This window comes from Balaenoptera physalus (assembly GCF_965194825.1).
Source record: "Balaenoptera physalus genome assembly, chromosome: 16".
Lineage (NCBI taxonomy): Eukaryota > Metazoa > Chordata > Mammalia > Artiodactyla > Balaenopteridae > Balaenoptera > Balaenoptera physalus.
In genome coordinates, this window is record NC_138898.1 from 22420977 (window position 1) to 22655128 (window position 234152).

Sequence of the window (234152 nt, forward strand, 5' to 3'; positions counted from 1 at the left end):
AAGGCGTCTGCCAGTCAAGACTGTGGCTGAGCAAGGGCCAGAGCTGGTGGGAGAGGATTTGAAAATGACAGAAGCCAAATTCTTCAGGCACTAAAATTTACCGCAGTGGGATTCTGATTCCCCACAGAAATGGAGGCAAGCAGACAAATCCAAACACCCAACCCCATCCAACGCACACAGCATCCCAAGTGAGAAAGTTCATGGCTGGGGCAGGATGCAATATTTGTGACAAGTCCCTTCAAATTCAGGATTTCTTGTACATTCAACAAATATTTTTAGAGCACCAGTGGTGTGCCAGACACTCTGCTGGGTGCTGCACACATGGGCGGTGGGCAAAAGTGGCACCTGCCCTCATGGAGCCTACATTTAAGTAAAAGGAAACAGACATTCAGAGAATCAGACGGTTTAACTGTGCTGTGGTTACATAAGTGAATGATTTTGTACTTAGGAAATAATTTTTAAGTATTTAAGGGTAAAGGGGCAAGATGTCTGCAACTCATTCTCAAGAAGCTCAGAAAAAAATAACAATCAATATATTATCTATACATGTATGATTATATTTAACACACACACACACACACACACACACACACACACACAGAAAATGATACAGCAAATGTGACAAAATGTTAATTGTTGAATCTGGGCCAAAAAGTATACGGGAGGGAGTTCTTTGTATCATTCTTATTTTTCTGAAAGCTTGAAATTATTTCAAAATTAGAAATTTAAAAAAGGATCACATTCTGAAATTGCAACTTGTCCTTTCTCTTAGCATTACAGATTTTGCCAAAAGAACTTTTTTGTGTCAAATATTGATGTGTGGAAGTGAAGGAGCTGGTCTGCGGAACCAGGAGTAGTTTGAGATACTGAACTGTCATTTTTGCACCTTTGAATACTTTGCAGGCTGGCTTTGTATAAATGTATCCTCTGTTTTCCTATATGTTGTAAATATTTAGACCATAATTTCATTATAAATAAGTGAATAAATATTCAAAAAAATTTTTTAAAGGCTCACATAAATACATGACAAATGATAAACAGTGAAGAGTGCTATTTTTTTTTTTTTAAGTATGTAGTGGTGTAAGGACCTAAAGACAGAGTGGTTTGTCTTAGATAGGGAGGTCAAGGAGGGCTTCCTGGAGGCGGCAGGTTTGAGCTGAGGTCTAAGTGAAAGTTGACCAGAGGAGGAGAGTTGCCTTCCAGGTAGAGGACACAGCTCCGGCAGAAGGTCTTCATGGGAAAGAGCAGAGCACACTGGAGGAACCAAAGGAAAGAAATCAGGGCAGCTGGAGCTGAGCGCTACACATCCTCTCCTTCCCAGAAGAATGGCAAGGAGCTGGGTCAGGGGCAGGGTTTCTGGAAAGGGCTGCTATTCTGGCCCAGGATGAGGTCTGTTTTGTTTCTCCCCTACCCTTTCTGGCTCACGTTCTCATGTATCTTCCTCTGGCTCCCCTCCGACCCCAGGTCTTAAGATTCTGCTCGAATGCAGCTCCCCAGGCCAAGGTCCAGAATCCCAGCAACATATGGCAACATGAGCTGACAGCTTCTCACTGACCCCTTCCCTTTAGCTCCATCTCAGCCCCAAATCCCTGGTTTCCATCCATCAACCCCTTTACCTGCCATAAAAAAACCCACTGGGCTGTCATTTAAACTTATTTCGACAATTTGCTTCCTGGGCCTCAGGCAACCAGCTCCATCTGTGGATGGCTCTGTGCAGTTTCCATCTGGTCTCCGTCCACCGCTGGTTTCCTGAGAACTCATATGGAGCTGCCTTTTGGATTTCCTCCAGGGGCTCAGCCAAGTGCAACCCCAGGTGATTCTGGAGCATGAACCAGTATGATAAAAGTGTGGTGTATCCATGGCATCCTTCATCTAGGTTAACCAAGCATTTTGCAGACATGAGGTAACATGGAACCAAATCCTGGTAACACTTTCTAAACTCCAGGGGATGAGCGCCATTTCATTAGGTGTTCATTGAATCACAGAATTAAGAACTTAAAAGGCAACTTTGAGATCCTGAGGTCTAACGCTCTCATGATGCAGATCAGCTCAGAGAGGTGAAGTAACTTGGCCAAGGTTACAGAGCAAGTTTGTAGAGGAGCTGGGCCTATAAACCAGGTTTCCTGAAGCTCAGTGGAAAGACAGAGTCCAGTTAATGCACCAGGTAATAAACAATATACATGACCTCCCAGGAAGCTAACGTTCTCACAGCAGCAGCACGACAGTCCTTATCTAAGAAGTGAGCGGTCTGGAGAGGTTTGGTGGGAAACCGGCCCAATGAATCTGTCTTGTTGCATTTAACAGCTACTTGTTGTGTTATTTTTATCCGTTTGGTTTAACTTTAGACCTGGTTCCTATTTCACATTTATGACTACAGGCCCTTGGGTGAGGAAAAGGAAGTCAGGAAGAAGATTCTTTTCGTTTGTACTCCGCAAACCTTTCCAGACTTTTTTTTTTTTTCCTTTATAACATTTCCTTTCCAGGGCCCCCAAAGCTTCTCAAATCTCCTGCATTTCCAATCCCCTGTTCAGCCCTCACTGTAATTATCTTGGGAAAATTTAAATTCCTTATCGTGGCTTTGTGACAATACTGGCTCAGGATAAGCACATTCTGAGGTCTTGTCAAATTGCCCTCAATAGGTTCACTTAATAGGAATTACCAGATTTTTCTTTAAGTGTGATAATGGTATTGTGACGCTGTTAAAGAAAGAGCCCTTATCTTGTTGAGATACAGACTGAAATATTTATGGATGACGTGATATGAAGTCTGGGATTTGCTTCCAAATACTCTTGTGGGGAGAGGTCAAGAAAAACACGCTCCCTTAATACACTGTTCTCCACTGCCTTTCTCTCGCAAGTTTGTTTTTTGCTTCATCTGCCCCTCTCCCAATCTATGAATCTGTTTATTTCATATCTGGGGATGGGATTTGCCTCCTGGGGTCGCAGCAGAGAAGAGAATATATAGGTGCCGGAGCCAAAGAGGCTTAGATTCAAATCCCAGCCCCGCCCTGATGAGCATGGGGACCAAGGACAAGGCATTTAAGTGTCTGTCTTAGTTCTAGTTTTCCCATCTGCAAAGTGGAGATAATACATTGCAACAAAGAGCCTACTTATCTAATTTGTTCTTTTCCTCCACTTTTTCCAATTCTGCCTCCACCTGCCCTGAAAATGTGTCTTCTCTCCAGGAACCCCCCTTGGCTCTTAGCAGCTCCTCCCACCACCTCCACTGCCTCCTCTGTGCCGGCTCCCCGCACCCCCAGCCCAGATGGAGCTCCAGACTGGATCCAAGAGCCTGTTACCCACTTCCTCCTGGAGGTGCCTTGAGTCCGGAAAAACTCAACATTTGTAAATTGGAACTCATTGCTCTTCCTCCCAATCTGCCCCCCAAAGCATCCGATCACCCATCAAGGCCCCCAGCCCCTCCCCCTCCTCCACCTCCCTCATCCCGTCTACCTCAGGCCCGTGGTCCCAACTTCCAGAGAGCCCCCTCAAATCCACCTCAGGTGCCCCACCCACCTCCTCGGTGGGCCTTGGCTCAGGCCCTCAGGCCCGCAGGCCTGGCCAGCTGTAAAATCTTCCTACCGGGGCTCCTTCCCTGGGGCCTCTCCGCTTTCAGTCCCCCATTCAGGCTGCTGGCAAAGCTCTCCTTCCAAAACCGTCACTCTTGGGCTTGAAGGCCTCCCATGGGCTCTCTCCGCTGAGAAGAGAAAAGGCCCAAATTCCTTAGCAAGGTGTTTGACACCCTGCACAGCTCGGCCTCCACTTATTGTTCCAGAATCGTCCTCTGCATTCCCTGCAGAGGAAGCACTAGGCTTGGGTTTCTCAGACTGCCATCTCTCACATCTGCACCATAATCATCTGGGGCCTTGGTGAAAAATGCAGAACCCTGGGCCCTACCCCAGACAACGGCATCGGGGGGTCTAGGCCCGATGCACACAAAAGCTGAGCGTCCTCACTCCAGCCACAGCAAACTGCTTGCCTGGATCATGCCTCCAGGCCTCTGTTCATGCTGTATTAATGTTTCCCGTCTCTTCAAGGCCTAGCCTAAATGTCGTCTCCTCTGCAAAGCCTCTCCTGCTCCCCAGCGGAGTGAATTCCCCACCCACTCTGCTCCTATAGCACCAGGCACACACCTCTATTGTAGACCGTGTGTATCACACTGTATGTAATTATCTGTTTGTTGCCTGCCTGCCTTCCCAGCTAGAATGAAATCTCCACCAAAGCAAGTCCACAGAATGCCTGGAGCCCCCAACACAGTGAATGGCACCCAGCAGGCACTTAATAAATATTAATTAATTTAAATTGTATCTTACTATTTCTTGGCTCCTGGATCTTAAACATAATGCTTAGCTCCCGGCAAGGTTTTATTACAATGATGTCTGAAGGATGAATTATCAAAGGAAAGATGAGAGCCTGAAATGAATGATGAAATATGTAAATAAACTAATGATGAATTTTCATCGTTGATTAGTTTTCTGGAAAGCCTGTGTGTGCCTGAGACCATCTCTAACCTAAAGGACGTGTGAATCGGGTCCGATGTGAGCCCAGGACTTTTGGTTCCAGGTTCACTGCTGAAATCTCCAAAGCTGGGGTGAAATCACCAAAGGCTGGGGTAGCGGGTAGCACTGCTGGAGCGAGGGCAGTAAGGCTTGTCTGGAGGGAGACGGGTGCTGCTTCTAGCCCTGGCTTCCCCATTTACTGTCTGTGTGAGGTTGGACAAGTTACCCAATGGCTCCAAGCCCAATGGCTTCTTCCACCATAAAATGAGATCACTTTATGCTCCTAACCCTTAAGGTTATTGAAGATCATGTGTGTTACATGACTGGCACATAGTAAGCATCAAGAGATGATACTCCTACACTGCTGTGACCCAGGACAACTAGATTCCTGTAAACGATTGGGTGGTGGTGAGCGGGACTGACCCAGAGGCTGGAATGACAGGAGTTAGGAAGCCAGGTCTCCGCCATCCATTAGGGATGGATTCCCAGGTTAGAGGAGAATTCCAGCTCCAAGGGTGATGCTGAGCATGGAAACTGATCTTCATTCTGCTCTGTAGCCTGGATGTTCAGAGAAAAAATGATGCAGGGTGAGGGAAGACCAGGAGGATATGGCCAGATGGGGAGCTTTGGCCCCAGAGGGAAACCCCAGCAATTCTGCTTCCAGTCTGGAGTAAGTGCCCTTTGGCCAGGTTTGCTGCATCCACGGCTAATGGAGCTCCCTTAACTGCACGGCAACCGCAGAGGGGAAGTGAAGCCATAACCCCGCCCTTGGCACTGGGCACCGATTTCAGATGGGAAACTGGAAACTAGAGTGCCAGGCGGGCCTTGGGTTTTTCCTACAGACACTCGACTTTCTCTCTCTGTGTCTGCAAGTCCTGTTGTCACTGAGGTGCAACAACTCAGACTCCAAGTGAGAAGGGGCCTCCCAAAAGATGTCTTCGTCCTCACCGGGCCATGTTCTTGCCTGATGAGCCAGGCCCTAGGGAGGCTCCAAGGGCTGGGTTTTCTCCTTTGGGCTTCCTCCTGGGGATCCTGGGGCAGGGGCTGGGCTTGGGGATCACACAGCCTCTCCTAACTGGAAACACAGGTGAGAACCCAGGGCAGGAACTAGGCAGAGAAAGATGGGGAGCCTGGGTGGCTGAGGAGAGGATGGCCTGGTGGATGTAATTGACCTGGACCCCTCGGTGCTCCCAGGCTTTCAAAACAGACAAAGCCCTGGCTTTGGGGCCTCTGGCTTTCTTCGTAAAACCCGACATAGCCAATGACTGGGGAAGAGCGACATCTCCTGGCTGCCTGCGGCCACGGCCCTCCTCCCTGGTTGGAGAACCCCAGGGCGTTCCGAGACGATCTTAGGTGCCGGATGCCTTAAGAATCCTGGAACAAAAGGGAGTTCGGCCTCTGATTCAGTCGTCTAGGGTGGAGCCTAAGATTCTGCATTTCTAACAAGCTGCTGATACCACTGGTCTAGGGACGGCACCTTGATTAGAAAGTTTTATATATGTCAATTATATCTCAATAAAGCTGGAAGACATTAAAAGCTTTGGGGGTTCAGATATGAATCAGATCTGGTCTCAGACATCCCAAGGGTCTCAGAGAAGGAGTTGCTTTACCACATATAAAATCTATGAATCACAAGGCAAGGCCAGTAGGGAATGCTTCTTGGAGAGGTGGATCAAAAGGGTGGTCACGTAGATCTTCACCAAGGAGAGCTTGCCTGAAGGATCAGCTGGGAACAGCCTTCCTGCGCCTCATGCCTGGCACCTGCACTGTGTCTACCAACCCAGAAAACCAACCTGACTAACAGCCATAATAACTGACTTGGGGCAGGCCCAAAGATTCCAAGCAAGGCGACTGTTTAAAATGCTCATGCGAGTAACATTTCTGAGCAACCCAGAGTCACTTAACTGATTTGCTAAGTATAATCGACTTCACCTCTTAAAAAGAACTCTTCTAATGACCTTCCCAAATTCAGACTTTTCCAGAAAGAGATGAACCTCTAACGGTGATTGGATCACCCTCCAATCACAGGCTCTTCTGCTTGGGTAGAACGTGAAGTAGGAGAAAGGACCCCCCTGGCCCTGTTTCACAGAAGAGGAAACTGAGGCTCAGGGAAGTCACATCACTTTGCCTGAGGCCACCTAGCAAGGCCAACCACTAGCCCCTCACTCTGACATAGCACTCATGAGCACTCCTGTGCCATCTGCTGCCGCTGACTCCATAAAAACAGTCCCAGAAGACACGGAGTTGGGGGAGGGGGTGTCAAGGGAATCTGGGAGTCTGGGGTCCAGGCCTTCCATCCCTGCACGGTGGCCTCGGGCTGGGAACGCTGCCATCATCCAGGGAGGGCAATGAAAGCAGCTTTTACAAAGCGGGGTCTGAGGCCCTCGGAGAGGCCCCCTTTGTCGACTTCCTCTGTCCTCCCCACCCCCAAGCCCCTTGCCTTCAGCATCACCCTCTTTGAATGGCTGGCTCCAGCACACTGCAAATTTGCAACACAAATGCATGGCTTGTCTCTCGGAGGAGCCGCACTGCCCCAGCCTTTTGGAGCCTTTTAAAGCCAGCCTTTCTCTGGGGCGCTTTCTTTCCACAGCTCAAGCCCCCAACCCTTACACACAGGCCCGATCTCGCTAATTAACGCTGGATGAAAACCCGTCCTGGGAAGAGAGCCGGATGGTGAGCGAGCTGTTCCCACCCCTCTCGGAGGATGAGGACGGAACTGGTGGAGGGGGCTGGACTCTCAGTCTCAAGGCTCTTCCTGGCTTCCTCCCTCCATCCTCTTCCTTGATGGGTTTAAGAATTTACAGCAAGTTAAGCTCATCACCTGGGATGGCTCCCAGCTCTCCCTGCCCGGCTTTCAGAGCTCAGCTCTGATCATAAGAACTACAGTAACAGCTGACACTGGCCAAGTGTACCAGACACTTTACAAGCATATTTCTGATCCTCACAACAACCTGGGGAGGCAGGTATTATGGTGCCCATTGTACAGATGTGGTAACTGAGGCTCAGAGCAATTAAACACTTAGTGTGTCCCTCTCTAGGTCTACCTGCCTGAGGTGATGGTGGCACAACTGGATAAACTTATGAAAACTCATTGAACCGTAGACTTCAGACAGATGACTTTTATGGTGTGTGAATTGTACTTCAATAAAACCATTAAAGTTCTTTAAAAAAAAAAACAAAACAGTAGGAAAATAAGAATTGGTGGACCATGGAACATTAGCTTGTTGTGGAGCACTGAATTTGCAAGTCAGAAATCTTTGAGTCCTGGCTCTACCACTGCCCAGCTGTGTGACTGTGGGAAAGTGGGCAGCCTCTTTGTGCCTGTTTCCTCATTTATAACAACAACAACGATAGCAGTGGTAAGAGCTGATTTATGAGACTTACTCTATTCCAGGCCTGTACCTTATCCACTGTCACATTTAATCCTCACCCAACAGCCTCATGAGCCTCACTCCCACTTTACAGATTAGGAAACTGAGATCAAGCATGAAGTCTTTAGCTCAATCCCTGGCACAGAGCTTCAGCTGGGGTTGAATTCTGAGTCCCATGGTTTCTTCAGCCAATTCTGTGTGTCCTATATCTGTCCCCTGGCCTTGTGTCCATTCTGGGCGCCCAGCTGTCTGTGGTCCCCACCTTGTGTTTGCTGAGATAACCCCACACCTCCTGACTGTATGAGAGCCCATCACCCTGGGGGCTCCCAACTCCTCCATCTGCCACCTGCTGCTGTGACCTGTCAGCCTACGCTTAGTCCCTGGGGATCTGGCCTGACCTGACCACTTTGTGTCCAGGCCTTCAGGGCGACATGCCACTCAGTCCCTGCTTCCCTGGGGAACAACATATGTTTGCCAAAAACATGGCTCAGTGTAAGCTAAGAAACAGGATCACAAATGTCACTGCTAGGAGGTTCCTTCAGACATTACTGGTTCTAAATGTAAACTGTAGAGTTGTCCCAGGGGCAGGCAAAGACAGCCTCCAGTCTCCATTCTTCAACCAGAGCAGCCCCGTTTAAAAAAATCTGTTTTATATACTGCGCTTTCATAGAAGATTTCCGAAGAAAATCCACGTTTCAAACTCTTTTAAAAGTTTGAAAGCTACTGTTCTCTGCTGTTTCACTGGGGGTGCGAGTGGGAATTGATGGTGTAGAAGCTGAGGATCGGAGGGTAGAAGTAGCTTGCTGAGGGTCACCGAGGTCGTGATGGACAGACACAGGAGGGACAGCAGGTGTCCGGACTCTTACCTTAGGACTATTTCCACTCCTCGACAACAGCCGTATGGGAAACCAGAGCTTCTGCCTCGCACACTTCCATGCCATTCTTGAAGATTCTTTAGCTATAGGCTAGAGAAATCTGGAAACACCACTCTCCCAAGATTTCCATCTCTTTCCTCTCACTTCACACACCTCTTGAGGCAACTGTCGACGTTTGGCTGCTCCGACATGCGACTATGGATGCCCCCCGGGGCTAGCTGCCTACACCAGTCTGTGACCACAGCGGGTTAAGTCAAATAGAGGAAAATCTTGATAATTGGATAAGGGAAATCGCAAACAACTCTCCTCACTAAGGGGAGAAGAACACAAAACACTTAGTCTGTAAAGTTGACTGCCCTGAAGCGCAATAAATTTGCACACGGACAAAACAAGATTATATGAACTTTTAAAAAGGCTCATTTATCTCAGAGAGTAAATGCACCCTTGGTGTTTCACTGTAAGGAGTACTCCAATTATTAGAGGAGCAGTATTAGACTCTCTATTCCTCTTGGAATAATATGATAACTTTCTGCTCTGTCTGTTCTCTCAAAGATAAAGGGAAAGTTCATTATGAGCCTTAATTTGCAAGGGGCAAAACCTCTTTCCCCTATTAGGGTTTGTCAGTGTGATGCTAAAAATGATCCTTTGGTGGACTTGTGAGTAATTGATTCTCTGACGCTGACAACGCTCGGGAAAATGAAGGTATAAATGATGGGAGCGCCACGCAGCCGCTGGAGCAAACGCCGAGCGCGGGCCCCGTGGAGCTGGAGCAGCGTCTCAGAGCAGAGGGAGACCCACCACCTCGGAGGTGAGACGGGGGCGGCCCTGGGGGCTGGGCTGGATGGGGGTGAGAAAGTTGAGACCAACTCAGAGACACCACGTCCAAGAGGCCACTGCCATCCTCTTTGCCCGTGGACTGGTGAGTACCTTTTAGGCCCCTCGTTAGGGGCTCTGGAATATGCTTTTCATGGTGGGTGCCATTTTGAGGTTATCTCGAATGCGTGGACCTCAGTCCCTGGAGAGGTGGCAGCAGACACGTGCCAGGTGTCTGTCTGGGGCAGATGAGGTCTCAGTGCTCCTTCGAGGGTGTGCAGGTGGGCTTCTGGGGCAAGATATCACCTGGCTAGATTCTCCTGTCAAGCACGGGATTCTGCCATGGACCAGAAAGGAACCAAGTGGCTGTGCAAATCAATACCACGCACCGATCGCTCAAAACCGATTCAGCATAATTGCCTGGAAATAGATAACCTTTTGCTTTCTTGCTCAATTGCAGCCGCGCTCCTTACTCTAGGTTTTAGACACGATTATCTGCCCTTGGAGCACTCCATTACCCCCACGTTCGTCTCTCGACCCGGGCTTTAATGGTCCTGAAGTATTTGTATCTTTTACCATAAACCATCTCAAACCCTTTCTGGAAGGAGGTGGGGTGTCACTCTTTTGAATAACCGTTCAAGATGCTTCCTCGTGAAAAACTTAGATCTCCTTTGACTTGGAACACTATCGGTGAAACAGTTTATAAACTGAATCAGGATGTCAATGTTTTGGGGTTCTTAAATTACACAGCAGAATATTTAAGAAAGGTAAAAGATCTTTTTTCCAGGAGCTCAAAAATGGCCTTGCTAGTTTGGCACTTGAGACCTGACCTCTGCTGTTAGCTGAAGGTTCATCTGCAGAATTCCTGTAGCATTCCTGGCATGAAGTCTGGCAAAAAGTGCCAGCTGATGTAAATCAAATGCCCATTTATCCTGAATCCAGACGACCTCAAATATATTTAATCACAGAATTAGTTTGTAAGCACTGCGGAGAGCTAACTGATACTCATAATGATAGATGCCTTCGGAGCCATCAAGGAGGTGTCAGTGGGGCTCTTGGACTCATGCTCGATTTAATTCGGTGAATTCTAGCTCCTTAGACTGGCCAGGTGGAAGATGTATGCCAACAGCTATTTTAGTCCTAGTGACACAACCTCTATTCTCATCATTCCAGAAACTGGATAAGTCTTGTTGTTTTCCCTCTTTGTCCAATGGGATTTTGCCACCCCATGGATTAGGTTCTCATACCCCAGAGGTTACAGTGGTGGCTTGACCCATCCCTGGGGCAAGCGGTTTATGGCAAATCTTGTGCCTCTTGGTTGACCAGATTATGAGGTTGCCCAGCCTCCTTCTGCATGACCACGGGTTACTGGATTTACTATGACTTGCCCCCCAAAGTCTGCCAATATCAGGTTATTTTCAACTCCCTAAAACCATCGGATGTGCACAGGGACACGCCAACCAAGCAGGTGTTCCTGTTCGTCCCCCTTGTTTCTTCCCCAGAGACCCAGTAACAAAGAGCAAAGGCTTTCAGTCTTCTCAGAACCGTTTCCCATGTGCAGGTGATGAATTCACCCCATGAATAGGGAGTCTTGTGATTAAGGGCTTGTTTCCGAGAGGCCGCCGTGCGGATCAGGAGGCCCGTTCTGAAGTGCCCACTCCAAAACTAATTTGATGGAGGACCATGGAAAAAGGCCCTTCTCCTCTCTGGGCTCATTTCCTTGGCTGTAAAATTGGAGGTCGTGATACCTGCTCCTGAGGGCGAGTGTGAGGGTGGGCTGTGTGGGCCGTGTGGGCCGTGTGGGCACAGGGGCTGGGAATCACTTGTGCCAGCCCTGGGAGAAGGGGCAGCGGGTGGGGAGGCTGAGGTGGAGCTTAGGCCGAAAACAGGGGTTAGGGCTTCGCTCTGGAGGGGGTGAGGTGTCAAGGGCTTCTGAGAGGTGAGTGAGGTGACTGGGGGCCTGGATGTGCTCAGGTCATTAAAAGATCAGCAGGAAAGAAGGCGAGAATGCCCAAGATGCAGCCGGGAGACAGAAAAAGCTGTGGTCATGTCAAGGAGATCCCTTTGCCTCCAAAATTCTCCTTACTTAGGAAACTCCAGCTGTGGAGGTTGGGAAAGCGGGGCCAGGTGTGATAGTGTGTGATGAGGACAGAAGACTGAAGATCCTTGGTCTGGGGGGCCAAGTTCTAAGTCAGATGCAAAACGCATTTAAAGGGCTTGTCGTGTGGATGAAGGCGCAGAAGGTCTGGGAGGCACGGCAGGTGGATGTCAAAGGGGCAGCCTGCGGGGCCGACATCACGGTCTCATCTTTTCTCTAGCCCCAATCCTTACCAGAATAGTAAACGCTTAACAAGTATTTGCAGGATAAGGGGACTTGGACTTGGTGCAACGAGAAAAACTTCCTAACAGGAGAAATAGGACAGACTGGCTTGGAGTTAGTGAGCTCCCTGTCACTCACCGGCAGCAAGTGTTTGAGCTGAAACTGGAGCATTGTCTTTGGGCGGGGAGGATGAAGGGGTGCACATCAAAGAGGGGCTGATGATTGAGGCCTGGATGGCTGCTCCCTCCAGCCCTGGAGGTGCAGGGGTCTCGGGCAGCATTGAGCAGCCCCCGGGGTGCTTCCTGGAGTCTCAGGGCATCCCTGGGTTAGTCGAGACCCCAGTGTCTGGGAGAAGAGGGGTGATGCCCTGAGACGGCAAGTGAGCCCAGGAAAGGAAGTGGATTCCCTCAGGGCTGGCCCTGCCTGCCGGAAATCCCTCCTCAGCAGGACCAGCTGGAAATGGAGCGATGCGGGGAGATGGTGGAACATGAGGGGTCCTGCCCTCAGGGGCTGGCTGAGCCTCTGGAGGGGTCTGTATCCCCATGGAGTGCACATCCTGCTGAGAGGGGGTGCCCCTGGGAGATGAGAAGACCCAACTCTGAGGTGGCTGAGTCACCCCGAGGCCGGCCGTTTCCACACCGTGGTCTGACAGCAGTGGCACCGCCCCAGCCGAGGCGGCTCTCTCCCTGTAGACTGTTCTTCCCCTAATTGCCGAGCACGGTGTCAGCAGGCCCCAATGAAGGATAATTACGCGATCTACGAGATGATTCTGCCTCACGGGCTCCCCAGGTTCCCTGGTCTCTTCCAGGGCAAAATCTAAGCATCTGGAGCAAGATGTATAGCCTTCCTCCCTTTCCTCCAACTCCTCACAAAATCAGGACAGCCTGCTCCCTGAGCATTAGGTCATCGGAGCAGAGGTGTGTGGAGAATTGCCCACATGCCAAGCGCTCACTTCAGGTGCCTCATCTCACCTCATGCTCACAAGGACCCTATGCAGTAGGTGTAGTTATTGACTCCATTTTATGGATAGAGAAACTGAGGTCCAGAAAGGAGAAGCCACTAGTCCTGGGATGCACAGCTAGTGATGGCAGAGCCCAGATGTGAACTCAGATTTGTCTGACTCAGAGCCTGAGCTGTTAGCCCTGTTCAATACCGTCAGTGCCACACTGGGCTGGTGGGTGACTTAGGTGACTAAGGGAAGGTGCTTGCTCCTCCCCTACTCCTTGCTGAGGCCTGAATCCCATGTATAAGGCCTTACAAGGAGGGGCAGTTTCACCATTATCATTCATTTTATGTTCAACCCTGTGAGGTCAGCAGAGTAGCCTTATCATGCCCATTTTACAGATGGAGAAAATGAGGTCAGAGCTTGTGACTGGCAGAGGCAGAACTTGAATCCAGGTGTGTCTGGGTTCTTTTTCCTACCCGACAGCTTCCATAAGACAAGGACCAAACTTGCATGGAGCCAAGCCCAGGGCTGGGCCCACCCAGCAAAAGGCATCCCAGTGGCTATGGCTTCACCTGACCTTTTCTTCCTGTCTGTCACTTCCCAGGTGCCAGCACAGGTGTGAAGGATGCTGCTCTGGGTGTTCTTCCTCGTGACCCTCACCCTCAGCAGCGGCTCCCACGGCTCCCCACCCTCCCAGCCCCTCAGGTAAGCAGTCCTAACAACAGGGCCTGCTGGATTCCTGCCACCCCAAAGCCAGCCCTGCCAGGGTTGCTACTTAGGGGATGCAGAATCAAGCCACCAGCTGGTCCCCAGCTATCTCCTCGGGCAGCCTCCACCTTTCATCTCTGGGAGGGAGGCAGACTCTGAGCCCCAGAGAGGTCACTCAGCCCAGGTTCCAGCTCTCTCTGGGGACAGGCCACAGAAGGACCTTATAGAGACCCCCTGAGCACAGCCCCCCTGGGCCTCCCACCCTGCCTTTTGACCTCTGACTCCTTCCACTAGGATGCCGAGGTACGCAGACGCCATCTTCACCAACAGCTACCGGAAGGTGCTGGGCCAGCTGTCTGCCCGCAAGCTTCTCCAGGACATCATGAGCAGGCAGCAGGGGTGAGCTGACGTTCTCGTGACTTCTTCCCGCACCCCAAGTGCATCGCGGTTTGGAGGGACCAAGTTTGGTCTCTCCCCTTGCACAGCATCTGTCATTTCTGGACTCGCCATAGCAGAAGGGCTCCAATGTCAAACCTCAGCTTACACTTAACTAATACATGATCACTGAGCACCCACTATGTGCTTGTCCCTGTGATGGGCTCCAACAGTGACAACACCAGTGGTAGTCACCACTTGACTGTGACTCTGCCAGAAACAAAGGCTTTGCCCTGGGACATTTACACACACCCAGCACAGTGCTGGGCACACAGTAAGCCCTTGGTAGTGTTAGCCATTATTCTTAGTTTCTTTTCTTCTTCTTCTTCTTCTTTTTTTTTTTTAGTATTTATTTATTTATTTGGCTGTGCCGGGTCTCAGTTGCAGCACACAAGATCTTTAGCTGTGGCAAGAAAACTCTTAGTTGCAGCATGTGGGAATCTTTTAGTTGCAGCATGTGGGATCTTTTAGTTGCAGCATGCGGGATCTAGTTCCTTGACCAGGGATCGAACTCAGGGCCCCCCTGCGTTAGGAGCGCGAAGTCTTAACCACTGGACCGCCAGGGAAGTCCCTATTCTTAGTTTCTTATGTGCTCTTTCCAACAACTCTACAAAGCAGTTCCTCTTACCCCCATCGTACAGAAGCTACATTAATAGCTTCTCAAGGACACACACCAAAGAGCGGCAGAGTTAGCATTCAAACAGCCTGACTCTACAGCCTGAACACTTTTTAGTTTTTTGTTTCTTTTTTTTTAATTTATTAATTTATTTATTTTTGGCTGCGTTGGGTCTTCATTGCTGCGCATGGGCTTCCTCTAGTTGTGGTGAGTGGGGGCTACTCTTCGTTGCAGTGCGTGGGCTTCTCATTGTGGTGGCTTCTCTTGTTGCGGAGCACCGGCTCTAGGCACGTGGGCTTCAGTAGTTGTGGCTCGTGGGCTCTAGAGCTCAGGCTCAGTAGTTGTGGCGCACGGGCTTAGTTGCTCCGCGGCATGTGGGATCTTCCCGGACCAGGGCTCGAACCCATGTCCCCTGCATTGGCAGGCGGATTCTTAACCACTGTGCCACCAGGGAAGCCCCACTTTTTAGTTTTTATTTTGAAAAAATTCCAAACTTACAGAGAAGTTGCAGCAATAGTACAAAGGGCTTTCACATACCCTTCCCTGTAGTCAACAGTTCCTAATATTTTTATTATATTTGTTTACTTTGTATCTATATCTAGATATAGCTCTAGACATACACACACAAACCCAGGTACGTATTATTGTTATTATTATTATTATTTTGCTGAGCCATTTGGGAGTGGATTGCAGTCATCATGACCCTTTATCCTTAAGTACTTCTGTGTGTCTCCTAGTATCTAATCAAAGGACACTCTCTTAAATAATCACAGTATAATTATCACTTAGAGTCCATACTCAAATTTCACCAGTTGTCCCCAAATGTCCTTTATAACAATTATTGATCTTCCTCATCCAGGACCCAATCCAGCATCACAGGTGGCATCATAGTTGTCATGTCTCTTTAGTTTCTTTTAATCTGGACCAGTTCTTCAGTCTTTTGTGACATTGACATTTTTGATTAGTAAGGCACATGATGTCAATTTGTCCCATTGGTAATGGTAACTTTGATCACTTGGTTAGCATGATGTCTGCCAGGTTTCTCCTCTGTAAAGTTAACATTTTCTCCTTTGTAATTAATAAGTCATCTGTAGGAAGATATGTGTTTCATAGTCTATTGTCTTCACTCCTATAGATACTGTCTTCTTAAATGTTGCTGAGTCTAATTCAGTTGGGTGCAAGAGTCTATGCCAGATATTGGAATAGGCAGAGGGACACACCCTGCTCTGCTAACTTTGCCCTGGCCTTTCGCAGGCCTCTCTGCGTCCTATTCAAGTAGCAACCTCAGTTGTTTCTCTTTTTCCAATCGAATAGAGAAAGAAACCAGGAGCAAGGAGCAAAGGTACGGCTTGGCCGTCAGGTGGACAGCATGTGGACAGACCAAAAGCAGGTGGCATTGGAGAACATCCTGGTGACCCTGCTGCAGGAGCACAGGTGGGAATACGTGTGTATGTGTGTGTGTATGTGTGCATGTGCATGTGTGCATGTGTGTGTGTTTAGGGACCTCAGAGGTTTCTTTCCCAGAGGGTGGGCAGGAAAAGGAAAGAAACTCCTCATCTCCAAAGGTGTGGGGCTCTACCAAGCAAACTGGGAATGGGGTCCCTCCTTCCACACATCAAGAACCGGAAGAAGGGGAGAAAATGTGCGACAGAGACTGGTCTTGTCCACTGCTGTATCTCCAGTGTGTAGCCAGAGGCCAGGCTCAGTGTCTGTGTCCAGAAATGTTACTCAACAGTTCTGGGATAGGATCCAGGAATCTAAATCATCTTAACAAGGGTCCCAGGGGACTCTGATGCTGATGTAGTAGGAGGCGTGCCCTGGATCCCTTACCAAGTTCATAAAACTGTAAAGCCAAAGGAAGACCAGCCCCTCCCAACACCCTCGGGTGGACAAGTGTGAGCTGCGCTCGTGGGAGGGAGAGATGGGAGTGACAGTCAGTTCCCCTCTCCCTGACCCTCACAAGCCCAGTAGGAGTCAGCGGAGATCAGCAATGAGTTTTCCCATTTTACAGAGGAGGAAAACTGAGGCAAAGAAGGGGCAGCATCTGGCCCCAAGTCAGGGACTAGGCAGGCCCAAGACCTGCCTTGCTTCCCTGGAGCGCTTCACATGAACTCTACTTCGCAGACAAAGTTTCCCCAAAATGACATGACTGTTTGGAGAAACTCTGCTATATTTTAGAGCCTGACTTTGAACTGTGAGCACAAACGTGCCCCAGCACGACTCTGCCAGGCACTTCTGGACCAAACTATTAAGCAAATTCAGTTCCCAGCAGAGCTCTCCGTGTGCCGCCTCACCTTCTTCCCAGCCTAATTAAACACCAAGAGCTCAGAGATCTCACCAAGTACAGTCCTGGGGAGATGCAAGCAGCAGCAGGTTGACAGAAAGAGTGCAGGAGGGGCAAGAACCAGCCTGGGAGGCAGGATGGACACCTGAGGCCCAGGTCTGGTTCTGCAGCCAACTCTCGGCACAGAGCAAGTCAGCTTCCCAGTGCCCCCCTCTGTGAAGGGAGTGGGTTTGCTCCAATCACCGCCAAGGTCCCAAAGGCTAGAATTCTTTTTAAAAATGCCCCTAAGAATAATGCCTCCCCTGTGCCTATCACGCTGGGATTAGGTCATCATTCACCTGCTTTATGGCTCCCACCAGGCCCCAGTGGGGCAGAGTGGCCCTAAGGAGGGCCAAGTCCTAAGAATGCAGGCTTTGTTCCTGCAGGTTAAAAGCCAGAGGCTTCACAGAGCTCCAAGTCATAGAGCAGCAGGAAGGGGCCTGGAGGCTGCTCCAGCCATTGTTCCCCCTCCAGCTCAACTGCTGCAAATACCAGGACATCACGGTGGGCCTGAGAAAACATAACAGCAGAATGAGTTCTTACACCTTAAGAGTGCAGAGTAGAATGATTTGGCAGATGGCATCCTTTTGCACTCACCACACTTTGTGTCTACATAACAGTCCTATAAGGTAACAAGTTCAGATTTATCCATCTTCCCATCCCTTAAAAATCATCCAAAGATGGCCAGGCTCTGGGCTGGGGGGACAGCGGTGGATGAGACAGCCGTGGTCTCTGCTCACGTGGAATTCATAACACACTGAGGCAGACAGAAATTAATCAGGTACTTGTACGGTGGATTATTTAATGTGTGATAAATGGTAAGAGATGTAAAGGGTGTGGTGAATGTGTGTGCTGGAAAGAATAACCTAATCTAACCCTGTCTGGGGATTAGAAGCGGCTTCTTCACGGGCAAGTGACTGCCCAGGATCTCACTGGGAGTAGGTTGGGAGAACTGGGGCTAAGACTGAGGTCCTTTTGGGATGCAGATAGTCAGTCTTAACACTGGAATCTCCATCACCCTAATTCCAGGTGTCCTGTCCCATCTTGCCTTTACTCCAGTGCCCCCAGACTGAGATTTATCTTTCTTTTTGCTACAGGAATTCCCAAGGATGAAGATTCTGCGTATATTTCCTGCTCCCTGCAGCTGAGACACAACTGCATCCGGTTAATCCTATTTAATTTCTGACCTACCTTTTCCTTTATAAATACAATAAAATTCCCCCGTACTGGTCTGCATTTCAATTTTTCTTTTATCTTCAACCTAATTTTTTCATGTTTTACATAGTTACATTTCTCAAAGTGGTATTACAAGATATTAAAAAAAAAAAAGCTAATATTTACCAAACACTCAGTGTCAGCCGGGCAGCTTCACATGTAGAATCTCATGTGCTCCTCACACAGCCTAATGGGAGGTATTGGCACCCTTCTCATTTCACAGACAAGGAACTGAGGCACAGAAGGGTGAACTGAATTGCCACGGTCACTGCTGGCAAGGAGAGAGCTGGGATTCAAACCCAGGGGGTCCAGCCCAGAACCGGGCTCTTAGCCATATTTGTCTACTCTGGGTGAAAGTCATCCTTCATCCACTGGTGACTTGTTCACCTATGAGCAATACCATTTATTCATTCAACAAATATTTCTAGAGCTCCCACTATGTGCCAAGTGCTGTTCTAGGCACTGGGAATACAGTTGTGAGCAAACAAAGTCCCTGACCTCATAGAGCTTATATTCTAGGACACAGGGAGGGGGAAGGGTAAGCTGGGACGAAGTGAGAGAGTAGCATTGACATATATACACTACCAAATGTAAAATAGACAGCTAGTGGGAAGCAGCCGCATAGTGCAGGGAGATCAGCTCGGTGCTTTGTGACCACTTAGAGGGGTGGGATAGGGAGGGTGGAAAAGAGACGCAAGAGGGAGGGGATATGGGGATATATGTATATGTATAGCTGATTCACTTTGTTATAAAGCAGAAACTAACACAACATTGTAAAGCAATTATACTCCAATAAAGATGTTAAAAAAAAAAAACGGGAAAGAATAATAAAAACAAGTAAATACAGTAAGTCCCCTGCATACGAAAGAGTTCCGTTCTGAGAGTGCATTCGTAAGCTCAATTTGTTCGTTTATGTCCAACAAAGTTAGCCTAGGTACCCAACTAACACAATCGGCTATAGAGTACTGTACTGTAATAGGTTTATAATACTTTTCACACAAATAATACATAAAGAACAAACACAAAAAAATAAAGAAAATATTTTTAATTTTACAGTACAGTACCTTGAAAAGTACAGTAGTACAGTACAACAGCTGGCGCTTCTTAGCTGTACCAGCTACATCACCGCTGCTTTTACTCTTGCTTCCGGACATCCTGCGTTTGAAATAAAGATACTGAACTACTGTACTCTATATCGTACTGCACAGCAAAGTACACAAAAGCACAACCACTTACAGAGGATGCACACACGTGACAATGTACGCCAGACACGTGAACTAGCTTACGTGACTGGACATGCAAATGCATGTTCGCATCTTTGAAAGCTCACAACTTGAAGGTTCATGTGTAGGGGACTTACTGTATAGAATATGTAAGATGGTGGCGATTGCAAAGGGAAAAAAATTAAGGGGATGGGAGTGCTGGAGGGGATTATTTTATCTCTAGTAAATATGTATGCGGTGTGGTGGTTAGGGAAGGCCTCTCTGATGAGGGACATTTGAGTAAAGTCCCTCAAGAGTTGGCCTTGAGAATATCTCGGTGAAGAACATTCCAAGCAGAGTGAAAACCCAACACGAAGGTCCTGAGGCAAGAGCGTGGAGGGAGGAGGAGCAGAAGGTCAGTGTGTCTAGCTAGAGCACAGCGAGGCTGCGGGTGAAGGAAAGGAGGCCAAGAGGGAGCGGAAAGCCAGCTCATCGGACCCTTGGAGGCCATGGTAAGGACTTAAAAATCTCACCCTTGGTGAGATGGGAGCCATCGCAGAGTTTAAGCAGAATGACGTGATCTGACTTGTATTTAATGTCACTCTGAGAAAGGGTCAGATTCTGGATACATTCTTAGGGTAGAACTCATTTGCTGATGGATACGGTGTGAGGATTGGAGAGAAGTCAAGAATGACTCCAAAGTTTTTGGCCTGAGCAACTGGAAGGATGGAGTTGCCATTTAGGAGCTTTGGCGGTGGGGGGAGTATTAGGAGTTTGGGTGTAGACATACTGAGTCTGAGATGCCCCTTAAAGGCTCCAGTGAGGATGTTGAGTAGGCACCTGGGCGTACAAGTCTGGAGCCAGGAGAGAGGTCTGGTCAGCCGGTTTGGTTTGGTAGCCGTCACCCTTTAGATGGTCATTAAAGTGAGGAGAGTGGGTTAGATCACTAAGAGGAACAGAAAGAGCAGATGTCCAAGGACTACCCAGGGGCACCCCACATTTAAAGCTTGGAGGAAAGATGAGGAACCAGCAAAGGAGACTGAGAAGGAACAGGCAGTGAGATAACAGGAAAACTACAAGAGAGAAATTCCAGAAGCCAACTGAAGAAAGCGTTTTGAGAAGGGAATGATCTACTGTACCAAATGCTGATGATGGGTCAAGTCAGCTGAGAATTGAACGTGAAAATGACCGTGGAAACCACTGATGACCTTGGCAAGAACAAATTGGGTCGATGGTGGAGGCAAAAGTCTGACTCGAGTGGGTTCAAGAGCAAATGGTAGGGGAATTCCCTGGCGGTCCAGTGGTTAAGACTTTGCCTTCCAATGCAGTGGGTGCAGGTTTGATCCCTGGTCGGAGAGCCAAGATCCCACATATGCCTCATGGTCAAAAAAACCAAAACATAAAACAGAAGCAATATTGTAACAAATTCAATAAAGACTTTTAAAAAATGGTCCACATCAAAAAAATCTTAAAAAAAAAAAGAGAGAAAATGGCAGGAGAGGAGTCAGAGCTGGTGAGTATAGACCTGGCTGCCCAATATGGTGGTCACTGAACACATATGGCTGCTGAAAGGTGGCTAATGTCAACTGAGATGTGCTTTAAGTGGATTTCAAAGACAGTATGAAAAAAGAATACAAAATATCTCAGCAATGTTTTTTGTATTGATTACATGTTAAAATAATATTTTGAATAGATTGGGTTAAATAAAATATTAAAATTGAATTTCACCTGTTTCTTACTTATTTGTTATGGTTACTAGAAAATTTCAAATCACCTATGGGGCTTGCATTACATTTCTATTGGACAGCACTGGTAGAGACAATTCTTTGAAGTTTTGCTATAAAGGGAAGCAGAGAGCTGAAGCCACTGACCAGATGTACCTATGTCGGTGATTACCCAACTTTTTCTATTCATGAACAGTTTCACCTGGGCCAGATACCCACACACATCACCTACACCACCACACAGCACCCCACACATAGCCTCTTCTTAGATTCCGAACTTTCCGAGACGGGATCAAAAGGTTCTATATTTTGACTTGGGTAATGGTTACACTAGCGTAGTTAGATGTAAAAATTCATTGAGCTATACACTTAAGATTTGTGCATCTTACTATAAGTAAATTAAATCTAAAAAAAAAAAACGTGAAACGTCTGGTTGATGGGATGTGTGTTTGGATTAAAAGTACGAGAAGATTTGTAGCATCTCAGAGTTGATGGGGACTCAGAGGTGAGCAGTCCCATCTCCGGCCTTTTCCGACCTGGCACACACAGTGCTGGACCCGCATCCCCATGGGCCCATCTCCCACACCAGGGCTGTAAAGCCAGCTCGGGGCTTCACCGGGTTCAGACCACCTGCTCTCTCTGGGAGCCCCCAGTTTGCCCTCCAAGAAATAATGTGAAGCGTGGGAAAGGCTCTGCGGGGGGCCACCGTGGCTCCGTGGAGGAGACAAAACCAACAATGGGGAACAAAAGCCCCCTTCAGAAGAGAAGGCTGGCCTTTGAGGGCCGCGGTCCACTTCAACCAAGCTGAGCGGGCTGGCCGAGAACCTGCCAAGGAAGGAGAACAAAGGAGGAGGCTGCTGAATGGTGGTTTCGCCAGGCCAGCCCGAGCCCCCCCTTCCTTCCCCCAGACCCACCTGCTCAGCTCTTTCCTCCGCCTGGCCCAACAAAAGCAAAGACTGAGGGCTCTCTCAACTTCCAATGAGTTTTTCAAATGAAATAACGACCACTGGGCCCCGCTGCCACTTGTGGTTTTCGAGGTGAATGCCGTTATAAAGGAAAAGACCGTGATGGCAACAATTCCGGTGCTTTATCTCCATTAACTACGACACTAATGGCAGCTTACAGGACTTAAACCCTCCTCACAGAGGGACTGGGAGCTTCCCGTTCCTTTGGGGTCCCACTTAAGATGGAGTGCTATTATTTTTTTTTTTTCCCTAAAGAAATGCTCTAATCAATGGGGGACTTGTTGCTTATGATAATCCCTTATGTTTATATTAAAGTTCACAAAGGGGTTTCCCATCCATTGCTTCATGTGCTCCCTACCACAGCACTTGGGGGAGGGCAGAGCAGAGGTAAGAGGTCGGTCCTACAGCTCGGAGGGGGCAAAGCTTGGAACAGACTCCTGAGTCCAGGACAGTGCTCCTGTGTTGTTTCAAGCCTCCAGGTCCTTCAGGAAATGACAGCTGGGGAAGCAAGTGAATTCAACCAACCAACAAAGAAACGTGGACCTGGTACAAACTGCTTACTGGGCTCCTGCCAACGACACACAGGAAATAACAATGGTAATATCTATACTAATCCAAGAAAACTCTGAGTCAATGTCAGTGCCACACACTGTAGTCTGTGTTTTGGATGCGACCTCATTTAATCCTTATAAAGCCCTCAGAGGTATTATCCCATTTTTACTGATAAGAAACTAAGGCCCAGGGGGTTGAAGAAAGGTCCGTTGGACTCTGACCTGTTGTGCTGGGTACTCTTTATACAGAAGGCAAGGCCCAGGCAGTACTGTGGTGTCAAATGAAAACCAGAGCTGCACAGCAGTTAAAGAGGTAAAAACAGATTTTATTCAGGACTACTGCAATAGGGGGAAAGAGACCTCATATAGAAGTGGGCTCAATTCTGAATACAGCATGGTCTAGTGGGAACTGATAGCCAAGGAGCAGGGTAGAATCAGTGGATGGAAACTTACCAAGAAGATACATCAGGGGTAAGGGGATTCTAGCTAAGCTGACCTAACAGGATTCTGGCTGAAGATAGGCCAGGAAGATCAGACATCACCTGGGAGATGGTGGAGGGTGAGGAATCTGACCACATATCAGGGTGATCAGACATGGAGGTGGGAGGGTCTGGTTAAACTGCTTAGCAGGGTTCTTGCTAAAACTAGATTTTAAAAGAAAGAGTACAGATGGGCGTGGGAGAAATTTCAGGATCCTGACTAAAGTTTGGTCAAGCAAAGGATCTTTGCTAGTAGCAAATAATTTGAGCAACAAATCCAGTGGATTTCATTAGGCCTGTTCTCAACTGCAGCCTCCCCAGATCCACCACAAGGCTAGAAGCAAGCAGACTCTCTCCTGCAGCCTTCAAGAGGCTTCTCCCAGTGGGTAGGGCCAGAAAGACAGCATACGAGCTGTTTCTGCCTCTGCTATATCTCAGCATAAAATTCAAGTTCCCTTAATTTGCTGTCAAGTCTTAAAATAAAATCTATCCCCTTTACCACGGCCCTTAAAATCCATATTTGTTATGGCTTCCAAGGATACTCTCTTCCTTGCTAGCTCCGCCCTAGTTACCCTGGCCTGCTTTCAGTTCAGATACGCCAAGCTCTTGCCTCAGAACCTTTGCGTATGTTGCTTCTCTGCCTAGAATGTTCTTCCCCAGCTCTGCAAAGACTGTCTCTTTTCCTTCGATTGTCAGCTTGAGCCTTCCCAACCCCTCTAGATAAATATTCCTTTTCAGATTTGTGATTACTCTGCTCCCTTTCCCTTGTCCCCTCCGGGATATAAGTGGACCAAGGGCAGGGAACAATCTGTCTTGCTCACTGCCACAGCTGGACCAAGCACAGAGCCTGGCATGTAGCAAATGTCTGCTGTGCTTTATTCCCCAGCTCCTCTAGATCTGCAGGCCAGCCCGGAACCAGCCATGGCGCCCCTGAGCCCTGCCAGCCCCTTCTCCAGGAAGCCGTTTCCTGATCTCCTGCCCTTCAACCACTGCACTTCTACGCTCAGGCTCTACTGTCTCTTCTCTACACCTCTGTCCAGCAGGCCTCAACCAGTCTGTCTTCCAGAACTATACAGATGCGACAGTACCAGGTGGGTGGGTCTCCTGCTCTCCTCCCTTCCCCACCACTCTGAGCTGCTGAGGTCGCAGCAGCCATAAGCAGGGACACTAGGAGCCACCCAACAGCAGTGGGAGACCAACATCACCTTTTCCCATCAGGGTGGGATAAGAAGCTAAAATGTAAAAGCAAGGCTTTCAAAGTCATACGTCTACAGGAGCCAGGCAGGTACCAATCGCGCGAAGTTGCTGGGAGGACCGATGCCAGAGTAGGTGGAACCCTTGGGGGCAGGACTGTGGCAGACTGGAGAGTGCAGGCCCAACCCAAAGGCAGCAGATGCTCTTCAGCTTCAGCTGATTGTTGTCATACAGGAATCAGGCCCAATGTTGCCGGCTCTGATTTTCTTTTTCCAGAGAATCCCAAACCCCCAATTGGATTTTTTTTAAATAAATTTATTTATTTTACTTATTTTTATAAATTTATTTATCTTTGGCTGCGCTGGGTCTTCGTGGCTGCACACAGGCTTTCTCTAGTTGCGGCGAGCAGGGGCAGCTCTTCGTTGCGGTGCGCAGGCTTCTCATTGCGGTGGCTTCTCTTGTTGCGGAGCACGGGCTCTAGGCGTGCGGGCTTCAGTAGTTGTGGCACGCGGGCTCAGTAGTTGTGGCTCATGGGCTTAGTTGCTCCATGGCATGCGGGATCCTCCCGGACCAGGGCTCGAACCCGTGTCCCCTGCACTGGCAGGCGGATTCTTAACCACTGTGCCACGAGGGAAGTCCCCAAATTGGATTTTTATATGAATTTTCTCAATTTGTAAATGTTAGCAACTAACTCAATTTTAAAAACCCAAAAAACACTATGGATCAAATAAAACATGGGCCACCGGTTTGCAACCTCTGGGAAAGGTGAGGTCTCCTTCCTATCTTAGAGGCACCCCTGTTATTGCCCATATTGGTCTCTTCCCTGCAGAGTCCCATTCAGAACTAGTCAAAGTTCCAGAATCTCCTTTCCTCTTTCCCAATTAAAATCCCCATTTTGAAGGGGCAAGTCCAGCTATGTTAGAAAGCACTCTGATTAAAATAATTTCTACCCCCCAAACTCAATAAATACTCCTAGGATTACCTGCATTTCAAAAGTTATCTACTATTATGTTTCAATTAATAGTAGAGGCAATGAGCCAAAGTACATAACTATGGGCCAATTAGGACAGATGCCAAGCACTGAGCCAAGCACTTCAGATGCATGAAACTCTTTCAGCCATATGAGGAGGTACTGTTATTATCTTTTATGGAAGAAAAAAAAGGAGGCTTAGAGACATTAAGCCACTTGCCCAAAGTCCTTCAGCGTGTAAGTGGTAACAGTAGGCCTGCCCAACACTGAAGTCTGCACACATAAACACTGCTCAATATTACTTCTCTAAGTGATATCGTATAACCTCCATGTAATGGTCGTCCCGGGCACAACTTCCAAAGGGGCATTCTTGAGATGCATGTGTCCCTCTAAGAACCTAAGATAACTCATGGGCTCAGCCTTCTTTTAAGATAGTCCCTTCCCTTCCCCACTGCACGCCAAGACCAAACTTTCAAGGCAAAAGCAGAGGGGTCTTCAGATATCGACAGGACATAGTTGGTATCCAGTGCTGGAGATGAAGAAAGGATGCTGGCTTTTCCAGGTAATCCTCAGCTCTGCTAAGAAAGAGGTGACAGGGGGCACGAGTCCGATCCCTGGTCGGGGAACTAAGCTCCCACATGCCACGTGGCACGGCCAAAAAAAAAAAAAAAAAAAATAGAAAGAGGTGAGAAGGACCAACGTAAAACGTCCTGGAGAAACACCCCGGCCACTGTGTCAAGCACACTTCCCAACGAAGGCCTCATGTTACATGCCCCGGGGATCCAATCAGCCCCAAAGTACCGGAAGAAACTCTCAGGTCTTCATTCCTGTTATTCTCTTTATTCCATAACAGATTAATTACAGATTTCAACTTTTCAATGCAACATGTGAGTAAGTTGGAATATTCACAGCATCGTGCTAGGGCACCATGCCAAAGAAACAGAGTATCTGGGCTCACAGGTACCTGCTCTGTGTTGGGCAAACAGAAAAACAAGCAAAACAATTTTGACTTTTTTCTTTTTAAATAAAGGTTTTTTTTCATTCCTCTTCTCAAACTATGAATTATTCTTGACTCCTTTTCTTGATATTCACTTCAGCTTTCAGAATTTCCTTCCTTTTTCTGGAACTAATGTGCTGTTCTGAAAGAAAATGGAGACAAACACAAAATTATTGAAGATTTCAATTCAGTGTTGCAGCTCCTAACTGGTGACAACAGAGAGACCAAGGTACTAGGAGATCCCATTTATAAGGGAACAATCATTCATCTATTAATTCTATTTATGCCCCATCTCATTTCACAAAAGAATATAAGACAGATAGCTCGAACTAAAGCTGACAACATCTTAAATAAACGATGAAACACACCTGATGATACCTAAGTGTGGTATGTGAAAACACAAGATGAGGTAATTCCAGGCACACCTCTCACAGTACAAGGCCAAAAAGACACTGTACATTTCAACTAGATGAATAGAAGAATGCTCGTCTTCAATTTCCCAGACTCCAGGTCTGCCAAACAACACATGCCCTCACGTAGCTTGAAGATGACATTCTGACCTTTCGGTACAGAAATCTGCACCACATTCCTACCATGTGGTCATGTTCTTGTCAGTGATCAGACTCGATGTCTAAACTTAAGAAAGAATGATTCTCAAAAACTGGACTCAGCTCACAGAAAAAGTTTAAGAGGGGATAAAAACACTAACTCTCTTTATTCCTTCTTTCTCCATGGCTGCCCCCCGCTAGACTCCAGGAAGTGACGGGGAAACACAAGAAGGGAAATGACAATCTGGACAGACACTGTGCAACCAGAGGGTGACAGCACCAAGTAAGTGATTCAGACGGTTCTGGTGAGCAGAAGCAAGGTGCTCACACACATGCCGTCCTCAGCAGGCAGCTGTCCCCAGTGGTGAGAGCTGATGTGATGACAAGGCGGTCTTGCAGAATGGCAGGCTCCAAACCAATTAATCAACAGTTCCAAGCGGCACGCATGCACAGGCATGGAACTCATCCTGAGGACCAAAGTGAGTGCCCCTAATTCTCTGCCAGCATTCAGAGGTTCCCAGGTGTGTGTTCCAGGAATTCCGTGGCGGTCCAGTAGTTAGGACTCTGAGCTTCCACTGCAGGGGACACGGGTTCGATCCCTGGTCGGGGAACTAAGATCCCACAAGCCACGTGGTGCGGCCAAAAAAGAAAAAAAGTGTGTGTGTTCCGAAACGTTCATGCAGAGAGGACAGCGTTAATTATGAAATAAGAACAGCAGAAAGGGTAGTGACCCACAAGCCTCCATCTTAGCTAAGAAATTAGCCCTCTGTTACGCCTGATCAAATCGATACCTGTTCTCAGATCAAAAACACTTGGCTACTAGGGACTTTCCTCTAAAAGACAAGGTCCCAACCTCAGGAAGTCCCAAATGTCCAAATGATCAAGTGACTTTCCTCTTTCTCAAGCAGTATGGTTTGGGGGTAGCAGGGTGGGGGCAGACTATCTAAAAATCAAGAAAAACAAAACCAATCCAGTTAGTTTTAAAGAATTAAAGAGCTCACTACTTAGCAGAAAGGACTAGTTCTGAAAGCAAATCTCAGCGAGAGCAACTATAATTCAGGACAAAACCAAATAGATAAGGCTAAGGAATGGCGGGTGGGGAGAAGGGACAGACCACAAAGAGACACGGGAGCTCGTTGGAGTGTGGAAATAAGTTTGTACCTTGGCTGAGGTAGTGTTTACAAGACTGTCTACTACGTCTTTCAAGATTCACAGAATTGTACACTAACAAGGGTGAATTTTACTGTATATGAATTAATCCTGAAAAAACAAAACCAAAACAAATGTAGTCGCTTTCTGTGTTGAGAACTAGATGTTCCAGCTTACGTTCACACATCAGTGAAAAAGGCTCTACATTCTATGCTTTTGTTGATTACTCCTATTTTCAGAGGAGTGAAAATTAGATGGCTTTGTTGCTTTGGCAGGGAAAGCCATTTCCATGGCAAAGGACGAGAGGGAACATGACTTGAAAACTCAAATACCTCCCTCCTCTTTGTTGGTCTAGTACAGGGGTCAACAAACTGTGCCCCACGGGCCAGATGCAGCCCACCACCTGTTTTTGAAAACAAAGTTTCGTTGGAACATGGCCATGCGGGTTTGTTTACGTGGGCTATGGCTGCTCTCACATTATAGTGGCAGAGTTGAGTAGTTGTAACAGAGACCGTATGGCCTGCAAAGTCTAAAGTACTATCACCTGGCTCTTTCTAGAAAACTTTTGCCAATCCTTGGTCTAAAGGAGCTGATCAGTGAAGCATCAGACACTCTCTTCTCCTTCCCTCCCTTCACCTTCCTCCACTCCCATCCTCATCCTAGGACTGACACAATGGAGAACGGGTGATATTTCACTTGACATTTTAGTCACACAGGGAGCTGCCCTGAACCATGTATCCTGAGCTCTAGGAACCTGGGTTTTGATGATGCTGGCTTTGATCTGTGGCCATCAGTCTTCATAATTTAGTGTCTCACCAAACCACACTGTTTGGCCCAATCAGAGGTTAATATTACTAAAAGGCCTAGAACAGTGACAAGGTGTGCCAGGATTTGCCATGGGACCATCATTTAATGAATTTAGATGTCCTGAATGGGGGGGGGGGGATGTGTGTCCCCTTTTAAGAAGTCCAAGGTTGAATCTGTCTATCCTCAACTCTGTTCTCCTATGAACACAGAGAGGGGCTGTGTCTATAAAGTACCCCGTGGGACACAAGGGAGGATGGAGCCTTACAGTCAAAGTCAGGTCAGAGCTGCTCTGCTGCAAAGTTACCATCAACTAGGCTAACCCAGGAAGCTTTGGCTTTTGCCCTGGTCCAGTTACAGCTTGGTCCAGCAAGTGGGGAAATGGCCTCAGAACTCAGCTTCGGCTTAGGGAGGGATGGGGAGGAACAAGTGTGCTGAAAATCAGATAAATAACTGACATGCATGAGGTGGGCAAGATGGAAAGGGGCCCTGTTCCTGGGATGAGTCGCCCTTCATCTTTACCGTAGTGTCCTATATTTTGCCAATCTACTGCTCTGCTCTGCAGCGATCCTGCCAAAGGAAAGAGGGTTTGAGAGTCAAGAAAGGACAGTAAGAAGAGAAATAAGCTGAGGAAAGAAATGGCAAACACCCGACCAGAGCTTCTGTTAGAGTCACCGTTTTCCCCAGGGGCAGAGCTTGCTCTAGGACTCAGGAAGACGGCAACAGAGTGGGCTGTGACTTTCTATATAGGATGGAGGGTGGGATGAGAACCATGGTCTTCCTCCCCAGAAAGTGTACACAATGTTAGCCTTCCAGACTAGGAACTCCCGCTGAGCAGGATCTAAATCAAATGGTTCCCACTCCCATCTCTCCTTAATCTTGTTCGTCTTGTGTGGGCAACTTCCAGAAAAGAGTGAACTCAGCAGAGGACAGCCTCTTGGCTCCCCGGGGCCTGGACGGGCTGCTCTGAGGGAACAGGGCTCTGCTCAGAGAAAACAGCTGAGTCCTGGCTCTTTCTCAGACGCAGTGCAGAGCCGCCAAGTTCAGGCTGCTGGAGGGGCAGAGAAGTGAGCCAGTGGCCACTGCTGGTGCTAAGGGAAGCTCTAGCGCAATCTGGACGACCACAGGCGGGGCAGGGAGCACGCTGGGGCCGGTATCCACGGTGAGGCACTCGGAGAGCTCCACGGAGGCTCAGGCAGGGAGGAGACGTGGGGCTCTCCCGCCCACAACAGTCTCTGAGCAAGCCTCTCTCTGATGTGACCAACTTAACTGGCAGCCACACTGGGGGGCTAACACTATCGTGTCACATTCTTCCAGCAAAAGTGCTGGAGACGAGAAAGTAGGGCACGTCTGAAACGGTGAACTTCCAAAGGTGAAAGCAATTCTGACCTTTTCTTATTGACCTTTACGTGGCTGAAATCACCCAAGTTCTAATAAAGTCAAATCAATGAGAAACACCTACGTGACATTTAAATTTGCTTCTAATCCAGGTTCGAAAGTCAAGCTGCCAGCGAGCTGCCATTGCGGGGGGACCTGACCATTTGTGTGAACCTAAGTTTGTCTGGTTCTTGGGGATGTGATGCGGGCCACTGAGCAGTGCTCCCTGCTGGGGGCCTCTGTAAAGCCCGACGTGGTTTCTGGGGGGAAGAGCATGGACCTCATACTTAGGAGGAAGAGCTCCGGGAGGCTGCTGTGGTTGCAGAAGGGTCCTTCTCGGGGGCGCGGGAGGAGGGCAGAAAAGGGTTTTCTGCGGTAGCAGAGGAGAAAACTGTTACACAGCCAGCACACTAACAACAACCTTCTGCCACCTGTCCTAACCCATTTTAATCTTCATAAAGCAATTATTTTCTTCTCTTGTTTTAATGTGCCAGGGCATAAATTGTTGTGGTTTTAACATATTTAAAACTTATCACCAAGGCTCTTTTCTGATTTAAAAAGGCTTCTGTATTGGGCTGGATTAAGGTGTCACACTGGCCCCTAAGGACATGAATCATTTTGCCACATACCGTTGTTCAAAGAGCTGGGTGGACAGAGCTGACAACAATATTTCTAATCCCACTCTGGGTCCCTAGCCCGTCCCCAACCTTACCTCTTGATTGCCTGCTGGGCCAGCATGCGATTGCCAGCCAAAAACGTCAAGCTGCCCAAGATGGCCAGGTACTTCAGGGTCTGGAACATGTTGAGTTGCGTCCAGTAGACATACATGAGCCCCAGCATAGCTACAAGGACAGGCGTCATGATAGCCAATTAAGTAAAACAGTGACATTGCCCTGAGCAGAGGTCAGTTAGAAGCCAGAAACTGCAGATCCTAAGAGGTCTGTATTTATAGACCAGCTTGTTTTATTCCTTTTATCTGATGCCAGAAAATAAACAGCTCAATATACTTGCTTCTCAGCCTTGGCTACCAAGGAATCCAGAGGTAAAAACCAGATCTCAGCTACTTGGTTCCACATTCCAGCTTGCATCTTTGTTCTTTAACGCAGGTTTTGTTGTTGTTTGTTTTTTAAGTTATGTCATGTTATATTTGGGATTCAGTTGATTTTTTAAATTCTGAATGAAAGCCCATAGGATTAAAGAAATGAATCATTTTTCTTTTCATTAAAAAAATTTTTAGGGCTAATTTGCCACTGTGACTAGGAAGGAAGCAAGGAGGACAGAGGAGGAAGGTTTAGTCAAAGGGGCTCAGGTCTGGGCACTGAGAACCCTGGGTTCTGGCCCAGGCTCTGCCCTTCGCAGCCACTTAATTTCTCTGAGCCTAAATTCTCTCACCCATCAAACAAGGATCATAATTCCTACCCTGGTCACCCCCGTCAGGGTTGTGATGAGAATCAAATGAGGGAATGTACACAAAAAGCACTCTGGCCAAAAAAAGTCATGGCTCTAAATAAATTTATATTCAGGTTTTGTTCTCAGCCTGACCCGGGAGGGCTATCACTCAAATTCAGTTAACTGGGCTGGAGAGAAAGGTCATCCTGTCAATTCTGTCCAGAAGGATGACAGATGAACTACAGCAGGGGTTCTTAGCCCTTTCTGAGGTCATGGACCACTGTTAGAATTTTGATCAAAGTTACAGACTCTCTCTTTCCCCAGGAAAACAGAGATATACATTTGCCTAGAGTTTCAAGGGATTCGTCTGTGGACCCCTACAGAATCAGCACACTATGGACACGGAGAGGGTGACTCCTGAAAGAGTCAAAGAAATCAGAAAAGAATATTAAAGTCTCAGTGAAATGCAAGGGTCACCAATTCAATAGTATCAAAAGTTTCTGAAATGCCTAACTGATTTGTGAATTTACTGTCTTGTAACATTTAGGTTCTAAGTTCTCAAGAGAACAATGCAGGACAGCATGTCTGACTGTGGAAGGGACTGTTTTCTACTACTGTCCAGACACAGCCGCTAGCAAGTGTGAAGATGGATATGTTGGGGGAAGATAACCTTTGGAAACTGCATTAATGCTGTTCACTCAGGAAGATGGCTCAATGTAAAGATACAATAAGTGAGTAATCTCTGGAAATGAACAGAGCTATTAAATAAGGGTAAAACGGCCTGCCAACGGCAGCCTAGTACAATGAAACCCAATATAATGACAGCTGTTCTAAGCTGATGGGCCAAACAGGTTTATCATCGTATTAACTGTCGTAAAAGGCCAGGAGGAAGAGGGAAATGTTATGCTATTAAGTCATTATAGTTAATAGGTTGTGGGTCTACTTAACAGGGCTTTTGCGTAGGAAGGCAAAATGTCAAAGGAGGTTAAATGGAATTAGCAGCCTGGGGCGCTTACCAGCATGTCCCAGGTGAAAGATAATCGTGCTAGGAGCAAAAGTGAAGTTGGAGACATTGGCACCAATCCGGATCCACTGAACGATGGGGAGAAATAAATTAAAAAGACATTAGAACTTGAAAGGGAGGCAACACATGCCATGCCAATGCTAATCCAATAAACAGCCCTAAGGGCTTAAAAGTTCATGCATACCTGAAGAACAGGGTATTTTTCCCAGTGACGACCACCCTATTATAAGTCCTCAGGAAAAACTGTTCCCTTTTTTCTTCAGAAAGGCATTCCAACACCTGCTCTCAAATGCACTTGGGTAATTCAAACCTGAACATCATTTTTTTTTTTTTTTTAGTTGTTTTTTTTTTTTTTTTTAATTTTATTTATTTATTTATTTATTTTTGGCTGTGTTGGGTTTTCGTTTCTGTGCGAGGGCTTTCTCTAGTTGCGGCGAGCGGGGGCCACTCTTCATCGCAGTGCTCGGTCTCTCACTGTCGCGGCCTCTCTTGTTGCGGAGCACAAGCTCCAGACGCACAGGCTCAGTAGTTGTGGCTCACGGGCCTAGTTGCTCCGAGGCATGTGGGATCTTCCCAGACCAGGGCTCGAACCCGTGTTCCCTGCATTGGCAGGCAGATTCTCAACCACTGTGCCACCAGGGAAGCCCTGAACATCATTTTTAATGACAGCAAACTTTTCTATTTTAAAACAGGTGAAACCATGAGGCTGAAAGGTCAGAAACTGTATTTGTGACGAAGTAACTGGCACCGCTGCTAATTTCTCTAAGTACTGGTGAGATAAACCCACCGGCAGTTGGGAGGATGCACATGCTCTGGCTGTGGGTTCCATGCTTTTTGAAATTCTGATCACTCAAAGGAACAGGTGCCCATACCCTAGGTCTGGTTCCTGAAAGCTTGTGGCATGCCTTCCAGATTTAGATTGACCAATAATTTTATTAAAATCAATGAATGAATTAGGAACACAAGCAACTTTCCAAAAGTAAGATCTAATGAGTTTTCCATACAGTTCTCAAAATTCTCTGAACTTTGAGGATGTGCATCTATGCTTATAATTTTTTAAAAAGAGACAAGGGGAAAAAAAGTTGGTTAAAAAAAGAATTCAAACAGTACATTAAAGTATAAAACGTAAAAATGACCTTCTTCTATACTCCCTAAAAGGCCCCCTCCATAGAGGTGACCAACACTAATACATGATGCCTTTTTAAGGTTTTTAAACAAAGAGCATTGTACTAAACATACTATCCTACCCCTTGCCTTCTTCACTCAATAGGACATCTTGGCAACCTTGTCATATCGGTTGACAAGTACATAAATCTATCCATTCTTTTAATGAGCTGCATATTATTCCACTGTATGGATGTACATAATTTATTTAACACTTGCTTTTATGAGGACTTTACGTTGTTTATAGTTTTATGCTCCAAACAGTGCTGAAATACACAGCCCCTGTACACACTTTTTCTATAGCTATTAGCATCCGGTCTTGCTTTTTTCACACTTGACCTCATCTGAACGTTCCTACAGAGCATCCCCGTCTATACACTTTTACCATTTTTAACGGTTATTGGGTACTTTCTCAGGCCCCTTGATAATGGATCAGTTTTTCTCGTTGCTCCCCCATAATGGGGAATTTTAGTTATTCTAAAATTTTTTGACCATCGGTTTGGGTCACAGCTGCTGGACCCCTCTGGAGCTGTGCTGAGGCCAGAGCACAAAGCCTCCTTTGGAACAGCTACATCTGCTGAGTCTGGCGCCAGACACACGCTGCCCATGCTAATTACAGCTACTCACCAGAGCGAAGAGCAGGAGCAAGGGCGAGAGGATCAGGGCAGTGAAGGTATTAGACACGACCGTGGGGGGCCTCTTCTCCGGCTCGCGGAACAGGTGCTGCCAAAAAGAAGACAGGCCAGGAGTATTTCAAAATGTGCTCTTCCCAGCAGGGGCTGCCATGTATATGTACTAGGAACCAAACGCCAATGACAGTCAAGAAGAGGAAATGCCTCCCAGAGGCTGAAACCTCCTGGCCGTGAGTGGCCACTTGGCCTTTTGCCTCTTCTCAACACGGGCTTCTGCTTCCAGAGGTCTGCTTCCAAAGACATGACACCAGTTCACTACTCCTGACCAACCCTCTTTTTCCCTCCAAGACATATTGCCATTTAGAGGTTGGAGAATGCAACCTATCAAGCAGCATTTGCCTAGTACCAAAGATGGTGCCCGGGTATTTGGATGGCTGGGGTGACACATCCAAGGCAGGACTCTGGATTTCATAATGCTTCTGGGTTCTTAGGGTAAGCATTATCATATTTTGCTAACCAACTTAAATTAGCTAACTGGTGTATAATAATTTAAAATTTTACAATTTTCTTGCTTGCCAATGTCCAGCCAACCCAGCTCCATAACAAGGCAGCTCCTCCACCTGAGACTCCTGTTCCCAACATTTTAACCTCAGCTCCTCTTTGCTGCCACTGTCATGAAGGGACTTCTAACATTGCCTGTGGCAGTCACTGCTGCCTGCTCCACCCTATAAATCAGTCAGCACCCTCTGTCATCATGCTTATACCTTCCACTATTTAACTGCATTTGACATTCTTAAACGATGCTATAGCAACATTAGGAGGATTTTAAAAAAGAAATCCTACTACTCTAGCTTTTGGGCCCTTGTCCTTTTTCTAACAGTGAAATCAGAGTAAGTAGTCTGCTTGGAACACTTCAACATTAATTCAAATGGGGATTTCCCCGTGACTGCAGTATGATCATTTCTCACGATTGCAAAACAGTCCACCGAGTGGCTCTACCTCAGTTTCTTTAACCAGTGCTCAAACTGTTTAATAATTATTGTTTATTTTGTAAACTGCTTTAGAAACTTTTCAAAGCTTTTCTTTCCTTATCTGTGAACTATTTTGATCCTCACAACAGTCCTATGGGCTGGGCTGGGCAGGAATTGCTAATATTTGTATGCAAGGAAAGTGAGTTCCGGGAGAGAGGAAGGGCTTGCCTAGGGGAGGAAAGCCCTGTTCTCCAGTTGAGTTGTCCACCTGTGGGCTCCATCAGCCCTGGTCTATGCAGCAGCAGAGAGGAACAAAGCCAAACCCATCTGTGCTGTAGTATCAAGCAGTGATCTGAGGGCTAAACCTCCTGCATGTTTAGGAAAAACAGATTCGGGTTCTGATTTTGTCTCCAAATATCTGTTTTCTGGGAGCTGGTCAGTGGGCAGCTTGAGCCTGTTTTTTCAGCACTAGGATGGGGATGATAGTTGCCCTGCCTGATCCACAGGGTGGCAAAGACCAAACTATAAAATATCATATAAACAGGTTAAAAGAAGGGACCAGAGCCAGTGTCCAGGGGTCTGCTGCCCTCTCTCACTGTGTCCATTTCACATTTCTCTTCAATGTTTAGTGAAGAACCCCTCTGGGATCTACCTGAATTTCCTGTTTGGGGGTGAAAAGGTTCTTGGACAGGACAGTCGACGGAGCATCTTCTTCAGGGAACCTGATGACCACATCAGCCTAAAAAAATAAATGCAGCCATTAGAGGCACAGGGGCAGAGAAGGAGGTGAAACTCATCAGCAGGACAGTATCTCCTAACTCACGTCCAGGACCATAACTGAAAGAAGCTCCAAGCAGTCCAATCCCTTCTGATCCATTAGCCAACAAACTGAGGCAGTAAAAATTTCAAGAACAGGATAAGTATTTGTTGAAAATGCTTTTTAGAGCAAGAGTTCCAATTTTCTACTGGTCTGGTGAGCCCCACAGAGCTGCCTAATACAAAAATCCCAGCTGGTACTCAGGCTGTTACAGTTGCAATCAGAAACTGCTCCATGTCCCTGGGAAGTGTAATTTAGTCTCAGACCAAAAAAAAAAAAGAAATGAAAATGTGCTCTCATACAAAAAGCAGCCCAAAGTCCAAGAGAAGAAAAGGAGCTTTGAATACAACATAAGAAAATGCATCTGCCCCTTTGTCTTGCAAAGGGAGCCAACCACCACTCAAGGCCTGCAATTTGGCCTCTGCTACCTTTCCAACCTCACCGCCTACTGCTCTTGACCAGATTCAGGTGCTCCAGCAAAATGGACCCAACTCATATCTCACTGAAAGCACCTCAAGCTTTTCTGGAGGTTGTTACCCCAGCAATCAATCTATAGTCCCCCAGATACTATTCTGATAAACCCCTGCAATTCTTCCCTAGTTCAAATGCCATGTCTTTCAAGCTTTCTCTCAACACACCAGTCAAAAGTGAGTTATGTAAGTGAAACACACTATGTAAACTATTAATACACCTTGCAGATGTTGGTTATTAGTTAATTAGCATTTTGCATATCCCACAATTCACTGTCCCACACCATCCTGAATTGGAATTGGATTTCAAATCTTAGGCCCTTCCCTGGCCCACGCTGTGAGGCCACGCCATATCTCAAAGGCCAAAGCCTTTATCTCATATCTATGTACCCCCCCATAGTGCTTTGCTGTATTATGAAAACCTTCTTCTAGTACTACTTTTATAGAAATTTGCTAGAACCCATGAGGGCAAATCTATACATCATTCATTCCCTCAATCACTATATATTAAACCCCTAAGACGTGCCAGGCCATGTGCATGCCCCTAAGACTACTAATGGGGACAGCACACAGCCCCTCACCTCACAGTGCGTGTGCCCTGGGTGGCAGGGCGGGCCAGGGTAGAGAGCCCATGCCCTGGAGAGGAGCTGTCTGTGGCTGACTGCAGCACAGCCGCTCTTGCCTGGGTCAAGATACATGGAGGCACATACCACATTCCACAGGATTGGGTTCTTCAAAGTAGCATCTCCGATGATCAAGTAGAGAGTGTAGGTGCCGGATGCAGAGTCAAATTCGAGCTTTCTCTCAGAGGTATCCAGTTCAAACTTGTACACGTTCTTGCTGTCCGGCTCCGCAACAAATACCACCTCCTGGCCAGTCTTCTGGTTATGGAGTCGGACAAATGTCTGGATAGAACAGTAACGCAACCCTTCATCTGATAATTTCAAAACTCCCTCCGGGCCCAACATCAAATCAACAAGGCAGCAGGCTGTCAGCTCTTTCATCTCAGTGGGAGCTCTGGGATCTGCCAGGCCTGCCCGAGAAAGCAGGAGGAGTGGCTGTCCCACCCTGCTTACTAGCTCAGAGATCAGAGATAACTTTTTGCTAGTATAAGAAATTTAACTTAGGGGTCCAGCCAATTCTCAACGACTTGTAGGCCGAATGCCCAGTTTGTGGATGATTTAAGCCCTTTGCTTTTGCTGTAATTTCTTCTTTCTGCCAGCCTTTTGGCCACTTTGCTGCCCAATTAACTTCTTCACCAGAGGGTGAAAAGAAGGGAAATGAGGTGGAACTTTAAGAAGTTCATTTTCAATTTCCTAGTGCCTTCAGCTAAAGACTTAGGAGAGAAGGCTTGGGGATTGATAGCAAGGCAGAGTTCCAATGGAGCAGAGCAGCCCAGTGTCAGAGAGAGCATTGAAGACAAACAGATTTGGTTACACTACTTATTGGCTGAGCAGGTTACTTAACCTCCTTGAGCCTTGATTTCTGCATCTTGAAGATAGAAAGATTAACTTCTACATGTGGTATATCTGTGTGAAGAGTCACAATAACATAGGCAAAGCATTTAGCGTAGGACCCACTATATACTAGCTAGTCAACAAACATTTATCAATGATGGTATGAGTCTAATCACCTTATCCCCCCAATGGCCTAAGAAACTAAGGTTTCTGCAAATTAGAACTGCAGCAAAACTTAATATCCACTCAGCTTTTCTTTCAAGTGTTTCAAAATAAAGAATTCAACAAAGCAGGTAGATTGGTTCCATTTCACAGATCATTAAGGCACAGAGTTTAAATGAGTTGCCATGGTCACAGAGCTAGTGCTGGATCCACAGAAAAAACATAAATCTCATTTGTTACTCTACACCTGGGCAACAAAGAACAACCATCAAAGTGTTTAGGGAAAGAGGCCCAGAGCTGTGAAGCCTCCTGACTCCAGCAGTCTTGGCCAAGAATGGGATTTAGAAGCCTGGAAGCCTGATCCTCCTCCTGTCACAGCCAAGCACAGGCAGCAGCCAGGCTCATCTACAAAATGTCATCTCTACTTAGGAGGTCTGTAAGCCAGGGTTTCCAAAACTGAATCTTGGATGAGACGAGTATTCAGTTAAAGTTACACTTCCTCACTAACTCTTCCTGCCCTAACCTTAATCCCACCAATTTTGTCTTGTAATTACTTCTCTTCATATTCTGTCTTCCCTTCTGCTGTTTCATTGGCAAATGCCATTCTGAGAAGGAGCTGGGAAGTGCTAAGGGGCTGAAAAGTCAGTCGTGGCTAAGTGGCCTGACCGAGCTCTCTGGAGCTTGGGTGTGGAGGGAGGAGAAGCAGAGAAGGGCTAGGACGGCGGTGCTGGCGGCAGCCACTCCGGGCCTGGGCACAAGCACAGTAGCTGCAGCTACAAGAAACAGAAAGCAAAAAGGTTTCCAAGTTAAGTCCACTCACCTCCATGGTCTGTTCTGAAGCTGCCCCTCAGCATGGACACAAGTCCGCTAGCTCTTGCTAAAGTACTGCTACAAAGCACCTAAACCAAGGCCACTAGGTCCCACGTTCTTTCCTATCTTTCCACATTCAAAGTACTTCTCTGAATTTCCCTTTACAATACAACCGTGGATGTGGCAGGGCTCAGAGCAGTTATTCTCAATCAAGTGGGATGACAGAGGCAGGAAAGGAGGTGTCTGAGAGGACAAGGGCCATATCAGACTCTCTGGGGAAAAGATATGGTTTGAAAATCTTTTAAATAATAATTATCATTATGTTATATACGGAAAACTAAAATGAAGCCTATTGCTTTCATAACACAAAGCAGGCACAAGTTAAAAAGTGCTAGTTTTCAGATTCCTACAAAATCTGCTTTGGCCAGAACAAAAGCATACTTTGGGCTCACTTCCTAGGTTCTCCTTTTTTCAAAATTATTTTAATATATGTTTTTTAGTCAGAAAGAAAAAAGCCTCAATTAAGTGTTAATCTGCCTTAAATATATCTTTTCTATGCCAGCTAATCTCTTTAAAAGAAGAGTGCATTCCAGGTTCAGGGTTACAACCAGTACAAGAGGGGCAGAGTGTCATGTGGGAGAACCCGATGGACTGTCAGGGTTCAGAGTGAAGATCTGAAAGCAGGAATTCGGAATTTTCTCGACTCAGTGTTATATACCACATCAACAACTATCATGTACATCAACGTTTCAGGCCAAGAGAACCGTCTGCGCTTTTTCCTGACCTGGTGAGGGGTGAGTTCAGCACCAGTGTTCACATCTACCAGCTGGAAGAATAAAGCAAAGTTCTGGTGGCTGTCTGCGATGAATGTGCCCTTGGCTTTGGCTGGGTAGGTCACCCTGAAAGAGACATTTATACGATAAGTTTTCAGAGAGGAGGATCTGCAGATCTCTGAGACAAGAGGGAAGAATACAAACTTCACTTCATTGCCTAATCCTCCCTCTCCCAATTGTAACACTTTTCTGTTGTGGACAGAGTGGAGAATTGTCTGTGGCCTGAGGGCAAATTGGACTGATAAAGCCAGGACTGAGAAAAGCACAGAGAAAACTTTCATCAGCATCTGGGGAAAATGCTATGTGCAGATGCTCCAGGCTTTCACTTCAAGGACCTAAGGATATCAACTCAACCAAGTCAGGCACCAGTGGGGCTCACGTGTCCCCATGCAAGCTCACAGGCGGACTGGAGGGCTGCGCTGGCAAAACCACAAGGAGAAAAAAAATCACAGGATCGTCGTTAGCAGCATATGTGAGCAGGGTCGGGAGACTAGGAGGTAGGAGACGCAAAGGACAGAAGGGTATTTACAGTTTTTTCTTTTTTTAATGCTGCATTTTTTTTCCTGGACACTGTTTCAATTTATTTTTCTGCCTGAAATTGAGCTTTAAAAAGTCATTCTCTCAAAAGGCAGGCCTGATGAGAAAACTGTTCTTTTCACAGCTATCTCCTGGGATTTTAGGTTAAGATGGCCAGGGGATAAAAAACAAGCCAAATGATTATAGAGCTCACAATGGGCCATGTTTCATGCTTAGGCTTTATATTTACTTATGAGTAATACCAACTCTTTATCTATGTAGAGTATTAAACTTTGCAAAGCACTCTTACAGACATTATTTCAGTGGATTCTCAACAGTGCTCTCATTTCCAATGTCACTATAAAAATATCCAAGCCAGAGGCAGAAAGCCTAGCCCTTCCACGTGACTTAAAAGGAATGAACGCTTGGCTTCTAGTCTCTGGCTAATATCCCATCTTCAAAACAGCCTCGAAGGTTCCCCTACTTTCTTTGGCATCTATAGCCACCCCAGTTGAATAAATTTGGGGTCTGAACTACACCCAGATGTCTAGATGCCCCCTCCCCCCGCACCCAGTGAGGATCTGGGAGAGGGCTGAGAAATGGCTTCATACAATGTTCTGGCCCAACTCTGATCAATTACTAACGTTTACCTAGAAGTTTGTGTTAAAAAAGATTCTGAGGGACTTCCCTGGCAGTCCAGTGGTTAAGACTCTGTGCTCCCAATGCAAGGGGCACGGGTTCGATCCCTGGTCGGGGAACTAAGATCCCACATGCCACATGCGCGGCCTAAAAAAAAAAAAAAAAGATTCTGAGTTCAGCAGGGACAAATGCTGTGACTGATCAGTGATGCCCTCCATGGACTTGAGAAAGGGACTCGCAGCCCTAGCGCTGGGTATCTGCCATCTCACTTCTAAGGACCTGTGAGACGCATACTCACTCACTGACTGTGAGTGTCACTCACTCACAGTGGCTCACTGTGGGCCAAAGAGAGTTGCCATGAGGCCCCTAAAAGCAAGTTCAAGACTGTGAAGATAAAGAGATGACATCAGAAAATAAGTTAATACACTGCTTCCTCCATTAAGAAAGTCTTGTTTTAGGGAACTCCCTGGTGGTCCAGTGGTTAAGACTCTGCACTTTCATTGTCAAAGGTAAGGGTTAGATCCCTGGTTGGGGACCTAAGATGCCAAAAGCCATGCAGTGCGGCCAAAACAAAAAACCCAAAGAAAGTCTTGTTTTAAAAAGAATTGTCATCTGAACTAAATAATGTGCTTGGTAACACAGCTGACTGACGTAGACTTACATTCTGAGGTAAGCTCCTTCCCTCGCTGTGGACTGTTAATAAACAGTTTGCTCAGGGACTGATCACTGATATAGACAACCCCCAAATCTGTCTGGATGCCAAGCAGCACCCCTGATGCAGTGCCAGAGGAATGACAGCCTCTTTAATTTGGAGTACAAGCCGGGTCACTGCTGACACAGAAATGACATCTGGAGGGGCTCAGTGCCTAGGCATGCTCCGCCCAGCTCAAGCCTGGATTCTCCCTGTGCCCAGGAGGCATCCCACCTACCGCGTGGTTTTGGGTGCAATGCTCTGATCCTTATCCACAGTGGAGAGATCGACATTTGTGATGCCAACTTCAGTGGAAATCTTGACTCTGAGCTAGGGTGAAACACAGAAGAAAATCGCCAAGTCAGCTGGTGAGTATACCAGGAATTAATATAAATATCCAAATTTTTCTCTTACTTGTGAGTAAAGGCATGAAAAAAATCCTAGGACAGGAGTCTTCAATGATTTTAGTAAAACTGACCCATCCAGGTAGTATTTCTACCTCTTCCATCTTTAGGCCTAAAAGTAACTCCTTGATTCTTATCCCTTCTTCCTTTCTTTGGCTTTGAATGAATGGTATATATTAAAAAAGAAACAAAAAGAAAAAAAGTAGGTATCTTCATGTGTACTTTAAAATAAATAAGGGAGAAACTCCTTAAGTAGTAACCTTCAAATAATTTAAATCAACAAGTACTCAATTCTAATGACAGCTAATGTTTATTGAGCGTTTACTATGTGAAAGACACTGTCTTCTAAAGATGATCTCATTTAATCCTCACCACAACTCTAAGGTAGTGCTATTTCAGATGAGGAAATTAAAGATTAGAGTGATGAAGCCGTTCACTCACGTTCAGATAGCTAGTAAGGCAGAGCCAGGGTTCAGGCTCAGGCATCCTGACTTAGAGTCCATGTTCTTAGGCACCTTCCTGTCCAACTTCCCAGCCAACACTTAAGTTTGTGCCAAGCAGACTATAGGTCTGCCCAGGAAGATTTAAGAAGCTATGGCAGTCATCTGTGCCATCCACCAAGTACTTCTGCTTCTCCTTCTAAGCATGTGGCAGAAATGGACTTCCCTGCCCTCCTGGAGTCAGGTATGGCCATGTGACTGGCTGTGGCCAGAAGCGTGTCACTTCCAAGTGGAAGCTTAAGAGTCGGTTTGTGGGTTTGTGATTCTCTTCTCCTCTGACATGGACATAGACGACCTACAGAGGGGCTTGCTACTTCAGCCTGGGTCCTGGAGTAAGGGCAACGGGAAGCAGAGTCTCCAGCTGACACATTAAAGATACCTTGCATGGGCAAAAAAGAAACTTGTTGTTTTAAGCCACTGAAATTTGGAGTCTGTTACAAGCACAAACCAGTCCATCTTAACTCTTATGTTGCTTAAATTCTATACGTTCCCTATAAACATTTTCACAAAGAGGGGCCAGCCAATGCTAGTAAACAAGAAATTTTTTAAAATTAGATTAAAATAAACGTAAAATTCCAAAAGAGACAGAAAACATGCTAAAAGTCTACTTGGGAAATTTTTTATTTTTTTTATTTAAATTTTTTATTTAAAATCTAAGTTTGAATGTGCAAATTATGCAATCCCAAGGCACTTTTAATGTGTAAACATATCTGTGAGACTTCCAAATATTTGATAAGCTTGAATGTAATGCTTAAAGAAATCCTTGCCAAATACACTGGTTTACGGTCTAAGTTAGGATCAAGGAATAGAGATAGAAGCCTGGGCAAATAATTGAAGGATAGCTTCAGCATTTTTCTAAAATGCACTATCAAGGTGTGAGAACCTCAAACCAAGGGCAAAGAAGAAAAATTTAAAAGGGATAAAGATAGTTATCAAGTAATTCCTTTTAACAGCCTCCATAATAACTATTTTGTGACAACCTCAATTATCAGGTTGAATAGGGGTGTTCTGTTTTGCTTTAAAAAAAAAAAACCCTAAATGTAAAAGATTACCGAAGGCTATAAGCATATTATTACCTCCTACTTTTGAATACACAGCCGCCTATGGCAGAATTATATTTAGCATCATAGCTTGTCACTGAATCTAGGCAACTGGGTGAACTACGGTGGGGGGTGGGGGAGGGTGGGGAACAAATGGCCTTCAAGTTGAATAAACCACCAAGGAGAGAGCTGGTATCCTCCACTTTGGTTCCTGGGCACTCTACTGAGCAAACAGCTTCACAACTCATTCAGGGCTTGGAACCAGAGCCAACTTTGCTATTATAAAGCTCAACCCACAGAGGCACTGACAGCACTTCCATTTGAAGAAAAACTGGAGTGGAAGGCTCAGGCAAAGAAGTAGCCAAAGAGCTTTGATTTTTAGCAAGACACCCCACTGAGACCACTTCCCTATATCCCCCTAGAGCATCTGGAACACCTAGGTGCAGGGACAGACAGAGATGGCAAGATGCACTTCCTGTCCTAAAGGGAAGCATAAAGGCAAAGCTAAATTATAACAGACCAGGCTGCTGCTTTAATGCAGGGATGGACAAAGTGCTATGGAAGCACAGCAGAAGGAACTGTGACCCAAGTCAGCCTCGGGCAGCCCTTGTTTGGGGAGTGGGAAATGTGTAGCAGGAGGGCTTAGGCAGTCCTCCAGTTTCAGGAGAAGCAGGAGTTTAGCAATACTCCATGCTATAAAAATAATCTGTTTTCACGGGTAATTACTCTGCAATCTTCATCAACATTAACTAGATAATTCCCTCTTCACTTCTGCGACTCATTCTCTTAAGGACTCACTCATTTAATTTGTAAATGTGATTTTAAAATCATCATCCCACCTAAATGTCCATAAAGAGGAGACTAGTTAGAGAAATAATGATATATACACATACACTCTGAACTACTATGGAGCAATTAAAAAGAACAACCTAGGTGTCTATGGACTGATATGGAGATACCACCACCTACTTTTGAATACACAGCAATCTATTGGCAGAATTATATTTAACATCGCCTGTCACTGAGTCCAGGCAACTGGGTGAATTATGGCAGGGGAGTGGGGGGATGAGGGGTGGGGGGAGGCCATCAAGTTGAATAGACCCCAAGGGGAAAGCTGGGAGCCTCTACTTTGTAACAAAAGTAAAGAATACAACTGTTCATAGAATGATCACTTTTGTGTAAATAAGAAAGGATATGCATACATTCAATGATATGGGCATCCTTCTTTTTCAAAGTATACACAGTTAACTGTTACTAATGGATTCCTCTAAGGCAGCGGTCCCCAACCATTTGGCACCAGGGACCAGTTTCATGGAAGACAATTTTTCCATGAACGGGGGGTGGGGGTGGGGGTGGGGGAGTGGGCGGGTGGATGGCGTGGCTCAGGCGGTAATGCGAACGATGGGGAGCAGCAGATGAAGCCTCGCTTGCTCGCTCAGCCGCTCACCTCCTGCTGTGCGGCCTGGCTCCTAACAGGCCGCGGAGTGGTACTGGCGGTGGGGAACCCCTGCTCTAAGGAGAGGGACTGGACTGAAGGGATGAGAGAAGGCTCTAATGTTTCATTATATACCTTTTTGCAGTTTGAATTTTTTTAACTACATGCATATTTTACTCCTTTTTTTAAAAAAATAGGGATTGGGACTTCCCGGGTGGCGCAGTGGTTAAGAATCTGCCTGCCCATGCAGGGGACACAGGTTCAAGCCCTGGTCCAGGAAGATCCCACACACTGCGGAGCAAACTAAGCCCATGAGCCACAACTACTGAGCCCACGTGCCACAACTACTGAGCCTGTGCTCTAGAGCCCACGAGCCACAACTACTGAAGCCAGCGCACCTTAGAGCCCGTGCTCCACAAAAGAAGCCACTGCAATGAGAAGCCCGCACACTGCAACAAAGAGTAGCCCCTGCTCACCACAACTAGAGAAAGCCCGCGCTCAGCAGTGAAGACCCAACGCAGCCAAAAAATAATAATAAATAAACAAATAAAAATAAAATAGGGATTATCTGAGCAATGGCATTGTGTGACAAATACTTTCTTCTTTATAAACGATTTTGTATCAAAAAGTACCACTCAGGGACTTCCCTTGTGGCCAGCGGTTGAGACTCTACGCTTCCAATGCTGGGGACGCAGGTTGGATCCCTGGTGAGGGAACTAAGATCCCACATGCCATGCAGTACAGCCAAAAAAAAAGTACCACCCAATAAATATAATTTAAAAGACAATCACTCTCCCTTTCAACAGATGGATAAACACAAACATGTTTAAAGACTTATGTAAGGCTCCTCAGTGTATCCTAATTATAGTGATAAGGAAGCCATCAACTTGCGGGTTTTTACTTAGAATCCTGACTATAAACTTTCAATAATAACACGGTCACTAAAGCCTGCTAATCAAGATTCAACTGTATGTTTGTTCCGAAGACATTATAAGCGTTCACAATACAGACACATGGAATAATGAAAGGGCAAACTGCAGTGAACTCAACTCATTTTGGGTTTGCTCTCAGCCCTAATTTTAAAAGGCCTCCTAAGTTACAGCTTTCTGTGTTGCACAGAAACACCGCAGGGCTGTTCTTAAATAAGGAACCATTTAAAACAAGTCCTTCCGCTCCTAAAACCTTACTACAAATGGGTCTCTGGAAACACTGAAAAGAAAAGCATTTTTATGCTACTCTCTTAAAGCAAATTGAGGTTTTTTTCAAAACCCTGTTGTAAAGAGTTCAGAGTAGGATCCCTGTTGGTTAGCTGCTTCTTCCTTCAAACACTGCAGGATTAGTTTTTATAATAAGAAAGGGACTTGTTTAGCCACTTTAAATGCAGCTAAGCCTGCTTTACAGTGAATCAACTAGTCCTTCTTTTGCCTGTACTGCACGCCACATACACCTCAAAAAATGTTTTAACGCCAGGAAATGCAGTCTTTCTGCTGAGAGTAATAACCTCCCTGTTTAGCTCATTACTGTCAAAAATGATGGTGCATTAGGGGCAATTAATGCTAATGACAGCTTCTAAAACCCATGCTTCCCCTGACAGCAAGTCCAATGTCAATGAGTGCTATTACAGGCCCTCCACACCAAACCACCATTAATGCACTCTGACCAATGTCAAGCATCTCTCAGGAGAGTAAACAGGACCTGCTGACCCGCTCTGAGGCTCTAAGCATGACTATTACTGAAATTACAAAGTAAAGTTGCATGTGACAGAAGTCAGAGCATGCACGTGCACATAGGCAGGCATACACACACACACATGCACACACACGCATAAAGCTTAACATAATGAAGAGAGGAGATTTTTAACGCTTACTCCATCACTGGGAAGGAAAAGGACAGCAATGGCCTCGATGGGAGCTTATTATCATTGCATGAGTAACAGCTATTAGCCATTTCTGTTATTTTGTACTTATTTATTTTTCCAACGACCATAGAAACACTTGTGCAAACACCAAATTTGATGTAACAAAAAGCCAAGCTGTTACAACAATCAAGACAGCATAGTATTGGTATAAGGATAAAAATACAGATTAATGGAATATAACTGCAACCATTTATGGTCACACTGATTTTTTTTTTTTTTTTTTTTTTTGCAGCTGGCACGAAAATAGTTTACTGGGGGAGTCCCGGAAAGGGAAAGGGATCGGGGGGAAAGGGCTAGAATGTGGGGACTCTGCCCTATTCTCTTAAGGAACTAGAGCAAATGGGGAGCTGTCAAACAGTACCTGGGGTGCCAAGACAAGTCAATAGGGAAAGAACAGTCTTTTTGACAAATGGTGCTGGGACAACTGCACATCCACATGTAAAAGGAGGAAGCTGAACCCCTACCTCACAGCACATACAAAAATTAACTCAAAATTGATCAGAAACCTAAATGTAAGAGCTAAAATTATAAAATTCTTATAAAAAAACATAAGAGTAAATCTTCATGCTCTCAGATTAGGCAACGGTTTATTAGATACGGCACTTAAATCACAATCAATGAAAGAAAAATAAAGATATTGGACTTCATCAAAATTAAAACCTTTTGTGCTTCAGAAGACAACATCAAGAAAGGGAAAAGACAACCTACAGACTGTGAGAAAATATCTGTGAATCATATATCTGATAAAGAACTTGTATTAAGAATATATACAGAACTCATAACTCAAGAACATAAAAAGACAAACAATGTAATAAGAAAAGGAAAAAAGAAGTATATAGATTAGGAAGGAAGAAATAGAGACAAAATAAAATATTTAAATGGGGAAAAGACCTAAATAGACATTTCTCCAAAAAAGATATATAAATGACCAAATAGCACATAAAAAGATGCTCAATATCATTAGCCATCAGAGAAATGCAAATCAAATCACAAGGAGATACTATTTCACACCCATCTAGGATGGCCAAAATGAAACAGACAGATAATAAATAACAAGAGTTGGTAAGGATATAGAGAAACTGGAACCCTCACACACTGCTGGTGGGGATGTAAAATGGTGCAGCTTCTTTGAGAAAGAGTTTGCCAGTTCCTCAAAAAGTTAAACATGGAGTTATCATATGACTCAGCAATTCCAATCCTAGGCATAAACCTGAAAGAACTGAAAACAGGTGTTCAAACAAAAACCTGTACATGAATGTAAATAGCAGCGTTATTTATAATATCCAAAACATGGAAATACCCCAAATGTCCATCAAGTGATGAATGGATAAACAAAAATGAGGTATATCCACACGATGGAATACTAAATTATTTAACCATAAAAAGGAATAAAGTACTGATACATGCTACAGCATGAATGAACCTTAAAAATATTACGCTAAGTTAAAAACACAAACGGCTACATATTTTATTATTCCAGTTACATGAAATGTCCCAAATAGGCAAACCATAGAGACAAAAAGTAGGTTAGTAGTTGCCAGGACTGGGAGGAGGATATATTCCTATAGCATAAGGAGTGTCTACAAATAGACACAGGGTTGCTTTTTGGCGGTGGTAAAAATGCTCTGGAATTAGATGGTGGTAGTGGTTGCACAACTCTCATCTAAATATACTAAATACGCTGAATTATATACTTTTACTGGGTAATTTTACGGTATGTGAATTACATATATCCTCAGTAAAGCTGTTATTTGAAAGAAAAAAGAAAGCTACTTTGTGTAGGGTAAAAGGTTCACCCCTAGAAGATGAATTACCATAGTTCTAAGGGCCTTGGAATGTGGGGAAACATCTTTAATGTTTAGACCACTCCATCCTTTTCTTCTTTTAAGTGGTCTGAGATGGAAGCTAAGCACTGAAAAAATAAGATTTGGTCTCTGCCCATAGGGAGCACGCAGCCCAATGAAAGAGCAACACTTATAAGCAAACAATGGTAATACAATGCAGTAAGAACAATTATGGACAGGGTGTAAAATACTACAGTAACAAAAATAAACCAAGTAGACAAGCCCTAAATATATGGGGGGAAAAGACTTTAAAACTGTTAGAAGACAATATTAGAGAATATCTTTTTGATCTTGGAGCAGCGTAGAATTTTTTGAAGACACAAAAAGTACAATCTAGGGAAAAAAAGACTTTTAAATTAGGCTTCATTGAAATGAACTTCAGTGCATTGAAAGATGCCATAAAGCAACACTGAGGGATAATCTCTGATGCTTATAACTAGGAATTTACTAATATATATAGCTCCAGAATATATGTAGCTCCTAAAAATCAATAATTAAAAGACTAACAAACCAAAAGAAAAAGACAAAAGATACACAATTCACAGAAGAAGAAACCTAAATGGCCCATAGACACAAGAAAAGATGCTCAATCTCACTAGAAACCAAAGAAAAACACCGAAACAACAAGATACCATTTCCTATCCATCAGATTATCCAAACTCATAATAGCAAATACTGGTACAAATATGAAGAAAAGAGCAATTTGGCAAAACCTAATAAAGCTGGAAGATGAACATACCCTACGATCCCACAACTTCATTCTAGATAAACAAAATGTGCATGAGCAAACGTACTAGGATATTCACAGCAACACTGTCTGTAACAGTGAAAGTCTAAATCTCCAACAACAGAAAATGAATTAATAAATCTGATGCATTCATAAAAGGAAGACAATTTTATGAAAATTATTCATATTTATGCATACAGCTCTAGTTCTACGTGCATAAATATGGCTAGTTGTCTTTATTTATGTATTTATTTATTTATGGCTGTGTTGGGTCTTTGTTTCTGTGCGAGGGCTTTCTCTAATTGTGCCAAGCGGGGGCCACTCTTCATCGCGGTGCACGGGCCTCTCACTGTCGCGGCCTCTCTTGTTGTGGAGCACAGGCTCCAGACGCGCAGGCTCAGTAATTGTGGCTCACGGGCCCAGCTGCTCCACGGCATGTGGGATCTTCCCAGACCAGGGCTCGAACCCGTGTCCCCTGCATTGGCAGGCAGATTCTCAACCACTGCGCCACCAGGGAAGCCCTAGTTGTCTTTAATATTGAGTGAAATCAAGCAAGTTGCAAGAGGATACATATAGTATAATGAAGCATATAAATTTTGGTAAGATGCAAATCAATGCAATAAATTGCTTAAAAATACATATGTAGCAGAAATATAAAAACTGGCATTGGAACATACACCTCAAATCTGGGGAAAGAGGAAGAAAAAGTGAGGAATACACAGAGAGCTTAAATTCAATCTATAGGGCTTTATTTCTTACCAAAATAAAACAAAGGAGAAAAATATAGCAAAATGTTAGGGCTTGAGGGAGATGAGTGGTCGGTAGGTATATGACAATCATTATATTATTCTTTGTTCTTTTCTGTATCTTTTAAATAGTCCAAAATAAAAATTAAATTAAATTAAATTAAAATCCTATGGGAGCACAGATGAAGGAGGAATATTTGAACTAGACCTTACAGAATGAGTAGTTCAGCAAGGGAGGAGAAGAACATTCCCCATGGAAGAAACAAGAGAAGTCCAAAGGCTTTACGTGTACTGGGCACGTAAAATGTATATGAGGACGAGTATGTGGTCAAGAGCAGCTAGAGCTGAGGGGATGGGGACGCAGCCACAATGAAGGATGCGCATGTGCTCTGTGGAGGACCTTCTAAAGCCACAATGAGGAGTCTAGACCTTATTCACAGGCAATAAAGAACCAAAGAAATGTTTAACTAGGGGAACACTGTGATTTTATCATTCTAGTGGTGTTTACGGTGCTTATTAAATGGAGGGGGCAGAGACTGAAGACAGTGAAACTGGCTGGAAACTACCTATCTACCTACTTGGGATCTACCCAAGTAGGAAAACTGAGGCTGAAAAACAAAGGAATCATGCAAAAGACACTTAAAGGTGGAATCAACAGGGCATGGTGACTGACCAGAAGTCAGAAGTGGAAAGAAAGGAAGGGTTAAGAACGGCTGTGATGTATGGGTATGGCACTTATACTGGATATGTTGTTATCAAGATTGTATAGGTAGAAGGAAGGAGGTTTCAGGCCAAAAAAAAAAAGTTTGCCTTTCAATGTGTTCAGTTGCAAATAAGGCCCCTTAATGCAGGAAACTAAAATTGAAAGAATCTGGATTTTCAAGGTTCAATAATTTCTGTCCAAATCTTGTGTTAGTGAATGGACTACGATCAGATGTCTCCTGCCCAAAAAGGTCAGACATGAGGTAGAGAAAAGGCAGAGAGACTAGAGTTCCAGAAAATATCCTCCTTTCTGCCAAACTTTTAATATAAATGTTTGATCTAACTATGTTAAGTAATGCCCCACTTTTGAAAAGGTCAAACTTTCTAGCTGCCTTGTCCTTTCAGTAAAAGGAAGTGACACAGGGGCCAACCTGAGGAGCTCTCCAAAGGCCAAATTTGGGATAATATGAGCAAAAAAAATAAATGATGACAGTAATGGATTATAACCTACAGAGTAAAATAAGTATCCATGAATCCAAAGTATTATAAGTAACTGAATAACTAAATGCAGGGGAAGGGGGACAGCTTTTTCTTACAGTAGAATTCCAATTAATAAATGTAGAAAGAATGAAAGAGAAAATCACCTCTTGGCAAACACCACATTAATAACTCTTACAGGCAAGATCATCAGGATATTTGCAGAGTCTCAAAATATCACTCCACCAGACACTTAATTATAAAGCAGATAAACAGCAACTTTACAATGGAGAAACCTAGCAGACACCACCTTAACAAGTGATCAAGGTTAACATCACCAGCAATGAGACATATCAACAGCATATACTTCTTAATAGGATACACTGAGAAGGGGCATCACTTTTGGTGTATTCTTGCCAAAAATGCACGACCTGAATTTAATTATGAGGAAACATCAGACAAACCCAAAGTGAGGGACATTCTACAAACTAACTGGCCAGTACTCTTCAAAAGTGTCAAGGTCACAAAAGATAAACTATCCTAAATTGGAGGAGAGTAAAAGGGCATGACAACTAAAGGAATATGTGATCCCAGGTTGAATCTGGGACCAGAAAAGGGACATTTGTAAGATACCTAGTGGAATTTGAATTAAGGCTATATAGATTAATTAATAGTATTGTATCATTGTTAATTTCCTTGTATTGACAATAATATTACAGTTACATAAGATGTTAACATTTGGGGAAGCTGTGTAAAGGGTATACAGGAATTCTTCATACTATTTTTACAACTTAAGATTGAAATTATTTCAAGATGAAAAAGTTTCATTAAAAAAGAGGAGTGGAAAATGACATTTGAATAGCGAAGAAAATAGCTGTCACAAACAGCATATATTTAATTATTCGGGAAAGGCACTGTACTACTTCAAGTTCCCCTGACCCAACAGAATGCGTGACAATGTGGTCAAGTAGGTGCAACAAAGACACAGTGGCAGAGACATTGAGAAATGACAGCAGTAAGGACAAAGTAATATTATAAATAGGCCAGTGGCTGGAGCTGCACACAGCTCTGCAGCCTCTAAGCTAGCTCAATATTCACTAAGGCACAGTGACTAAACCAGTATTGTGCAGGGGATCCACCCAAGCACAGACAGGCTGGAGGTTTTGGACAAGTTACTCTACCCCTCTGGGTCTCGTCTGTGAAACGAAGAGGACTGCACGCATCTGCTAGGATTGTTGTAAGAATAAAATAAGCAAAAGCACACAGAACTGTACTGTTCATGTCACAGGCTTTCAATAAAGGGTTCACACTTATGATCCTAAGCCAGAATAAGAGGTTAAACCATATCCCATAGTTTAAAAAAGTAGGAAAATATGTAATTCATCTTAAATAAATTTCTACCCAAAAAGGTTAAAATGAAAGGCACAGTGCCTGAAGGGGCAAACTTCAATTAGCTAGAAAAACCACTAATGTGAAATACCACATTCCCACAAAGCATCAGATAAATGAGGCATAGCCTTCCATCCTTAAAACCACGTGGATCTTCAACAAAACTACAGTCAGCTAAACATCTGAAACATAGTTCATTAGGAAGGATTACCAATTTTCTTTTGTACTTTACCCAGACAGACTCACTATGGTGCTACAGGTCACTTGATGCTTTTGGTCCCCTAATTAGCATTAAGCACTTTTCTAAATCTATCATGGGGAATAATAAAACAAAAAAAATTTTTTTAATTAAAAATAAATAAATCTATCAAGGCCAACCACAGAAAACATCTCAAGAATATTTATATCTCAGTGGAATTATGGGTGATTTTAATTTTTTCTACTTCCTAAATTTTATGTAAGATAGTAATGCTAAATTATAATGGAAAATGAACAATTTACAAATAAAAGAAAACTTGCTATGATCAAGTTCTTGGCTAAGTCTGTCAAACAGCATAGTTCAAACCTATCCCTCTCAACATATTCACGTTAACTTGGTCATAAGTGAAGTCAATATACCAGATGGTTAATGCTATGTGCCTGTTTGGTCATTTCCTTGTGTATATTAACATGGCGATGGGGACGACAAGAAAAGCACTTACCTCTACAGTATTTGCAATATAACGGTTATCACCTTCAACTTTGACAGAGAAGTCATAATAGCCACTGGAAAATTTGACATTCACAAAGTTTAGCTCAAAAACATCCCTGTTAAGAATGACAGTGGGGTTAGCAAGAACTCACATAGGAAAGTCACAAATATAACAAACGGCCTACGAAGTGAGGCATTCCTTGAGATGGTCCAGGGTTGCACCACTTCTTCACTTTTCAACTTCCCACCCGCCTTGGGCCACCTCCTGCTCAGTTACAGATTATAATGAGGGGCAAACTTCAAAACGATCTAAAATGACCTCCTTTTTCAAGTCTCGAAAGTCTTCTTTTCATTTTTTCCCCCCTCTCAGCTCCTAAAAATCCCACCTCCTTCGGGTAAGTCTTCCACAATTAAATGCAAAACAGCTAAGTCTACAGTAGGATACCAATTACGTTTAAAAAAAAAAAAAAAAAAAAAAGAGTAGAAATGTTCAAAGAGGTTGGTGTAGGGTAGTATAATCGTAGGTAATTTTCTGCATTATTTCTACTTTCCTGTGCTTTGTGAATTTCCTAAAAAGGGCACATCTTACTTTTAATTTTAAAATATTAATAATTTTTATTTTAAAGGGGAAAAAAAAAGGTAGAGAATTCTTAACTCTAACTACATCGCAAAACCCCCAATGTCATTTACCATTTTACTGATCATTCGTAAAAATGATTTTGCTTTTTAATTTCACATATTGCCTATGTATCTTTACGACTGTGTAAGAAATGCATTTTCTCTCTAAAACTCACAGTTCCCAATCTCATTAACTTACTAATTTAATACTTAACAAAGTTTCATATAAAAATTGATCCCTAATTTTTTTTTAAATTTACATAACAATATCACAGCCACTGAAGATAAGATTACAGAAGAATATTAATCCTATGGGGGAAATGTTCATATTATTATAAATAAAGCATAATCCTAAATTTAGGTAAATTTGGTTTTATGATCGTGGTAATAACCACATAAATCTGGGTTATATTGGCTGCAGGCAAACTTTCCAAAACAAGTATATTGGCACCCTACAGAGATGTGCTCAGTTCTTACCCCACAAGGGTGAACGATGTCTTCTGGAGGACTGTGGCCCTGGAGGCAACGGATTTAGCGTGTTCTAGTTTAACAGTGGCCTGAGTCAGAGGCTGGGACAGAACATTGGTGACCTGCAACTGGAAATAAATTTTAAAATTATCTGTAGCAACAAAAGCTGAGGGAGTACAGATTTTCCTTCTAGGGTGGGTGCTTTACCCATAGGGAGCAAGCTCTGCCAGGAAAGAACCATCTTGTTTTAGGAAACCATCACTGACCTTTGGTCTACTATCTATGGGAAATCAAATACAGGAAAACACAATTAGTTTGGGAATGGGACAGATTACAGAATGTTAGAGGTGGGGAAGATCTTAAAGATGATCTTACCCAATGATCTCATTTTTCAGATGAGGAAACCAGAGCCCAGAGAAAGAAAATAACTGGCTCCAGATCACACAGTTAATGTTTCCTTCTCTCTGATCCCCTGATCTACCCACTCTACTTCACTACTACGGTATCTTTAAAAAAAAAATTATTAGCAAGAAAAATACTTTAGGACGGTATGGGCAATGGGAAAACTAAAGTAATATGGATAACAGTAATAACACTCATTTGTTGAAAGTCGACTATTTGCCAGATACCAGGCTAGGCCCTTATATATATCCTCCCACCGATCGTCTGAGACATAGCATAATCTATCTCTATTTCACAGATGAAGAAACTGAGGCCACGAAGAGGTTACGAGACTGCCAAAGGCCACATGGCTAAGGACTCAAACCCCAGCCTACCTAGCTTCAAAAGCCAGTATTTTTTTCTACTTTGCTCTCTTAGCTCCCCCTAACTCATGGTGAACTATGTTAATCAGGTTAGTTCTCACCCCAGTCTTTGATGAGGGGATGTGACTTGTAGGTAGGGAGAGAAGAGGCAACTTTGGAATACGGGGCACTCCTTCAGGAGAGTATCTGTAGGGTCCTCTGAAGCAGAAGAACTTAGGGGACACATGGAACTGTCCTATGTGGAACCCGTGTGTTTAGACATAAATAAAATGCTAATTTTTTATAAAGATTTTAGTTTATACCTGGTTTCCAAACAATAGCAACAAATGCCTCATTATGACGAATGGAAAACTCTGAACGTGTGCATTTTGCTCTGTTCAGAGAGTTAACACACCAAAACAGTCCGTGCTTATTGCTGAGTGAGAGGGATGGCTATGCTCTGAAGAGGCAGAAAGATACACTGTCGGCTCCAAGGAAGAGACCTGATATTGATTTTAACAACTGTAAGTACCAGAATTACCTGGGAATTTAAAACGCTGTCTTAAAATAACATATTTTGAAAGTCTGGGTACTGGAAAATACATTTTAGAAGTAAGACTTCTCTATACATCTGGACTTACAAATCCAGAAATGCAATTTTCTAGCACTTAATTTAGTGAGAGCTATATTATTTAAAATACTCTGATGGTAATTCCCTGGCCATCCAGTGGTTAGGACTCCACACTTTTGCTTGAAGGATTCTGTGACTAGTTCACCCAGTGGCCATCCCCATTTGCTCTTCATTTAAGGGGTCTGTCCTCACGGGGGTTACAGTCAGCTGTGTACCAGTCTTTGGATTTCTGGAAGCCTTACACTGGAAATGGCAATCGAAGCAGCGCATGTGGGGCATGGAAATCATACCCGTAGGACAGCCTGTTCCTGAGTGTAGGAAGGAGAGCCCTCAGGCACAACCACAACGGGCACATGGTAGCGATTCTGGGAGAGTGCAGCGGCAGCAGAGGCCACACTGAAGGCTTCTGAGAGTGACTCAAAGTTCTTCTTGCTGAAGATGGCATTCATTAGCTGGATGACCTGATCCTGAAAGAAAAGGGAAATGCAGCAGTCAGGCAGGTGGGACAACCACCCCTCCCTCCCCACCTGGCTCAAGTCATTCCTTATCTGTTTCTAGGCGTTCACTTGGAAGGTCTTTTAGCCATTAACCCAAACTTGTAGGGGTGGGGGAAGCACATATTCTGCATTTAAGCGTAAAACTTGAATTTGGTTGGTTTTTTCCATCTTCTAGTACAAACTGAAATTAATGCATTTATTTGTCAACCATTTATGGATGCTTACTATACAAATGCAAGGTACTTCTAGATAACTACTGAGATACGGAACTATATTATAAAACACCTATAGCAGTACCCATTTGTTCCATACCTATATGTGCCAGGCACTGTGACAGGTGCTTTACAAGCACTAACTCAAATCTTGACAAAAATCCTGAAAAGACTGATATCAATCCTTTCCAAATAAGGAAACTGAGGCTAAAGGAAGTTAAGTAACTCCTACAAGTTACGATGGAAAGAAAAAAAGAAGCAGGACCAAAATTCACATGTAGGTCTGTTTGTCTCCAAAGTCCTTCCACAATAAAATATGTCCTTTCTTGATTCCCCTCACCCTCCCACCCAAGCTCCCTTCCTTGCCAACCCACCTCTAAGCAGTATGCTGGGGCTAAGTTGGTGTTTACAAGACCAAACTTCACAGCCAAAGTGTACATTAGAAAGAAACTAAAATAACTCTCCATTAAGAACTAATGGGCTGCTTAGAGGGGAAAACTGAAAGCAATTTTTTAAAAAAGTAGAACCTAAAAGGCATTATTAAAATTCTAGAGGTTGTTTGCTTAAGAGGAAACATTTTCCACTTCAATCAGTTTTGTTTTTTAAAATCTACCATCTAACAAAAGAGTTCCCTGTTCCCGACAGTGTTATTCACAGTCGACATGAAATAATTTTCTTTAATTGTACCAATTACATTTTCCATCAGTAAGCTGTTGACATGTTAAAATGGGGGACTGTTCACCAGAATCGTTATGTCAAAAGCAGTGACAGCAAAATTATCCCAGCCAAATACCTGGTTAGTAGCAGCTTGGGAATAAAGCAAAAAAAAGTTTAAGTTGTTTTATGTAGAATATCGCCAATTCACGTACTGTACTGTGTATAGGAGAATCCCAAAATGATTTGTACCATAAGACCCACATTCTTGCACTTTCACCCATAACAGAAATTTAAATAGAGCGTGGTATCTCTAGGTCTCCTAAACTTAGGATGAAGGAAAAGACAACAGAAAAATGCCAATACATGAATAAATTATTAGATCATATCCTCCAGAGAAAATACGAAATTAATTCAAATTACTCAAGACAGGTAATTATTTACTGTTTACTTGAAACTCGGCACAGAACTCACAATGCATTCATAATTCACAAAAGAAGTGAAAGTTCTGACTTGGAACCCAAATCCTTCCTCCTAAAATTAAAACAGCAGCAGCTTGTATTTTAAGTCCTTTAGATCAAGGGATGGTAACCTTACAAACAAGTGGTACAAAGAGGGTCCTACTCACAAGACTTCCCACACACATTCCAACTAAAGGTTCTTTCAGGTTAACAAGCTCCTCTTGAAAGAAAGAAAGAAAAGAATTAACTCTTGGTGGACGTCTGGTAGACACACATGCCTCTGAGTGAACTACGTCAATCAGCACAGATTAGCTCAGACTTAGGCACTGCTGAGGGTCAGTGGGGAGAGAGGAGAACAGGGCACTTCTCAAGAGAAAGAGGATTTGCACAGGCCACCAGCATGGAAAGCATTCATGAGACAAGCAGTAAGGAGCATCAGGAAGGAATGGGGGGTGGATCGAGAGTAATACACTTGGCCTTCTTGCCACTACCTCATGACGTGTCCATACCCCATTTAAAGCAAGTATAACAATTTCTTTACATGTCTATCCCACTGACAACCAGTTTCTCAGGAACAGGCTTTACATTTTTCTGTTTCTCATTCTCAATGCCTAACCCAAGACACCCCAAAGCTAAATGAATCGCCCTCTCTGAAAAAAGCTACCCTTAGCAGATAAAGCCAACAATGCCTTTGGTTTTCACGCCCGAGAACTTCTATATAGACAGGCACCTCCTTAATGGATGGCTCGGTGCCCACGTGGTCCATGAGCTTGTAGGTGGCAGCCACAAACAATGCCGTTGTTTCCAGTCCCTCTTCAAACTGAAGATACACACCTCCCAGTTCATCCAGGCGAGCAACAAGGTCCTGTCACAACAAAACAGAGGCAGATTGGAAGTCAAGTGATAACAGAGATGAGATGTACAAACCACTGTCACCCCGGTGCGGACACAGTTTTGAGAAATCTCACTCTAAGTCCGCAGACCACCTCAGTCACTTAGTGCTTTCTCAAAAATGGTGCTTAGGCAGAGAGTAAAGTATATCATATAGGCATTTGAAGAGAACAGTATCTTCTGCAGCTCTGGGAGTGCTCCTTCCCTGACCCCTTCGACTCAAGCCCAAGCCCAGGAGTCATGGCACTGAACGCACCAACTGCTCTGGGCAGAAGGCCAGCGGGCCCAGCCACAGTTCACCCTGGAAGCATCGTGACACAGATGGATTCGATGGCCATCCATTTGGATACAACCTCCAGAGCAGAGCATTTCTCTTTCTTATTCAATGCTCTAAAGGATGGAGAGAGACATACTGCTCCTCTGCGCAACGTGACGAGGCAGCTAATGTGCCTCTGGGGCATCCAGCGATGACACTGTCAGAGTGCCTGTCATCCCCGGCTCTGCGGTCCATGGAAGCAGTCTCGGAGCAGCAGGAGGTCGTGGGCAGTGGAAAGGGTAGTGGAATAGCAAAAACCACAGTGACCACTTGCTGAGCACCAATTTTGTACTAGGCACTTTAGAACTTCGCTTGTTCCTAACCACCACCACGTAAGGAAACTGAGGCTCAGACATTAATAATTTGCCTGAGATTACAAAGTAGTAAGAAGTAGAAAAAAATTTGAATTTCAGGTTTGTTAGGCTCTAAAATCTGTAGACTATGAGACTGTACCTACAAAAGACTGAAGTGGTTTGTTGCCTAACTGATGGTGTAACTATACGAGCCTAACAAATATTCCCTAGGAAATACTGCTCTGATACAAAGAACAAAAGTGTGCCACGGATATGAAAAGAAAGGTAACTGGCCATAACAAATCATTCATGTCTATCTGCAAGACTCTTCTAAAGGGTTTCAAAGACAGAAGCTGGGAAATTCACTTGCCAAAATAAATTTGTACCTCAATCTCCTCCACGATGCTTCTCAGGTCAGCCTGCTGGGACAGGTAGGATGCCGTCTGTAGAGCCTGGACTGTTCTGAAAGGTAGAGAATAGACCCCCAATGAATGGCAAGTCCCCATTTCCCCTTCCTGTATTGGGATACCTACACAAATATCCCGCTCTTGTTCTTTAGAACTATAAGACAGCCTCGGCCCCGAAGGAGCTTGTTTACAATCTAGGGAAAGATGTAACAGAGGCCATTACATTACAGGGAATTCCCTGGTGGTCCAGTGGTTAGGAATCTGCACTGTCATTGCCAGGGCCCCAGGTTCGATCCCTGGTCAGGTAACTAACATTTTATAAGCCGCGTGATGCAGCGCCCCCCCCCCCGCCGCCCCAAAAAAGACCATTACATTACAAAGTTCACTACAGCTAGAGAGAAGGCAATCGGGGCAGCAGGATCCACGTAAGTACTGAGGGCGGAGAGAAGAGAGGGTGCACCAGGTCACCCCCCTCTGAAAATCTGTTTGGTTCCTAATGGCACCACATATTGAACACCAGACTAAGACTTAATTAGATTTAGAAGAGATATACTTTGAGGGAGAAGAGGAGTCAATTCATCAAATGAAGGTATATTTGGCATCCCCATGTTGTAAGAGGCACTGTGCTGGGCAGAGGTTGGCTGCCTCTTTTCTACTTTTCTTATTCCAAAACCAAAGAAGCACTGTGGAATCTACATATGTAGGTTGTTGGGTAGAATTTGGAGCAACTTTTCTGAAACCAGATTAATGCACTATAAACAGGAAGCATTAGGTAAACACTCAGCTAACGCTTGTGCTGTCACCATCCTGCTCGGAGACCTGAAAGCCACCCGTCCTTTAGGCATTAAATAAGATGAAAGGAATAGAAGATCTGGTTCTCAAACCAGCGTCTATTCTTTTTCTCTTTTCCTACTATTTACTCCTGATTATAAAAGTACATATTTGTCAAAAATTCAAATACATTACTAAAGGAGAAAGTTAAAATTCCTGTAATGCCTACCCCTAAAAGATAACTGTCCTGCAATTTATTTAGATTGTACAGATCTTTCCGTGAGGACACATAAATATATTTCATCCTTATTAACAACGACATAATATTGTACTGCTTAGATGAACCATAATTTACTCACTTAATCTCCAATTGATGAACATTATGTTTTACTAGGTCATACAATGCTGTAACTGTTAACCCTTATTCATGGCTGTATATGTATATATACATTTTAATTTACTGAAGTGAATTCACATAAAGTTAGCCATCTGAAAGTGAACAGTTCAGGGGCATTTAGTATATTTCACAATGTTGCGCAATCACCACCTCTATCTAGTCCTAAAACATTTCCATCAGTCCACAATAAAACCCCGTACCCCTTAAAACAGCTTCATTCCATTTCCCATCCCCTGCCCTCTCCCCTCCCCAATAGCCCCTGGCAACCTGTGTTCTGTCTCTATGGATTTACCTATTCTGGATATTTCATATAAATGGAATCATACAAATGGGACCCTTTGTGTCTAGCTTCTTTCACTTAGCATAACATTTTCAAGCCTCATCCATTCTGTAACATGTATCAATACCTCATTCTTTTTTATGGTTTATTCATACATTTTTATCCACTTATGAGTGTATTTCTGTAAGATAAACTTTTTAAGGCGGAATGTAGTAAGTACGTCCACATAAGGTTTTTTATTAGGTTCTATTCTCCTAATGTGGATAACTTGAAAAATAGAAATGGTGCTTCTCAGGGTGGAAAGGAGAAAGCTGAGGACCCCTGGTGGTTAAGCCGACTGCCGGTCAACCCCAGAAAGGTTCCCTAATTCCCAAGAGATGACCGGGCCTTTGTGTAAAACCACCATTTATCAAGTCAGTGTGTTGGGGAATGTAGAGCGAGAATTTGTCTGCTTTCGTCACAATCAGAGCAATTTAGATTCCCTCCATGGAAAACGAATTCCATTAAGATGGTAAGCTGGTAAACAGAGGAGTCACAATTCACAGAGAGGGAAGCCCCAGAGTGTTCAATGACCCCTCTGGGATGCTTGTTGTTAGAACAGACTTGAGAAAATGAAACCTGAATTCCCAAACAAGATAAAAATCCCACATCTGCCCGTGATAAATGCTGAGCCCAGAAAAGGCTGCTAGGATAGCCTAGAAAGAACTTTTCAATTAAGATATCATTTTTCTCTTCTTTGGAACGAGTGAGCGTCATGCTGGTAACAACCTCAGAAGTTTTTAGAATGAAATTAATCCACTTAGCTTTTGAAAAGTTTTGTCATTGGCTTTAATTACTTATACTCCAGTCAGCAATTTCTCTCCCTCTGGAGCACTATATTCAAACCCTAAGAAAGCAGATCCTGTCTTGCTAATAAACAGCAGATGATTCAAAGAAATTGGGTTATGAGAGACCACAAAAGCATCTTTTCAAATTGTTCATTCAAAGCTACTAATGTTTTTTACCATTCTAGACAAGTTTATGAACATTTGTTTCCCAGAATAAGTCCAGTTAAATGTAGAAGGCCCATTTAGAAGAGTCCTAATCTATATCAGATTTGCTTAAATAGGGCAAATTAGTAGTAATATTATATAAGGCATCCTGCCAGTTTGATCTTCACAATAACCCTATGAGACAGATATCATTCTCCCTGTTTTACATATGGTAACACTGAGGTTTAGGGAGGTTAAACACCCTGCTCATGGCCACAGAGGTATTAAGTGGAAGAGTCTGGACACAGTTCTCTCACCCCAAGCGTGTGGTCTTTCTACCTGAAGCTTTTTACAAGAGGATAGAATAGAAATACAAAAGTATAGTTTCAGCCTTTATTAACTCCTTCTTGGGCATCTACCATGTGCCAGGCTCTCTGAGCACTATAAGTAAAGAAGCTTAAAATCTAATACAGAAAAAAACTACAATACAACCAAGGAAGTAACCAGCTCCCTAAGAAAGGGACCTCAGAAGGAAATGCTGTAGAGAGCACAAACTCCATTTGTCCCATGCCCACTAAGACCAGGCACTGCACTAGGCTCATCACATGTATTATCTTACTTAATCTTGACATTTGTTCTATGATGTAAGGATTGTTGGTAATGTTTTACAGATGAGGCTCAGAGAGGTTACTAACTTGCCGAAAGTCACACAGCAAGGAAGAAACAGAGCTGGTGTTCAAACCCAAGTCTAACTGACTCCAAAATGGATGTACTTTCTTTGTACTTCTTTCTGTTCTGGGGTTTAGAGGAAGGAGATATTCCTTTTTGCTCAGAGAGAAAGGGAAAGATTTTTCTGTAGAAGGTGGCATCAGAGTAAGGCACTGACAGTGATCTCATGACAGGAGATATGGGATATGGTAGTGGTTGCAGAGGCATTCCACAAGGGATTATGGGATGAGATCAAAGTAATGTAACCCGAAACAGGAGGACCACAAGGGCCAAGCACTGGGCAAAGGGTGCGCAAAATGTCATTCCTGAGAAACGTACCAGCCCCAAAGTCACTGATTACTGACCACGTGAATATGAGTAGGGCATGAGAGTGACAGGGAGAAAGTCAACTGACTGTGAGCCCTGCCCTTAACAAAGCTTCAAGTTTAGAAACATTTTGGTTCTTAGCAAAAACAAGAAAAAACCCTGGGAAACAACTGAACTATTCTGCAGTAGGGAACTGGTGTCACTAACATCTTGCTGAACAATGAACAGGAGTCCAGGTGCTCCAATCTGTCTCAGGGTTGCAGTTAAATGGGGGACATATAGAAAACAAAAAATACATATACTGTGTTAAATGAGGAGTTTCAGTGTCAAAGGAAAAAAAAAACAAACTACGTATACTATTACTTTTAACTTTAGTAAACATCCTTAAGTCAGCTGCAACATTTAAATGTATAGTTCCTTCCTATAAGGTGCTTCTCCTTCACCTGAGCCTTTTGCAGAGGAGCAGGGGCTGATCCCTAGAATAGTCTCCCCTCTGAGGCCCTACTTCCCCCACCAGGTGCTATCTCCCACTCCTCCAAGGGACCCCGTGAGCTCTCCTCCAGGGTGGAGCCTCCAATGCCAACATCTCACCATGGCCTGGCCAAGCCGCAGTAAGAGACGCACGTGGCTCTCTGGCCTCACTCTCCCTCGGTCACCCCTACCCTTGCTTCAGCCCTAACCTCAAAGGCAGTCGTGTCTCTGTGGCAGTGTGTTTATGCTCGGACTCAGTATTTGCCTCTGCTGGAGCAGCTTGAGGGAGCCCGTGTCTTGGTGAGCTGCACGAGGACACGGACCTTACCTGCCTTAGCACAATACGACGTCTGCAGTGCCAGCAGAGCACCTGGCACAGAGCAGGTGCCCAGACAATACCTGTGGAACCAGTGGATGAAGCCTCTCAGGATAGTAGCCTGAGAAGCGCTCAAGATTGTGACTTACGCGAGCACGGTCTCCTCCTTGCTGAGGCGAGAGGTAAGGGCACCGAGCACTTCTTGGGAAGCCAGAGGAAGGCCAAAGCCACTTAGGGCTGCAACTGCGTGGTAGATCTGGGCCACGGAGGAGTCTTCACTGACAGCTGCCAGAAGCAGATCTTTGGTCTCATTTGAAATAGAGATCTAAGAAAGGATGGGTAGACACAGAGTTTAGAACATGTGCGGCCAGCCTGCGGTAGCCACACCAAAGATGGCAGGCAGAGCAACTGCCGAGGTCACACCACCCGCCTGGGCTGTGATCACCCCTCTTCGACCTCTCAGATGCCAGAATTAAGTATCTGTAAAACCTCAGCATAACACTTTTGAAAAGATTCTGGCAAGTCACCTGTCTACTGATATGGTTCTTCTCCTGTGTTCAAAAACATGGATTTCCAGAAATCTGGCATGGGGGCATTCTTCTTTTGCTTTAAATACTTTTAAATGTTAAAGGGAGACTGAAAGAAAAAAATAAGACTTCCCAGAAGAGAGGCAACTATAGGAAAAAGTTATTTAAAATTCATGAAAAGTGAAAACTTGGGAAAAATAAAAAGTCTATTTCTTTAAGAAAAAAAAAATCACAAGAATGGAATTCCCACCCACACTTAATGGGGTCTCACTGCTAAAAAAAAAATATTCTGACATGACTTTCCCTTTTTAAAAATACACTTGACAGTTTAAAGTAAATGTAAATGTAAGAAGCTGGACTCACCTCACACCCTGAGAGGGCCTGGCTGGACTGGGCAGCATAGAAAAGGGAATCCACGTTGCTCGGATCAAGGTTTGATTTAATGTAGGTGCATGCTTGCTAAACAGGGGAGAAAGTCAATGATAAGTGGTGAAATACACAGTGATTAGGAAAACTGTACGTGTTTTTTTTGGATGACAAATAAAATTCTCAGCAATCCATGATGGCTTAAAGTATGAGAGCTACACAAGATTTCAATTTTCAAGCAGATATTTTCCACAGAACACTGTATTATCCCAAAATGCTAACTTCATAGAAAGAGCAACAAACCTGAAGGCACTCGCGTCCTTCTGAACCTAGAAAAGGAAGGAAAGGAACCACTTCCACTGATCACCTGCTCTGGCCATAACCTGTGTGGGGTGTTTATGATGCTCTTCCTTTTAATGAACATAAGGACCCTGTGGTAGATACTATCATCCCCATTTAACAGAATAAGAAACTGATGCTTGGAGTTGGTAAGTAATGTAATGAAGGTGACAAAGCTAATAAATGGCAGTGTCTCCACTTCGATGTCTCCAAAGCTGTCAGGTTCAACACATCTAACATAAGCTAGAAACCTTCTATTTCTTCATCTGGACCTTCTGGCTCATGTACGGGCATCACCAGGCACCTACTACCTAAATCAGAAACCTAGGACTCATTCTCGACTTTTCCCTCACCCTCCAAGCCTGTCGAGTCTCTCAAACCCGATCCCCACTCTCTGGCTTCCCTCCTTGCCTTATGTCAGGCCCCTGCCATTTCTCATGGAGACTGTTACACTCATCTCCTAACTGGTCTCAAGTCATGCAATCCATACTGCATACTGCTTCAAGAGTGATCTTTACAAGGTGCAAAAGTGTAATAGGGAAGAACCTTTTGTGTCCTATTACAAGTTAATCACTAAAGGGATGCTGACTGTAAGCTTAAATTATACATGATGACCCAACTCTGGGAATGACCTCCCAGGTAATGAGCATTAAGCTAAAATCTCTGTTCAGCTCACAGGAAACATCCTGACCAGGCCCACCTGTGAATGACTGCAGGGAGGAAGAAATTAACACAACCCCTCTGGAGGCTGATGGGAACCGGGAAGTGTTTGACTTTACTCCCACCCCTTTTACTATAAAAGGAACCTGAATCCTAACTCAGGCAAGATAGATCTTTGGGGCACGAGCCCACCATCTTCTCGGTCTGCCGGCTTTCTGAACAAAGTCGTTATTCCTTGCCCCAACACCTCATCTCTTGATTATTGGCCTGTCATGCAGCCAGCAGCACAAGCTTCGTCTTGGTAACAAGTGTATCCACCTTACTCTGCTATTAAAACCCTTGGGTGGTTCCTTATCCTTCTCAGAACAAGACTCAAAGTTTCTGATCTGACATAAAATGCCCTCATGACTGGGACTTCCCTGGTGGCACAGGGGTTGAGAATCCGCCTGCCAATGCAGGGGACACGGGTTCGAGCCCTGGTCCGGGAAGATCCCACATGCCGCGGAGCAACTAAGCCCGTGCGCCACAACTACTGAGCCTGCGCTCTAGAGCCCGTGAGCCACAATTACTGAGCCTGCACACCACAAATGCTGAAGCCCGCGCGCCTAGAGCCCACGCTCTGCAACAAGAGAAGCCACCGCAATGAGAAACCTGTGCACCACAACGAAGAGCAGCCCCTGCTCGCCGCAACTAGAGAAAGCCCGCGTGCAGCAACGAAGACCTAACAGAGCCAAAAATAAATAAATAAATAAATTTATATATATATATATATATATATATATATAAAAAATGCCCTCATGACTGACCCTCACTCTCTGTGCCAGCTTCCTCACCACAGCCCCACCTCCAACTCCAAAATCTTACCCTCCACCCCACTGCAGCTCCCCAGACATAACACGCTCTCACCATTTATATTCCTGACCCTGCTACCCCCCACCCCGTGCCAGGAGCACCTCTCCCTTGTCCTTCTTGCCTGCCAAACCAGGTCCCGTCTTCATCTCTGCTCAGATGTCACCCTTTCCAGAGAACCTTCACTGACATTCACCCAGCACAGGCCAGGTGCCTTCCCTCCCGAGCACTCCCCCAAAGCACTTACCACGCTGTACTAACTACCCCCCCCAGGGACTAGTTACTTGAGAGCAGAGACTTTGAGGAACTCCCACCACAGTGCCTGGCACAGAGTGGGCACATAAGAAAACCCATGCTATTCCTACTATATCAAGAAATAACATTTAATAGCTAGTTACAGCACTAAATACTTTGGTTGAGGTAACATAAAATTCAGCTATTCAAAATTAAATGGTAATAAAAACAGTTAAAAGTGGGTGCTTCCCAGGAGTAGGACAAGGTGGGCCACGGGATGGATGGTTGCTTTTCACTAATAGCTGTTCTGTATTATCTGGTATTTTACTGTATGCATGCGCTACTTCAACCAAAAAACTTTTGTTTTTAATTTTAGGAATAACACTTAAATAAGAGTCTCAAACAAATGAGTTTCAACCAGAAGTCTGAAAGAATCCAAAGAGAAAAAGAAAAGAAACAAAATACTTCATACTGCACAAATTAGGGATCTGAAGAAAACAACCTATTCAAGGAATCCTTTCAGCAGAATGTGGGCAAGCTTAAGACATGTGCTTTGTCGCCATCTGGTGCTTTGGCAATAGAACAACACGGCCCCAAACAATGATTATGGTCATTGTTAACCAATTTTTGAGCACTTAAAGTGTGCCAAGCACTGTTGACAAGTTCTGTATACGCATTTCTCATTTAATAAAGGGATCTATGCATTAGGTCCTCCTATTACCTTAAGTTTACAGACAAGAAAACTGGGGCATTAGAGAGGAAACTGACTTGTCCAAGGTCACTCAGCTCTTAATGGAGGAGCTGGAATTCAGACCCAGGCAGCCTGGCTCCAGAGTCTGAGCTATACAACCTGTCTCTCTCTCTCAAGGGACTATTAAAAACGACCGTTCCTGAATAAAACCAGCATCATGCCTACTCGTTTGCACAGACAGATCTAGGTAAACAGTACCAAGGGTCTGTGGCTTCAAAGCTCAAAATGTCGACAGCTTAGTTTTAATAGTGGCAAAAATGAGGGACCTCACAAAACATACTCTGGACCCTCAGGAAGCCCACCCAGATCTGAGGCTTCAGCTGGCCGCTTGCAGGGGATCTGTAACTCCAACTCCTGCTGCCCTAGTTCCACACTCACCCTCGCAAGTGAAGGTTGAAAATTGCCTCCTAAACGTCCATCCCCTATCTGTTCCCCTCCAACTTTCTGTGCCCAACTATCTAAATATCCTGAGTGAAGGACATCAGTGCTTTTCTCAGTCCATTCTTCCCTACAACTCCCCAGCTCGAATCAGCAACCAAGAAGACAGTAAATCTCTCTCTCATCTGCCCTTTCCTCTCCAGTAGCAGCCCCCAACTCCCGTCTCCTCTCAGCCTAGGCTTTGTAATCTCGCCAGACTCTGTGTCAGGCTACTGCGGCACACGCTGGCGACAGCCTCCGTCCACACCAGGTCTTGGTAGCTGGGCCGGCTTTTTCCACGTGCGCTCTGACCACCCCTCTGCTCCAGCCAACTCACGGCCCCCACAACACAACAAGCACTTCTAAGCCTCTAGGCTTAGTATGGGCTGTTCTCTCCATCAGGAAGCCCATCCATCTCGTCAGTTCAGCTTCTCCCTCTCGACTGGTAACTCCTAAAGTGTCAACAAAACTCAAGACTGATTTGAAAGCAAAACTTACCTTGATCCTTCTCTCCCCTCCAGCTGCTACCTTCTCCCTCTTCCCACCAGTGACCTCCAAATTATGGAAGCCAAAGGACATTTTCCAATGCTCATGCCCTTAACACTGGATAGAGCCTTCCCTGTTCTAAAACATTCCCTTCCCTTCGCTTCCGGGATTCCCCTGCCCTCCCCCGGCTCTCTTCCTCCTTCTCAGCTGCTCCTCAAGTTTCATCCTCTTCTGCCTGACCATTTAACACTGGAGTTTTTCAACTCCTAGGCCAACTTCTCATCCATCCCCTCTCTTCCTAGGCGATCTCAATCATGCCCATGGCTTCATCCAGAACCGCTATGCAGATAATTCTCAGATTTGTACCCCCAGCCCAGACTTCTCTCAAAGGCCACTTACATGATTCAAAGGCATTTTAAGCTCAGCATCTTTAAGATCGAATTTATGATCTTTCCTGCACAAACCTAATTCTCTTCCTGTGTTCCTATCCTAAGGAATGGCCCAACCATCCATCCATGTGGCAAAAGCCAGAAGTCCAGGTGTTATCTTTTGTACCCCGCCAGCATTCAATCTTGCCCCATATTCCCCTGCGAAAGTCTGTCCTCCACAAGGCAGGAGAGAAACCTTTCCAAAATGAAAACCAGATCCTGATACTTGCTGCTTAAAATCAACTTCTCTTTAGAGAAAAAGCAAAATCTTCCCTCTGACTACCAAGGCACGGAGGCTTAGCCCCAGCCTTCCTCTCTAGCTTTCTCGCATTCTCTGTTCTTACACAACCTCCTCTCAGTCTCTCAAATGTAATCTGCTCCCTAACTGCACAGGTCCTTTGTACATGCTATTTCCTCTGGCTAAAGTCCCTTCCCTCCCCGTCTCCTGGTTAAGTCCTACTTTCCCTTTAGAATTCATATCCATCATACCTTCCTTCATTTAATAAACAGCTATTGAGTACTACCACCTGCCAGGTGCTCTCTAGGTACTGGAAATACACAACAAATGAAATCAACAAAGTTCCTGCCCTCAAGGAGTTGTAATTTAGGGGTATATAGAGTGAGATTTAAGTTCAGAGATTTCTTTAGAAGTGCCTTCCCTGACCAGGTCAAAGTCCCCTATTTCACACCTATAACACCATACATCTCACCTTCATAAAACTTACCATTGTTATAAATATTCATGTATGTATTTATTACACGACTAATGCTTGTCTCCACTATTAGAGGATACATTCCAAAAGGCAGACGCTCTCTTTGTTGTTCAATACTGAATCCCCGGTGCCTAGCATCATGCTCAGCACACAGCAGAAACTCACTAGACATCTGATGAATGACTAAAGGAATCGTGCAGCAGCAGCACACACGGTAATTCCCCCTGTACAAGGTTGGGACTAAGAGCAAGTGTTCTCAGCAGACCGGGTGAGTGAGCAGCTCCCTCTTCTGGACTCCCCTGGCACTTTCCACGCACTACACGTTACACGTGTCTCTGTACTCACACCTGGTCTCTCTGTTATGGTTCCTGTCTCTCACTAGATAATGAGCTCCTCTGCACTTAGCATAATACCTTGCACATAGCAGATGCTCCATAAAATGATTACTGCCTGAAGGAGTGCCTGCTTCTCTGCTATTCCCAGTAACTGGCTGAGTGCCTGGCCCTCAACAAGCACTCAGTACTTGTTGAATGGATACAGATATGCTTACCTTGGACTCACCATGTGCCAGATACTGAGCTAAGCACTTTACACTTATTATCACATTTAATTCTCACAACAACTCTATAAGGTAGATATTCTTATCCCCTTTCACAGATCAGGAAAGTGCCTGATTGACTGACAACCTGTGAACACTGTCTAATGTGTCCTGATTTCAGTCATTAGAATCTAATCTACCATCACAATTTTTGCATAGTATGTCTCCCATTTACTTAATATTTTCATTAAAACGAATACAAAATAACCCTCAATGTTCCTAAGTCTTATAAAAAGCTAAGCAATAATATCTATAGGGACTTCCCTGGTGGCACAGTGGTTAAGAATCCGCCTGTGGGGATTCTTAACCCCACAAGGTAACATAGGTTTGATCCCTGGTCTGGGAAGATCCCACATACCACGGAGCAACTAAGCCCGTGCACCACACCTACTGAGCCTGCGCTCTAGAGCCCGAGAGCCACAACTGCTGGGCCCATGTGCCACAGCTGCTGAAGCTGCGTGCCTGGAGCCCATGCTCCACAACAGCGGAGGCCGCCGCAATGAGAGGCCAGCACACCGCAACGAAGAGTGGCCCCCGCTCACAGCAGCTAGAGAGGGCCCGCGTGCAGCAACAAAGACCCAACACAGCCAAAAAATAAATAAATAAAATAAATTTATTTTTTAAAAAATCTATAAAATCGCCGTTCTCATGTGCTTATGTTTTTAAAATATACATACACAGTACTTGATACCAAAATGAAAGATGTTCAGTCTTCATAACACCTAAAATCAACTCTCATTCCACACTCCACTGTTCCCAGAGCTGCGCTCTACTCTCATATTCTTATTAGACCCCATTCTTCTCAGTTCTGCTGCTGAGTCTCTTTTGACAAAATAACCAAAATCTCCCCTAATGATCTATCTATCTGTGAGAACAACCAACTCAGTGCATCTAGCACAACTGAGGGAGTTCTCTCTACTCAGCTGAAAGCAACAACAGCTGAGCAGGACACGTCCCACTACATGGAAGCGACAGTAACAGAGACTCTCTCTCAATGGATTTTTTTTTTTTTTTCACATACACACACTGTATTTTATTTTTACAAGAGATAAATAGACTGACACCAAGCATTGTACATGGATGACCACAACAAAAGCAACAATGATTGCAATTACCAAACATGAAACACACTCATACTATGTCATAATATTGACATTCAGTCCAGTAATCCTCCACTGTAACAGCTCCTTTACTTTGCAGTGAAAATTGATTTGTATATTCTTTGCCTCTGAGTCCTTCGATGGATTTCTTTAGTGTGCACCTCTAATAAGGAAATTTACCAGCTCCAAAATGTCCATACAACTCCCTTCCTTCCACTGCTTACAATGTACACATCACACCATCACCACAGCACATTTCATAAGTGATTAGAATGAAGTACATGATTAACCCATTTATTTTCCAATTAAGAGGCACATTTAGAGAGCTTTCATTTCTATTAAGCTAAAGTTTACAATTCATTCATTCAACAAATATTTGTGGAACACCCTCTTCATTAGGCATTAAGCAATGGGGATGACAGTAGGAGAAAAAATAAAATGTCAATCAACATACATTTACCGCTACTACCATGTAATAGTACTACTAAGAGCTAATACTGATTACACCCATTACTACATGCCATCACCATGCCAACCAACCTACATCCATCACTTGTGAGCTGAGTACTATAACTATCTCCATCTTACAGATGAGAAAACAAAGATTCTGAAAGGTTCGGTAAGCTGCACAGGTTACTCAGTGGTGTAGTTGTGAAGTCAAGATCTTAAAGCCAACCAATGTGACTTTAGAGCCTGTATTATGAACAAAAAGCCCACAGCTAATCACGCAATTACCACCAAATCACACTGCACTGCAGCTGTCTGGATGGCTTCAGCCTACGTCTTCAGCCCTGACCAACGTGCCCTCAAACTCATTACATCAGCAGAGAACACCTATAGGGGCATGAGTTCAACCTAAATCCACGTGCAGCTCTAAATCATGAGACAGATAAAAGGCATCATTTGAGGCTTCCCTGGTGGCACAGTGATTAAGAATCGGCCTGCCAATGCAGGGGACGTGGGTTCAAGCCCTGGTCCGGGAAGATCTCACACACCGCGAAGCAACTAAGCCCATGCACCACAACTACTGAGCCTGTGCTCTAGAGCCAGCGAGCCACAACTACTGAGCCTGCGTACCACAACTACTGAAGCCCGCGCGCCTAGAGCCCATGCTCTGCAACAAGAGAAGCCACTGCAATGAGAAGCCCATGCACCGCAACAAAGAGCAGCCCCCGCTCACTGCAACTAGAGAAAGCCCACGTGTAGCAACGAAGACCCAGCGTAGCCAAAAATTAATTAACTGATTGATTGATTGATTAATTTTAAAAAGTATCATTTCAGTTAGAGTGAGAGCGCCTCACTCCTCACTCCTCCAGTAGGCCCCTGGACGGAATCCTATGGTCCCACAGAATTTTGAAACAGACCAGCAGAAAACTCTCATCATGCATTCACATCTGTCAAAATTTAACATTAGCCTAATATTCCTATTTTATCTCCTACACCTTACGATACAAAACCTCTACGGGTCAAGACTGCTCCACCCTATGTCTCCCAATTGTCTGTTCTCTCTCTTTCCCAAGCCCTTTACAGACACTGTGGGCCTTCCATACAGTATCTGCACCAGCACTGTCTGAACTCACCTGAATAAATTATAAATAGAAGCAAAACTTTTAAAATATTAATTATAATAATAGCTACCATTCAAAGGGCCTTTCGTGGGCCAGTCACTTACTAGGCATAATGTGATTTTACTTTATCTTTACAATGATCCCATGAGGAAGGCATCACAACTCCCATTTTACAGAGAGATGGAGCCAGAATTAAAAACTTGGGCTAGCGACTCTGCTGCCTGTACTCTTTTCTCTTGAACAAAACTAATTTTATTAGGAGGTACCCTGACCTGGAGAGTTTAAAACAACATGAGGGGGGCTTCCCTGGGGGCACAGGGTTGAGAGTCTGCCTGCCAATGCAGGGGACACGGGTTCAAGCCCTGGTCCAGGAAGATCCCACATGCCGCGGAGCAACTGGGCCCGTGAGCCACAACTACTGAGCCTGCGCGTCTGGAGCCTGTGCTCCGCAACAAGGGAGGCCACGATAGTGAGAGGCCCGCACGCCGCGATGAAGAGTGGCCCCCACTTGCCGCAACTAGAGAAAGCCCTCACACAGAAACGAAGACCCAACACAGCCAAAAATAAATAAAATAAATAAAAAAATAATAAAAATCAAGTGCTAAAACAACAACAACAACAACATGCGGGAAGTCTGTTTCATTAACAGTCACAAACAGGAAGGAAATATTGGGCAGCAACAAGAGATAGCTGTCAGGAAGAAATCTGAATAAGCACAGCTCTCATATAGCAGGGATTAGCAAACTTTCTGTAAAGGGCCAGAGAGTAAATATTAGGCTTTTGGGGCCAGATAAGTCTCTTCAGTAATTACTCAACTCTACTGTTAAAGTGCAAAAGCAGCCATAGCAATATGTGAGTGATGGGCATGGCTGTGTTCCAGTAAACTTTTATTTACAAAAACAGGCTTCAAGCTGGATTTGACCCTGGGGGCCGTTATTCAGATGATGGTTGGCAGACACTGGACAATTTTCTTAACCTTTCTGAGCTTGCATTTCCTCCTCTATTACAGGATGATATTTCTGACCATACAGAATGAAGACAACTCAAGATAACATATCCAGGGTACCTGGCACATATGAGACATTCAATAAATAGTAACAATTACTGATTCTAGTCTCGGCCAGAAAATATTTAAGCCAAGGACATCAGAAACCCTCAAAGACTACTGGATTACATAGAAACAAACAAAACACACACACAGAGACATTCTGGCCCACTGGCAAAAACGGGACATTTTGAGCATCAAAAACAATAACAATTGCAATGGATTGCAAGACATCAACAGGGACTACCAGTTCTGACCAGGACAGAAATAAATGTACTGAATTTACCAGCCTGTCATAAATAACTGTAAAACTGAACAAAATAGATGAAGCTGAGATGCTGGACAACAGACAGGACAAGGCTGTGACCCTTGAAAGAATGTAAAAAGTATGACAATAGTACAAGTGATGGGAGTCTAAAGAGAAATATATTGTTATAAGGTCCCTTCCTTATTCGTGATGTGGCAAAATAATAATTCAAAGTATACTGTGATAAGTTAAGATGCATATTACAATCTCTAGAGCAACCTCTAAAAAAATAAGTAAGCTAAAAAGCCAATAGAAGAGATAAACTGGAATACTAAAAAAAAAAAAAAGATTCAATCTAAGACAGGAAAGGAGGAGGAAAAAAATGGATAAACAAATAGAAAACAAGATGGTAAACTTAAACCCAACAGTATAGTTACAAAAAAATATAAATGAACTAAATCCCCAATTAAAAGACAGAGATTGCCAGAATGGATAAAAAACAAGTCCCTACTATACACTGTGTACAAGAGATAGATTAGTGTGACAACACCTGAATCCACTGATTCAACTTTATCATAACTAAAAATGAAACAATCAGATATTATGCATCCACTGATAGGAAGCACACAGCACTGCCTATGAACTATTTCTGCCAAGAAAACTGACCCTGATTATAATTAAGCCTCAAGAGCTAACTATCAGTTTATAGGAATTAAAGAGATAAGGAAATATGTTCAAAGACAGCATTCGGATGCAATCAATCAAAAGCAGAATGTGGAAAATTCTCCAGGACAAGTGACCTGGCTTGTTCCATAAATAAAAGACGGGGGCGGGAATTGTTGTAGATGAAAAGGGTCTTGAGAAACATCAACAAATGCAATGTGTGGACCTTGTTTAGACCCTGATTCAAACCAACATTTTTTGTTAGCTCAAGATGACTAAACACAGACTGGGAATTAAATGACATTAAAGAATTATTATTAATCTTGCTAGGTGAAATAAAAGGACTGTCATGTTAAAAAAAGTATAGATGTAAGTCAAATATGTCTGGTATTTGCTATAAAACACACCAGCAAAAAAATAAAATAAATAAGCAGAGGGAGAGTAAATGTAATAAAAATGGCAAAATGTGAACACTTGTTCAAACTGGCAAATGGTATGAGAAGAGCTCATTATATGTTGCCACCACTTTTGTGAATGTTTGCAAACTTCCATAATAAAAGATTGAAACAAAAAGAGCTGTTGTTCTTTTAACTCCCACTAGACTGTAAGCTCTCTGAAGGCAGTGATTTTGACTGGTTGATCCATCACTGCATGCCCAGGGCCTAGCCCAGGGCAGTAAACAACCTAGCAATAGTAGTTCATACAAAAGTGGGCTAAACTGTCAATCCAGTGGGTCAGGTACTCACCACCCTCCTCACAAGAAGAACCATTGATCTTGAAGGAAGCAAAGGGAGGGAGCTTTGAGAGCCAGGGAGGATCCCAGGACAGGCCTGAGGCAAAGGGACTAAGCTGCTAATTAGACAAGTTACTGCTCACTAAAATGCACTGTCCTCTGCAGAAGATTACATTTCCCTAACCTGTTGAACCCAGGCACGGCCAAGGGACTTGCTTTAGGCAAAGAAATAAAGATAAAAGAAGTGGCAAGCATCTCTTCTGAGCAGAAGTTTTAAAAGCCATGCTTTCATTTGTACACAGTCCAGAAAGAGACTCCTCCATCAGGCTAAATCCCTTTTATTTTTCCTTTGGTGGGGGTGGTGCCCACACCCTGCGGCATGCGGAATCTTAGTTCTCTGACCAGGGATCAAACCCGCGCCCCCTGTATTGGGAGTGTGGAGTCTTAACCACTGGACCTCCAGCGAGGTCCCCAGGCTAAATCTTAGACTGAAGAAACATGGAGCAAAGCCCCAGCTGACCCTTAATGGCCATACAGTAAAAGCAAAAAATAAACTTTAGTCATAAGTCATTCAGATTTGGGGTCATTTCTACACTAATACAAGAAAGGAGAGGCAGAATTCTAAAAATGCCATCTTTAGATATCCATCTACTGATTATTTATTTAAACTAATAGACAACTGCCATGAAGGGATTTTGCAGGTGTAATTAAAGCCCCAAATCAGCTGACCTTAAAATTTAGAGATTATCCAGGTAGGCCTGACCCAAGTAGGTAAGTCCTTTAACAGCAGAGTTTTCTCCGACTGGGAGCAGGAGGTCAGAGAGACTTGAAGAGTAAGAAGGACTCGACATGCCATTACTGACTTAAATGGGGAGGGGGAAGATGAGAAGAAATTCAGTGCCTTGAGGAGCAGAGAGCAGTCCTTGGCTTCACAGCCAGCAAGAAAACGGGGACCTGAGACCTACAACCACAAGGAAGTGGATTCTGCCAACCACCTGAAGGAGCTTCAAGTAGATTCTTCCCCAGAGCCTCCAGGTAAGAGCCCAGCCTGGCCAACACCTTCATTTCGACCCATGAGACACTTAGCAGAGAGCCTGGCCAAGCCTGCCTGGACTTCTGACCTACGGAACTATCCGGTCATAAATGAATGTTGTTTTAAGTCACTAAGTTTATAGTAATTTGTTACACAACCTTAGAAAACTAATACACAAGGTTTATGTGAGAAACCTGGCGCTAATTCCTTACCCTAGCTGTCTGTGCTGCTGTAATGAATAAAATGTAAATTCACAGTTTAAGATTGTTCCTAAATCCAAGAAAGGTTTCAGTTATGATGCATTTTCCTCCTCAAAGGTCCAAAAAGTATATCGAAATGCGTGATGCTGTGACTGTCAGTGTTCAATAAAGGTGAATGCTCCCCATCTTGAACTCCTTTATTATTTATTAGGAACACACATAGGACACTTAACAAGTACAGTCTCACTGTAAACGTTTCAGTAAAAGCTACAGTAAAAGTTTCTAAAGAATCTATGACTTGCTCTCCTTTATATTCTACTAAAACACCTGGCACGGTCCTAACATATTAGGCATTCAAAAAACAAAAAAAAAAGGGATCTGTCAGATTGATATAAATATTAATTATATTGGGTCAGCCTTGGTTATCCTCAAACGAGCAAGAGTTAGTTTTGAAGTACACAAAAGAAATCCAGTTAAGGGATGAGACCACCAAGACAAAAGTGGTCTTTACCTTTACATCTGGCACCTGGGCACCAAGGCTGCTGAGTCCCACGATGGAGTAGAAGGCAGATTCCAAACTTGTGAAAGGGCGATCCAGCGAGGCTTTCAGTCTCTCCACATCATGCCTAGTGAGGTAGTGAGTGGGCGTCAGAGCATGGGCGCTGGCTATGATTGTCAGGGCCAACAGGAAGACAGTGCTTGAACCTTGGGGGGAAACGACTATTAAATAAATACACTCCACACTATTCCAAAGTTCTATACAAAGTTCCAATGATGAGGCACACCAAGGTCTGGGAACCAAATTATGTGAGGAAGGGTGAGGGAACTGGGAGGTTCAACCTGGAGACACGCCTTGGGGAAGTAGTGGGCATGGTCTTCAGCTCTCTGAACGACAGTCCTCCCAGCAGCCTCTGTGTCTCTAAAGCAAGGGACTCATCATGGCATTCCCGTCTCAAGTACATTTGTAACTCGTATGCCTCTTAGGACAAACCCAATCCTGAATCCTCCCTGTGGCCTTACCCGGCTCCCAACTAGATCTCCTCCCCCACTCTTTCATCTGTTGCTCTCTGCCCTCCTCTCTGTTCCTCTAAGTAGTCGTGTTCTTTCCCACCCAGCTCTTTTGCATGCCTTCTCCCGCTTAATTTCGACTTTCAGATTTCGAGTATCTCTTCCTTAAGAAGCCTCCCAACAGCCCTCCTTTGGATGAGGTCCCAGTACTATAAAGTAGCAAAGAACGAGGTTTCTGGGGCCAGGTTTAAATCCTAGCTCTGTCACTTCTTAGCAAGGTGGCCATGGCAGTTACAATGTGACCAGCTGTGCCTCAGTTTTCTCAAGTGTAAAGTGGGATAATAACAGTATCTACCTCAGGGTTGTTAGGATTACATGCGTTAATACAGAAAATGTTAGTGACTGGCACATATACAGATAAGTGCTATATAAATGTTAGCTACTCCTTCTATTACATTATTGTTGTTGTTGTTCCTATATCCGCTCACAGCAACCTGCACTTCTATGTAGACTTTTTCACAACTAAAATTAGTAATGTTTGATTCCTCTGCTAAACTGTAAGTTTCATGAGGATAGAGACCGTTGCTTTTATTCATCCCAGTAATTCCAGGTCTTGCACATTGCTTGGCACATAGCAGTACTGAATTAATATTTGCTGAATAAATGGAAAGAAAAATCAATCCTCATCCATTATGCCCCAGGGGACAGAGAGAAATCATAGGAGTGGAACATTTCTACTTTTCATTTGGAAAAAACACTTTCAAATGGGCAGCTTCATGAACAGTCTGCCTTCCAAGTAACAGTAATCACAAGGTTAACATTAATGATTAATGTTCCTTTGCCCGTAGCGTCAAATTTAGTTTCAACTAGAACCCCTTAAAAAAGGTATTTTATAAATAAAAAAAACTGAGGACCAGAACAGCTTGGAGATAGCCAATCTTGGACTCAAACCCAGGTCTATCTATGGAGTTCGCACTCCACTATTTTTTACAGAATTTTGTAGAAGGGATGCCTACACTAGGGGCATGAGCGTTAGTGCTATTTAAGTCCTCGTGTGTGTTAAATAACCTAAAGAATGCAAAAGCTCTTGAAAAAAACTAGAAAGAGATCTATAATGTGGATCATCATTCATCAAATATTTATTAAAAACCTACTATGTACCAAGCACTATTTTTGGTGTTAAAAACACAACAGGAGGGCTTCCCTGGTGGCGCACTGGTTGAGAATCTGACTGCCAATGCAGGGGACACAGGTTCGAGCCCTGGTCTGGGAAGATCCCACATGCCGCGGAGCAACTGGGCCCCTGAGCCACAATTACTGAGCCTGCGCGGCTGGAGCCTGTGCTCCGCAACAAGAGAGGCCGCGATAGTGAGAGGCCCGTGCACCGCGATGAAGAGTGGCCCCCGCTTGCCGCAACTAGAGAAAGCCCTCGCACAGAAACGAAGACCCAACACAGCCATAAAATAAAAAAAAAAATTAAAAAAATAAAAATAAAAATAAAAAACACAACAGGAAACAGAACAAAAACCCCTAAACTCATGGAGTTTACATTCTAGTTGGAAAAGAAAGACATTACACAAAATAATTATGAAACATTATTTATCATCTTAGAAAGTGAAAAGTGCTATGGAGAAAAATAAAGCACAGAAGGAATATCCGGGAAGAGCTGTCATTTTAAATATGGTAGCCTGTGAAGCCCTAAGAAATAAAGATATTGTGTGTAAACCTGAAGGAAAAGAAGGAGGAAGTCATAAAGATATTTGGAGGGAAACTATCCCAAGAAAAGCAAGGGCAAATACCCTGAATCAGGAGTGCAGACGGTGTTTTCTGCATTAGCAAAGAGAACAATATGGCTGGAGAGAATTAAGCAAGGGGTGAGAAGCAAGGAGAGGTAACAGATGTAGCAGAGGCCAAATCCAGAGGGCATTATAGGGACTTTGGCTTTTATAAAGTGAGATGGGAGCCACAGGAAAATCTTGAGCAGAGGAGTGACTCGACTTACATTTTAAAAGGAACTTTGTGTTGAGAATAAACAATACTGTGTTGAGATTATAGAGAAGTAAGGATAGAAGACTACTGCCATAACCCAGGAAAAAAGATGTTGGTGGTCTAAGCCAGGGTGACAGCAATGGAGGTACTGAGAAGTGGTTGAAGTCTGGCTAGAATTCAAAGTTAAAGCCAGAATTGATAATGGGTCGAAAGATGTAAAAGAGGAATCAAGATACTTATGCTGAATCCCCAGTGCCTTGAATATACGCACGCACTCAATACCTTAAGATCTAGTGAGAAACTATGACTAGCTTTTGCCAGCTCGACTGTAAGTTCCCCTAACACAGCATCTGTGCCAGAATCCTGATATTCCCACCTCATATTAATCATAACAACTGCGGGGTCTAAAATTTGAGCACTTAACATGTGTACGGTATGCCCACACTATGCTAAGTAGTTTGCATCCATTTAGTCATTAAATCCTCACAACATCCAACTGAGTGCGGTTTATAGACCATGAAATTGAGTCTCAGAAATAGTTACCTACCCTAAGACACACAACTAGCTGAGAACCAAACTGTAGGAACTCTATTATCCTCAACCTCTCAAATAATGGAGCAGCGAGCTCACTGACTTATTCACTGTTACCTGGGGCAAGTGACTTCCCTTCTCTGATATTCCGTCTGTCAAATGGAAATAATAACAGTACACATTTCCCAAGTTGTTGTGAGACTACATGAGGTTCCATCCTGCACAGTGCCCACTAAATACCTAGCAATATAGTTAAGCTTACTGAGTGCTTACTTAGTGCAGCACTGCTCTACGCTATGCAAGGAGATTATCTGATTTAACACTCACCGTAATTCATGAGGTAGATAACTTGACTAACCTATTTTACAGATGAGAAACTGAGGGGCAGAGAAGTTAAGCAACTTGCACAGGGTCACATTAACGAATACGTGGCAGACTGCAAGTTTGTACCGGAGACTCTAACTTCAGGACTCAAGCTCTAAGCTCCCAAAGAGAGGTGACTGATTGTCTTGCCCCTTTCATTAAAGAGGAAACCATGGTCCAAAAAAAGGACGATTTGGCCAAAAGCACACGCTTATGCCTCCCGGCCCGGAAGCCCGCGCAAGTCAAATGAATGAGTTATGCCAGCCCGAACGTTATCCGCGGCCGCGGTCCCTGGCTGGGCCTCGGGGGGACCCGTAGCTCCGCGCCGCACCCCTACCCAACCCCTCCTCCGCGGCAGTCCCACCCGCTGGCCAACCCTTCGTCAGACCCTCCACCCCAAGAGCCCGAGCCCATTCCCGAGCCCATGCCCATGCCCATGCCAATGCCCCTGCCCTGCAGGGGAAGGGGTTCCCGCCTAGCCGGCTCCTGCGTGGCGAGCACTAGTCTCCCGCGGGCGAGGGGCCATTCGCCAAGGCCTGCGGGCCGCGGGACCCCGTTGCCGAGCCATGCGCAACGCCTCACCCGGCGGCGCCATTCCTCCTAGCAGGTCCCACCAGGGCCCGAGACACAGGCGGACTTCCGCTCGGGAAAGTGGCTCCAAGAGTGCGCCGGAGGGGACGCCAGGGATTCGCGGCAGACCCCGCGTGCTGTGATGGGCTCTAGGTACAGGTCAGTCCCCGCCGTCCCGCTGGGCCGGGCCGCTCCCAGCAGCTGCGGCCGGAATTCCAGTCCTCGCGCGCACAGTGCGCTACAGTCCTCGAGTACAGGCCCGCTTTCCCCCCGCGCCCTGGCCCACTTGAAACCGACCGCCTCGCAACAGTCCCATTCCGGGCGCTGCCGGCACGCGGTTGGACGAGGCCTTGGGGCGGGCTTCCTACGTGGCCTCCTGTGATTGGCCAATTGCACTGTCACTGTCAGTCGTCTCTCTGCAGCCCGGCCGATTTTAAAGGAATAGGAAGGGTCCGGTGGGGAAGGGCCAGCAACGTTCGAGGGGTTTTGGGTTTTGTTAGAAAATTAAAAATTCTGGCAACTTTTCATTAGAAAATTATGGCAACTTTCTCCAAAGATTGTTTCGGTTCTTAATAACTGACCTACGAGTGATTTTTTACTGATTTGCACAGCATTTGTATGAGGAGAATATTAGCCCAATTTTACAGACGAAGTAACAGGCTCAAAAAAGGAAGTGACTTATCTAAGAACTCAATAATAGCTAACTCCGATTATTGGGCGTTTACGGGATAGCCCGACAGTGTACTGAGCACTCCACGTACACTATTTCATTTACTCCTCATCACCATTCTGTGCAATATGCACTATTTGTATTCCCATTTTATAGAGAAGGAAACTAAAATATTTGAACCCGGACAGTCTGACTCCATAATCTGTGCTTTTAACTATTATGACCATATAAAGTATTCACTATGTGATAACTCTTACTATAATTAGTGTCCCGGAAATTACTATCCCAAATAAGGGAGAGTCAGTTCTTTCTATGTCTGGTACTGTGCTGTTGGGTATGGTATACTAGCCATTAAATATGTGGATATTTTAATTTGAATTTAAATTAATTAAAATTAAAAATTCAGTTTGTCAGTTATACTTACCACATCTCAAGCACTCAGTAGCCACATGTGGCTGGTGGAGATCATGTTGGACCGTGCAGAATTATAGAACATTTCCATTACCACAGAAAATTCTATTGTACAGCACTGATCTAGAATATATAAAGAACTCTTCCAACTCAGTAATAAGACAACTAATATGCTGAAGCCTCATACTGGCTTGGGAGAGTCAACTGTTAAATTTATCAGGAATTTTGATAAACAACAAGGTCCTATTGTATAGCACAGGGAACAGTATTCAATATCCTGTAATAAAACAAAATGGAAAGGAATTTGAAAAAGAGTATATATGTATGACTGAATCAGTTTGCTGTACAGCAGAAACTAACACATTGTAAATTAACTATACTTCAATAAACATATATATAAATAAAAGGAATTTTGCAAATTGGTTGTTAAATACAGCTATTTAGAAAAATTAAACTATACGCACGTACAATGAAATAAAGTATATTGAAAACCAAAGTCATCATTTCCTAATTATTTTGCTGTATTTTACCATCATCTTTGTTTTTGTGGTAGCTTATATCTATAGTATCTAAATAGTGAAAATCTTATATCATGGTGTGCTACTACAGATCTCTTCCCAGTAACATTGATAGCTGAATTTTGGCTACAATGGGAATATTTACCCAATGCAATCAGCACATGCTACAGACCAGAGCTTGACTTATTGCTTTGTTACTGTGTAAACTTAATGTTGAAGAAAATGTTAATAGAGATTAAACTTAAAAGTATATCACATCGATCAATTTCACATTGTCAATAGCACAAAAACTTGAGGACATATTCTTCTCCTGTTTGAAAACTATTATCCCATTCAGAAAAGAAGTCACTTCTAAAGTTTCAGTTACATCTTACTCGTTAATATAAATGAAAATATCAAACTTCAGAACTACACTTAGAGAGTCTTTTTTAAACATTTACCAACATACTTTTGCAAGCAATCCAATAAAAAACATGGGCAAAAGATTTGAGTAGACACTTCATCAAAGATACACAAATAGCAAATAAGCACATGAAAAGATGACCAACAGCACTGCATATTAAACCACAGTGAAATATTGCTACACATCCACTGGAGCGGTTAATAATAAAAAGATCAACAATACCAAATATTGGCAATTATGCGGAGCAACTGAAACTCTCATATACTGCTGATAGAAATGTAAAGTGCGGGCTTCCCTGATGGCACAGTGGTTAAGAATCCGCCTGCCAAGGCAGGGGACACGGGTTCGAGGCCTGGTCCGGGAAGATCCCACATGCCGCGGAGCAACTAAGCCTGTGCGCCACAACTACTGAGCCTCTGCTCTAGAGCCCGAGAGCCACAACTACTGAAGCCCACACGCCTAGAGCCCATGCTCTGCAACAAGAGAAGCCACCGCCGTGAGAAGCCCGTGCACCGCAATGAAGAGTAGCCCCCGCTCGCTGAAACTAGAGAAAGCCTACATGCAGCAATGAAGACCCAACACAGCCAAAAATAAACAAATAAAATAAATAAATGCAACAGGCATTTTGGAAAACAGATTGGCAACTTGCTTTTTCATTCACTAATATAGACTAAACATTCAGCAAATATAGATCTATCCAGTCATTCACTGAATCAATATTTATTGAGCATTGCCATGCGCCAGGCACTATTCTAGTCTCTTAGAATACATTCATGAACAAAACAGCCAAACATACAAACAAGAAAATGAAATAAATTTTTAAGAAAGAATAAGAAAAAATACATTAAAAAACAACAACAACAAAAAGAAAAACTAAAAAATTTTAAAAATAGCCAAAGATCCTTGCCCTCATGGAGCTTACATTTTAGCAGGAGGAAAGAGATGACAAATAATATCATTAACAAGTGAATGATATATTAGAAGGTGTTGTGTGCTATAGAAAAAAGAATGAGAAAGAGTAAAGGGGATTGAGGGAGGTGAGGATGGTGTTCTACCTCAGTCTCTTTAACAGTGGCATGGTATCTCTTACCTATCCATTCACTCCTCATGAGGCTGACAGTATGCTAGGTACTGGGGATGAAACCACAGCAATGCATTTCAGGGGGCTCCAAGGAGCTCTGGTTCTTTATGTCTCAACACAGAAAGAATTAAGTGAGAGGCAACCTGATAAGAAGTGATTTATTAGAATAGAGCACTCGTGAGGTTTACAAGTGGGCGGGCAAGAGGGTGCCATGCTGAGAACTTAGTGGGCTACAGTTTTATAATCAAAGGAAAAGTGGGGAGGGGGAGAAGACCCCCTTCTTCCTCATTCTTGAGTAGACATCAAGCTTCCATCATCAGCTCCTCCACCTCCTCCACGTCGGGTGGGGGAGTTTTCTTGTCCCTACATGGTCAAACTGGGACTGTCATGGTATGATGAAAATGAGCAAAAAGGTGGTAATATATACTAAAAATGGTAAGTCATCTCAGGTTTCAATATAATGTCACCTTTTCCTTATATTTTTATTTCTAGTGTGCCCAGAGGAGCATATTCTAGGAATCATTAACTTACTGAGCTCACTGAGCAAGATGTGGGTCTCATTCCACCATTGTTTTACTGTTTTAGGGCATGTCTCATGCTTCTGTTGCACGGTTTTGTTGCTCAGCAAGCCTGCTTGGTTTTGTGGTTATGCAAACCTGCTTCTTAGGTGATCATTAATTTACAGGGGTCTCCCAATACTTTTTCCTTTACTTACGATCCCTTAGTGGGATTAACTATTTTCATCACCCTTTACTTTGTCCCTATCAGGGATAAAACTGTGACCACATCAGCAAGGTTTCTTCCCTCATGGAGCTTATAGTCTGATGGGAGACAGTCAGTAAACAAACAGAAATGAACTTGGTGATTGTCAGTAATTGTTAAATACTATGAAAAAAATAAATGTGGGGCTAGGGTGGGAAGAAGCTTACTTAATCTAAATTGGTGATCAATAAATGCCTCTCTGAGAAGGGGACATTTAAGCTTGCACTTGAGTGATGAGACAGAAGCAGTCCTGAAAAACTAATTTTTCTAATCCCCTCTTCATCCCTAGGATCTGTAGTCGGGAAGAAGTAGTGATCCCTTGTGCTTCTGACAATGATTCAGGAAGTGTGGATTTGCAGCTGAGCAACTTAGAGGATATTAAAAAAGACCCAAGTAGCCTTGAACTTACAGGTGAAAAGGGGAAATATTAGAAAGGGGGAGGGGGCAGGGCAAAGGGAATCTTTTCAAGTCAAGTCTAGCTCTTGACTATACTTTGACAATGAATTTGGTCCCTGACTTTTAAGACCTTGGAACATGATTGGCAAAATGAGATAAGGTGCATTATTCTAGACATATAGTAATCTAAACTTGGTCCTAAGACAGATGATACTGAAGACTTGGACAGAGTCTAAGTGCTAGAAGGATTCTGAGAAGGGAAAAGTAGGTGTGGATGGAAGCTGGATGAGACTACAGAATAACTATCTTTCATTTTTTCTACAAACGTTTATTGAGAACCAGTTTCTGGGCATACAACAGTGAACTAGACCGACATGGTCTCCGCCCTCATACAATTTACATTATAGTGCTGAAAAGGACCAAAAAAAGTAAACAGACAGTAAATAAAGTAATTACAAGTTTACAGTAAATACTATGAAAAAATTGAACAAGGGGCTGAGACAAAAAATAAAGACGATGAGAACCTACTTTAAACGATAGTTGTCAGAGAACACCTGTCTGAGACGGTGCCATTTAAAGCTAAAGGAGGCCTCAAGGCCATGAAAGACCAACCCAGGTGAGAAGTAGAGGGAAGAGCATTTCAGGTGGGTAGAACAGCATGTGCATGAGACAGCAAAGACTACAGTGTCTAAGGAACTACATTCATTCACTTGTACATTCATTCAACAAATATTTATTGAAGCCCTACTGTGATCTTAACACTGATCTAGCTGTAGAACAGACACAGTGTACTTATAAACAAATGATTGGAGCTCAATATAATGTGCATGATTAAGGGTTGGGGAGGGAGTAGGGAGCAGACAGAGAAAGGTTTATTAGCAGCTAGAAGGATACTTAGCTAACAGGGGCAAAGAGGGGATTCAGGAAAGCCATCCTGGAGCTGAGCTCTGATGGATGAGTAGGGGTTAGCTAGGCAAAGAGAGGTAAGGGAAGGTGGGAGAGAGGAAGAAGAAACATGCAGGCAGCAGGAAAGCCTGTGCAAAGATCAGAGGTGAACGAGAACATGGCTTCTAGTGGACGACAGGCACGTGGCAGGGAGTAGGAGGAATTTGCAGAAGAGGCTGTTCAGGAAACCAAGAAGAGTACAAAAGTAGAGTGGTAGAAGCCCTCAGACAATAGATGTGTTAGGAAGAAACTAGGAAGACTGTGGGCCCAATAGGAATAAGGAATTTGGTATTAGAAAATGGAGGAGGCAAGGATGTAAAGCTACATGAAGAGGACGATGACGCCACCGTAATCACTGTCACTCAGTCAGCAAAAGAATAATATCTGCCAACACTTCACTGGAGCCGGCTCTGTATCAGCCAAATGAAGAAAGTTTTGTTATCATCCCCATTTTGGAAATGTAGAAATAGGCCGAGAGAAAGTAAGGTCGCACAAGGTCAGAGTGCTAGAAAGAGGCAGAACACGGATCCGAGCCGAGGCAGACTCTGGAGCCTGTGCCCAAAGTATATCCCAGGTTGGGAAGGAGATACCTCAAGCACTTACTCTGCAGCCTGCTCCAGTGGGAAGAGATCAGCACCAAGGGCTGCTATAGTTTAAGCTCTAGTCACCACAGGGTCAAAGACTTGAATTTGAATAATAATATCTACCATTTAAGTGCTTACTATGGACCACAGATTGTGATAAGTCTTTTCCCACTTATCTCACTTAATCCTTCCAATAACCCCGTTTTATTGGTATGTATTATCTCACTTAATTATCTCACTTAATCCTTCCAATAACGCTGTTTTATTGGCGAGGAATCTAAGGTTTGAAGAGGCAAACTAATTTAATAAATGTCATATAACTAGTAAGTGGTAGAGCCAGGATTCAGACTAGTCTCAAACTGAGAGAAGTCCATGCTCTTAACCAGCCTGCTACTGCTCAGTCTTAAAGGTTTTTGTAGCTTAGGAGGCCCTTAGAGTACATTGAATTTGTAATTGAGAAAACTGAGACTCAAGAGGGGAAGGGACTTGTCCAAGGTTGCAGAGGAAATAGTAAAGGTGAGAACAGGATCTGTCTATCCTGATGTACAGTAGTTCTCCCCACTAAGCCATATGACTTCACACAGTACAGAGGCGTCCTCCAATGTCTTTCTTCCGGTGTTACAGACTCAGACACCTCGGATATCCCTGGACTCCCTCGGGAATCCCTCACAGACACCTTCAGACACCTGACCCACCAGGGCCCCCTCGGTGAGGTCATTGTTGAGAGGCTGATTCAATCCATCCTGGAGTTTTTTAATGGTGAACTAAAAGGTATGCACAGCAATCCTCTGAGTCATCCAAATTATTCTTCCTTTCCAACACATATTTTAAACATTTATTATATAAATAATTTATACTGTAAAAGTTATTTGTAAAATTTATTTATATTTATACTGTCAACTGAAAAAAAAAATGCACAGCCTACAAGTTAAGAGTTAGGTTTTTTCAGAGACCTTACTGAGGACCAGAGCCTGGGATGACAGTGTCTCCGACAGCTCTGAGGGACTTTTCCAAAGAAGTAAGGGAGTAGCCAGGATAAGAAGGAGTTTTTGCTGGAAAAAACAAACAAACGTGTAGTGAAACATCAAAAGATGACTGCTAATCTCAAAAACAGACATCTCAAGTTAATGATTTTAGTGCTTTTCTACATAGGGGAAGACGTGGGGCAGCTGCAGGCTTCAGCATCCTTTGTTTACTGAAATGGCAGGTGACATTCTTTGTCCACAGTACTTTTATATTTATTTTTATACTTATAGTAAATATATTTACATATTCTTATAAATTATATTTATGTTTATACTTATGTTTATAAAAATTATAAATTTCCTATAAAAACAAAGAAAACTGTAATAAAAGTTACAGGTTAATCTTCCCTAATCCCCCTCTCCTAAGATAACTCCTGTTAACATTTTGGTATATATATTTTCAGACTTTTTTCTGTGCATACAAATTCATGTAATTATAGAAAAACACACATCAGAGATGGTGGGAGAAAAAAATTTTTCTAGGTCAGTAACTATAGATCTGTATTATCCTACTTAATACAGTATTCCTTGTTTAGGTAAAACATTCATTCATTCTATGGGAGCACATAACAGAAGAATTTATCTTGACCTGGGGACAAGGGAATGCATTTCTGAGGAAGTAACCCTTGAGGAGCTCAAATCTAAGGAATGAATAGGAGAAACTAGGGGAAGTTAGAATTGGAGGGAGTGTTCCAGAAATAGGAAATGAAATGTTTAACAACCTTGTGGCAGAAAGGAGTAGAGCATGTCTGATGAACTCAGAGAAGCCTGGTACATCTTAATCACAGTGTCAAAGGTGTCTGTCATTTGTCAACAGATACTTAGGTTGTTTCCGTATTTACTGCAAATAATGCTGCCGTGAACATGGGAGTACAGATACCTCTTTATCCAGATTTCATTTCCCTTGAGTGTATATACACAGATGTTTTTGGTTTGTGAAAATGCAACAAGCTTTACATTTTCTCTATGTGTAATGCCAATAAAATTTTTTTAAAAAGACTTAAAGCCAGAATGTTGGTCTTCACTTTTGACTTGGACTATTCTTTATACTTCATGTCAGCAGGGCTTTATAAAGGATTTCTTTGTAATTAATAATGGGGATGGATTGCTGCAGTGAATTAAAAAAAAAAAGTCTATTCTGTGCCTTGACCTAAATCCACAGCCAGTCAGGGAAATAGATGAATAAGAAGGTAATTTTATCAGAGTATCACAAATACCATGTTAGCAATATGCACATGTGGTTTATGGATATACTTAGAAGGTTACCTGACCCAGCTTCAGGAGAAAATGCATGATCCAAGTCTTTAAGCATATATAGATTTCAGTCAGTAAACAAAAAGTGTAGAGAATTCAGAAGGTGAAAAGGCCCAGAAGCAAGAAAGGGCAGCATGAAACTTAACTGGGCTAAAGCTCAGGATGCTAGCGGGCAAGGCAAAAGATGAATTTGAAGAGGTTAGCTGCCGTCACATTGAGAAGGGCCTTGACCCCCATGAGTGCTATTGAAAAGAGTTTCAGTAGGGAGTTACCTGATCAAATTTGCATTTTATAAAGATGAAACTGGTGATAGCTGGACGAATAGATTGGAAGGGGGCAGAACTGGAGTGGTGTAACCCAATGTTGGCTTGCTATACTAATCCAGGTGAGAGTCAGGACGTTGAAGTCAGCTTCTTGCTATATTTGCTGCTTACTGTCCAGAGAGCTTATCAGTTTATACCATCTACATGCAGGGGAGAAAAGACTGGAAGAAATTTTCTCAAGATATGTAGAATTATAGGTGTCTTTTATTTTCTTCTTTATACTTTATTTTTTCAAAGTTTCTATGACAGAAACTGTGTTTATAATCAGAAAAAGAGAATAATACAAAAGATTTTATTGTTCAAGTCTGGACTTGCATTTTAATAGGAAACAGAGACTCAAAATAATGACTTTAATGACATCAGGAGAGCTGGAAGTAATAGCATCAGAGGTCACCTTTAGGACCTTAATCAGACAGCAGTACACAGGGTGGGTAGGTGGGGAATCAAAGACTAAAGATGGTGAGAGCCATCATGGAGCGCTTGGTAAAATCTAGCTGGGAGGGAAAATGAGGTCCCAAACCCAGGCAGAACCAGTGGACAAGGAATTTTATCCTCTGTAACTTATTCATTCCTTATAATAAAAAACTAATCTTGGATTGAATGAGATGTCAGTTGTTTAAAACATTCCAAGAAACTTTTCAAAAGCCTTTACAACTATAAAATGAGATTATAATGCATAATTGTGTTTTTATCATTTTTCTACAAACTCAGAGTGAACTTGAGAAGCTGACATTCCTAAGATCTTTGTCTTCTCTCAGCCAAACTTCACCTTATGATGAAACCACAGAGTCATTCATTCTCAGCCACGTAGTAGACATTGTGCATATGCTAAATGTAAGTATTGTGACCTTATCACAAATTATCGGGACCATGCACATTCAGTGACTTGGCTAACAAATTTTAGTGGCTTTACCTATATTATCAATTCCCTCAACCTCTTCTTGTATCAGTATCTCTGCATGGAGGAGAAATACTCAGGGTACTCCACAAATATAGTCACCCTTGAAAAACAATTGAAAGAGGAGCAGAAAGGCGGGCAACAGCATTTAAATTTCTCAGTAAGGACAATGCTGCATAATCAAGCAGTAGTTTTGAGGCAGACTCTAATCAAATGCCTAGGTTCAAGTGCAGTTCTACCTCTTTCTAGCTGTGTGAATTTGGGAAATTACTTAACTCCTCAGTGCCTCAGTTTCCTCAACTATAAAATGAGAATAGCCATATCTACTTCACAGAGCTGTTGAGAGCATTATATAAATAAATGTAAGCCACATAACACGGTACCTAACACATATTTTGCATTTGAGCAACATAATTGTATCCTTTTTATTAGTGTATTTTGTCCTATGTGCACTTAACTCCAGCCACACTGTGCCACTAACTCATTCATTCATTGCCTTATTAAGCACTTGACAGTTCCAGGCAGTGTCCTGGGAATTGGGACGACAAAGACAAAGACATAATCCCTGTTCCTGCAGACAATCAATTGTTACAGGGACTGTAACAAAAGTTTAAAAAGGTATAGTGAGTGCACAGAGGAATAGGTGTGTGAGTGGTCACTTCCATGTCAAAGGATCCAGAAGGCCTTTAGAAAGGAGGTGATGCACTTAGGCAAGCACTTAACTTTTTTTTTTTAATCTTTTTTTATAATTATTTATATATTTGTTTATTTATTCATTGGCTGTGTCAGGTCTTAGTTGCAGCACATGGGATCTTCATTGAGGCATGTGGGATCTTTCGCTGGGGCACACGGGCTTCTCTAATTGTGGCGTGTGGGTTTTCTCTCTCTAGTTGTGGCGCGCGGGCTCCAGAGTGCATGGGCTCTGTAGTTGAGGCATGCGGGCTCAGTAGTTGTGGCACGCTGGCTTAGTTGCCCCACAGAATGTGGGATCTTAGTTCCCCGAACAGGGATTGGACTTGCGTCCCCTGCATTGGAAGGTGGATTCTTTACCACTGGACCACCGGGGAAGTCCCACACTTAACTTTTTGATGCTTTGGTTTTCTCATCTGTGTAGTGTTCCCTTCAGTTTCTCTAGAGCTGTAAAATTCTGAATCTGAGGTTTCTTATCTACTTCAGAAAAATGAGCAGCTCACTTTCAACCCACAGATCTGTAAGGCTGATTAGACTGATGATTAGTTTTCAGAATTGAAGGCTAACCAGCTAACAGGTTTGTTAAGTAATAGACTGTATCAAAGATCTTCTGTACACAGAACATTGTGGTGCTTTGAAAAAGATACAAATTTCCTGGAAGTGTTATTCCTTGCCCTCCAAGAGTTTACAATTAGTTTGGAAGTGACTACACCTGATAAATAGGTTGAGAATGATTCCAAGTAATACATCAAGAAGAACAGAACAATATAATGCAGATTAGAGAATGAGTGCAGCTTTCCGCTTGGCTCTGCTCCATGGAAAGAGGGTTCTACACAGCCATACGACTCAGCCAAAATGGCATGATTCCAAAGTCCCACTTCCACAAGAATTGGCAGCAGTGGGTTGCCACTTGGTTCAAGCAACCAGCTCAGTAGATCCACAAGGAAGTCTCAGACAACGAAAGCACACTGAATTTCCCCATGCTCTGCACCTGGATCTCTCCAGCCAGTAGTAAAATACCCACTGTCAGGTATCAACCAAAGTTTGGTCTGGCAAGGGGTTCAGCCTAGAAGGATTAAAGATAGTTGGTGTCCATGAGAAAATTGCATGGACCAGCGCATGATTGTTCAAGTCTATAGCGTCCCTGCAAGACCGTGTGCAGGGGCTAAATGAGTGCTGCTCCCAACAACCAAGAGGAGAGGCAGTTCTGCTGAGGAGACAGCCAGGGCCATCATAGAGAGAAGAATTTTAAGGCATTTTCCAGTCTTCTCATGACCCTTCCCAGTGCATGGCTCTTCAGTATCCACATTAAAAGAGCTGAGAACAGAATGTGGAAAGGAAGGTGGAAAAATCTGTTACAGCATTTCACCAAAGGAGATTTATAAATACACGCATGAAGGAACTTCCCTGGCAGTCCAGTGGGAAAGACTCCACGCTCCCAGTGCAGGGGGCCCGGGGTTCAATCCCTGGTCGGGGAACTAGATCCCACATGCATGCCGCAACTGAGTCTGCATGCCGCAACTAAGAGTTCGCATGCCGCAACTAAGAGTTCACATGCCACAACTAAAGATCCCTCATGCCTCAACAAAGATCCCACATGCCTCAACTAAGACCTGGAGCAGCCTAAATAAATAAATAAATGAGCACATGAAAACATGCTCCATCATCATAATTAGGGAAAAGCAAATTAAAACCACAATGAGATTCAACTATACACCCACTAGAATGGCTAGAATAAAAAGAAAGGTAAATGTTGGTGAGGAGGATATGGCACAACTAAAACTCCCATACACTGCTGATGGGAATTTAAATGGCACAACCATTTTGGAAAATAGTTTGGCAGTTTCTTACAAAGTTAAATATATACTTACCATATGACCCAGCAATTCCATTCCTAGGTAAAATGAAGCATATGTCCATGCAGACTTGTATACCAGTGTTTCATAGCCATTCTATTTGTAATAACTAAACACTGGAAACAGCCCAAAGGCCCATCAACAGATGAGAAGATAAACAAATTTTGGTATATCCATATAATGGAATACTACTCAGCAATGAAAAGGAATGAACTATTAATACATTGTACAACTTGGATGAATCTCAAAATAATTATACTGAGTGAAAGAAGCCAGATAAAAGAGGATATACTTTGTGATTCCATTTATATAAAATTCTAGAAAATTTAGACTTATAGTGACATCACATCAATGGTTTTCTGAAGGTAGGAGTAGAGTGGTTCAGGCAGGAGGGAGAATTTACAAGGTTACACAAGAGAACTTTGGGGAGTGATCCATATCTTGATTGTGGTGATGATTACATGCATGCATACGTATGTCCAAAATCATCAAACTATACACTTTAAATATGTACGGTTTATTGTATGTCTGTTATCTCAAAATCAGAAGAGATGCAAACAGTATGTTGAGAACTTTAATAGAAAAGAGAAGAACTACAATGACAACTGAGATATAAAGTAATGACAAGATTTAAGTGAAATTAATCCAGATAGATCTTCTGATCTAAGCCTCAAATGATGTGATGAATAGGGTTGAGAGAAGGAACCAGTGAGTAGGGGCTTTGATTAGTAAATTAATACCTGGTTATGCAAGGCCAGGGTTGTACATCCTGAAATATGGCAGAATGGCCAGGGGTGTGGTTTTTAGGTGCTGTTGTTAGCCAACAGCAGACACAGGCACCAGTACTACTGTTATAGAATTTTAATGTAGCCAGACTTGTCCTTAGTGCCTCTTAATTCTCCTCTGCCAGCTTGGGGCTCCACACTAATTCTGCATTGAGGTCCTCCACCAAACCCTACCACTATGTTGTTCTTTGGTAAATAGTTAAATGGTGTACTCAGCATTGAAGAGTCACTGTGTTACTTGAGCACTGAGGCAGGAAATGGATGAGAATGATGTTTCAGGAAGACTCTTCAGTGATACGAATAATAAATGCTGAAGGAGTTCAGAGGACAGACAGTTTACAATGGACTGAACTGATATGAAAATAATCTGTCCAGTTGGCCTAAAGCAGAAGGAGTTTGAGCTCCCTGAAGCAGAAGGATGGAGAAGAAAGGGAGCTATAGGAATCAAAAGACACAATTTCTAGTTCTAGTTCTGTCAAGCACAACCTGTGTGATCTTAGACAAATCACTTTACTTCTCTGAACCTCTAGCTCCACCCAGAAAATGGAGATAGTAATATCTGTATGGCTTTCATTAAGAACTTTGAGACAAATGTCTTATTTTGTTAAGATTGGTTAAGATTCTTCTTGAGGCAAGCAACAAAAATCAACTCTGGCTCACTTGAGTTAGAAACCAAAGGATGCTGGGATATCGCCCTTAGAGTCTAAGGAAGATGTTTAACAGTCAAGCCTCTAAAGGAGTCTGTTCCAGGACACCTCCAGGAATTTCAAAGGCAGGAGCTGCTCTGCCATCACTATGACTCTAACCTCTAGCAACTCCCAGTCTGTGTCTGTCACTCTGTAATTCCAAATTCTGGGAGAGAGAGTCTGATTGGCCCAGGCTGGGTCTCTTCTCCACTCCTGCATCAATCAAGTGTGTCTGAGGGCAGCACTGTATAGTGATGACATGACTTCTGGGCGTCCCTCCCTGTGTATTAGAGGCAGTTCCCAGAGAAAGGGTGATTGCTATGATCTGGATAGTCACCTCCCAGGAGGTCCCTGCCACGCAAATACTTTACGATCAAAAAATAGCCTCTCAACTTCTGATTCCCCATAGTAGTTAGCATAATTGTGAATATATAATAAGCCATTCATACCTAACTGATTAAAAAAAGAAAACAAAAGACATACTGAGTGAAGTAAGTCAGAGAAAGACAAATATCATATGATATCGCTTATATATGGAATCTAAAAAAAGGGTACAAATGAACTTATTTACAAAACAGAAGTAGAGTCACAGTTGTAAAAAACAAACTTATGGTTACCAGGGGGTGGGGGGCAGGGATAAACTGGGAGATTGGGATTGACATATATACACTACTATATATAAAATAGGTAACTACTAAGGACCTACTGTATAGCACAGGGAACTCTACTCAATACTCTGTAATGACCTATATGGGAAAAGAATCTAAAAAAGAGGGGATATATGTACATGTATAACTGATTCATTTTGCTGTACACCTGAAACTAACACAACATTGTAACTCAACTACACTCCAATAAAAATTAAGAAAAAAAAAAAGAAAACGAAAGATTATTCTGACAGAAGTGGTCAAGTAGATTGAGGTCAGAAAGAATTGCAGGCCTGGTGGTTTAGCTAAGATGTACCGCCTTCATCCACATGTGAGGAATATGGCTACAGGAATGGAGAATCAGAATCTGTGCAGAGCAGGGAGGAACTATCACTGTGATTGACTGGATGTGGGGAATAAATAAAGGAGTCATAAATCATCTATCTTATGAGCCCTGGGAAAGGGCACCATCAACAACAATTGAAGGCAAAGAATGTGTGTCCTTTGGACTGGGACAGTAATGAGCTCACCTTTTAACACCAAAATGCCAGGTTGTAGCTGTGATCTTAGTGGTGATGCCCTTGAGAGGACTAAATGTGGGTGAGTAGAGGCCTGTCAGGCTGAAGGCAGAGTCTTATGCTTTGTCCCTTCCAGACTATAAAACCATAAAAATAAGTAAGCTCCATGAGGAAATAAGGAAGAAGAGCAAGCAGGCCACCTGCAAGATCTGACCAGAGTTGGAAAGTGAGGAGAGAAAGAGAAAACTCAGAAAGGGGCTCAAAAGAAAACCCAGTAATGTTTGCTGAGCACTGCCTCCTGGGCACCATCCTAAGTTCCAAAAGAGGTCTTTTTGGTGGCAGGTAAGAGAAATCTACTAGAGGCAGCTGAAACACAAAAGGGGAGATTTGTTCTTAGGATAACTGAGTATTCCCTAGAATCCTGTGATAGGAAGAGCAGCCTGCTCCAGGAAGGGAATGAAACCAGAAAAAAAAATTCCAAATGCTCATTGAGAACTTTCCATCTCTTATCTTTGCTCCTTTGCATGCATTTCCATCTTCCTCCCTCTCCCTCTCTCCCTTTCCCTCCTTCTCCCTCCTTCTCCCCTTTCCTCTCTTTCTCCCCTTTCCCTCTCTCCTTTCCTCTCCCTCCCTCCCTCTCTCTCTCTCTCTGTTGCCAAAATTTGTTCTCTCAGTTCCCCTGTCCATAGGGCAGTGCTCCCAAATTTTAAGTTGTCTCCTTTTAATAGATCAGCCAAACTGAGACTGAGGCTCCTTGTCTCAGTTCCAGATTCCTGAGAGAATCTAGTTGACCTTGGTGTGTACTCCTAGACAGATGAGTTGTGGTTAGTGGGACAGAATGACTTAGCAGAAATGTGGCTGTGAGATGCCCATTCCTGATGGCCGAGGGCAGTTTCCAGAGAGGCTGGGTAGACAGTCCACTAAGGCGGCCACTACAACCATTTACATTTGCTCTTCACATCAACTCCTGAGATGTAGCTCATCTCCTCCATACAGATAAGGAAACTCAGGCACAGAGAAGTTAACTACTACACACAGGGTCACACAGAGTGAGAGGCAGAGCCAGTGCTCAAACCCAGGTGTATCCAGCTCCAAAGCCTCTTTTTGCTATCACTCTGCAGGTTTATTCAGCAGTGCAAAGCTGCTTTCCCTCTGCCAGTTTGGAATTTGGAATGTTGTTCCTTTTCTAGGACAACTAACTTAGAATAATATTAGACACTAGAGAAGAAATGGCTGGTGTAGTAGAAAGAGGAGTTAGGATTCCTAAACTGGAAATAATCACTAGTAATGAAAATAATGACTAACAGACACTATCACAGTTACTGTGGGCCACTGGGTATTATGAATTAGCTCATTTAGTTCTCACAACCAACCCATGAAGGTAAGTAGTACTGTTATCTCATTTTACAGATAAGGAAACCGAGGTACAAGGAGGTTACATAACTTGTATCAGCTCAAACAGCTAGTAAGAGGCAGAGCCAGGCCCCAGGGACTAAACTAGCCCGGCCACGGTCCTGCTGCCTGTCCTGTGAAGCCCAGGAGCAGGGCCTGCCGAAGGACCTGCCATTGTTCTTGCAGGCCGTCCACGTCTCCCGTCATCTGGCCTAATGGCTTGGCCCATTTCCAACTCTCTAAAGTTCTTTCCCTCTCATTGCAGATGCTGGTGGAGGAGGAGCCCCTGCATTCTCTCTTCAGCCCTGTGCGCTAGGAGGTCTTTGTCACCATCACTGACTTCAGGTGATGCCCATATGCCCCCTACACATGCATCCTGGTTCCTCGTTCAGGGTCAATACCAGAGCCAACAGATGTGTTTCATATTTTTAACTTGTGAAAACTATTTAGATAAGGAAGGGGAAGCCAAATCCATGTTTTTATGTACGAACTTGGACTTCATTTGTTCTACCATCTATATCTCAAAGACCCACTGGAACCTCTGTGGAGTTCAGTTTTGTCCAGAGTATATTCAGTGGAAAGTTATTCGCATATATGCGTCCTAACAGTAGAGGCCCATGGCCTGAGAAATTTGGAAGGGCTGCCTGCTGTTTACCTCTCTTAGAGATTAGTACTGCACATTAACTGACTAAAGGTCCCAAGAAGTCCTGTAGTTAAAAGGTTTTGAAACTTGGGTCAGCCCACCCAAACTAACAAGCATTCAGCAGAACACACTTTGGAAAATCATGGTTGACTATACGAGACTGTAGCAGCTTCCCTCTGTGCTTGAATTGGAGGAAAGCCTGAAAGATGTCACTCTGGTGACGTCTTGTGGATGCGGAGGGAAAGGGGACAAGGATGGAGGCTCTGAGCCTGAAACTCTTCCTCTAACCTTTTGCAAGATTGGTTTAGACAGAATGACAAACGTGCCATTTATCTCCTCCATCAGGATGATACACCAGTCAGTCTCTCCTTCCCTTTTGGGTTACTTGGATTCCTGCTTATCAACTTCAAATCAAACTCTTCCAGCTTGCTATTCCCAAAATGTCTTTTCTTAGTTACCAAGATGTCTATTTGCTGTTTGGCTCTGAAGAGCGAGCTGACCTGTTCAGTCTTGTCACCAAAAGTGTAATTGCTCTGCCCTCTGTAAAGACTCTTACCCGGCTGCAGGAAATCATGCCAGGTGGATCCTACAACTCTGAGGTAACTCACACCTTGCTTTAGTAACTTGCCATCCACAGGGTCAGCTGATGCTGACCTTTTGAAAGTGCATTTGATTTTTTGGAACTAGCCAAAAAACCATTTAAGCCAAGTCTGGTGAATAAAATAAGTGGTTAAATTAAATAGCTTTTTTTTTCCATTTTATTTTATTCTTCTTTCTTCTTCCCTTCATTCCTTCTTTTCCTGCTTTTGGCTTTAAAATAAGGTAGGAAGGACTTATAATAGGTGGTTCAGGGGCTAAGATTCCGCGCTCCCAACGCAGGGGGCCCAGGTTCGACCCCTGTTCAGGGAACTAGATCCCACATGCCACAACTAAGAGTTTGCATGCCGCAACTAAAGATCCCGCATGCCGCAACTAAAAGATCCCACATGCCGCAACTAAGACCTGATGCAGCCAAATAAATAAATAAGTATTTAAAATAAGGTGGGAGTGTTCATATGCTTAGCAGATATTTAGGGTTATCATGTATTGATACCAAGCATCATGACAGGCAGCAGAAAGACAGCAGTACACATTCTCATCAGGGAGCTTACCTCCTAGTGCAGAGATACAAACTACTAATAAATAAATATAATATTAGGTGGTAATAAGTGCTATGAAAAAATAAAACAGGGAAGAGGAGGATACATAGTACTGTGTTTGGGAGGCACAGGGGCTTTTTTTTTTTTTTACATAAGATGGCCAGAGAAAGCCTTCCTGATGAGATGACAGTTGCAGAGAGAGGGCGTGAATATCTCTGGAAGAGAAGCTTTTAGGCAGAGAGAAGAGGAAAGAAGTGCAAAGGCCTGGATTTCCTTCTGCAGCTGGTAAATTGGAAGGTGAAGCAACTGCCCAAGGAGACTTTGTTCCCCTAGGTTTCAAGGTGTCAGAAAGACTCACAAGTCAAACTTTAAAAGTATTTTGATGGGGCTTCCCTGGTGGCGCAGTGGTTGAGAGTCTGCCTGCCAATGCACGGGACACGGGTTCGAGCCCTGGTCTGGGAAGATCCCACGTGCCGCGGAGCAGCTGGGCCCGTGAGCCACAATTACTGAGCCTGTGCGTCTGGAGCCTGTGCTCCGCAAGGAGAGGCCGCGATAGTGAGAGGCCTGCGCACCGCGATGAAGAGTGGTCCCCGCTTGCCACAACTAGAGAAAGCCCTCGCACAGAAACGAAGACCCAACACAGCCATAAATAAATTAAAAAAAAAAAAAATACTTAAAAAAAAAAGTAAAAAGTCTATAAAAAAAAAAAAAGTATTTTGATGACCCATAAGTAATTTCTCAAATGTAGTTAGAGTCAGTTAACTGTATTCCCAGTAAGGCTGAGGTATCCATTTGAAATGAAGATTTATTGTTTCACCTCAGGTCACACACTGCCTGCTAGTACTACACTCAGAAGTCCTTCACCTTTGAGTAAGGTCTAAGATAACAAGGAGAGCCTTACAAGTGTACAGTGTTGGGGAACTTCACGGCGGGGGGCGGTCCTCACTAACCCTGTGCCTTTGCAGTGTCTCTACAGGCAGACGTTTCAGGCCTTCTCTGAGATGGCTCCAGAGTTTGGTGATAAAAGACCCACATTTGAAAAATCTTGACATCATTTTTAAGGTAAACAGGATATCAGGAGAGAATAGGAAACTACTCCTATTAACTGGTGAAAGTGGAAGAAGAAAATATGGAAGGATTAAGTTTTAGGAGACAGCATAATAGTTGAGTATCAGCTGTCCATTTTGAGTCAGACTTGGGTTCAAATTCTGACTCCCTGCCATTCATCAGCTATACATTCGCAAGGAATTCAATCTCTCAGTCTTTTCACCTTTAAATGGAGATAACAATTACTGAGTGTTGAATAAATGGCCTTCAATAAATGGTTTAAGTGGTTGCTATAATTATTCCTTAAATTATCACTGCTTATTATTATAGAAGGGTTTCAATCAGTGACCAGGAGAACAGAGTCAGCCTTGTGTGAGTGAGTAAATAGGCAGCTGCCTACCATGCGAGATTCAAAGGTCGTTAATAACCACCTGCCCCCACCTGTACCTGTTCCAGTAGCTGCCATTCCACCAATAGGGATTTATTCATTGGAGTGCATTCACTGCAGTTCAAGCATCTTGCTCACTTTGCCCTTTTTAAGATGCAATATTCCAGAAAGGGATAACCCTTTAAACTATTATTAATAATTTGTGCCTTTATACAGATGGACATTTGTCTTTGCCACACCGACCTTAACGTTATTTCTCATTCCTCTTCTATTTATATATCAACACTCCAGCCAGATTGGGTTTCTCTCCTTTATCTGGTTGTGCCTTGTACTTTCCTGTCTTGGCAGCTTAATGCAAGCCGTTTCTTCTACCTGAAATGCCACCCTCTTTATGAAGCTCCCACTCATGAATATTATTTTCTCCATGAATCCTTCCCTGTTTCAGGCAGATGCAATTTCCCATCCTCAGAGTTCCTTTATAGCACATCATTAATTTTCTTTCCAAAGTAGATTTCAGAAGGCTAAAAACATACAGAAGAATAGAATAAATAATTGAAGAAAGGTGGATGAAGGGAAAATAAGTCTAGACAATAAGCCCCTGTAGAAGCCTGACCACCTGATGCCCTAGATCTTTGTGCCTTGTTTGTCATCCCACTACTTTCATTTGCAACCAAAACTGGTTTATCATTTAGGAAAATATTTTCAGACATAGTAGTGACATGTGGGACTTCTCCCTCCACACTTTCTTCCAAAAGAATATAGGTGTTATCCCAGATCTTCCTGATAAACCATTCAGGCTCCCTTTATTTCTCGCAGCACATGGACCCCTGGTTACAGTCAGTCAAAGACCATGAGTGGGAACAGGCCACAGCCAGCATGGCTCAAGTTCTGAAGTGTTTATCCAGAAATCTCAGCCTGAAGGTAAGCAGCCCTTTAGTTGAAGATGAAGGATCCAGAGCCATCCTTTTACTGCCTATTTCCCGTCCTGTCTATGACTCCCCAAACTGATGATTTCTTGGTGCTTACATAATAGCCCTTAGCATTATTCACATATCTGCTCCTCTCCCATAACTGAACAGCTTGAGGCCAGGTACTGTGTTTATTAATCTTGCGTCCTCATGGGGATGCACAAGAGCTGGTGCATAACAATAGAGTATATGTTTTCAAATGAATGAGTAAATAAATGTAACCTGAAAATATCTGAGGGCCTTCAGTGGCCTAGTCTCTGTGCATTGCTTTTTTTTTTTTTTCAAATGTATCTATTTTATTTATTTATTTTTGGCTGTGTTGGGTCCTCGTTGCTGCACACGGGCTTTCTCTAGTTGCAGTGAACGGGGGCTACTCTTCGTTGAGGTGTGCAGGCTTCTCACTGCGGTGGCTTCTCTTGTTGCGGAGCATGGGCTCTAGGCACGTGGGCTTCAGGAGTTGTGGCAAGTGGGCTCAGTAGTTGTGGCTCGCGGGCTGTAGCGTGCAGGCTCAGTAGTTGTGGCGCACGGACTTAGTTGCTCCCCGGCACGTGGGATCTTTCCGGACCAGGGCTTGAACCCGTGCCCCCTGCATTGGCAGGTGGATTCTTAACCACTGCGCCACCAGGGAAGCCCTCTGTGCATTGTTATATTTGAAGTAGTAAAGTCCAGCAGGCAAATATAAGTGTGTGAATCAATTTAAATATCTCCCAGCATCAGATCAGCTCAGTGCTTTGTGACCACCTGGAGGGGTGGGATAGGGAGCGTGGGAGGGAGCCACAAGAGGGAGGAGATATGCAGGTATATGTATACGTATAGCTGAGTCACTTTGTTATAAAGCAGAAACTAACACACCATTGTAAAGCAATTATACTCCAATAAAGATGTTAAAATAAATAAATATATATCTCCCAGCATCTCAAAGAAAATAGTTCTATTGTACCTCTCTTTAAATCCCCTCATTTCCCTCTTTCACTCTCTCACTTCTCACTTGTTCTGAATCTTCTCCCATAACTCCTAAAAAGAATTCCCCAAAACTGGGATCCTCCCTCCTGATCTGTTTCTGTTTTCATCCACAAATCTCGTTCTTCTTTCCCCAGTAGATCTTCTAGGCACTGGAGCCTCTTCTGTTCTCTATCCATCATTTCTCCAATCTGCATAATAAGGCCCAGGAATTGGAAGAGAAGTTGGGGGGTAGGAATACTAGGTCTTTATGCCAGAATTCCTTAGAGAATTTGCCCTTGATATAAATATTCTAACAGTCATGTTTAAAAGGACAGCATTCCACTAACTTTCTTATTTCTCCCATTGAAAGCATATCCAAACTTTCCACCTCCTTATTGAAGCTCAGTCCCTCAAACTATGCTACTTCCCTTTTTCTCTGTTTAGTCAGTGTTAGCAAGTGACTTGTGGCCATCACTGACTACCTTATTCTGTCCTCACTGACTACCCTATTGTTATCAACAATGCCTCCTTCTTCCTCAACGTCTAATTTTGGCTGCAGATTAAAGACAAGAGTTTCAAAAGACTCCTTCCTATACATAATCTCTCTCTAGGCCCTGCAGATCTTCCTTAACATTTTCTTCCTGGGGAGAATTGCTAACGTAAGGGTGCTTAACTTAGGTGCCATTGGGGTCTGTGAACATCTAGAAAGTTGTATGCAGAATTTTGTGTGGTGCAGTCCGAGGAGGGTCCATAGTTTTTCTTAAATCAACTTTATTGAGTTAAAATTTATATATTAAAATTTATATACAATGAAATCCACCTAATGTAAATGTATAGTTTTGACAAATGTATATTCTCTGGGTCACCTACTCTTTTTATATTCTCAAATAAACCTAAAAAGATAAAGAATTGAGAAAGAGAACATTAAAGAACTACTTAGTGGTCAGACTAAGAACATAATTCTCCAATAACCTTTTCTGTCTTAATAAGGTTTGAGATTTTTTAATATTATGAATATAAATAGGCTCATTAGAGAAAATTAAAAATTTTAAAACTAGAAGGAAGAGAAACTATCTTGTCATCTGGAGATAGCCCCTGTTAACATTTTTATTTATTCCTTCTGAGTACTTTTTTCTGCATGAATGTGTTGGGATGGGGTCTTCCACTCAGTTCCTTCCAATTTTTTCTCTACATGTAGCCATAAGAGTTATCTTCTTAAAACCCATGTCACTCTTTTTTGTTGTTGTTGTTTTTTGTTTTTTTATACTGCAGGTTCTTATTAGTCATCAAGTTTATACACATCAGTGTATACATGTCAATCCCAATCACCCAATTCAGCACACCACCATCCCCACTCCACCGCAGTTTTCCCCCCTTGGTGTCCATATGTTTGTTCTCTACATCTGTGTCTCAACTTCTGCCCTGCAAACCGGCTCATCTGTACCATTTTTCTAGGTTCCACATACATGCAATAATATACGATATTTGTTTTTCTCTTTCTGACTTACTTCACTCTGTATGACAGTCTCTAGATCCATCCACGTCTCAACAAATGACTCAATTTCGTTCCTTTTTATGGCTGAGTAATATTCCATTGTGTATATGTACCACATCTTCTTTATCCATTCGTCTGTCGATGGGCATTTAGGTTGCTTCCATGTCCTGGCTATTGTAAATAGTGCTACAATGAACATTGGGGTGCATGTGTCTTTTTGAATTATGGTTTTCTCTGGGTATATGCCCAGTAGTGGGATTGCTGGATCATATGGTAAATCTATTTTTAGTTTTTTAAGGAACCTCCATACTGTTCTCCATAGTGGCTGTATCAATTTACATTCCCACCAACAGTGCAAGAGGGTTCCCTTTTCTCCACACCCTCTCCAGCATTTGTTGTTTGTAGATTTTCTGATGATGCCCATTCTAACTGGTGTGAGGTGATACCTCATTGTAGTTTTGATTTGCATTTCTCTAATAATTAGTGATGTTGAGCATCTTTTCATGTGCTTCTTGGCCATCTGTATGTCTTCTTTGGAGAAATGTCTATTTAGGTGTTCTGCCCATTTTTGGATTGGGTTGTTTGTTTCTTTAATATTGAGCTGCATGAGCTGTTTATATATTTTGGAGATTAATACTTTGTCCGTTGATTCATTTGCAAATATTTTCTCCCATTCTGAGGGTTGTCTTTTCGTCTTGTTTATGGTTTCCTTTGCTGTGCAAAAGCTTTGAAGTTTCATTTGGTCCCATTTGTTTATTTTTGGTTTTATCTCCATTACTCTAGGAGGTGGATCAAAAAAGATCTTGCTGTGATTTATGTCAAAGAGTGTTCTTCCTATGTTTTCCTCTAAGAGTTTTATAGTGTCCGGTCTTACATTTAGGTCTCGAATCCATTTTGAGTTTATTTTTGTGTATGGTGTTAGGGAGTGTTCTAATTTCATTCTTTTACATGTAGTTGTCCAGTTTTCCCAGCACCACTTATTGAAGAAACTGTCTTTTCTCCATTGTATATCTTTGCCTCCTTTGTCATAGATTGGTTGACCATAGGTGAGTGGGTTTATCTCTGGGCTTTCTGTCTTGTTCCATTGATCTATGTTTCTGTTTTTGTGCCAGTACCATATTGTCTTGATTACTGTAGCTTTGTAGTAGAGTCTGAAGTCAGGGAGTCTGAATCCTCCAGCTCCATTTTCTTCCCTCAAGACTGCTTTGGCTATTCGGGGTCTTTTGTGCCTCCTTACAAATTTTAAGATGATTTGTTCTAGTTCCATAAAAAATGCCATTGGTAATTTGATAGGGATTGCATTGAATCTGTAGATTGCTTTGGGTAGTATAGTCATTTTCACAATATTAATTCTTCCAATCCAAGAACATGATATATCTCTCCACCTGTTGGTATCATCTTTAATTTCTTTCATCAGTGTCTTATAGTTTTCTGCATACAGGTCTTTTGTCTCCCTAGGTAGGTTTATTCCGAGGTATTTTATTCTTTTTGTTGCAATGGTAAATGGGGGTGTTTCCATAATTTCTCTTTCAGATTTTTCATCATTAGTGTATAGGAATGCAAGAGATTTCTGTGCATTAATTTTGTATCCTGCAACTTTACCAAATTCATTGATTAGCTCTAGTAGTTTTCTGGTGGCATCTTTAGGATTCCCTATGTATAATATCATGTCATCTGCAAACAGTGACAGTTTTACTTCTTCTTTTCCAATTTCTATTCCTTTATTTCTTTTTCTTCTCTGATTGCCATGGCTAGGACTTCCAAAACTATGTTGAATAATAGTGGTGAGAGTGGACCTCCTTGTCTCGTTCCTGATCTTAGAGGAAATGCTTCCAGTTTTTCACCATTGAGAATGATGTTTGCTGTGGGTTTGTCGTATATGGCCTTTATTATGTTGAGGTAGGTTCCCTCTATGCCCACTTTGTGGAGAGTTTTTATCATAAATGGGTGTTGAATTTTGTCAAAAGCTTTTTCTGCATCTATTGAGATGATCATATGGTTTTTATTTTTCAATTTTTTAATATGGTGTATCACATTGATTGATTTGCGTATATTGCAGAATCCTTGCATCCCTGGGATAAATCCCACTTGATCGTGGTGTATGATCCTTTTAATGTGCTGTTGGATTCTGTTTGCTAGTATTTTGTTGAGGATTTTTGCATCTGTATTCATCAGTGATATTGGTCTGTAATTTTCTTTTTTTGTAGTATCTTTGTCTGGTTTTGGTATCAGGGTGATGGTGGCCTCATAGAATGAGTTTGGGAGTGTTCCTTCCTCTGCAATTTTTTGGAAGAGTTTGAGAAGGATGGGTGTTAGCTCTTCTCTAAATGTTTGATAGAATTCACCTGTGAAGCCATCTGGTCCTGGACTTTTGTTTGTTGGAAGATTTTTAATCACAGTTTCAATTTCATTACTTGTGATTGGTCTGTTCATATTTTCTGTTTCTTCCTGGTTCAGTCTTGGAAGGTTATACCTTTCTAAGAATTTGTCCATTTCTTCCAGATTGTCCATTTTATTGGCATAGAGTTGCTCATAGTAGTCTCTTAGGATGCTTTGTGTTTCTGCAGTGTCTGTTGTAACTTCTCCTTTTTCATTTCTAATTTTATTGATTTGAGTCCTCTCCCTCTTTTTCTTGATGAGTCTGGCTAATGGCTTATCAATTTTGTTTATCTTCTCAAAGAACCAGCTTTTAGTTTTATTGATCTTTGCTATTGTTTTCTTTGTTTCCATTTCATTTATTTCCACTCTGATCTTTATGATTTCTTTCCTTCTGCTAACTTTGGGTTTTGTTTGTTCTTCTTTCTCTAGTTTCTTTAGGTGTAAGGTTAGATTGTTTGTTTACTTGAGATTTTTCTTGTTTCTTGAGGTAGGCTTGTATAGCTATAAACTTCCCTCTTAGAACTGCTTTTGCTGCATCCCATAGGTTTTGGATCGTCGTGTTTTCATTGTCATTTGTCTCTAGGTATTTTTTGATTTCCTCTTTGATTTCTTCAGTGATCTCTTGGTTCTTTAGTAACGTATTGTTTAGCCTCCATGTGTTTGTGTTTTTTACGTCTTTTCCCCTGTAATTTATTTCTAATCTCATAGCGTTGTGGTCAGAAAAGATGCTGGATATGATTTCAATTTTCTTAATTTTACTGAGGCTTGATTTGTGACCCAAGATGTGATCTATCCTGGAGAATGTTCCGTGCGCACTTGAGAAGAAAGTGTAATCTGCTGTTTTTGGATGGAATATCCTATAAATATCAATTAAATCTATCTGGTCTATTGTGTCATTTAAAGCTTCTGTTTCCTTATTTATTTTCATTTTGGATGATCTGTCCATTGGTGTAAGTGAGGTGTTAAAGTCCCCCACTATTATTGTGTTACTGTCGATTTCCTCTTTTATAGCTGTTAGCAGTTGCCTTATGTATTGAGGTGCTCCTATGTTGGGTGCATATATATTTATAATTGTTATATCTTCTTCTTGGATTGATCCCTTGATCATTATGTAGTGTCCTTCCTTGTCTCTTGTAACATTCTTTATTTTAAAGTCTATTTTATCTGATATGAGTATAGCTACTCCGGCTTTCTTTTGATTTTCATTTGCATGGAATATCTTTTTCCATCCCCTCACTTTCAGTCTGTACGTGTCCCTAGGTCTGAAGTGGGTCTCTTGTAGACAGCATATAGATGGGTCTTGTTTTTGTATCCATTCAGCAAGCCTGTGTCTTTTGGTTGGAGCATTTAATCCATTCACGTTTAAGGTAATTATCGATATGTATGTTCCTATGACCATTTTCTTAATTGTTTTGGGTTTGTTTTTGTAGGTGCTTTTCTTCTCGTGTGTCTCCCACTTAGAGAAGTTCCTTTAGCATTTGTTGTAGAGCTGGTTTGGTGGTGCTGAATTCTCTTAGCTTTTGCTTGTCTGTAAAGCTTTTGATTTCTCCATCGAATCTGAATGAGATCCTTGCTGGGTAGAGTACTCTTGGTTGTAGGTTCTTCCCTTTCATCACTTGAAGTATATCATGCCACTCCCTTCCAGCTTGTAGAGTTTCTGCTGAGAAATCAGCTGTTAACCTTATGGGAGTTCCCTTGTATGTTATTTGTTGTTTTTCCCTTGCTGCTTTCAATAATTTTTCTTTGTGTTTAATTTTTGCCAATTTGATTACTATGCGCCTCGGCGTGTTTCTCCTTGGGTTTATCCTGTATGGGACTCGCTGCGCTTCCTGGACTTGGGTGGCTATTTCCCTTCCCATGTTAGGGAAGTTTTCGACTATAATCTCTTCAAATATTTTCTCTGGTCCTTTCTCTCTCTCTTCTCCTTCTGGGACCCCTATAATGTGAATGTTGTTGCGTTTAATGTTGTCCCAGAGGTCTCTTAGGCTGTCTTCATTTCTTTTCATTCTTTTTTCTTTAGTCTGTTCCCCAGCAGTGAATTCCACCATTCTGTCTTCCAGGTCGCTTATCCATTCTTCTGCCTCAGTTATGCTGCTATTGATTCCTTCTAGTGTAGTTTTCATTTCAGTTATTGTATTGTTCATCTCTGTTTGTTTTGTTCTTTAATTCTTCTAGGTCTGTTAAACATTTCTTGCATCTTCTCAGTCTTTGCCTCCATTCTTATTCCGACGTTCTGGATCATCTTCACTATCATTATTCTGAATTCTTTTTCTGGAAGGTTGCCTATCTCCACTTCATTTAGTTGTTTTTCTGGGGTTTTATCTTGTTCCTTCATCTGGTATATAGCCCTCTGCCTTTTCATCTTGTCTGTCTTTCTGTGAATGTGGTTTTTGTTCCACAGGCTGCAGGATTATAGTTTTTCTTGCTTCTGCTGTCTGCCCTCTGGTGGTTGAGACTATCTCCACGTCACTCTTTTGATCCAGTGATTTCCATCTGTTCTTAGAATACAAGGTCTTGTGTGATCTAGCTCTTCCTGCCTCTCTACACCCCTGACTTATTCCAGCACAGAATCTGCCACTCAGTAGATGTTCAATTTAATATTTATTGAATAAATGTAAGTCACTTGTGTCCTTTGTCTGCTCAAAACCCTCCAATGGCTTCCCATCTCACACAGAATAAAATCCAAAATCCTTACAACGTTTTGTAATTTGCTAAGCCATCTGGCCTCATCCTCATCTGCCTCCTATTTCTTTCACTCTCGATTACTTTACTCCAGCCAACCAAGCCTTCTTGTTCCTCAGAAGCACCAGACACACTCCCTTCTCTTTGCACTTCTTATTCTCTCTGCCTGGAATGCTTTTCTCCCAGATGTCTGTCTGTGTGGCTCAATCCCTCCTTTCAACATTAGGGAGGTCTTCCCTGACATTCTAAAATAGCAATTTCTGGGGACTTCCCTGGTGGTCCAGTGGGTAAGACTCTGCGCTTCCAGTGCAGGGGGCTCAATCCCTGGTCGGAGAACTAGATCCTGCATGCATGCTGCAACTAAGAGTCTGCGTGCCACAACTAAGAGGTCCACTTGCCGCAACTAAAGATCCCGCATGCTGCAACTAAGACCTGGCGCAGCCAAAATAAATAAATAAATATTTTTTAAAAAATAAAAAAATAAAATAAAATAGCAGTTCCTATCCTCGTCCCCTGCATTTTTCTGCATCATAACGTTTATCACCATTTGATGCATAATGAATTTTACTTCTTAATTTTTTAATTTTCTGTTCCTCCAACTAGAATGTCACCTTCATGAAAAGAGATGTTAGCTTTTGTTCACTGCTTGTATCCCCAGTGCCAGTCGAAGTGCCTTATCCATAAGGGCCATAGTCATAACCAGTACCTGGCTCATAATTGACACTCAGTGTTTGTTGATTGACTGAATGAATGAACGTATTATCAGAGAATGAAAGATGTTACACAGCTTTGTGTATGTGTTGCTGTGTTTACTGTAAATAGGTTGTAGAAGCTGTTGTTCACAATATCTCAATATATTTTTCTGAAAAGCCACAGAAGAAATTTCTGCTTCAGTCCTAGGAACAGTTGCGCCTCCTCTGCATGGCTATTTGCTTCTTACTTTATGGGCAATGTGAATCATATGTGTGTACCTCTGCATGAGCCCTGAGGAAGTTCAGAGCCTAGCTCTGTGGCCTAGCTCCAGCAAATAATGATGATGCATTCTGCACGCTAACAAAATCCTTAACTTCGTTTATCTTTTCTGCCTTCATTTTTTTATTTGTCCCACTTTTTCACTATTTTAAATTTTTTTAAATTAATTAATTATTTTATTTTTGGCTGCGTTGGGTCTTTGTTGCTGCGCACGGGCTTTCTCTAGTTGCGGCGAGAGGGGTCTACTCTTCGTTGTGGTGCACAGGCTTCTCATTGCGGTGGCTTCTCTTGTTGCAGAGCACAGGCTCTAGGCATGTGAGCTTCAGTAGTTATGGCACGCGGGCTTCAGTATTGTGGCTCACGGGCTCTAGAGCACAGGCTCAGTAGTTGTGGCACACGGGCTTAGTTGCTCCTTGGCATGTGGGATCTTCCCGGACCAGGGCTCGAACCCATGTGCCTTGCATTGACAGGCGGATTCTTAACCATTGTGCCACCAGGGAAGCCCTATTTTAAATTATATTTCTTTTTCTGGTGGGTTTTTGCCAGCTACCTTAGTTTTTTTTTCCATAATAGGGTAAAATATTAATAAATAAAATTTTAAAATATTGTTAAATGGTATATCTTAACTTTGCATCTAACTTTTTCACTTAGCAAGCTAGCACATTTTCCTAACTTATCATAAATTCTTGGGATACTTGATTCCTAATGGTTGTATTCATAGTTCTTGTTACTATTGGCAATTATTTTGAATATGTGGTCTTTAAAAACAGTGCTAGTATGAACATCTTTGTATACAAAGCTTTTTCATTTTTCAGATTGCTTACTTAAGTTGGAATTTGTCCTATTTAATACCATCTGCTGGATATATTGTATCTACACATGTTAACTGTTAACCTGGGAGATCCAAGGGCTGGCATGACCCTTGCACTTCTCTTGAGTAGGGGGTACAAGTGGAATTACTTCTCAACAACTTAAATCTAAGGCACCAAATGCACCTGTATTCTAATGGCATTTTTCTTTTGCTTCCTTACTAGCTTCCACTGCGATTCCAAAGACTTGGGCACCTAGTGGCTCTGATGGCCCTACTGTGTGGGGACCCAGTGAAAGAGGTGGCCGAGGAGGCTGCAGAGGGCACGCACTACCTGCTGCATATTATCCTGAGACTGAAGTGTAAGGCACTGCTGAAGGCAGCGAGGCCCTGAGTTAATTCTCCAGCACAACACGAGCACCAGCCCTCCTTGTGCACTCACTTCCCACATTCTAGAAAGACTTTTACAGTAGTACATAAAGAGAAAGGTACATACTCTATAGGCAAAGATAGAGCAACACTGACTTAATAATTCGAAGCATAACACTGGATCAGACCCAGCAGTGTCAGCCACCTGTGCGGCCATGGAGTTGGAGTAGTAAACATGTGGCCCTGTGGACAAGCTGGAATGATCAGTTTGGTCGGAAGTAGACGTTCTTGCCATCATTTGGGCCTGAATTTATTTGTTTATCCCATAAATGTTTACTGAGTACTTACTCAGATCTAATAGTAACCAGAAAATAAGTGGTCCGGTCCTTACGTAACACATAGTCTAGTGCGGGAGTCAGACAATCAAGTATCAACAGATAACTCTTCTTATAAACAAAGATGGCTGCTATGAAGGGAAATTACAGAGGCCATGAGTAAGAGTCAAATCTAGTTGTGGGGTTCAGAAAAGGCTTTTCTGAAGATAACTTAAAAAATAAGGGACATTTTGCCAAGTGAAGTGATAAGAAGAGCATATTAGGCCGAAGGAACAGCATGAACAAGGGCACTCAGCAGGTATGAGCTTGGGGAGTTTGAAAAACAGAGCGAGGGCCACTGTGGTCCAGGAGTGAATCACTGACCCCCCGCAATTGGAAGAGATTTCAGAAGATATCTAACTCAGCATCCCCCCCGTGTTTGAGTCTTAGTCTACTCTATCCCCACCAAGGAGTTGCCCTGCCTGGGCTCACTCATACCGAGGATAAGAAAGCTCTGTTCTTCCCAAAGCAGCAGTATCATCTCTGGGCAGCTCTGAGTATGAGCTTTGTCTACCAGGACATATAGCCATGGAAATACGACTGGTTGTTCATTCAACAAATATTTATGAAGCACTTCTCGTTCGAGAGATGCATTGGTGAGCAAGACAGGCAAGGTCCCTTCCCCCAAAGAGCTTATAGTTGGAGAGACGGTATCCTTAACCAAGGGCTCAAATACTTCCTGTAGATAAATTTCCAGTGAACATGAGTCACAGTAAAACATGAGGAAAACAAGGCACTGTGAGGGAGTCTGGGCAGACTCAGTAACCAGCAAAACTAGACACATGGAGAGTTCTGATAGCAGAATTATCAGACAGTACAAAATTGTGTAATTTTTTATGGGGACCTAAGCTTCATAGGGAGACTGCTCAAAAGTCATTGCCAATGGGGAAATGAATGGTTTAGCTTGCCTTGTTTATTATACTCCCAAATCACTCAAAAGCTCTGCTCTTACAAAAAGCTCTTTTCTTTTTTTTTCAGCTCTTTTTATACATTGCTGTACCACAGAGGGGAAACATATCAGATAAACACACACTCCTTCCCCCAGGCATTTTTATTCAAGTGAAAAAGACAAGAGTGAGACTGGGGATTCACTTCAACCTGGAGATCAACCAGACTTGCAAAATCAAGAAAAAAGAAATAAGCCAGAAAGTATTAATATTTTATATTTTTTCTCAGATATCACTCATGACAAGAAAAATCACCAAAGCTTGAAAAGAACAATGAAAAAATGTCGAGAACTCCTAGAACTCTACAGTATTAAACGGTTCTACAGTTGTCCTTTCAAAATTGCCCAGGTAATCAGAATGGCTAAAATTATAAAGACAGACAGCTTGAAATGTTGGAGAGGATGGGAAACAACCAGAAGTCTCATACATTTGTTCATGGGAAAGTGAAATGGTAAAACCACGCTGGGAAGAGTTCCGTTAACTTCTTATAAAACTAAACATACACGATTGCCCAGAGAATTTGCTCTCTGAATACTTCATAGTTTGGAGACGAGGCACCATGGCTGTGACTCTTACACACCTTGCCCTGTGAGTTTAGTGGTTTATGTCAGCCTGTCAGTGAGGCCAGTATCACTGTTTGGATATCTCTTCAGTCAAGCTTTGCTCTCATTGATTGCTGTCCTAACCCTAGCCAGCCTCTTGCAAATGTAAACCCTTGTCACAAAAAGGAACTTAAAGAGTGTGTAGTTGATCCAACAAGCCTTACACTTTTTAATTAATTAAGGTATTTATTCAATATCCCACAAATATTAAGCATCTACTAGGGACCAGGCACTATGTTAGGTGATACAGAAAAAGAATTACAGATCTTACTCATGTAGGGTCAAAGGTTTCAGGTAATTTAAATTGTCTTTACATCAGTTTCCTTAACTGTATGATGAGGATCTGTAAAAATTGGGATAATTCAATTGTTATAAGAGTTAAATGAGATACAGTATAGAAAATGGTTTGCTTAGTGCCTGTCACATAGTAAGTGCCCAGTAGATTATACCTATTATAATTATGTGAAAGACTTTATACAGTGCCAAGTACAGTGAAAAGCAGAATGACACATTCTTTTAATATATTATCTCCAGGCAAAGTATTTTAGCTAGGCGTGGGTCCCTGTCAGCCGTATAGCATTAGGGCCTTTCCTTAATTCCTATTCCTATAAAAGTGTCACATGTCACTGTTTCTGAGGATCTCAGTAATCAAGCTTTTTTTTTTTTTTTGGCCTCACCGCTCACCTTGAGGGATCTTAGTTCCCCAACCAGGGATTGAACCCGTGCCCCCTGCAGTGGAAGCACAGAGTCCTAACCACTGCCAGGGAAGTCCCTCAAGCTTCTTTCTAAAAGTCAGAGCTGTAAAAGACCATGCATAGTCCCTAGCATGGGACATTTGGGTTGCTTTGAGTTTTTCACTTTTGTAAACAGTATAGAAGTAAATAGCCCTGTACAGGTTTGTATGCTTCTCTGATTGTTGACTTAGAATCTATTCCTTGTTCAGGACTCTTTCTGTCATACTGTGTGTCTTTAAAGTTCATTTTCCCTAAATCATCTCAGGTCTTTGAAGTTTTTCTCAATTCAAATGAGCTCTGCCAGTTTGTAATGACTACATTGGATGGCCTGAAAAACCTGAAACATCCCTGCACCCAGCAGTCAGCAGGGGAATTGCTGATAACATTGGTGAAGAATGCGGAGTCCTGGTTTGAGAAGGTAAACAGCTCAGTGATCATTTCCTGGGTTTAAAATGCTGGCAAGAACTCTCCCCTTCTACAGATGCTGAGGTCTCTCCTGCTGCTCCTATTCAGCTGAGAACAACTACTGAAGGGGACCAGGGTCAAAGCCTTAGTGTGTTTGGTCAATGTTGAACAATCATTCATTCACCAAGCATATAATTAACATCCACTGTGTATGCAACTAGGGAGGGCAATTTTTAAAAATCTAAGGTGTGGTCCATATTTTCCAAAGAATATAGTTTTTCTGGGAGGAAACACATATGAGAATGGTAACTCCAATTTAGATCCTCATTCAGGTTAGAGGTATATAATCTTAAAAAAATCAAGCCATCAGTGATCCTAGAAGGAAGCCAACTTTGTAAACTTAAAATCAGGAGAAGTTATTTAAATGTGTCTAAAATTGATACATGAAGAGATAACAATATGGTTATATCATCTAAAAATATGGAAGGACATACTGGAAGAGGTAAATGGATGAAAGTAGTTGTCTCTGGAGAGTGGACCTGGGGAATAGGCAGGAGAGAGCCTTGAAATACCACTGGACTTTTTAAATTGTGTGCATGTTGCACTTTGATAAAAATAAAAAATAATTTTAAAATGATGAAAACCCATTTTTTAGCCTATTAAAATAGCAAAGATGCAAAAAGATGAGTACTGTGGTGAAATGGGCACTTGTATCATTTAGGTGCTTTCAGTTGTAAAAAAAAAAAAATCAATTGTCAGACACTTAAACAAAGGGTTTATCATCTCATACATTAAGAAGTCTGGAAGTAGAGTATATTTTCTAGGATTGGTTCAGTAACTCAACAATGTTATCAGAGAGGCAAGGGGTTTTCCATCATTCCAGCTTTACCTGTTCATATAGTCATATGATAGTCACCACAATTTCAAACTTTATGATCAGATAAGACTACCCAGCAAAGAAGAGAGAGGTTGCCTTCCTTTAATCAGAGAGAAAGATCTTTCCCAGAAGCCCTGGTAGATTTTCCCTCATGTTTCATTGACCAAAACTGCATCACCTGCCCATACGCAAACCGGTTTCTGGCAGCTGATGGTAATGATGGCCATTTTATATGAGGCTGCTAAGGACCGCCTCTCTGAGAAGGTGACACTTCCACAGAGACCTGAAGCCACGAGTCTATGAGCAGGAAGAGCAGTCCGAGCAGAGAAATGGACCAAAGCCCTGTGGCTCCTGCTCACTTTACCTGAACATGATAAACATCTCCAGGAGGAAGGCGTGTCTGACTCCTCTGCCATTCTCAGAGTCAGAGTGGAAAAAACCCAGCTTCCTTCCAACACTTTCATTAGTTTGTCTTATTATAAAACGAATACAGGGACTTCCCTGGTGGTCCAGTGGTTAAGACTCCAGGCTCCCAATGCTGGGGGCCCGGGTTGGATCCCTGGTCAGGGAACTAGATCCCGTGTGCCGCAACTAAAGATCCCACATGCCAAAACGAAGATCCCACGTGCCGCAACTAAGACCCAGAGCAGCCAAATAAATAAATAAATATTAAGAAAAAAAACAATACATAATCTTTAAGGAAAAATTAGAAAAAATATATAAGCCAAAAAATAAATATCCCATCACTCAAAGACATTAATATCTTTGTATATATGTATATATATATGTATGTTCTTCCAAATCCTTTTATATGCATATACATTCATACAGGTATATTTTAAGTAGTTTTGATAATAATACACTTTTTAAAAATAATAAACATTCTGTTTTAAAAGTCTCCCCGAGGATCTTTTAAAAATAACCACAGTATCCTCAGTAACTATCAGTGTCCTACAGCATTAAGGTCTTAGTGATTTCTTTCCTTTCTTCAGGTGCCAGAAATTATGGGAGTTATCTGTGCCCCGCTATCCATAATCAACCAGCCTAGAGTCTGCCAGCAAATCATAAATACTGTGAGTATGTTTATCTCCAGGCCCAAGTATACAGATATAGTGATCAGCCACCTTCTGTGTCACCCAGTACCGTATGACAAGTAACAGAATCTGATACAGCCTCTGGCTTAAATTGGGGTGTGTGATACAGCTCTGAATATTGTGGAACGTGGTTGCCCTCAAAAATCTAATGATGTTCTTATAAGATACAGACAGATGCCTTCAATATAAATCAGAATATAATGCATAAAATAAGGAAACAATCTAGAAAATCCAGAATGAAGAACATTTTACAAGATAGTTGGACTGAACTCTTCAAAAACGTTAATGTCATGAAAGAAAAAATTGTGCTGAGGGCACCGTTCTAGGTAAAAAGACACTAAAGAGACATAACCAAATACAATACATGACTTTGATTGGATCCTGGAAGAAAAACAAAAATTGTAAAAGAAAATTCTGAGGAGATTTAAATATAGACTCTATACTAGATTACTAAATTAACATAATTTTCTTAGGTGTGAAATGATAATATAGATATATAGAAAAGTGTCTTTATTCTTAGGAGATAGATAATTTAAGAGACAGAGATTTAGAGGTGAATGTCATGATATCTACAAAGCACTTGAGAAAGATTTAGCCAAAAAATAACTGTATACAAAGAAAAGGAAGTATAAATGTATACATAAATAGGAACAGAATCATAGAAAGGAACAAACAAGAAGCTTCTTTTAGATTAGTGGTTTTGAATTGGAGCCACCTTGGAAGTTCCAGGAAATGCCTTATGGGGAAGGCAGTGAGGCATCAAGCCCTTCTATTTATCTGCTTTATATAGTACTGTGATTCTGGGTAATTATCATATTGAAGGAAAGATTTCTCAGCTTTTTTTTTTTTTTTAAAGTATAGTTGATTTACAACATTGTGTTAGTTTCAGGTATACAGTAAAGTGATTCAGTTTATACATACACACACACACACATATTCATTTTCAGATTCTTTTCCATAATAGGTTATTCCAAAATATTGAATAGAGTTCCCTGTGCTATATAGTCAGTCCCTGTTACTTACCTATTTTATATATAGTAGTGTGTATCTGTTAATCCCAAGCTCCTAATTTATCCCTCCCCCCTCACTTTCCCCTTTGGTAACCATAAGTTTGTTTTCAGTGTCTGTGAGTCTATTTCTATTTTGTAAATAAGTTCATTTGTATCTTTTTTTTAGATTCAATATATAAGTGATATCATATAATATTTGTCTTTCTCTGTCTGACTTACTTCACATAGTATGATAATTTTTAGGTCCACCCATGTTGCTGAAAATGGCAATATTTCATTCTTTTTTTTAAAAATTTATTTATTTTTGGCTGCATTGGTTCTTCATTGCTGCACGCAGGCTTTCTCTAGTGGCAGCAAGCGGGGGCTACTCTTCGCTGCGGTGTGTGGGCTTCTCATTGTGGTGGCTTCTCTTGTTGCAGAGCACAGGCTCTAGGTGCATGGGCTTCAGTAGTTGTGGCTCGCAGGCTCAGTAGTTGTGGCTCATGGGCTCAGTAGTTGTGGCTCACGGGCTCTAGAGCGCAGGCTCAGTAGTTGTGGCACACAGTCTTAGTAGCTCCACAGCATGTGAGATCTTCCCAGACCAGGGCTTGAACCCATGTCTCCTGCATTGGCAGGCGGATTCTTAACCACTGCGCCACGAGGGAAACCCTCATTCTTTTTTATGGCTTAGTAATATTCCATTGTATATAAATACCACATCTTCTTTATTCATTCATCTGTTGATAGACACTTAGGTTGCTTCCATGTCTTGGCTATTGTAAATAGTGCTGCTATGAACATTGGGGTGCATGTATCTTTCTAAATTAGAGTTTTTGTCTTTTCCAGATATATGATCAGGAGTGGGATCACTGGATCATATGGTAACTCTGTTTTTAGTTTTTAAGGAACCTCCATATGGTTTCCCATAGTGACTGCACCAGTTTACATTCCTACCAACAGTGAAGGAGGGTTCCCTTTTCTCCACACCCTCTCCAGCATTTATTATTTGTAGACTTTTTGATGATGGCTATTCTGACCAGTAGGTGTGAGGTGATACCTCATTATAGTTTTGATTTGCATTTCTCTAATAATTAGAAATGTTGGCCATCTGTATGTCTTCTTTGGATAAATGTCTATTTAGGTCTTCTGCCCATCTTTTGATTGGGTTGTTTGATTTTTGGTACTGAGCTGTATGAGCTATTTGTATATTCTGGAAATTAAGCCCTTGTTGGTTGCATCGTTTGCAAATATTTTCTCCCAGTCTGTAGGTTTTCTTTTTGTTTTGTTTATGGTTTCCTTTGCTGTGCTACAGCTTTTAAGTTTGTTTAGGTCCCATTTGTTTATTTTTGCTTTTATATACTTTTGCCTTGGGTTACTGCTGTAAGGGAATATTGCTATGATTTATGTCAAAGAATGTTTTACCTATGTTCTCTTCTGGGAGTTTTATGGTGTCCTATCATATTTAAGTTTTAAGCCATTTTGAGTTTATTTTTTTGTATGGTATGAGGGAGTGTTCTAAATTCATTGATTTACATGCAGCTGTCCAGCTTTCCCAACACCACTTGCTAAAGATTCTCAGCTTTAAACTGTTTGAAAACTGTTTGAAACTGGTTTCAATAAATGGTTCTCATATAACGTCTTGGTGTAGCGCTGATGTTTTCTGTAAGCTGAACTTAGACATTTTAACCACTAAATCAAATAAAGGAGGACTTTTACCCATCCAGGGGAAAAATGAGTTAATATAGATTTTTAAAAAAATGTTCTTACTTTTGTGTATTTCTCTGATACATTGTTTTTACATCTTTACTACTTACCTCAGCTTACCTACACTAGAGTGTTATGTAAAATATATGATTTGGTACAAAATATTAAATATATCCAGTTGTTTTAAATGTAATTTTAGCATTATTTTATTTTTGGGGTTTGTTCTAGCTCTTGGAGAACTTTGAAAACTACAGCTTTAGATCATATGAGAACTGTGGAATCTGTTAGAAATGGAAAGGACTTAGGAAACTTCATTCTGATTATATTTTTGGTTATTTACCTGAAGACGTTAGTTGATTTACATGCAGATTGGGTGATTGCTCTTAGGAGTCTGTTCAGATCATCTACTATGTACATGTAGATGGGGAAATGATGGACAGGACATGGACCCTGCCCTTAAGCAGCACAGAGTCTGGTAGCAGACATAGACAAGTAACAGGATTCCAAAGCAAAATAAGAGACTTCTGTGGAAGCCCCTATGAGGGGACGGGACTCAATTTGATGAAGGATGGGGGAAGGATTTCTGAAAGATGGGCTGTCCCAAGCTGAGTTTCTAGTGTAAATTGACCAAGTAGACAGTGGGATGGGGGAGTGTAAAAGACATTCTAGACAGAAGGAATAGCAAAAAGAAATGCAAGGAAGGTATGAAGCAGCTTGGTGAATGTTCATTCTCAAAGGGATGATGGTCAAACAAAAACCATGTCACATCACAGAATCAGTATCACTGGAGGTGAGACCTGTTCCATATTTTTTACAAACTCTCCAGTTGATATTTTTCACACTAAAATTTGTGAACCGTTGGCTTATAGGCCAATGTGTGTGTTTTCCTAATTCCTAGCACACTTACAAATTTGCAGCAGTCCAAAAGCATTTTTGAAACACTTCTTTCACAATGAATAGCTTCTCAAAGTACTTCATTTACTCTTCAGGAATTCAGAGAAAAAAAACAAGGGTAGGTAGATATAGGAATTTCCTAATTTTATCCCAGGAGTGACTGTTCATATTCTACAATCTATTTCCCCAGCTATGAGCCTTTACAGCATCCCACGTTGCCTCTCTGTCCTTCCCTTTAGGAGTCCTTTAAGATCATCTACTTTGTTTTATTCACAGAGTGGAAATACCAGAGCAGGGAGTGAAATGTTGGAATAGCCTTTAAGCCTCTCAATTTTTGTAGTGATTCTGATGCAGGTAATTGGAAGACCAAACTAAAGTAAAAAACACTGACTCTCGCATGCAGAGACATCTAGGTAGATTCCAAAAATAAGACAATTGATTAAAAGCATGAGTAACTCCCAGTCTTCCCCCTGTAATGCTCCTCCACAATGTTTACATAACTCTCAGGCCCTACCTTTAGGTCGATGATGGAAGAGAAGTTATTACATGCTACCTTTCTTTAAGAAGAGATCTCTTCTAAGGAGGATCAAAGCTTTATTTCAGAGCTTGACCTTAGCCAAAATTTGAGGACCATAGAGTAGATTGAATAAATACGTCTTTGAATGTCTTCTGTGAGCCTGGCATGGTGCTAGCCCCTAAGAGATCCATAGGAGAAAAGCTGGACATAATCCCTGCCTTCAGAGGGAAGAGATAGACACACACGGAGAACTGACAATAGCACATGTAAGATTGAGGCAACCTCTATAAAGAAGAAATTTTTAAAGTGTTAGGGGAACTCTCATGAGTGACATGGTAAAGAAGCAGCAAAGACTTCACAGAAGACATGACATTGGAGCTCGACCTTGAAGGATTTTGATGGGCAGAGAAGAGTTTTGGAAAGGGCCTTCCAGTTTAAATAAATGACATAAGCAAAGATATAGGGTTTTCAAAGTCCATTGTTCGTTTGGTAAAGGTGAATAGTCTGGGGTAGCTAGAACACAGAGTATGTGATAGGAAAGTTGTGAGACTGAAAAGGTAAGTTAGGACCAGTTTGCGAATGGTCTTGAAGTCCATGCTGAGGCCATGGGAACTTGCATTTATGAAACCTTGGGAGTTACTGTTATGACATCAGATAGTAAGTCTTGATACCCTGAAGAACCAAGCATCAGAGAGGAAAACCTCTTATAGAGTAGATTCCAGACAGATTCTAGGAAGCTTGTGGTAATGGTTGGCCTAGGATAAGCCATTCTCCTGAACCCTCTTACTCTGGGATTCTAGGCATCTGGCTGAATTGTGGAGAACTCTGGAGGTGGAGCTCCCCAGCACAACCTGGATTCTCTGGAGGCTCGTGAGGAAGCTGCAGAAATGCCCTGATGTGCCCCCCCAGGAGAAGATGGCCTATGTGGCTGTCACTGTAAGCCACTGGGCCCTGCCCCGCCAGTGTTAGCCCACCATGCCCCCTCCTGGGTGACTGACCCAGCACCCCATCTCAAGAGTGTTCCTTTTGCTTCCTCTCGAAGTTTGCTTCTGTCATCCATTTATAAATCTACCAGTGTCTCCACCAAGGGATTGATGTGGAGGGGGCTGGGATGAGTGAAGGAGTCAGTATGGTTTAATATGTTTTAAACACTCCTTTCCTCATCCTTTAAAAAATGTATATCATCACAGTTAAGAGAATGCAAACTTGTAAAAAAAATTTCAAATAATATAGAAGAATATAAAATAGAAACCAAAGGTCCTGCTTGAGCAAAGTTTGGCAAACTTCTCCTGTAAAGGACCAGATGGTAAATATTTTAGGTTTTTCAGGTCACCTATAGTCTCCACCACATATTCTTTGGATATATTTTTAAATAATCCTTTAAAAATCTAAAAACTATTCTTAGCTCATGGCTATACCATCTCCCTGAAAATGAACTTTCTAGAAGTGTTTATAATATATAAACTTGTTTTGTGTGCACTTGGCATACTTTTTCCCTCCATATTTTTCCTTTTAAATAAACTTTTTTAGAGCAGTTTTAGGCTCATGGCGGAATTGAGCAGAAAGCACAGAGAGTCCCTATACATCCCCTGCCCCGCTACATGCACAGCCTTCCCCATACCCACGTTTATTTATCTTATTGGAGTAGAGTGGATTTACAGTGTTGTGTTAATTTCTACTGTACAGCAAGTTGACTCAGTTATACATGTATATGCATTCTTTCTCATATTCTTTTCCATTATGGTTTATCACAGGATACTGAATATAGTTCCCTGTGCTATACAGTAGGACCTTGTTGTTTATCCATTCTGTATATAATAGTTTGTATGTGCTAATCCCAAACTCCCAATCCACCCCTTCCCCATCCCCTTCACGACTACTTTTTACTTTATTTTCTTCCCTACCAGTTTATGGTTCGTCTTTCTCTGGCCTAAGGTATTATCATACTTTTTTTTTTTAGCTTTCAAAATTACTTTGTCTCTATTCTGCTATTGTCTCCTCTCTTATTCTCTCTGTTCTTGTGAGTTTATGCCTTTTTAAAAATCCCTGTAATGTCTTTTTAGTGCAGTTTTAGGAGTTAGGGCAGATAAAGCTATATATTTAATCACATTAGTCTATAAAATTATATACATGTATTAATAAGATCATAGTACATATAGTTTGATGACCTGCTGTTTTTCATTTAACAATATATGAACTGCTTTCCCTATCAATATATAGGGCTCTCAGTTATCCTTTTCGTGGCTGCATAGTAATTTGTTTAGTTTTAATTACCTTTTAAAAAATAGGTAATACATGATACAGAACTATTTATTTCATTATTAAGTTTCTTATTAGTGAACATTTTGACAATTTTCAAACTTTTGCCATTAAAACAGTGCTGTAGCAAACTTAATCATGCATGCATAAATTTTGTTATACATACCCAATTATTTTCTTAGGCTAAAGTCCATTGAAGGGGAATTTCTGGGCCAAAGGGTAGGCTTATTTAAACTTTTGATAATGTTCCCAAATGACCCTCTAGAACACTGCCCTTCTACTGTTGTGTGTGAGCATGCCCGTATACCCTCACCACACTGAGCATTGTTGTCTAGCCAATAGGTGAAAAAGGAACATGTTTTAATTATAATTTCATCATTGGTGAGGTTGAACATTTATATATGTTTTTCAGTTGGTCATTTATGTTTCTTTTTCTTCATGTCCTATACACCACTGCTTCTCAATTTTCATATACACACAAACCACAGTCATCTGAGGATCTAATTGAAATATACATTCTGATGCGGAAGGTTTGGGGTGGGGCTTGCGATTCTCCATTTCTACCAGCTCCAGGCGATGTCAGTGCTACTGGTATGTGGCCCACACTTTGAGTAGCAAGACTTTTCATTTTTTCTTCCTGATATGTAAGGGCATTTTATATATTAAGAATATCACATTGATGCAAATTATTTGTTGTCCAGCTTTGTTTATGAAAAATTTTGCCCTGGCTTTAAATTTGTATGTGGTCAAATATGTTAATAGTTTCCTTATAGTGTACTTCTGGATTTCAGGATGCCCCTCACTCTGGCAACTTTTAGTGACAACTTCACTCCTATTCCTTTTCCCCCTCACTTTCATGTCCCTGCATTGATTACCGCTCCCCTTCTGCCTGTGGGATAGTAGAACCAGAAAGCATGTTCTGGCACAAGCAGAAGTAAAACAAAAGTAAGGATTAGGGCTAGCGGGTGTTCAATTCTGCTGTGTGCCTTTTCTCCCACAGGCAACAGATGCCCTTTATGAGGTGTTTGTGGGAAACAGTCTCCGAGCAGCTATGTTCCGACTCTTCCCTCAGCTTCTCATGACACTGCTCATCCAGATTCACCGCAGCATCGGCCTCACCATGTCTGATGTCGCCATCCTAAGTGGCCTGTACACAGAACAGGAAGTGTCTTCAGAGGTCACCCCTCGTGGTACTGCCCATTGCGATTTCACATTCACTCGATTCTTACTAAGCACTGGGCACTGTGGTGGCTGCAAAGATAGCCAAGATGTGGCCCCAGCTGTGGGAGAGCTCCCATCTGCTACCTTCATGAGACATCAAGATGAAATGCCCGGGAATCATTCTGGGCTCTCATTGGTTGTCTTTGGTCTTACTGGTACCAAGGCAAATTTGGCTAGCTGGGTCCAGATGCCTTGCAAAATAATGTGTGATAGTATGCCAGCCCTTTCTTGATAAATCAGGTAGAGACAGAGACAAGCGAAACAGCCTTAAACCTACCTCCAAGACCATACTGATCCACAGTTGAACATTTTCTTATTTCTGCTTCATTGCATGGAGAGGTATTTTTAGTTCCCCATTAGGGTTTCAGTAGAAATTTCTCAGTGTTGCTGTGGAACATGGATTTCTTTCAGAGGAAATGCTATAATGAACACCTGACTAAGAGGCAGGAGAACTGAGTTCTAATTCTCATTCATTTAAATAACTACGTACCCTGGGCAAATCTTTCTGTTGTTCCATGCCTCAGTTTCCTTATCTGTAAGTGAGATCAGGCTAGGTGTTCTCCAAGGACCCTTCCAGCTTTAAGATTCTCTGATGTTATGTCCAGGATACTAGTTCAATAAGTAATTTTAAGAAGCAGTGGGGGTAAATTTCATAGGGTGTAAATTCTATCTAAATAAAGCTTAAAAAGAAAAGCAGTGAATATCAGTTTAGCATCCTATATTATTTGTTTTATCATAGATTTCTTTCCATACTCCCAGGGAAATAAAATTTAGTTAGATTTCTTTATGCTTAGAATTGGTGTGAAGGGCCTTTCAGGTTATTAGAGCATTGAGTCTTTTGGGAAATCTAGAAAGAAGAGAATTACAGTCCAGCAGCTATCAATGCATGGCCCTCCTCAGTAAGAGCAGGGTGATTTTTTTTTTTTTAATATTTATTTATTTGGCTATGCTGGGTGTCAGTTGCCGCACGCGGGATCTTTTTAGTTGCGGCATGCAGAATCTCTAGTTGCAGCATGCGGGATCTAGTTCCCTGACCAGGGATTGAACCCGGGTCCCCTGCATTGGGAGTGCGGAGTCTTAACCGCTGGACCACCAGGGAAGTCCCAAGAGCAGGGTGATTTTATGCTCGTAAGTTAGAGGGACCTGCACTGCACTTTTTGTTTGATTAGCTTCGCCATGCAGGCTACAAAGACTCTCTTCCTCAGAACATTCTGCTGGCAGGAATTTAACATCATGGAAAAGAATAAAGGATGGACTCTCCTGGAAGGAAAAGATTGCTGTCTTCAGGGAATATCCCTCCTTGCCAAGTAAGGCTCCCTTGCCATGCATACCTGCTCTAAATCAGGAGTGTTTTAAGGTATTTTTTTTTCCCTTTTAGTTATCACAGCCACCAAGGTTGAATAACCTTCTCGTCACAGGGTGGGCAAATGCCCATAATGCCCGCCAAATTGTTCAGAGGTGCTGGCCCTGCCATATCCTCCTGTGCACCTGAAGCTGAGCAGAAACTTCAGAGGGTGCCCCCCGACCCTGGGAACAATGTTCTCTGAACAGGAGCATTTCTAAGAGTTGTTCTGTCGGTGTTCTGTTTTGCAGTGCATTGCCGGAGGGAAATCACCTCCTTGCACATAAGGTCATGTACCTGCTAGTCCCTCTTCTTAACTGAGGGAATGATAAACATAAACCCACATCTGCAGGCTTTTTTGTGGAGGTAAGACTCATTCTTTAGAAGCTGGATTCAGGAAGCCTATAAAGCAGCATCACCTGCCTTCCTCGGCCTTATCCAACTTAGTGGCAGGCTGGGATCCTATTCAGACATGGGATAGAAATAGTTTCAGATTTAATCCTATTGAAATTCTTCTGCCCACATATTCAGCATTCCTTATGTACCTACAGTGTAAGCATCACCCTGTAATGCATGTGCTGTATAGCAGAGGATTCAAAGGAAAGTATGTGTTTTGGAGTTGGTGGGAAGGTGGCTCCCCTCATGAAAAGGGCTTAAAGGTAACTTCTTTGGCTGATTTCTGGGTTCTTTCAGCTTTTCCAGAGTCCAGTGGCTAGGAGACTGCCCAGCATATACTCTGTTGCCCGCTTGAAAGACTGGCTACTTCATGGAAATAATCTCTTTAAAATTCTTGCCCTGAGGGGACTGCACTATCTTATCAGACACCTGGAGATGGTAGGACCCCTGATTCTTCAGTCACAAATAAAACATACCCCAGAAATATACCCAGGAAACTGGTAACAGCTGAAAAGGAAAATTGGGTAGCCTGGGAACAGGAGTGGGTGGGAGTCCATCCTCTGTACATTGAATTGGGAGTACAATTGAATTTTATGCCTAGGAAATATGGAAGTACCGACAATTAAACATTTAATGAAATTAAAAGAAAGTAGAAGTCCAAGTCACATATATTTATAATTTTTGAAACCTGCAGTTTGTATAGGAGGTATCCTCATTATCTTCACAACCTGGGCAACATTCAGGTGTCCTTTTATGCTTTGTACCATGTTGCCCTATGGTGTAAATTTTGTAGGCCATTGTATCAGTTCCCAACATGCTTATCATCCAAGACAAAGATCACCCACATTCATGTTGGAAGTTTTCCACAAGCCTAGCTAGAAACTATTGATAAAACTAGGTCAGAAGAGAAGATTAACCCCTGAGCCTTCAATTTTATCACTTGAGTTCTCTTTCTTTTATGTAAAAGATAGACAGATCTGAAACAAAAATGGCAAATGTTAACATAAGTTAATTCTGGTTGATTAGATACTTGAATGTTTGTTGCCTTATTCTATTTACTTTTTAACATGTATGATTTAAACTTTAAAATGCTGAGACTGCCTCCTTTTGGGGGTTTCAGAAGAGCAGAATCCCAATTCAGAATTTAATTAAGAATGAATTAAAATTCAGTTAATTTCTGCTTGAATTCCTACAAGGAGTCTTTTAGCCTCTGTTTGGTTACACCTTCCATGTTCAGGAATTGCTATGACCTGAGCTAGCCATTCCACTTTCTCTCACTGTTAGGAGAGCAATTCCTTATATTAAGCCCAAGTCCGTGTTGCTGGACCATCTCCACCTAGTCCCACTTCTGTCCTGTGAGGCAACTCACAACAGCTCTGCTCCCTTCTCTACATATCAGCCCTGCCAATACTGAGAGAGGGCATCAGGCCCTCTTTACTCCTTTTCTGTTCTTGACTGGCCAGCACTATCAAAAACTCAACAAGCACCAGGTACAGGGTACAGGCGGGAAGCCCTACTTTGGTACCAGATGAAGTGCTATCAAGAGGGGTGGTGATATGCTCCCTTTGGGCACACAGAGGGAAGACATCAAGAGTTTGTTGCCGTGCGTCTTAGACTTCTTATATGAATCCGACGAGAAGATTGTTTGTTGGCCATTCAGATACTCCTGCAGTTCGTCAGGACGATGGATTTCACCACCCCAACTGCCATGATGAGGACCCTCTTCTCCTTATTTGGTGATGTAAGACAAGGGGAGAGGAGAGACTTTCCTAGGGGGAAGGTAATTGGCATAACAGCAAATAGAAGTTGGTAATAAATATTCTCTATTTTAGATAGTACTTTTATGTTCAGAGCACTTTCAAATCTCCTCTCTTAAGACCCTTCCAGGTAACCCATGATGTTGTTAGGGCTGGTGTTACCGTTTTTCAGATTTAAAAAACTGAGACATAGAGACTTCCCAAGGTACTCCCCTGCTTCATGGGATGAGGAAGGAGTTTATATAAGAAAAGACATCGTCTTTCCTTTCAAGGAACAATCAGAACTGCGTCAAGATGGTGGACTATATGTATGTCTCCATCCCAAATCCCAAAGACTTCTCAAAAAGAAATACATGGGGAGACTTCTCTGGCAGTCCAGTGGTTAAGACTCTGCGCTTGCACTGCAGAGGGCGCGGGTTCGATCCCTGGTCGGGGAACTAAGATCCTGCCTGCTGCAAGGTGCGGCCAAAAAAAAAAAACACATGGGACACAGTGAACCACATTCTGAAGAGTCAAATATGCCAAGGCTGGGATTTTGAATTTCAGCAAAACAGCTTGCATGAATGGTTAATATCAGGAGCAGGTACAAGCTGTGATGACTACAGGTAGGAGTGACCTGTTTCTCATTTGTAGAGTGAGAGATCAAGTCGTGCGAAGCAGCAAGTATGGCTATCTCCACATATATTTGGTTTCTTATCCTCAGCTACCAACAGCTAAATATCCTTATGTTGGGACTGACATTTCAGCTGACCTAAAGCTCTTACAAGTTAAGCATGAACACTTTCAGTGAGTCGCTTCCCTTTGAACACTCCCTTCGTAGGTAAGACCTGATGTTCGTCGTTTCTCCATGACCCTCTTTGGAGCCTCCATAAAGTCTGTGAAATACACAGATAAGAAGGGTGTAGAGAGCCAAGTCCTGGACAGCTTGGTCCCACTTCTTCTGTATTCTCAGGATGAAAATGATGCAGTAGCTGAGGTAATGTCTACTGTCAACTTCTTTCGGCCCTGAAGAAGTTCAAATCCAGAGCCAAATGTGCAAGCAGGTATTCATGTCTTTGAGGGCAGGGACTTTGTGGTACCATCTTTATCTCCCATTTCCTCTGGCACAGGCTTCCTTTCAACTATTTTACCTAAGTGAACAGCGCGAAAAATCTTACTCCTTATTTCTGTATAGCAAATCATGGCCCTTTGTGGGTAAGAATCATGTATTATACCTTTTTGTATCCCCTCCCCAATATTCAACCTAGCACAGAGCCCTAAACACACTGCCCAATTCAACAAACTCTTTCTGTTAATGATGATAATATTCTATTGTCTTTCCTCTTTTGTTCAAGAACTGTCTCGTGGCCTTGAGACAAATAGACTTGTGTTGAGGCTAAGTCAGAAACAGTAGCTTCTCTGACAATCTGGAGCCGGCTTTACCTCACCTTAATCTTTCTGCCATAAGAATTGTGGGAGGGATGTCATCATCTTTAGTACTGTCCCATACCTCAGAAGCCTGTCCTTTCCAAGGTGCTATGACCACCAGTTAACAGCAAACCAGAGAGGTAGGTTTAGGCTGCAAGGATTCTGGAAGAATGCTGGAGCTCTCACCTACCTATGCTCCTTACAGAAAGATTCAGAAACGGGACTTAAAATTACGGTGGACCTTGGTACCTTGTTATGGGGGAAGTTTTATGGCCTTGTGGCCATAAACATAGAATATTTCAGACCCCAATGAAGTACAGAGCAGAGCTGCCCAAACAAGTGCTGGGAAAGTATGCCCCGTGGAGGTTACGGATATGTGGCAGTATTGATACCCACCGCCCCCCCGACCCCGTCCGCCTGTGCCAGCCTCTGGCAATCAGGCAAAGCATAGAGCAGCCAAGGCTCTGGGTTTATTTTCCTTCAAACCTTGAACAACCTCTAGCCAGCTCTTCAAGTCTTCTCAGAGGGTAGCCTAAGCAGAGGGGAGGGATCTAACATTAAACAGGTTCGGAATCACTGGCACTGGCAATGTGATAAAGACCCACACATCTACCACCTACTCTGAGAAGTAAAACCGGAAAAAATCACACACCTATCCCCAGTTGAATTACCCCAAGAAGTACCATCCTAAGTTTTGTTTTTATTATTTCTGAGGTATTATTTTTCATGTTTTAAAACTTTCTGTGAAAAAAAAGAAACTTTATATATTAAAAAACTTTATATCATTTATAAATCTTTCAGCAACTTGCTTTTCTTTGTTTAACATATTTATAAGATTTATCCATGTTATATAGCTCTAGTTCATTTATTCACTGCTATATAGAATTCCATCATGTAAATATCCTACAACTTATCCCATTCTTCTATTCCTGGACATTTAGATAATTTTCATTTTTTTCCTTATTACAATGCTGCAGTGAGCATTTCTGTACATATTTCTTTGTGTACACGTGTGAGAGTTTCTTGAGGGCATCAACCCAGTAGTGGAATATCTGGGTATCTTTAACTTTACTAGATATTTACAAATTCCTAACTAAGTAGCTGAACTAATTTGTATTCCCATCAGTCCCCAGAGGAATTTTAATGGCCCAAATATCTAGTGGATCTGGGACAAAATACTTATTTGGAGCCTCACCAGGGATGTCATACGGTACATGGGAGCCATTCTGCTGAGAGCAGTGAGTAGAGGAGAAGCCGACTTGCTAAATTTTGCTCAAGTATGGCAATCAAGAAAGGATCGGTACTCTCCAAAGTTTCTTCCAAGCTAGAGATTTCACAAGGACTGTGAGAACGGGAGCTACCCTCCCCTGTGTAGAGTGAGAGGGAAATGACATAGGAGCAGCGAGTGGGCATAGGAGCCCCATCTCTAGAGCACGGGGTAGTGGGAACTCCTGCCCAAATCTCTGGTCTGGGTAATACACTTGATAGCTCTCACTTTTGCCCTAGACCAGTGGTTTCTACATCTTCCCCAGAACCCTGCAGATTTTATGGGTTCTCTTTAGGGACTGTTTGGGAAAGTTGAAGGAGGGCAGAACTCTGGTTCCCTTCCATCTCCCCCCTCACTTGAACCAGGATAATTCTGAGTTTATTAGCTTTTCATATTGGACTTTAGTGTCAGTTTTATTCGAAGAAAGGTAACCTCAGCTGAAAAATGCTGATCTCTGATAATCCTTTTCATAGGAGAGCAGGCAAGGCCTAACTATATGTGCCCAGTTCCTGAAGTGGAAGCTGCCCCAAGAAGTGTACTGCAGAGATCCCTGGTACATCAACCCTAGTGAAGCTGGAACAATCTGCAGGTTCTTTGTATGTGAACAATATGGCTTTGCTAACTTCTTAATATGCTGACATGCTTATTTTTTTCAGACATAGTTTTTAATGGAGGAATATGACATAAAGGAAACACTTCCCATCCCTTCTCACATCAACAGTTGATATCTATGAACTGTCTTGTTCTGTGAATCCATTTTTCCATAGCTTCCTCCCAAATGAATCAAAATTCACTTTCTATTACCACCCTTCCTCACAAAAGAGACTGGTGAACTCTTAGGAACTCCACTAACCTGGGTCAGAGGCTACAGAGTCAGGGTGATAGTATATGCTCAAAAAACTACTTATGGAGTGAATGGAAATGAGGTTATGTATTGCCTTTGCAATGATCTCTAATCCTTTCCTTGGATATGGTGGATTGTTTACCCCCCATCAGAGCATGAGCCCCAAGCAAGGGATGCCGTGCTGTTGTACGCCATGCAGCACGACAACAGCATGCCACTGGCTCTGCCAGGACCCAGATGGCATCCTTTCTCTTCACAAACTTGACAGAGGCTACTGTGGCTGATCTTAGAGGCAGGTTTGAGCCAGGGCAGCCCAAGGAGGCCCATCCTTGGTTTTCTAGACAACTGAGTCTAGAACCACTGGGATCCTATTATGAAGTCCCTAGGACTGACTATTCCCAGGGATCTTCCATATGTGTAGCCATTTAGGACCCAGTATGGGCTCCTCTGACCAGACTTGCAGGTCTAGGAAGCCCCACAGTGCTGTCATGTCAGGCTCTCCACTGGGGATTATCTCTCTGACCTGCAACCAAACCTATAGCTGATATACTGATGACAGCATTTGCAGCAAGAAATTCAGTGCTCTCAATGGATGAGACTACAGCTTGTCCATGTTAAATTGTAAGTTCTATGAGAACGAATTCCTGTCCTCCTCCTTCTGTCCCTGAGGTGCCTATCCTTGTAAGAGATCCACTGAGGGGTGAATTCATTTATCCAATAAGCATAACACATCCAATGTGCAACAGGCCATGGAGAACCCAGAAATGTGCCAAGGATTAAATCTTCTTAAGCGGAGCTTACAAGCTAGTGAGGGAGATCAAACCTCTGTGAAACACTGAATGGAAACTCAATGTGGAAAATTGGTATGTGCCAAGAGAGGAGGACCTGCAAAAAGCTCAGAGCAGGGTTAGGTCAGGACAGCAAGAGCTGGCGGGGAAGAGCTCATAGGGAGGCAGAGCTCAAGGCTGAGCTTAGAGGCCCGAGAAGACTTAGGTAGAGAAGTGAAGGCAGATTAGAGGCAGTACAGGCACAATATGCAGAGTGAGTGGGTGTGAGCAAGATGTGTTCAGAGGATTTAACATTGCCGTGGGCCTTGGTATTGTGGCATGATACTCGCTGAGCAACTGTAGTTATTTCAACGATGATACTCTATATGTGTATCTGACGTTGTCCCTGACTCTAGAAACTGTAGTGAGGCTGACAATAATAGTGCTGCTACTTCACTCCTTTATACTCTGACTTTTTTTCCCCACTTAGGGAAAAAAATGCAAGGGGAAGGTTAACATCTTAGCCCAAACTTTGACGTTCTCCAAGAATGCAAAACTTCCTATCAGAAGAGCAGCAGTCTTGTTTGTAGGTACAAAGAAAATCCTTTCATTTTTACAGTCACTTTTATCCTGTACTTTCCCAAATGGTGTTTCTGATTATCCCCATTCTTTATGAAGATGACCTTGAAAATACTTCTTTGGAGAAAGGGGCTATGTTATCTATAGGTAACTATCAGGCACTTGGAGGAGTTCAGTTTTTAGAATCTAATTATCAAAAGGCCAGTTCTACCAGCTGCTTAAAGCCACATCCAGATCACAGACTCACTGACTTTATCCTGCATTTAGGGCTCTTATCAAGGTACGTGGATCACAGTGAGCTCAGGATGAAGACTGACTGGATAGAGGATGGTAAGTGATAAACACTTGGGTTTGGGGTGCCCTATACTTTGGAAGGTATCTGAGGCAGTGCCTGTGGGCAGGCTCTGTGGCAGAGCTGAGCCTCTGGGAACCAGAAAGCCTGACTTTTGTGGTAAAAAAGCCCTTGAAGAATTTAACTGAATGCCAATACAATTCCTGAACTTTGTCTGTCAGAAAATAAGAAACTATGTAGAAATACTATCTTAGTAAATTATGATGACACCCTATAAGTACCACAGAAATTGACTGCAGCACTATTGTCTATAAGTCCTGTAAGGTGGGGGGACTTGCTAAGAGAGTTTTGTAGTCATGTGAGGCAACCATCATGCAAATGATTTTCTATAATTGTACAGCCTTGAGGATTTAACACTCAAAGAATTATCTATTTCCATTGAATAAGTAGTCCTACAATTAGAAAGTGCCATGAAATGCTAAGTCTCACTATCCAAAAGCATGTACTTTGAGAACCAAATTAAAGTCCTGAGCAATTCACTTCTTTTAAAATAAAAATATGTAACTGGTAAAAGAAGCAGAAGCTAAAACTTATTTAAGAAAGATCATGCCACTTTTCTCTAAGGTCTCCTACTTCCTCACAGATATCAGAAGCAAAAAATAAAGTAAAACACAATAAAATAAAATAGGAAAAGTCAGTAGATTATCTTATTCTATGAGGTAGGATTCCACGTGGTTGATTCTGGTCAATTAAAAGGAAATTATTTTCTAATCTAAAACACTGGGGAACGAAAGTTCCTTTTCCATTCTAAAGTTATCTATATAGAAGATTTAGGATATGTATATTTAGGATATGAACCACAGAAAATTTCCATTTTATAAAGCAAGAACAGTCAAGTATCAGCAATCTTACATGGTTAAACCTAATGGAATAATCCCGCCCTCTTTATTCCCTAACAGTGGTTTATCTGTCTTAGAAATAGGGTAGAACATCCTAGCACTCTATTTTGAAGAAGTTTATGTAATTTATCACAGGTAATTTTAAGTTAAATTTAAACAAAAATAACAAAAATTTAAATATGACTTTAAATCAATTTCATGACAAAATAGGTTTCAGTTCCTTTGGATTCCAAAATTGACGTCTGCTCTCTTGTGTTCTGCAGAACATGTAGACAGATATTAATGCAAGAACTGAAAGAAACTAAAGACTAGTCAGATATTCCATTTTGGAAATAAACGTGATGAATGTAAAGACTAAACTACTACTTAAATAAAAAACTCCAACTATGAAGAGGTCCTGAGCACTTTTGAAATCTTGGAAAATTAGAAATTAAAAAGAGAGCTTTTTCTAGTATGATACAAACACAGATGCATAAGGTAAAGGAATGATAAATTTGTCTACGTAAAAATTTTAAAAACCAATTTTGAAGAAAAAAGAAGCATAAAACTGAAAAATTATTAATAATATGGGGGGATATATTTGCATTAAAATAAAGGATTAATATCCTTAAATCAGTACTTCCTCAAAAGAAGAGTGGCAAACAGTATGAATAAGTAGTTCATAGAAGACAAATAGCCAATAAGTATATGAAAAATATTCAGTATTACTAGTAATCAAAAGTTTGCAAAAGAAAACGATGATGAGATAATAGTCTGTGTTTTTCTTTCAAAATGGCAAAGATTACTAGTTAATACTCAACATTAATGTGTTAAGGGAAAACTGATATTATCATACACTGTGCTAGTATGAGCATAATTTGATACAACTTTTTTATAGGGAAGTTTGGCAAATATGTATCAAAACCCTTTAAATAAACATATACTGGACTTCCCTGGTGGTGCAGTGGTTAAGAATCCGCCTGCCAATGCAGGGGACATGGGTTCGAGCCCTGGTCCGGGAAGATCCCACATGCCGGAGCAACTAAGCCCATGCGCCACAACTACTGAGCCTGCGCTCTAGAGCCTGCAAGCCACAACTACTGAGTCCACGTGCCACAACTACTGAAGCCCGTGTGCCTAGAGCCCATGCTCCGCAACAAGAGAAGCCACTGCAATGAGAAGCCCACGCAACACAACGAAGAGTAGCCTCCACTCGCCGCAACTAGAGAAAGCCCCCACGCAGCAGCAAAGACCCAACACAGCCAAAAATAAAGTAAATAAATAAATAAATTTTATTAAAAAAATATATATACTATGACTTATCAATCCCATGTCTAGGAATTTAAACTATGAAAATAAGCAAAAATTGTTATAGGAATGTTCATTTAAGTGCTATTTAAAATAGCAAAAATAGGAAACATCCAAGATTAGAAAAAATAGGAAATTAGTTAAATAAATTAGAGTATATCCATATTGTAGAATCATGTGTAACCGTGAAAAATGTTGTAGAAAAATGTTTAAATGACTTGGATAAAAGATGATGCAATATTATTAAATAAAATAAGCAGTGATTAGATAATATGTATAATATGGTTCCATTTGGACAAAAAATAAAAGCATACCTGTGTAAATGAATGAATAGAGAAAAGACCAAAAAAGTAACAGTGGTTTTCTCTGGTGGTAGGAATATCAGTGACTTTTTGATTTTCTTCTAGTGCTACATGTATGTATTGTCTAAATTTTCTACACAATGAACGTGTATTTCTTTTGCAATATGAAAACATATACAAAATTTTTTAAAGAAAAATTAAAAGGGAATAATGATTTAAGAGTAACCTCTAGGACCAACACAGGAACTCAGAAATTAACAGTGTTACACATAGCTTGTCAGGTCCATATTATTTGACTCTAGACTACTTGGCAGTGTGATTATTGTAAAGGAGTAAAATATTTGGCAACTCGGAAACAAGTAAGTTTTGTAGGTCAAAAATTGGAATTGATCTACAAATGTACAAACTTTCACACAGAGGCTTGGAAAAAGTTAGGCCTTCATCTCAGCTGCTCTAGGCATATTGGCTGTTGTGTCTGGACCAGTGATCATTTCCATAGATCTTCACCTCCAACCTGGGTTTTCTTGCCACTTTAGATCTGAGAAAGCTGCTACATGACCCTGAGCCCTCTCTACACATCATCACCTCCCAGACTCTGTTCCGAGTCCAGAAGGTGGGAGCTGAACAAGATCCCAGGCAGACAGTTTGCGGGTTGAGGAAGCTCATAGGTTGTGTTCCTACCTAGAAGTGCAAGGCAAGCAACATCAGGTAAAAACTAATCCTTTCAGAAGCCACGGAAGCAACTGGTGCTCCATTAGCAAGAAGCTTCCTCCAGCAATTTAATTACCTCAGAACGTATTTTTTGCGGTCAAAACCTTTAAGGAATTACAATATATAAGAGAGAGCAGCTCTTGGTTTACATTTGCAAAATGCACTGAGTTTATGAGGCATGCCAGAACATCCGTAAAGTTCTAGTCTTCATAAACATGTCTAGGACAACTTCAAGAGATTCTAAATCAATGTTAACGTTGCAGTGTTTGTATTGTTGGCTCTTTTATCAAGGCCCAGTCTACTTGTCAATAATCTTAAGAATAAAGTAACAACCAGCTCTTATAATATGATACTAATGATGATTTTTATAAAATTCCTTACGGCCTTTCTCCTTCCTTTCTCTTTCCCTTAAAAACATTCAAGCAAGAAACATTTTCTGAAGGGTGTAATACTAAATCTATTCCAATATATGTGAGGTTTCCACTCCTTACTTTCCCTTTTTTATTTTCCTGATCCCTCTCCTACAACTGCTGTCATCAGATCCTCAAATGGCTCTAGGATGGGAACTATTATTTGTTGAGTACCCACTGTCTGCTTGAACCTTTAACCATAGTTAGAGAAAACTTTCTTACAAGTAGAAATTTTCTGAGGAAGAGATTAATTTGTACTGTGTGAATACTTTGATAAGCTGCAGGTGGAAGGGTGGAAACTCCCTGAGAGGTATGCTGGATTAATTAGAAATGGTCTGTAGTGGTCTAATTCCCAGGCTTTTGTTTGGTTGAGGAACATAAGTGGAGAATCAGAGCTGAATTATTTAAGGCAAGGGAGAGGCCTCTTGGAGGTGGTATGGGAAAAGAGAAAGGAAATGAGGCAACTGGCATATGTAGAAGAGACACATCCAATGGTGAATTACATAAAGTTTTTGTTCTAAAGTAAACAGTATGAATCCTTACCCCTATCCCCCCACCTTTCACCCCGTCCCTCTGCTAAGACATCTTTAGAAACAAATTTCTCCATGATTCATGATAAGTTGGATATGTTTTGAGGGATGTGAAAGAATGCCAAGGGTGGCTTCAGGAGGATTCCTGCCCAAGAGAGGTCTTCATATTTGGGACTAGCAGGAGTTTTGAGCTAAAATGCAGGCCGTGCCCGGCTGCCTATGGACTAACTCTCCACCCTTGAACAGAGCTAAGAGTACACCTTGAGGGTGGCCATTGATGCTAAACTTCAGTGCAACGAGCACATTTGAGTTACATGCATCCCTCACTGCTTTCTCTTTGGTCTTGCTGCATGCAACCAACTCCACTCTCCACTTTTGAACTATCCATTTTGTGGATCATGCAATAAAAATGACTAACATTTATTGAGTGCTTACAGTGAGCCAGACTCTAAGTACATTATATGGTAAACTCTTTTAATACTCCAACCACTCCATTATTGGAGTGTGTATTATGTATTATTATTTCCATTTTGCAGGTGGGGAAGCTGAGGGACAGAACGTGAAGGTGACTTGCCCAAGGTCACACAACTAGTAAATGCCAAACGTAAGTAGTCTGGCTCCAAAGCCCACATCCTTGGCTGGTCTGCTCTGTTCCTCTCCAGTCTGCTTTCCCTTTAGTGTGAATAAAGGTTTCCTCTACATTTCATCTCAGTTGCTGAATTCATGCCCCAAACTCATGTAATCAAACAAATGTTGTAAAATGTTATTGAGCCTCAAATTATAAAGTTTGAACACTTCTTACCTAAAAGTTAGTGCACCTCATTTTATTTTTTAATGGGATAGAATGCACATGCTACACTGTAAAGAGTGGAGTTAGAGCAAAAAGTGGTGGTTATTCTTGAGGAATATTTTTGAGTCCTTGGTTTGATTTCATGAAATATCTGTGTCTCACTGCAGGAAACAGACCTTTAGGTTTAGGATGCAGCTTAAATCTCCAGTGACATGTAAGAGGTTCAGTGAATCCTTTCTCTTTACTCATATTTACACTGGTGTCCCTTTCCCTCCAGGCGGTATGTTATTTTCTGAGTAATACCACTAACAGGGAGTAGCAAGCACACCAATGCTTATTCTATTTTATTTATGCTTTATTGTGTTAAAATTCACAGAGAGAAGCATCCATTAAGAGACAGAGGACTGCTCTTTACTGAACTACCTCAGCAGTTTGGGGAGGGCTGAAGAAGCGCTTAATAGTGATTGTGTTAACAAGTCTATTCTAAATATCTCCATTACTTTTATATAAGGCTCTCCTCAGAGATAGGTTTATGTTTTCATGGAATTTTATTTTTATTTTTATTTTTATTTTCTTTAAATGGGGATAGTAGTTCTTTTTTTTTTTTATTTTTTATTTATGGCTGTGTTGCGTCTTCGTTTCTGTGCGAGGGCTTTCTCTAGTTGCGGCAAGCGGGGGCCACTCTTGATCGCGGTGCGCAGGCCTCTCACTATCGCGGCCTCTCTTGTTGCGGAGCACAGGCTCCAGACGCGCAGGCTCAGTAATTGTGGCTCGCGGGCCCAGCTGCTCCGTGGCATGTGGGATCTTCCCAGACCAGGGCTCGAACCTGTGTCCCCTGCATTGGCAGGCAGACTCTCAACCACTGCGCCACCAAGGAAACCCTTTATGGAATTTTTTAAACATACAAAACAAATATTTCTGGACATTTAATTTTGTTGTAATATGTTGATATAAAAGTTCATATAATTAAATATCATTTTGGCTTTATTTTCATCATATACTATTAAAATGTATTGTTCGTCATCTATTACTGGCCCAACAGTGTCTTTATTATTTTATATTTTCCCTTTTTTAAAACTTTGAGTATAGCTTTTCCTCCTTATACTGAGATACCTATTTTATAAATTTTTCTTCTCTTATTGAAAGATTAAACTATCATCTAAGTAAAAGATGGGATTGGGGAAGGGGAGAATCTTACAGGTATCAGCTCTGGCAAGTAAAACTGTAGTAGATAAAGTTGTAAAACAGGTCAAATCTCTGCGCCTTCCAGCTTTCCCTTCTCCCTTCTCCCAGGTTCTGTGCTCCATGCTCTTTTTTTCTCTCTCTCCCTCTCAGGAAATAATCTGATGAACTCACTGTTAGTGTAAATGATTAATAATGTGAGACTTAATGAGGTTAACTCTTCCAGAGACTTTTGCTTTTTAACAAAGCAGAGTTCTTAAGCTAAGGGCATGAACCTCTAATTGAGAAAGTTTATGCATTACTGAGCAGGATGGAGAGGGGAGGTATTTGGAGATGAGGTTGGAGGTGATGGTGGGGAATGGAGATTTTTCCTGTCATCCCTGAAACCATATCACATAAGCAGCTGCTTTCCCTACTTCTTCCCAAACCGTCCTCAGAACACGGCAGAGGAAAGGGTAGAAAGAATAATTAAGAATATGCAAAATACAAAGGGAAGTGCTGGAGTCTATCGTTCCTGAAAAACGGTGATGACTTCCCCTTCTTAAACACCAAGTGCCAATTGCCAAATGATTCCATTATGTCTTCTTCACTTCACTTCTCACTCTGTAGTTTATCATTTGATGTACAAGGAAGACAGCACTGATTTAAAATGGTTCTTATGGATACTGATAAAGTTAATTTATATATAAGGACCCACAAAATGGAGGCCACCCCAGTGGCCTGACCCACATCACAAATCCTTGATACCTGTCAAGGAATCCTAAGATGTACCAATTACGATCTTCCAGCTCAACTTTAGCTAGCTTAACCTTATCCTAGAAAATAGGACCTGCTAGCCTTATAAGGAAATCCCCAACCTCCTAGTTAATCATGCTGTTTCCACGTTGCCTCTGCTAATTCTATAAAACTTGCTCTTGCCCCAAATCCCTCAGGAACGGTGCTCTACTACTGTGAGGCACTGTACTCCTCCGATCCATGAGCTGTTTTCCCTTGAATAAAGGACATCAAATTGTTGCTAAATTGTGTTATTTTTGTCACTTGACAATACCAGAGAATCTTTATGAGGGAAATGTCACACACACACACACACACACACTTTAATAGAAATGGTGGCGTGAATATAGAACGGGAAAATTTATTTTATTATTTTTTTAATAAATTTATTTATTTTATTTACTTTTGGCTGTGTTGGGTCTTCGTTGTGTGCAGGCTTTCTCTAGTTGCGTCAAGTGGGGGCTGCTCTTCGTGCCGGTGCACAGGCTTCTCACTGCGGTGGCTTCTCTTGTTGCGGAGCATGGGCTCTAGGCCTGCGGGCTTCAGTAGTTGCGGCTCGTGGGCTCTAGAGCGCAGGCTCAGTAGTTGTGGCGGACGGGGGCTTAGTTGCTCCGCGGCACGTGGGATCTTCCCAGACCAGGGTTCGAACCCGTGTCCCCTGCATTGGCAGGCGGATTCTTAACCACTGCACCCCCAGGGAAGTCCCAGAAAGGGAAATTTTAAAAGAGAGCAGGAATATGGGAAGAGGTTTGAGGAAGATGGAGCTGGGAATCTAGAAAGGATGTCCACCTGTGAATGAGATTAAAAGGTATAAAGTTTTGATACTATAGAAGAGACATCAAAATAGAGTCTAGCCTTATTGGCCCCTAGGACTGGTTTTCAGTAAAATCTTACCCCAGACCACGTCAGAAGGGTGGGTAAAGACTGCTTATATGGCATGGGTTTAAAAGATTAGGTCACAGTCCTACACATGCCATTTAAGGGTGCATCTCCTGAGCAAGTCTTTCAACCAACCAAACCAAACCCACTAAATCCTGCTGAATTTAAGTTCTGACTGTGTATTACTTGATCTCAGGAAATCATTTTTGTGGCCAGAAGGGCATGACACTAAAAAGGAAAAGAATTTATAGGCAGTTAAAGTGTTGTGACCTTAAAACTAAAGAAGTTGATTTTTCCAAGAAAGACCTCAAAGCTTTCCCCTGCGATAGCCTTGGTGATTTCTAAAGAGTCTTTGTGTTGTATTATTGCCCAGATTATGATTTCAGCTCAAGAGCCCTTAGAATTATAAAGTCTGGCCAACCAATTCCACTGCATTTTAGTAATTTTATATGAAAAAATTTTTTACAAATAGGTTTTAAGCCAAACACATTTCTGTAACCTCCTTTGTGGTAATCTGATTTAGAACTTCAAATAGTCTTGTCAGGGACTTACCTGGTGGTCCAGTGGCTAAGACTGCACACTCCCAATGCAAGGGACCTGGGTTCAATCCCTGGTCAGGGAACTAGATCCCACCTGCTGCAACTAAAGATCCCGCACGCGGCAACTAAGAGCCCGCATGTAGCAACCAAAAGATCCCACATGCTGCAACTAAAAAAAAAAAAAAATCCTGCATGCCGCAACTAAGACCCGGCCCAGCCAAGTAAATAAATAAATAGATATTTTTTTTAAAAATAAATAGTCTTGTCAGGTTGTCGTTGTTAAGATTTCTAAGCCAGAAGTCCTTGCAAAACCATTTCTATCCACTGCATTATTAAAATAATTGAAATTATTATTTAAAAAATTGAAAATTTAAAAAGTTATAAAAGGATTTTCTAATTCAGACCTTCAAAGTTTTTACTATTTAACAAGTAATGAAATTGCTACAGCATCCTGATTGCTAAAAGAACCTTTTAAGATGTTTGAAATATTATACCACCCAGGCCTCATCACTGCCAAAAGTGAAATAAAAGCATGAAATAGACATTAGTTAAGTGGTCTTGTGTTGAAACAAAATCAGTAAATGACTGAATCTGAAAATAATCTCAAGTAGTCATCTCTGCATCTGATTCCTTGTATGAAAGCCCTGACCTCAACATACTGTTTTGAAATCAGAATATTAAGTCAGTTAGGGTTATTTAAAATGAAAATACGGTACTTAAAAAGCGAAAAAGAGAGAAGATCAGAAAACACTTTTGTTTTTCTTATTACAGATTTATTAAAGTGGTAATGCGTATATATGTTCAAAATGCAAAAGTTATAAAATATTCCCAGCCATCTACTTCATCTTCCTGAAGCAATTATACTCCAATAAAGATTTAAACAAAGACATAATTATGCATTTATGAGCAAATATGTACATTCTCTTCCCTACTGTTTTCACAGATTATAGTATTCTATATATACTGTTCTGTACCTTGCACCTTTTCTCCTTAATATCTGAAATTTTTCCATGTTAGTCCAAAAAGAGCTTTCATTCTTATTTCCTGCCCAGTACGTTGCCTTTATTATATTACTGGACATTTAGGTAACTTCCAATCTTTGGCACAAACAATACTATAGTAACTACAGACATATGTATGTCATACATGGCCAAGTGCATCTTCAGGATAAAATCCTAAAAGTGAAATTACCAAGTTAGGATATGTCATTTGTATTTTCAAATTAAAATATTGCCTAATGACTTCCATGGAGGTAGTTAGGGTTACACCCCAGGGATGTAAGAGCGTGCTTTTCTCCCCACATTCTGGCCAGCACAATGTGATATTCATTCACTCTGCAGAGATTTATTGGACTCTGGCTATGGGCCAGGCACTGTCCTGGGTAATTAGGAAACATCAAGGAATAAAAGAGAACGAAATCCCTGCCCTAGTGGGGTTTATATTCTAGCAGGAGGAGAGAAATAATGTATAATAATATACAATACAAACCAAACATAACATCATACAGTATGTTAGAAGCTGGAATATGCTCTGGAAAAAAGAGCAGAGTATGTAGAATCAGGAGTGTGGTGGTTGTGGGGAGGAGGGGCTGGAATTTTAAATAGGATGGTTAACAGTAAGCTTCATTGAGAAGGTGATATTTGAGCAAAGATTTGAAGGAAGTGAGGGAGGTGGCTATGCAGATCTAGGGAAAGAACATTCTGGGCAGAGGAAATGGCCATCTCAAAAGTCCTAAGGCACTAGGGTTGCCTAGGGTAGTCAAGGAACCACAAGAAGGCCAATATGACTAGGGTGGGGTAAGAAAGGAGAGAGTAGCAAATGAAGGCAGAGGGAAGTGAAGTTATATAAGGGACCAGGGTCCAGATCCTTAGTGACCTGTAGACCATGACAAAGAGTTCACCTTAACTCTGAAAGAAATGGGGAGTCACTGAAGCATTTTCAAACTTTTGGATTTTTGCCAATTGAATAGTTTAAAAAAATGGCTTTTCAGTGGTTTAAGTTTGCATCTTTTATTAGAAAGGTTGAGCACCTTTTCGTGTCTACATGCCATCTATATTTCCTTTTCCTAGACTGTATTCAAATCCTTTCCCCATTTTGAGGAGATTTGTTAGTCTTTTTCATGTTGATTCATAGGAGCTTTTTATATTCAGGAAATTAGCCTTTGGTCTGTTACTTTAGTTACAAATTCATTTAACACCTGAAATGGTCTGACCACATGGGTTTTGCTTTTATGTGTTGCATTTCAAACTTTAGGACCTTAGCAATGGCACTGCGATTGTAAATGGAAATTAATTCATGATTCTCCACCCCTGTGTCAAATCAAATATACAGAGAAAAATCGTTTCTTAAATGACAAAATGCTAAGAAGTTCCTAGGTGCAGTTTTTAATTAACTGACCTTATCAGTAAAAACAGGTAGTAAAAAAAGTATCTTAAGTATCATAGCATACATATGTGATGGTCTCTTCCCTTTATTTTATAGCATTCATTTTATTTACTAAGTTAGTTTTTGGTGTAACTATAAAGTTCAAAAGATACACAGTAAAAGTAACTTTATTTTTATCTCACCACTATTGAATTCCTCTTCCCTTACGCAACTACTGTTCCCACTTTCTCATGTATCCTTCCAGGTATTTTATACAGATACCTATGTATATATAATCTTCGTCTGTTTGCTCTAAGGGAACCCATTCCTAATCTCCGTTAATCTGCATTTAGGAATCAGTTATATTGATTGAGATGACACACTTCAAGATGTGGAAACAAAGTAGGTTAGAGTTGGTTGTAAAGCAGCCACTTGTTTCTGGTGCAGTAGAAAAACAGTAGAGGAAATAGTTATAATTGTTCTTCGTATAGAACTTTCATGTTATTTTTCTACCTTGCATTAATTATGTAATTTAGTTATTATTATCGCAATTTTACAGATGAGGAAACAGGCTCAGAGAGGTTAAATAACTTGCCAGAGAGCACAAAATCAGTAGGCAGCAGTGCTAGGACTTCTTAGACTCAAATCTCTTGATTCCAATCTTCTGTACCTTCTTCAGTAGCTCCCTAGGTAATAGCCTTAGCTGTTTCAAAGAAGAAAAGGAAAATACCAATTTCTCTAAACTGAATGAGGAAATCGAAATGAGGAAAAAAGCAACAGGGATAATCTCGCGAAGACTGTTCCTGCTGTTGCTATCTTTGGGTGTTACACATATCCCTCTCATATGAATGACTTTTCCACAAAGACCTTCTGATTAAAAGGCTATTCTCTGGGGGGCGGTAGGGGGTAGGTTAAACCATTGTTCACTTTTCCAACTTCTCTGAGAATACAGGGGAGCAGGATTAACATAAGTATGTATACATTCAGGAAACAAAAGTGATCGTAAGTTTTGGTTCTAGGTAGAATGAAGTCTGTGTCAGGACAGTCTCTTAGAGGAAAACTTAAAAGAAAATGCTATTCTGAAATATCTTCTTGTGACTAAATCGAGTGCCCTGGACATAGATTTTGATGGATAAATGCCTTAGAATTAACATTAAGTTAAATTGGGCTTTTCGGTTTTTAATTTCTTTATCTAAAGTCTAAGCGAGGTAGAAAAATCATTAATTATCCTTTTGAGTAGGGCTGGCATTACTTTCTCTGTAGGGACTCAGCTTAAGGACCACCACGTTAGTTTTTCCTTTGAGGAACAAGAACCGTAAGAATGATGAGGGCTGGTCTTGCCCCTCCCCGACAACTATTAACTGCTTTTTTTGACAGTTAGAAGGTTAGCTGGTAGTAGTTTTTCCTAAGAGGGGCATGTGCAGACTAAGTAGTTGCTTAGGGCAGAACAAAGTTGGGGGGAAAAAAAAATTTTTTTTTTTTGGTAAAGAATTTCAAAATGAAATAGTCATGTTGGGAAAAATAATCAGAACTTTGTTGTACTTTCTTACCCTTATTTTGGGGTTTGGAATTGTTTATATTTTGAATTACATTTGGAAGGGTGTATACTATCATCTTTTTAGTCTTGGAGCCTCTAAAGGTCTTCATCAGGCTCTCGACACATGCTCTGGGGAACTATGAAATACTAAACCAAAACTGGGAGGCTAATCATAGAGGCACAATGGGATCAAAATAGAAACAACCTTCATGATGTATCTGGATCAGAAATGAAGGGCAGAGTAAATCTATCTCACCACCCATACTTCATTTTCTATTCAAAAAAGCTCAGTTGAGTGTTAACACGGCAGGCCATTGGATAATAACGAAAAATAAAACCCAACATGTACCCTGAGAAAAAGTAGGGAGAGCATATTGACAAAAGAAAAAAAAAAAAAAAAAGCATGCAGGTGAGGCTGGACCTGACAGATGTGCTTCAATGCTTAGCTGCCTAAATTTGATTCAACTGGTAATAGTGAAGCCCTGAAGAGTCTTGAGAAAGAGACACGTTACAGATGCTGCTTGAGAAAGACTAGACTAGTAAGTAAACATAAGATGGATTGTAAGAGACAATATAACATGTTGAAAGACAGCTAGAAATCTGGTGGAGGAGGAATCCACAAGATTTAGTAATTAGGTATAGAGGATGAAGGAGCAGGGGAGTCAGTGATAACAAAGAGGACAGCATGGGCTGGGTTTTGTTTTTGGTGAGTTTGGCAGTACTGTTTACTAAAAACCAATGATATAATAGCAGAGGGAGGAACACTCCCAAACTCATTCTATGAGGCCACCATCACTCTGATACCAAAACCAAAGATGTCACAAAAAAAGAAAACTATAGGCCAATAACACTGATGAACATAGATGCAAAAATCCTCAACAAAATACTAGCAAACAGAATCCAACAGCACATTAAAAGGATCATACACCATGATCAAGTGGGGTTTATCCCAAGAATGCAAGGATTCTTCAATATATGCAAATCAATCAATGTGATACACCATGTTAACAAACTGAAGGATAAAAACCATATGATCATCTCAATAGATGCAGAAAAAGCTTTTGACAAAATTCAACACCATTTATAATAAAAACTCTCCAGAAAGTGGGCATAGAGGGAAGCTACCTCAACATAATAAGGGCCATATGTGACGAACCCAAACCAACATCATTCTCAATGGTGAAAAACTGAAACCATTTCCTCTAAGATCAGGAACAAGACAAAGGTGCCCACTCTCACCACTATTATTCAACATAGCTTTGGAAGTTTTAGTCCCGGCAATCACAGAACAAAAAGAAATAAAAGGAATCCAAATCGGAAAAGGAGTAAAACTGTCACTGTTTGCAGATGACATGATACTATACATAGAGAATCCTGAAGATGCTACCAGAAAACTACTAGAGCTAATCAATGAATTTGGTAAAGTAGCAGTATACAAAATTAATGCACAGAAATCTCTTGCATTCCTATACACTAACAATGAAAAATCTGAAAGAGAAATTAAGGAAACACTCCCATTTACCAATGCAACAAAAAGAATAAAATACCTAGGAATAAACCTACCTAAGGAGAAAAAAGACCTGTATGCAGAAAACTATAAGACACTGATGAAAGAAATCAAAGACGAGAGAAACAGATGGAGAGATATACCGTGTTCTTGGATTGGAAGAATCAATACTGTGAAAATGACTATACTACCCAAAGCAATCTACAGATTCAGAGCAATCCCTATCAAACTACCAATGGCATTTTTCACAGAACTAGAACAAAAAGTTTTACAATTCATATGGAAACACAAAAGACCCCGACTAGCCAAAGCAATCTTGAGAAAGAAAAATGGAGCTGAAGGAATCAGGCTCCCTGACTTCAGACTATACTACAAAGCTACAGTAATCAAGATGGTATGGTACTGGCACAAAAAGAGAAATATAGATGAATGAAACAGGATAGAAAGTCCAGAGGTAAACCCATGCACATATGGTCACCTTACCTTTGACAAAGGAGGCAAGAATATACAATGGAGAAAAGACAGCCTCTTCAATAAGTGGTGCTGGGAAAACTGGACAGCTACATGTAAAACAATGGTATTAGAACACTTCCTAACACTATACACAAAAATAAACTCAAAATGGAGTAAAGACCTAAATGTAAGGCCAGACACTATAAAACTCTTAGAGGAAAACATAGGCAGAACACTCTATGACATACATCACAGCAAGATCCTTTTTGACCCACCTCCTAAAGAAATGTAAATAAAAACAAAAATAAACAAATGGGACCTAATGAAACTTCAAAGCTTTTGCACAGCAAAGGAAACCATAAACAAGACGAAAAGACAACCCTCAGAATGGGAGAAAATATTTGCAAACGAAGCAACTGACAAAGGATTAATCTCCAAAATATACAAGCAGCTTATGCAGCTCAATAAAAAAAAACAAACAACCCAATCCAAAAATGGACAGAACACCTTAACAGACATTTCTCCAAAGAAGTTATACAGATTGCCAACAAACACATGAAAGGATGCTCAACATCACTAATCATTAGAGAAATGCAAATCAGAAGCACAATGAGGTATCACCTCACACAGGTCAGAATGGCCATCATCAAAAAATCTACAAACAATAAATGCTGGAGAGGGTGTGGAGAAAAAGGAACCCTCTTGCACTGTTGGTGGGAATGTAAATTGATAGAGCCACTATGGAGAACAGTATGGAGGCTTCTTAAAAAACTAACAGTAGAACTACCGTATGACCCAGCAATCCCACTACTGGGCATATACCCTGAGAAAACCATAATTCAAAAAGAGACATGTATCACAATGTTCACTGCAGCACTATTTACAGTAGCCAGGACTTGGAAGCAACCTAAGTGTCCATCGACAGATAAATGGATAAATAAGATGTGGCACATATATACAATGGAATATTTCTCGCCATAAAAAGAAATGAAATTGAGTTATTTGTAGTGAGGTGGATGGACCTAGAGTCTGTCATACAGAGTGAAGTAAGTCAGAAAGAGAAAAACAAATACCGTGTGCGAACACATATATATATGGAATCTAAAAAAAAAAAAAAAATGGTTCTGATGAACCTAGGGGCAGAACAGGAATAAAGATGCAGATGTAGAGAATGGACTTGAGGACACAGTGGGGGCGGGGGAAGGGGAAGCTGGGACGAAGTGAGAGAGTAGCATGGACATATATACACTACCAAATGTAAAGCAGATAGCTAGTGGGAAGCAGCTGCATAGCACAGGGAGATCAGCTCCGTGCTTTGTGACCACCTAGAAGGGTGGGGTAGGGAGGGTGGGAGGGAGACGCAAGAGGGAGAGGATATGGGGATATATGTATACATATAGCTGGTTCATTTTGTTATATAGCAGAAGCTAACAAAACATTGTAAAGCAATTATGCTACAATGAAGATGTAAAAAAACAAAACAAAACAATGATATAGTTTAGTTACAGTCCAAAAGAGGAAAAAAAAAAAAAAAAGAGTACTGCTTAAATCTGCTTTATTTCATAAGGGAAATAAGGGAACTCAAGATTTTTTCCCTTTTATTGTGGCCTCATTTCCAAGGCCTGCACTTCCTAATAATTCAATTCAGGACAGTCTGAGAATTACAACATGGCAAAAGGAAAAGTCATAGACGTGAGTGGTTAATTGGATGTAAAGGGTTACAGATCAGATGAATCAAAACATAGGAGGGGAAATTGGAAGGCTTTACATATAGGATATGACTTACTGAAAATCCAAAGTTAGAGCCCAGATTCACTCCTGAGGAGAAAACAACAACAACAGATAGTGTTTCTCAGTTTTTGTTTGTTTGGTGGATGACCTTTGAGAGGTGTTTCTTCTGTTCTTGGATCATTTTCAAGCCAGCAATGCCCCTCAGTTCAAGTCTGGATGATCTGAAAGTCACAGCAAAGGAAGAATCAGTATCTTGCACATAGCAGGCATTCAGTAAACAATTTTGGAATGAAGAAATGAAGGGTTTTCAGGACTTAGTATGCATGCAGTGGGACAAGAATCAGGAGAATCAAATCCAGCTGCAAAGAAGAAATGGGCTATAGTACGTACTGCAACTCACTGAAAACCCAACTACTTACTAAAGGGATGAAAAATGGGGCAATGAGTCTCAGGTTCTATTTGATTTACAATTCCTGAGAGCTGTTTCCTTTTCTCTTGGTTTCTTTTCAAGGCCAGAATGACCCTCTGAAGTTCAGATATGGATAAAAAGGAGATTGATTAGTTATGGCAAAGGCAAAAAACTTGAGGCTTCTCAGCTCTTGTGATCTTGTCCAGGACTAGCTACGAAACCCAGGATCTCATGGGGTAGACTTACTTTTACTGCATTTTTCCTCAAAAAATTCCAACCATGATGTCTGCATTTGACAGAGCCAGTGATATTTCTCAAGTTGTTCCAAACCTTTCCCACTCTCAACTCCCAACTGCATGTTGCTATTTTGCTCTCATCAGAGCACCTAGCAGTTCTGCTTAATCTAGATGTGAGGTGACCCCCTTCCAGACAAGAGCTATGAAGAGGAAGGGCAGGCTCTGGATCCCCGGCTTGGCCACTTTCTCCAGAGCCTGACTATATTGATGATCTTTTTTTATTTTCAATCTCTGCCTGCTGCCTGTCTCTGATTACTCGCATGCTTGCGTTTCCCAGTCCTAGAAAATACCCTTCCATTTGGCTCTCCTCCACCAGACTACTTAAAGTTTTTACTTCCTACTTCAACTTTCTGACCTTCCTCCCATTAGCCCCTCAATCACAGTAATCTGGCTTCCACTCCCACTGTGCTAAAGGCAGCTGCTTCTGGCAAAGGTCACTGAAAACATATGAAAGATAATACATGAGGTCTTCTTTGAATTCCTCATCCTATTTGAATTCTCTGTAGTGTTGGTAGTACTCTATGGAGTACTTCTTTCCTGGCCTCTGAAATATTGGTCCTTGTTTTTATACCTCTCTGGACAGTTCGTTTTTTTTTTCATTCACTCCTAAAATTTTGCCCATCCCTGAAATGTTGGTGTTCCTAAAGGTTCTACCCCTGAGTCTCTTCTCATGCCAACACATTCCCTGAGTGATAAGAACCTGCTCCCTTAGCTTCAGGTACTGCCTGAAAATTCCCAAATCTTCATGTCTAGGCTGTCTCCACTCCTGGAGTTCTCTCTTAAAGAAGCACAGTAGGTTAATTAGAAAACAAATGAGCCAGTACAGGAAGACCTTCATCCATTTCACCTCCACTAATCCTGACATTTCTTTGCTGACAGGAAAGGAAGTTAGGAGGAGGGACGATAAGCCCTGTTACAGAACCCCTGGCACTGGCAATAGACCGCCCCTTAACGGCCCATAACCTCTAAGTAAAATCTCATGGGAGGTAAGTCTCTGTACGGACACTATGTGCCAACATCCCTTTCAGAAAATAATAATGAGATGGCCCTGAAGTCAGCTAGAAGAAAGCAGAGTTGCAAGTACCACATGGGTGGTTCAGTTTGTGTTTGAGTTTTTAGGGGGAGTTTGAGTTTTTACTCATTTGAGACCCAGCTTGCCACTGGTTCCCAAGTCCCACCCCTCCCCACGTGTGGAGAATGTAGAAGACTGGGAAATTGCCCAGGAGAGAGGGGCTACGCTCCAGGATCCAACAGCCTCCTTTTAAACTGCCTGCAAGCATCCCATACACAACAGTTCCAGAACTGATCCTATCCCTCTGGCTGTACTCCCATTCTAGTTGACAGTATCACCTTTCACCCTCTTGGCCCAGATGGAAACCTGTTATTGGAGACTTCTCCTCTTCATTAGTGCCCCCTTCAGTTCTAGGACACAGATGTCTCTCCAGACTGGCTCCTTTCTACTCTGGACCAACCTCCCACCATCTTCATCCCTCTACTCTCTACCCCATCCAATCCACGTGTGACACTGCAGCCAGAGGAACCTGTCCAAAACACATACCGATCATTCACCTCCTTTCATTAAAACCCCCACTGATAATGTGCACGCTTTTACCTTTATGAGATCCTTTGCAACCTAACTTGACCTGTCTTCCATTTTCATCTCTGGTGACTCCTTCCCTCATCCAAGCAACAAAGGTTTTCTTTGTAATTTTTCAAACACACCATGCTAAGTACTGAGTGCCAACTACAAGTTGGCCACTCATCTATAAACTTTGGAATACAGTGAACATGAAAGGAAGGCCCCTGCTCTCATGCAGCTCACATTTTAGTAGGAAGAGCCAGCGAATAAACAAATAGGATAATTTCAGATAGTGATAAGATGCTATGAAGACAATGAAATGGGGTGGATGGGGGGAGATGCGGGTCAGCTATTTTAAATACAGTGTTCAGGGGTGGCCTGACAAGACGACTTTTAGCTGAACTTGAAGGATGAGGAGGAGCCAGACAAGCAAAGATCTGGCAGAGAGTATGTGGGGCTGTTCGAGCAGCACGTGCAACATGCTCTGAGGCAAGAACTAGTTTGGCAGCTTGGCATTTCCAAGGTTCCAAAACAAAGCAGTGAGGTTGGATCTTGTTATATACCTGCGGAGGGGGACAATGCCCTAGATGAGGTGAGGCCAGGTCACATGGGGTCTTATAGGCCAGGTCAAGAAGTCTGGATATTATTTTAAGGGCAAAAGGAATCTACTGAAGGATCTTGAGTGAAGTACTGACGTGCTCTGATTTACCTTCTCAAATGATCACTCTGGCTCTTCTCGGAGAAGGTGTTTTTGGTGAAGCGGAAGGGTAAGCCTCGAGACCAGCTCCATGCCTTCAGGCTTGTGCTCAGGCCATTCCTAAGTCTGGAATAACAGTCTTTACTGGGTTCCAGGGTCCCAGCTCCCAGGAAGCTGAGAAAGTGGCCCCTTACTGCATTTCTTTCAGCCCAGGTCAAGCCTCGTTTAGCGATCAAGAAGAGATGGACAGGTATCCCCCAATAAACCTTGCCTCACCAACCCTTCAGTCATTCAAAAGACCACTCACTAGGCGCTGGAGACACTGAGGAGAGTCCGACGAGGCCCTCCCCCGCCCTCGCTGTCGAGAGACCACTTTTTTCAGGTCCCTCCTCCATCTCCTAACTCAAGGGGCAATTCTCGATCAGACTGTGTTTGGCGTCCCGGGGCAGGGACAAACCCAGGCCCGTGGGTTGGCCGGGCAGAAGAGGCTTCTCCCTAAGATGAACGGGGCCGCCTCGCAACTGGCAGCCCAGCGGGGCCCAAACCAAAGAGACACCAAGAAAGGGCGGCGCAGCCGGCTCCAAGGCAGGATACGGACTACAACTCCCAGCAGATCCTGCGCGCGGACCGCCGATCCCTCCGCTCCCAATTTGCCCTGCCGGCGGTTCCACCGCTGTCCGCCAAGGGCCAAGTCCAGGTTTTCTAGGCCCCGAAGTCCGTCTTCTTATCACATATCCGGAGAGGGACGGCTGGGAGCCCTGGAGGAGAAACGAACCTTTTTGAGGAGAAACGCGGATGCAGACCATCGAGGAGACGTCGTGCGGCGGTTCCCGATTTTCGCGCGCTTTTGGCGCGGGGGGTTGTGGGTAGCGCGCCCAGGAGGGAGAAAGGAGCTGGGGGGCCTGTGACCGCGCCGCCCGCCGGGCCTGAGGGGATGGACGAGGACGATCCCCACGCTGAGGGGGCGGCGGTGGTCGCCGCGGCCGGGGAGGCGCTGCAGGCCCTGTGCCAGGAGCTGAACCTGGATGAGGGGAGCGCGGCCGAAGCCCTGGACGACTTCACCGCCATCCGGGGCAACTACAGCCTAGAGGTGAGCGGCGGCAGGTGGGGCAGCGGGACCGAGCTCGCCAGGCCCCACCCCCGCCCCGCCCCTACCCCACCCTATGGGGCGGTGGGAGTTTCCCCACCGGGAAGGGTCTTTGCCCAGCCTCGCGCCGAGGAGTGCGGAGCTGGAAGGGCGAGTGTAGATCAATCTCTCCATTTATTTTGAGGCGGGAAACCGAAGTCCGGAAAAGGAGTGGCTTGTCCAAGGTCACGCGCCACTCAGGGGTCCCCTAGTCTTCAGACCAGTGCCACAAACGTCATGGGACTGCCCTTAAGTCTGCTTAAACAAACAGTTACTCTAATGGCAGAAGCTTACGTGAATTGTGTGCCCAGACGCCACTGCCCAGCGCTTTAAATATGTCATCTCACTTGGTTCTCGCCGCCACACCTCTTCGAACATGTTGTGATCCCCGTTACACAGATGGGGAAGCTGAGCCCCGAAGAGGTTAAGCGCAAGGTCGCACCGTTAGAGGTGGAGCCGGAGTAAGGAGTCTGAGCCATCATCTCTCCACCCTTCCGCCTCGAGGTGTGGGTTGCTCTTTCGGCAGTATTGCCGCTGTACAGCAGTTTGATCAGAGCCAGTGTGCACACAATGCTTATCTCTCGGCCCCAGCTTCCTCCTCTCTCAGATGGGGATAATTAGGTTATCCTGATGATAAGCACAGTGTCTGTCTCTAAACAAAATAAATGTAGGCTATCATTAGATTTTCCCCAACCGTTCTTGCATTAAGTCCTCACAACAGCCCCGTGAACATGGCAGGGCAGCGAGTATTAAACCTGCTTTGCAGGCAATATTATCAAGGCCCAGAGGATTGTCATGACCAGGGTCGTTCTGCTAATTGTCCTAGGAACCCAGACAAGCATAAGCCCAGTATAGAGGTAGAATGGTGGGGGAATGTATTTGCAATTGCTCCAGCAGCCTTATGGTCAAAGGTTTTCGTGATCCAAGAGGGCTGGACTCACCCAGAGTGCTCTCCTGACTCATCACCTGGTGAAATAATTAATCGGTGGGCTCTAAGGCATAGAGTTGGAAATTTGGAGGTGTGCGTGTGTGTGTGTGTGTGTGTGTGTGTGTGTGTGTGTGTGTGTGTGTGTATGAGGGAGAAGAAGAGAGACTCTTGCATGTCTCCAGGGTAGGACTGGATAGACTGGATGAAGGACAGTGATGTGCATCTCTGGGTGACACAAGAGGAAAGCTGAGGAAAGAATAAGAAACTAAGGGAGATTATAAATTATGTCCTCTAGATTGGAAACAAACTTTTTAAAAGTCTGAGAAAGCATTTCTGACATCGAGTCCTCATTTGGTCTGTCACTGAAAAGCACTGCTGAGTGCAGGCGGTGGTCAAGGTATTAAACTGGGCACCTCTTTCAGATTCTTGAATATGCCCAGCTTGTTCCTACTTGTGTGCTTTCTCCATGCCAATCCCTCTGCCTGGAAACTTTTCCCTCACTCCCGACTCCAGTGAAAGTTGAAGAGCTGAATCTCCAGTTAGGCTGAGTTGATCAGGATATCTTAAATGTTTGACCGAATTCACAGCTGTGTGAATTAAGATTTTGTGAGTGTTTATTCTATCTAGAGTGTTTTATTTTCCTCTTCTTTTATGCTTTGTTTTTGGTGGAGGGCATTTTTATGTATCTGCTGCTTCCGAAGAACCCCTCTGCCCAGCCCCTGTCCCCTCTAGTCTACCTGACAAGCTCCTGCTTACCCACCCCACTTCCCCCGTACATTTTGGTGATTTTTCACCACTTAACCACTTTTGTCTCCCTCTGTGAACCCTTCCCTGACCCCCAGTCAAAATCAGTAACTACACTATATTCTCCCATAACACTTTCTCTTCAATTCTTTTTAAAACATATATCTCACCAATTATAGATAATAGTATAATATCTGTTCTTCTTAGCTCTACACTTGGAGTACCCTGAGGTTAGAAACTGTTTTTGTATTTCTAAGGCCTAGCATAAAGGAACTAAATTAAATACTATAGGTGCTTTTTTTTTTTAAAGGAAAAAAAATCAAAGCAGTAATTTTGGTTCTTAAATTTTCTCTGTCTTAATAGTGTTTTCATCTAGTAGCCTGTATCCAAAAGCTGTAGAGTACTTGGATGCTATACCCAAACAGTTAGTTAATCAAGACTTCTAAAAGTATTCAACCTTAAGCTTACCTGCCTCCTTTAATGCCTTGAGCAAATGAGACTTTTCACTATAGTACTTTAGGGTAGGAACATTAGGTAGCTTTATTGGTGGCTACCCATCTCTACCCACCCCTTTCGGATTATTGCGAGAAATCTTTATCAATCATTTTATTCTTTTAGAGTCTGATCTTAAAGAGGATCTGCACAACAGTATTGTATTGTGCTATGAGATTTGAGTCTAGTTCTTAATTTTATGTAAAGCTCAGCAGTGAAGTCATAAAGTGAATCTAGCTTGGATATCTCAAGTCTAAAGCAGAGAATTAAGTGTTGAATTCCCAAATGTCACCTTTTTTGTAGCATTGTAAATTGAAGTGTCTGCTAAGATAGAGAGCCATACTTACTATTTTAAAGATTAGGGTAAATAATTCCCCAAATTTTTACCTCACAAAACTGACAGTCTCCTTTGTGTTGTGATGGGTATTAATTTTTATATGTGTAATTCTCTTGCCATCTTCTACTCTTTTCTTTCCTTTCTCTGCCAAACTGGTTAAAAAAGAAACCTAAAACTAAAATGGTAGGAACTTCAGCATCATCAAGGCCATGACTGGTGTTATAATATTGAGAAAGCTAATGCTGAGAAATTGAAAACTCTTCAATAATATTAGATTTGGGGTATAGGTGAGAGATCTATCTTTAGATTAAAACGGATTTAGCGTGTTACACAGGACTAAGAGTAAGGAGTTTTATACCCATTACTGCAACCAACTAAGTTTTGTGACCTTGGGCAAATATCTTCATTTCTCTGGCCTGTTAATTAATACAGGATGAAAATTAGACCAGATAATTCTAAGATCTCTTTTGATTCTAGAATTCAAGCATTTTAACGTAGTATATCCATTTTGCTGTTTTATCTTTTGCCTGCCAGGGAGAAGTTATACACTGGTTGGCATGTTCATTATATGTTGCTTGCCGCAAAAGCATTATTCCCACAGTTGGAAAGGGTATCATGGAAGGAAATTGTGTTTCACTTACCAGAATACTACGTTCAGCTAAATTAAGGTAAAGCACTTTGATTTTTCAAACATTGTTTTATAAGTCCTAAATTTAATTTTAGGATTTAATTTCTCTTTATTTTAAATCATTTAGCTTCATCCCATTCGAAGTTTGTTATCCATATAGGTATCCTTTCCCAATTCTCACATTCTTTCTCTGCCTTTCTTCCTTAAATTCTAACTTCAACCAGAGGCCTCTAAATCTTTTTAGATTTAGAGGTTCTAAGTCTTTTTTCTCTGTAACTTTTTCATTAATATTTTAAATTTGAGAATAATTTCAAGCTTTCAGAAAAGTTGCAGAAATAAGAAAACTACAAAGAACATCCATGTACCCTTGACCTAGACTCACCTTTTATTGATATTTTACTCCATTTGCTTTATCATTTGATCTTTTTCTCTTGAATAGTATTTTTTTTCCTCAGCTATTTCAATTTAAGTGGTGTCCATTATAGCCCTTTACCCCTAAATACTTCGTGTGTATTTCCTTAAATAACTGCAGTACAGTTATCAACTTCAACAAAGTTAACATTGATACAGTAATTTTATATAATCTAGCATCTGTATTCTAGTTTTATTGGTTGATCCAGTAGCATTCTTGATAGCATTTTTTTCCTTCAGGATCCAATCTTAAAAAAAAAAAAATCCGATCTAGGATCAGGTATTGCATTCACTTACCATGTCTTTTTAGTCTCCTTTAAACAAGAACATTTCCACAGCCTTTGTCTTTTATGACATTGACATTTTTGAAGAGTATAGTTCACAATCACCCTGCCCCCCTTTTTAATAGATTGTTCCTCGTTTTGGATTTGTTTCATGTTTCCTTATGATTAGGTGCAGGTTTTACATTCCTAGATGGAAAACTACATAAGTGATTTTGTGTCCTCAGTATATCACATCTAGAGGCACATGATATCCTTCTGCCTCTCATTGGTGATGTTAATTTTGATCATCTGCTAACGATGTTCTCTTGTTTCTCTACTGTATGGTTAATATTTTGTCCCTTGCAAATACTAAGCAATTGGTGGGTCTTAGCTATAGCTTTTACTCTCTCTGGTATCAACTGTATGGAACTATTTGCCTGAATACCAAACAACAGAAATGGAGTGATTCAGATTTGGATAGTTGCTTATGTTCATAATGACTATTTGAGGTCATTGTCTATTTGCTATCCTGGGTTTCCAGGACAGAGGCGAAAGTGTAAAGCCCTATCCAGAGAGGGTTAAGTTTCAGTTCATGCTAATTTAAAAAAAAAAAAAAAATCCTCAGAACAATTTTGGTTTCTATAAATGGAAAAAGAATTAAGTCAAGACAATTTTTAAAACTTTAGTAAATATAATTTTTGTCATTCATGTTAAAAACAAAATGAAAATATAAGATAAAAGGAGTTAAGGTAATTTTTTTAAATTGAGCAAAACCTTGTCCATTGTCATATGATCTTTTTCTATTGATGTTTCTCTTTTAAATTTATTTATTTATTTATTTATTTATTTATTTATTTATTTATTTATTTATGTCTGTGTTGGGTCTTCGTTTCTGTGCGAGGGCTTTCTCTAGTTGCGGCAAGCGGGGGCCTCTCACTATCGCGGCCTCTCTTGTTGCAGAGCACAGGCTCCAGACGCGCAGGCTCAGTAGTTGTGGGTCACGGGCCTAGTTGCTCCGCGGCATGTGGGATCCTCCCAGACCATGGCTCAAACCCGTGTTCCCTGCATTGGCAGGCAGATTCTCAACCACTGTGCCACCAGGGAAGCCAGGGAAGTGATGTTTCTCATCACTGACCATATTAAATTTTTAAATCTTTGTAATAATAAGTTGTTGCAGAAACTGAACAGTACACACTCATGATAAAAATTTCAAATAATGAAAAGAGTTCTGGAGGTAGATAGTGGTAATGGTTAATGCCACTGACCTGTACACTTAAAAATGGTTAAAATGGTAAATTTTATATTGTATATACTTTTACTACAATAAAAGAAAAAAGGTTTAAAAATTTTCAAATAATACAGAAGGGTTGAAAATAGAAAGATATCTCTTTCTTTTTCCATCCCCCAGAATTTACCACTATTAGCAATTTACTGTTATTAAATTGTTAAGCAGGAAAAAATCTGTTTTTCAGCTTTTTGCATTTTATTTGTAAGCATAAATGAGATCATTGCTATATGTATTTTTCTGTTGGTTTTCTTACTTTATATTCTGGAAATCCTTCTATATCACCATGTATAGCTCTACCTCATTAATTTTTTTTAATGACTGTGGGATATTTTAAGTTATAAGGATGTTTTATATATTTAGCCAGCCCCCTTATTGATGAGCATTTAGATTATATCCAGTCCCTTGTGATTACAGACAAGTGAACATTATTGTAAGTGTGTATTTCAGATAAATTCCTAAAAGTGTAGTGATGAGTCAAAAGATACTTTTAAAATGTGGATTGGTTTTTAAAAAATTGTTTAAGTGTCACATTCCTAATTGCTAAAAGAGCGGTTGACCAACATCAATATGTTCATTCAGACAAATAAAAAAGAATTTCAAGTGATCGTTATTATTTACATTGATTTATAATAATTTGGACTATTTTCAAAATTTCAACTTTAAATGTAATTTTAAATGACTAGATCTTTATAGATATGGGAGAATATCCATCAAATATTGTTAATAAATTATACTGCAAAATACTGTTTAAGTATAGATTTATACATACACATGTAAAACTAGCAAATTTTTATTGAATATTTACCTGTGTGACAGACAATATGTGCTAATAGTTTGCATATCTTTATTCATTTAATCCTCACAGTAATTGTATTAAATAAATCTCATTTTAAAGATGAGGAAACCAAGTCACCAAGAGATTAAATTACTTCCCAGAGGTTATATACCTAAGAAAGTGGCAAGCCTCCCAAGTCATGCTGTGTTACATATGTATCTATATACAAATATACATTAGTATGTCTCCTTTTGAACTGTATCTATATTCAGCTTCAGTCTACAAAACAAAAAAAATTTAACCAAAGCAACTTCCAACTTAAAAAGAAAGTTTCATGTAAAAATTTGTTCTGCTATTAAGGGTATTAAAAAATTATATCTATTTTATAATTTTAATTTTAAATTCATTTTAATAAAGCAGTTAGTTGTCTACATCTTATTATTTTAAGTATTGAGAACTAATTTTTCCCTATTTTTTACAAGTTTTTCAGTAACTTAAATCAAGACAACTTTCATTCATTCATTATTTTATAGTATAATAATAGAACGTGAATGAAAAATGAGTTTTCATAATTTTAATTGGAACATTGATGATACTAATTTTTACAGAGTAATTTTCTTTTTTTTTTTTTAATTAATTAATTAATTTATTTATTCTTGGCTGTGTTGGGTCTTCGTTTCTGTGCGAGGGCTTTCTCCAGTTGCGGCAAGCGGGGGCCACTCTTCATCGCGGTGCGCGGGCCTCTCACTGTCGCGGCCTCTCCTGTTGCGGAGCACAGGCTCCAGACGCGCAAGCTCAGCAGCTGTGGCTCACGGGCCTAGCCGCTCCGCGGCATGTGGGATCTTCCCGGACCGGGGCACGAACCCGTGTCCCCTGCATTGGCAGGCGGATTCTCAACCACCGCGCCTCCAGGGAAGCCCGCAGAATAATTTTCTCTTTTATCTTTTGCAATTAAAATTAGGTAGTGTGCCACTATTGGAACGTATGTTCCATATTACCATCCCTACTCTATACTTTGCTTTTGGTGGCAGGGTTTGGGGGAAGTGTATGTGTATGTGATAAGATTTGCATTACATAAAATTTACCATTTTAACCAATTTTAATTGTACAGTTCAGTGTCATTGAATACATTCACATTGTTGTTCAACCCTCACCACCATCCATCTCCAGAACTTTTTCGTCTTCCCAAACTTAAACTCCATACCAGTTAAACAATAACTTCCCTCTTCCTCCTCCTCCTAGCCCTCGACAACCACCATTCTACTTTCTGTCTCTCTGAATTTGACTGTTCTAGGTACCTCACATAAGTGGAATCATACAGTATTTGTCTTTTTGTGACTGGCTTATTTCACTTAGCCTAATGTCTTCAAATAACAGCATAATATCGCCAAGGAAGGACACAACAAATGAATACTTAGCATAATGTCTTCAAAGAAATGGCTGATTCAGAAGCTGGGGCAGACCTATTTTTCTAACGCACCTGGAACAACTTATGCCAGAAAGTAAGGAAGTGCTCAAAAAAATGTTGGGGACATGTCCAGGGGACAAAGGAGCTAGTTTGAAAAGGCTCCCATTTGTAACCATACCTGGGATAACTTGAGCATCAGAATGAATAGGGACAGTAATGGATTATAACTCACTGAATAAAATCTATACTGATGATAAATAGGGGAGAAGGGAAATCTCTTCCTTATATTAGAATGCCAACTAAATATTTACATAATTGTAGAGTATCTCCCGACAAGTCACTTATCAATTACAAAGGGAAAAATAGTAACTTTGAAGTGGAAAACCTGGCAGATACCACCTAAATCAAGTACAGAGTTATTATCAATGATGGGACAAATGGTTATGACCCACTGAGAAGGATATAACATCACTTATGTAGTACTCTGTCAAAAATACATAGCCTAAATCTAATAATGAGGGAAGCATGTAGTGACATACTATAAAATAACTGACCTGTCCTCTTCCAAAATGTTGGTGTCACAAGAGACAGTAACGAACTGATGTAGACTGAAGGAAACTAAAAGGAAATAACACATAAATGCAGTTCATGCTACTAGATTACACCCTAGATTGGGAAATTTAAGATTGCTGTGAAGAACATTCTTGAGACAGTTGGTGAATTTTAAATTTAAATATGGACTAATAGTATTTTATCAATATAAAATTTTCTGATTTTGATAATTGCACTTAATCATGTAAGACCTCTTTCTCAGGAAATAGAAACTATATTTTTGAGTAAATACATTTTCTCTTTATGAAAATAGAAGAGAGGGCACGATATCTACACCTTACTCTCAAATGCTTCAGAAAAAAATTATATGTATGTTATATTAGGGTTCACCAGAGGAACAAAACCAATAGAATGTGTTAATATGTGTGTGTATATATATATATATATGTAGAGAGAGAGAGCGCGCACGCACGCAAAAGAGCATGTACACACACATGCACAGGTTGGGAAGAGGAGAGGGAGAGGGATTTTAAGGAATTGGCTCACATGGTTGTGGAGACTTGGAGAGTCTAAAATATGGGGTAGGCCAGCAGGCTGGCAACCCAGGAAAGAGTCGCAATTTGAATCCAAAGGCAGTCTGCTGGCAGAATTCCTTCTTACTTGGGAGGAGGTCAGTCTTTTTCTGTTAAGACCTTCAAACTGATTTGATGAGGCCCACCTACATCATGGAGAGTAATCTGCTTTACCGAGAATCCACCAATCCAAATGTTTATTTCATTCCAAAAAATACCTTAATGGAAACATTGGAATAATGTTTGACTGAGTATCTGGGCGCCCATACACATCTCCTTACACCATACTTAATCTGCAAATAAAAGCCATAACAAGATCATACATTAGCCTAACATGACATAAGTATCCTTTGTACAACCAAAAATGCCTTAACCCTTTCCCCAAAAGAGGATGCAAAATCCTTGGGTGATGTTTACTCTTCTTCTTGATATCCTGTAACTTAAATACTCGGAAGTAAAGTTAACAATACTGTGGTATAAAGTCAGTACATGCTATGTTACGTAACAAGTGGGTAAGAGAGGAAGGAATACAAAGATTTAATACACGCACACAAACACTTGTAGCAAAATAAGAAATACTCATTACAATTAGAGTCCTCGTTTCGTAGCTGGTCACGTGGTTGTAGTTGGTATTAATAACCTTCTTCCACTGCCCGCTCCATATTTCCTTTGCCTTCACCAAGCACCTCAGCTGGTCGTGGTTTTTTACCTGGTGAGGTGACCCGAAACCTTCATTCCTGAAGAGTCTGGGCCATTAGTAGTCCTGCCTGGATTAGATTGTTGTAGTTTTCCATTGACTTCAGTCACAGGGCATGGTAATAGTAAGAGCTACCCTAAGGGATTCTTGTATTCTATTCTTTACCTCCATTCTGGAGTAGCAATCCAATTTCTCCTTGGTCATCAGGATCAGTGACTCCAGCCAGCATAGTAACTCCCTTCTTTGCCTGTTGCTTTAGAGGCATGAGGAGCCCAAAGTGGTTGGATGGCAGTCTTAACTTCTAGTTCAATGGATTATTGTTGTATCTCTTGGTGGAAGCATTACTCTCTCTGGAACTAAGACCTCTAGGCCAACAGAGTATAATGTGACAGGGACAGGAAGCAAAAATTTTGCTGGTGGGTCAATAGGGGTAATAGTGAGTGGTGCCACTCTCCCCCCACCTCTTGATTCCTGGACCTGTGAATCCTGGCTATGGAAGAAACAGCACTATATTGTTTGCTGATTCAGAGCATATACAGCCTCCTAAAGAACCTTGCTCTGCTGCTGGCTGATTGGGCACTCAGCAGTGACTGTAGGCAGATTAGCTTTGGTCCAGATTGGCAGTGGAAATCCATGAGCCTGTACATAACTTTTCTAAAAAATTTTAATCTCATCAAAAAAACATCTTCACAGAAACATCCAGAATAATGTTTGACCAACTATCTGGGCACCGTGGCTCAGTCCAATTGACACCTAAAATTAACCATCACATGTGGATACATATACAGATGATGATTCGACTTAAGATTTGTGACTTGATGGTGTGATACTGTCTCATGATGCTGGGCAGCAGCAGTGAGCCATAGCTCCCAGTCAGCCATGCAGTCAGGAGGGTAAACAACCAATACACTTACAACCACTCTGTACCCATACAACCATTCCGTTTTTTACTTTCAATAGAGTATTCATTAAACTACATGAGATAGTCAACACTTTTTTTTATCAAATAGGCTTTGTGTTAGATGATTTTACCCATCTGTAGGCTAATGGAAGTGTTCTGAGCACATTTAAGGTGGGCTAGGCTAAGCTATGATGTTTGGTAAGTTAGGTATATTAAATGCATTTTCAGCTTATAATATTTTCAGCTTACAGTGGGTTTGTCGGGATGTAACCCCATGATAAATCAAGGAACACTTGTATGCACATATATACACAGAGAGAGAGATGGATGACAAAGCAAATACACAAAATGTTAATTATTGGTGAATAAAGGAGTTCTTGTATACTATTCTCGCAACTTTTTTGTAAGTTTGATGCTATTTCAAAATAAAAAGATTAAGGGATAAAAGGGAATGTTTAAATACATTTATGGTACATTCATATAGTGGAATAAAATGCAGCTCTTAAAATTATGGAAGGAGTATAACATGAACTGATATAAAAAGAGCTCCAAAATAAATTACAGGAAAAAAAATGAAGTGCAGAGTATTGTAGGTAGTATGGTATCATTTGAGTGGGAAAAAAGTTTAAGTAGGTATATGTTTATAAATGCCTTAAAAAGCTCTGCAAGGATAAATAAGTAACTAATAACAATGTAATTAGTCACTAAGGCAAAGTTGATTGCTTTAGTGGAAAAAAACTGGGAGGGCGGTGATAGCAGACATCATATATCCTTTAGTACCTTTTAAATTTTGTAATTATGCATATTACCCGTTAAAAAAAGAAAACCAGAAAGGAGAATTCTCACACACAGGGTATCATGATATACTTTTTTTTTTTTTTGGCTGTGTTGGGTCTTCATTGCTGCGCGCAGGCTTTCTCTAGTTGCAGCGAGTGGGGGTTACTCTTCGTTGCAGTGCGGTGGCTTCTCTTGTTGCGGAGCATGGGCTCTAGACGCATGGGCTTCAGTAGTTGTGGCTCGCGGGCTCCACAGCGCAGGCTCAGTAGTTGTGGTGCACGGGCTTAGTTGCTCTGCGGCATGTGGGATCTTCCCAGACCAGGGATTGAACCCATGTCCCCTGAATTGGCAGGCAGATTCTTATCCACTGTGCCACCAGGGAAGCCCTGATAAAGATCTTTTAAAAAAACTCAGATTCTTAGATTTCAATCAGCATGTCTGGAGTTTGAACACCTATGGACAACTAGCTGATGATTTCTTCCACCACCTTTTTAAAAAAAAAAAATTACAAGTATCGTTCTGTATATAGCGCTAGACACTTAAATGAGCTTTAACACTACAAAATTTCAGTCTAAGACCATACTAACATGAGGACATAAAAAAAATGCACTCATAATTAAATAAGCCAGAAAGGTAGAGCCATTATCCATTAAGTGATATTCTGGGTATGTACTACCTTCTAAGTTTATGTTTGGTGGTAGAACCACACGTTGGAACACAAACATTTGAATTTTATTCCTGCCCTGTAACAGTCTGGTGCTTTGTGATCAAATTCCAGAATCCAGTATTGGGAGATTCTGTCTTTCCTCAAACTAGTTTTGTGAACTCATCAGTCTGATGCCTAACATTTACTTTGTAATTTATATGCAGAGTATTGTATAGGTGCTGCAGGGAATAAAAGAAGTAGATAGGTACTCCCTGCATAGTAGAAGGTATTTTATGTATTGACTACTAATTCAAAATCTACATTCCCACAGTGATTCTGGGAACCAAAGTAATTTCATAGCACTTGGAGTGAGGTTTTTGTTTTTTCGCTCTCTTTTTTTTTTTTTTAAATAAAATCAGGCATTTAATAAAGATTTTTAGGCATAAGTAGAGTGTCTTCTTTTCCTTCCCTTATATGGACTCATTTTAAAGTTGCTTTTTTTCTGTTTTTTTAGTTTAATACAGTTTTTTAGTAAAATGAAGAAGTGGATGGACATGTCAAACTTGCCACAAGAATTTCGTGAACGTATAGAAAGGCTAGAAAGAAATTTTGAGGTGTCTACTGTAATTTTCAAAAAATTTGAGCCAATTTTTTTAGATATATTTCAAAATCCATATGAAGAGCCACCAAAGTTACCACGAAGCAGGAAGCAGAGGTGAGACACTTAATCCTCATATAATTAACATAGAAATTATGATACAAACTTATTAAGGGAATTTGCATTTTTAAAAGTCTACTTTTTAATTCCATTTAATAAAACATAGTTGTCTGTCCTTTGTGAATGAGATTTTATATGTAATTTGACTTTACTATTTGTTATATTTGCTGTTTCAATTTACGTGACAAATGTGGAATGATATTTAGTAAGTTAGTCAGATAAAAAGTACATTTTTCCCCCTTTTTAGGAGGATTCCTTGCAGTGTTAAGGAGCTCTTTAATTTCTGTTGGACACTCTTTGTTTATACTAAGGGTAAGGTGACACTTTCAGGTGTTTTACATTTCTACTGTGGGAACTTGGTGCTATTTGACCTGAAAGGTTTCTGGGTTTTGTGTCTCTTTTCTTCTAAAGGTAATTTTCGTATGATTGGAGATGATTTAGTAAACTCTTATCATTTACTTCTGTGCTGCTTGGATCTGATTTTTGCCAATGCCATTATGTGCCCAAATAGACGAGACTTGCTAAATCCGTCATTTAAAGGTAAGACCTTATTTATTTTTGAAAACTGATTATCAATTTTTAGAAAAAGAGTTTCAAAAATTGACCATATTCTCTTTTCCCTCCATTGCTCTTTATACCCTGTCAAATTAGGTTTACCGTCTGATTTCCATACTGCTGACTTTAGGGCTTCTGAAGAGCCTCCCTGCATCATTCCTGTACTGTGTGAACTACATGACGGACTTCTGGTAGAAGCCAAAGGAATAAAGGAGCACTACTTTAAGCCATATATTTCAAAGCTCTTTGACAGGAAGGTACTATACTTACAATTAAATGACTCAGATTTTGGGGGGTCAGCAGCAGCAGCCTCAAGGGGACAAGCAATATTTTAAGCAAGTTCTTAACATTATAGGACTCAGGGTCAAGATTCCCAGGTTTCAGTCTCTGATGTGATGTGGAGTTGTCCTGTGATTTTCTGTGATGTGCAAAACTGAGCTGTTGAAGAATGTGACCATCTGTATGTACTGTCAAGTAAATGCACTGTCAGAGGCAACTATAGGAGGTTCTGATAGAGAATTATAAAGAACAGAACATCAGAGTAAGCCTGATAAAGAATTATGAAAAGCAGGAGGTCAGAGTAAGCTAGTTTACTGCCACAATTTGAATAACTGCTGACTGTTTACTGAAAGTAGGATGATGTATCAATATAACAACTGTAGCTTTAATTCAATATGAGTAGAGCAGAAAATCCCTTACAGTTGTGGGCTACCTACATGCATTCTGGATTTTTTTTCTCAATAATTTACCTTGCTATTTCTATATGTTTGAGTTGGCTTTTTCCTTTGGGTCTCAATTTATTTCCCCAACGCTGAGCCATTTAATCCAGCTACGACTTGAGTTTTCTCTTCGGTTGGAAAAAAAAAAATAGGAATATGGATTAATTAGGTCATTATTATAGTTCCCCTCTTTGCAAATACTATTATGAGATTTTCCTCTGAGCATAAAGTCTTCCCTAACTGGTTTCTTCTCTTACACATACTTCTTCTTCTTTTTTTTTTTTTTTTAATATTTATTTATTTATTTAATTTTATTTTTTGGTAGCATTGGGTCTTTTTTTTTTTAATATTAGAATTTTATTTTTTACACATATTAGTGTATATATGTCAATCCCAATCTCCCAATTCATCACACCACCACACACCCTGCCCCCCACCGCTTCCCCCCTTGGTGTCCATATGTTTGTTCTCTACAACTGTGTCTCAGTTTCTGCCCTGCAAACCCGTTCATCTATACCATTTTTCTAGGTTCCACATGTATGCATTAATATACAATATTTGTTTTTCTCTTTCTGACTTACTTCACTCTGTATGACAGTCTCTAGATTCATCCACGTCTCTACAAATGACCCAATTTCGTTCCTTTTTTATGGCTGAGTAATATTCTATTGTATATATATACCACATCTTCTTTATCCATTCGTCTGTCGATGGGCATTTAGGTTGCTTCCATGACCTGGCTATTGTAAATAGTGCTGCAGTGAACATTGGGGTGCGTGTGTCTTTTTGAATTATGGTTTTCTCTGGGTATATGCCCAGTAGTGGGATTGCTGGGTCATATGGTAATTCTATTTTTAGTTTTTTGAGGAACCTCCATACTGTTCTCCATAGTGGCTGTATCAATTTACATTCCCACCAACAGTGCAAGAGGGTTCCCTTTTCTCCACACCCTCTCCAGCATTTGTTGTTTGTAGATTTTTTGATGATGCCCATTCTAACTGGTGTGAGGTGATACCTCATTGTAGTTTTGATTTGCATTTCTCTAATAATTAGTGATGTTGAGCAGCTTTTCATGTGCTTCTTGGCCATCTGTATGTCTTCTTTGGAGAAATGTCTATTTAGGTCTTCTGCCCATTTTTTTATTGGGTTTTTTGTTTTTTTAATATTGAGCTGCATGAGCTGTTTATATATTTTGGAGATTAATCCTTTGTCCGTTGATTTGTTTGCCAATATTTTCTCCCATTCTGAGGGTTGTCTTTTTGTCTTGTTTGTAGTTTCCTTCGCTTTGCAAAAGCTTTTAAGTTTCATTAGGTCCCATTTGTTTATTTTTGTTTTTTATTTCCATTACTCTAGGAGGTGGATCAAAAAAGATCTTGCTGTGATTTATGTTGAAGAGTGTTCTTTCTATGTTTTCCTCTAAGAGTTTTATAGTGTCTGGTCTTACATTTAGGTCTTTAATCCATTTGGAGTTTATTTTTGTGTATGGTGTTAGGGAGTGTTCTAATTTCATTCTTTTACATGTAGCTGTCCAGTTTTACCAGCACCATTTAGTGAAGAGTCTGTCTTTTCTCCATTGTATATCCTTGCCTCCTTTGTCATAGGTTAGTTGACCATAGGTGCCTGGGTTTATCTCTGGGCTTTCTATCCTGTTCCATTGATCTATATTTCTCTTTTTGTGCCAGTACCATATTGTCTTGATTACTATAACTTTGTAGTATAGTCTGAAGTCAGGGAGTCTGATTCCTCCAGCTCCGTTTTTTCCCCTCAAGACTGTTGGCTATTCGGGGTCTTTTGTGTCTCCATACAAATTTTAAGATTTTTTTTTCTAGTTCTGTAAAAAATGCCACTGGTAACTTGATAGAGATTGCATTGAATCTGTAGATTGCTTTGGGTAGTATAGTCATTTTCACAATATTGATTCTTCCAACCCAAGAACATGGTATATCTCTCCATCTGTTTGTATCATTTTTAATTTCTTTCATCAGTGTCTTATAGTTTTCTGCATACAGGTCTTTTGTCTCCCTAGGTAGGTTTGTTCCTAGGTATTTTATTCTTTTTGTTGCAGTGGTAAATGGGAGTGTTTCCTTAATTTCTCTTTTAGATTTTTTGTTGTTAATGTATAGGAATGCAAGAGATTTCTGTGCATTAATTTTGTATCCTGCAACTTTACCAAATTCATTGATGAGCTCTAGTAGTTTTCTGGTGGCATCTTTAGGATTCTCTATGTATAGTATCGTGTCATCTGCAAATAGTGACAGTTTTACTTCTTCTTTTCCAATTTGTATTCCTTTTATTTCTTTTTCTTCTCTGATTGCCATGGCTAGGACTTCCAAAACTATGTTGAATAATAGTGGGGAGAGTGGACATCCTTGTCTTGTTCCTGATCTTAGAGGAAATGCTTTTAGTGTTTCACCATTAAGAATGATGCTTGCTGTGGGTTTGTCGTATATGGCCTTTATTATGTTGAGGTAGGTTCCCTCTATGCCCACTTTCTGGAGAGTTTTTATCATAAATGGGTGTTGAATTTTGTCAAAAGCTTTTTCTGCATCTATTGAGATGATCATATGGTTTTTATTCTTCAGTTTGTTAATATGGTGTATCACATTGATTGATTTGCATATATTGAAGAATCCTGCATCCATGGGATAAATCCCACTTGATCATGGTGTATGATCCTTTAATGTGCTGTTGGATTCTGTTTGCTAGTATTTTGTTAAGGATTTTTGCATCTATATTCATCAGTGATACTGGTCTGTAATTTTCTTTTTTGTAGTATCTTTGTCTGGTTTTGGTATCAGGGTGATGGTGGCCTCATAGAATGAGTTTGGGAGTGTTCCTTCCTCTGCAATTTTTTAGAAGAGTTGGAGAAGGATGGGTGTTATCTCTTCTCTAAATGTTTGATAGAATTCACCTGTGAAGCCATCTAGTCCTGGACTTTGTATGTTGGAAGATTTTTATCACAGTTTCAATTTCATTACTTGTGATTGGTCTGTTCATATTTTCTATTTCTTCTGGTTCAGTCTTGGAAGGTTATACCTTTCTAAGAATTTGTCCATTTCTTCCAGGTTGTCCATTTTATTGGCATAGAGTTGCTTGTAGTAGTCTCTTAGGATGCTTTGTGTTTCTGTGTTGTCTGTTGTAACTTCTCCTTTTTCATTTCTAATTTTATTGATTTGAGTCCTCTCCCTCTTTTTCTTGATGAGTCTGGCTAATGGCTTATCAATTTTGTTTATCTTCTCAAAGTACCAGCTTTTAGTTTTATTGATCTTTGCTATTGTTTTCTTTGTTTCTATTTCATTTATTTCTGCTCTGATCTTTATGATTTCTTTCCTTCTGCTAACTTTGGGTTTTGTTTGTTCTTCTTTCTCTAGTTCCTTTAGGTGTAAGGTTAGATTGTTTATTTGAAATTTTTCTTGTTTCTTGAGGTAGACTTGTATTGCTATAGACTTCCCTCTTAGAACTGCTTTTGCTGCATCCCATAGGTTTTGGATCATCGTGTTTTCATTGTCATTTGTCTCTAGGTATTTTTTGCTTTCCTCTTTGATTTCTTCAGTGATCTCTTGGTTATTTAGTAATGGATTGTTTAGCCTCCATGTGTTTGTGTTTTTTACGTCTTTTCCCCTGTAATTTATTTCTAATCTCATAGCGTTGTGGTCAGAAAAGATGCTTGATATGATTTCAATTTTCTTAAATTTACTGAGGCTTGATTTGTGACCCAAGATGTGATCTATCTTGGAGAATGTTCTGTGTGCACTTGAGAAGAAAGTATAATCTGCTGTTTTTGGATGGAGTGTCCTATAAATATCAATTAAATCTATCTGGTCTCTTGTATCATTTAAAGCTTGTGTTTCTTTATTAATTTTCTGTCTGTATGGTCTGTCCATTGGTGTAAGTGAGGTGTTAAAGTCCCCCACTATTATTGTGTTACTGTCGATTTCCTCTTTTATAGCTGTTAGCAGTTGCTTTATGTATTGAGGTGCTCCTATGTTGGGTGCATAAAAATTTATAGTTGTTATATCTTCTTCATGGATTGATGCCTTGATCATTATGTAGTGTCCTTCCTTGTCTCCTGTAACATTCTTTATTTTAAAGTCTATTTTATCTCATATGAGTATTGCTACTCCAGCTTTATTTTGATTTCCATTTGCATGGAATATCTTTTTCCATCCCCTCACTTTCAGGCTGTATGTGTCCCTAGGTCTGAAGTGGGTCTCTTGTAGACAGCATATATGTGGGTCTTGTTTTTGTATCCATTCAGCGAGCCTGTGTCTTTTGGTTGGAGCATTTAATCCATTCACGTTTAAGGTAATTATCGATATGTATGTTCCTATTATGATTTTCTTAATTGTTTTGGGTTTGTTTTTGTAGGTCCTTTTCTTCTCTTGTGTTTCCCACTTAGAGAAGTTCCTTTAGCATTTGTTGTAGAGCTGGTTTGGTGGTGCTGAATTCTCTTAGCTTTTGCTTGTCTGTAAAGCTTTTGATTTCTCCATCGAATGTGAATGAGATCCTTGCTGGGTAGAGTACTCTTGGTTGTAGGTTCTTCCCTTTCATCACTTGAAGTATATCATGCCACTCCCTTCTGGCTTGTAGAGTTTCTGCTGAGAACTCAGCTGTTAAACTTATGGGAGTTCCCTTGTATGTTATTTGTCATTTTTCCCTTGCTGCTTTCAATAATTTTTCTTTGTCTCTAATTTTTGCCAATTTGATTACTATGTGTCTCGGCCTGTTTCTCCTTGGGTTTATCCTGTAACGGACTCTCTGCACTTCCTGGAATTAGGTGGCTGTTTCCTTTCCCATGTTAGGGAAGTTTTTGACTATAATCTCTTAAAATATTTTCTCGAGTCCTTTCTCTCTCTCTTCTCCTTTTGGGATCCCTATAATGCGAATGTTGTTACGTTTAATGTTGTCCCAGAGGTCTCTTAGGCTGTCTTCATTCCTTTTCATTCTTTTTTCTTTATTCTGTTCCATGGCAGTGAATTCCACCATTTTGTCTTCCAGTTCACTTATCTGTTCTTCTGCCTCAGTTATTCTGCTATTGATTCCTTCTAGTGTAGTTTTCATTTCAGTTATTGTATTGTTCACCTCTGTTTGTTCTTTAATTCTTCTAGGTCTTTGTTTAGCATTTCTTGCATCTTCTCGATCTTTGCCTCCATTCTTTTTCCGAGGTCCTGGATCATCTTCACTATCATTATTCTGAATTCTTTTTCTGGAATGTTGCCTATCTCCACTTCATTCAGCTGTTTTTCTGGAAGTTTATCTTGTTCCTTCATCTGGTACATAGCCCTCTGCCTTTTCATCTTGTCTATCTTTCTGTGAATGTGGTTTTTGTTCCACAGGCTGCAGGATTGTAGTTCTTCTTGCTTCTGCTGTCTGCCCTCTGGTAGATGAGGCTATCTACGAGGCTTGTGCAAGTTTCCTGATGGGAGGGACTGGTGGTGGGTAGAGCTGGCTGTTGCTCTGGTGGGCAGAGCTCAGTAAAACTTTAATCCGCTTGTCTGCTGATGGGTGGGGCTGGGTTCCCTCCCTGTTGGTTGTTTGGCCTGAGGCGACCCAACACTGGAGCCTACCTGGCCTCTTTGGTGTGGCTAATGGCAGACTCTGGGAGGGCTCATGCCAAGGAGTACTTCCCAGAACTTCTTTTGCCAGTGTCCTCGTCCTCACCGTGAGACACAGCCACCTCCCACCTCTCCAGGAGACCCTCTAACACTAGCAGGTAGGTCTGGTTCAGTCTCCTATGGGGTCACTGCTCCTTCCCCTGGGTCCCGATACGCACACTACTTTGTGTGTGCCCTCCAAGAGTGGAGTTTCTGTTTCCCACAGTCCTGTCAACGTCCTGCAGTCAAATCCCGCTAGCCTTCAAAGTCTGATTCTCTAGGAATTCTTCCTGTTGCTGGACCCCCAGGTTGGGAAGCCTGACGTTGTGCTCAAAACCTTCACTCCAGTGGGTGGACTTCTGTGGTATAAGTGTTCTCCAGTTTGTGAGTCACCCACCCAGCAGTTATGGGATTTGATTTTATTGTGATTGTACCCCTCCTACCGTTTCACTGTGGCTTCTCCTTTGTCTTTGGATGTGAGGTATCTTTTTTGGTGAGTTCCAGTGTCTTCCTATTGATGATTGTTCAGCAGTTAGTTGTCATTCCACTGCTCTCGCAAGAGGGAGTGAGAGCACGTCCTTCTACTCTGCCATCTTGAACCAATCTCCAGCCTTGGGTCTCAGTTGCGGCATGAGGGATCCTCCACTGCAGCGCGTGGGCTTCTCTCCAGTTGTGGTGCATGGGCTCCAGAGTGCGCCGGCTCTGTAGTTGTGGCCCGTGTGCTCAGTAGTTGTGGCGCACAGGCTTAGTTGCCCCACGGCATGTGGGATCTTAGTTCCCCGACCAGGGATCAAATCCCCTGCATTGGAAGGGGGATTCTTTTTTTTTTTTTTTTTTTTTTTTTTTTATTTTTGGCTGTGCTGGGTCTTCGTTTCTGTGTGAGGGCTTTCTCCAGTTGCGGCGAGCGGGGGCCACTCTTCATCGCGGTGCGCGGGCCTCTCACTATCGCGGCCTCTCTTGTTGCAGAGCAGAGGCTCCAGACGCTCAGGCTCAGTAGTTGTGGCTCACGGGCCCAGTTGCTCCGCGGCATGTGGGATCTTCCCAGACCAGGGCTTGAACCCGTGTCCCCTGCATTGGCAGGCAGATTCTCAACCACTGCGCCACCAGGGAAGCCCGGAAGGGGGATTCTTAACCACTGGACTGCCAGGGAAGTCCCTCTTGGACATCCTTTTGTATTTAGTCTTATCTTTCAGCAAACAAACAAGTATTTATTTATGTGTATATATACACAGTATATATTTTTGTGTGTATATGTTATGTCTGTGTAAAATATCTCTTTGTAGAACTTTAATCTCCAGCAAAATAAACTTTTAAAGGAACTCAAGGATTATGTCTATTGTGCTTTGCCGAAGCAAGGCACTAGTGGCCCCTGGCTAGGATGACCATTCATCTTGGTTTGCCTGAATTATCTGGGTTTTGGCTGTTGTCTTGGCATAATTATTATAATGTCTTATTTCACTCCAAAAGTATCCTGGTTTGGACAGTGGTTCTCCTGCCCATGGGCCAGATGCTTTATTTGTCCTGTTTAGGGTGTTTTAATTTTTTATTTCATTTTTATTTTGTTCAATTTTTAACTTACACATAAAGATCTTTTGTATGAAAATTTTGTAAAAATCAGAAGCTATGGCAATACTGGTTTGCAATTTCTACATGGTAACTGTTGTCAAGCTAAATGATGGCCACCTCTTTTGGCCACCTCTTGTAGGATGGGAAGTGTGCTTTCTGCCCTCTTCATTTATGTATGTTGATCCCTGACCCCTGAAATCATTTGAGTTTGCAACCCTTGTTATGTAGTAATCTAAGTATAGTGTGGATACACAGAAAGTATTGCTAACAGTGTAGTTTTCCTCTGTCACCAGTAACAGTACCTATATTCCTTTCAAATCTTTTGCTTGCCTGACATACATTATCATTCAGTAACTGTTAGTTTCCATTTTCCATAGACCAATGTTTAAAACTGGACAGCTTTCATGAGAATCACTTGAGGAATTTGTTAAAACTGCTGCCTTAGTTCAGACCTTGAGGTCTGTCAGTCTGCATTTTTAACAAGTTCCCCTACATGATTGTTATGTCACTAAAATTTGGAAACCACTGCTATAGACTACAAAGTATTTTCAAAACTTGACTTTAAATGTTTTTTAATATTTTATTTGCATACTAAATAGGATTTACAGGTCTGAAAGAAAGATTTAGTAATTCTATTTTGTGTGTGTGTGTTATTTATAATAACTACCAATGTGAAAATTTAGATAAATGTAGTATTTTTGTGTGTATGTTAATATGCTTACTTACATGAAGTCACAAAATGGCTTTTTTCCCCCAGATTTTAAAGGGAGAATGCCTTCTGGACCTTTCTAGTTTTACTGATAATAGGTAAGTGTCTAGCACTGATGGTATCTGGCATATCATAAGCTGACAATATGATTTGTTGCACTTTGTTAAGTGAAATGTTGTATGAAGGTAACTGCTCCAAATTCAAGTTCCTTCTGTTTTGGTGGCATTGAGTGGGTGTTATCACTAAGCCTTGCTGTCTTTAAGTACATTTATTTTAAGATCCCATTGGCTCTTAAAACAGCTGCTCTCCTGAGAAACTCATAAACAGACCCAATGACTTCTGTATTTGACTTTACATTCTTTCATTAATCAAATATTGGCAAATTCAGAATGTGCTTATATTTCAAGGCCACACACAGTTGTTTCCTCAATGATCAGGTCTTAATTAGGTTCAACTAGTTTCCAGATTAAGTGTATATTCTTTTCACTCACCTTTCAAAGTAATTTATTGCCATGTATGTGAATGTGAAGAATGTCTGTGATCGGATAGAAACCTCTGATATTGTTAGATGGGCAAAGTTAATAAAAACTAGAAAGTCATGAGCTTTTCTAGTCTGTGGAGTCAAAAATCTATCAAGTCAAGATAAATCCATTGTGTAACTTAGTTTTATTCTAGCAGCTTAAAATAATTCTCTTTTCAGCAAAGCAGTGAACAAGGAGTATGAAGAATATGTTTTAACTGTTGGTGACTTTGATGAGAGGATCTTTTTGGGAGCAGATGCAGAAGAGGAAATTGGAACTCCTCGAAAGTTCACTGGTGATGCCCCATTAGGGAAACTGACAGCACAGGCTAATGTGGAGAGTAACCTTCAACAACACTTTGAAAAAGTAATTAACCTAGCCTGGCCTCAGTCTTGAATGATCTTTTTCTCTGTGTGTGTGATTCTACTAACAGCAGAAGCATCTTTCAAGTTAAATCTTGAGTTTCTTCTACTAATTCATATTTCCCATGAAAGCCTTAAAAGGTATTTTTCAAAACTATGGCATTTAGTATTTTTACCTCATTTCTTGCAATTTTTCATATTTGGATATTTTCCCAGAATGTCTGGGTTTTCAGTAGAGTATGTGTCTTTGGATATGAAGAAGGATTTATGCTTTCTTCTTATTTTTTCTTTGCATCACTTTAGCCACTCTTCTCTTGCCTTAAAATTTAGTTTGCTTTCCTACCCATGACGAACTATGTGCTCTTCCCAAACTTTAGCCATATAACTCTGGATTTGATTGTTAATAGCCAAGGCTTAATTCTGTATTTATGTGTTAGGTGGGTTGGAGGATGAGGTCTAATGGAAAATTCACTGGTCCAGAAGATAGAAACCTAAGTTTTAGTCCCAGCTCTGCCATTACCTTTGTCAGCTTAAACAAGTTTTTTAACTTCTCTGTGCCTATTTCCTCATATGTAAAATGAAAATGTGCCTGTTATATTTCAAATGAATGTTATGAAGATAAAATGAGATTATGGATAGAAAGCACTTTGGGAAAGTGTTATTTAAAGGTAGGATGTTATTAGCATAATATTGCTAAAAATTTGGTGGGTAACCAGAAGAGGGGGAAAAAGTAACCTACTAAACATGAATAGAGAAGATGGTATATGTACTGAATTAAGCACATAATGGGGAAGAAGGTAGCTTTTTAATCTCACATAATTTTCTTTTCTGACAGAAAACATCATTTGCACCTTCTACACCACTGACAGGACGACGATATTTAAGAGAAAAAGAAGCAGTCATTACTCCTGTTGCTTCAGCCACCCAAAGTGTGAGCAGGTTACAGAGTATTGTGGCCGGACTGAAAAATGCACCAAGTGAACAACTTGTAAACATTTTTGAGTGAGTACAATACTAGTATTTTTCCAAATGTCTCTTTTAAGTTAGATTCTGTATTCCATTCTTTTTTCAGTACTTCCAAATTCTGGAGAGAGTGGATATACATCTGGCAAGTTTTACTGTACCATTTCAATCACAAAGTATGTTGACCTAAAATCAGATAGAAGTACCTATTAAAAATTGTATATAAATTTTATTTCATATTACTATAGACTTTCAAGGTTAAATGCATCTTAAAGGTTATTTAGCTCCAACATTCCATTCTGGTAACACCCCTAATTTATGCATAACTGTTTTTCTTTTTACATTGGTTTTAAATGGGTTCAATATAAATGTCCATCAAATGGGAGACTGGTTACATATTGATGGTACAGCTGTAAAATGGAATTTTATGCAATTGTCTAAGAAAAAGAAGCATATTTCGTAGTAAAGATGATAAAGTCAGGCCAGATTAGAGAACCTTATTTCCTAATACCTAATGAAATAACAGAATAGTAAAAATCAGCAAACTATCTATCAGCAGAAACCAAATGAAGAGAGGGATATGATTTCGTGCTATAATTTTCCAAAGTGGTGGTCAGGAAAGGAAATGAATGCTTCTGGTATGCCCATCCCCAAGAAGCGTTACTGGGGGAAAAGGGTATGTTGATGGGACTTTTTTATTTATTTATTTATTTATTTATTTATTTATTTATTATTTTTGGCTGCGTTGGGTCTTTGTTGCTGCACGTGGGCTTTCTCTAATTGTGGCAAGCGGGGGCTACTCTTCATTGCGGTGCACAGGCTTCTCATTGCGGTGGCTTCTTTTGTTGCAGAGTGTGGGCTCTAGGTGCGCAGGCTTCAGTAGTTGTGGCACGCGGGCTCAGTAGTTGTGATGCACGGGCTTAGTTGCTCCGTGGCATGTGGGATCTTCCCGGACCAGGGCTCGAACCCATGTCCCCTGCATTGGCAGGCAGATTCTTAACCACTGCGCCACCAGGGAAGTCCTATTGATAGGATCTTGAAAATACTCATTAATACCCCAGATGTGGAGAGAAACAAATGGAGTGAGTAGGCAGATGAGTAAAAAGTCATAGAAACCTCCCCAAGTGAAAGTCCCTGTATACGACCAAGATAGCAGTCCCTATCAAAATCCCAATGGCATTTTTACAGAAATAGAAAAAAAAAAAATCTAAAATTCATAAGGAATTTTGAAGGACTTTTAATAGCCAAAATAATCTTGAGAAAGAAGTAAAAAGCTGGAGGCCTCACATTTCTGATTTCAAAACACACTCCAAAGCTACAGTAAGCAAAACCATATGGTATTGGCATAAAGACAGACATGTAGACTAGACATAGAATAGACTAGAGTCCCAAAATAAATGTTCACATATATCATTAAATGATCTTTGACAAGGGTGCCAAGACTACATTATGGGGAAAGCCAGATATCCACAGGCAAAAGCATGAAGATGGACTCTTATCTTACACCATATACAAAAGATACTTTAGATACCTGTTATAGGTGGAATCATGCAGTATTTGTTTGTGTTTGGCTTAATTCACTTAGTATCATATCTTCAAGGTTCATCCATGCTGTAGCATATGACAGGATTTCCTTCTTTTTAAGCCTGAATAATATTCCATTGTATATATATACATACCACACTTCCTTTATCCATTCATTCATCAATGGACATATAGGTTGCTTCCACATCTTGGCTGTTGTGAGTAATGCTGCAGTGAACTTGGGTATGCAAATATCTCTTTGAGATATCCACATGCGAAAGAATGAAGATGGACTTTTATCTTACACCATGTACAAAAGTTAACTCAAAATTTGTTAAAAACCTAATAAACATGAGACCTGAAACTGTACAACTAGAAGAAAACATAGGTGAAAAGCTTTATGACACTGAAATGGGCAGTGATTTCTTGGATGTGACATCAAAAGTATAGGTAACAAAAGCAAAAATAGAAAAATGGGACTATATCCCACTTAAATACTTCTGTACAGCATTGAAAATAATAAGATGAAAAGGCAACCTACTAGAATAGAAGAAAGTAATTGCAAACCATATATCAGATAAGGGGTTAATAGCCAGAGTATATAAAGAACTCCTACAACTCAAACAACAAAAAACAAAACAAAACAAAAAAACAACAAACACCTGATTTGAAAAAGGGGCAAAAGACTTAAATAGACATTTCTCCAAAGAAGACATACAAATAGCCAACAAGCATGTGAAAAAATTCTCAACATTACTAATCATCAGGTAAATGCAAATTAAAACCACAATGAGATATCACCCGTTAGGATGGCCACTATCAAAAAAACAGAAAATAACAAATGTGTTGGTGAGTATCCGAATTGGCACTCCACTGGTGGGATTATAAATGGTGTAGCTGATATGGAAAACAGTATGGAGATTTCTCAAATAATTAAAAATAGAATTTTTATGACCTAGCAATCCCACTTCTGGGTATATATCCCAAAGAGTTGAAAACAGGATCTCAAAGAGATATCTGCACACCCAAGTTTATTGAAGCATTACCCGTAAGAGCCAAGATATAGAACCAACCTAAATGTCCACTGATGAATGAATGAATAAAGAAAATGTGGTATGTACAACAGACTATTACTCAGCCTTAAAAAGAAGGAAATCTTGTCATATGCTACAATATGGATGAATCTTGAAGACATTATACTCCAGTGAAATAAGCCAATCACAAAGAGACAAATACTGCATGATTCCACTTATATGAGGTATCTAAAGTAATAAGACTGATAGAAACAGAAAGTAGCATGGTGGTTGCCAGGGGATGGGGGAGGGGGGAAACAGGGAGTTGTTGTTTGATGGGTATAGAGTTTCATTTATGCAAGATGAGAAAGTTCTAGAGATCACTATACAATAACATGCACATAGCTGACAATAATGTACACTTAAAAATTAAGAGGGTAAATTTGTTATGTGTTTTTACCACATAACAAAATTTTAAAAAGACAACCTAGTTGGAAGAAAATATAACTCAAGAGGCACAGCTTTGCATTAGAAGAACTTGATAAGAACATAAAATGTTTTTGCCATGTATGCTACATGGCGCATGATGCTGGTCTTTTTGAACATGGGACTGGGAATTCTGAACCCTGCACTAGTTATTTGGCTTTGGGCAAATCACATTGTTTCTCACAGTCTTGGATTTGTGTCATTTCTGAATTAAGACCTGTATTCTGTGTTTTATTGATAGAAAGTTAACAGAGTTAATAATATAACAGGATTAATTGCTTCTTGCCAAATGTCTTTCTTTTTTTTTTTTTTTTTAATTTATTTATTTTTGGCTGCGTTGGGTCTTCATTGCTGCGTGTGGGCTTTCTCCGGTTCCGGTGATTAGGGGCTACTCTTCGTTGCAGTGCATGGGCTTCTCATTGCGGTGGCTTCTCTTGCTGTGGAGCACGGGCTGTACGCGCGTGGGCTTCAGTAGTTGCGGCTTGCAGGCTCTACAGTGCAGGCTCAGTAGTTGTGGCGCACGGGCTTAGTTGATCCGCGGCATGTGGGATCTTCCTGGACCAGGGCTCAAACCCATGTCCCCTGCATTGGCAGGCGGATTCTTAACCACTGTGCCACCAGGGAAGTCCTTTTTTTTTTTTTTTAATTTTTGGCTGCATTCGGTCTTCACTGCTGCAAGCGGGGGCTACTCTTTGTCATGGTATGCAGGCTTCTCATTGCAGTGGCTTCTCTTGTTGCAGAGCACAGGCTCTAGGTGCGCGGTCTTCAGTAGTTGCAGCACTTGGGCTCAGTAGTTGCAGCACGTGCACCCTAGAGCGCTAGTGCTTCAGTAGTTGCGGTGCATGGGCTCAGTAGTTGCGGCATGTGGGCTCTAGAGCGCAGGCTCAGTAGTTGTGGCACATGGGCTTAGTTGCTCTGCAGCATGTGGGATCTTCCCAGACCAGGGATCGAACCCGTGTCCCTTGCATTGGCAGGCAGATTCTTAACCACTGTGCCACCAGGGAAGTCCATCTTGCTTTTTAATGCTACATTTTTTTTACTTGTTATTCTTTTGGCTTTGATAAGAACTAAATGCAGTTTATTGTTCCAGCACAATATATACATAAACACTGTCTATCATTTTTCTTAAATCAGATGAAGAAATCTTTCTTAAATCAGGTTTATTGAAGTATAATTTATATACAAGAGTCCTCCTTTTTACTGTACAGTTGTATGAGATTTGACAAATGTATACAGTTGTATAACCATCACCACCATGATCAAAACATAGAACAGTCCCCCCAAATTTATGCCCCTTTGTAGTCAATCCCTATGCCATCCCCAGCCTCTGGAAACCACTGATATGTTTTCTGTCCTTAGAATTTTGCCTTTCTAGAATTTCATATAAATGGAAGCATAATAGAGATAACATTGACTCCCCTAATGTTGAAATTCCAAAACAATATGCCAAATGATTATATTTAAAGGCTGTAGACTGGTTTGAAATATGCTGTGTTTACATATCTAGGTTTACACCTGAGAATAGGACTTTGGTCACTAAAAACTAGACTAATTCTTGACTGAAGAAATGTTGGTACTCTGGAATTTTTTTTCTGTTAATTAGGTTCCTTTTGTATTTTTTAGATCTTGTATGCGTAATCCTATGGAAAACATTATGAAAACAGTGAAAGTAATAGGAGAGACTTTCTGCCAACACTATACCCAATCAACAGATGAACAGCCAGGATCTCACATAGGTAAGAAGACAAAACTGAAACTGATAAAGCATTGAAAGTAGATAGATTGTTCCAAGAAAAATAGAAACTCAAGGTTTTTCTTTCCCTGCAATTTTTAATATATCTGATTGTAGCTTATGTAAGTTTTGCTCTTTAGTTCTTAACAGCTACATTTATTTAGCACATGTTTTCCCCTTGTTTCCCCCCGTAGATTTTGCTGTAAACAGACTAAAGCTTGCAGAAATTTTGTATTATAAAATATTAGAGACTGTAATGGTTCAGGAGACACGAAGACTTCATGGAATGGATATGTCAGTAAGTAAATTCACTCTCCCAGCCACTGGCAAGGTCTACAGAACCTAAGCGTGGAAGCAATGTGTTGAGAGCCTCTGTAGTTCATTGTGGGGCTTAGCAGTTAATGGCAAACTTACCCATGATGACATGTTAATTGGCCTTAGTTGTCTTTGGCACACCCAGTGCTAGCCACCTCTAGGCAGAAATGTGAAATTTGTAAAATTTTTCTTTGATGCATCATCATTATCCTTTCCCTTTGGTCGGTTTTTTTGTCCTTCATTCCTAGCTAGCTAATAATGAAGTCCCCCAACTATTAAACCAACTGATAATTAAGATATCTAGCCATACTGCTCAGGGAGTTTTGAGGAATAAAATGTTGATGGCTTTTTTTTTTTTATTGCTTCATTTTCTTTGGACATTTGATCAAGTCTGATCACTCTCTCCAATAGCTATGTAAAGGAATTTTTCTAAGAAGTCAGACTTATCATATGATCTTTGTTTCCTCCTCCTCCTCTCTCTTGTCACTCTTGGAGCCTTCTGACCTTCAATTCCAGTAAGAAAAATTGATGTTTGGAGGTGCTGCTTAACTAGTGTAATAAAATTTCTCTGTGTTTGCACCCTGGAAGTTTTCTTCTGTGTTGGTTCCCCATTTTTCCTGTATGCCACGTCTTTCTTTTTCATGATTTACTAATACTTGATAGAGCTTATGCTCCCATAGCTTCCGGAGAAAGAAGTAAATTTTCAACTTTTTATTTTGAAATAACTATAGATTCACAGAAAGTTGCAAAAGTAGTACAGAGGGATCCCATATATCCATTTGCCCCCAGTGGTTACATTTTACATAGTATATCAAAACTAGGAAATTGACATTAGAACAATGTATGTGTCTTGCTCTTTACCCTTATATCACATGTGTAGATTAGGTAACCACCACCAAAATCAAGATACAGAACTGTTCTGTCGCCACAAAGATCTCCCTCATACTACCCCTTTTTAAGTGACACTCAGTCTCTTTAGCCACTAATTTGTTTTCCATATCTAAACTTTTATAATACACTCTTATGAGTTCTTTTTGTTTATATTTGTTGAGGTTTATTTTATGACCCAGGATATGGTTTTTCTTGGTAAATGTTCTGGGCACTTGAAAAGAATGTGTGCTGTTGTTTGGGTGGAGTGTTCTGTAAATGTCAGTTCTATCTTGTTGGTTAATGGTGTTGAATTCTTCTGTATCCTTGCTAATTTTTTGTTTAGTTCTATCAGTTATTGAGAGGAGAGAAAGGTATTGAAGTCTCCAAATAAAATTGTGGATTTGTCTCTTTCTCCTTTCAGTTCTATCAGATTTTTTTTTAATTCATATAGTTTGAAGCTCTGCTGTTTGATGCATAGACATTGAGGATTACTATGTCTTCTTGGTGAATTAATCATTTTATCATGACAGAACATCCCTCTCTGAGTCTGGTAATTGTCTTTGTTCTGAAGTCATCTGACTGATGTTTATACAGGCATACCTAGTTTTATTGTGCTTCACTTTTTTGCGCTTCACAAATAGTGACTTTTTAATAAATTAAAGGTTTGCAGCAACCCTGCATCAAGTCTGTTGGTGCCATATTTCTAACAGCATTTTCTCACTTCATTTCTCTGTGTCACATTTTGCTAATTGTAGCAATATTGCAAACTTTTTCACTACTATTGTATTTGTTATAGTGATCTGTGATTAGTGATCTTTACTATTGCAAAAAGATTACGACCCACTGAAGCCTCAGGTGATGGTCAGCATTTTTTAGTAATAAAGTACTTTTTAATTAAGTTATTTTTTTAGACATAATGCTATTGCACACTTAATAGATTATAATATAGTGTAAGCATAACTTTTATATGCATTGGGAAACCAAAAAATTTTGTGTGACTCACTTTATTGTGATATTTGCTTTATTGCATATTCACTTTATTGCAGTGGTCTGGAACCTGGTATGCCTGTATATCTTTTTCCATTCTTTTACTTTCAATCTACCTGTAACATCCTTTGAAATTAGTTTCTTGTAGGCAGCATATAGTTGAGTCATGTTTTTTTTAATCTACTGTGTCAGGCTTTTTGTTTTAATAGGTAAATTTAATTTACCTATTAAATTAAATTAAATTATTGATTTGTTAGGGCATAAGTCTGCCATTTTATACTTTGTTTTCTGTTTTGTTTTTCTGTTTTCTTTTTCCTACCTTCCTGTGGGTCACTTTGAACATTTTTAGACTGTATATCTTTGTATAGATTTTTTCTTTATTGGTTGCTCTAGGTATTACTTATACATACATAATTTCACAATCCAGTGGTATAGACATTTTATCGGCTCAAGTAAAGGGTGGAAACCTTACCTTAAGTATCTTTTTTAAAACTGCATGAATGTCTTTATTTTATTTTATTTTTTAATTTTTTTATTTTTTGGCCACACCACGCGACATGTGGGATCTTAGTTCCCTGACCAGGGATCGAACCCACACCTCCTGCATTGGAAGCATGGAGTCTTAACCACTGGACTGCCAGGGAAGTCCAGAATGTCTTTATTTTAGACTCACACTTGATTAATAGTTGTCTGTGTATAATTTTATGATTTAAAAGGCATTGCTCCATTATCTTCTAGATTCCAGTATTGCTAATTAGAAATCCAGTGGCATTCTAATTCTTTGTATTGGTATGTGACATGTTTTTACCTTCTGGAATCTTAGTTATCATTCTTTTATCACTAATGTTCTGAAATTTATAATAGAGTGCCTTAATCGTGGGTCTTTTCATTCATGTGTTGGGCATTCCTACAGAGTTGCTCTTTTAGCCCAGAAATTTACGTCCTGCAGTTCTGGGTCATTTTATTGCATTATTTCTTAGATAATGTATTGCCCACAATTTTATCTTTCTGGAGCTTTTATGATTCAGATAAAGAACCTTCTGGATTAATCCTCTTATTTTCTATTTCTTTGTCTTTTTGTTCTACTTCTAAGGATATTTACTCAATTTTTCACCATCCAATTCTAAAGAATTTTTTATTTTAGCTATATTTTCATTTCTATGACTTATTCTTTGAGGTTAATTTAGATTTCTTTGAGGTTTTCTTCTGATGCCTGCATTGTCTCTGTTTCCTCTGAGTTTCTTTTCCATTTGTTTTGATCTTTGTTTTTCAGTTGGAGGCTTTCCTCAAATGTTGGATTATTCCTCAAATATTGGATTACACCTTTGTCTTTCAGTTGGAGGCTTTCCTCAAATGTCTACTTTTTGAATGAGTCACTAAAAATGAGACATTAATAAACCCTTATGTTGACAAAACAGTTTGGCTCAAAGCTCTGTGTGCAAGAGTGAGAATAAAAGTCCAGTAGCCTCAAATGATCATGTAGTATAGGGACCCTCAACTGTTGGTGTCTTTCAGACTTCTCTGGAATATTTCAGTTTCTTTAGAAAAGTATCTGCCTGGCTGTTGGTGTTACAGAGCAGAGCAAGGAAGGGAAACTTGGTCTCACAATTCAGTCTGCAGACTTTCACCTTAAACCACGGTCTCTTCTATACCTGGTGTTCTCAAGCTCTGATTCTCTCTAGTTCAGTTTCTGTAGAGAATAATTCTCTAGATCCTTGTTGGGATAGACTAGAGACCTATCATCTGACTCCTTAGAGTGGTTGTTGGGTGGGGACCTGAGGACTTCTAACTACCATAAACTTAAAAATCACCCATCCATGTCAGCCCCTGCCTAACCTCTACTTTCCATTCTGCCTGTGCCTTCAGTTGCTGTGTTTTTCCCAAGTTGAGTGGAGCAGATTCATTTGTTTTAAGTGTCTCTCTTCAGGCCCTTATGTTTGACCATCCTACTTTCTGCTGAGTAATTTGTCATCCTTTCATCCAGTTTCAGTTTTCATATATGGTTTGCGGTTACAGTTAACTCCTTGTTCTATCCAAGATATTTTCTATTGCTTATTCTCTTTGTTGATTTGGAATGGTATTTGAAAGAAGGATGGCAACAAACACCATTTATAGAACTGAAAACTTATGTTAAATTTTAAACTCAGTGGCGAAATAGGACTTTATCTTTTTCTTTTTCTTTTTTTTTTTTTTTGCCACGCCACGTGGCATCGGGATCTTAGTTCCCTGACCAGGGATCGAATCCATGCCCCCTGCAGTGGAAGCATGGAGTCTTAACCACTGGACTGCCAGGGAAGTCCCAGGACTTTATCTTAGTAAAATATTTCTTTCTCTGAACTTTTAAAAATCTTAACTGTGATATACTACACCTTTGATTTTAGTGTTTTGATTAATAAACACTGCCCTCATGTTGACAAAACAGTTGACATAAAACTGTCATTTAAATAAAGGAGCCCAATTCTTATGCTTTTCTCTTGGCAGGAATATTAATTATTTTATTATTTACTCCAGTTTCAAAGTAGATTGTTGTTTATGCCTCATTTGAATTTAACATCTATCACTGAGCAAGATTATATCTTATAAGAAAATTATCAGTTTAAGAACTCAGATTTTTATCTCTGGTAATCTAGTATAATATAATGTGCACTTATATAAGTTATGGTTTATAACTTATATAAGATATAAGTTTTTTTCTTGTTTCTATAGTCTTCTTTATATAATGGCAGAGGCTAAAATTGCTGAGAAATTTATTAAACTGTGGTCTTTCTCTTCCCCAAGGTTCTTTTAGAGCAGGATATATTTCATCATTCCTTGATGGCCTGTTGTTTGGAAATTGTGCTCTTTGCCTATAGCTCACCTCGTACTTTTCCCTGGATTATTCAAGTTCTTAATCTGCGACCATTTTATTTTTATAAGGTGAGATGAGAGCAAAGTTCTGTTATGGTGTGCCTCAGGTAAACATTCTGTTTGTCTTAATGCTGAAGAAGTGAGCTGTAGTGATGTCTGGAAAATATTTCCAGAGGTATTGTGAAAGCATTCCTTTTAGGGTGGAATCAAGGACAAAAGGGAGACGAAGAGAGGGAATCAGTAAATTAAGCCAATCACACAGCTTCAGTTTTTGCATCACTGACTTGCAAATGTGGCCAGGAACTAAGTAGTTAAGTTTGAATTTCCATATTATGAATGAAAATCATAATCCTGTTAAATAGATGTATGATGAAGAACAAAAACTCTTTATCTCAGGAGAAAGAAAAGGTCTAAAATTAATTGTGGTCATGGTCTAGCTAATGAGGCTGTAATAACAGATGGTGCTCCTTCCCCAAATTTGAGCTAATTCATTGTGGATGAATCTTACTTACTTACCCTTTTGTACCTGCTAGAACCTTTTTCTTACAAAACACAGAGGTCAAGCTGCAGTAACATTTAATGTTACCTGATGTCTGAATTTAAGACTGATGCTATTACTATACTGGTTGGCATAATTTAGTTAATATTTTGTCATCTGTGTTACTTGCAAATTATTGATTATAGAAAAGTTAGTTTGATGAGTTAAATTTTATACCTAAATATACCTAAAGTTACAGAAATGCAGATCACTGAAAACCCTATCCATTTTAATTGTTGACTGAATGGAATTTAAATTCTTTTTAGTTTTGTAAAGAAAATTGCTTCTCTATATTTACTTTAATGTTTATGTATGTGTTTCCAATTTTCCATTAGGAAATATCTGTAGTTTTATCTGAGGAAAAAGTTTAGTTTTTGCCCTCACCTAATAACAATTCATTTTTATTTGTAACATCCTTTTTTCATTCAAGAAGTTAAATGCCGTTGTTTTTTAACCACATAAATAATATATACTCCTTGAAGAAAAACAGAAAATACACACAAATGTAGATATTAAAGTCATACATTATAATCCTAATTACAAATAATAATCACTATTAATATTTTTATACATATGCTTACAGACTTTGCTCTAGATATTTACTCTTATTAAAATGGAACTATAGTGTATATAAGCAAAGTTCCTTTTAAATATGTTATTCATTCTTTCTTTTGAGCTGTTGGGAGGAATAGTCTGAGAAGGGGCAGTGAATTCAAAATAGCACTGGACTGGGAACCCAAGACCTGACTTCTACCACTATTGGGCTGTTGACCACTTTCACCTATCATTGCCTCTGTTTTCCGTGTATAAAATAAAACATGAAAACCAGAAATGTATGTGAAAGTATTTTGAAGATCTTAAAAACTTCTTTATAAATTAAAAATATATTAATAAGCCATAGAATTATGGTTCAAAGGTACTCTTGGTTCTGTGTCATTAATAACAGCAGAGCTAGCCATACATGTAAGCCTAGTCTAGAACTGACTACTTGAGACCACATGACTTTCTCAGTTTTCTCTTCTCCAGGTTATTGAGGTGGTGATCCGCTCAGAGGAGGGGCTCTCCAGGGACATGGTGAAACACCTGAACAGCATTGAAGAACAGATTTTGGAGAGTTTAGCATGGAGTCATGATTCTGCGCTGTGGGAGGCTCTCCAGGCTTCCGCAAACAGAGTTCCTACCTGTGAAGAAGTGAGTTAGGGCAAGGCTAATAATCCCATCATTTTATGAAAGCAGCTTTATTGAGACGTGATTCCCATACCATACAGTTCACTCATAAGTATACGATTCAGTGGTTTTTAGTATATTCATAGGTATGTGCAGTCATCACCACAGTCACTTTTGGAACACACCACCTCAACAGGAAACTTTACGTATCACTTCCCTAACCTCCATCTTCTTGACCTAGCCCCTAAGCAACCAAGTAATCTACTTTCCATCTCTATTGATTTCCCTATTCTGGACATTTCATGTAAATGGAATCATACAATATGTGGTCCTTTTTAACTGACTTCTTTTTTTTTTTTTTAAACATCTTTATTGGAGTATAATTGCTTTACAATGGTGTGTTAGTTTCTACTTTATAACAAAGTGAATCAGCTATACATATATCCCCATATCTCCTCCCTCTTGCGTCTCCCTCCCACCCTCCTTATCCCACCCCTCTAGGTGGTCACAAAGCACTGAGCTGATCTCCCTGTGCTATGCGGCTGCTTCCCACTAGCTATCTATTTTACATTTGGTAGTGTATATATGTCCATGCCACTCTCTCACTTCGTCCCAGCTTACCCTTCCCCCTCCCCGTGTCCTCAAGTCCATTCTCTACATCTGCCTCTTTATTCCTGTCCTGCCCCTAGGTTCTTCAGAACCTTTTTTTTTTTTTTAGATTCCATATATACGTGTTAGCATATGGTATTTTGTTTTTCTCTTTCTGACTTAGTTCACTCTGTATGACAGACTCTAGGTCCATCCACCTCACTGCAAATAACTCAATTTCATTTCTTTTTATGGCTGAGTATAACTGACTTCTTTTATTAGCATAATGATTTTAGGTTCATCCATGTTGTTGTATATATCAGCACTTCATTCCTTTTTATGGCTTACTAATATCCCATTGTATGGATATACCAGTTTGTTTATTCATTTATCAATGGATAAACTTGGGTTGTTTCCACCTTTTGACTATTATGAATAATGCTGCTATGAACATTCATGAACAAGTTTTTGTGTGGACATATATTTTCATTTTTCTTGAGTATATGGCTAGCAGTGGAATTGCTGGGCCATATAGTAACTCTCTTTAAACTTTTGAGGAACTGTCAGACTGTTTTCCAAAGTGGCTGCACCATTTAACGTTCCCACCATCAGTGTATAAAGATTCTAATATCTCCACATCCTCTCCAGTGCTTATTATCTGTCTTCCTGATTCTAGCCATCCTAGTAGGCATGAAGTATTATCTCACTGTGGGGTTTTTTTTGCATTTCCCTGATGGCTAATGATGTTCAACATCATTTCATGTGCTTATTGGCCATTTCTTTATCATCTTTGGAGAAATATCTATTCAGATCCTTTGCCCATTTTTTATTTGGGTTGTCTTTTTATTATTGAGTTATAGGGTTCTTTATATATTTTAGATACACTCCTTTATCCGATATATGATTGGTAAAACTTTTCTCCCATTCCATGGGTTGTCTTTTTACTTTCCTGATGATGACCTTTGAAACACAAAAGTTTTAAATTTTGATGATATCCAGTTTATCTATTCTTTTGTTGCTTGTGCTTTCAGTATCAGATCTAAGAAACCATTAATCCCATCATTTTTAATTTTTTAAATATCCATATAAAGAATTAAACACTTTTAATTAGTAGTATTTACAATAAAAAGATCAAAAGCTTCTGCCTAATGCACACAAATTGCATATTTAACTGTTTAGTATCATGAGAAATTGAGTTTTTTCCCTTCACCTCTGTGTTATTCTTTTTTAACTCTTGTCTATACATCCTTCTTTGCTTTTCTGTGTCTCCTTATACTTCATTAATCTTCTTGAGTTTTCCCCTAATCTCAAACAACTGAAAGAACTATTTAAGACTAGGAAGAACTGAAAAGATGATTTCTTAAAGCCTCTCTTCCATGCTTCTTTGGTCTTTTGCAGCAGACTGTGATTAATTGGGCAATCTTCAGTATTCATCAATATTTCCATTATGGAATCCATTGGGAATGGAAAAAAAAGCTATGAACTTAAAAGAGAAGGATTTGGGTTGAAGCCCTCGCTCTAATATTTAGTAGCAGTGTGTCCTTGGGCAGATTTCACATTTTAGAGCCTAAATTTTCTCATCCATAAGTGAAGAATAGCAGTGCCTACCTCATAGGTTTACTTCTAGTGGTCAGTAAACTTTACTAGATATAAGAGTAAGTGAGATGAACTCTTTACATATCTTTAACAACATTAACTATTGAGCACTTTATGCAAGTTGGTATATTTTGTGAAGGACAGGGAAATAAAACAGTAAAAAAGTTAAGACTTTCTCATTTTTTCTGTTATGTTTTGATCAGTGGGTTTATCTGTGTGTAAAGCAGAGGGTTTTTGTTTTCTACAGGTTATATTCCCAAATAATTTTGAAACAGGAAATGGGGGAAATGTACAGGGACATCTTCCCATGATGCCAATGTCTCCTCTAATGCATCCAAGGGTCAAAGAAGTTCGGACTGACAGTGGGAGTCTTCGAAAGGGTAGGTTCAACATTGGTAAAACAATGAAAAAATAACAAAGATCTTTTTTTTTTTTAATTTTTATTTATTTATTTATTTATTCATGGCTGTGTTGGGTCTTCGTTTCTGTGCGAAGGCTTTCTCCAGTTGTGGCAAACGGGGGGCCATTCTTCATCACGGTGCGCGGGCCTCTCACTGTCGCGGCCTCTCTTGTTGCGGAGCACAGGCTCCAGACGCGCAGGCTCAGTAGTTGTGGCTCACGGGCCCAGCCGCTCCGCGGCATGTGGGATCCTCCCAGACCAGGGCTCGAACCCGTGTCCCCTGCATTGGCAGGCAGACTCTCAACCACTGCGCCACCAGGAAAGCCCAAAGATCTTTTTTTAGAGAAAATTTCAAGTCTTGCCTAACATATTATTAAGAAATACAATTTTTTTATCAAGATTTGAAAGGGGATTAATGTTTATGCCAACACCCCGTGTGGCTCATTTTATACTTTTTATATTAAAGTAATAAGATTTCCACTCTGATTTTGAATCTAATCTATTTTTTAAATTGCAATGTCTATTATTGTGGAAATAGTATTTTGGCTTTTTCATAAATATACACAGCTTTTCCTCAATGCTAATGGAAAACTATTTAAGCTAAATACCTACTTTTCCAAATGTGACAAAAGTTATATTCTTTATCTCTGTGTCTTTAAAGAAAAAGAAACGTTTAAAGCAGAACAAAGAACTCTATGGGATACTTAAATTCATCTAATAAATTACTTATCTATACTCTCTCAAAATAGTTCATTTGAGCCTTACTAATAGGAAGATTTTAGTGCATTATTCTTTATTTTCTCTTGTGATGTAGCAAACTGATGTGTGCATCTTCTGGATTATTTAACTCTTGGATTTTTAAAAATCACTTAAAATCTTCTGATGACAGTATCCCTGAATAAACCTCAGATGTACAAGTATTCAGGTTACATAGTGAGGTAGCTCAAGACCCACTTTTGGACTATAATTGTGTGTGTGTGTCTTGCTTTACATGTAGTATAAGGTCATAAAAATGTGCACGCTGTGCATGCAAAACAATCTTCATTAAGCAAGGGGAATAATTAGGATTGTTTTATGACCTTTAAAAATCTTGTCAAACCTAAAAACTCTCTTACTGTCAATTATTAATATTTAAACAAATTTAAAAATAGTAAAAATATTTACTTAGTACACTACAATTTAAAACATTGGAAACATTGAGAATGAAAATGTTTTGTTTTTAAAAAAGTCATAAAGAATCGTTTACATGGTGCTTGCCACTTTCTTATATAACTTACAATACTGAGTGAGCTTCTTTCCTGTGCCTTGGTGAACTGTCATGTTTCTTTCTAAGTTTGGACCAGCTCTTAACATTTTATCCTTTGTGCTTTCAGTGTTGTGAAATATTTCTGAGAGTTCCTTTAATGTGAAGTTTTTTGCCATCATAACTTCCTGTTGGATGTCTTCATCCTATTCATCTTAACAACTTTTCGCATTTATATCAATAAGTCTCATCTTCACACAGTTCTTCTGGCTGTATATCTAATCTCTTGAATAGCAGCAGTGTCAACATTCCTACGGTCAGCTATTTCTTCTATAACTTCAGTAACAATTTTAATTTCACTTTCAGCATTATCACTTTTCATTTCTTTGTTGGACTTTCACTTTTATGGGGGGGCCATTCCCTCTTTCATTTGTCTATTTTCATTTGTCTATTTTGTAAAATGCGGGTTTATCACTGGGAAATAAGGAGACAACATAACCATATGCTTTGCTGCCTGCATGAATTAAACCAGCAGATTTGCCCTGACCAATCACCAACAGACTTTGAAAGAAGTAACAGGATTGGTCACTGATCATGATGCACATCTATTTTTCACACAATGATTTATGTAAATCCTCATGGGAAAAGTTTGTAGTTTATGCAGTTACTCACAGTTAATATACCATGGCAACTGAAATCTGAACCTTTTTGTTAAGGCGGTCGTTAATTTATGCTATGGTAACTGAAACTCATGCATACTTTAACTGTACAAAGCCTGAACTCTGTGCGTATGTGTGTGTGTGTATCTGACTATAATGTGTATGTGTATATAATATATATTATATATATAATATATGTTATATGTGTGTGTGTGTGTGTGTGTGTTTGCAGCCTAGGTAGAGATCTCAGAACTAAGATCATGAAGAAATGGTCACTAAAATGTAATTCTGTCCTGGTGGTGGAATTTTGAGTGTTACCTTTTTCATTACAGTTTTTTGGTATCATTTGAGTTTTTTCAATGAGCTTTTAAAAATTGAGATATAATTCACATCCCATAAAATTCACCCTTTTAAAATATACAATTCAGTATATTCACAAGACTATACAACTATCACCATTATCTAATTCCAGAACATTTTTATCACCCCCCCAAAAAAACCTGTATCCAATAGTAATCGCTCTCTATTTCCTCCTCTACCAAGACCCTGGAACTACTAATCTATTCTTTGTCTCTATGGATCTTCCTGTTCTGGACATTTCATATAAATGGAATTATATAATATGTGACCTTTGTGATTGGCTTCTTTTACTTATCATGTTTTCAAGGTATATATATGTTGTCGCATGTGTCAACACTTCATTACGCTGAATAATTTTTCATTGTATGGATATACTGTATATTGTTTGTTCATTCGTTTGTTAATGGACATTTGGATTATTTCCACTTGTCTTTTATGAATAACGCTGCTGTGAACATTCAGGTGATATATTATTTTTATAATTAGAAGAAAAAGGTATTTTCTTATAGGGGTTCAGGCAAGAGAATCAAATAATGGAAAATCCTTAGAAAACAATAATATTGAGCCTTGACTCTGGGAGAAAAAAGACAATTTATTAACTTATATATTTGTTAAATTTTTATTGTCTACTGCAGCTTTTCCAGTACTGTGCTAGGCAGAGAATCATTTCAAGGGTCTTGCAGCTAACTTCATGGCTATAACATGAGTTTTCCCTTGAAATGTCAGCTCTGAACATTCCAAGTCAGATTCAAGGGCTGCATTGGTTTTCTTAGATATAAGGTATCCAGGTAGACTTCTGTTAAGGGGTAATGGGAGCTACAATAGAACTTGCCACTTTTTTTTACTAAGACTGGAAGTCAGAGCTGCTTTTTTAACCTCCAGAATTATGGAGAGATTTTTATTAAACCATGACTATTCCCCACTTACCTCAGTAATACAGAGAGCTGTCAAATTATTGCCAGAGGTAATTTTTATACCTTTTAAACATGTTTTGAAAATAGATGACATGGCTATCTAATTATCTAGTAATTGTAAAAATAATTAGTGAAACGTTTTTACTTTAAAAACATGTTATATACCTGTAAAGAAACAGTGGGTTGAGGGAAGTAGGGGGAAAATGGTGGGAAAAGATGTAGGGTTGGCTAGGAGAGGCTTTGCACCTAGTGGAGATGGAAGGGAGAGCAGTTTCTGCAGAAGGATAGCACTGGAAAAGAGGTTTAATCCATACCTTACTTTCTTTTTTATCAACACACTAATGCCTCAGATTAAGGCAAGTTAAGCAGAGTCATAACACTTCTACTCATCTTTATCTTCTAGTGGACTTATAAAAGATGATTCTGCCTCTACTAAATCAGAAAGCCACAGCTACTGCCTTAAACTGTTTGAAGTGTGGGCATGTGGCGAAGGCAAAATTGTGAACCAAATCACTGATTTTTCCTTCTAATCAGGAGTTATTTACTAGATAAGATTGGGAGACAGAAGCTAGTTGGACTACTTTTGAAATTTAGCAGTCACCACATTCTACCTCTCACCTTCTACTTTACCCTTAATATTTTGCTTCTTTAATATAGGCAGAGGTTCAAGAAACCAGGAAGGTGAGCTCTCATAATTTTATTTTAAGACTTACTTCATTCTCCTCTCTCCCACTAGACTCGATTATTCCATGAGGACAGAGGCCATGTTATTAGCATAGTAACTCAATCTCTATTTGTTGAATGAGTGAGTAAACCTGACTTATTATTTTGGAATACATGTCAAACTGTTATAAATTTTTCTCTTTATTAGATACGCAACCATTGTCTCCAATTTCTGTCCATGAACGCTACAGTTCTCCTACCGCTGGGAGTGCTAAGAGAAGACTTTTTGGGGAAGACCCCCCAAAGGAAATGCTTATGGACAGGATCATAACAGAAGGAACAAAATTGAAAATTGCTCCTTCTTCAAGCATTACTGCTGAAAATATATCAATTTCACCTGGGCAAAGTCTTCTAACAATGGCCACAGCCATAGTAACAGGGACAACAGGACATAAAGTTACAATCCCATTGCATGGTAACATTTTGATGCATTTATTTTATATTTTTTCTGAGTTGGATGAAAATTTAAGAAATGTCTTATTGGATTGATCACATGGTCTTATTATTCCAGTATTTTTTCTTGAAACTGTATACTTTTTTTTTTCTTTGGCTGCGTTTGGTCTTCGTTGCTGTGCACGGGCTTTCTCTAGTTACAGGGAGCAGGGGCTACTCTTCATTGCAGTTCACGGGCTTCTCATTGCGGTGGCTTCTCCTGTTGCGGAACATGGGCTCTAGGCATGCGGGCTTCAGTAGTTGCAGCACACGGGCTTCAGTAGTTGTGGTGTGAGGGCTCGGTAGTTGCGGCTCGTGGGCTCGAGGGTACATGGGCTTCAGTAGTTGTGGCTTGTGGGCTCTAGAGTGAAGGCTCAGTAGTTGTGGCGCACAAGCTTAGTTGCTCCGTGGCATGTGGGATCTTCCCAGACCAGGGATCGAACCTGTGTCTCCTGCATTGGCAGGCAGATTCTTAACCACTTCGCCACCAGGGAAGTCCCTGAACCCATACTTTTTTTTCTCTAAGAGCAGTTTTAGGTTCATGGCAAAATTGAGCCTTCCTTGCCATCGACATCCTGCACCAGAGAGACACGTGTTACAATTGATGAACTTTCATGGACACATCATTATCACCCCAAGTCCATAGTTTGCATTAGGGTTCACTCTTTGGTGTTGTACATTCTATGAATTTTGACAAATGTCTAATGACACATATCTACCATTATACTATTATACAGAATAGTTTCACTGCCCTAAAGATCCTCTGTGCTCCACCCTTTTGTTTTGTTTTGAACCTATAGAGGCATTCCTAGTATTATTGCACTTTGCTTTGTTGCACTTTACAGATACTATTTTTTTTTTTTTACAAATTGAAGGTTTCTGGCAACCCTGTGTTGTCAAATGATGATTAGCATTTTTTAGCAACAAAGTATTTTTTAATTGCGGTACGTACATTGTTTTTTAGACATAATGCTATTGCACACTTAATAGACTGCAATATAGCATAAACATAATTTTTATGTGCACTAGGAAACCAAAAAATTCACGTGACTCACTTTATTATGATACTCAATTTATTGTAGTGGTCTGGAACCAAACTCGCAATGTCTCTGAGGTATGCCTGCACTGTTTTTTGAATTTTCACATTCTATAAATTTACAACCCTCTTTGTTAGGACTTATTTTATTTTCTTATCTGAGTTTTACAAATAAGTGCATTGAGCAAGAATTTTGTTTATTGATTAAAAACATCTCCTTTAGAGCTCAAAAGAAAATAATTTTATTGTTTCAGAGCAGAAATAGAAAATAAGAGTATCATAACCTAGAATTACTATTTTTGTGGCTTTCTTCTAACATATTCCTATGCATAGATAGATAGATAAATAGATAGATAGATAGATAGATAGTAAAGAAAGGAAGGGAGGGAGAGAGGGAGGAAGGAAGCAAGGAAGGAAGAGATGACAACTTTTCTGGGGCACATTTCTAAAACTAAGAACTCTTGCTTGTACATTCAGGTATTGCAAATGATGCTGGAGAGATCACACTGATACCAATTTCCATGAATACAACTCAGGAGTCCAAAGTCGAGAGTCCTGTATCACTTACGGCTCAGTCATTAATTGGTGCTTCTCCAAAACAGACCCATTTGACTAAAGCACAAGAGGTACATTCAGTTGGAATAAGCAAACCAAAGAGAACTGGGTCCTTAGCACTGTTTTATAGAAAGGTACGTGTTTTTATAGCATCTAAAAAGGTCTCCTTTAATCAATGCAAGAAAGATTGAGTAACAGAGGGCAGCTTTAGCCTTCTTTTTTTGTGTGTGGTAAAATATACATGAAATTTACTATTTTAACCATTTTTAAGTGTACAGCTAAATGTCATTAGTACATTCACGTTGTTGTGCAGCTTCCACCACCATCCATCTCCAGACTTTTTCATCTTCCTAAACTGAAACTCTGTACCCATTAAATAGTAACTCCTCATTTCTTCCCCCCACCCCCAGCCCCTGGTAGCCATTATTCTACTTTCTGTCTCTATGAATTTGACTACTCTAGGTACCTCATATAAGTGGAATTATATAACGTTTGTCCTTTTTTGACAGGCTTATTTCACTTAGCATAATGTTTTCAAGGTTCTTCAATATTGTAACATGGTCATAATTTCCTTCCTTTTTAAGGCTGACTAATATTCCATCGTATGTATATACCATATTTTGTTTATCCATTCATCTATAGATGGACATTTGGGTTGTTTCTACCTTTTGGTTATTGTGAGTGAATAGTGTTGCTATGAACATTGGTGTACAGGTATCCAAGTCTGCTTTCAATTCTTTTGGGTATATACAGAAGTGGAATAGTAATTTTAAATTTAATTTTTGAGAAAATGCTATACAGTTTCCCACAGTGGCTGCACCATTTATATTCCTGCCAGCAACATACAAGTGTTTTTCACAATATTGTGAAATACAAGTGTTTTTCTCTTTCTGACTTACTTCACTCTTTATGACAGTCTCTAGATCCATCCACCTCACTACAAGTAACTCAATTTCGTTTCTTTTTATGGCTGCGTAACATTCTGTTGTATATATATGCCACATCTTCTTTATCCGTTCATCTGTCAATGGACACTTAGGTTGCTTCCATGTCCTGGCTGTTGTAAGTAGAACTGCAGTGAATATTGTGGTACATGACTCTTTTTGAATTATGGTTTTCTCAGGGTATATGCCCAATAGTGGGATCGCTGGGTCATATGGTACTTCTATTTTTACTTTTTTAAGGAACTGCCATACTGTTCTCCATAGTGGTTGTATCAATTTACATTCCCACCAGCAGTGCAAGAGGGTTCTCTTTTCTCCACACCCTCTCCAGCATTTATTGTTTGTAGATATTTTGATGATGGCCGTTCTGAAGGGTGTGAGGTGATAACCTCATTGTGGTTTTGATTTGCATTTCTCTAATGATTAGTGATTTTGAGCATCCTTTCATGTGTTTGTTGACAATCTGTATATCTTCTTTGGAGAAATGTCTATTTAGGTCTTCTGCCTATTTTTGGATTGGGTTGTTTGTTTTCTTGATATTGAGCTGCATGAGCTGCTTGTATATTTTGGAGATTAATCCTTTGTCAGTTGCTTCATTTGCAAATATTTTCTCCCATTCTGAGGGTTGTCTTTTCATCTTGTTTATGGTTTCCTTTGCTGTGCAAAAGCATTTACGTTTCATTAGGTCCCATTTGTTTATTTTTGGTTTTATTTCCATTTCTCTAGGAGGTGGGTCAAATAGGATCTTGCTATGATGTATGTCATGGAGTGTTCTGCCTATGTTTTCCTCTAAGAGTTTTATAGTGTCTGGCCTTAAGTTTAGGTCTTTAATCCATCTTGAGTTTATTTTTGTGTATGGTGTTTGGGAGTGTTCTAATTTCATTCTTTTACATGTAGCTGTCCAGTTTTCCCAGCACCACTTATTGAAGAGGCTGTCTTTTCTCCATTGTATATTTGTGCCTCCTTTATTAAAGATAAGGTGACCATAGGTGCGTGGGTTTATCTCTGGGCTTTCTATCCTGTTCCACTGATCTATATTTCCGTTTTTGTGCCAGTACCATATTGTCTTGATTACTGTAGCTTCTTAGTATAGTCTGAAGTCAAGGAGCCTGATTCCTCCAGCTCTGTTTTTCTTTCTCAAGATTGCTTTGGCTATTCGGGGTCTTTTGTGTTTCCATGCAAATTGTGAAATTTTATGTTCTAGTTCTGTGAAAAATGCCATTGGTAGTTTGATAGGGATTGCATTGAATCTGTAGATTGCTTTGGGTAGTATAGTCATTTTCACAGTGTTGATTCTTCCAGTCCAAGAACATGGTATGTTTCTTCATCCGTTTGTATCCTCTTTGATTTCTTTCATCAGTGTCTTATAGTTTTCTGCATACAGTTCTTATGTCTCCTTAGGTAGGTTTATTCCTAGGTATTTTATTCTTTTTGTTGCAGTGGTAAATGGGAGTGTTTCCTTAATTTCTCTTTCAGATTTTTCATCATTAGTGTATAAGAATGCAAGAGATTTCTGTGCATTAATTTTTTATCCTGCTGCTTTACCAAATTCATTGATTAGCTCTAGTGGTTTTTTGGTAGCATCTTTAGGATTCACTATGTATAGTATCATGTCATCTGCAAACAGTGACTGTTTTACTTCTTTTTTTCCAAGTTGGATTCCTTTTATTTCTTCTTCTTCTCTGATTGCTGTGGCTAACACTTCCAAAACTATGTTGAATAATAGTGGTGAGAGTGGGCAGCCTTGTCTTGTTCCTGATCTTAGTGGAAATGGTTTCCGTTTTTCACGATTGAGAACGATGTTGGCTGTGGGTTTGTCATATATGGCTTTATTATGTTGAGTTAAGTTCCCTCTATGCCTACTTTCTGGAGAGTTTTTATCATAAATGGCTGTTGAATTTTGTCAAAAGCTTTTTTTGTATCTATTGAGATGATCATATGATTTATATTCTTCAGTTTGTTAATATGGTTTATCACATTGATTGATTTGTGTATGTTGAAGAATCCTTGCATTCCTGGGATAAACCCCACTTGATCATGGTGTATGTTCCTTTTAATGTGCTGTTGGATTCTGTTTGCTAGTATTTTGTTGAGGATTTTTGCATCTATGTTCATCAGTGATATTGGCCTGTAGTTTTCTTTTTTTGTGACATCTTTGTCTGGTTTTGGTATCAGGGTGATAGTGGCCTCATAGAATGAGTCTAGGAGTGTTCCTCCCTCTGCTATATTTTGGAAGAGTTTGAGAAGGATATGTGTTAGCTCTTCTCTAAATGTTTGCTAGAATTCTCCTGTGAGTCCATTTGGTCCTGGGCTTTTGTTTGTTGGAAGATTTTTAATCACAGTTTCAATTTCAGTGCTTGTGAGTGGTCTATTCATGTTTTCTGTTTCTTCCTGGTTCAGTCTTGGAAGGTTATACCTTTCTAAGAATTTGTCCATTTCTTGCAGGTTGTCCATTTTTTTGGCATATAGTTGCTTTTAGTAATCTCTCATGATCCTTTGTATTTCTGCAGTGTCTATTGTAACTTCTCCTTTTTCATTTCTAATTCTATTGATGTGAGTCTTCTCCCTTTTTTTCCTGATGAGTCTGGCTAGTGGTTTATCATTTTTGTTTATCTTCTCAAAGAACCATCTTTTAGTTTTATTGATCTTAGCTATTTTTTCCTTCATTTCTTTTTCATTATTTCTGATCTCATCTTTATTATTTCTTTCCTTCTGCTAACTTTGAGGTTTTTTTGTTCTTCTTTCTCTAATTGCTTTAGGTGTAAGGTTAGGTTGTTTATTTGAGATGTTTCTTGTTTCTTGAGGTAGGATTGTATTGATTGCTATAAACTTTCCTCTTAGAACTGCTTTTGCTGCATCCCATAGATTTTGGGTCATCGTGTTTTCATTGTCATTTGTTTCTAGGTTTTTTTTGATTACCTCTTTGATTTCTTCAGTGATCTCTTGGTTATTTAGTAGTGTATTGTTTAGCCTCCATGTGTGTGTATTTTTCACACATTTTTTCCTGTTATTGGTGTCTCGTCTCATAGCATTGGGTCGGAAAAGATACTTGATACAGTTTCAATTTTCTTAAATTTAGCAAGGCTTGATTTGTGACCCAAGATATGATCTATCCTGGAAAATGTTCTGTGAGCATTAAATGTATCATTTAAAGCTTGTGTTTCCTTATTTATTTTCATTTTGGATGATCTGTCCATTGGTGAAAGTGGGGTGTTAAAGTCTCCTACTATTATTGTGTTGCTGTCGATTTCCCCTTTTATGGCTGTTAGCATTTGACTTATGTATTGAGGTGCTCCTGTGTTGGGTGCATAAATATTTACAATTGTTATATCTTCTTGGATTGATCCCTTGATCATTATGTAGTGTCCTTCCTTGTCTCTTGTAACATTGTTTATTTTAAAGTCTATTTTATCTGATATGAGAATTGCTACTCCAGCTTTCTTTTGATTTCCATTTGCATGGAATATCTTTTTCCATCCCCTCACTTTCAGTCTGTATGTGTCCCTAGGTCTGAAGTGGGTCTCTTGTAGACAGCATATATACAGGTCATGTTTTTATATCCATTCAGCCAGTCTATGTCTTTTGGTTGGAGCATTTAATCCATTTACATTTAAGGTAGTTATCAGTATGTGTGTTCCTGTTACCATTTTCTTAATTGTTTTGGGTTTGTTATTGTGGGTCTTTTCCTTCTCTTGTGTTTCCTGCCTAGGGAAGTTCCTTTAGCATTTGTTGTAAAGCTAGTTTGGTGGTGCTGAATTCTCTTAGCTTTTCTTGTCTGTAAAGGTTTTAATTGCTCTGTCAAATCTGAATGAGATCCTCGATGGGTAGAGTAATCTTGGTTGTAGGTTTTTCTCTTTCATCACTTTAAATATGTCCTGCCACTCCCATCTGGCTTGCAGAGTTTCTGCTGAGAAATCAGCTGTTAACATTATGGGGATTCCCTTGTATGTTATTTGTTGCTTTTCCCTTGCTGCTTTTAATATTTTTTCTTTGTATTTAATTTTTGATAGTTTGATTAATGTGTGTCTTGGCGTGTTTCTCCTTGGATTTATCCTGTGTGGGACACTCTGTGCTTCCTGGACTTGATTGACTATTTGCTTACCCATATTAGGGAAGTTTTCAACTATAATCTCTTCAAATATTTTCTCAGTCCGTTTTCTCTTCTTCTTCTGGGACCCCTATAATTTGAATGTTGGTGCGTTTAGTGTTGTCCCAGAGGTCTCAGAGATTGTCCTTAATTTGTTTCATTCTTTTCTCTTTATTCTGCTCTGTGGTAGTTATTTCCACTATTTTATCTTCCAGGTCACTTATCTGTTCTTCTACCTCAGTTATTCTGCTATTGATTCCTCTAGAGAATTTTTAATTTCATTTATTGTGTTGTTCATCATTGTTTGTTTGCTCTTTAGTTCTTTTAGGTCCTTGTTAAACGTTTCTTGTATTTTCCCCATTCTATTTCCAAGATTTTGGATCATCTGTACTATCATTACTCTGAATTTTTTTTGCGATAGACTGCCTGTTTCCTCTTCATTTGTTTGGTCTGGTGGGTTTTTACCTTGTTCCTTCATCTGCTGTGTATTTCTCTGTCTTCTCATTTTGCTTAACTTACTGTGTTTGGGGTCTCCTTCTCGCAGGCTGCAGGTTCATAGTCCTCGTTGTTTTTGGTGTCTGCCCCCCAGTGGGTAAGATTGCTTCAGTGGGTTGTGTAGGCTTTCTAGTGGAGGGGACCGGTGCCAGTGTTCTGGTGGATGAGGCTGGATCTTGTCTTTCTGGTGAGCTGGACCACATCCAGTGGTGTGCTTTGGGGTGTCTGTGACCTTATTATGATTTTAGGCAGCCTCTCTGCTAATGGATGGGGTTGTGTTCCTGTCTTGCTTGTTGTTTGGCATCGGGTATCCATCAGTGTAGCTTGCTGGTCATTGAGTGGAGCTGGGCCTTCACGTTGAGATGGAGATCTCTGAGAGAGCTTTCGCCATTTGATATTATGTGGGGCTGGGAGGTCTCTGGTGGACCACTGTCCTGAACTTGGCTCTCCCACCTCAGAGGCTCAGGCAGGACACCCAGCCGGAGCACCAAAGCCCTGTCAGCCAAATGGCTCAGAAGAAAAGGGAGAAAAAAAGAAAGAAAGAAAGAGAAATAAAATAAAGTTATAAAAATGAAAAATAAAAAATATATTACTATAAATAAAAAAATTAGAAAGTAAAAAAAGAAAAGAGAAAGAAAGAAGCAAGCAACCAAACCAAAAAACAAATCCACAATGATAACAAGTGCTAAAAATTATAGTAAAAAAAAAAAAAAAAAAGGACAGACAGAACCCTAGGACAAATGGTAAAAGCAAAGCTATACAGACAAAAATCACATAAAGAAGCATGCACATACACACTCGCAAAAGGAGAAAAAGGAAAAAATATATATATAAAAAAAGGAAGAGAGCAACCAAATCAATAAACAAATCTACCAGTGATAATAAATTCTAAATACTAAACTAAGATAAACATAAAACCAGAAACAAATTAGATGCTGAAAGCAAACCCCAAGTCTATAGTTGCTCCCAAAGTCCACTGCCTCAATTTTGGGATGATTCGTTGTCTATTCAGGTATTCCACAGATGCAGGGTACATCAGTTTGATTGTGGAGATTTAATCCACTGCTCCTGAGGCTGCTGGGAGATATTTCCCTTTCTCTTCTTTGTTCACACAGCTCCTGGGGTTCAGCTTTGGATTTGGCCCCACTTCTGCGTGTAGGTCGCCTGAGGGCATCTATTTCCCTCCCAGACAGGACAGGGTTAAAGTAGCCGCTGATTAGGGGGCTCTGGCTCCCTCAGGCCAGGGGGAGGGAGGAGTATGGAATGCGGGGCAAGCCTGGGGTGGCAGAGGCCAGCATAATGTTGCAACAGCCTGGGCACAATGTGTGTTCTCCCGCGGAAGTTGTTCCTGGATCATGGGACCCTGGCAGTGGCGGGCTGCACAGGCTCCTGGGAGGGGAAGTGTGAATAGTGTCCTGTGCTTGCATACAGGCTTCTTGGTGGCTGCAGCAGCAACCTTAGCGTTTCATGCCCGTCTCTGGGGTCCGCGCTTATAGCTGCGGCCCGTGCTCATCTCTGGAGCTCGTTTAGGCAGTGCTCTGAATCCCCTCTCCTCGCACACCCTGAAACAATGGTCTCTTGCCTCTTAGGCAGTTCCAGACTCTTTCCTGGACTCCCTCCCGGGTAGCTGTGGCTGACTAGCTGCCTTCAGGCTGTGTTCACACAGCTAACCCCAGTCCTCTCCCTGGGATCTGACCTCCAAAGCCCGAGCCTCAGCTCCCCGCCCCCACCTGCCCTGGCGGGTGAGCAGACAGGCCTCTCAGGCTGGTGAGTGCTGGTCGGCACTGATCCTCTATGCGGGAATCTCTCCGCTTTGCCCTCTGCACCCCTGTGGCTGCGCTCTCTTCTGTGGCTCCAAAGCTTCCCACCTGCCATCTCTGCCAGTGAAGGGGCTTCCTAGTGTGTGTAAACTTTTCCTCCTTCACAGCTCCCTCCCAGAGGTGCAGGTCCCATCCTTATTCTTTTGTCTCTGTTTTTTCTTTTTTCTTTTGCCCTACCCAGGTACGTGGGGAGTTTCTTGCCTTTTGGGATGTCTGAGGTCTTCTGCCAGCGTTCAGTAGGTGTTCTGTAGGAGCTGTTCCTCATGTAGATGTATTTCTGATGTATTTGTGGGGAGGAAGGTGATCTCCATGTCTTACTCCTCCACCATCTTGAAGCTATCTCCTTACTGTAGTTTTGATTCGCGTTTCCCTGATGATTAGTGATATTGAGCATCTTTTCATGGGCTTATTGGCAATCCTACCTTCCTCAGAGAAATGTCTATTCAAGTCCTTTGCCCATTTTTTGAGTTTTTTATTGGTGAGTTGTAGAAGTTCTCTATATTGTCGGGATATTAATTCCTTATCAGATACATGATTTGCAAATATCTTCTCCCATTCCATGGGTTGCCTTTTCACTATGTTATATATTAGTGTCTTTTGACGCACAGAAGTTTTTTAATTTGATGAAGTCTAATTTATCTATGTTTTGTTTTGTTGTCTTGTTCTTTTTGGTGTCATATCCGAGAAATCATTGCACATTCCAGTGTCATGAAGCTTTTCCCCTATGTTTTCTTGTAGGATTTTTATAGTTTTAGCAATTACATTTAGGTCTTTGATCCATTTTGAGTTAATTTTTATATATGGTATAAGGTAAGGACCCAGTTTCATTCTTTTGCATGTGGATATCCAGTTTTCTCAGTAAGTCTTGTTGACAAGACTGCCTTTCTCCATTGAATGGCCTTGACACCCTTGTCGGGTTACTCATCACTATATATGTGAGGGTTTATTTCTGGGCTCTGTATTCTATTCATTGGTCTCTTCATGCCAGTACCACAGTTTTGATTAGAGTAACTTTGTAGTAAGGTTTGAAATCAGAAAATGTGAGACATCCAACTTTGTTCTTCTTTTTCAAGATTATTTTGACTATTCAGAGTCCCTTGACATTCCATATGAGTTTTAGGATGGACTTTTTTCTATTTCTGCAAAAAAAAAAAAAACTTTGGGATTTTAATATGGATTATATTGAATCTGTAGATTGCTTGGAGTAGGTTGACATCTTAACAATATTAAGTCTTCCAGTCCATGAACATAGTATGTCTTTCCATTTATTTATATTTTCTTTAATTTCTTTGAGCAATGCTTTGCAGTTTTCAGTGTACAAATTTTTGCCTCCTTGGTTAAGTTTATTCCCAAGTATTTTATTCTTTTTCATGCTATTGTAAATGGAATCATTTTCTTAATTTCATTTTTGGATTGTGCATTGTTAATGGTATAGGAATAAAAGTGATTTTTGTGTGTTGATTTTGTATCCTGCAACTTTGCTGTATTCATTTATTAGTTCTAACATTTTTTATGGACTCCAGGGTTTTTGGGTTTCCTACACATAAAGTCATGTCATCTGCAAACAGAGATGGTTTTACTACTTTTCTAATTTGAATGCCTTTTATTTCTTTTTCTTGCCTAATTGCTCTGGCTAGAACTTCTAGTATGGTGTTGAATAGAAGTACTGAAATTGGGCATCTTTGTCTTGTTCCTGATCTTAGAGGAAAAGCTTTCATTGTTTTACTTTGAGTGTGATCTTAGCTATGGATTTTTCATATATGGTATTTATTATGTTGAAGTAGTTTCCGTCTATTCCTAGTTTGTAACAAAAGGGTATTGAATTTTGTCAAATGCTTTTTTTCTGCATCAAATTTTGAGATGATTATATCATTTTTCCCTTCATTCTGTTAATGTAGTGTATTACACTGATAGATTTTCATATGTTAAATTATCCTTTCATTCCATGAATAACTCCTACTTGGTCATGGTGTATAACCCTTTTAGTGTATTATGTTCCATTCAGTTGCTAGGGTTTTGTGGAGGATTTTCACATCAATATAATAGATATTGGTCTGTAGTTTTCTTAGAGTGTCTTTGTTTAGCTTTAGTATCAGGTAATGTACCTTTAGCCATTTTTAAAAACATATTTGACGTTCTAAAAGAACATTATGATCTTGATGAGCTATGTTTGGACTCAGGCTCATAGAGTTTTAATTCCATTTCCTGCCAGCTTGTTTTACATAACTTTGATTAAGCAGTTGGCCATCCTGTGGAATTTACAGGAACTCCATTGTGTTATATTGCTTTAGATTGGAGTTTATTGTGGGACAGGTACATTGGATCTTATGGATAAGTTTAAGTTACTGAAGATTCATTATTAAGATTGGTGGGATACTGCTGGGAGTCTACATAATTTTTATCATAAATCTAGTTTTTTACCTTTTACGAATTGACCAGTTCTCATTATAATGCCTAAATTATTTTAGTATTAATGCAAAGATTTAACATAGAAATAATTTCAGCTTATCCTGCCTAGCTTTTATAAGCACCATAAAGCTTCTGATAAGATAGACATGTTAATCAGATATTTGTGACCAAACATGCCGCTTCTCTAAAATAAATCCCAGAATTGGAAGATACCTCTTCAGTCTACCCTATAACTAGTGGCTGTCTAGCCCACTCTGAAAAATTGTAAATGAAAAAAAAGGCACTGTTTTTTGTTTCTTTCTAGCATTATGATTAGGGTTTAAGGCTTAAAATTTTTAAGAAATTCATGTTTGTTTTTTCAAATTATCTCTTCATGCAAATTTATTTCCTCTATCTCGTCTTTCTTAGAATAATTCTTGAGACACTTGCCCTTTTTTCCACCTCCCACTGCCTTCTCTACTCTGTCCCACCATCTCCACTCCTGCCTACATCTTGTGCCTAAGGCCTGTTTTAAAAACAGAGCTCCAAATGTAGTATTTTCCCCATTCATTCCCTATTTTTAATTTTCAAAATGACACATTGCTGCCTTTGATAATGAATCTAAGATTGACAAAAATAAGGCTTTATTTATGAATTTTTAGTTCTGAATTTATTTCAGAATCTAGCTTGTCCTTTTCTTTTTAATTATACCCTACTTAGAAGCTAGAAAAATTTTACCCTAAAAGGGAATTGAAACGTCCATATCTATAATGAGTTCAAAATAACCATTTCTTGAGTAAATTGCAGATGTTATCCATGCTGAACTCAGTGTGATGCTGATATCCTATGCCTGAGTAGAATTTACTGTGAATTTTTTGTTAGAAGACTTCCAGAATATGTGTACCTTTAAGGCATTGGATTAGCTTTGTAAAAGATACTTAACAAGTATTACTTTTTTTTAAAAATTTATTTATTTTATTTATTTAGTTTTGGCTGCATTGGGCCCTCATTGTTGCACGTGGGCTTTTCTCCAGTTGCAGCAAGTGGGGGCCACTTCTTACCACAGTGCGTGGGCCTCTCATTGCGGTGGCCTGTCCTGCTGCAGAGCACGAGCTCAGTAGTTGTGGCTTGCGGGCTCCAGAGCGCAGGCTCAGCAGTTGGGCACACGGGCTTTGCTGCTCCGCGGCACGTGGGATCCTCCCGGACCAGGGCCCAAACCTGTGTCACCTGCATTGGCAGGCGGACTCCCAACCAGTGCGCCACGAGGGAAGCCCCACAAGTATTACTTAAAGACATATTTCTTAATCCTTCTACATAGGACTGTATCTGTTATCTTCTCCTATCATGAATGTAAAGTTCCAGCATCTTTCCCACTGCTCTGACCCTAGTGGTTCCTGTTTATCTCTTGGCCAACAAGACCAGAAACAAAGGGTTGGGATGCAGAAAATGAGTTTGTTATAGAATGAATCACTGGTGGCTTTGGAGTCAACCCTTATCTCTCTTTCTATCAGATTAGTGTATTGGATGGCTAAAGTTCATTTTTCAGCTTTAATTTGTGGATTTTTTTCCCTCTCAAAAGATACTTTGCTATAAAGAATGCCTTACTCTTTTTCATTTTTTTTACCCTGAACATTTAGATTTAAAGACTTAGTTCACACAGAATAGTCTAGTTTAGGAATATCACAGTAGGATTACCAGTTCTTAAGATGATAAAACATAATGCTTTTTGGATGATCAGAAATCATTTTAGAATGTTTCAGGACCTTTGGGGCATTTGCATTAGTATCAGTTCATATAAAAACTCTATATATGAAAGGTTGAAGGCATTGAACTGAATTTACTCTGACATACTTAAAAACAACAACTTGACTGAGAAGGACAATACTATATGATATTTATATGTGGAATCTAAAAATCAAAAAGAAGCTTATAAATACAGAGAACAGGTTAGTGGTTGCCAGGGAGCGAGGGGGTGGGTGAAATGGATGAAGGGAGTCAAAAGGTACAGACTTAAAGTTATAAAATAAATAAATCATGGGGATATAATGTATAGCATGGTGACTATAGTAATGCTGTATTCCATATTACAGTTGCTAAGAGACTAGATCTTAAAAGTTCTCATCACAGAAAAAAAAAATTCTGTTAACTGTGTGGATATTAACTAGACTTATTGTGGTGATCTTTTCACAACATATACAAACGTCGAATCATGTTGTACACCTGAAACTAATGTAATGTTGTATGTCAGTTATACCTCAATAAACAACAACAACAACAACAAAATCTGGTATCTCGTTTACTTAACATTCCTTTCATGTGCTCATAAAAACAATGTAGACTATTGGGGAAATTTTTAAATGATTTTGCTTTCTGACTCATTTTTGGAGTCAAACATTTTAGTGTATTTGACGTTTTAGGCTTTCTGGTCATTTTACCTGAACCAAAAAAAGAGAGAAACTTCTGAACACTTGAAAAATTATGTATTCATAATGATCATGATGCTGGTCAATCAAACCATTTAATTTTAGTATTTCTCACTTTACATAGTTGACAGCATAGAATAATAGCATATAACATCTTTACCAAAAAAATGTTTAAGGTAGTTTTCCAAAGAGAATTTTGTTTTAATATATTTTCTTCTGCCATAGCAGTGAATTAGTACTATAAAATAAAAATTTTATGTAATTTAATGTATCAGCAGCCTTAGGTGTATATTAATCTTGGCCTAAAAGCCCATGTTCATGGTAAGACATAAATTTGAGAAATTATTTACTTGTTTTTTTGCATCAATGTGCTATCTTTCATCTTAGGTCTATCATTTGGCAAGTGTACGCTTACGTGATTTATGTTTAAAACTGGATGTTTCAAATGAGTTAAGAAGGAAGATATGGACATGTTTTGAATTCACTTTAGTTCACTGCCCTGATCTGATGAAAGACAGACATTTGGATCAGCTCCTCCTTTGTGCCTTTTACATCATGGCAAAGGTAATGTATAAGTTGGGGGAAGCTCTTTGCCGTAGTTACCTGTATTTGAAGCCTGAGGTGAAAATCTGTTGCACTTGATTGTTAGTTTGCCTTAAGTGCTATAAGCCAACAGTGGTAAATTCCAGCTACTATATCTATTTCTATAGACTCTTCATTACTTTCTTTTTTTTTTTATTTTATAAATTTATTTATTTTATTTATTTATTATTTTTGGCTGTGTTGGGTCTTCGTTGCTGTGTGCAGGCTTTCTCTAGTTGCAGAGAGCAGGGGCTACTCTTCCTTGCGGTGCACAGGCTTCTCATTGCGGTGGCTTCTCTTGTTGCGGAGCACAGGCTCTAGGCGTGCAGGCTTCAGTAGTTGCGGCACGCGGGCTCAGTAGTTGCGGCTTGTGGGCTCTAGAGCGCATGCGCAGTAGTTGTGGCTCATGGCTTAATTGCTCCGTGGTATGTGGGATCTTCCTGGACCAGGGATCAAACCCGTGTTCCCTGCATTGGGAGGCGGATTCTTAACCACTGTGCCACCAGGGAAGTCCTTCATTTACTTTCATAATAATCAGCCTTCTCGCTTCATAAGAATTCACTGGTTGTAAAAAAAATTGGAAAAGATCTTAGAGACCATTTGTAGTAAAATGGTTCTCCACACTATTAATGGAGAACCATTTCCACCGTCACCCCGTGATACCTCTAATCTTGTACTTTAAAGTAAAATGATCGTTACATTTTAGGTGAGTAACTGAGGCCCAGAGCTGAAAGTAGCTTGGCCAAAGTTACACAATAAGTGACAACCTATGTTCTCCTGATTCAGAATCTGGTATAAAATAGCTTCTGTACTATATTGCTTTCCAGTGATTTATTCTGTTGCCTCAGAAGAGCATTCTACTTTCTAGTTGCTACAATATGTTTTAAGTCACAAAATGGCATATCTTACTTGTTTTTAAAAATTCTAATATGTCTGAAACAATCATCTGTAACTTTGGTCTTGATCATATTGGCCACACTACCAGTCCTAGCAGATGTACATGTTACAACCTAATTTTTCAGCTTTTTGAGGCAGAGGACATGTTTTCAAACTCCTTTGTGACTTCCTTCTCACATTACCTCTTTAAAATCTCTATACAAAACAGGTATTAATAAATGTTATTAACTAATCTTTTTTTTAAGCTGTTACTATTTTTATTATTTCTCTTAAGGATACCAAAACCCTAAAAAGCAGCCTTGGGTTTATAACTTACAGAGAGTTAAAAATATTTCCTTCTGTGGTTACGATTTTTATACATTTATTCCACAACAACTAAATAACATACAGCACGAAAAAGACCACGTAGTTACTCCCCTTTTATAGTCACATTCTACATTGGCATCCATACTAATAATCCTTTATATTGGTATCACTCTTTCCACTTTTAAAACCACACCATTTATTTTACCATTCCAAGAATCTCTAGGGTTAGGACTCTGCGCTTTCACTGCCGAGGGCGCAGGTTCAATCCCTGGTCAGGGAACCAAGATCCCACAAGACGCACGGCACGGCCAAAAAAAAATCTCCAAAGTCAAAACAGTAACAATAACAGCAACAACAAAACCAAAAGTTGTCCCAGAGCTCATAATATCACTGGGGTTCCCAGCAGAAGCAAACTACTTTGAGGTATGAAACACTCAACCCTGAAGCCATTCAGTATTCACACAAATTAAATCCTTATTAAAACAGAACTAAAAAATCCAAAATTATAAAACAATCAAGGAAATAAGCCAATGTGAGTATGTCAACAGATAAAATTTAGAGCAGGTTAGATATTCAAAAATTTCAGGTAGGGCTTCCCTGGTGGCACAGTGGTTAAGAATCCGCCTGCCAATGCAGGGGACACGGGTTCAAGCCCTGGTCCGGGAAGATCCCACATGCCGCGGAGCAACTAAGCCCGTGCGCCACAACTCCTGAGACTGCGCTCTAGAGCCCACGAGCCACAACTACTGAGCCCGCGTGCCACAACTACTGAAGCTCGTGTGCCTAGAGCCCGTGCTCCACAACGAGAGAAGCCACCGCAATGAGAAGCCCGCGCACCGCAACGAAGAGTAGCCCCCTCTCGCCACAACTAGAAAAAGCCCGCACGCAGCAACGGAGACCCAATACAGCCAAAAATATATAAATAAAAATAAATAAATTAAAAAAAAAATTTCAGGTAATGGAATTATTGATCTCAAATTATGCAATTATATGTTTAAAATGATTCAATGTATAAAGGAAAATTCTTTTTATGAACAAAGGCCAAGTCACTTTAAAAAGGACCCAAAAGATGTCAAAAAGAACTGAATGAAACTTGTAATGGAAACCAAATTCCAACCCAAAAGACTCAATGGGTTAGAATATAGAGCTGAGGAAACGAAAAAACAGCTGGAAAATACAAAAAATCAAGAGACATACAGTTACGAAACATTTTTTCTTGTTCCCTTCCTCTTTTGTTCTCTTCTCTTGTGATTTGATGACTAACTTTAGTGTTGTGTTTTGATTCCTTTTTCTTTTTTGTATGTGTATTTATTGTAGATTTTCGATTTGGGGTTACCATGAGGATTTGATATAGCAATCTATATATAAACAAGATTGTTTTAAGTTGCTGGCCTCTTAATTTCAAATGCATTTCCAATATCCTGCATTTGTGTTCTCCCCTTCTCGTAATTGCTGGTTTTGATATCATATTAGCGTGTGGATGATTTCCTACCTTTACTGTATGTTTGCCTTTCCTGGTGAGCTTTTCCATTTGTAAGTTTCTTGTTTCTAGTTGTAGCCTTTTCTTTTCTGCTTAGAGAAGTTCCTTCAGCATTTGTTGCAAAGCTGGGCGGGTGGTGCTGAATTCTCTTAGCTTTTGCTTATCTGTAAAGCTTTTGATTTCTCCATCAAATCTGAATAAGAGCCTTGCTGGTTAGAGTATTCTTGGTTGTAGTTTCTTCCCTTTCATCACTTTAAATACATCATGCCACTCCCTTCTGGCCTGCAGAGTTTCTGCTGAGAAGTCAACTGATAACATTATGGAAGTTCCCTTGTATGTTATTTGTCGTTTTTCTCTTGTTGCTTTTAGTATTTTTTCTTTAATTTTTGTCAGTTTGATTACTTTGTGTCTTGGTGTGTTCTTCCTTGGGTTTATCCTGCCTGGGACTCTCTGCCCTTCCTGGACTTCGGTGACTGTTTCCTTTCCCATGTTAGGGAGGTTTTCAGCTGTTATCTCTTCAAATATTTTCTCAGGTCCTTTCTGTCTCTCTTCTCCTTCCGGGACCCCTATAATGTTAATGTTGATGCATTTAATGTTTTCCCAGAGGTCTCTTTGACTGTCTTCATTTCTCTTCATTCTTTTTTCTTTATTCTGTTCCACGGCAGTGATTTATACCATTCGGTCTTCCAGGTCACTTATCCGATCTTCTGCCTCAGTTATTCTGCTATTGATTCCTTCTAGTGTATTTTTCATTTCAGATATTGTATTGTTCATCTCTGTTTCTTTGTTCTTTAATTCTTCTAGGTCTTTGTTAAACATTTCTTGCATCTTCTCTATCCTTGCCTCTGTTCTTTTTCTGAGATCCTGGATCATCTTCACTATCATTTTTCTGAATTCTTTTTCCGGAAGGTTGCCTGTCTCCACTTCACTTATAGCTGTTCTTCTGGGGTTTTATCTTGTTCCTTTATCTGGGACATATTCCTCTGCCGTTTCACTTTGTCTAAGTTCCTGTGATTGCGGTTTCCATTCTGCAGGCTGCAGGATTGTAGTTCTTCTTGTTTCTGCTGTCTGCCGTCTTAACTAATCATTTGTGTTTTTTTGAAAACTACCATAGCTCAGGCTTTGCCATTTCTGCGGAGAACATCATTATGGAGAACAGGTTTAGTGCTAATGGACAGTGAAGGAGAAGAAAAGAGTAATTTAAGTGAACTCTGTGATAATAAATAGACTAGAAGGGATTCCTTTATGGATCACTAATTTATTTTCTTTCTTTTGGCCACCACTGTGACTTTTCTAAGTGTTAAAACCCTACAGTCTGTTCTGAACTATGAAAAGCCAATCCTATAATAACCTCTGTCTTATTGTGAATCACAAGACATTTTCTATCCTTTAGTATGTGGTTAATTTTAAATAAGTACTTAAAAACTAATACAACTGGAGACTGCAGGGGATTCAGCAGATCTGAGTTTTCTTATATCATTCTTTTTTATAAAGAAATGCATTTTTGGTAGTTATACCATAGCAATCTTAGTGCTTTTGATTAATGAAACTATTAGCTGAGTCCCCACAGGCCACAAAGCCTGAACTTTTAAGGTAGTAAAAGTCATAAATGGTAGTGGATTTTAGTTATTGAGTGGCCTGGGGTTAATGGCTTTCTGCAAGACTGCTCTCAATGCCAACCTGTAATTGAAGTTTTTGTTCAGAACCATTTTTCTTTCAAAAGCAATTGATAAATGCAGTTCTTATTTTCCTTAGGTAACAAAAGAAGAAAGAACTTTTCAAGAAATAATGAAAAGTTATAGGAATCAGCCTCAAGCTAATAGTCATGTGAGTTACATTATTTTTCCTCCTGTCCCAAAATAGATTTGTACTATTTCTCTGCTGACAAGTCATGTAAAAGGTAAACTTCTTTTCTAGTTTTACTATAGATTTTTTGGTTTAATGGACACCGTTAAACTCGAGACAGCTTTAATTAAAAAACAGTTTCAGTGGAAGCCAAAAATCTTGCTGTTTCTGACTAATCTATATTATTTATTTGTTTATTTATTTATTTATTTATTATTTATTTATGGCTGCATTAGGTCATCATTGCTACACACAGGCTTTCTCTAGTTGCGGCGAGTGAGGGCTACTCTTCGTTGTGGTGCGCAGGCTTCTCATTGCGGTGGCTTCTCTTGTTGCGGAGCACAGGCTCTAGGCACACGGGCTTCAGTAGTTGTGGCACACAGGCTCAGTAGTTGGCTCACAGGCTCTAGCGCGCAGGGTTAGTAGTTGTGGCGCACGGGCTTAGTTGCTCCACGACATGTGGGATCTTCCCGGACCAAGGATCAAACCCATTTCCCCTGCATTGGCAGGCGGATTCTTAACCACTGTGCCACCAAGGAAGTCCCTATATATTACATATGCATATACTTCTCACACGTTCTCTTATTCCATTTGTTCATTTATTTGAGTGGGGACATTTTTCACTAATGAAAAATATTTATAATAATAATATTCCTTAATTGTATAAGACTTGATTCTCTGATGATGTTTAAATCCAGTGAAATTTGAGGATATATTAACTTAAGTCTAGCTTCTTTTTCCATCTGATAAGAATCTTAATGTTTGCATCTTTGAATAGATATCAGGCATTTCTGATATAATAGCCCTGGTGAGAATTCTGTACAACCTTTCAGTCATGGAAATATAAAATGTTAGCGTAGTGACCTGGCACATAGTAAGCATTTAATAACTGTTAGCTCTGTATTATTGTTATTATTGTAGCTGAAGAACACAGGATTAGGTTACCTTAAGGCCTTGGTCATTCAAGAACCTGATTGCTCTGCTCTAAAGGAGCATAATGGCCTCTTCTCTGGCCCAGTGATCTGCCACCTTAGACAAAAAGAGAGACGTGGTAGCTCAGATATCCCTGGTCCCAGTACTAGTAGCCATACCCCCTTCTATGAGAGCCCAACAGATAGTTTCACTTCTTTACTTAAGCCCCAAATACACTGCTAGCAATATAGAGATATTAGAAGAGCCAAATATAGGCATTTCTTACATCCTGTGACAGGGTGGAAGAGGCCTGGTTTCCAGGCCTCTTCAGAAAAATCCCTTAGGAGCAGAGCTTAGAGAGGTTCAGAGTATCCCTTAAGATCATTAAGATGAAGTTAATATGGGTCAAAAATGGTTTAAGCCACAGCTTCCTAAATATTCTCTCAATACCAATATCCATAGGATGAGGGGGAATGGATCATTCCTTTCAGCTGCCTTGGAGGTTAAAAACAGTTTAGGGGCAGGGAGGGGAACAGATTTTCATGTGGCCATCTGAAAGGAGATGGGCATGGGATGGGAGCAGGAAAACAAGCCCCAGTGAGATCAAATGAGTCTCATGTAAGAAATTAAAAAGAAGAAGGAATAGGTTCATATCTTTTAAGTTGCTTTTATTTGGCAAAATCTGCTCATCATTGTTTAGTTGCTCCTTACTTAATTCTTCTATTTTGTAACCTTCTGCAGTGGCTATATTTCAGGTGGTAAGCTCTGCTTCAGTATCCCCTCTTCTAAGATGTTTGCCATAATCTGCATTTACCAAAGGCTACTAACATCTTGCCCTTGATTATCACCCATACAGACAAATACTTTTTAATTGGCTTGATATCTTGTCCTTATTTTGGTTTTGCTTAACCTGTGCCTCTTTGTGACACAGCAGTCCTTTTTGTCCCCTCTGATCTATATAGGTTTACAGAAGTGTACTGTTGAAAAGTATTCCAAGAGAAGTAGTGACATACAGTAAAAACCTGAATGGTGATTTTGAAATGACAGATTGTGGTAAGTTGCCCAATTTAAGATTCTATATGTAGTACACTATTGGTTACATTGTATATAATACGGTGGATATCCTGGAGTTAATTGTGTAGGTGGGGTGGATGATGCATATGTGTTAGGAAGAAACAAATGACTTTGAGATAAGTATGGGTCAGGTACCTCCCTCCACAGAGGTTGTGTATTGAAACCATTAATTTATCCCATGTTAATTGTGTTTTAGAAGTTTTCTAGTATACTTATACACATTAATAAAAACTCATAAAAGACAATAAAATTCAAAAATAAATCTGAATGACAGGGAAAGTAAGATAGCTGTCAGTGATCTGCCTATGGAGAACATTAAGGAAATGTCCTGTTCATTAATAAGTGTATAGGTATTCTGCCACCATCAGCAAAAGCAAGGTCGCCACCTTGTTACTACCATCATGCTAAGACTTCAGGCACTAGTAATTTTTTTTAAAGAAAGAAGAATCAAATGTTCAGTATTCATATGTTGATAAGTTGTAAAAATGCCTTTTCAGCCCATCTCTTTTCCTTGTCTCATCTGTCTTCTTTTCCTTGTCTCACTTTCCATTACTTAATGTATATATATGTGTACATGTGTATATAAGTACTGTAATTTATTTAATTTCACCATGTGGGACTTTTAGGTTGTTTCCAATTATACACAGCTTTGTGAGGAACATCATTGTAGGCTGATCTTTGGTCCACATCCTTAGGGTAAATTCTTAGAGAAAACTGACTGGGTCAAAGACATTTTTTTTTAATTACCCAAATATCCATGATCATTAATGTATCTACTGGGATCTGAACTTTTAAGATCTTAACAAAAAAAATTCTTGAATAATAATGTCCTAGAATCTGATCCCATCTAAGGTTACACAGGCCAAACTCAATTCTTTTTACATAGATAAATTATCCCTGAGCCTTTTCAAGGCAATGAGAAGAAGTACATTAGGAAGTAAACCTGACAAAATACAAAAAAAAAAACACCTTCCTATTTTTGTTATACATGTTGCTCACCTGTCCTGGGTGGTTTTTCTGTCCTTGCAAAACCAGGCATCAGGTTAGCTGGGAAACTGTGTGTTCTATGAGAAACAAAGTAACTGCTGGCGAGAGTATTTGGGATACAAGGAGCAGTGAAGTTCAAGACAGAATTTGATAACTTTGATGATAAAGTTTGAGGTAACTGAAGGTTAGCTACCTTCTCTACAACATAAAGGTTTCAGGTCTAGTTTTGTATACATTTATTAACTAGATATTTATTAGCAGGCAAACAAAAAACCATTCTTAAGATCCTGTCCAGTGGTGATGGCACAGAGCAGGGAGAGTATCCAGTGATAGTAGACTGAGGAATTCTGGCACCAAAAAAGGGACAAAGTTATTGAGGAGCATACAGTCTCGCAAGTCTGTGTTCAGATAAGACAAGTTCCAGTTCCTGGAGCTGTGGCTAGATGCTATGACCTAGACTTGGACACACCAAAGAACACCACCTTGGGAAGAACAGTTCTGGTTCTATAAACAAATTCATAATTAGGAATAAAATAATTACTATTTTAAAAAACACACAGTTTATGCATCCTGTGCCACCTGACCAACCACCTCCTCACATAAAAGGTTCACTCAAAGTAGATGCCAAGATTCCAGAGCAGGATTCTGTTAAACTTAAAGCCAGGATCAAGCAGACAACATGCATCAGAGTTCAGGCCTGGGCATCATTCATAATAGTAAAGCCCCACAGACCTCACTGGATCTCTCATGTCTATCATGCTGTTGTGGGTAGTGTCTCAAATATGTTAATCAATCTGCTTTTTTTTTTTTTTTAATACATATATATTCTTTTTCATATTTTTTTCCATTATGGTTTATCATAGGATATTGAATATATTTCCCTGTGCTACACAGTAAGACTTTGTTATTTATCCATCCTACATACAGTAGTTTGTATCTGACTTTGTTATTTATCCATCCTACATATAATAGTTTGCATCTGCTAATTCCACTCCCGATCCTTCCCTCCCCCACTCCCCCTTGGCAACCACAAATCTGTTCTATACATCTGTGAGTCTGTTTCTGTTTTGTAGATATGTTCATTTCTGTCATATTTTAGATTCCACATATAAGTGATATCATATGGTATTTGTCTTTCTCTTTCTGACTTACTTTGCTTAGTATGATAATCTCTAGGTCCATCCATGTTGCTGCAAATGGCATTATTTCATGACTGAGTAATAATCCATTGTGTCTATATACCACATCTTCTTTATCCATTCATCTGTCGATGGACATTTAGGTTGTTTCCATGTCTTGGCTATTGTAAATGAACATATGAGTGCATGTATCTTTTCAAATTATAGTTTTGTCTGGATATTTGCCCAGGAGTGGGATTGCTGGATCATATGGCAACTCTATTTTTAGTTTTTTGTGGAACCGCCATACTGTTTTCCATAGTGGCTGCAGCAATTTACATTCCCACAAGTAGTGTAGGAAGATTCCCTTTTCTTCATAACCCCTCCAGCAATTGTTATTTGTAGACTTTTTTTTTCTTTTTGGCTGCGCTGCACGGCTTGCAGGGTCTTAGTTCCCCAACCAGGGATCAAACCCGTGCCCCCTGCAGTGGAAGCGCAGAGTCCTAACCACTGGACTGCCAGGGAATTCCCCATACGTTGTCTTTTTGTTTATGGTTTCCCTTGCTGTGGAAAAGCTTATAAGTTTAATTAGGTCCCCTTTGTTTATTTTTGCTTTTATTTCTATTGCCTTGGGAGACTGACCTAAAAAAACATTGGTATGATTTATGTCAGAGAATGTTTTGCCTATGTTCTCCTCTAGGAGCTTTATGGTGTCATGTCCTACATTTAAGTGTTTAACCATTTTGAGGGGTTTTTCTGTGTATCCTGTGAGGGTGTGTTCTAACCTCATTGGTTTGCATGCGGCTGTCCAGCTTTCCCAGTACCACTTGCTGAAGAGACTTTCTTTTCCCCATTGTATATTCTTGCCTCCTTTGTCGAAGATTAATTGATCATAGGTGTGTGGGTTTACTTCTGGGCTCTCTGTTCTGTTCCATTGATCCATATGTCTGTTTTTGTGCCAGTACTATGCTGTTTTGATTACTGCAGCTTTGTAGTATTGTCTGAAGTCTGGGAGGGTTATGCCTCCTTCTTTTTCCTCAGGATTGCTTTGACAATTCTGGGTCTTTTATGGTTCCATATAAATTTTAGGATTATTTGTTCTAGTTCTGTGGAAAATGTCATGGGTTACTTGATAGGGATCGTATTACATCTATAGATGTAATATTTGCTTTGGGTACCATGCCATTTTAACAATATTAAATCTTCCAATCCAAGAGCATGGGATATCTTTTCATTTCTTTGAATCATCTTCAGTTTCCTTTATGAATGTTTTGTAGTTCTCAGCATGTAAGTCTTTCGCCTCCTTGGTGAGGTTTATTCCTAAGTTTTTTTTTTATGCAATTTTATTTTTTTAAATTAATTTTTATTGGAGTATAGTTCCTTTACAATGTTGTGTTAGTTTCTACTGTACAGCAAAGTGAATCAGCTATGCGTATACATATATCCCCTCTTTTTTGGATTTCCTTCCCATTTAGGTCACCACAGAGCATTGAGTAGAGTTCCCTGAGCTATACAGTAGATTCTCATTAGTTATCTATTTTATACATAGTAGCAATAGTTTATATATGTCAATCCCAATCTCCCAATTCATCTTACCCACCCCCCTTTCCCCTTTGGTATCCATACACTTGTTATGTACATCTGTGTCTCTATTTCTGCTTTACAAGTAAGATTATCTATACCATTTTTCTAGATCCCACATACATACATTAATATACGATATTTGTTTTTCTCTTTCTCACTTACTTCACTCTGTATGACAGTCTCTAGGTCCATCCACATCTCTACATAAGACCCACTTTCATTCCTTTTTATGGCTGAGTAATATACTACTGGATATATGTACCACATCTTCTTTATCCATTCCTCTGTTGATGGATATTTAGGTTACTTCCGTGTCCTGGCTATTGTAAATAGTGGTGCAGTGAACATTGGGATGCACGTGTCTTTTTGAATTATGGTTTTCTCCGGGTATATGGCCAGTAGTGGGGTTGCTGGGTCATATGACAGTTCTATTTTTAGTTTTCTAAGGAACCTCCGTACTGTTCTCCATAGTGGCTGTATAAATTTACATTCCCACCAGCAGTGCAAGAGGGTTCCCTTTTCTCCACACCCTCTCCAGCATTTATTGTTTGTAGATTTTTTTTTTTAAGTGAATGGTGGGTTTTTTTGTGTTTTTTTTATTTTATTTTTGGCTGCGTTGGGTCTTTGTTGCTGTGCACGGGCTTTCCCTAGTTGAGGTGAGCAGAGGCTACTCTTCGTTGCAGTGTGCAGGCTTCTCATTGCAGTGGCTTCTCTTGTTGCGTAGCACGGGCTCTAGGTGCGTGGGCTCAGTAGTTGTGGCTCACAGGCTCTAGAGCGCAGGCTCAGTAGTTGTGGCACACGGGCTTAGTTGCTCCACGGCATGTGGGATCTTCCTGGACTAGGGCTTGAACCCTTGTTCCCTGCATTGGCAGGCAGATTCTTAACCACTGCGCCACCAGGGAAACCCTGTTTGTAGATTTTTTGATGATGGCCATTCTGACCCATGTGAGGTGATACCTCATTGTAGTTTTGATTTGCATTTCTCTAATAATTAGTGATGTTGAGCATTGGTCATTGATGGAGATATGCCTAACATAAACCCTTACAGTAGCCACCTGTGGAGAATGAGCTTCCTGATTAAAACACCAGCTGGATACTCATGGACTGTGCATTCATTATCATATTAGCAGAGCACCCCAGACTGACATTCTTTTTTTTTTTTTTTTTTTAATATTTATTTATTTACTTGGCTGCGCCAGGTCTTAGTTTCGGCACGCAGGATCTTCGTTGCAGCATGTGGGATCTTTTTTAGTTGCGGCATGGGGAATCTAGTTCCCTGACCAGGGATCAAACCCAGGCCCCCTGCATCGGGAGCACGGAGTCTTAACCACTGGACCACCAGGGAAGTCCCCAGACTGGCATTCTTGATTAGAACATTTGAGAGACCCAGATTATAGCTTAATATAAGTAACACAAACATAATGCCCAAGTGTATGATAGTAAATTGAAAACTTTACAGTACTTCCTCAGAGGCTTGTTTTGAGAATTAAAAAAAAACTGATGCATGTGTGTGGTGTTTAATACAAGTCCTGCTCATAGTAAGGCCTCAGTAAGTAGTAGTTATTATTTATTATTTTGTTTATAAGCAATATAAAATTTATTGTATTTTATTCATGAGTATATGGCTCTTTAAATGTCTTTTTTTTTAAGCTAATTTTTCTAAGGCCATATTCCTTACATAAAATCCTTTAAATGTTGAAAACTAGGTCACACACACAAAAACAGTTAAAAGCAAATCCTCTCAAGGGACAAAAATTCTGTTTCCATGTGAGATGTATAAAATTGATAACTGCAAATTGATAATTAAGTGACTTTATTCACATTAAAACTATTTTATAGTCACCAGATAGACAACCAAGATGTGGATGGAGCACATTTTCTTTCTAGACTGTTTAAACAAGATTTACTTGGTTTTAGATTATAATGTTGCCCTTTAGAGCTCATGAGAAACTGCCAAAACAGTCTAAAACCACTGTAGTAGTTTTAAATTGGTCTGTGGTCAGTGGCTTTTGCATAACTCGAGCTAAATGGCACTGCCCTCTCAATCAGAAAGCCAGTCTGAAATATTTACTGCACACTGTTAATGGTGAGGAGCAAAAATGGTAAGGAAGGATGTGGTAGCAGAAATATAAAACAAATACTAAATGCTTACTCCAGGGAAGTACTGCTGTGCTGATCAAGCCCATCATATCTCAGCCTGACCCTTGGATTTATAAATAAATTGTGATCTTCTTTCTTACTTTCATCTTAAAATAATTTTGCTTCTTTACTTTCTCCATTTTTAAGTGGTAAGAATCACTATTTATACCTCTTCTCAGACTGAAGACTAACGACAATATACAAAGAAGCCAGCGTCACTCACTTGAGCAGCTCCTCTGGGGGTGATGGATGGGGGTTTCATTAATTTGTGCATCCCAAACAATTTGGGTGTGCCCATCCTCTGAAACCAGTTCCCCTGAGAAATGGATATCTACTGTGCCCTCAATGTCTTTTCCCCTGAATGCATTTATATTGTCCTGGGATATAAAATTAAGCATGTATTATGGTTGCAGTTGTTGGCCACCTGCAGCCCTGGGGTAATTTGCCTTCTCCCTTCCCACTTTCACTTCAGATCCTTGGAAAATTCTGAAGCCAGAGATCCAGGCTAAAAATTTCAGCATGTCTCTCTGGAGCTCTGCAGATAATATCTCCTTTTTTCTAAGGACTAGTCTCATTCACTGGTAGTTTATATAAAACCACATTTTAATTGCTTGACAGTGTTGTATGATAATCCAAAAAAGACATTCCTCTTATTCATGGGAACAGTAGGGAAAATTATGAAACCATAATAGTTCATTTGTTCGTTTCATGAATGTATATCAAATGTATACCATGTGCCTCAAATTATGTTAGGCAGAGGTCCCTCCTGCCCTCTGAGGAGAAACAGATTTGAAAGAATTATAGCACCAGGCGGGAGATCTCATTCTCTTTCCCAGTCTTTCATAAGTTCCATCTCCTAATGTATATGTGGTAAGATGGTCACCAGGCCTACTGAGGCTTTGATTTCTGAGTGCTAAAGAGCTGGGAAGGTAGAGATCTTTTTCCTGCTTAAAGGACAACTGACATCTTTTTTTCTGTTTTGAAATGAAAAAATACTAAACAGCTAAATAAAAATAGCTAAATAAAATCATGTTTAGTTAGAATCCAAGGTCCCAGAGAGTTTTAAATGTTTGGTTCCTTCAAATTAAATATAGCTCCTTACCTTATGTAACTATTAACAACTGGAATTGGAATAACACAGAAACATGAAGAAGTAACTGCCTCCAGAAATTTCTAATCCAAGGAGGACATATAATAATTTTAATTCATCTGTATAACAAGAATAACCTACGACAGCTGTTATTAAGCCATCGTTTACTGCCTTGGGACAGTGTCCCCCAGGATGGTAGTAACTGTTATGGGGAAGAGCGACTGTGCGTAGAAAATTTGAGAAGTATGGAATTAAAGTGAACATGTGTTTTTTCTAATTGCAAAAGTTCTCAGAACCTTTAATATACTAACATGTATTCTGAATTCCTAAGAGGAGGATATACTACTATGCAGCATTTTTTCAACTTATTTGATCACATAGCTTTTTTCTGCCCTATTAGGATGCTGCAAAAATAGCAAGAGTAAAAAGGACATCCAAATGGAGATCCCTATGGAGGTTCCCTGTGGCTGCCTGGCCCTTGGACCATGTTTGAGTTTTCTGGTTTTCCAAAGGTGGAAGCATGTTTCTACCCATATTTTCAGTATTGAGAATGAGAAAGTTTTTTCACATGTTGAATTCTTTTTAATCACTGGTAGTTTTCTCAGCTCCTGTGCATAGATGATTCTTGTAGGTACAAGGTACAATGGTTTGTAATACTCTTTCCCAAAAAAGAATAGGATAAAGTTCTGCCTGGTGTCACAGGCTACTCCAGAATCACAGTAATAAACAGGAAAGTACCTTGGGGCAAGCTGTCATTTTACAACTGAGGACGCCGGTTATAGACAGCACTAAGGTTCCTGTTGTGCGTGGGAAAATAAGACTTTTTGAACACCTGTCATCTGCCATGTATTTGCAGAAAAATAAACATAAGCAATTCACCTTGCTTCTTCCTTAAACTATGAGGATACACTTTACCTTTTAGAGTCTTTCCACCTTTTTCAAAGAGTCAATATGAATATCTGCAGGCCCTTTTGTTATCTGAAACTCAGGGTTTGCCACTGCTACCCATACTCTGAAGCTCAGTTTAGGTAAACTTCAACCCAGGGCTGGTGCCCCTCTAAGAGCCACCAGTGACAGTGAGCTCAAAAGGTAGGGTTGTGAAAACATTCTTGCTGAAGTGATATCTAGAGAATAGAGTACCAGCTTAAGTTTACGTGTTTGCATTTCTAAGATTCCAATTTAATTTATCCATAATATAGATGGATTTCTGAACCTTTTCTAAAAACATTAATTGTCTTACATAAAGATTTGGGTTTATTTGATTTTTTTTCCTTTTATATTTTAGAGCGAGTTGTGATTCAAATTGCCAACTTATAGATTAAGGTACACCTATCACAACACTGAATTCTTTTTTTTTTTTTTTTTTTACATCTTTCTTAGATTATAATTGCTTTACAATGTTGTGTTAGTTTCTCCTGTACAACAAAGTGAATCAGCTGTATGTATACACATATCCCCTCCCTCTTGAGCCTCCCTCCCACCCTCCCCACCCCACCCCTCTAGGTCATCACAAAGCACCGAGCTGATCTCCCTGTGCTATATGCAGCTATCTAATTTATACTTAGTAGTGTATATATGTCAATGCTACCCTCACTTCGTCCCAGTCTCCCCTTCCCCCACTGTGTCCTCAAGTCTGTTCTCTACATCTGCATCTTTATTCCTGCCCTGCCACGAGGTTCATCAGTACCATTTTTCTAGATTCCATATATATGTGTTAATATACAGTATTTGTTTTTCTCTTTCTGACTTATTCATTCTGTGTGACAGACTCTAGGTCCATCCACTTCACTACAAATGACTCGGTTTCATTCCTTTTTATGGCTGAGTAATTTTCCATTGTACAACACTGAATTCTTTTAACAGACTTGGAAGATGCTACAAAAACACCTGACTGTTCCAGTGGACCAGTGAAAGAGGAAAGAGGTGATCTTATCAAATTTTACAATACAATATATGTAGGAAGAGTGAAGTCATTTGCATTGAAATACGACTTGTCAAATCAGGACCATGTGGTATGTTTTATATTTTACTACTTTATTAATATCTGTACTCATAATTGGATTACTATGAGTTTATTTTGCTAGATAAGTGTTTCAAAGCTAAAGCCTTACTGATACATTTTATAGGAGAAAACATACTGGTAATTAGAGTGATTAAGGCTGTGATACTACAGAGACCAGAGGAAATCATGGAAATTTTATCCACACTGTGATTATGTTGTTAGAAATTATGGATGCATATGGGCAAGGACTAGATGGGAACATGGAAAAATGAAAACAATTCTGGTGGTTTTTTCCTTTGTTTTTGATTCCTATTGTTATATCTCTGAGATAAGTGTTTTTCTCAAGATAAAAAGAAAAGGAAATAAATAGGCTTGAATCAATAATAGAAGCAACACTAAGAAATTTTTATGCAGACTCTAGATTTGACAGTACCAGCAGGCCTTTGAAAGTATTATCAGTGTATAAGCTGAAGTTGGTTCACAGGAGACCAGACTTCAGTTATAAGAAAGAGGGACCTAGTAGAAGCTGCATCCAGGCAGTAGCCATATATGTGTCTATGTATCTCTCTATATTTCTGTCTTTGTCCCTTTCAAGGAATATAGTCTATGATTATCCTCAGACGCCATGACTACTCATTCTGTTCCCTCAGTTCCACCACCCCCACCATGTGCTATACTGTGAATATCTCTATTATCAGCCAATTAAAAAAAAAAACTAGTTTTCCTAGCTTCAGGTGGAGATGATGAATGAAATATTAATTAAGGAGTCATCTCCATTTATTCTTGGAATAGAAACATTGTATAGATTATTAAAAGTGCAGTCCCTTCTCACTTTATCTCTAAATTTTTTGCATTTCAGTATAAAGTCTTAACCATTTCATTAAGAGATTTGTTCCATATTGGACTCATCCTGCTGGCCCACAGAATGCTCTGCCTCTCTTTTATTCTCTGTGCTACTAATTTGGTTGTGGGTATGTGCGTGTGGAGAGAGATTGTTACTGCAAGTGTTAGGACGTAGATTACTCTTTGCTCCACTTTCTGAGCATTGACATAAGGTTCCTATGCTCCTGGCGTCTTGCTCAGAATTCTTCAGAATTCCCTGAAAGATCCAGGAAAATAAATTTTAGTTTATCTATTAGTAATTGTTGACAAACAAGGGTTAATGAACCATTTTTTGATTTTCTTTAGCCATAAATAACCTCTTACAGTATAACTGACTCCTAACTAGGAGATAGCAATAAGAATAAAAACAGGGCTTCCCTGGTGGTGCAGTGGTTAAGAATCCGCCTGCCAATGTAGGAGACACAAGTTCGAGCCCTGGTCCGGGAAGATCCCACATGCCGCGGAGCAACTAAGCCCGCGTGCCACAACTACTAAGCCTGCGCTCTAGAGCCCGCAAGCCACAACTACTGAAGCCCATGTGCCTAGAGCCCATGCTCCACAACAAGAGAAACCACTGCAATGAGAAGCCCACGCACCACAACGAAGAGTAGCCCCTGCTCGCCACAACTAGAGAAGAGCCCGTGTGAAGACCCAATGCAACCAAAAATAAATAAATAAATAAATAAATTATTTTTTAAAAAGAATAAAAACATGGCAAAGAAAAAGTTCCATGTTGACCCTTCACCTGGCTTGGGGCTAGGGTGGGACAGGGTGGATAGTGCAGAATAAAAATGGTGGGATTCAAAAAAAGAAAGAAAACCTTTTATCTTATAAAAACTTTACTTTTGTATTATTTCAGATGGAAGCTCCACCACTGTCTCCTTTTCCACATATTAAGCAACAGCCAGGCTCCCCGCGCCGCATTTCCCAGCAGCACTCCATTTATGTGTCCCCACACAAGAATGGGTCAGGCCTTACACCAAGGAGTGCTCTGCTCTATAAGTTCAACGGCAGCCCTTCTAAGGTAAGTTGCACACAAACTTTACTCCAAAACAATGATGTATATGTGTTAAATACTGGATTTCAGATTTCCAATTAGTAATCTTTACTCTTACCCCTTTGTTTGCAAAGTTACCGCTAATAAATATGAACTGTTACTATGGCAAGTTTCCTGTGATCAAGAGCAATGTATTCAGTTGAGGTAGTTTAATCCTTTACGATTGATGTGGTATCGGGGGAGTTCACTCCAAGAGCCCAGTGTGTCCCTGCTCAAGCACGATCTTGAGAAGGACTAGTAAGGCAACACCTGCAAGTGGTCAGACATGGGGAACACTATGTGTAAAGAAAGGCCTTGGAAGTGAAAGTTCATTTGGTGGATGGCAACCAGGATAGTGAAAGGTCTGAAAACAGACCTCTTCTTACTTACACAGACAGCTCTGTGGTCATCTCCATCTTTATTCCCATACAATGATGAAGATGTGATAGGGACATGATTGCTGTTTTCAGATAATTCAAGGGCTATCAAGTAGATACGCTCAGTATGTCTCCAGAAGCCAGAATCACTACTAACTGGAAGAAATTGTAGTGGGACAGATTGTATGTAACTCAGTCCAAATACATGGCAGCTCCTTAACTCATTAGTTTCTCATTTAGTTCCACAGATATATATTAAGTTCCTGCTATGCCTAGCAAACAAAGTTGACTGAGATATACTGCACAGGCTTGCATTTCTTCTTTATAGAAGTTGATTTCATATGAAGACTTTTAGAAGAAATTCTTGCATAAAATCAGAAATGGGACCAATTGAATTGTAAGGCAATGATTTCACAGTCATAGGTCAGAATCTGGGGAGCTTGTTGAACACAGATACCTGTCCCATAGACTTCCTGTATCACAGAGCTCTGGCAGGCAGGTCCCCTAGACTGTTGTGATGCACAGCTTTCAGGAACAACTTCTCTAAGGCTGCCTTACAGACCAGCAACATTCAGCATCACCCGGGAGCCTGTTAGAAACGCAGACTCTCAGGCCTCACACCAGCCCGACTGAATTTGAATCTGCATAGTAACAAGATTCCCCAGATGATTAGTAAGCACATTAAAGGTTGAAAAGCATTGCTTCAGGAGGAGGATCTCAAACTTTAGGGAATATCAGAATCACCTGGAAGGCTTGATAAAATATAGATTGCTGGGCCCAACCCCCAGAATGTCTGATTCAGTAGGTGTAGGGCGAGGCTTGAGAATTTGCATTCCTGATAAGTTTCCAAATGCTTCTGCTGCTTCTGGTCTGATGTCCACATTTTGAAAACTACTGCTATAAGGTAAATCCAATTTTTAAAATCACCTGAAAAGATTAGTTCTAATCACCCTTATTAGGTTGGCCTAGATTCAAAAAATAATCTCTACCCCAGTGTTTAGCTTTGGGTAGAGGATAAAGGGCAGGAAAAAACAGTTAGCTTAGTTCTTGGCTGCTGTTTCTCCCTTTTCCCCTTTTACTCACACATGTCCTCTATTTTTGCACAGAGTTTGAAAGATATCAACAACATGATAAGGCAAGGTGAGCAGAGAACCAAGAAGCGAGCAATAGCCATCGATGGTGATGCAGAATCACCTGCCAAACGCCTCTGTCAAGAAAATGATGACGTTTTACTTAAACGACTACAGGATGTTGTCAGTGAAAGAGCAAATCATTAGTGCCCTTCCCATTTCTATGATAAAAGCACTTTCGGTTGTTTTCCAGAAAAGTTGGGGCTCTATCTTTCAAAACATTCAGCCCTGTAGGTAGTAAATATCACTGAGTTACAAGAAAAGTTACACCAAAGTTGGGGGTTTTTTTACATTTATCCAAAATGTAGTTGACAGATGTATTTTGAGTTGGATTGTAAAGGAATGTTTTAAGTGCCTTTTAAACATATTAATAGTCATAGAATTGTTAAAATATTTGTTCCCTGGGTTTTTCAGGTGAAGTAAGAAGAAACCTCATAATTTTTCAGCTCACTTTTTAAAATAATTAAATGTCTTCTTCTTCTGGGCTTTGTAATATGAGGGTGAATAATCTGGTTTTGGTAAGTGTCATTTGAGAGGTTTGTGTTCCTAATTTAGTATTGAGTAGGGGTTGGGTTCCATGGCATCTGGGCCAGAGGATGATGCCCAGCCTGTCTCTGACCCAGTGTGGTAGCTCCACATCCAGGTGCCAAGACCATTCTGGGTTGTCCAGACACTTCTCGTGCCCTTCCTCTCCTTGAGCGGAAGCAGATTTGTACCTGAACCCCTGCACTACCCCCACTCCTTGCTTTCCAGCCCTAAGCCCTCTTAGCCTGGTGTCACAACCTGATAAAAGAGATACTTGCTCCTTTTTAAAACTACTATCATTTTGTTTTCCAAACCATTAACTTAGTTATATATGATTATATTATGTCATATAATTCTCAAAATAGGAAGCTGCTTCTCAAGCCAGTAGAGTAAAATACAGAAAAGAGTTGTTAGAAACCATATTCCTACTAGTAAGGTAGCACCATGATGATATGTGAGATACTGTTTTTGAGGTCATCATGAGATTGGTCATTCTCAATGTCTAATTGATTCCCTAAGAATAGTTGAAACCTTTTTCAAAACCACATTAATGTCACCTCATGCCATATTACTTCCCCCTCTTTGTTCTCAGTATCATCAGTGCATTATGAGTTTCCCATTAGGGTTTGATCACTGGGCCCCCTTAAGGGTGTTTTCCGGGACTTGGGGTGCAACTTTCCAAAGAGTCGGCTGTTCGGTATTCACTTTTTCTAGTATGTTTCCAGAATCTGGAAGGACATGGATAAGCCATTCTTAATTAATTTTGAGAAAATGTTATCAAATGTATGTTTTTTAAACCACAAACCTTATTTTTTTAAATGCAAAATATTTAACAAATATTTAACTTAACCTATGTCTAACCCTGGCTAATTTGAATTAGTCTGAGATTTGAGTATGAACTAGTAATTACAATTGTTAGGAATTTTATTTTTAAATTTTAAGATGAAAAGTGATTTTGGTCACATTTTACTTTTCTGAAAATTACATCCTCATTTTTTGTGTAGTATCTACACATGTTATAAGCCAAATAACATCGTCTGTTTGAATCCTTGTATATATTTTTATGTAGCTATAACTATTGTGTCATTTTCATCATCGTTATTAATGTGCAGAATGTAAATGAGCATTTGTACGTTGTCTTTATAAGAAACTCTGGACGTGTTTTTATCAGTTTTCAAGACTGAATATCAATGTACATAAAATGGTTAATAAAATAATGGAGTTTTTTGAGATTATTGGAAAAACTACACTTGAGCTCTTCTGTGTGACTAGATGCAATTGTGCAACCATCTAGAATCTGTATCTCTTTAACTATCTGCTTTATATCTTTAAAATATCTTAGTGTAACTTAAAAGTTAATGTTCCTGGTGCTTTCTAGGAGCTAGGAAGATGGGGAGTGAATGACTGCTTGATGAGTATAGGGTTTTCTTTTGAGGTGATGAAAATAATTTTGGAACTTGATATAGGTGGTGATTGCATAACATTGTAAATTTATTAAATGACACTAAATTTTACACTTTAAAGTAGCTAATTTTATGTTAGGTGAATTTCACCTCAATTGAAAAAATGCCTTAGACACATATAAAAAAACAATTATTTCAAAGCCTTGGAATGGACTAAATTATGATTCTGAATCAAGGAAAAGGCTTCTCTCTATTTCTTCATTTGAGGATCACAGCTTAAAAGTTTTTTGGTTTTTTTTTAACATCTTTATTGGAGTATAATTGCTTTACAATGGTGTGTTAGTTTCTGCTGTATAACAAAGTGAATCAGCTATACGTATACATATATCCCCATATCTCCTCCCTCTTGCGTCTCCCTCCCAACAAAAGTTCTTTTCTAATTAAGATTTTTATGTGGTTAGGTTATGTCAAATCAAAAAAAAATTTTTTTAAAGAAGGTAATATTCCCGCTTGTTTTTATTTTGTTCCTTACAATATTTTCACTAAGTCAACAGACATTATTGGCTGTTTACTGTATGCCTGGCCCTTTGCTAGGTGCTAGGGATATAAAGGTGAACCAGGCATAGTTCCTGTCCTCAAGATATAATATTTGTAGCCTATTAATATACTGGAATAAATACAGTAATACAAGTCTACACAAAGACGGATGGTGTTAGCACAGAGAAGGGAATGATTCACTTTGCCTGAATGAGTTTGTCAGGGAAATCTAAAATCACCCTAGGGAATTCCCTGGCGGTCCAGTGGTTCGGACTCCACACTTCCACTGCAGGGGGCACGGGTTCGATCCCTGGTCGGGGAACTAAGATCCGGTGTGCTGCGCGGCACAGCCTTAATTAATTAATTAATTAACTCTAAAGTGGGGGCTAAGTGGTAATTTAGTCATTAGGGATGAATAACTGTTCGCCAGGGCAGTAGAAGACAGCATAACCAGTAGAAAGGCCCAGCGACTTGAAAGTACTATAGGTGTAAGAATTGCAGATAGTTTAGTGAAGCGGGAGTAAAGTGTACATATGTAAAAGTGCAGTGCAAAGCAGAGCTAGAAAGGGACCTTTCTAGTTGGGCTTTAAGCCAGGCTGAGGAGCTCAGGCTTGGTAATTTCCAGTGGTTCTCAACATTGGCTGCAACTGGGGAGTTTTAAAACACACATCAGTGAATGGGTTTCTCCCCCAGAGATTTCTGATTTAATTGGTTTGGGGAACAACCTAGTATTAGGATTTTCAAGTACTCCCTAGGTGAGTACCTAAGGTTGAGAACCACTGCTCCAGGTCATGGGGAGCCACAAAAGAGGTTTGTTTTTTTTTTTCACAAAAGAGGTTTTAATTTTATGTGGATAATGACAAAATCTGAATTTTTTTTTTTTTTTTTTTTTTTGGTGGCCAAGCAGCACAGCGTGCGGAATCTTAGTTCCCCAACCAGGGATTGAACCCAGGCCCAGCAGAGAAAGCGCCGAGTCCTAACCACTGGACCACCGGGGAATTCCCTAATGTTTATTTTGGCAGTTCCTTAACTTGCCCAAAGATAAGGATTACCTGAGACACATATTAACAATGCAGGCTCCTAGGCCCCACCCTTGACCAATGGAATGAAATCTCCAGGAGAAGGACTTAGGAATTTTGTTAACCTCTGTTCCAAGTGATATTAACCCTCAGGCAAGTTAGAGACTTTCTGGCAGTTCTTCTCAAACTTTAAGAGCATAGGAATCACCAGGGACTGTTAATCTTGTTAAAAATGCAGAGCCTGGAGTTGGGCCTGAGATGTTTTTCTAACAAGCTCTTATACCTAACACCAGTGCTGCTGGGCTAAGGACTATGCTTTGAACTGCAAGTTTTAGAAATCTGGAATCTATGCAGAGGATTGATTAGAAGATGTTTAGACTGACACGGGAGACAAGTTAATGGTTCTTAACTTGGTTAATTTTGCCACCTTCAGGGACATTTGACAATGACTGGAGACATTTTTGCATTTTTGGTTGTCACAACTGGGCATGGGAGGTTGGTGCTACTGGTATCTAAGGGTAGAAGCCAGAGATGCTGCTGAACATCCTACAGTGCACTGGACAAACCCCACAGCAAAGAATTTATCCAGCCCCAGTGTCAGTCGTGCCAATTAAGTAAACACCTGGGCAAGAAGAGCTATATGCTTTACTGTACTGGTAATGGGGATAGAAAAGGAACCACCAAGGGTCACCCAACTCTGGGCAGGTATGGGGTCCCAGTTAGGGATAGCTTCATAAGGAAGATGTCTTTCCAGGAAAGATTAATGGTAATAGATTCCAGGTGGGGTAACTAATACACATGTGGGATTATTTGGCATCAATGACAGACCCTTAATATAAAAGAAAATGTTCCTGAGGTTTCAGATTCTGCATGTAGGCAATGGTTCCATCAAATTTCCCCGTGGTAAGAATCACCTTTGAGGGCTTATTAACTATGCAGATTTAAAAGTGTAGTATACAAACAGTTCTGTTAAGCATCCCAGGCTATTATTCTTATCCTGGAAACTTGGAATGTACCTGTATAATGGCCAAGAGTATAGAGATCCAGGTTCAAACATCCACCCTGACGCTGTCTCACCAAACCAAGTTGGGCTTATTTACTTACTTCAGTTAGGTCATCATCACTTCAAGAAATAATTGATTAATTATGGAAAATAACATTCATTGTATAACATTCAATATATGTAAGCAAAATATAAAAACTATATTCCCACCAACCAGAGGTCACCTGTTCAAAGTTTTTAAAATTTTTATTATTTTTTCACATGAAGAAAATTGTGTAAATCTTAAGTTTTATGATGAATTTTTTCCAGCTTCACTGAGGTATAATTTACATAGAATAAAATGTACCCACTCTAAGTGTATAGTTTGTATAATCATAATTATATATGATTGTATAACTACCACTACAATCCTCGTTTTATTGTGCTTTGCCTTATTGTGATTCACAGATACTGCGTTCTTTTTACCAAATTGAAGGTTTGTGGCAACTCTGCATCAAGCAAGTCTATTGGCGCCATTTTTCCAGCAGTATTTGCTCACTTCATGTCTCTGTCACATTTTGGTAATTCTCACAGCACTGCAAATTTTTCATTATTATTACATTTATGGTAATCTGTGATCAGTGATCTTTGACGTATGATATTATCATTGTTTTGGGGTGCCATGAGCCACACCCATGTAAGATGGCAATGTTGTGTGTGTTCTCACTGCTCCACTGACCTGCCATTCCCCAGTCTCTCTCCCTCTCGTTAGTCCTCCCTATTCCCTGAGATGCAACAATATTGAAATAGGCCAAGTAATAAGTCTAAATGGCCTCTAAGTGTTCAAGTGAAAGGAGGAGTCAATCAATGTGGCAAACTTTATTGTTGTCTTAAAGACATCGCCACAGCCACCCCAACCTTCAGCAACCACCACCCTGCTCAGTCCGCAGCCATGAACATCGAGGCAGGACCCTCCACCAGCAAAAGATTACAACTCACTGAAGGCTTAGATGATGGCTAGCAGTTTTTGGCAATAAAGTATTTTTTAATTAAAGTATGTACACTTGTTTTAGACAATGCTATTGCACACTTAATAGACTACTGCATAGTGTAAAAACAACTGACTTTTGTAGGTACTGGGAAGCCAAAAAAATTTGTGTGGCTCACTTTTTTGCAATATTTGCTTTATTACAGTGGTCTACAACTGAACCTGCAATATCTCTGAGGTATGCATATATAGAACATTTCCATCACTTTAAAAAGTTTTCTTTTTCCCTCTAATATTCCCCACCCTCCCCATATCCTCCCCACCACTTACCCAGGCAATTGTTGGTCTGCTTTTTGTTACCATAGGTTTGCCTTTTCTAGAATTTCATATAAATACATGTATGCACAGCATGTAATCTTTTGTATTTGAGTTCTGTCACTTAGTATAATGTTTCTGAAATTCATTCATGTGGTATGTATAAATATTTCTTTTTATTGCTGAGCAATTTTCCATACCTTGGTTATACTCAATTTGTTTTATGTCATTACCAGTTGATGGACATTTGGGTTGTTTCCAGTTTGAGGCTATTAATAATTATGAACATATGTATGCAAGTCTTTGAACATATAATTTTATTTCTCTTTTATTCCTTTATGAGTTGCACTGCTGGGCCAAATGGTAAGTACGTGTTTAACTTCGTAAGATATCCATGTCTTTTTTCAAAGTGGATCATTTTGCATTCCCACCAGCACTGTCTAAGAGGTCCATTTGCTCCACATTACAGCCCCCCCCCTTTACTTTAACTATTAAAGTATAGTTAACTTAGAATACTGTGTTAGTTCCAGGTGTACAGTAAAGTGATTCGGTCATATATTTTTTTCAGATTCTTATCAATTATAGCTTATTACAAGATATTGAATATAGTTCCCTATGCTGTACAGTAAATCCTTGTTGTTTATTTTATATATAGTAGTGTGTATACGTCAATCCCAATCTCCCAATTTATCCCTCTGCCCCACCCTTTTCCCCTTTGGTAACAATAAGTTTGTTTTCTACATCTGTGACTCTGTTCCTGTTTTGTAAATATGTTCATTTGTACCATTATTTTATTTAATTTATTTATTTATTTATTTTTGGCTGTGTTGGGTCTTTGTTTCTGTGCGAGGGCTTTCTCTAGTTGCGGCAAGTGGGGGCCACTCTTCATCGCGGTGCGCGGGCCTCTCACTATCGCGGCCTCTCTTGTTGTGGAGCACAGGCTCCAGACGCGCAGGCTCAGTAGTTGTGGCTCACGGGCCTAGTTGCTCCGCGGCATGTGGGATCTTCCCAGACCAGGGCTCGAACCCGTGTCCCCTGCATTAGCAGGCAGATTCTCAACCACTGCGCCACCAGGGAAGCCCCGTACCATTATTTTAGATTCCACATATCAATGATAAGATATTTGTCTTTCTCTGTCTGACTTACTTCATTTAGTATGGTAATCTCTAGGTCCATCCATGTCGCTGCAAAAGGCAATATTTCATTCTTTTTTGTGGCTGAGGAATATTTCATTGTATATATATACACCACATCTTCTTTATCCATTCATCTGTTGATGGACACTTAGGTTGCTTCCATGTCTTGGCTATTGTAAATAGTGCTGCTAGGAACATTGGGGTGCATGTATCT

General features: G+C 40.8%; 4 protein-coding genes and 1 long non-coding RNA gene across 10 annotated transcripts; 3 read left to right on the top strand and 2 right to left on the bottom strand.

Annotated features, from left to right (window-relative positions):
* Positions 1–6429: 6429 nt before the first annotated feature.
* On the top strand, positions 6430–18141 carry GHRH (growth hormone releasing hormone). Of its 2 annotated transcripts, XM_082430379.1 has the most exons (5): positions 6430–9552; positions 13428–13528; positions 13826–13930; positions 15897–16016; positions 18003–18141. In XM_082430379.1, exons 2-5 carry the CDS (start codon positions 13449–13451, stop codon positions 18016–18018), a joined length of 321 nt encoding a protein of 106 aa, XP_082286505.1. In that variant the 5' UTR covers positions 6430–9552; positions 13428–13448; the 3' UTR covers positions 18019–18141. The 2 variants fall into 2 exon arrangements, with proteins under 2 accessions (XP_082286505.1, XP_082286504.1); XM_082430378.1 differs by having other exon boundaries at positions 15897–18141.
* A 7884-nt stretch (positions 18142–26025) lies between these two features.
* On the bottom strand, positions 26026–81522 carry RPN2 (ribophorin II). Of its 3 annotated transcripts, none has more exons than XM_082430183.1 (18): positions 81391–81522; positions 77429–77622; positions 64851–64946; positions 64110–64285; positions 59699–59774; positions 58543–58677; positions 56279–56455; positions 54624–54742; positions 53539–53644; positions 41894–41985; positions 39761–39875; positions 37258–37452; positions 35913–35999; positions 34285–34380; positions 32486–32561; positions 30793–30922; positions 29226–29273; positions 26026–26344 (listed from the first exon to the last, which is right to left on the bottom strand). In XM_082430183.1, exons 1-18 carry the CDS (start codon positions 81401–81403, stop codon positions 26332–26334), a joined length of 1944 nt encoding a protein of 647 aa, XP_082286309.1. In that variant the 5' UTR covers positions 81404–81522; the 3' UTR covers positions 26026–26331. The 3 variants fall into 3 exon arrangements, with proteins under 3 accessions (XP_082286309.1, XP_082286310.1, XP_082286311.1); XM_082430184.1 differs by lacking the exon at positions 81391–81522 and adding an exon at positions 80773–80797; XM_082430185.1 differs by lacking the exon at positions 29226–29273.
* MROH8 (maestro heat like repeat family member 8) lies at positions 80946–138278 on the top strand. Its single transcript, XM_082430432.1, is given in 30 exon segments — positions 80946–81409; positions 81413–81537; positions 85513–85634; positions 87773–87915; positions 87917–87919; positions 90462–90584; positions 97488–97535; positions 97539–97567; positions 98320–98464; positions 99970–100008; positions 100010–100066; positions 101256–101360; positions 110912–111047; positions 112605–112723; positions 113977–114129; positions 115986–116146; positions 120992–121127; positions 123451–123634; positions 123637–123640; positions 124841–124978; positions 125265–125331; positions 125335–125379; positions 125707–125847; positions 126987–127056; positions 127059–127150; positions 127987–128142; positions 130314–130436; positions 131942–132041; positions 132298–132360; positions 135347–138278. Coding segments are annotated over 30 exon segments (3327 nt in total). The 5' UTR covers positions 80946–81058; the 3' UTR covers positions 135496–138278.
* A 1270-nt stretch (positions 138279–139548) lies between these two features.
* LOC309645369 lies at positions 139549–155345 on the bottom strand. The gene is made up of 4 exons (XR_014254826.1): positions 152619–155345; positions 151211–151956; positions 148273–148438; positions 139549–139996 (listed from the first exon to the last, which is right to left on the bottom strand). It is a non-coding gene; the product is annotated as an uncharacterized lncRNA (long non-coding RNA).
* RBL1 (RB transcriptional corepressor like 1) lies at positions 151995–229207 on the top strand. 3 transcript variants are annotated; one of them, XM_082430100.1, is made up of 22 exons: positions 151995–152288; positions 155360–155493; positions 164258–164458; positions 164709–164773; positions 164873–165001; positions 165113–165273; positions 173653–173702; positions 174305–174491; positions 175323–175489; positions 180097–180209; positions 180400–180503; positions 185156–185293; positions 186774–186953; positions 189361–189493; positions 193561–193827; positions 195358–195569; positions 207980–208156; positions 212613–212684; positions 214577–214667; positions 223470–223618; positions 225350–225514; positions 227010–229207. In XM_082430100.1, exons 1-22 carry the CDS (start codon positions 152133–152135, stop codon positions 227178–227180), a joined length of 3222 nt encoding a protein of 1073 aa, XP_082286226.1. In that variant the 5' UTR covers positions 151995–152132; the 3' UTR covers positions 227181–229207. The 3 variants fall into 3 exon arrangements, with proteins under 3 accessions (XP_082286226.1, XP_082286227.1, XP_082286228.1); XM_082430101.1 differs by having other exon boundaries at positions 186789–186953; XM_082430102.1 differs by lacking the exon at positions 155360–155493 and having other exon boundaries at positions 152149–152288.
* Positions 229208–234152: the final 4945 nt, after the last annotated feature.

Bases quoted from the DNA above. Each gene is read 5' to 3' on its own strand.
- RBL1 (XM_082430100.1), top strand. From the start codon at position 152,133: ATGGACGAGGACGATCCCCACGCTGAGGGGGCGGCGGTGGTCGCCGCG. The intron at 155,494-164,257 runs GTAAAGCACTTT...CTGTTTTTTTAG, and splicing joins CTACGTTCAGCTAAATTAAG to TTTAATACAGTTTTTTAGTA. The intron at 164,459-164,708 runs GTGAGACACTTA...CCCCCTTTTTAG, and splicing joins CCACGAAGCAGGAAGCAGAG to GAGGATTCCTTGCAGTGTTA.
- RPN2 (XM_082430183.1), bottom strand. The intron at 54,743-56,278 runs GTATGATTTCCA...ATTTATTTCCAG, and splicing joins AGGAACAGGCTGTCCTACGG to TTGCAGGTCACCAATGTTCT. The intron at 29,274-30,792 runs GTAAGGTTGGGG...TTCCTTTGGCAG, and splicing joins GCCCAGCAGGCAATCAAGAG to GATCGCTGCAGAGCAGAGCA.
- GHRH (XM_082430378.1), top strand. From the start codon at position 13,449: ATGCTGCTCTGGGTGTTCTTCCTCGTGACCCTCACCCTCAGCAGCGGC. The intron at 13,529-13,825 runs GTAAGCAGTCCT...TCCTTCCACTAG, and splicing joins CCACCCTCCCAGCCCCTCAG to GATGCCGAGGTACGCAGACG. The intron at 13,931-15,896 runs GTGAGCTGACGT...CCAATCGAATAG, and splicing joins ATCATGAGCAGGCAGCAGGG to AGAAAGAAACCAGGAGCAAG.